This window comes from Balaenoptera physalus, assembly GCF_965194825.1.
Source record: "Balaenoptera physalus genome assembly, chromosome: 15".
Classification (NCBI taxonomy): Eukaryota; Metazoa; Chordata; class Mammalia; order Artiodactyla; family Balaenopteridae; genus Balaenoptera; species Balaenoptera physalus.
The window spans coordinates 91,133,940-91,401,801 of record NC_138894.1 but is presented as its reverse complement, the minus strand read 5'-3'; the positions used below and the strand labels follow the sequence as shown (position 1 = coordinate 91,401,801).

The 267,862-nt window shown below is 46.9% G+C and overlaps 4 protein-coding genes and 2 long non-coding RNA genes across 19 annotated transcripts; 5 read left to right on the top strand and 1 right to left on the bottom strand.

Annotated features, from left to right (window-relative positions):
* Window positions 1-26,179: 26,179 nt before the first annotated feature.
* On the bottom strand, window positions 26,180-102,607 carry LOC309643261. 4 transcript variants are annotated; one of them, XR_014253656.1, is made up of 5 exons: window positions 102,492-102,607; window positions 90,600-90,786; window positions 67,887-68,654; window positions 29,103-29,305; window positions 26,180-28,443 (listed from the first exon to the last, which is right to left on the bottom strand). It is a non-coding gene; the product is annotated as an uncharacterized lncRNA (long non-coding RNA). The 4 variants fall into 4 exon arrangements; XR_014253657.1 differs by lacking the exon at window positions 67,887-68,654 and adding an exon at window positions 36,627-36,839 and having other exon boundaries at window positions 26,182-28,443; XR_014253659.1 differs by lacking the exon at window positions 67,887-68,654 and adding an exon at window positions 36,627-36,839 and having other exon boundaries at window positions 26,182-28,443; window positions 90,600-90,778; window positions 102,492-102,605.
* LOC309643264 lies at window positions 73,608-79,261 on the top strand. The gene is made up of 3 exons (XR_014253661.1): window positions 73,608-75,151; window positions 77,227-77,298; window positions 78,639-79,261. It is a non-coding gene; the product is annotated as an uncharacterized lncRNA (long non-coding RNA).
* A 46-nt stretch (window positions 102,608-102,653) lies between the features above and the next one.
* TAF1B (TATA-box binding protein associated factor, RNA polymerase I subunit B) lies at window positions 102,654-165,616 on the top strand. Of its 4 annotated transcripts, none has more exons than XM_082425844.1 (15): window positions 102,654-102,775; window positions 104,173-104,271; window positions 107,625-107,712; window positions 109,878-109,975; window positions 111,621-111,716; window positions 114,513-114,666; window positions 120,505-120,661; window positions 130,772-130,871; window positions 143,370-143,517; window positions 147,866-148,043; window positions 148,613-148,659; window positions 151,186-151,276; window positions 154,838-154,908; window positions 155,460-155,682; window positions 165,010-165,616. In XM_082425844.1, the coding sequence occupies exons 1-15, from the start codon at window positions 102,758-102,760 to the stop codon at window positions 165,026-165,028; spliced, it is 1,587 nt and encodes a 528-aa protein (XP_082281970.1). In that variant the 5' UTR covers window positions 102,654-102,757; the 3' UTR covers window positions 165,029-165,616. The 4 variants fall into 4 exon arrangements, with proteins under 4 accessions (XP_082281970.1, XP_082281967.1, XP_082281969.1 ...); XM_082425841.1 differs by lacking the exon at window positions 165,010-165,616 and adding an exon at window positions 159,265-159,721; XM_082425843.1 differs by lacking the exon at window positions 165,010-165,616 and adding an exon at window positions 159,239-159,422.
* An 8,513-nt stretch (window positions 165,617-174,129) lies between these two features.
* GRHL1 (grainyhead like transcription factor 1) lies at window positions 174,130-220,318 on the top strand. Of its 5 annotated transcripts, none has more exons than XM_082425849.1 (16): window positions 174,130-174,563; window positions 177,815-178,001; window positions 180,531-180,601; window positions 182,551-182,941; window positions 183,990-184,066; window positions 185,519-185,675; window positions 185,861-185,972; window positions 186,944-187,038; window positions 205,423-205,581; window positions 209,650-209,737; window positions 210,987-211,126; window positions 212,202-212,239; window positions 214,385-214,476; window positions 214,814-214,899; window positions 217,425-217,489; window positions 218,670-220,318. In XM_082425849.1, exons 1-16 carry the CDS (start codon window positions 174,544-174,546, stop codon window positions 218,782-218,784), a joined length of 1,893 nt encoding a protein of 630 aa, XP_082281975.1. In that variant the 5' UTR covers window positions 174,130-174,543; the 3' UTR covers window positions 218,785-220,318. The 5 variants fall into 5 exon arrangements, with proteins under 5 accessions (XP_082281975.1, XP_082281971.1, XP_082281973.1 ...); XM_082425845.1 differs by lacking the exon at window positions 174,130-174,563 and adding an exon at window positions 174,991-175,123; XM_082425847.1 differs by lacking the exon at window positions 174,130-174,563 and adding an exon at window positions 175,142-175,283.
* A 5,834-nt stretch (window positions 220,319-226,152) lies between these two features.
* On the top strand, window positions 226,153-234,970 carry LOC309643927 (uncharacterized protein; the record flags this gene model as incomplete). The annotated part of the gene is made up of 4 exons (XM_082427087.1): window positions 226,153-226,202; window positions 228,326-228,404; window positions 228,549-230,056; window positions 230,677-234,970. The coding sequence occupies 3 exons, from the start codon at window positions 226,153-226,155 to the stop codon at window positions 229,455-229,457; spliced, it is 1,038 nt and encodes a 345-aa protein (XP_082283213.1). The 3' UTR covers window positions 229,458-230,056; window positions 230,677-234,970.
* A 21,629-nt stretch (window positions 234,971-256,599) lies between these two features.
* On the top strand, window positions 256,600-266,940 carry KLF11 (KLF transcription factor 11). Of its 4 annotated transcripts, XM_082425858.1 has the most exons (5): window positions 256,600-256,825; window positions 258,044-258,112; window positions 258,418-258,687; window positions 260,000-260,963; window positions 264,000-266,940. In XM_082425858.1, the coding sequence occupies exons 3-5, from the start codon at window positions 258,427-258,429 to the stop codon at window positions 264,278-264,280; spliced, it is 1,506 nt and encodes a 501-aa protein (XP_082281984.1). In that variant the 5' UTR covers window positions 256,600-256,825; window positions 258,044-258,112; window positions 258,418-258,426; the 3' UTR covers window positions 264,281-266,940. The 4 variants fall into 4 exon arrangements, 3 of the variants coding, with proteins under 3 accessions (XP_082281984.1, XP_082281983.1, XP_082281985.1); XR_014253647.1 differs by lacking the exon at window positions 258,044-258,112 and having other exon boundaries at window positions 260,000-261,069; window positions 264,000-264,133; XM_082425857.1 differs by lacking the exon at window positions 258,044-258,112.
* Window positions 266,941-267,862: the final 922 nt, after the last annotated feature.

Below are 267,862 nucleotides of genomic sequence, written 5' to 3'. Positions count from 1 at the left end.
TGCACGCAGCCTTTCTCTAGTTGCCGCGAGCGGGGGCTACTCTTTGTTGCGGTGCACAGGCTCTAGGCACGTGGGCTTCAGGAGTTGTGGCACACGGGCTTAGTTGCTCCGTGGCATGTGGAATCTTCCCGGACCAGGGATCGAACCTGTGTCCCCTGCATTGGCAGGCAGATTCTCAATCACTGCACCACCAGGGAAGCCCAAGAGCAGGCAATTGTGCACCCTGCTGACAGCATCTGCTGTGACACAGGGTCCTCCACCCCTCACGCCCCTGTGGGGCTTTAGCTAACGCCTCAGTGATAACACAGACGGCGAAACTGAGGCCCCAGAGCTGAAGAACCAAATCACCCGGGTTCTAAAGGCAGAGTTTCTGACTGCCTGCTCTGCACATGGGCCACGAGCCACTGTGGGCTGGTGGAGACTATTCCAGACTTGGAGTCAGAGTATGTGGGTTTGAGTGTGGTTTCCATCCCTTATAGCCTCACGCTGATACTCCTCTTCTGGAGCCTCAATTACTCACTTATGGAATGGGCATAAATAGCTTCCTTCCTGAGATGCCGCGTCAAGGAAGAATACACGTGAAAAGTTTCGTAAGTTTTAAGGACTTCCTTCAAACACAGATTTATTTTATGTTTTTATCTAAGGGTTGCAAATTAGATGAAAGTCCAGGAAACCTAAAGTGTGTGATCAGTAAAGTTATGACTTAAAAAGAACAAGCTGGGGCTTCCCTGGTGGCGCAGTGGTTGAGAATCTGCCTGCTAATGCAGGGAACACGGGTTCGAGCCCTGGTCTGGGAAGATTCCCACATGCCGCGGAGCAACTGGGCCCGTGAGCCACGATTACTGAGCCTGCGCATCTGGAGCCTGTGCTCCGCAACAAGAGAGGCCACGATGGTGAGAGGCCCGCGCACCGCGATGAAGAGTGGCCCCCGCTTGCCACAACTAGAGAAAGCCCTCGCACAGAAACGAAGACCCAACACAGCCATAAATAAATAAAAATAAATAAATTAAAAAAAAAAAAAAAGAACAAGCTTACAGGAAAGACAAACACCACTATGTGATTAAATCTGCTAACCAGTGTGCAGTGACTTTTGCTTTATCTTGTGTTTGCTTTTTAAAATCTATTTAATCTGACCTGGTGACCTGAGGTGGGGACACACACACACACGCACCACACTCAGCTTGGTCAGAACTTCCACAAACACAGTAGATAAAATCTTAGTTTCAGGCATAGCTTCTTGGTCAGGTGGTATTACTACTATTACCTACTACTAAAAACAGAAGTGGGAAGATATTTGATAACTATTGTGTTTGTACGCTTAATATAAAAGAACACTTAAAAAAGAAATAAATCAGGAAAAATATTCCAATAGAAAAATGGACAAAATGTCCAGGGTAAGAAATGTAAATGCCCAGTAAGCACTCAAAAAAAACCTTAACCACATTAGAGATAAAAGAAATGCAAATTAAAAATAACAAGAAAATACAGTTTTGCATATAAAACCAAAAGTAAGAAATATGGAAACATACATTAAAGTCATAAAAGGACATTTCGCCACAGAAACTTTACTTCTAAGAGAATATGCTAAATAATTAAGAATATGCTCAAAGGTTTAGTTACAAGAATGCTCACCCCTAATAGCACTGGCTATTGTAGTAAATGACTGGATGTAACCCACAGAACCGATGGTAGGGGGTTCGTGTTCTTTTGATGGGTTACTTAAGTGCCAGCCAAAGTGATATGCCAGAGTGTACACACTCACACACACAAATTCGAGCGGGTATACACAAACATGTTACATGGTTAATCTCTAGGTGTGAGATTGTGTGTGACTTTTCCGTGGTTTTTTTGGGTTATCCTCATTTTTGTAGTTTATCTGCAGCGAACATGTAAAATCTCTGTAATAAGGAAGCGTTCGTGAGTCCTCTGGTCGGCGGAGCGGTTTCCCTCCACGTTGTCTTAGATCCTAACTAGAAGCATGGAGCAGTCAGGTGGCCGCAAAGGTGGAACAGCTGGACACAGCAACCGAGGAGCTGGGGAAGGACTCGGGTTCACCTGCTTCCAAAGCTGGTGTCCCCTGAGCTCAACGTGCGCCCTCAGTGTGCACTTGGTAAGGGGGCCGTCTCTCTGATTCGCCAGCAATGGGAGCTTCCAGATGCTTCCCTGCCAGGTGTGGGAGGTGACTGTGGCACCCCTCTGGCGCTCTATTTCAACCACCCTTGGGGCTTCCCTGGCTCTCCAGTGGTTAGGACTCCACGCGTCCACTGTGAGGGGCACAGGTTCGATTCCTGGCTGGGGAGCTAGGACCCCACAAGCCTCGTGGCCAAAATAAACTTAAAAAATAATAAACAAGCCTCATTAGAACCCATCAGACATGGTCCTGCTGCCAGGAGCTCTGTGGCTCCCGGAAGCCCGAAGCAGCCCACCCTGGTCCCCCGGGAACCAGTTTGGTACATGTGAATTTTCCGGGCCTTAGATCCTCTGGGAGGCTGAGCTCTCGGTGGGGACCTTGGCCTGCCTGCCTGTGCCCATCACAAGCGGGAGACGTTGGGCAAGTCCGTTTGCCTCGCGGAACATCAGTTTCTTCAGCTTCAAAATGGGGATAACATTTTCTATCCCATGGAGGCCTTGAAGGCCACACTAAGGGACTCAGGTTTATTCCAATGGAAGAAAACTCCACAGGTGATTCTGCCAGGCAGAATCCCAAGGGACTCGTTCCCGCTAGCTACTGCTACCGGGGTTCCCTGCGCTCAGCTGCAGCGGGCAAGGCCAAGATTGAGAGATGTCCACCCTAGAGAGCACATTCCCCCCTCAGAGGGAGGGGCGCAGGGGGAGGCTTGGCATCTGACTCCTCTCTGGCCCTGGGTCAGTGCTGTGACGACCTTGAGGTCGGGGTCACTTCAACCTCCCCCGCACAAGGGGTACCTCGACTTAGGAATCCGACAGCGATCAGGGAAGAATGAGGTCCACACCTGCACGGTTAGCAGATGCCTTGCTGAGCCCTGCAGATTTGGAAGACAGAGAATGCTCTGGGGAACGTTTCTGGGGAAAAATTTTCCATATGTTTTTGGAGAATCGGAGCTATTTCTGAAAGACAAGAGACTTCCCCTCTGTGGGCCCCCAGATGTTTTCTCTCTTACACTGTCATCCTTCAGAGGACTAGTGAAGTTTACTATTATTCTTAACCAGGGAGATACGGAAGATGGGTTTATTATCCCATTTTATGAGTATGACACACTGAGGCTTGGAGAGTTAAATGGCTCTCCCCTAGTTAGAGCTTGTTTTGGTGGGCCCAGGAGTTCTGGTTCTGCCTTCTAAGCCAGTGACTTTTTCACAGTCTGCCCATACCCATGATGATATTTTTTAAAGCTTTAAGCCCTGGGTGAAATAATGGCTTTTCCACTTACTGGTTGTGTAATCTTGAGCGTGTTATCAATAGCCAGCTAAAATACGGACGTCCAGTTAAATTTGAATTTCAGGTAAACAATGAATAGGTGTTTTTAGAGTAAGTATGTTCCATGCAATATTTGCTAACTCTGGTGCTGTAGATTATATGTTTGTGTCTCTCCCAATATTGATATGTTGAAATCCTAACCCTCAGGATGACGATATTAGGTGAGGCCTTTGGTGTGATTAGATCATGAGGGTGAAGCCCTGTGAAGGGCATTAGTGCCCTTATGAAAGAGACTCCCTTGCCCTTTCTGCCAAGTGAGGACATGGCAAAAGGGAACCATCTGTGCACCAAGAAGTGAGTCCTCATCGGACATCAAATCTGCTGACACCTTGATCTTGGACTTCCAGCTTCCAGAACTATGAGAAATAAATTTTTGTTGTTTATAAGCCACTCAGTCTTTGGTATTTTATTACAGTAGCCAGAACAAACTAAGACACCTGACAACTCTAATTATTCCTCTAATTTTAAAAGGTAAAAGGGAACTGTTGTGAAGATTAACTTTGATAATGTATTAAAGAATCCCCAGCGAAATAGCATTCAGTGAACGTTAAAAAAGAAAACACAAGCACCTGTAGAAGGCCATATAAACTATCTCTGGTCCTCTCCTCCCCCGACCTTCAAAAACTTCATACCCAGAAGTTGGTAAACTTTTCCTGTAAATGGCCAGTTAGTAAATATTTTAGGCTTTGTGGGCCACTAAGTCTCTGTTGCAAATACTCAGCTCTTCCATGTTGCATAAAAACAGCAAAGAGACCATATGTAATAAATGGTTATGGCTGAGTTCCAATAACACTTTATTTACAAAAACAGGCAGGGGTATGAAAAGATAATGCACCCCAAAGTTCACAGCAGCATTCTTTATAATTGCTAAGGTATGGAAGCAACCTAAGTGTCCATCAGAGATGAATGGATAAAGAAGATGTGGTACATATATAGGATGGAATACTACTCAGCCATAAAAAAAATGAAATTTTGCCATTTGCAGCAATATGGATGGATGTGGAGGACATTGTGCTGAGTGAAATAAGAGAAAGACAAATACTGTATGATATCACATATATGTGGAACCTAAAAAATACAACAAACTAGTGAATAAAAGAAGAAAGAAGTAGAGGACTTCCCTAATGGCGCAGTGGTTAAGAATCTACCTGCCAATGCAGGGGACACGGGTTTGAGCCCTGGTCTGGGAAGATCCCACATGCCATGCAGCAGCTAAGCCCGTGCGCCACAACTACTGAGCCTGTGCTCTGGAGCCCGCGAGCCACAATTACTGAGCCCGCATGCCACAACTACTGAAGCCCACGTGCCCAGAGCCCGTGCTCCGAAACAAAGAGAAGCCACCGCAATGAGATGCCCGCGCACCGCAACGAAGTGTAGCCCCCGCTCGCCGCAACTAGAGAAAGCCTGCATGCAGCAACAAAGACCCAACACAGCCAAAAATAAATTTTTTAAAAAAAGGAAGCAGAGTCACAGATATAGAGAACAAACTAATGGTTACCGAGGCAGGAGGGGCAATATAGAGGTAGTGGGGAAAAGGGTTATTATGGGATTATGTGAAATCATGTGTGTGAAGCTTTTGAAAATTGTAAAGCACTACAGAATTGAAAGAATCTTTAATTGAATTTAAAAAAACAGGTAGGGATAGATTTGGCTGAGGGAGCTGGCTGACTCCTGCCCTCCCGGTAACTATTTGCCTGTCAAGTGATTTGATTCTAGGTCTCTAGCTTCCTTCTGTATTTTCTCATCAGTCACTAATTGCTAAAGCACAGGTATTCTGTTCCCATTTCTCAAAAAACCACACACCCAGCTGTGGAGACCACAGGCTTGGGGCCAGGCTCCCCTGAGGAGATTGCAGCACCCTTGCCCCCTTACCCCAAAGTCCATGGACAAGGCCCTTGTCACCCAAAGCTGCCCCTTCCACCAGCACAGACATGAGGCTGAAGCTACCAGACTCTCTGTCAAGCCATTGCCATGGTAACCTCTGGCAGCTGCGTCTCCAGCTCAGCCCTGAGAGGTGTGCATGCGAGAAAATGAAGTCCCTGGAAAAAACCGACCAATTTCACCAATCTTTAGAGCAGTCACCAGGCCCAGGGAACCGTGGAAGGAGTGGAAAGAAATAATACAAGGCCAATAATAATTATGCTAAAAGCAATATCAAAATTATATTGTGTTCGTACAGCACTCCACATCCACAATCTCAATTTATGTCTACCATCCTTAGCGTTTCCTCTAGTCATTTATTCATTTAGCACCTACCCTATGTCAGGAACTGTTCTAGGCCCTGGAGTTTCAATGATGAAGCAGACTCTGCCCTCAAGCACCTTATGGTTTAGTGTAGGGTTGTGGGGAGCCATGGAAATAAAGAAACAAAATAATTACAAATAGTGACAAGCACAGTGAAGGGAGAACACAGGATGCAGAGTAGAGATTAATGTGTCTGTGGGGTAAATCTACCTAGATAGTAGGATAAGGGCGGGTCGTTCAAAGGAGGTGACGTTTCAGCTAAAGGGCTGAATGGTTAGAATGAGTCACTTGGGAAAGAATAGGGGAAAGGGCACCTTAGGCAGTACGACTAGCATGTGCAAAGTAGATGAAGTCGGGGGAAATCACAAAGCACGTTTTGTTCTCAGTCAAGTGTATCAGTCAATGCTATGGACTGAACGTTTTTGCCTCCATCCCCAAATTCGTATGTTGAACCCTTAATCCCCAAGTGATAATATTTGGAGGTGGGGTAATTAGGTATAGACGGGGTCATGGGGGTGGAGCTCTCGTATGGCATTAGTGCTCCGATAGGAAGAGAAAGCCTGGAGCTCGCTGGCTCGCCACCGTTTGAGGACACAGTGAGAAGGTGATTGTCTGCAAGCCGGGAAGAGGGCTCTCACCAGAACCTGCCTGCGCTGGCACCCTGAACTCAGACTTCCCAGGCTCCAGAACTATGAGAAATAATTTTCTGTTGTTTAAGCCACTTGGTCTCTGAGATGTTTTGTTACAGCAGCTCTACCTGACAAAGAGAGTCGGCGTCCGGTCCAGTGCCAGGGAAGCAGAAACCATTCTAGGCACTTCAGAGGGAGTTTAATATAGGGAATTGGCTTCCAGCTGTTGGGAAGGTTAGAAGAACAAAAAAAACCAAAGGGGGTGGGGGTTAGAGGAGCAAAAGAAAGAAAAGGATTGTTTCCCAGAGGCTGGTGAGGTGCTTGTGCCCCTGGACTGGGGCCCGTGAGCCCACGTGGGTAACGAGTCACGCTCCCATCCTCATCATGCAAATGAGCAAATCAAGGCAGAACCTTTCAGTAAAATTGACAGTTTTTATTATTTATAGCAAAAAAAAAGCCACCCAAAACGACAAATAAGTAAGCAAGTGTGCACCTGAAACCACCACAATATTGTAAATCAACTATACTTCAGTTAAAAAAATAGCTAAACAAGTGGCATAATGAATAAATGCTAAAATAAATCAACAAAGAACGTCTACAGATCATTCAGAAAATGACTAACAAACAATAGGAAATTAGGTAAGGGCTATTAACAACCAGTTGCACAAAAGGGAAACACAAATGGACCTTAAAAATATGAAAAGATGTCCCTTCATTGTGATAAGAGAAATGGAAAATAAACTACAAGGGATACCATTTCTCATCTCTCAGGTTGGTAAAGATCAAAGTGTTTGAGAATGCCAGGACACAGAGGGAGCGGCCAAGTTTTCGAGCTCCTGTATTTCTGAGAGTGTGACTTGTTCCCACGTCTAAGGAGGTCAACTGGCCACCCGTCACACTTGGGGTGTGACCTGCTGCTGTCACTGCATGTTTATCCTCCAGCTGAACTCACACCTGGGGAGGTGATGTGTGTGCAAGAATGCTCACCACAGCACTGTTTGCTAGCAAATGACTGGAAACGACTTCAGTGTCCATTGGTAGGGGGCTGGTTAAATAAGTTAGAGAATAAGATGGGGCAGAGAAAACAATGAGAAATCTCTATATATACTAAAAAGGAAATTTCTCTAAAAATATTTTTAAGGGAGAAATATGATAGTTCAGCAATGCGATAGTTCTGGTCCCACTAGAAGCCAATTCCAAGATGGGATTAGAGTACAAAACACTTACTGGGGGAGGGATCAGGGGAAGGTAGGGGTGGCGGCAGCCATCAGACTGGGTGCAGGTCTCACACCTGTGAGAGAAGAGCAGGAAGGAAGGCGGGTGAGACGTTAGGAAGCATCTTGATGGCAGCTCAGGGCAAGAAAGTCTCCACCAGGCTGATGGGGCGTTCCCACATCGAAGTGGCCTGTCCACAGGAGTTTCCTGTCTCATGGAAGGAGCAGGCCTGCCTAGGTGCCCCTGCTGGCAGTCACCAGCTGGAAATACCCTGAAGGAAGCCAGGCCTCAGGGAAGAAAGGCAGTGGATCCAGAGGGCAGCAGCTGGGCTGTCAGCCAACTATACTCCCTGCAGCAGGAGACTGGTGGGCACGTTTTCCTGGCCACCACACGCAGGACCTTTGTGTAACATGGACTATTTATGGGGAGAAATATATACACTTGTCTGTAATGTATAGGACACCTCTGGAAGGATGCACAGGAAATTAGGAGCAGTGGCTGCCTCTGGGAAGTGGCCAACAGGAAAGGGAGACACACATTCTTTCCATTGTAAGCCTTGTGTACTTTGAAGATGTTGTACTGTGTGTATCACCTAGTCCAAAAAATAAATTAAAACTAAAAATGGAAATTGAGACATGAGAATTGATGCGATTACCTAGGGTGAGAGTTGAAAAGGAATAAAAGAAGTGAGCTTGGGACCAGACCTGAAGAACCCCAATATCCAGAGGAAGAGGAGAGGGGAGGATCCGGCCGTTAAACGGGGCCTGGACCAGAGGGGCAGGAGGGGAACTCCACGAGGGCGGCACCCCGGAAGTCAGTCAGCTGTGCCGAGTGGGGCTGAGCGTTCAGGTGGGAGAGGACAGAGGCTTGTCCACTGCGTGGGGCAATGTGAAGGTCATTGGCGACCTCAACAAGAGCAGGCTTGGTGTGGAAGCAAGGTCTCCAAAGAGTGAATTAGAGGATAAGGAAGTGGAAACACATGCCTAGACAACACTTACTGGACGTTTGCCTTGAAGGGGACTAAAGAGTGAGAAGGAAGCTACAGAGAGATTTTTTTTTTTAAATTAAAGTGTAGTTGATTTCCAATCTTGTGTTAGTTTCAGGTATGCAGCAAAGTGATTCGGTTTATATATATACCTTTTCAGATTCTTTTCCATTATATGTTATTACAAGATATTGAATATATTTCCCTGTGCTATACAGTCAGTCTTTGTTGGTTATAGGATTTAAAATTATAATCTGGGAGGTGACAGCACATGCTGTGTGCTGATGGGGATGATCTAACCGGAAGCGTAGGAAGAGTTATGCAGAGGAGAAGGGCAAAGAGGGCAGGGCCAAGTCCAGGAAAAGGTGAGAGAGAATCGATTCAGAGATGGTAGGGAGGTTGTCCAAAGTCACACAGCTCACTAGTGTCCCCTATTTTTTCCTCTTCAGTAGAGAGGAAGAATAGAAAGTTGGATTTCTTTTTCAGGTTCAAATATAGGACATTTCCCAAAGTTTATGAGTTGAAACAGAAATAAGACATTGCAGTGAAAAACTCCTAGAGGGAAAATAATTTGCAAGCGGGGAGACCAGCTTGGTTCAGCATCATGAAGGGCTTGCAGCTTCCAGGATGAGAACTCGTTGCAGCGAAAGGTCCTTCCACTCCAGGGCCACCTGTAGGAAGTGGGTGGTTTCTCCACCAACTTTTTAATCCAACCCCACTTCTATTTCAAAAAACAGGCAAACCAGAAACAGCTTTAAGTAGTCCAGGTTAAATGCCCAAGTCGTAACATTTTGGAAGCGAAAACTCTTTGGGGTAAAAATTAAGTTAGATAAAGTATGGACATTTTCTTAGCTTAGATCCTGGCATGAGGTAATCATTCAGTAAATGGTAGTTGTTAGTACAATGCCAGCCTGTGATTAATGGAAACTCAGGTAACAGAAAAGTCTGGACTTGGAAATAGATGTGTCTATTTTAGTCATCACTCAGTATCGAGGGGCTACACAGGTGCTTAATCTGCACAGGTCTACACAGGGTCTACACCTGTAGAAGGTGCTTAATCCATGTTTGCTGAATGAATGAACCCTACCTTAGTCCCCTGTTTCCATGGTCAAAATCTAGCCTTGTCACCACCAGTGATGATGACCTCTCGGTCATCACAGCTGTAATCTACAACCGCCAAACTTGAATCACACACGACCCTCATTCACAACCACTGGAGCCTTGAGTTACCTGGCAACCCAATGTTTCCCCCACCCAGTCACTCCTCCACTCTCCTGGTGATGAATTCAGCCCTCTCCTCCCTCCAGATCCCCATCAGTTCCTCCGCCAACCTTATTCCACGACCTGTCCACGCTCCTTCTCAGGCACAGACGTGCACCAGATCCCAGCCTCTCCTCTGTCACCTGCATCAACGTTTCCTCTCTAGTGCTTTATTCCCATTAGCACGTACGTGTGCTGTCATTGTTCGATCCAGCCCCTTCCACAAACTCCAGACTCATTTCCGCAGTGTACGCAGACGCCGCACTGGACTGTCTAATGGGCATCTCAGCATATCCTGCCCAGAGCAGCACTGCTGAGCTCACGCTCACCGTCTCCTCCCCAGGCTAACCTCAGCCGGCAGCCTGGAGTCACCCGGGCCCCTCCTCCATCTCCGCTCTCTGCCTTCACTTCCCTCCAGGCACTGGCGATCTTGCGGTTCCTGGGCACGTGGCCAGGCTCCCGGGACCCAGGTCTTTCCCTGGCTGCTCCTCCCTGAACCATACTCCGCGTACAGCACAGGGCAGCTCCCTCCCCTCCTTGACTCAAACGCTGCCTTCTCAGGAGGCTTTTCCCTCTGAAGCTGCATCCTCGCATATCCTGCGTCCTAAGTGTTCCACTCCTGGATAGAAATGCGTTCCTATGTTCATGAAAAGACACGCACAAGAACGTTTACAGCAGCACTATTCACAATTTCCCTTCGAGTCTCTCCCAGGCTCAGGGAAAGATCAACGGGAGTTCATAGAGCACAGGTCTTCGGAACCTCTGGGCCTGGGTTTCCAGGGAAACTGAGCTGGGGCCCGACGGTCTCTATTGTGGTGGAGGGTCTGGGTCTCAGGATCACAGAGCTGCCAGACGCATAGCCTCACATCATTTGAAACTGGCCCTGAATTTTTCCCTCTCCCCACTTGGCAGGTGGGACAAGCTGATGCCCAGTGAGCGAGGGTGATTTTCCCAAGGCCACATAGCAAGACAATGGAATTGAAGTCTACTGACTCCCAGGTGGGCCTGTTCCACTGTGCTCTGCATCTTATCTTTCCTGGGCATCAGAGAAGGTGAGGTCTCGAAGGCATGGAGGTCTTGGGGTTCTCCATCCCGGCTGCCCATTAGAATCACCTGGGAATGCCCATGCCTGCGCCCCATCCTGGACCAGATAAATCAGAGCCTCTGGGGATGAGGCCTGGGCACTGATATTCTTTTAAAGCCCCCCAAGTGGTTCTAACGTGCAGCCAGGATAGAGAACCACTGTTCTAGCCCCAGAGGTAGGCGTGAACCCCAGAGATGGGAAACGTCTAGGCCATAGTTGTTAAGACCAGAGTGGATGTCACACCTGGTCTTTGGACCCACGGTTCAGTGCTCTTCCTAATTCAGGACACTGCTGCCCTCCTGCCTCCACAGACCCTCTACAAAGAGTCTAACATCTGGTCCTCATCACGGTGCTGCTAACCCCAGTGAGGAACACATCACACTCACATACGTTCGGAACAGGATTCAGGTCAAATAACGAGCAGGTTGGGAATTCTGGTGTCCCCACAGCAGAATTCACTAATTTCCAGTCTTTGAGAGTTTTCGCCACCCCACTTTCCCCCCAATCATGCTGTCCACTCCCCGCAACGGCCAAGTCTCTGTGATCTCTGTTATTACAACATGCCCACGGCATATATTGTTAGTGCCACTGAAGAGACGTGCTAAATGAGGCCTCAGGGAAGACGAGTGACTTGTCCAGGGTCACAGATCAGTAAGGTGGCCTTAGCCAATAACTTGAACTTAGGTTCGCAAAAATCCAAGAACGCGCTCTTTCTCCTGTCTTTTGCCACCTCTGTTCATCCCTGGACAGGCTCAAACCATGAGCTACTTTGTCAGCGGCCGCCGTGCCCCCCACTTCACCCCAGGCAGCCCCCCAGGTGAGTCCTCGGGCTCTTCCTGCCCAGAAACCACTGGCTGGGCTGTGCTCCAGGGGCCCACAAGGCCCGTCGGGGTCGAAGACTGAATCTGAGACATGCGTCTGGTCAAGAACTAGCTTTGGCTCCAAAAATCTGCCTCCTTATCTCTGCCAGGGTCTGGTATAGCCGGAAGGCTCTTCCAAACCCGTCTTCTGGACAGAGACACATTTAAATTAGAGCTGAGGTTCAGTGAACCTTGCGTTACAGCAGAGGCTGTCATCTGAAGCCTGGGCTTTCCTTTGCAATTTTCATTTTAAAAGACAGTGTTTATGCAAATTTGTCATGAAGGTTTAAAAATCTCGACTTGCCCTGGAGCCAAACTCTGCTTTTCTAATTGGGTAGGGGAGTCATTGCTAAAGCTCCAAACAATGTTCTTCACGAAATTGCATGTTTTGCAAGAGTTGCTCTTGAAAACATATAATTCTGATGTTGTGAAACCATTGCATCAATGCAGAGTTTTGAAAAAATGGAAATGTTCACTCCGGGAACCGAGGGGGTTGTTATTCGAGGTTGTAACAGTCTGGAATACTGTCTGCATAGGATGGGGAAGGAGACAGGCGTTTGTGGGTTGATTTCTCAATAATACAGGAAGGTGGGGAATTGGGGAGGGGGAATGTAAAGAAGAAAGGGCCTCAGACTCAGAGACCTGGTCACCCTCTGCCCCAGGCTGCTGAGCTGCTTGAGGCCAATCTTTGAAGCTTGCAGGGCTTCAGTTACCTCAGCTAGAAAATGAGCCGGTTGGGCTAGATGCCCCTGGGGTGACTTGGGCTCCTGGGGCGCTTACTTCTCTGGGGCTCCTCTTCCCACACGGCAGCCAAAGGTGCTGAACTGGATGACTCAGGAACAGTCTGGTCCTAAATTCCACACTCTCTGAAATTTCCTGATCGTCACTGGATGAGTCCCGGTCCACAGGAGGCCTTGCTGGGCCGCCACCTTCTTTATGTCCTTCCCAGAGAGGTTAGTAGAGTGTTTCCTTAACTAACCACACTTGGGTTGAGTCTTTCCAATGCCAGAAATAAAGAAGGATTTAAGGAAATTTCACTTTTCTCTTTCAGAGACGGTCACTGTTTACCGTATTTGTGCATTATAAAGCGATTGATCTGTGGGGGAAGGTAGGGTGCAGAGCAGGGACGGGGTCACATTTTTCCTCCTTCTCCTTGAAAAGATATGAACCTCTGGGACTCCTTGAACAGCCAAGAGTCTGCCAGAAACCTTTCTGCGACTTTGGACGCGGGTGAGTCTTGAGTCCAGGGCTGGCCTGAATCACACGATGGGCTGGGGACTGGCCTGGGCTGCCGCTGCACAGGTCTTTTGCGTCGCACTGTCTTCTCCTGTGGTCCTACGAAGGCTCCTCCAAGTCCACGACAAGATAACGGCCCCCCTGCTGGCTTTCTGGCCACTGGGGACTCAACCGCAGTGGCTCCTGTCACCGGGAGAGTTTTTCAGTGTTCAGTTCCTTCTGATTCAGGTGGGGTGTCCCCCGTAATCAGAGCTTTCCTCTTGGCTCCCAGCTTCCCTTCTAGTGCACCTTACATCCCTTCTCGTACGTACTTCAGTGCCAGAGTATTTCTCTCACTGGAAACCAAGGCTTTTTTGTTTGGGCCCTCACTCCCTATTCTGGCTCCAGCTCAGCAGTGGCTATCCCTCCCCCGCCAGCCCAGTTCCAGAGGCCTGGATCTGTTTATGCGATGGTCTCTGCTCCTGTCTGATCATGTCTGGCCTTCACGCACAGGGAACAAGTCCTGGCCAGCAGCACCTGCTCCAGGTGCGCGCACAGGGCTGTCCTCTGCTACTCCTCACATGTCACTCCTGAGCTGCCCCTTACTCGACCCCCTGCCTCTCCAGTGCCAGCCTTTGTGCCTTGAGAAGCTCATTTGATCATTTTTGCCATTTTTACACACACACACAAGCACACATTCCTTCTGTCTAGTAAGTAGTGGACACAGCTTCTACTGATTGGATACCCACTCAGTGCTCGGCGCTTACTATATCAGGATGCTTTCAGCTATAAAAAGCAGAAAAGACTCCAAATGGCTTGTAATGATAATGGCCAACATATTAACCCTTTTAATCCTGCAACAATCTCATAAAGTAGATATAGTTTATTATCTCCATGCCCATTTTACAGATGAGAAGACTGAGAGAGATAAGCATGCTAAAAGTCATAAGTGGTAGAGCCTGGATTTGGCAGTCTAGCTCCGAGCCTACACTCTGGACCATCACTATACTGTGCATTGAACCGTAGGATAGGATTCTTTCACTTAACAAGATGTCCCAAGGTGGGAACATTCCAAGGGCAATGAATTCAACAGCTCAACTTTGCCACCAAGGACCGGGGTTCTTTTCATCTTTGTGCTCTGCCATCTTTAACCTCTTGGCTTTTTTGTTCAGTATTATCCCTTTACGTTACAACATGGCTGCAGCAGCTCCAAGTATCACATCCTTACCTAACAACACCCAAAGGCCATCAGAAGAGCAAGTCCCTTCCTTATGGTTCTTTTTAAGATGAAGGAAACATCTGCAAATTCCCCCAGATGCTTCCCCTCCTGGCCCCTTAGCCAGAATAAAATTACATGCCTATTCATAAACTACCCATTGAGATGAAATGGGCTTGCCATAACTGGCTTAGACCAATCAGCACCCACACTTGTTGAGCTGGGAAGGAGAACTGCCTCTCCTGAAGCACAGGGATAACTGAATGAAGCTGGCTTCTGGTTTGTTGGCCGGGAAGGGGAGCCAGAGGCGTGTGGGCCTGACACACCCACCTTATTTCTTGTTCTCATCATAACCTTACGAGAGAGGGGTTATTATCATTTTACAAGTAAGGAAACTAAGACTCGGAGGGAACCAGTTGGTCAGCCGAGGTGACCAATAAGTCTGCATCCTCAGCGCATCCTCAGGCAGCCTGGCAGGTCTGGGAGTGAAAGCCTCCTTTCCTATCGTAGACGGACTGCACTGAAAGATTCGTGGTCCTGTCAGACGGCTCTCGCTGTCCCTTTGCAGTGACTGCATCAGTTTAACAACCAGAGGAATCCTCACATGATGTCTGCTCTGCTTGTAGGCACGTGGAGGCCCCAGGAGAGCAGCAGGGGCAAGAGAGGCTCTCCCAGCTCTCTCCTGTGGGTGTGCAGCCAGGGAGGGCGGCATCTCTTGGCGTGAGGTTTCCCTTATCTGCAAGCCTGGTTCTGCAGATTAGAGATAAGCCTTCGATGGCTCTCGGGTCCCATTCCAGAAAGCCCCTGTGGAGAGGTGGCCCCAGGCCCTGCTTTTACAGACCGGCTCCTCTGCTTTCTGATTCTCTTAGGAATGCTGGCACCTTTGATTTTCTGAGCCCCAGGAAGGGATCAGCCCTCTCACTGACCCAAATGCCCCTTCCTCCCAAGGAGGGGGGGCCTGATCTCACCCCAGGGCTCCCTCTCCCTGTCCCGCATGGCTCTGCTATTTGTGGACGCCCTCTGGGACCACTCCCCAGGCGAGGTGCGTGCATGGGAAGCGGAGGCAGCCTGACCTCTATTCAGGCCTGTGGGCCCAGGTAGCTGTTTCTCTGCACAGATGGCTGACGCCATTGAGAAGGTCCTGGGACCCACTGTCCAGGAAACAAGCAAGGACACAGACTTCTTTGATTTTCCTCTCCCCTCTATTTGTGTATTTTTCACTCCTTGTTCATCCATCCATCCATCCATCATCCATCCATCCATCCATCCATCCATCCAACAGGTCCGGAGCCCTTGCTGTGGGGCAGGCATGGAAATACAATGACAACTCACACATGGTTCCTGCCCCACCAGGAACCTTGCATTCCAGGGGGATACGCTCCACAACCCGTGAGTATTTAAGGTTTTAATTCCCCTGTGGGCATTTGTGTTTGAACTTGGATCTCCGCAAAATGAATACACAAATATGGACAATTTAATGGTGGTCTCTCCAGGATCGAGCCAAAGTGAAGCCAGGGCATTCTTTTTAAGAAGGGGCTCTGGGATTTCACTGGTGGCGTAGTGGTTAAGAAGCCGCCTGCCCATGCAGGGGACACGGGTTCGAGCCCTGGTCCGGGAAGATCCCACATGCCGTGGAGCAACTAAGCCCGTGTGCCACAACTACTGAGCCTGAGCTCTAGAGCCCACGAGCCACAACTACTGAAGCCCGCGTGCCACAACTACTGAAGCCTGCGTGCCTAGAGCCTGTGCTCCGCAACAAGAGAAGCCACTGCAATGAGAAGCCCGCACACCGCAACGAAGAGTAGCCCCCACTCGCCGCACCTAGAGAAAGCCCACACGCAGCAACGAAGACCCAGTGCAGCCAAAAATAAATAAATAAAACAAATAATAAATAAATAAAAAAAAAGAAGGGGCTCTGCCTTTCCAGTATTTTTTAAATCTCTCCAGTCAGTCAGATCACCCCTCTTCCTGGGGGCCTTGAACACGTGCTTCTGAGCTACGGACCTCAGGAGAGGTTAGTGATGCCAGCCTTGAAAGGGGCCTCAGGGAAGTCACTAGTGAGCATTGAAAGAGGGGGTCAGGGCGATGGCAGCAGGTGGCCAGTCCAGCTGGCTCTGGGCTTCCTCTCCCGCTGGGCAGGCTGAGCAGGGTATCCACAGGGGCCTGAGTTAGTCGAGGGCTGCCTGGGAACCTTAAATGTACTGCAGGAATAGCTGCTCTCCTGGGGCAACCTCCCTCGTGGAGGGAGCCTCCGGCACTGCAGAGTAACTGAGGTGGGTTTGGACCACCCAGGGAAGGGGCAGCACTTCAGCACCGAGATGCTTGGCTTCTGGTCTGGTGGTACCCAGCGGTGGGTGATGTGTTTGCCACCAGGTTCTCTTCCCAAGGAAAGAGGATGACATATTTGAGGGACTGGCATATTTCCAAGCCTGGCTCTGTACTTATTATTTTAAACACATCTGTAGAAGCTGTCGTGTTTAATAAAAGATAGCTTTTTAAAGGCATTACTACATTTATAATGGCTTTTCATCCTTGCACATTTTCTCAGATGATGGATACTAAAAGCACAATCATCATCACAAGGGGCTTTGATGTAAAACAGTGTTATAAAATGTCTCAAAAGGGTCTCCATACTCAAAATGTGGGGAGCCTGTCCCACTGGAGGGTGATGTCCTCTGCGACCCTCACCTCCCTTTCCCCACCCCGGCAGAAGGCCCTGCGGGCTGGGAGCCCCTCCTCCAAGGCAGCTCCCTCCTCCAAGGCAGCCCCTGTGCTGTCAGCTCTGGCTCTTGGAAAGCCTGAAGTCACATTGGATCTGACTGTATCCCCGTCACTACACCAGCGTCCCACGCTCCCTCCTGGATCCCACCCTTCCCCCTGCTGTGATTTCTTTTTTTCACAAAGCAATAGTTACTTTTATTATATGCTATGCATCCTATTTCCTTAAAAATAAATGATGGTCATGAAGCAGGGCAATTAATAGGTTGCACATTTTCAGTAGGTTAAAATTAGGTATATACCACATTTGAACATGCAACACTGCTTTTTAAGTTTTAAATTAAAATGCATGACACCTCGATTTTAGCCAATAAGACCTGTGTCAGACTTCCAACCTACAGAAATAAAAGGTAATAAATTTGTGTTATTTTGAGCCACTAAATGTGTGGCAATTTGTTACAGCAGCAAGAGGACACTAATACAAGTACCCAAGAAACCTTGGGCTTCTTAGTTGCCTCTGGGAAAGGGGAATAGTTAGTAGAAGGACAGGAGTGGAAAAGGTGTAACAGTATGAATTTTTGAACTATGTGAATGTATTATTTTAACATAAATAAAAATGTTTTGAACGTTGGGGGATCCCCTGCTGTGATCTCCAGGGCCACTCCCTCAGCCCACTGTGGACGGGCCTCCACGCTCCTGGGAGTTTCCTGTCTTCTTTCCTGCAGCAGAAGAGAGGTTTCGAGAGGGAGCCAGTAGAGATCCTGATGAATCCAGAGCTGCGTCCTCCCCCCCCGCACCTTGGGGAGGGCTGTGCTACATCCCCACCCTCTCTCTGACCCCTCCTGCCCTGCGGGAAGCAGCGTGGTACGGTGGAAAGGCCACTTAGCATCCAAAGACTTTGGGTTTCAATTCCTTTTCTGTCACTCACTAGCTTTGAAACTGGGCAAATTCCTTTACCTCTGACCCTCAGTTTCTTCATCCAAAAGTGAGATGAATAGCCACCCCTCACAGGGCTTTTGTAAGGATTAGGTGCGTGGTACTTAGTAAGTGCTCCATAAATATGAGGTAAACCTGGATTCTATTAAAAGTTCATAATATTTACCTCTGGGAGAATTTACACTGAGAAGTGCACTTAGCAGATGTGAGATTCGTATTCTCCCTGGCCAGAGAGCACCTGCCGAAAATGATCACAAGCACCGTTCTGTAGCAAATCGTATTCTCTGGTCTGCCTTCACCTGGAGGCCCCGAGCATCCCTCCAAGACGCCCGTCCTCGGTTACTTCCAGAGGTCCTTAGCGATGTCTGCCTGTGCCTGGATGTGCTGGGTGCGCGCGGGGATGGTGGCCCGGCACTCCTGAGTGCTCGGGGCTGCTGCGGGCGGGGTAGTGAGAAATCAGAGGCTGATGTGTTATCTACTGATCCACAGTTTATTCTCTCCCACCATTTCTGAGGGTCAGGAATCCGGCAGTGGCTGAGCTGGGTAGTTCTGGCTCAGGGTCTCTCACGAGGCTGCAGTCAAGCTGTTGGCCAGACCGGCATCATCGAAAGCCTTGAAAGGGTTCAAGGACCCACCTGCAAGAGGGTCACTCAAGTGGTTATTGGCTGGAGTTCTCAGTTCCTTCCTGAGCACCTCCAGACTCCACGTAGAGTCTCTCAGGGCAGCTGGCTCGCCCAGAGTGAGATACCTGTGCGCGCACACGTGCATGAGATGGGGAGAGAGAGCAGAGCAGAGGCCACAGTATTTTCTATAACCTAACTCAGAAAAAATGCAGCTGTATTTTCCCTAATCTCAAACTGAAATTTGGCGTTTCTTTCAATCATACATGTGGGCAACAAACCAAAGCACTTAATAGTGCATTATTAGTGTCTTTATCAACAGTGCAGTCACAGGTATGTTCAGGTAGCATGACAGGTGTCATGGACGGCTCCAAATCTAGGGTACGCGCATCATCACACAGTCAAACCAAGGCTGACGTCTGCTGCTATCTTGTTATCTAATGTTTCCCTAACGACGCTCCTATGCTACCATACTGCGCATTCTCTGTCAACTGTCTTTCAATATAATTGGTTTCCTTTTAAATCCTATGTATTTTATTTCATTCATTCAAAAATAATATTGGCAGCCACCAGACTACTAAAGGGGCCCGTGGCACAAAAAGGGCAGGACTGCTGAGGCCAGGTGATCTGCACTGGCTCCTCCACGATTCGTGTCTTCCTGGGCAAATCAGACCTTCCACCTCTACCGCCAACGTGGGAAAGGAACAAACCTGTGCTCCCTGCCCCCATTAATTCTGTAAATGGCCTCCTCGTGGATTTGATGCTGTTTGCTTTTCCTGATGGTGCCGGTTGTGTCTGGGCCGGGCCGGTGACTCCGCGCCTGGGGCCTTGATGGACTGGAGGTGGGTCCCCCCCATACTCTCTGTTCTTGGAGAAACACCTGCTGGGAGTTCCCTGAATACGTGTCAGGATCTAATTTCACTGCAGAAAAAATCTGTGAAATTCTTTATGTAAATATGAAAGCGCAGAGGGGAACTCATCTCCCCTGGCCAAATCCACCTGCCTTGTCCTCAACCTGCTTCAGAGGCAGCTCAGCCAGTGGACACCTCTCTACAGAGGGAAGGAGGGGACATGTGTTGAGCACTTACATGCATCTCCCCATTTACTCCTCCTAGCAAGTCTGGGAGGTTGTTTCCTATCCCCTCTTAACAGATGAGGAAAGTGAGGCTCCAGGACTTTATGGGACTTACTCCAGGTAACGCTGTTTGCAAGTGCGAGAGCTAGGACTTGACCCCTAAGCCTGCGGCGCACTGTTCTCGCTTCCTCTGTGCCGGTGAAGGCTGGTGGCCTGGGATGGACGCGTGCCAGCTTGACTGCCAAGTTGAGCAGTTAATGCTCATTTCAGTAGGTTACTGGGGAGCCACCAAAGGCTCCTGAGGTGGGGAAGCAGTACAGTGAGTTTCACTTTAAGAAGTGAATTGGGAGCTGGAAGATGATTTATGGCGTCGCGGGCCTGGAGACAGGAACACTGGTTAGGCAGTTATTGCAACTGTTCAGGTGAGACATGCTGAGGGCCTCAGGCGATGGACTGGGAGCAGGAAGGTTAGCTTGCAGGGGGCGCGGCAGAAGCCGGACGACTGATTGCGTGTGTGGGGTTAGGGCTGGGAGGACCCCGTGGGGTATTTGGGCCAGGGGGAGGTCACGGGAGGCTGAGATGACCAGCTACACTCATGTTAGGGTGGCCGTGGGGAGTGTCGGTTCATTCATCCCTTGGGTCCTGCAGGTCCCTCAGGGGAAGTCAAGCTGGCCTGTGATAGAGGCCTTTCTGGAGCCCAAGCTCCCCAGGCGGCTCCCAGTGCCTCGGGAGAGACCAGCCCTTCCTTGCCCCACGCCTGCTGTATGGTTTTTCCCTCTTCTGACAATTTAGCCCCATAAGTGGTGGGAGCAGATGCTTTGACCACAAGCTGGAGCCATGAAGCTAATTGTGGTTGCACAGAATGAGCTGCCTCAGACATGGGGAAGTATTGCGTCAGTTTATGGGAGACCATCCGGATAGTGGCGGCACATTTTCTCCTCCTTTCCAAATGGCCAGTCACCCTGAGTTTTTCTATTAAAGAAAGGGCAATAGAGGGTGATGGTCCAGCTTTTAGACTCAGGAGCCCAACTACTTGGGCCCAAACCCCAGCTCTGCCAGTTACTCACCAGGAGCCTTGGGCAATTAATTTCTCTGTCCCTGAGCTTCCTCATCTGTAAAATGGGAATAATACTGGTAGCCACTTCAAAGGATTGTCGAGGTTAAGTGGGTTAAACCATGAAATGTTACTAGTGCCTGGTATGTAGTTGGTGCTTAATAAATAGGTGTTGAACAGATGAGTGTTTTAGAAGAAAGCTTCCCAAGGAGAAAAATTAGAGGTGATTTTTTTTTTTTTTTTTTCATGTGAAATGGCAAAATCTAGATAAGGAAAGGCCCGGCTTTGTTCAAGCTCCTTCCCAATACAGTCCATTAAAGGGGGATGAGGGGAGAGTTACTGGAAGAAGTAAATTAAAAACCTATGAAAGGATTTCCCTGGTGGCGCATTAGTTAAGAATCCGCCTGCCAATGCAGGGGACACGGGTTCGATCCCTGGTCCAGAGATCCCACATGCCGCGGAGCAACTAAGCCCGTGCGCCACAACTACTGAGCCTGTGTGCCACAACTACTGAGCCTGTGCTCTAGAGCCCACAAGCCACAACTACTGAGCCCACATGCTGCAACTACTGAAGTCCACGCACCTAGAGCTCGTGCTCCACAACAAGAGAAGCCACAGCAATAAGAAGCCCACACACCGCAACGAAGAGTAGCCCCCGCTCACCGCAACTAGAGAAAGCCCGTGCACAGCAACAAAGACCCAATGCAGCCAAAAATCAATCAATAAATAAAAAATTTTTTTAAAAACCAATGAAAAATTATTACCTTTCTCTGCTTATTGACGTTCTCCCTTCCAGGCCCAGTGTAAACGCCACCTCCTCAGGGCAGCCTTCCCTGGTTTCTACTCTTCCCCACCACTCTCAGACATGGCTTCCTCTTCTGTTCTCGGGCAGCTTCCAGCTTGTGGGTTTCATGGTAGCACTTATTTAATCCTGCTTTATTTTAGTTGCATTCATGGCCTTCTCTTCTTACTGCACAGGAAGCTTCCCTCTGAGGCAGACACACGTGGGAGCTTTGAGTTGGACAGGTCTGGGTCACATCCTTCCACCACTTACCAGCCAGGCTAGTCGCACAGGTAAGAGACCAGGGCACACCTGTCAGGAGCTCTTCGATTGGCCTCGTTCCTTCAGACCAAAGCTGCCCAACACGCCGAATGAGCTGGGCTCGTGGGACGAAACACCAGGCAGCGTCTCCTCCCTCTGTCCCCTTCTCCCTGGTCCCCTCTGAACAGTCCAGTCCTGTGGCCTTTCTGGGGGCTCTTAGTTGATAAAATGGTCTCGGTCCAGGCCTGAATCTGATTGAAGACGGGCACCTCTCGCCCTCCGTCTTGAGCCCTTGCCGCAGGTAGGAGGCCTTTGGCTGAGGAGAGGCGCCTGGGCCTTCTCCTCCCACCTCCCCGACCCCCTGTCTGCATCTCCCTCAGACCTTCGGGGGCCTTCGGCCCAGCCGACCGCTGTTCCTCCTCCGACACCAGCCGGCTCTGCGGTGGCCCAGCGGCTGAGGAGGCCTGTCTGCACCCCGAGGACGCCGGGGCCGCGCGGGCCTGCGGACCCACAGCCTCCGGAGATGGCCCAGCGGCCTGAGCTCCAGGAGGCCCGGCTCGAGAGCCCGGAGGCTGAGTGTGAGGAAACGCAGCGGCGGGGGAGCCCTTCTCCGCGGAGGGGCGGCACAGCCCGGTGGAGGCGGCTCTCTCGGGGAGCGTGGGACCCGGACTGATCCGAGGAGGGAGGCAGCCGGCCGCGCTCCGTGCTAAGCGCCGACGTGTGTGCTGCTCCTGAAGACGGAGCCGCGGGGAGCCTGGCTGACTCGGCCCCGCAGACGGATCCCTTCCAGAAGCTCGCGCGCCCCGGCCCTCACTGGAGGCCCGGCGGCGGCTCAGAGTTCATGGGGTCACGGAGGACGAGCCGGCTCCGGAGACAGGAGCCGAGCGAGAGGGACGAAGGCGGCTCGGCCGCGCAGCCGCTGGCGAGCACGGGCTCTGACCCGGATCTGCTTCCGTGCCTGACGGGGTCAGCCCGCCCAGCCACGGGGCAGCCGTGGGGTCAAACCGGACAGTGACAGCGGGCATCTTCTCCGACCCCCGGGTCACCGGGGAAACGCGGACGGCGCACCGTGAGGGACCCGCTCATGCCCATTGCCGGGGCGCCGAGGTGGACGGGCCTGAGCACCTCGCGGGCTGACGGGGACGTGGCGCACCTGGAAGCCTCACACACCGCGGGCGGGAAAGGAAAATGGTGCCGCCACTTTGGAAAACGGCTTGGCGGTTCCTTAAAAAGTTAGACCTCACCTGGCCAGCGCCAGAGAAGAGCACGTGCTGCACGATTCCATTTGTTTGAAATTCTGGAAAATGCAAACTAATGTATAATGACAGAAAGAAGACCAGTGGCCGCCTGGAAATGGAGGGGTGGGGAGGGACGAGAGGGACCGGTGATGGAGAGGCACAGGGACATTTTGGTGCTGATGGATTCATGGGTGTTTATATGTCAAACTCGTCAGATTGTGCACCCTGAATGTGTGCAGTTCAGTGAATGTCAGTTATACCTCCACAAGGACGTATCGGAAAAAAACGTCTTAGAGACAACCAAGCGCATATTTCACAGTGAAAAAAGCAGACAGACAAAAAAGGGAAGCATCTGGGATACACGGTTGTTTAGTTGGCACGAGCCTGGATTCTCACTAAGTCTGTTCATTCACGAGTCGTGGTTCTCACGGGTCCAACCCCAGACAGAGCGATGGCAGCATGGAATGTGCACACCATGGTGGGCTCCCCTTCAGGACGGAGGGGACTGGCTTCTAAGGCTGGCCCAGCTTACACTCCAGACCCTGAGAGATGACCTCTCTCCTCTCTGACTGTCTGCCTGCTCATTGGCCTTGCCTAGGACGGTTTATTCGAGAATTTCTTCTTCCTGTTTTGTAAATAAGTTCATTTGTACCATTTTTTTAGGTTCCACGTATAAGCGATATTGTATGATATTTGTCTTTCTCTGTCTGACTTACTTCACTCAGTATGACAATCTCTAGGTCCATCCTTATTGCTGCAGATGGCATTATTTTGTTCCTTTTTTATGGCTGAGTAGTATTCCACCGTATATATGTATCACATCTTCTTCATCCATTCCTCTGTCGATGGACATTTAGGTGGCTTCCATGTCCTGGCTATTGTAAATAGTGCCGCAGTGAACATTGGGATGCATGTATCTTTCTGAATTATGGTTTTCTCCCGATATATGCCCAGCAGTGGGATTACTGGAGTCACTGATGTAGAAAACAAATTTATGGTTATGAGGGGGGAAAACGGGGGGAAGGGATAAACTGGGAGATTGGGACTGACATATACATACTACTCTATAGAAAATAGATAACTAATAAGGACCTACTGTATAGCACAGGGAACTCAATACTCTATAATGACCTACATGGGAAAAGAATCTAAAAAAAGAGTGGATATATGTATGTGTATAACTGAAGGACTTTGCCTTGCAGCAGAAACTAATACAACAATGTAAATCAACTATACACCAATAAAAAAAAAAAAAAAGAATTTCCTCTTTCTCTTTAAGCCGCCAAATGGTTCAAATCCCAGCTTGCCCACCTGTCAGACCAGTGACCTTGTACAGGTGACCGAGCCTCTCCCAGCCTTAGTGGAAGGGAAGATGCCCATGTCCTGGGTCCGCTGTGGAAATGAGCCAGCTGGCAGTTGGGCCAGGCCCCGCGTGCTAAACCACAGCTGCCTGACACTTGTAAGAGCCCCTGCACCCTACACCTTTCAAGACCCTTTGAGGAGATCTGTCAGCGCCCACTCGGGCTGCCCGCAGTGATGTTTGGTGACCAGTCTTCCTCTGTCTCCCAGCCCCTGTCTCTGAGGCTCACATTCGGACCCTTTCCTCCCCTCCCCTTCCCCCAGAGGCTCCTCCCCCTCTGGAAACCATCTGGGGCTGCTGGTGGGAGGTCCCAGTGCTGAGGCAGACGGTGCCTCATCCTCTGGGGTGGTCGGCACACTGTGGCCAGTGTCCCTGCCCTCTGTGGCATTCTACTGGGGACCAAAGCAATATTGGCTCTGGCCCTGAAGAACTGTTAGTGACCATGGCACATTTGGGTCTTCCTCAAGGTCACTACCTCCACGGGGTTCACACGTGAGCCCCCAAAGCCTGGGCTGGAGGCCACGCTGAGCAGCTGTACTGTACCCCGGCTTGGAGTCAGTCCTTCCCAAAGACCGGGTTCTGTTCCAGGCCAAGCCTGCCCGCCTAGTTGGGGTTCCCTCAGGATCCAGGGGTTCCTTAATCCCTCCTGTCAAACAGGTGCGTCTTGAAGATGCCTCTCTAGTCTCTGAAGTGTGCTCTGAGTAGCAAGGGCACTCTTTTGGCTCAGGCTAGAACCTGCCCCCATGTACACACATGCATGGAGGAAAGGGCTTAGCACGGCACCTGGTACACAGTAGGTGCTCAGTGAACATCAATTCTCTTTACCCCTCACATGTGCACACACACACACAGCACGGCGCTCTTTGAGCCCATGAATCTAACAGGACTGTGGTGAGTCTCACCTGAGATGTATGAACTCTAGAGCACATGCCTACGTGAGGTGTAATTACCACAAATACTAACCCCTTTCCTTTGCTAGATCCAGTTATACGCTGGAGGATAGGGGAGGATGGGCTGGGGAGTGACGAAGATACGTGGGCGCAGGATGGAAGAACGGATTGCAGGAAAGACGGGAGCATGTCCAGCTAGAGGGACCGGGAGCCAGGGCGGGAGGTACTCTGTCATGCCGGGCATCCCTTGCTCAGAGAAAGACGGTGTGGGCATGGAGACCAGAGCAGACTCCTGCAGGGAGAGAAGCAGGCTTCTGAGCCAGAAGAGACGCTTTAGCCAGGAGAACCTGTCGGAGATGCCATCCAGGCTGATGGGGTCACAGCAGACGCAGCTCTGGGCCATGCTGCTCTGCCAGGAGGACTGCGGGAGCTCAGGGCAGGCGGGAGGGGCTCCTGCAGGAGTGCTGGGCGGAGAAGGAAAGCTGAGGATGGATGGTGGCACAGGAGCCTGAAAAGGCCCCAGAGAAAGGCCTTTGACCCACAATTTAGAAACAACAGCGAGGAAGCAGCTGTGGGTCAGAGTAGTAGCTGAGGCCAGCCCGAGGCCATGAGCACACAGAGTGGCACTGTCTCGGGAGAGAGGCACTCCCGCTCCCCTCCTGATCCCCTGCCCTTACCCCTGCGCGGGGACCAAGCCTTCACAGGCTTTTTTTGTGAAGCACTGGTCTTACATGAATCCGGGTGGCGAATAAGGCCGTGTAGGTAGCACAGCGTAGAGGGCCGCCTGTAGGGTCCCATCCGTGTGGTTTCATATTTCGGCTCTGCCCCCTCCTAGCACGGTGACTTTGGGCACAGGACTTAATCTTCCTGGCCTCTGGGAGACTGGCTGCTGTTTTCATTTGTTCTGAATTATCTATAATGTCTAGCATGGTCTGTGAGCCTAATGGATTCATCTCTTTATTCATCTGTTCATTCACTCATTCAAACAAACACTCTGATCACCTGTCAAATCAGACCAGCTCACTCCCAGGCCTACGGTCACCCATTAAACCCCAACAGCTGGACCTGCTTGGACTCCTCTCCCCGCGCTCCCCCCCTGTGCTCTATCATGTCACCACCTGCAGTTTCCAGAATGCACCAGGCTCCCTGGTGCTTCAGAGCGTCTGCAGGCGCAGCCCTGACTCCCAGCCAGCCCTTCCCTGACCCAGGTAGAGCTAGCTTGGCCCTCTGGGCTCTCATAGCCCCTTACACTTGGGCCTCTAGTTTGGGGTTATCACCTGTGCCACAATCATGACCGGTCTGCCTCCCCCTGCAAACTGGGGGCTCCTGAAGGACAGCACTTTGGTTCTTGGCTTCTCTCTGTGTATCCCCAGCATCTAGCACAGGACCTGGCACAGAATGGGAGCTGAGAAAATGTTTGAGGCTCGAAGGAAAAAAGAGACCGTGCTCCATGATATATGTCATGGGTTGAACTGTGTCCCTCCCAAAAGATACGTTAAAGCCTGATATGAGCTGAATTGTGCCCCAAAATTCACGTTGAAGCTCTAACCCTGGCACCCCAGAATGTGACTGTATTTGGAGACAGGGCCTTTAAAGACGTGATTCAGTTAAAATGAGGCTCTTTCTGTGGGTCCTTATCCAATCCGGTGTCCTTGTAAGAAGAGGAGATTAGGACACACAGAGGCACCAGGAATGCAAAGACAGAAGAAAGTCCACTTGAGGACACAGAGAGAAGACGGCTGTCTGCAAGCCAAGGAGAGAGGCCTCTGGAGAAACCGGACCTGCCGACACCCTGATCTTAGATTTCCAGCCTCAGGTACTGTGAGAAAATAAATGTCTGTTGTTTTAGTTGTGGTATTTTGTTATGGCAGCTCTGGAGAACTAATACAAAGCCCTAACCCCTAGCGCCTCAGAATGTGACCTTATTTGGAGACAGGGTCATGACAGTTGTAATTAGTTAAGATGAGGTCAGTAGGATGGGCCCTATTCCAACATGACTGGTGTCCTTATGAGAAGGGGAAATTTGGACATAGGCAGACATGCACACAGGGAGAAGCCGTGTGAAGATGAAAGGGGACGCTTCTTGGACTTTTGGCCTCCAGCCTGTGAGATGATAAATTTGTGTTGTTTTAAGCCATCCAGTTTGTGGTACTTTGTTATGGCAGCGTTAGAAAACTAATACAGGATGGGAGACAAAAAAAATATTACTTTATGACAAGTTCATCAAAGCGAGAGGTTTTCTGCCCACGGCAGCACAAGGCTATGGTGTCGACGCCAGATGACTGGAGATGAGCTTCCAGGGTCCTCTCTTCCGTTCCTGGTTCTTGTACGCTACCGCCCCTCAAGCACAGACAGCTGAGTTACATTTCTCAGGGCTGCCCCTGAGCCCCATCTACCCCCAGAACTGCCTGCCACGTTATCAGTCCAGGATCACACCTGCTCCCCGAAATTCCACCTTCAGGAAATCTGGACCCAGGCCGCGCCCAGCCCTCCGCAGGTCCCCGTGCAGACCCCGGACACCACGTTTTCTAACCTTCCTTGTTTTTCCCAACTTGCCCACGCACAGCTGGCTTTTATTTTTTACCTTTGCTGTTACCTGTGCCACTACACACCTGTCCACACCCCAGCTCCCAGCAAGGAGAGCATGAGGGAAGGAAGGCAGAGGAGGGGAACTGAACCCCACGCAGGCGCTCAGACCCCTCTGAACCCAGCCTGCCTGGCCCTGAATGCTCCGAGGAACCGGCCCTTGTTTAGGGCGAGTCTGGGCACAGAACCCTCCCCACAAACAGTGGCAGCGCTGAAGGGCAGGTGGAGGCCAGGGCAGCCCTCCTGTGGAAATTTGGGAGCTGCCACCGTTCACAGACATGAGAGATCTCAGGCAGCAGTGGGAGCGAAGCCCAGATGCAGAACTGACAGCGGATCTGCCGTGTCTGCATCGCTCAAGCCCTTCCCACTCTGGCCCACCGCTTCCCTGCTCAGTTCCCCTGCGACTCCCAGTACTGGGCTTATTCACTGCCCCGCACAGGCCTTTCTCGTGCATTTGTCCGCTTCTCCCTGTACCTCATTTATCTCTGACCACTGAAATCCTACACAGCCTTCAAGGCCTGTCCCACAAGCCTCTTCCTCTAGCCAGCTTTCCCTGATAACCTCAACCAGAAGAGGTTTCCACTCCTGTCTGCCAGGTGCGGCATCTGGGCATGGGGAGTCAGGAGGTGTGTTTTCCCAGGCTCTGGGGGCAGTGCTGTGCTAAGGGTGTAAGAGGACAAATCCCAGCTCTGCTCCTTACTGGGTAGGCGACCTTGAGCAGGTTCCTCTTCTGCCTGGGCTTCAGTCCCCCATCACACTCCCCTGTGAAATGGAGATTTTATTTTTTATTTTATTGATTTTACTTTTTAAAATTAATTTTTATTGGAGTATAGTTGATTTACAATGTTGTATTCATTTCTGCTGTACAGCAAAGTGCTCCAGTTATACGTACACAGATATCCACTCTTTCTTTAGATTCTTTTCCCATATAGGTCATTACAGAGTATTGAGTAGAGTGCCCTGCACTATACAGTAGGTCCTTACTAGTTATCTCTTTTCTATAGAGTAGTGTGTATTTGTCAGTCCCAATCTCCCAATTTATCCCTTCCCCCGCTTCCCCCTTGGTATGGAGATATCAGCAGGGTCTCAGGTTTACTGAGATAATACATGTTAAGTCCTCAGCAGTCAGGGAGGAAAGGGCAGCCCTTCCACGAGGCCATTCCCAGGGACTTGGCCTCATCAAAGACAGTAGTTCCTGCCTCTGTCCCCACTCCCTCGGGCCTTCACTCAGCTGTCGCTTCCTCACTCAGCCATCCCTCACAGCTCTACTGAAGATTTCACCCCCGTCCATACTCCCTGGCCAGCCCGCCCTATTTATCTTCTTGGTCCAATAGCATTAAGTCAGTATCTGGTCCTGAATGAATGCATGAAGAGGGAGACTGGGAGGCCTGGGGAGGGGTGTTCAGGAAGTGGGTCCTCACCGGGCTGGCTGGAGGGGCTGCAGCTGTGTCCCCGGGTTTGGCAGTGGATTCGGAGAGTTCTTGCAGCCGTCCTCCTGTAGACACGAGGCTGCCTCTGGGGTCGGCCAGCTCCTCCTAGTTGCAAGCATTGGCTCCTCCTCATACGTTTTCTCTCGCTGGGACATAATTGAAAGAACTATTCCTAAGCCGGCTTAATTTGTTCTCTGTCAAGAGAAAATAAAGAAACCATAGCGACCGATTAGCAGCATCTCCGAAATCAGTCGAATGAGAAACAGATTTGGAGCATCCGCCCGGGAGGGCAGCTGAAATCTCCGAGGCCGTAACCACAGATTCTGTTTCAACGGGCTGTGAGAAGCAGAGCTGTGATTAAAGTGCCCACCTCAGCCTTGGCTGCCCTTCCAGTGCCCTCCCCCGCCCGCATCTCTTAGGGACCAGACAGAAAGCCTGGACCTTTGACGTGGTCCCGCACGGAGGCCGGCCTCCACACCATTCTCTTGTTTCCTGTCGAGGTAGCCCCAGGAAGCAGGCGGTATTAGTCTCTCCTATCACAGGTGAGGAAAGGGAGGCCCAGTCCCAGCGGCTTGCTCATGGCCATGGAGCTGGTTCGTGACGGAGGGATGCAGCTGGGGCTCACGCTCAGGTTGGCCTGGTCCGCACAGCTGTGCCTTGTCCATTGTGACTACATTTGAGGTCCTCCAGCCAGACACAGACGGAGACCTGAAGCACTTCCCTCGGTGGCCCGCCTTTGACGTCCTGTGTCCCTTCAGCAGCCTCTGTGACACCAGCTGGGCCACTGGGCTCCTATCCCTCTTGACCTCTAGATACTAGTTTGGTTAAATAATCCTCAATTTACCTCTCACGGACATTGTGTCACTGCGACCTGATCAGAATTCTTTGAGGTCAGGCCCACCGGCTGCAGAGATGGGGTGTAGCTGCAAGTGGCAGAACCTGGGGTTGGGTGACTTAGCCAGCGGGTTAGGGCAACAGGTGTTCCTGGCCATGAGCAACTCCTAAGGTTAAACATGGGTAATTACGCAAAAGAGGTGTGCTTACTTATTTGCTTTAGGATTGCATTTCATGAATGACATTTGTTTAGTGCCCATGGTTTACAAACTGCTCCCATATACGTGGTAACCTCGTGTCAGGGATTGTGAGTATAAAGGGACCGTCTGGCTCCTATTCTAGGGGTTTCTTTACATCAACAGGGCTTTGAAACCAGGGAGCAAGGCTTCTGAAGTATTTAGATTGGATTTGATTTTTAATAAGTCTATTTACTTATCATAAATATGACTTGTAGTAATATGAGATCCAAGACACAAATATTACTAGAGTATTATTGGGTCGGCCAAAAAGTTCATTCAGGGTTTTCCAGCCCAATACTTCTACTCCCTTCTGTTATGTTAAGTTCACATCCTGGTTAAGAGCTTGTCAGGGTTCAACTGTAGCATTCTTGTTAGAGGCAGGGGGGCCAGGAGACTCACTCTCCCAATCTCCAGAACTTCAGTAAAGTCTCAAAGATAGATAGATAAATACATAAATAAATAAATAAACAAAATTTCCCCCTTTCCTTAAAATTTTCTCAGTGTTCCCTCTAATCAGATACTGTTAGCTTTATTTTGCATTCATTCATTCACTGAATGTGTTTCAGGCCCTGTGCTAGGAGCACGGTTAAAAGACTGTCCTGTTCTGGGGCACTCCCAGTCCAATGGTGGTTCAGGGGCCCTGGCAGATACATAACACATAACAGACCTCTACAATGTGATAGGGAAAGTGTAAGGACAATGGAAGGCAGAAGGAGGTCTGGAAGCACAGAGTAAGGACAACTAATCCATGCTGGGCATATCAGGGAAGTCTTCCTGGAGGAGGTGACATCTGAGTTGGACGAGAGAAGTGGAGGAAAGAAATCCAGGCAGCAGAGAGAGGCTCAGGCACGAGAGCGCTGTGTACTCAGAGAAGGGGCTGTTTGGTGAGACGGCCCTTAAGTAGCACAGTGAGAATGGGAACAGCTGAGCTTTAACCCTCAGCCAGGAGTCTAGTATGTGAGCTGCTGGGAGATTTTAAGCAGGGAAAACATTCTCATATTACCCCTTACTTCTTCCAGGTATGAACCACAGTTTTTTTTTTGTTTTTTTTTAACATCTTTATTGGAGTATAATTGCTTTACAATGGTGTGTTAGTTTCTGCTTTATAACAACATAGTTGTCATTAATCAACTACTGGGAATTCCCTGGCCGTCCAGTTGTTAGGACACGGTGCTTTCACTGCCATGACCCAGGTTCGATCCCTGGTCCAGGAACTAAGATCCTGCAAGCTGCACAGTGCAGCGCAGCAAAAATAAACAAAAACAAAAACAAAAAACCTACTGATATAGTTTATATTTAGCATTTCCTCCGAGCAAATATTAATATAATCTCTAAGAAAGCAGAGACTAAGATGTCTTTTTGTTCCACCCTATAATTCTCTAGACCTAGAAGAGGTCCTGGTCATAGTGGATGGTTAGAAAATGGGGGGAAGGTAGGGAGGGAGAGAAAGGCAGTGACAAGATCTGTTGTGCACTGGAGAAAAATCATTCTGGCAGCAAATAGAGGAGAGATGGCAGAGAGGTGTGACTTGGGGTTGGGAGGGACTGATTAGAATGCTATTGTCATAATCCAGGTGAAAAGTGCAAACTGTCTACAGGAACGGCAGAGGCGGGAGGGAGGGGACGTAGAGAGGAGAAAAGCCCAGGAGGTAAGGTCTACGTGACCTGGTGCCTGGGTGGGCAAGTAAAGAGAAGTAGAGAGTCACCTGGCGGGGTTTTGACGCCTGGGCCCAGCAATCAGTCTCAGTGAATTGGTCTGGGTGGTGTAGGAGACACGGGTAATTCCTAAAAGGACCCAGGTGACCCTCCTGTGCAGGCAGGATGGATAAGCACTGACCGAGTGAGGGGTTTATGAGGGCTCCGCGGGTTCCAGCTTTGGAAGAGAGAACACAGGAGGGAGAGCGAGTTTGGGAGAGTGGGGAGAGAGAAGCAGTTCAGAAGGTACTGAGTTGACCGAGTTTGAGGCATATGAATTAAGAAAGAAAGATGTCAGGTGGTTCTTGTTTGTTGCTTAAAGAGTGAAGGTGAGAATAAACAATTGGACATTTTGGTTGGGAGTTGCTTCTTAATTAGGATGGTTTAGTGCAATGGGGGTCAGAGGGGGCTCTTTGGAAACTGTCTGAGGAAGTCTGTTCTGGCTGAGCGTCAGGTGGTGGGAAAAGGTGAGAGACGTGAACGTGAGCTTGCAGAAAAGCACAGAGCGAGCCGTGTAACTGGGTTTCCACCCTTGTTTTTACCTTCTCTGCTTCCAAGTTTCTTCTCTGCACAGCTGAACAATGCACCAATTTTGTTTCATAGCAAATTTCTTATGGTCTCTGGCAGCGCCGTTGCAGCCTTCATATTCCATTTGTTCCTTGGATAATGAGCTTAGCCTCAGAGCCAAAGGAAAAAGCCCCAGTGCTTGTTAAATCTACTGGCTTGGGCTGTCTGCTCCCCAGAACCTCCATCAGACGTTGCGCTAAAATCATCCAGCTCGGTAAGGCCATTTGCATCTAGGCAAATGGCCCTTGGTGACTAATAGAAATCCAACTTTATATTGATGGGGAAGGGCTTTGATAAGCAGCATTAATTTTGTCTGCACAGTGGAATGGAGCTCATCTCTACTTCCTTTTGGGGAGCCTGGTTTATGCTTCCTCCAGATAGCACTTCCCCGGGGCTCCCAGACATTGGATTCACCAGGTGTAATTAATCTCAGAGGCTCCCTGGTCCAGCTTTTGCACACGGCACACAATCTGCCTTTTTTTTTTTTCCCCCAGCCTCCCAGCTCAGAGAGAATTGTGATGATGGGGCAACCTGAATTCTAATAACGCTTCAAGTAGTCATTTGGGCTTGATGCATTTGGCCTGGTGCAGACAGAACCTTAACAGCTGGGAGGATTCTGTCTGGCTTTTCCTCCCCCCAGGAGTCTGGAAATTAAGACTGTTATTTTCCATTTGGAGTCCTGGGAATTGGGTTGTTATTGCCAAAGACAAAGGAATGGGTTTCTAGAATTATCACTTAGAAGAAGAGTGCACCAGAGAGAAACTCTAGATGCTTCCAGAAAGGTGGGCAGTGGGTATCTCGGCAGGGTAATCTAAATGTGAAACGTCTCTGCCAACTACTTGGGAACATCTTGCGGGGAGTGGAAGACTCCTGGATACATCTCTACCTCCCATTCAGTCCATCTGGAAAGGCAGAAGGACCACTTCGCCTTCAGGATTTTACTGCACCCTTTGGGAAAAAATCCCATAACCTTCCGGGGCTTCCAAGACACCCATTCAGTGAGGGTGTGTGGTCTCAAGCTTCCAGAATAAATTCAGTCCAATTCAAACAAAATTATTGAGGACCTACTGGTGCCAGGAGGGAAGTGGGGGGTGAAGACGAGAAAGGATGCCCTTGGTCATGCAGCCACCGACTTGCCGACAGTCCTTGATCAAGCATTGGCTTCGTACCAGGCTTTTTGTTGCCATGAGGGATGCAAAAATGAAGGAGGGGGTCCCTGCCCGCCAGGAGAGCTTCTATTTGGGCAGATTGACACGGGTTACCATTAGAGCCACAGAGTGACGGACACTGTCCTGGGAGCTTCAATAGAGACACTAGAAAATATGTAAAACAAACCCAGAAGACACTGGAATTGATTCTGAGTGCGGAAACCAGAGAAGGCTGGAGAGAGGCAGAATCAGGATTTCAACAAGGCATTTGACCATTTTCTCCTCTTGGTCTGGTCACCAGAGCAAGAGCTAACACGCCCACAGCATTGACCATGTTCCTGGAGTGGTTTCAAGAGCTTTACGTATATTCACTTTGTCCCCACAACAAGCCTTTGAAGTAGGTACTGTTATTATCCCCATTTTATGGATGAGGAAACTGAGGCACCAAGAGGTTAAATGACTTCTCCAAGATGACCTCTAATAAGTGGCAGAGTAGGATTTGGTCCCAGGCAGTCTGGCTCTAGACAACTCTGGTGCAGTTAGGTAGACCTCTTCTGGTTAAACAACCCTACCCCAAAAGGGTATTTCTTTATGTTTTGTTTGGTTTAGTCAAAACAATTCATGTTGTAAAAGCTATATGGTATTATAGAAAGTTTGGAGAGGAGAATAAAGGTTTCCCTTTGTGGCTGGCATGATGTTGGCATGAGGTACAGAGTAACCCTTCTGAATGGTGGGGATGTTTACTGGTGTTACAATAGGCAGTCACAGCCTTGCACAACAGAATAATGCCATTTTGGTGTAGACCCCCCATAAGAATCATTGGTCCAGCCCGAAGCAATTTTAAACACCCGTCTTGGGGAGATAATACCGTCAACAAAGAAAATGTGGACACGGGGCCCTCGCCCCAAAGAGCAGCCCAGGGAGCTGCAGTAATAGGCAGCCTTTCCCTAAGTTAAAGCCTAAAGCCAGCAGATGCAGGGTGCAGAGAATAACAAGGGGAGACCTAGGCCCAGAAGAAATCACCTGAAGAAAGAACCTGGGCTAAAGGGCTGAGCTTGATGCCCAGATAAAGCATTTTCTACAGTTAAAGAATTTTCTACAGTGTCCGTTTCCTCAACAGCTTGTGTGGTCCATGTGCAGGGACGGCACATACAGCTGTGCAGGTTGTCCACTGCACAAGGGCGCCCACCTGAGGGACAAGTGGGGACTAGAATCCAGTCTGCCTTCCACTCACCACACTATGTGCCCATGGGGCTGTATCTGTCCAGAGGGGACACCCTCCCCTAATTCACACAAAAGGCCCCTGTGGGCTAGCTGGGGCCCAAGACTTACGGAGAATGAAACACCCCCAGGACGGGACCAACAAAATGTGGGACATCAGAACAGGGCTGCATGTAGAAGAGAAAACACCTGTTTCACCACACTGGCTACAGTTGCCTTCAATTCTTTTGAAGGGAAAAAGCAGGAATTGCTAACAAAATTCACTCTGTTGTACTCTTTTTAAAAAAAATTAATTAATTAATTAATTTAGGCTGCATTGGGTCTTCGTTGCTGCATCCGGGCTTTCTCTAGTTGCGGCGAGCGGGGGCTACTCTTGGTTGCGGTGCTCGGGCTTCTCACTGCGATGGCTTCTTTTGTTGTGGAGCACGGGCTCTAGGCGTGCAGGCTTCAGTAGTTATGGCATGCGAGCTCAGTAGTTGTGGCTCACAGGCTCTAGAGCGCAGGCTCAGTAGTTGTGGCACACGGGCTCAGTTGCTCCGTGGCATGTGGGATCTTCCCGGACCAGGGCTCGAACCCATGTCCCCTGCATTGGCAGGTGGATTCTTAACCACTGCGCCACCAGGGAAGGCCCACTCTGTTATACTCTTGATGTGTGTACATATTCATACCCACATGCACAAACTCTTATGTTTCCTTCTGGAGTTTGGTTCAGTCATTCCCTACGAATCCCCCGAACGTGTTGTTACAGATAGCTCTCTGCGCAGGGGGGTTCTTCCCGATAGCTGGAGTCAAGGTTACGGTGTCCAGACTGGCTGAAACCAACAGGCAGGCCTCTTTCAGAATTCTGCCGGCTGTGCTCCCAAATATAGTCAAATAGAGTCAGCTGGGCCGGGCTGAGGAGTGGAAGTGGTGAGCGGCCACAGCAGAACCCAAGGACCGCAACGCCAGCTACCAGGCCCTCCCAGGCCACCTCCGGTTAGATCTGCCTCGGAAATGTCCGTCCTTCCTGCCCCTTCTCTCCTTCCGTCCCTCCCATCCACCATTTCCAGACTCCGTTTCCTCTCTCACCCACACCCCTCCTGCGACAGGCCCACGCGGCTCCCCAAGGCCCGGCCGCCACCTCCAGCTCAACTCCCAGCAGCGCCCAGAGAAAGTCTTTCCAGTGAGACTCCTTCGGTCACATCACCCCCCACTTAACACTTAGCAGCGACCCACTCTCCACAGCAGAAAAGCACATCTTCTCCAGCCCGGCATTGTAGAATAATAACACACTTACCAAGCACCATCGACGGGCTTTGACACAGATTAACATAGATTAACTTCTGAACCCTCACCACCGCCTCCCTGAAGCAGGTACTATTATGATCCCCACTTTATAGGTGAGGAAACGGACGCCTGCTGAGTTGGGAACTCACATGCCCACTCATACAACTAATTAGGGCCAGATCCAAGTTCAAACCTGGCTCGTGTGACCTCTCAGCCCACACTCAGGCACTCAAAAGGCGGTCCCAGACCATGGGTAGCAGCAGCATTACCTGGGACCTCATTAGAGATGCAGAAACCCAGACCCCACCCCAGACCTGCTGGACCAGGACGCACAGTTAAACAAGTGTCCGGTGACCGGTCTGCGTGGGGAAGTCTGAGGAGCTTTGCCCCACTGCCCTGCACGGAGCCCGGCGCCTTCCTCCACCACCTGACCCAGCGCCCGCCAGCCCGTCCCACCTGCCGGCTCCAGCTCCGAGGCTCATCCGCACACAGCCCTGGAGCCGAGCCCTGCCTGTCGATCTCGGAACTCGATGCGTCATTACTCACCAGCGCAGGGCAGCCTGACGGCTTTGTCTTTTTCCTTTGCCTTCCCACACCCTCCTCCTTGATATCTGACCCTGTCCACAGCGAAGGTGAGGAGGGGTCTCCCAGCAGGGCCGGCGGGTGCCCTTTGTCAGTGGCAGCTCCCTGCCCTGGTGCCCGTGAGGGGCTAGCTGCGCTGTGGCAGGTGGCACGGAGGGCCCATCCTGGCCCTGGAACCTGTGGGCAGAGCACGGGGGGCAGTGGGTGAGAGAAAGAGCAAGGGCTCTGGTCAGGGTGATGCGGCTGGGCCCCCATCCCACCAGCATCCTCTGCGCTTAATTTCCTCCTTATCGTCCAGGGATAATAACAGGCGACCCACAAGGGCTGTCATGAAGACGAGAGGAAGATGTATTGGGACAGTTGCCATTTGATGGAATTCTGGATAGTCCGGATAGAAAGTCTACAAGAAATCATTAACAGACAGGGAAACTGAGGCCCAGAGGCACGGTGTCCTGCGCAAGGTCACAGGGCCAGCTGTCAACAGAACCAAGACTACGTGCCTCTTCTCCCAATGTCCTGCCCGGGCCCCTCTCTACAGCTTCTGTGTTTTGCATAGGAAAATGGAATCAGGTGGTGCCTCAAGAGAAGATTATGCGGATTCCAAGGGCCAAAGTCCAGTGTAACTGTTGGCCCCAGGGGAGAGCCCAGCAAAGATGGTAAGTGGGTCGCCCCCATCAGCCACTGCTGGGTCCTGAATGTCCTAGGAGAACGGGCCAGAGGAGAGGGTGTCTTTCTCCAGCGGTTGGAGAAATGCAGTGAAAGGAGCTGTCGTCCAGAATCTCTGACACATTCCCCTCCCCTCCCTGGCCTTTGCCGCGACACAAACACAGACAAACAGACGGACACGCACACCTGATGAGGTGCAGGCACACAGAGACTACCCACCCAGAGGACCCACAACACACAATTAGGCGTTGCCCCTGGCGGCCCCCGAGCCCCACAGACCGGAATCGAAGGAGCCGTCGGTGCTTCCCACACCTGCGCCTACACGTGTGCACACGTGCGCCTGTGCACACCCCCGCCGGGTCGGACGTGCACATGCACGCACACCGTCACTCTGGCCTGTGGGCGAGGCAGGAACATGAGCGAGCGCCGAGTCTTGGCCCGAGCGGGTGTGTGGGTGTCTCCCGACCCAAATGGGTGGCCAGTGGCAGGGGACAGGCCGCGGGTTAGCTGAGCACAGTGGTCCCGCGCGGGGGTGGTGAGTGTTGCCATGGCGATGAGAGCTGGACATGCCAGGCTGGGAGGCCGGCTCCGTGTGGGTGGCGGAACACCGTGGGCCCAAGCACAGATCCATGGACTACAGGAGGGCGGGCGGGCGTCTGAGGGTCCGGGCTGGGAGGCAGACCCCTGGGGTCCGGAGTGGGGACTGAGGTGATCCGGGATGGCAGGACCAGCTGTCCGCGTGGCAGGCCCGGGCACGAAACACTGAGCTTGTTAGCTGGTCTCCGGCTGGCTGCACAAAGCCAGACCATGGGGCCTCTGTCCCTGCCTCAGGGCCACGCACCCCTGGCCCTCTTCCCTCACTAGCAGTTGTGCCAAGTCCACAGCTGAGGCAAAGCCCACCGGGAAAGCAGAGCAGGGACTTGGCAGTGAAAGGTAATAACTGGCTTTGGGAAAACAGCTGTGCGGGGGGGGACATGGACAGACGGAATTGGTCAGAGTCTGACAGGTCCCATATCCGTCCCCTGGGCCACCACTTGTGAGCTTGGGCGAAGTCACTTCACCTCTCTGATGGTCTGATGGTCTCAAGGGCCAAGCGAGCTCTCAGTCCTCAGGCTGGACCCTCCACTGACCAGCCGGTGCCCCACATGCACACCAGGCGCTCTGCCCGTGCTTCCAGAAGGGGCCGTCTACCCCCTGTTTCTAGGTGGGGAAAGGGGGCTCCCGCCTGGCCGGAGAGTGGGTAGAGGCTGGCCTTGTCACCAGAGAGACTAGAGCTCAGATCCTGCCTCTGCCACTCTGCCACGTGTCCTCAGGAAAGCCACGGACCTCTCTGAGCTTCTACCACCAAGTGCCTTTGCCCCATTCTTCCTCCCCACCCCCAGAGGCTCAACCGGGATCGCAGGGCAGTGGGTCTGGTGCTCGGCAGGGTCTGAGGCCGGACACCTTGTAATTCTCAGGCCTCTCAGCTTCTGCCAGGTGAGCCCTGTGAGGCCCCCTGACCCCAGGGCCCTGCGGGAGGGGGAGGTGCAGGCGCCCATGTCTGAGGGGAGGAGGGGCTTGCAGATGGCAGCGCAAAGCCAGGGCAGCGGTTGGGAGCCCTCTGCTTCCCCGCCCTGGGCCGAGGTTTCCCGTTTGAGGATGGTGGGCCTGGACTCCCTAATGCCGACAGCCTGGGGCCAGGGCACCCCCTTCCTCACCCAGAGAGGGTGTGGGGCGAAGCTGGCACGGCGGCAAGCAGCTTCAAATAGGGCGGTTGAGAGAAACCCAGTGGAAACCCACAGAAGGAGAAGGGCTGGCTCTGGGCTCAAAGCCCTGCGGAGGCAGGAGGGGTGCAAGATGTGGGAGGAGGGGCAGTGCCCACTGCACCCACTGGCATCTATTGGGATTTCTGTGGAAATGTTTGCTCAGGCAGAAAAAACTCCGTTGCCATGGAAACCCAATGTCTTCTCTGCCAAGCTGAGTCTCTTGGTGGGAGAACAATCTCAGGGATGCCAGGGATGGCAAACTTAGGGGTCTTCCCAGCGCCAGGCCGTAAGGCAACCCGCAACCCTCCCCCACGGGCAAGGGAGTCACATCCCTTCAAACACTCACTCGCTCATTCATTCAACAAACACTGGTTTGACCAACAAAACTGGTCTACATCAGGCCCCATGCTGGGGTTGTGGAAATTCATCCAACACAGTCCCTGAACTCAAGAAGGCCACAGTCTGGTGGGGAGACAGGTGTGTAAATGAGGACGATTCGGCAGGTAAGGGCTTTCACAGGGAAGTGGGAGAATGCTGTGGAAGCACAGAGGGAGGATGGGAGGGCTTCCTGGAGGAGGTGACATTTTTGCTGGCCTGGGGCAGGGAGGGCACCCCAGGCAGAGGGAACAGCAAGTGCAAAGGCAGAGAGAACAGGCACGGCACCTGCAAGAAGAGTCATCTCGGGAGGTTCCCAAGGGCCTCACTCACACCCAAGGCGAGGCCGTGTGCTGCAGCAGTCAGTGCGGGAACCAGGCTGCCTGCCCTTGAACTCCAGCTGTGTCACTTCGAAGCTGGGTGTTATCGGGCAAGGCACTTCACTACTCGGTGCCCAATTTCCTCATCTGTAACCTGGAGATGGTAATATTATCCACCTTAGAGGGTTGTTGTAGGATAAATAAGTTGGATGTGTAAACCACTGTGCAGGGCTGGCACGTAGTACCATTATTATTAATAATAGCTCTTCCCCTTCCCACCCACCTGAGCTGCTCAGGGAAGGTCTGATCGTGAAGGCCAAGGGTACAGGATGAAGAGAGATGAAGGGAACAGACAGGCCTGCTCTGGCCGGTCTTTGGGCTCCTCCCGGGAGGCTCCTCCAGCACCTGGGAAACCCAGCCCCCTGCCGGCCCCCGACCCATCCTACAGAAGAGAACACCGAGGTCCTCGGAGGGTAAATGACTTGCCAGGACACTCAGCAAATTCGTGACAGTGTGCTGGTGGGGTTAATGTGCGTGAAATGAAAGGCTGACCTGAATAAATAATTTATTTCTGGATTTTAATAATTTAAAAGCCTTCATTTCGTTGGTGTCTCATCAAAAATAGAAACTTTCTTCTTTTTCATTCTAGATTTTTTTTAAAAGTAGCACACGTGAGCAGGGGCCAGAGCAAGGGCCTTTGAAGGGTTTTGTGGGAGCCGCCCCCTGGACAGGCCACAAACCCTGAGCATCCCCAGCTGTCCTCGGAGCTGCTGCATGAGGGGACAGGGCCTGCTGGGAGAGCTGGGCCAGAGCCCCAGGGCCCTGGGCGACATGGAGAGCGGGCGACGGCCAGATCCCCATCCCCCAAGTCCTCCCCTTCCTCATGGGCACACGGGGGTCATGACACCTCCTCTCAGAGCTGTTGAGAGAATTCAGTGAGCCTGCATCCTCGGTGTTCCCGTGTCCGTGTCCAGACCTGACACGCAGTGGGCCCACAACCTACAGAAATGTTTGTCCCTCTGGGACAGGCCTGAGAGAAAAGGCAGGGAACCAGGTGGCCGAGAGGCACAGAGGGAGGCAGCGCCGGGTGAGGGCAGGCCTACTCTCCTCCTGGGGGATCTCGGGGCTTCTCGAGTCTCCACCTGCGCCCTAAAGCTCGAGCATTCGGGGGCTCTCCCCCGCCACGACAGCCCCCACCTTGTTCCTCTGCTACCTCACAAAGCACAGCTCCCCCAGGACCAGCGTCTTGCAGGGTAGCCAGCCAAGGCGATGTCTCAGAATACAGCCCTCCACACAGGCCCAGGCAGCCTTGCAGAGGCTCTCAGCTACCGTCACTGTGCATTTTCCCTGCTCATCCAATGACCGTTCACATCTGGTCCCCTCCCTGGAGCTTACCCCGAAGGGTACCCACAGCTCAAGGTCTCCTCCCAAACCAGAACCCACCCCCATCTGGCCCTGGCTCCTTCTGCCACCCTACAACCCAGACCCCGTCCTTAGCGTCTGCATCTCCGAAGGGCTTCGTGCCCTGAGCCTTTGTCTGGCCCTGAACCATCACGCTGTTCAGAGCCTTAATCCCTCTGCTTGTTCGGCTGCTGGGACCTTGTCACAATAACCCCTAACACAGCAGCTCCCTGGGGAGCTCAGCAGTCTTCAAAGTGCTTTCTATCAAATTAACCCCCCCTGACCCCAAACAATCCTAGCAGGTGAATAGAATTTATTATTAAGTAACCTGCACGAGGCCACTATGCTAGTAAGTGGCAAAACCAGGGCGGAAATCTAGGTCTGCGTCGCCACCTAGAACCCCACACCCTTCCCCTCTCTCCCTGCCTCGTCTGTCCTGTTGGATCCGGACGGCCTGGGGAAGGGTTATTACCCCGCTTTGTAGGCAGGGAGGCCTAGAAAAGGGAAGTAACGAGACCAGAGTTCTGGAACAAAGGCTTCGGCCTCCACAAGGACTTGGTGTTTGTCCATCAGGGGCCAAAGTTGTGGTCCCCCTGCATCTACCCCGAGAATCCGCTGCTGATGCAGTCAGCCTGGCCGCAAGAAGCTGCTTTCCCCACCTGAGAACGCCCCCATGCCCAGCACCAGCTAGGCTTAGCTTCTCTGCGTTAAAGAAATCTCTCCCGGAAATGAGGTCAGGTTGTAAGTTTGCCCGAGCTTTCCACCCTGGGATGGGCAGTGTGAGAACCGCAGGATGGCCCCAGTGATGGGGCAGTTTAGAAGCCTCCAGTGTGGTGGCCCAAACGCGGATGTGGGGTTTAGATCAGAGGAGGGGAGTCACTTCCGGCATATTTAGGGGGGCCCTTTGCCTCTTCCCTGGGGGTGGGCAGAGGGTGGCGTGACAGGAGAACTCAGAAAGGGACACCCTGGCCAGGGACCCCGAGTGGAATCAGAACATGACACCATTCTGACTGCAGTCTCCGGCCTCGTGGCCGCAGAGGGATGAGCTGGGATTCCAGACCAGGACACGCCACTCACTGACTCAGCGACTTTGGGCTGACGACTTTCTCTCTCTCAAACCTCAGTTCCTTCGTCTGAGAAAATGGAGATAATTGATCCCACCCTGCCTCTTTCACGGGGTTATTGATGATCAAAGGGGGGGTCCAATGCGAAAAGATACCTCGCCTGCAGCGAGATGCACAGGAGAGTCAGCTTTGGGTGAGGTCACCGGCATCACAGGTGACAAAGGGCTGCGGTAACCATTTCGATTACAGATGGAGATGCTGAGGTCCGGGGTGGGGAAGGTGTTGTCCAGCAGGTAGGGAGAGTGTAAGCAGGGCTCCCAGGCCGGCCGGCTGTCTGCCCAGGCCTGGCTAAGGTGACCCTTTTCCTGGGCCCAGGGGGAGCCCACTTTGCACGGCAGAGGTGCCCCTGAGCCCACAACCTGGGAGAAAGGCCCTTTCAGCGAGAGGTGTTTGGGGACATGTCTTGCTGTCAGTTGATTGACAAGGACAGACCAGACTCAGCACCGATGTCCTAACGAGAGCCACCAGCAGGGATGCAGGATTGCTTCTAGCTCCCGAGAAGTCTGGCAGGCTTTTGGCTGCATCTTGCAAGGCCTCCCTCCTCACCCCAGAGGCCAGTTCCACCCTCCTATCCCCCAGGCCTTGGCCAAAGAAGTCTCCTCAGCTGGCTGTCCTTACCTACTCCCCTGCCTGGGGACGTCCCACCCACCCTCCATTGCCCATGGCCCCCTGCTCCAGGAAGCCTCCCTCGATTGCCCAGTGAGAACTAATTGTGCCCTTCTCTCCCTCCTCACGAAGCGTGGAGCAGTATGAAGGGTTAGACCCAGCTCTGGAAACCTGGCTTCATCTCCCAGATCACGACTTACTAATAATGAAACCGTGGGCAAGTCACTTGGCCTCTCTGGGCCTGTTTCCTTATCTATAAATGAAGGATAATAACATCTATTCCCAGGGTTGCTGCAGGAGGGGAGTTAAATTCATACATTGAAGAAATGCTTTCAAGCACCTATTAAGTGCCAGGCTTGATTTTAGATGTGTGGATGCAGTGGTGAATAAGACAAAGTCTCCATGGAATTAAAATTCTAGTGGGGGAGAAAGACAGTGAACAGATGAACAAAGGCATAAATAATAACAGAGCAGGATAGGGGCATAGAAAGTCATCCATGGGGGTGGGGTGCACTCTTTCAGACACGGTAGGCACTTAATAAACTGTGGATGGATGGATGGATGGATGGATAGATGGATCAATGGATGGATCAATGGATCAATGAATGGATAGATGGACGGATGGATGCATGGAAGGATAGATGGATGAATGGACAGTTGAATGGAAGGATGGATGAATGGGTGGATAGATGAATGGATGAATGGATGGATAGATGGACGGATGGATGCATGGAAGGATAGATGGATGAATGGACAGTTGAATGGAAGGATGGATGAATGGGTGGATAGATGAACGGATGGATGCATGATGGATCATGTCTCCCCCACTTTCCATAACCAACAGTGACCATGGTTGTGGCCCATTTCATCTCCAACTCAGAGCATCCCCCAAAACCCCAAGGCTGGCCGAGGAGGGGCCAGGAGGGGCGTGTGGATTAGAGGTGGGCCTGGCTTCCCTCCCACACCGCCGCCTTCTCTTGATACCATCTCAGGGCAGACTCCACTTGCAGGGAGACTCGTGCACACGGAGGGCCAGGGGGGCCTGGCCGGCAGAGAAGGCCACGCACAGCCCTAAAAGAGCCACTAGAAACTGATAGCAGGAGTCCCAGACGCAGTGCCAACAGCTTTCTCTGTTTCCCTGACTGGGCCTCACAACAACCTGGCACGGGGGCCTCATCTCCAGGATCTGATGCCGAAAGCCTGGCTGAGGGGGAGAAGAATAAAGACCAACTCATGGGACCGTGGGCCCTGAGGGCCAGCAGGCCTATCAAAGTCCCCTGATCCAGGCTTCTCGTTTCTGTGGCCCTGCCACTAGCACCGCTCACCTGTCCCCCATAATCCCTGTCACCCAAATCCACAGGCCACTCTGCTTGTCTCCCATGTCCTCAGGCCTGCTGTCAACTCCAGTGATTAGGGATGCCAATGGGTGACTCCAGTTTGTGGCTTAAGAAAAGGTGCGACCCCAGCCCAGGTGCTTGTCTCTGGAGGGCTCTGCAGGGGAGACCACAGTCCTGGGGTTGCTGCTCCAGCAGGTGGGCACGAGCAGGGTGGGTTATGGGCCCTGGGTCAGGAGCACCTCTCAGTGCCCCCCGAAGGTGGGGCTCTGCTCCCGCCTCAGCACTCGGGCACCTGGGGCACCCGGGGGTCACACACTCCGCATTATTCCAACTGACTCCGGGATCTTCCCCACCTGCACGATCCCCATCTCAGCCACCTCAGAGGAAGGTAGAGGCCCCCCAGCGACACCTGTCTGAATAGAAAAGACAGAAACAAACAGCCTTTCCTCAATTCCCAGGAGAAGCCATGGGCCAGGGGTTGGCAGGAACTGCAAGGGCTGATTCAGCAGAGCATACGAATCAGAGAATTTTAGAGTTGCCGGGTGAGAGGTTCTGTGAATCACCAGATCACACAACTGGAGAAACACGGGCATTTTGTGTCGTGGGATCGAGGAATCATGAATTCCCAGAATCACTGAATTGGGGACTTCAGGAATCACTAGGATGAAGGGTTTCAGGCTAAGAGAATGGCTGAGCCCGTCACAGCTCGGGGAAGAGGTGCCTCCTTCCCGGTCTCTTCTGCAGAGGTGTCCCCAAATCTCCAGCAGCCCCAACTGGCTTCCTGGCCACCAGCCTCACCTGCCTTCTGGCCCCTGCTGCCCCGTCCCCGTGACCTTCCCACTCAGAGCCACGGGGATCACTCCCAACCCGCCGCTCAGAAACTGCTCAGGTTCATTCTTGTCAATAGGTTAAGTCCCCAAGCCTGAGCCTGGCTGCTGAGGCCCTTTGTGACACCTGACACACCCCATCCTATCTCCCCCTGCTCCCCCCGCGGGGCCAACACACTTAGTGCGACATAAAAACAGAGGACGCAGCCCTGAGCCATATCTACTGTTTATTTTGACCACATCCACGCTGACCCAAGACGACTGGTCTTCTCATGGGGCGGTCAGGGCTCCCGGAGAGAGGGCACCACCACGAGGGCCATATGGAAGCCACTGGTTTCTCCAGGCTTGGCCCAGACACCTAGGCAGCTTTCCTCCTGCTGCGATCCATGGCCAAGCAGTCCCAGCGCATGGCCAGATTCAAGGAAGGGGATGCAGACTTCACCCCTCGATGGAAGAAATGTCAAAGGATGCCTGGCCATTGCTTCGGCACCACAGATGCAGGCTGCCCTGGGGACAGGACCTGACCTCCCGGCCGCTGGGGACTGAGCACTCCCGCCCTGGGACTCAGACGGGGGGATCTAGGCACGCAGGCAGCACGTCACTACACGCTGTCGTGTTGGGAAATCCTCCAGTAGTTCTGGTCCGTTTCCACTTGCTCCATCAGAGCCCACGGCCATCACTCTAGATCTTAGGCCCCCGAGAACTGATGCGAGAACTCTTGTCAAGGCCCCAGTTCCCAGAAAGGGCCTGAGGAATCAGCCATTATCACTGTTGAAGCGTCGCACGTATGAACCACCTCAGGGAAGCACACGGGACCCCAGAGGTCCAGGCAGGAGTCTCCATCCATCAGGGCTCTTGGCTGCAGAAACAGAAATCAGTTCTGACTGCCTTCAGCAAACGAGGGCTTTTGTTTTGTTTTTGCTTTTGCTTTTGCTTTTTGTTTTGTCGTTGTTGCTTTTTGAAGGATGTAGCAGGCTCACAGAATAGATAGGAAGCTAAAAGTCAGAGGCAGAAATCAAATGAGTCCCAGTGAGATCAGCCAAAGGCAGTGGTGACCACCTAGCCAGACCCTGCTGCTGTCACAGCCTGCGTCTCCGGCTCTGGGCCCCAGCATGGTTACCTCCACCACTGATGACAGAGTCACGGTCTGGACCACAACGCGAGCCCTGCAGCCAGGGGCAGAAGAGGGGGAACTCTGTTTCCCTGCTCCCATAGCGGGAGGCAGGCAGGAACTGGGGACCGCCCTACATGAAAGGGGGACTCATGATGGAAAGCCAAAATAGGACCTCTGTCTAGGACTGGAACCTAACTCAACTTCATGGAAAGCTTTTAGTGAGAAATGGCTCCTCAGCTACTGGTTCTGGAAGAAAGAACAGAATTTTTCCAGGACAAGCAGGGGGAAGGTGTTCTGAGCAGGACAGCCCTTGGAAAGTGGTGAGAGTGAGCCCCTCCAAACAGTCCAAATGAAGGGTTTGGTGGGATCTGAAGTGTGACTTTGGAGTAACCTCAGCCCGACTCTCTGCACCCACCCCTCCCCTGTAGCACATCTCGTCTTAGCTCAGAGCAAGGCTGCCTGCAGGGGGGATGCTGCCTGAGTTGCATCCTGAAAGTCATGGAAAAGTCAACCACGCACATAAGGTCACCCTGCTGGGGGGGCGGGGAGGCAGTACAGCGAACAGGTGAGCGTTTTAGTAAAACGAGGAACCCAGCTGGTAGCCTGGGTGACCAGGAGCAAGCGCCCATCCTTGGTCCACAGCGGGGTCCACAGCTCTCCCCTGGGGGTGCAGACCATGATGGCTGTCGGGAAATCTACTTTCCTGCCTATTTTAATATGTGTCCCCCAGGAAGGGGTCTTTGTGGGTCGTCACATGTCCCCAACCGCAGAAGGCATCCCTGCTGCCGGCAGATCAAAACGGGGTGGTGCCGGGGTGGGGTGTTCCCATCACACCTCCCTGTTTCAGGAGGAAGAAACACTCATCATCAGAGACAGGGAGTCAAGCCAGGGAGGATGCCGTACAGACGGACCTTGTTGAACTAACTCTCCTCCTGTAGCCTCCCCAGCTGTTTTCGTTCCTTTTCCACAGTTTCCTTTCTTCGTCCAACCTAGTATATAAGCACTTAGGTTCTGCCATGTCTTTGGGCCTTCGTTTTCCTGTAGGGCCCCCATGTACAGGTAAAAATCTGCATGCTTTTCTCCTGTTAATCTGTCTTAGGTCAGTTGAATCCTCAGGCCCAGCTGGAGACCTAAGAGGGGAGAGGTCGAGCCTTCCCCCTCCCACCTGGGGATGCAGCCAGACGCCAGGGGCACATATGGAGCCTGTGGAAGTCCAGGAGGGGCCTTGGGAGCAGAATGGACCTCGGATCCTGAGGGGAGAAGGAACAGACACAAAGCTCCAGCCCCAGATGCCATGCAGGCCGAGTGGGGACAGATGACCAGTTCACCAGCCCCACCCTGCCCACCTCACTCAGTCCGTCCCCTGCCCAAACCCTAGAGATTCCAGGTCTCCAGCCCGTGGTGGACAGTTGGGAGACAAGCGAAGGGAGTGTTGGGAGCAAGAGAATGGGGTTCCCAGAAGATGACTCAGGATCTACCCCCCAGAATGTACCTCCATCTCTAATAAAGGCCACGAACAAGCCTGTGCCCATCCCCTGGGATGACGGCACCTACACAGCGTTGCTGTCAGCAAGCCAGACCTGCAGTAATGCCAAACCCCTAAAAGGCAACCAGGACTCCAGCCAAGTTCAAGTCCTGCATTGCCAATAAATTACACAGACTTTGGGCAATCAGCTCTCCTGGAGGGGGCTTTCCTTTTCTCCTCTGGACAATGAGGTCCAGTGTGTTTTGCTACTGATCTGTAACATCCCATTTTTAGGATGTCAGGCTAATACTGCTGTTAAAAATAACCTCTTCAAATGGCAAGGTTCTCCCCATTAAGTCCTTATGGAGTATAAAAAGAAAATTAGCCAGGCGAGCACGGAAATCCTGTTTTTAGGACAAATTTCCTTTGGGTTATAAATAAGCAGATCTTAGCAGAAAGGAGCCCCAAAGCCGGGTCTATGAGGCCCAACTGCTTTGCCCTTCACGTGGGCACACACATGTCTGGTATAAAGAACGTGACAGGCCCGGGGGAGGCAATATTTCTGTTGATAGCTGTTGCCAAGGTAACATCAGGCCAGGCTGCAAACAGGTAGAAAGAGCTGGCTCTTTTTGGAAAGCACCAGGAAGCTGATTAAATTTTCTTAGAATTACAGGTCGGGGCCAAGAAGCCTATTCTTCTTGAGCAACTCGCGGCTCAAAGCTAGACTGGAAACAAAGAGACATGGCGCTCGTACCTGTGCTGCCGTGAATTTCGCTGGGTTACCCAGGGAAATCGCTTCTCTGTTTCCCCACCTGCAACGTGAAGGGTTAAATCCGTGGAAAAGCTCCTGGGTTTCAGGGCGCCCCTCAGGAGACACCCTGGGCAGGAGCCCACTCTCATCACTTTTTTCCCCAGAACATAGAAATGGATTTATTTTTCACGTGTCTCCATCTCAGCGTGTCCAAGTTCAATTACAGGTTAAGTAATAGTGGACCTTTTGTTTCAATCAAAATGCAATACTTATCCCATCTAACTCTAGAGGGTCCAATGAAGTGGAAATAATGCACTCGTAATGATTATATCAAAATCATCCATCTTTGAAGAACACTGTCTTAGGAAACACAATTTTATTAAACTTCAATGAGAGCAGGTGCGGTATCAATTAAATAACAGCAACTAAACTAAAAAACTATTGATCAAAATTGCTTTTAGGAGAGAAAACGGGTAAAGGTCTCTGGGCCTGCGGGGCTGCTGCTGCGAACGTGGCATCACCCCCGCAAGTGAGCCGGGTCCCTCAGTCCTGGAGGCTCAGCGGCCTCCTGCCCTGGGGACCTGCTGACCCACGGCCCCGGGCCTCTGCCTCCACGGCTGGTGTCCGCGTCCCCCCCGCTTCTCACTAGCTGTGCTTCCCCTCAGTGGGAAGAGCTGGCGCCCACTTTTCTCCAGCTTCCTTCTCAGAAGAGATAAGACGTTTCTGTTGGAGGGAAGGCGGTGGTCCTTTCCTGTCCCCGCTCCCGTCTCCTCCTGCAGGAGGTCGCTCCAGTGACTGTGAGGCTGATGTTTCCACGCACGTTGCGGAGCTTCTTCTCTACCTCCGAGCGGTAAATTGCCCCCTCCGCGACCTTTCTGCCAAGTTCCAGCACTTGCTCTTGGTGAGGTGCAGGCAGGATGTGAGGCCTCAGTGGCAGCTCCTGCACCTCGCCGTCCAGCTGTGGGATTTCAGGCTGCAGATGTGTTCACTCACATTGGAGGCTTCTCATCTGAACTGTAAGTGCTTTGTTCACCTGCTTTTCTTCACAGGACGTCTCCTGTGTTCCTTGTTTTCCTCCTTCAAGCCTTTGGAAGGAGGGGAGCGTGGTGGGCCCTCTTTGTAGAGGACAAAATCATCACATCTCCTGACTTAAAGCCTCCTTCTGCAGCTGGATGCCCTCCTGCCCACCAGGGACACAGGGTCCTCCTCTCTCCTCCCTCCCTCCCTCTGTCCCCGAAGGGCCCTCCTTGTTCACGCTGCGCCGCCAGCCACTGGGCAGGGGCAGAGGACCAAAGGGCCTCATCCAAGGGGTTCACTCGTGACCCGCTTTTCACTCAGAAGAAATGCATCCGAACGGGCAGTGTCCCAGCATCTCACGGACGTTCAGTGGGGCCAGCTTGTCCCATCCAGTCCAAGCGTGCCTGACGGGGCTCCTGGGGGGTGACCCGTGGCCAGGCTCCTTCCCCCATGGGCCTGTGTCTTGAGCTCACGGCCCCACGGTTGCCCAGTCATCTCAGGACTGTGCCTCTGTGGGCGGCTCTGCCAGGCAGCAGGTCCTTCCTGGCACTGAATGGGCCACCCTTAGTGCTTTAGATAGCATCTCGCTGTCCTGGCCCCTATCTGGCAGGCTCAGGCCCGGCATCCCCTCGTCCATCACCCGGACCTGCCATAAGCCACTGTCCACAGTGCCTTGACCTGGGGCTGGAGGTCCCGGTGGGCACTGGGGAGCAGGCCACCAGTCCCCGAGTGGACGGGGTGTTCACGGGTCAGACCAGGCCTGGAGGGCGAGGACGAGGGGGCCACATGCCTGACGGAGAGCAGGGGCGGTGGCGGGGACGACGGCCAGGGCTGCCTCTGTCCTCCGTGCCCTGCACTTTGCTCCCTCCCTGCTCCTGCAGGGTCTGTGGAGGCCCAGGCCTTCACGGGCTGCAATACGTGGACAGTTCTATATCAGGCTTCTGCTGAGAATTTCGTTTGAATGAATGTTTCCTCAGCTATAAAAATCAGTCACCACTGAACGGTAAACATACACATGGTTAAAATGGTAAATCACGTTTATATTTGACTACAATAAAAATAATTTTCTGATCAAGGGCTGGATCAGATCATCTCTGAGGCCCTTTTTGGCACCAGATTCTGTCCACTGTCGTCTGAGATATGACCGATGCACTACAGTGAGAGGAAGGACTCCATGCAGGGGTCGTCTGTGCTGCCCAGGGAGACGTGCTCCCAGGGAGACATGCTCCCAGGGAGAAGCACAGAGAAGGTCTGAGGTTTTCGCATGAGGAACAGGAGCCCCGAGGCTCTTGGGAACCGGGCACACCTGGGCAGGACCATGCGCCTCCAGAGGCCTCAGAACTGGGAGAGCCCAGAGGAGGTGACCCGTGCATCCAGGGACCAGGAAGCCCACCTGGCATCTGGCTCACCCCTAGAAAAAGGTGGGGTCACATGCCCTTGGCTTCAGGAGGAGGGCAAAACTTATGCTGCCTCCCCAGCCCCGCACGACACTTGAACCTTGGCTCTGATACGCAAGCCGAGGAAGTGAGGGTCTGTCCCAAGAGGGGAAATCCTGCCCCACCCTGACACCCCCTGGATGGCTCTGTTGTTTCCAGAGGGGAGAAGAGGGGACCAGTGGGAAATAGGGGGTTTTCCCAGGCGCTTCCGTGCTGGGTCCTGCTTCTTCCTCAAAAATAAGCCGCCAGATCAGCACAGCTGCGGCCAGGCCCCTAATGACCTCCAGGCCGGGGCTGGCAGAGCCTCCCTGCTAACAGTAGCTGTTAGCCGCTGCGTCAAGACACGGTACTCTCAGTTCACCCCTGCAACAGCCCTGAGGTGCAACCATCTATCATCATTTTACAAAAGAAGTGGCATAGGCACAGAGAGGGTTATCAAGCAGCCCAAGGTTACACAGCTGGAGAGTGGCACAGCCAGGACTCAAACTCCGAAAGTCTGGTCAAATCTGCTGCCCCAGATGTTGCCTTTTGCTCCCTCAGAGCCAGGAAAGCAGTGAGTGCTTGATAGTTTTACTTGGGCAAGTCACCTCTCAGCCTCATTCTCCTCACCTGAAAAGTCAGGTAAGAGGCCCAAGAGACGGAGGGGGGAGCTGCCAATCCTTGTGAGTCTAGACCCCGAGCTGGTGCAGCGTCCCTTCTGCTGTACCCTGCTGGTCAGAGCAGTCACAGGCCAGTCCAGGCTCAAGATGAGGAGAAACAGATCCCGTCTCTCAAGGTAGGTATAACTGTCTCCATTTTACAGATTAATCGATTGAGGGTCAGAGAGGTCAAGCACCCAGGGTCACGGAACCTGTGACATGGAACCAAGATCCACACCCGGGACTGTAGCCTGGTCCGTCTGATCTAAAGTCTGGACTCTTCTGCTGGCCTCAGTGTGTGCTGGGGCAGAGCTGATGGGTCAGGACTGATGGCCAACTTCACCACCTGACCCGGCGGTTCCCTGCCCGAGCTGCAGCCTCACCTGGGTGACTTTAAGATCACGGATTCCCTGGCCCTGCTCCCAGGGTTCGGCTTTAATTGGTCTGAGGTGGAGCCTGGACGCTGGGAATTTTTTAAGCGCCCAGGTGGTTTTCATGGAAGCCAAGGGCTGGGGACACTGTTTCAGCCAAACAGGTTCCCTCCCTGCCTGTAGCCTGTGTGTGGGACCTTCCCCTGGACCCTCCTTCCCTGACCCTGAGCATCTCATGCCAGTCCTGCCCCTGTCCCTCCCTCCATCCCTCCCTCCAAGTCAGAGGGACTGTCACCAGGTCAGCAGGTTTCCCGGATAGAGGAGAGATGTCCGGTCCCCATGCAGTTAGGGGCTAGAACGAGCGGCCCCCAGCAGAGCAAGTCTAGGCCCAGCTCTGCTGGCGGGCTGGGGATTCAAATCCCAGCCCTGTCACTTACTAGCTGAGGCATCTTTGATCTACAGAATGTGATCTCTACTTCACAGAGGGTTTTCAAGGCTCTGAAGAGGGAATAACTATAAAAAGGCTTTGTAAAGAAGTGCAAGGCTTTTACACAGAAAACTACAAAACACCATTTGAAGAAATTAAAGGCCTAAATAAATGGAAAGATTAGAAGATTTAACATCATTAAGGTTTAAAGTTGTCAGTATTGCTAATACTATGTAAATTGACCTATAGATTCAGTGCAACATTAGGCTTAAAAACACTCTCACAGCCAGGGAATCAGAAGGCTGCTGGACATCCAATATAAGATGCACATTTTTTTTGTTGGTGGTGGTGGGAATGTAAGTTGGTGCAGCCATTATGGAAAACAGTATGGAGGTTCCTCAAGAAAACTAAAATTAGAGTTGCCATATGGTCCAGCAATCCCACTCCTGGGCACGTATCTGGAGAAAACTATAATTCAAAAAGATACGTGAGGGGCTTCCCTGGTGGCACAGTGGTTGAGAATCCGCCTCCCAATGCAGGGGACACTGGTTCGAGCCCTGGTCCGGGAAGATCCCACATGCCATGGAGCAACTAAGCCTGTGCACCACAACTGCTGAGCCTGTGCTCTAGAGCCCAAGAGCCACAACTACTGAAGCCCGTGTGCCACAAGTACTGAAGCCCACACACCTACAGCCTGTGCTCCGCAACAAGAGAAGCCACCGCAATGAGAAGCCCTCGCACCGCAACAAAGAGTAGCCCCCGCTCGCCGCAACTAGAGAAAACCCACGCACAGCAACGAAGACCCAACGCAGCCAATAAATAAATAAATAAGTAAAATCTATTTTTAAAAAAAGATACATGCACCCAATGTTCATAGCAGCATTATTCACAATAGCCAAGACATGGAAGCAACATAAATGTCCATCAACAGATGGATGGGTAAAGAAGATGTGGCACATATATACAATGGAATATTACTCAGCCATAAAAAAGAATGAAATAATGCCATTTGCAGCAATATGGATGGATTTAGAGATTATCATACTAAGTGAAGTATGTCAGAAAAAGACAGATACCATACGATATCACTTATATGTGAAATTTAAAATATGACACAAATGAATGTATTTACGAAACAGAAACAGACTTACATAGAAAACAAACTTACGGTTACCAAAGAGGAAAGGGAGTGGGGGAGGGATAAATTAGGAGTTTGGGATTAGCAAATACACACTACTATATATAAAATAGATAAACAACATGGTCCTACTGTATAGCACAGGGAACTATATTCAGTATCCTGTAATAAACCATAATGGAAAAGAATATGAAAAAAATATATATCAGTTATATACATATAACTGAATCACTTTGCTGTACACCAGAAGCTAACACAACATTGTAAACCAATTATTCTTCAATAAAAAATTAAATTAAAAAAATGCACATTTTGTTGACATTTTAACATCCCTGAAATTAGAGTGTATCTTATAGAGGGTATCATAGTTATGTTGTCATAGAGCCTCTCCAGCTGGGGCCCCCCTGATGGGGTCAAGGAGACGCCCTCCCAGAGTCACCCTCCTCCAATTCCAGGAACTCCGAGGGCTTGTTCCTGGGGTCTGTCCTCCTGGAGGCCACCCGAGGCAGCCGTTTGTGGGGCAAGGGGTGTGAGGATGGGCAGGCTGGGCCGATCGCACGCGTGCGCCTGCATGCGTGTGTCCTCGGGGTGCAGTGCGGGTGGGAGGAGAAGGGGGCGGGCAAAGCTGGCTCCCCCGCACCATCACGTTTTGGTGTCTAACTCCAAGGAGGCCCAAAATTCTAAATTTGAACCTGGCCTTGCAGGCCCTCGTGAAGGCATGTTTGTCAAGGTAAGAGGCTGGAACGTACTTTATTTAATAGTTTATGAGCTTGATTTATAGCTTTAAAATATTTAGCCATAGAGGATGTGGGCCTCCGATTGCCCCGGGGCCTGGCGGTGTTAGGATGAGGTCTGCGAAGTCCTCTCCTCTGAAAACGCCAGTCCTGGAATCAGTACAGGTTGTCCCCTTTCCTGGAACACCCTCTGCCACTCGTCTGCGGGGCCAACTCCAATTTTCCCCTCAAGTCTCAGCTCGGATTCCTGACTCTCCCTGGGCAGACTTGGGCTCACAGGGGGCCTGTGCGCCTCTGTCCCTCTCAGCACTCGCTGGTCAGCGCTGCCTGGGCTGTGTGGAGGCCAGGAGGCTCTGACCTTGGCCAACATCCCTGGCATTTCTAGGCCCTGGCAGGGGCGCTGCCCAGGGAAGGCTCAGTGGGCACGTGCATCACCCTGCAATTCATTTGCCCCCTTAGCCCCGTTGCTTAAGACACTCTTGCTCCTCAAAGTGTAATGTGCACGTGCATCACCTGGGCTCTGGTTAAAATGCAGGTTCTGATTCTGTAGGTCAGGGGCGGGGCCTGAGAGTCTGCACTTCCAACCAGCTCCCACGTGACACCGGTGCTGCTGTTTAGCATCAAACCACACTTTGAGTGGTGAGGCTTGAGAGCTCGCCCCCAGGAAGACAAGTTCAATAGGTGTGTGGCTTGTAGCCAATGCTTTCGTGCAAACTGGACGATGCAGCTCAGAAATAAGCCTGCAGCTGCCCACAGGGCCCGTGGGAGAATCCAGATCAGCCCTCCCAGAGGAGAGCAGTTCCGGGCCTCAGGGAATCACACGAGGGCGCTTGGAATCAGGGCACAGTCTCTGCAGCACCCAGGCCTGTGCCCGGCTCTTGGTTCCAGGCTCAGCAGAGCCAGTGTCCTTGGGCGGGACACCTCTTTTGGGGTCTCTGCCCCATGGGCACTGTCTGGCATCAGAGTGAGAGAGGGGACACTTTTTTTAGTAATTTATTTATTTTTAAAACTTCTGGCCGCACTGCACAGCATGTGGGATCTTAGTTCCCTGACCAGGGATAGAACCCACGTCCCCTGCATTGGAAGGTGGGGTCTTAACCACTGGACTGCCAGGGAAGTCCCGAGAGGGGACACTTTTAAAAGAAAGGACCGGTGTAAAGAGCACTTACCACGTGCCACATACCATTCCATGTGCTTTTCCTGTGCCAGCGTCTTTAACCCCCATGGCCACCCTCAGAGGTGGGCACTTGCCTTCTTATTACCATCTTACGGATGGGGAAACTGAAGCCCCGAGAGAGGGATTGCCCAAGGTCACATGGTGCCGTGAGGCCCCAGACAGTCTGGCTCCGAAGCCCAGGTACTGAACTAACTGGCCCCGAGGCCTCTCTAGTGTGAGGCTGGGCTCAGACAGGGAGGACTGGGATCCTCTCCACCCCTCACGCCACAGCCCCAAGGCTCCTCTGCAGACACGGTCGCAAACCTCTTCCAGGCGTCCCTTCTGGCTCTGGGGCTCTGGCCGCAGACAGACCAGTACTGGAGAGTACCCCGGGGCCCCTCCCACCCCTCCTGGGCAGCCTCGGGCCTCCGGAGTGGAGGCTGGCAAAATCTGCCCGGACCTGGTGGTGCCTTCTGCTGGGAAAGGCTCCTACTCCCAGATTGGAGGCTGTCCTGTTTTAAACCAGCCCTATTTTGTAACACCCCAAACTTCCCCAGTGGAAGTCCCTTCCTCGTTGTATTATCATGGCCTGTTTTCTCCTCTGTCTTCCGCCCTAATCCATGCGCTCTCAGAACTGGGGCCATTTTCCTTTTTCTCTGACTTCCAGCTCTGCGCCTGGTGCACAGTAGGTGCTGAACGGACTTGCATCCTACAGTGGTGATGCACTTCCAGATCTTGCCACCAGAGGGCAGGCGCACACAGCAGCGGGAACGCAGGCCAAGCCACTGGGAGAAGGTGGGGCTGTGTGGGTCCCTGAGCGCCCAGCGACTGGACCTCTGGACAGGAGAAGGCCAGGCAAGCCGGCTTGCGGCTTAGGACATCTCTGCACTTCCCCTGCTAATTCCAGCCTCAGCTCCAGAGGCCCCCTTTTCTCTTCCTTCCCTTCCTCTTTCCCCTCCTTCTTTCCTCTCCTCTCTCCCCTTCCAGGTTCCTGGGTCAACCTTGACTTTGAGTGACTTTGGGCCAGACACCTTTTCCCTCTAAGTCTTAGTTTCCTCATCTCAGCTTTTGCGCATTTCTCCTACCTAGGGACTTGGGGTCCTCGGTGTAAGGCTATACTTCCCTTAGCCTGGCCCTTCCCTGCTCTCAGGGCGGAGGTCCAGGCTGTGCTGAGGCAGAATCGTGTCCCCCTTGCTGTAAGTTGTGTCCTCATCAGGCCTCCTGCTCCATCCCTGGTGGACGATATCTCAAGGTCTGAGTCTGTGGTGCTGCCTGGGGCTGGCTGAAGTGGCTATACCGGCAGGACCACTCCTTTTCCAGCCTAGGAGCTGCCGCAGCCGTCTGTGCTAGGATGCTCGCCGGACATCAGCTGGGCCAGACAAGCAGGCGGAGATGGATGGATGGATGGATGGAGAGAAATTCACGACTTGCTTCAGAGCATTTGTAGCAAAGGGATTTTCATACCCACTGCCAGCGGAACCCTAAAGCCTTCTTAAGCCTCTTGGAGCCTGGCTCCAAATGAAGTCAGTTGAGAGCCTGTACCCCTTTTGAAGCTCCCTGTCCTTTTGGGATTTCCCACTGGTGGTGGCCCTAGGGGACCAATGGCCCTGGTCTAGGCTGTCCTGGGGACGGAGCGGCGGGGTGGGGGGGCGGTAAGGATTCTATTAACTGTGAGGGTTTACTCCTTCATCCTGGGCTGGCTGCAGCACCAGTCAGCCAGCTTCAAAGGAAGTCACTGGCCAGAGGGTCAGACAGGCGGGACCCCGAGATGCTCCAGTCCAAATCCCAGGGAACTGAGGGCTCTGTGACAACCCACAGCCAGACTTCCAAGCTCCGGCCCTTCCCTTACACCACGCTGCCTCCAGAGAAAGGGTTTCTGGGCGGGCCCGGAAACGAGATGTGTCATGACAGTGGGTTCTCGGTCCCCAGCTGAGCTCACGCTTTCTTACATCTCTCCTGGCACTGGGGCCACTTGTCGGGACTTGCCCATTGCTGACCCAGATTTCCAGGCCACTCTGTCAACACCTCCAGGGCAGGGCAAAGCGCGGCTTCTCAGAGGCCCAAAAAGAATCCATGACCAACATCGCAGAAACTTGACCGGCCGTGGGAGGACACCTGCCTATCCACCCGTGGGCTTCCTGGTGTCAGCCTGGCTCTGCCCCCCCACCCCCGCAAGGCTGTCCTCAGGGCAGTGAGTGAAGAACCTTGTTAGGTGGGGGGTAAGGGGTAGGAGGCGGGCAGCACCCAACAGAGGCACGCTATTTACGTGCCTGGAAGGAGGGGCTCTGCGTGTGTCTGGGGCCGGTTTCTTCTTTATGACCCTTGCACAGCCCCTGCTGCCCCGGGGATCACTCAGAGCCTCCCAACTTCTGCTGCAAGCCCCGCCCCCAACCTTGGCACACCCAGTTCTCTCAGGATGGCTGATCTTGTTGCCACACAGCCTAGAAAATTCTGCCCCTGGCTTGGCTCCAGTTACTGAGCCAAGATGAGGCATGAATCACGGGGCTGTGTCAGAGGAGCTGCATGCCTAGGAGCTGCCGGAGGCTGGCGGGAACCGCAGACCTCAGACCTGCAGAGCCGCAGGCCTGGCTCCTCTTCGGGGCTGCCCGCCTTTCCCTCCCTGCTGCCCGCCCTCCCCAGCCGGGGGCCATGACATCATCCGGCTTCTCTGGGTCCTTCTCTCACCAGCCTGCAGTAGTTCAAAGAGCCCCACGTGATTTGGGCCCCAGACAGAGCATGGCTGTCCCCAGTTATTAGAGGTTTGTCAGGATGAGCCAGAATATGCCAATCGTATTCCTCTTAGATTTTTCTTAGGTTACAAACACCCAGTTAAAAGTCTTCTTTGTAAAGAATTCCTAGACTCCCAAGCAGACCCAGGGGACCCCAGTTTGAGGAACTCTCAGAGAGCAGAAGTTTGAAGGTCAGGAACTAGCTCAGTGTCTGGTTTGTCCAGTTGTCCAAGTACCGCCTTTCTCGGAGCCTAATTTCCTAGCTGAAGGCTCCTGTAGCTTGGACATCCTTCTCTCCGTGATTCCTCAAAGACATCCCAGTCCCTGTGGCCGTTCAGATACCGGGCTTCAGGCTTGTGGCTGCACCCAGAGGTGGCAAGCTGGCCGCCAGCCGAGGCCCCTCCGGGCAGAGGCGGGAACGCACCCAGGGCTGGGGGGCGGGGGTCTCTGCCCCACCTCCGCTGCAAGGTCATCTCTCACTCCCCAACGCCATCTGTATGTTGGTAGCTCGCCGTTCAGAAGAGTTTGGCCCAGGCCTCCCATCAGTGACCGCATGGGGTTCCGGGCCACACGGGATGCTGACCTTGCCGGGAGGCCTGGCCTGGGCCAGCGGGTGGAAGGTCCGTGTACTCAGGAGGGATGCCCATTGGTTCCTCTCGGGCCCTGCGGGGAAGTCCCAACAGATAATGATACCGAGCAGGGCCCTGTGGGGCTCCTGGGCACGAAGTCTGTGTCCCCCATTTCTTTGATTACAGGAAACAGGCTTCATTGAGCCTCCATGACCTTCCCTGAGTTCCAACGGGCAGATTCAAGCAGTTGTTAATTAGGGAAGGGAGAAACAAAGGAGACAAGGGAGAAACAAAGTCAAGAGAAACAACCTCAGCCTTGGGGCAAAGTGCTGGTGCCCCATCAATGGATACACACAACAATATCTCTGAGCTGTTCTGCAGGTGCTGAAACCCCCTCCAGGTGGGAGAAGTTAATGATTAATGACGGTATGCTGCCCACAAGCACGCAGACCCCAGACCAGTTGGAACCAGAAGGTTGATGATGCCGACTCCCACTTACCTCCCCACCAACCAATCAGAAGAATGTCCATGAGCTGATCACGCCCTCTTTGAACTATTGTTATAAAACTTCTCACTACCCTCTGGAAGGGTGGGGGGCACGGTTTTTGGAGGTGCTAGGCTGCAGTGTTCCCTCTTTGCCTGGCAAAGAGTAAAGTTACACTTTCTCTTTCCTCCTAAATTCTGTCTTCGTATTTCTATTCGGCACCAGTGTGCAGAAGCCGAGATTTCAGCAAAAATAGCCTGGCACGTTCCCCTGGCCAGCCCTCCTGGAAATGTGGCCCCAGCTCCCTCCCCGATGCTGGGAGGCTGCTGCCTCAGTTTCTTAGGAGGAGATGAGGACGAGGGGACACAGGGGCTGTAGAAACTGCTCCACGCGCACTACACGTGCAGACGTTTGGGCTGTCAGGTGTGTAGAGCTCACCTGGCCCAAATGCTCCCTGTGAAAGAGGGCTGGCCCGGGGCTCCCCGGTGGAGTCAGGGGCACCTGGGCCTCCAGGCTCCTGGCCAGACCTCTGAGCTTCAGAGTCCACACCTGTGAACCTTCTCTGAGAATCAGGCCGTGACATCAGTGCATACAGATCACAGCAGAGGTGTGAAAGCCGCTTAAAAGAGGCAGGGCTGGGCAGGCCTGCTCTCTGCCCCCTTCCCTCTTCCCTACCGCTCCCCTGGTGTACACTGGAGTGACTCCTCCATGTGGGATACGGTCTGGAGGCCCCACCTCGGAGCGCCCTGTCCTCGGCTCCCCTCTGTCTCCTGCCGCCCCCTTGCAGGCTCAGGGCTCAGGCTCTTGGCTCAACTAGACCAGCCAGCTGCTCCCTGCTGGGATTCGAATTCTGAAGAGAGAGACGCAGCACCTGGGCACGGTGAGCCAGTCCTCTCGAGAGGCTAAGGGGCAGCTGCTTGGCCCAGCTGTGTGGGCTCTAAATCAGATCTTTTAATTCCTGCTCTGAAGCCTCTAGAACTGCCATGGCTGTTGGCCATGCCCAGACCTGGTTTTCCACCCTCCTTTGAATTCAGTCTCTCTTATGGTTTGAATTGTGTTTTCTTAAAATTCATATGTTGACGTCCTAATCCCCAGGACCTCGGAAAACAACCTTAGTTAGAAATGGGGTCCTGGCAGATGTAATTAGTTAAGATAAGGTCATATTGGAGCAGGGTGAGCTCCTAATCCAATACGGTTGGTGTTCTTATAAAAAGGGTAAATTTGGATACAGGCCTGCATATAGTGAGAACACCATGTGAGCACGAAGGTGGCATCTACCAGCCAAGGAGAAAGGCCTGGAACATGTCCTTCCTCACACCTCTCACAGGGAACCAACCCTGCTGACACCTTGATCTCGGACTTCTGGCCTCCGGAACTTAAAATGCAAGAAGAAGGAATTCTCCTCAAGACTTCAACACAGGGACTTCCCTGGTGGTGCAGTGGTTAAGAATCTGCCTGCCAATGCAGGGGACACAGGTTCAAGCCCTGGTCTGGGAAGATCCCACATGCCGCGGAGCAACTAAGCCCGTGCGCCACAACTACTGAGCCTGCGCTCTAGAGCCCAAGAGCCACAACTACTGAGCCCATGCGCCACAACTACTGAAGCCCGTGCGCCTAGAGCCCATGCTCCACAACAAGAGAAGCCACTGCAATGAGAAGCCCGCGCACCGCAACGAAGACTAGCCCCCGTTCGCCGCAACTAGAGAAAAGCCCGCGTGCAGCAACGAAGACCCAACACAGCCAAAAAAAAAAAAAAAAAGTTGGTCCATATGACATTCATTAGTGATATATCGACATTTTATCCATCAGTCACGTGAGCTTGGTCAATGTGAGCCCTTCCCCCAGAGATGGCAAATCCGGTTCCGAACCTGCAAGGCTGACATCCAGAGCCCTGGTGGGTGAATAAGTCCTTTAGGATTCGGAGGCTCGGGCCCTGCAGCAACCTTTCTGGGAGGGAGGGGCCTGCTGTTCCCAGCTGGGCACTGCCCCGCCCTGACCCATGTGCGATGCGTTGGCTGAACGCTCCTTCACCACAGGCTGCCTCCCCCCACGTGGCGCCCTCAGAGATGAGGATTAATGGCACTCTGACTCAGTCAGCCCTCCTCTGAGAGCCTCCCCCGAGTCCCCTTGTCTCTGGGCTCCTCCAGGAATGTGTTTTTTATCCACTTGCCACTGGGCGGCTTCCTCCAGTGACACTCTCGCCAGCCCTGGGAGAGTCTGTCTTGTTTTCTCTCCATTCTGTGACTCTGGGCCCACCGGCCTCTCCACCCTAACCCAGGGTCCTTGCCTAGCCTCCCCCCCAGGCCACGGTGCTGCGCCCCATCCTGACTGGGGGCCACGGACAGACAGCTTCTGGCCCAAAGCGGGGCCCACCCTCAGCCCGGACCACAGGGGGAGGCGCCACTTCCCCTGCCCTCGTGCCTGGACACTGCCTGCCGTGCCCACCAGCCTCACCCCCCATCTCTCCGGTCTTCTCTGATGCCCTGCCTTCCGCTCCGGGGCCCTTGGAGCTTTGCTGCTTACCATCTACCTCCGGGCCTCCTCACCGACGGTGACTCCTGACCCTACAGCCTGAGGCCTGGCCTCTGAGGCCAGCCCTGCCTGGTCACCCTGCTGTAGTCAAAGCCCCAGCTTATGTGTGCCCTGCCCTGGCCAGCCTGCACACCCACTTCGCAAGCGGGCCTGGCAGCCCCCTGAAGCCTCCGCCCTCCACCCTGACTTCTTACTCAAGCCCTGTCTCTGCTTGAGTCAGAACCTTGGCTCCAAGCCCCAACGCCAGTCCTGCCTCTGACCCGGGGCTGGCATCTGTCCCAGGCAAGCTGATGGGTGAATGGTTAAAGCCTGGTTCCCAGTGCAATGGCAGACTGGCCCGTGTGTTTATCACCTGTGGTTCCCCAAGCCCCATAGAGTGATGGGGGCTCAAAGACAAAGGGGCAACAGCAGTGAGAGTTCACGGGCTGTCTGGAAGCACACAGAGCCAAGGTAACGGAGGTAGCAGCACTGAAGTTACACATAAGGGCCTGCAGAGCAGTTCAGCGGCGCTAAGTGTCAAGTTTGCCTTGCAGAATCGCAGACTCTTGAAGCTCTTGAAGCCGATGGAACCACAGGAGGCCTGGCGTTGGTAAGAGGGGAGTGATGGAAAGTCTTTATTCAGAGACCTGGACCCCCGGTGGGCATCGCTCTCCATGCAGCCAGGAGACCATCCTCTCCCATCCCCGGGGGCCGCAGACAGAGTGTCCGGAGGATCTGAGCCTGAGAGGCCCAGCACTGGAGACAGGCTGGGAGGGGAAGGGGATGAAGGCAGAGTGGAGGCAAGTCGACGGACGTCCGCAGAGCAGTCCGGGCGGCCCTTGGGCCTCCCTCGCCTCCGCTCCCTGTGCTGGATGCTGTCCGGCTCCACCCAGACGCCGGGCCCCTGGGACTCCTTCCGGGCACCCCTCTCGGGCCTCAGCTGCCGGTGCTCCCTGTGGCCTCGCCCGCAGCTCTCCTGGGAGCACCGACTCGGGCTCCTGAAGCCACTTGGCCAGCACTTGCTCAGTCCCCTGGGGTGGCCCTCGGCCAGTGACTGACTGGTGGCTGGTCCAACAGAGTTTTCTGTCTAGAAGCTTCCTTTCGAGCCCTCCGAGCTGGACTTAGCATGGCCCGGTCACTGTGGCTTGGATCTCGAGGGGCTGGAGCGGCCGCCTGTTCTTTACTGGCTCAGGAGCTGGGGCCGCCGAGGCCATCGGTCCTGACCCTGCGTCCTTATCTCTTTACACACATCACCGTCTCTTCTCAGAGGTTCACTCTCTCTTTAAAACTTGGGTTGCTTCTGACGGCAGCTAGGAGCCCAGCAACACGATGATGTGCACCAGCCCTGCTCCAGCCCTGCAGCCCTTCCCCATCCCTTTCGGAGCTGGAGCTCTTCTTTCTATGGCTTCTCTTCTCCACGAGACCGTCTCTTTGCTCTCCCTCCGTGCATCCAGCTTGGTGCCACCTCCTGTAAAGCCCCAGGGGACGCCCTGCTCCATCTCCTTCACCCCAGCCCGGCTCCCCTGCAAGAGGCTCACAGAGCCCGGGTGCCACCGTGCTTGCGCACGTAGCCATTCTAGGAGGAGTTGCTGAGTGGATGGGTCCACAGATATCTGAAGACACATTTGGGGTCTCAGTTTCCCTGCTCCTCTGGGAGCCTTTGACCCCAGTGCCCCCCAGGCTCCGGGGCATTGCCCAGACTGGCCCGAGGTACACCGTCACTCACCTTACCCAGAGGGCACGCCTCCTCACCCCCATCCTCCATCCCAGAGGTCCACTGCCTGGGCCCCCTCGTTGTCCAGCTGCCCCCGAGACTCTGTCGACCTCTCTCCCTCCTCATTCACAAAGGCTGGCGCAGCCCCCTTCGGGGTTTTTGGTGTAAGGACTGGCCTGCTGAGCGGCAAGCCTGAGGGAGAGGTAGGACCGTATCAGGAGGCGGGAGGACCCACATCCCTTCCTGGCCGGGCACCCGCCCGCTGCTCCCTGCAGCACCCCACGCTCACCTGGTGTGGACAAAACCTCTTCCCTTGGTTCAGCCTAGTGTCTGGTATAAGAGCAGATACAAGTAATCATGTTTGCAGAGGACGTGCCTAATCACGTAGCGAAACTTCTAGAAAACGAGTGGGTGCAACTGAAAAGCTTTGGGGTCAGGACCAGATCCTCCCCACCACTGGATGGTCTCAGTCAGATCAATAACTTCTCTGCCGCCATCACATCCTCAACTGGGAAATGAGAATGCCTGTCTGCAGGGCTGTTTGAAGATCAAACATAATCTCTATGTGCTAAGCGCTTGGGATCACCACTGTGCCGAGAGGGCCCTCGAAGGCGGCAGTGAGTATTATTACTGCTGTATTCCTCTTGCCGTGAAGAGTTGCTACCAGCCTGCAGGTGGCATCTTACTAGAACTTGTTCCCAGAAGATCAGCCTCGGCGCTGGTGTGCCAGGAGCAGCTCAACTGCAGACACTTACAAATGTCCTTGTCATCACCGCACGTTAAAGAGTTAAATATCAATTCTTTACCTGTGGGGTGACCTTGGGCAACTCTGGGAGCCCCTCTGGGCCTCAGTTTCCTACCCTGGAACCTCAGACTCACAATAGAGACGAGGACTCAGAGAGATCCCGGACCAGGGATGCTGTTCCCACCCAGGACCAGCCTGGACGTCTGCGCCAGGTTTTGTTTGTACCGGTGCTGCTGGTGGAGTGGGTTGCTTCTCCAAGGACGCTGACACGGAACTCCACACAGAGGAAAGGTGCTCAAGTGGAGAAGTTTCAGGCACCCAGACAAGGCAGCGGGGAGATATGGGCACTGTGGCCCGTCCAGTTTCTCTCACTGACACACCGCACTGGCTGGTTCCATGAGAAACGTCTGCTCTGCGTCCCGAGAGCCTCTCCCAGGCCAGGACCAAGGGGCCCAAATCGCCAAGACGCCACAGGCTATGGCAGGCGGTCCTGCTCCACCACTTCCTGGCTGGAAGACACCGGGCAAGTCACTTAACCTCTCTGGGGAGGGAAACAAGCAATTCCTGCAGAGAGGATTACAGCAGTGTCTGTGGTGAGACAGCACGGCGCTTTGCGCCATGACACTCAGAAGTAGTAGCTGGTGTTCCCTCAGCCAACGGGGTGGCAGAACTAAGAACCGAAAGCCTCCCAAACAGACCTCAGACTCACCCTGATCCACCCAGCATGGGTGTCGCCTTAATTATCTCCTTCCTCTAGCAAATCCTCCTGAGAACCCTTGGGATCTGTGGGTGAAAACAAGGAGATGCTCACGCAGCCCCAGACCAGGGCCACGGCCTCTGGGAGCAAACAGGGGAGGGGGGGCCAGGACCAGGCTGCCCAATGCCCGGGCAGGGCAGGGGTGTCAGGGGTCCCAGCCTGGCGTCCGGGGCTGGCTTGGGCAGGTGCTCACGTCTGCAACGGGTGTCCTGGCTTCACCCACCCCTGGAGGTGAGGAGGCGGATTCAGGGCGGGGCCATGGGTGCCAGGTGAGACCGAGCCGATGGGCAGCTCTGGGGCTGCCACCTGCCCACTCGCACGCACGTGCACACGCACATGCACACTCGGCCCGCCTGGCACACGGATGGGGCTGTTCTCCCAGCCCCCGAGGCTCCCCCTTGCTCCTTCCCGGGTACGAGGATGTCTCGTGTCAGGGGCCCTTGTGCTCCAGCGCACGAGCTCCTTGCGGGCAGAGGCGTGTGTCACCCAGTGATGCCCAGCAGAGGTTTGCTGTGTGGAGGGAGGGTGGGCGACCAGGTGAACGGGCGGGGCTGGGTGAAGCCAGGTGGGCACCCACCTAACACGAGTACTTTCACTTGGAGCCGCTCACAGCAGCTGCTGGAAACAATTCTCTCCGTGCAAAGAGTCCACTAACTACCTTCTAAATAACCACCAAATAACCAGCAGAGCTGATGAAGAACACTGCCCCTTCTCACAAGCAAACACTGAAGGGCGTTTCTAGCATGAGTATTTGCGAATATAACATTTGAATGCGGTGTGGGTAGATTTTCTTTTCTATCTTAATGAAAAATTTATGGTTTTATGTAGCAAACTATGTTTATGTTTCAGAATTCATGTAACTGAACTTCACAACAGGTACAAAAATCCCTCCCTGCACATGTGGGCGTGTGGGGAAGGGCACACGCCTCTTTCTCCTTCCCTCCCCACCCCCACCCCCCCCATCACACGCTTACAGCAGAAGAGCCGATCGAGGAGCCAGAAGAACCGAGTTCCATTGTGGTATGATTTTAGCAGATCATGAACCTCTAGGAGCCTCAGTTTCCTCTTTGGTTAAATATACCTGCCTCTCTGGGTTTTTAAGGGAATTAAATGAATTTCTGCTGGTTGATACTTTTCCAACTGGGATATAAATTCCCTTGAGGAAATTTAGAAATGTCCTGAAGGCTCATGAAGCCATAGGATATACATGTTCCTCCTCCCCACAGTGTCAGAGCTTTGGAGAAATAATATTTCCTATGAAAACAAACATGAATTTATAATAGAGAATAATGTATGAAATGCAAGAATTTTTAAGATGAAACTTGATACTCCAAAGAAACTTCAAACCTGGAACTCATGGCTTCAGGCTCTACCCCTCATCTCAGTTTCTTTTCGATTGTGGGTTGAGTTGTCCCCCCTTTTCCCCAAAGATATGTTCTTGTCCAAAACCCCTCGTACCTGCGAATGTGACCTTATTTGGAAGAGGGTCTTTGCAGGTAAGGCCATGGGGGTGGGGCCCTAATCCAGTATGACTGATGTCCTTGTAGGAAGAGGAGATGCCACGTGAAGATGGAGACACAGAGGGAGAGGTGACAGAGGCAGAGACTGAGGTGACACAGGGCAAGCCAAGGAACACCAAGCGTCGGCCACACCAGAAGCTGGAAAAGTCTCAGAGGAAGCACAGCCCTGGTGCTCTTGATCTCGGACTTGCAGCCCCCAGAGCTGGGAGGGAATAAATTTCTGTTGGGAAGCCCTAAGGCTGGCCAGAGGGAGCAGGCAGACCTGTGACCACACCAGGCCCTGCCGCATCAGCTGTGCAGCCAAGGGCAAGTCACTTCACCACTCGGAGCCTCAGTTTCCGTCTCATGTGGGTCTAGCCCGTTCCTGGCAGGTGTCGCCTGTGTCATGATTAATGCCCGCTGCTACTGTCCCGCTATTACGTGTGGGTAACTGTACCAGCACCATCCACATCCTGGTCACCGTCTGAGGGGAGCTGGGCCTCCGGGTGCCAGGCCCGATTAGGCCCAGGAGGAGGGACGCAGCTCAGGCTATGCCCCGGGGCGCCAGCCAGGGAGGCCACAGGGATCACGCAGCCTGAGAGCTCAGAGAAGGTGCTGACCAGATTCACAGCTTCCTCCGCCCGCCTCGGACCCAAGGACTGAAACCAGTGAGGGGCATGAGACCAGACCCCAGAGAAGTCTCTTGTGCCCCCTGCCCTGGGAGGCGGCAGTGAGATTCTACCCCAGCCGGAGGTGCCTTCCTGCTCTCAAACCAACCAACCTCGCACGGGTGCACGGGCAGGTTTCCTGGAGGAAGTGGGCTCAGACCAAGCTAGGAGGGGGCTGCACTGCAGGACCTGCCCGCCCGTCTGCACTCTGTCGTCACGGGAGCCCTCGGGGCAGCACAGGGCCCAGCGCAGAGCGGGTGATGGTAAGTATTTGTTGAGGTGAATCAAAGCAGGAGGAAGGGAAGGCAATTTCCTTCCTGGTTAACCGAGGCCTCCCCTTTGCTCTGTGGGAAGTTCTGGGAACGGTCCAGCACATTTGGGGCTCAGGACGGGGGGATCTGAGCTGCCTGCGGCAGCTCTGCCCTCATCTCCTCCCGGGACCAGGCGGCTGGCCGGAGAGGGCTGTACGGCCCGGCAGCATCCACAGGGCGGCCAGCCGAGTGCGGTTCTCCAGCTGCCCCGAGAGTGCGTCCGGAGCCCCAGCCCCGCAGCCTGCCCGGCCCCGGGAACGTCTGGGCACCGTGGCAAGGGCACCACGCAGAGGGTGGGGCTGCGGCCTCACCCAGCTGGGTGCCCCTCCTCGGAGGCCCGGCCGGCTCAGCCCGCCCAGCTCCCCCTGCGGTCAACCCGCTCGGGGACTCGAGGCCCGAGAGCCCTGCAGCCCGGCCGGTGTCTGCCCTGCACCCCACGGTCTCTCCTCTTCCCTGTGGACTCAGAAGGCTCTGCACAGGAAGGGAGTGCAGTCCCCTCTTCTCCAGAAAGCTCTGGAAGCAGCCCCGGCTCGAGGTTCCTCTCTCCTGGAGCCAGCACAGACCCCGCGCCCGTCCCGCCAGGCCTCACCTCACGCAGCCCGTGGGCGCCGCGGGGGCAGCTCCCCTTCTGTAGCTCCCTTCCTGCGATGGAGTGGGCGCCCCGCTGCTCCGACGGGATGGGGCAGAGCTCTGGTCTCTTGGTTGGCATCTTGACACTCAAGTCCTCCTGAGAGAAGCTCAGGGAGTGCTTTCCCCCCAACTTCTTCATTCACTGACCGTCTCTTAGAAGACTTGAGGGCGACCTTCTCGTCCATTTTACGCTGGTCTCACAGCCCCCATGTCAGGAGTCACATCTGACCCACGTGTCCATCTGAGCATGTACCAGGTGCCTGGCACTGTGGCAGATGATCTTGCACCTGCCTGCCATGCACCATCTGCCCGCTGGTGGGCGTGCCAGCAAGTAAGTGGTGCCCAACAGGGGCTTGAGGGTAGCGATGAGGGCGCCCAGGGACCGCTGAGGGGAGACGTCCCCCCGACAGGGCAGGGAGTGCGCTCCTGGAGAAGGTGTCTGGTCGCCACTCACGTTCACAAGCTGCCATTTTTAGCACCTATTAAGTGCCAAGAGTCTATGTCCATATCTCCGACTCTCAGGAACGTCTGTGGTGTGAATCATTACCCTCTTTACAAAGAGGAAGTCTGAGGCCCCAGGAGATCAAGTGCTGTGCCTGTGACGGCAGACTGATCAACCCGGGCCTCTCTGCACGCCACGCTCATCCTCAGCTCCTACACCGCACGGCACCCCAACAAGGCAGCATCCTGCCGCAGCCCCACTTGGCAGCCTCAGAGTTGGTGAGACCTGGGGGGCGGGGATGGAGGAACATAAGGGCCTGTAGGAATGAGACCAATGGGACCTTCCCCTTCCAAGCGCTAAAACCATCTTCCCCGTCAGGAGGCCCAGGGCACCCCGGTGACCCGTCTTAGCGGGGTTGGGGTGTGAGGACAGGCAGGCTGGGAGCATGCGCTCTTCCCACCCACGGTCTTGGGCCCTCAAGCTTTGGGATCCACAGCAATTCTCCCGTCCAGGGTCAGCTTTCAGTGCCATAAACGCTTGGGGCCACAAGGTGGCGCCTGCACCCCTCCCTCCGGGCCAAGTGCTCGGACAGCTTGAATTCAGCAAGGCAGCTGGGGCAATGCTGTGGGCTAGGGCGGGGGGACCAGAGACAGCTTCTGCCAGAGGGGCATCCTGGAGCCTTTCAGAATGCGGGGCCTCGATGATGCCAGGGATGGGGAAAGGACCCCCAAGACGGAGGGAGGACCTGGAGTTTTGAAAGTGCGTTTGAGACAGTTCCCACCTTGGCTGCGCCTGAACCCAGATTTATGAGAAAGGTCCTAGTTGTACATCACAGTTCCCCAGTTGTCATGAATACTCTGTCCTTGTCACTTTGCACATTCCAATGTTTTTGTTCAGAGAAGACTCATAGGGTCTGTGGGCAAAGTTGGAGGGACAGGAACCTGGAGAGATGGGCCTTGAATGCCAGGGTAAGGGGTTTGTTTAGGACTCAGAAGGTGACAGGGAGCCTCTGGAAGGCTCTAGATCACTCTGGCTGCATGTGAGGGGAGTAGGCAGGGTCACTAGGGAATAAGCCACATCCTGCATTGGGGACCTGGACAAGGAAGTGGAGCAGAGATGGACGGTTCCCAGAGGTGGTACCCCTTGTCCTGACACTTCTGCCCCGTGTCTGCACCCTCAGCTCCACATCCTTCTCTAGATGGTCACACGAGGGCACGTCCTCCCACCTCAATGCCCTCTACCACCCTTGGTCCCAGGCTCAGTCTTCCTATCAAAGCATGACCTTCCTATGTCCCATTCCTTCCAAGCTCTGCTAAGAGGGAGCTGACAAGCTCACGACCACTGTGTACCTCTGGACCAGCAGGTATGTACACGCACATAACCATTCTGTTTCAACGTCGTAGCCCAAAGCGGGGGCCCGCAGTGAAATTTCAGGCAGAACGGCAGGCCCATATTTGGAGATGACCAAATATGGAAGGCAGGAGCCTTCTGAAGTGCCTCAAATCATATGAGAGAAATAGGTCCCCGTCATAACCAGTAAAATCAGCTCCCTTGGACCCTAGGGCTCTTCTCTGGTTCCCAAGGCCGTCTCCTGCTTAATTCACAGTGACAATACGTCGACCAGCTGGTCCACCGTTAGCGTCTGGCTCTGCCCCAGGCCCCCCTTACTGTAGCTAGAAGGTGGCTACAGTTTGAACTCGGAGCAAGGGACAATTTGTGGCCCAGCAAGATGAAGTAAGAGGAAGTCTTGGGACTTCCCTAGTGGTCCAGTGGTTAAGACTCCACTCTCCCAATGCAGGGGGCCCGGGTTCAATCCCTGGTCAGGGAACCAGTCCCACATGCATGCCGCAACTAAAAGATTCCACACGCCACAACGAAGACCCCGCGTGCTGCAACTAAGACCCGGTGCAGCCAAATAAATAAGTTAAAAAAAATAAGAGGAAGTCTTATTTTAATTATTTGCCATAATAGTTTCAGAAAGAGGGGTAGATTAGCTCAGTCCAGTATGATTGGTATTTGGCAAAATCTAGTGAAGCAAGTGTTCTGATTGCTTAGGATTTAACAGGGATGCTATTACTGTTGAGCCATTAACACTTCAAATATGATCCAGATGCAGTTTTAAAAGTGGATAAATCCACCAGAAACTAACACAACATTGTAAATCAACTATACTTCAATTAAAAAATGGATAAATCCAAGTTTAATAAATGGTTAAATCCAAGGAAAGTTTAAAAAAAAAAAGAGGGCTTCCCTGGTGGCACAGTGGTTGAGAATCTGCCTGCCAATGCAGGGGACACGGGTTCGAGCCCTGGTCTGGGAAGATCCCACATGCCGCGGAGCGACTGGGCCCGTGAGCCACAACTACTGAGCCTGCGCGTCTGGAGCCTGTGCTCCGCAAGGAGAGGCCGCGACAGTGAGAGGCCCGCGCACCGCGATGAAGAGTGGCCCCCGCTCGCCGCAACTAGAGAAAAGCCCTCGCACAGAAACGAAGACCCAACACAGCCAAAAATAAATAAATAAATAAATTTTAAAAAAAAGAAAGAAAAGAAACTTTTACATGTCAAAAAGCACTATAAGCAAAGTGAAAATGACATACTGAAGGGAAGTACTTGTAATACACATATCAAAGATAAAACACTAATATGATTCATATTTAAAGAACTCTTTAAAATGTGAGGGGAAAGACCAAAGTTCCAACAGAAAACTGGGCAAAAAACATGAATATACAATTCACAAAAAATGGAATAAACGGCCCTCAAACATGGTAAAAAAATGTTCAACTTCACTCATAATAAGAGAAATACAAATTGTAACTATACTGAAATACCATTTTCACCCATCAGGTTGGCAAAAATTCAAAAGCTTGACAACACACCACATGGAGAGGCTGTGGAGAAACTGGCGTTCTCAGGCATTGCTGGTGGAAATCAAAGGGCTAAAGCCCTATGGGGATGATTTGACAATACCGAACAAAACTAGACAGGTATTTAACCCTTGCCCCAGCAATCCCATTTCCAGGAATTTATCCTGAAGATTTATTTCCAACTTTATGAAAATACACATGTGCATGGTTATTCATTGCAACGTTATATGTAATAGCAAAATAGTGGAAACTACCTCAATACCCATAATCAGAGATGGCATGAATTAAACGTGGCACACCCACGAAATGGAGCACTAGGCAGCTGTAAAAAAAAGAATGAGAAAGAGCTCTAAACGTCCTTACGGAATGATTCCCAGAATATACTGTTAAGTGGAAGAACGGAGTGATACATTGTACGTTATCTTCTGTGTAAAAAGAGAAATAAGAAAATACATACAAATCTGCATCTTTTTGCAAAATCACAAGAAGGGTAAACTAGAAACGAATGAAACCACATTTAATTACCCACAGGGGTGGGTAGGAATGGAGTGACAGGGAAAGGAAAGAGAATGATATTTCTCTGAATATACTTTTTCTGCATAGTTTTGACAAACTTTTGGAACTTTGTTAATGCGTCACATGTTGAGTAAATAAAATTCCATCAGTATGAATGGGGAGGTCACCACCCCTAAAACTGAATAAAACCAAAACAAATAAACTGAACTATATATCAAATCGATAACATAACCGCATAAGAAAAAGGAGGGAAAAAAAGAACTAATCCAAGTAGCTTTGAATGCAGTACTTTGACTTTATACCCTTCGTATAAACACAAAAAGAACTGCAAAGAATCTTTAACTTTACCTAATAATTTTGTGGTTGGTAGAGATATGAGTGTAACAATTCTGAGACAATTTTTGTGTATCATAAGACTGAGAAAATGAGATATTGTTAGGAGCCAGAGTTTTCATTGTGGGAGAAAGGAGGCATAAGTAAGGAACAGAGAAACGTGAGTGTATTCGTTTCCTAAGGCTGCTATAAAAAGTACCGCAAACTGGGTGGCTTAAAACAACAGAAATGTTTTGTTTCACAGTTCTGGAGGCTGGAATTCCCAGATCAAGGTGTCAGCAGGGTTGGTTCCCTCTGAGGCTGTGAGGGAGATGGCTTCTCCCCTAGCTTTTGATGGTTTGCTAGCAATTTTGGCATTCCTTGGCTTATAGAAGCATTGCCCTCATTTCTGTCTTCGTCTTCATGTGCTGTTCTCCCTGTGTGTGTCTCAGTTCCCCCTTTTTATAAGTATGCCAGTCATACTGGATGAGGGCCCACCCTAATTACTTCATCTTAACTTGATCATCTGCCAAGACCCTTTTTCCAAATAATGTCACATTCACAGGTACTGGGGGTGGTTAGGACTTCAACATCTTTTGTGGGCACACAATTCAACCCATAACAGTGATGGAAAACCTTGTAGTGTTGGATTGGGATGAGAGATTTCAGAATGAACTCATGCTTTAAAAATTCAATTTCCAAGTTCAGCCCCTATGTCACCTCAGCAGCAACGAGCACAACTGATGTCCAGATCTTGGTTTCTAAATGCTATTCTCCACCAAAAGGGACAGGACTCCTTGGATAAATGGGTGACTCTAGGGCTGGGTAGGGTAAAGCACAAGATGAGCCTGGAACTTTTTGTTATGCCTGAAAGTAAGGAAGGGCGTGATATAGGAATGGTGGGGACATGTCAAAAAGACGCTGAGCAAGTCCACTTGAAGAGGATGCCCCTGGCCAAATCTGGGACCATTTGAGCAGCAGAAAGAATGATGACAATAATGGATTATAACATATTGAATCAAAAAGAATGCATGAGTCCACAGTGATCCTAAAAATGAAACCAACATACAAATAAACTGGGGGAGGTGGGAAAGCTCTTCTTTATAGTAGAAAGATGACAAATGTGGAAGGGATGAGAGTTAGAAAACAAACTTTCTGCAACCATCGTTGAGTAATTGATTCAAACAAGAATATTCAAACCATTGAGTAAATGATCGCTAGGTAAACAGATATTTACAGCCTCAAAGTATCTCCCCAGAGATTATTTAGTAATTACAAAGAGAAAAGATGGATATCTTTATGGTAGAGAAATACAGTGGAGAAGGTAGAGCGCACTGCCTCTGGCTTTACCAGTGGTTAAGTAAACATCAACAGTGATGACACACTCTGACATCAGGTACCTCCTGCTGTAACCCGCTGAGAAGAACACAGTGGCACTTATGCACCGGTCCTGCCAAAATTGAGACATCCAAATCAAATCTTGAGGAAACAATCCAACAAATGCAAATTGAGGGAGGTTCTCAAAACAGTGGGTTTGTATTCTTCAAATACATCGGTCATGAAAGACAAAGAAAGGCGGAGAAATTTCCAGATTAAAAGAATGGGATTTTTTTTTTACAGGAGCTTAGACATTTACCCTAAAATTTACATAGAAGTAAAAAAAAGATCCTTGACTAGGTAAGTCATCTTTAAAAAAGGAAAGCAAAGAGGGAGGATTTACCCTACCAGAAGTTAAGACCTACTACAAAGTCATTGTAATAAAAATAGTCCTAAAAGAGACCAATGGACTAATGTAATACAGCAGAGCACTTAGACAGACTCATGCATATTTGCAAATTTAACATAACTTGGCATCACTAATCAATAGGGGAAAGATAGATTTTTTTTTTAAAGGTAAATGGTATTGGGAAAACTGGCTCACTATAAGGAGAAAAATAAAACTGTTCCTTACCTAACACAACATAACCTATTCCAAAGATCCACTGACATTTTACAAAAGAGATATCTGAAAGGCAAGGAAGCATATGCTGTTAAACTCATCAGTAATCACAGAAAAGGAAACCAGAATAACAAAAGGTTGGTTTCCCACAGCAAAGGGCTGAATGAGCCAAGAGCCAGGGAGGGGAGAGGCAGGAAGCAGGTAGAGGCCCCTCGAAGTGTGCAGTGGGAGTGGGAACTCGTCCAGCCATCCTCTGGATTGAGTTGGAAATTCTTACTCTGGTTCCTTAACCCGATTCTTAGGTTAATCCCGTACATGACTCAGCAATTCCACCCCTGGACACCCACAGGGACTTTCTTTGTGGCCTTGTTTGTGGAGGCATCTCTGGGGAACATCATGATTGATTGATTCCAGGTCTAAATAGGTCAGACCAGATTCTCAAGGAACCAGATGAGGACACTAAAGTCATGTTAAAAGAACTCAGTGTCCAACCTGAAGACGCTCCCACTGGCCAAAGATGGGATGCTTCGAGCACCAATAATGATAATAACCACAGTGGAAACCAATTGAACGTGTTTATATTCATGAGTTCATAATGATGCCAAAAACAAGCAAACAAAAAAGGATTGACTGCTTTTAGACAATACTAGGAAACTGCTTCATTATTTTGAAAGCAGATAAATAAAGGGAAAGAATCAAGTAATTATCATGCTTTTCTGAAATGAACTGTACTTCAGAGTTAAATCAAATAGGTGATGAAGGAACATTGCTCTTTATATATATATATATATTCCAACAAATACACAAAGAAAGAATGATAAAAATTAAAATATCACTGTTATGGACTGAATTTTGTCCTCCTGAAATTCATACATTGAAGCCCTAACTTCCAGTGTGACAGTATTTGGAGACGGGGCCTTTAAGGAGGTAATGAAGGTTAAATGAGGTCATAAGGGTGGGGCCCTAATTCAATAGACTGGTGCCCTTATATGAAGAGGAAGGGATGCCAGAGATCTCTTTTTCGTCAGGCTCACAGGGGAAAGGCCATGGGAGGACACGGCAAAAAGACAGCCATCTGCAACCACGCAGACAGGTCTCACCAGACACCAGCCCTGCTGGCACCTTGATCTTGGACTTCCAGACTCCAGGACTGTGAGGAAATAACTTTCTGTTGTATAAGGCCCCCAGTCTGTGTTAATCGTTTATGGCAGCCCAGGCAGACTAATACAAGCACCAGTTTGCAACTCCTAATGAATTACGGATCTGGGCAATGATCTCCAATGGCTGACACCACCAAAGAGAGAACCAGACAAACACACCTCCTGATGGTACCACCCAGGAAGTTGGCCAGACAAAACAAACAAAAAAACCCACAAAACAACTGGAGTCTGTTAGATCTAACTAGTAATTTACAGGAAATACCAGGGACAGAGGAACATGTTAACCAACACCAGAAGGATGTAATCAGCAAAACCCACAGTGTAGGAAATTTGACAAGATTTTTTCCTTGCAAAAAATTGCAAGGAAAATAAAATAGAGGAAACCCCTCTAGATTAGAAGAGATTGAAGAATCATAGCAAACAATCACAATGTATGGACCTCACTGATCTCAATTCAAACAAACAAATTTTAACCCCCCCAAAATTTTAAGACAAAAACTATGAATACTGATTAGGTTTTTAATAATATTAAGGAGTTATTTTTAATTCTGTTCATGTGTGATAAGAGTTTTATTTTTTCTAAAGAGCATTTATCTTTTAAATATATAGACTAAAATATTTGCAGATGAAATAATATGTGTGGGATTTGATTTGAAATAATCCAAAGAGTTAAGAAATGGGAGGAGGTACAGATAAATAAGACCGGCCACACACTGGCAATAGCCAAAGCTGGGTGATGGAGATACAAGGTGCTATATTATTCTCTCGACTGTTAAAAGCTGGAAATTTTCTGGAATAAAATATTGTTTTCTTGAGTACTGAGTATTTTTAAAAGCGATAAACAAAATGGGATTTTCTCTTAGGTAAATTAAATATATAATACACAAAACAAAACACATTTTACAAGAGTACTAACAAAGCAATACACATCTAACACGTAGAGGAGTTGTTGTCTGGAGGGGAGAGGGGAGTGGGAGTAGGGTCTGGGGATAAAGGGAATTGGTTCATCATTTAAATAAACCTGGAGGGCTCCCCTGGTGGCGCAGTGGTTAGGAGTCTGCCTGCCAGTGCAGGGGACACGGGTTCGAGCCCTGGCCTGGGAAGATCCCACATGCCGCGGAGCAACTAAGTCCATGCACCACAACTACTGAGCCTGTGCTCTAGAGCCCGTGTGCCACAACTACTGAGCCCACGTGCCACAGCTACTGAGCCCGACTGCTGCAACCACTGAAGTCCACGCACCTAGAGCCCGTGCTCCGCAACAAGAGAAGCTACCACAATGAGAAGCCCGAGCACCGCAACGAAGAGTAGCCCCCCTTCGCCGCAACTAGAGAAAGCCCGCGTGCAGCAACAAAGACCCAACGCAGCCAAAAATAAATAAAAATTTTAAAAAATTATAAATAAATAAATAAAGCTAGAGAGGGACTGAGGAGTAGGTTTAGTGCCATCCTCTGCACCTCAGGTCCAAGGACAGAGAAAAAGTGGAAGATGGAAAAGCACAAGGATACACAAAGAATGATTGTAGCCCCACTACCAGAAAGAAGCATTGCTCACATTTCCGTGTTTCCTTCTAGTGTTTCTTCTATACCTATAGAAAATTACCCTCTCCTTTCCACTCATTCTCAGGCTTTGGAGACACATAGAAATGGGTTAAAATTCTGGATTAACCATTTTATGAATGGTGTTATATTGGACAAGTCGTTTTCTCTTGTCCAACTTTTCGTTTTCTCATTCTGAAAAGGCGGAACCATCACAAGCAGCCTCTTAAGGCTGGGTGACGATGGGACGAAAAAGCATCTAGAGGTTCCCTGGGGTGGTTCCCACTGGTATTTTGCACAGCTCTGTGCAGAGGCAGTGATAAATATTTGTCAAACTGAACGGGATGAAATTACGAGACAGCCGGATCTCACGTGTGTTTTTTCATCTCAAAGCCTCATGTTGAGGCACATCATGTTTTTTTCCTGTGATTCACTCTCAGTTCCACGTGCAGGGAAAAGAAACTCTCTCTTTGGGGTCACCCAGTTCACATGGTGAGAGACCCCAGAAATGTCTTCTCATCATTTGCAGTGTCTCCCAGGGAAGAGCGCAAAGATGTTGAAGTTGACAGAAGTATCGCAAGAGGCTTCCTGGCCGCTAGCGGTGAGGACGCTCCCTCTCTGGGGCCCAACGGTTCCCAGGTGGCTTCTGGCCTTCAGAGTCTGGTTTACGTGAGCCACCGTGGAAGCCACCACACGTGGTAATGTGTCCTTTTTCTGAAACGTCACTGGGTGGCTGGGCACAGAGCTGGGGGTCTCCCAGGGGGCGCCCGTGCAGCAGCACTGCGCTCACTAGACGGCCAAGGGGTCCCGGGAATGTTCTCAATTCTAGTGTTCAGCGTGTGTTGTTAGGAGAAATCGTGTGCTCTACTGGCATCTGTGAATCTGGGACTTTTAGAAGTTTCTAGAATGCAGGCCTCGTGGGTCTCAAGGGCCTACTTGACTCCTAGCCAGTCTGGATCCTTGTTCTTCCTTAATCCTTCCAATGATACTTCAGAAGCAGAGCAGGCATTTGGGGTTGTGTTTTTCACACAGGTTTTGGTCTCAGGGGGACACACCAGCACACACAGGAGCACAGGGCCCCTAGCAGGCATCTAGTGCCTCTCCTCTGCCTTCACAGACCAGGAGGCCCTGTCCAGAGAGGTCAAGGGACCTGTCCAGGGTCACGTAGAGGAGAGTCAGTTCATGCCATGTGGTTCCGGCTTCGGGGTTAGGAGAGAAAAGGGGAGATCATGAGAGCAAACCTAAGAGGGCTCCTCCTCCAGAAGCCCAGACTAAAATCTCAGATGAAGTCACAGAATCAGAAACCTGGCTCCTGGACAGACCTTCCTGCTCTTCCAGGCACTGGGGGACGGGGGCGGGGTAGAGGGGTTAAGAGCTCAGACTCGACTTAGAGGGACCCAGGTTCCAGCCCTCAGATGCATTTACTGGCTGCATGAATTTAGGGAAGTTACTCCACTGCTCCGTTTTGGTTTTCTCCTTAGCGAAACCTATCCCCCTGCAGAGCTGTTGTAAAGAGTGAATGACTCAAGGCAGAAAGTGCCTGCCCAATGGTAGGCCCAGTGTGAATGCACAATCACTACGGCCCACAGTACCGCGGGGAGAGGCGGGGGTGCAGGCCCTGACTCCCCACAGGTGACTCTGTCGTGGGGGAAATCCCGCAGCCTGTCTCCCAACCTGTAGCCTCAGCGTAAGGAGACCCATTGCACAACGAGGCAATGTGTGTGGAAGCACTTTGTGGAGTGCCAAGCACAGGCCAGGGCCCAATACAACAACTGCTATGACAAAAACTCTGGTCCAACGCCATCAATTCAAGGAGGAGGTCAGAACACGCCACCCCAAGATATGCCACTCTGGCATATCGCCCATTTTGAGTTAAAGGCATTTAAAAAAAACAGCAGATACAAGAAGAACACCCTGACTTTCCTTTTTTTTTCTTAAAAGCAAGAGATGAAATTCCCATGTGAAAGATGTCCTCCCTACACCAGAGAGACAGTGACATGCTTATCATCAAGAATGGTCAGGTGGGGCTTCCGTGGTGGCGCAGTGGTTGAGAATCCGCCTCCCAATGCAGGGGACACGGGTTTGAGCCCTGGTCTGGCAGGATCCCACATGCCGCGGAGCAACTAAGCCTGTGCGCCACAACTACTGAGCCTGCGCGTCTGGAGCCTGTGCTCCGCAACAAGAGAGGCCGCAACGGTGAGAGGCCCGCGTACCGCGATGAAGAGTGGCCCCCGCTCGCCGCAGCTGGAGAAAGCCCTCGCACAGAAACGAAGACCCAACACAGCCAAAAAAAAAAAAAAAAAAAATTCTATGAGAACAAAGTTTTTAAAAAAATAGAATGGTCAGGTGAGACCACAGAATTCTGTGCCTTGTTAAAATACCTCTTATCTTCCTTTAGCCTACCCACTTATTTTAGTTTCTTTTCCACCATTGCTTCTCTCTGTTTTACCTCGTATAAAAGCACAGAGATTTTGCCACTTCTTTGGGTCTTCATGTCCTTTTGAGGGCTCCTAAGTTTTCACACAAAACTTCTGTTAAATAAATCTGTATGCTTTTCTCCTGTTGATCTGTCTTATGCCAATTTAATTCTCAGGCCAGCTGAAAAACCCTAGGAAAGTAGAAGGAAGACCTTGCTCCCCTGCAAAAGCAAAGCCTCAGAAGGTCCTGGGTCTACTTTCCATGGAGCCTCCATCTGGCTGGCATTTATCTGCCTCCCCCGTCTGTCTGATTTTACTCTGAGAAGTCAATTCAAGCCCTAAGTCAGCCCATCCTTCTCACTGAGCTTCCAGCAGAGTTTCAGCCCGCCTGGGTCACGTGTGCCTGGGGACAAGGCAGAGGCCCTGGCTAGGATGTGACAGCACCAGGTCACACAGGCAGGGTCCCCATGGCAGGGCACAAGCTGGAGCACTGGGAAGCTAAGCTGAGAGGGATGCTAACATCTGAGAACTCCGGAGCTGGAAGCGGGCTGGTCCAGATGCTCACGCTGTTGATAGAGAAACCGAGGCCCAGAGCGAAGAAAGAACTTACTCAGGGACACATGGCCCTGGTGGCAACACTGGGATTGGAATTCTGGTTTGCAGTTCTATGCTCTTTCTCCCACACCTTGCCCTTGGAACGAATATTCTAGTAAGTGCAGGCTTCGATCTGGACATGTTCATTCTGAGCTCACAAATACAAATGCTTAATCCTCTGTAACATTCTTGGTTACGGTCTTGGTTTTTTTCTTTTTTTCTTTTGCCACATTGCAGCATGCAGGGTCTTAGTTCCCTGACCAGGGATGGAACCCATGCCCTGTGCAGTGTGTGGAAGCACGGAGTCTTAACCACTGGACCGCCAGGGAAGTCCCTTGGTTAGGGTCTTGAATGCAGTTGAAGGAGTTAACTCCTGGGGGTAGGTGTCATAAACCCAGAGCCATCTTCAGTGTAAGTATTGCTCTGGCCTGTAATTTCTTGTTTTTAGTAACACTGAATAGCATCCCCAGGCTGTGCTGGAGCCCACTGATTACTGGATGGCTTATTAAGGCCACAGGTCCTGGGAACAGCAAAGGGAAATCAAAACGAAAATCACCGGCTCTCCAGAGCACAGGCCTTTTTTAAATCCCAGTCTACTGGTAACATTTCAGGATACAAAGAGATTTTTGCTCTCTTTTGGAACCGTGGGAAGATTTAAATCAACAGCCTTTTGTTGAGTTCGCCTATGGTGGATAGTTTGGGATGACTGAACTTCAGCCTCGTGGGAGAATCAGACAGCATACATTTGAAAAGCACTTTACAGTTTACAGAGCCTATTCATGTTGTCTCAGTTAATCCTTACTACAGCCCTGGGAGGTATCAGACACTCAGAGAGGTAAGGCAATTTGCCAAGTACAGGCCAGCAAGAGGAGAGGCCAGGATTAATCCTAGGTCTTCTGCCTACAGATTCAGGGCTCTTCATACTATATCATGCAACACACAGATACAGTGAAATTGTTAGGAGACACAGGCCGGAGAATCTAAAAAATTTATTATTATTATTACTATTTTGTGAAAAGCTCTTGGAGGGATTAGCATTTGATATAGGTCTTAAAATGGCTATGATTTTTTTCCTTTTTTCCTATTTTAATAGGTCACTGTAGATGATTTGGAAAGTGTAATAAAATGCAACAAACAAAAGACTGATAATCCTGATACAGAGGTGCTGCCTCTATAAATCACTTACATTGCTCCTTCCAGTTTTTTCTTTGTGTTTTTTAAACTAGTTGAAATCATACTGTCTATATAGCTTTGAATTGTCTTTTTTTCCACTTCAATGTACATTTTATCACATTCACTTTGAATGGGTTAAACGCCAGTGGGTCTGTGATTAGGGAATTCTGGACTAAGAACATAGCTGGAGGGACTTCCCTGGTGGCACAGTGGTTAAGACTCCACACTCCCAATGCTGGGGGCTTGGGTTTGATCCCTGGTCAGGGAACTGGATCCCACATGCATGCCACAACTAAGGAGCTGGCGAGCCACAACTAAGGAGCCTGCCGGCCACAACTAAGACCAAGCATAGCCAACTAAAAAGAGAAAAAAAAAAGAAAGAACATAGCTGGAGAAAAGGTGTGGGGACAGGGAAATGAAGGGCGTATTCAGGAAACGATGAGTAATTCTTCGAGACTAAACTTGTAACTCTATGATGAGCTGAGGTTTACCAAGGAATCTAGAAAGACCTTTAATATCAGATGGTGGAGAGCCTTGAATGACATGCTAAGGAATTTGTAGTTTATTCTATTCTCATTAAACAACAATACACTTTACACTTTACATATTTAGAAAAATACAAATGAGAACATTCAGAAATAAGTCACAATCTGTGCAGATGTAATTGCTATTAATATTTTGAGGGCTTCCCTGGTGGCGCAGTGGTTGAGAGTCTCCCTGCCAGTGCAGGGGACACGGGTTCGAGTCCTGGTCTGGGAGGATCCCACATGCCGCGGAGCGACTGGGCCCGTGAGCCACAATTGCTGAGCCTGCACGTCTGGAGCCTGTGCTCCGCAACAAGAGAGGCCGCGATAGTGAGAGGCCCGCGCACCGCGATGAAGAGTGGCCCCCACTTGCCACAACTAGAGAAAGCCCTCGCACAGAAACGAAGACCCAACACAGCCATAAATAAAATAAATAAATAAAATTTGAAAAAAGAAAATGCTCCCTATTAAAAAAAAAAATTTTGAAACATGTATAACCTTCCAATTTTTTTCTGGACACATATTTGTTTTTTCCCCAAACAGGGACATAAAACACAGATTCTTTTCTAATCTGATTATAATTCCATTAACATCTTTCTTGGTCAATAAAAATTCTTTTGCAATAATGGTTTTTAAACATTGTATGCACCGGAACTCTTGTTTTTAAACAAAATCCTACCAGGAACCTCAAAGGCCAAAAGGGATATAAGTAGAACTACTGTGATCAGAACATGAGTGGGAGCCCTGATGCCTGCCTGACCCTGTAAGACACCCTGACCCCGTTCTGCAAACCACTGTTGCATAATGTCATTTTTATGGCTGCAAGGTAAGAGCATAGCAGCACTTAATCAGCTTGCTCAGTTGTTTCCAATTTTTCCCTTTGTAAATTGATACTACATTCTTTGAGCACATCCCATAATTATTTCCCAGTGAAGGTTTCTGAACATGGGGTGTGACATAATCAGAGCTATTAGTGTGAATGCCAAATACAGTAAAATCTTACTTAACTGGAATTCAGCTAACCACAATCCTTAATTAACCAATTTTCTTTTGCTCAACTTTGGGAACATAAAGGAAATTCTCTACCTCTCTCCCTTTTTTTCTCTCTCTCTCAAACACATACACAAGCACACATGCACAGAACTATGAAATAGGGATACAGTTAACAAATATATGCAATCACCGTACTCTGAAAACTATGAAACATTACTGAGAGAAATTAAAGATGAGTGCAAATGGTGAGATATACCATACTCATGGACTGGAAGATTCAGTATTGTTAAAATGCCAATTCTCCCCCAGATTAATCTATAGAGTCAACACAATGACATTCAAAATATTAGCAGGGCTATTTTGAAAAATTTAGTAAGCAAATTTTAAAATTTATGTGGAAATGCAAAGCATGTAGAATAGCCAAAACAACATGGAAAAAGAGCAAAGTTGGAGGCCTTACACAATCCGGTTTCAAGACCTACTATAAAGCTGACAGAAATCAAGATAGAATGGTATTCAAGTAAAGGTTGACATATAGACCAATGGAACAAAATAGAAAGTCCAGAAATAGATCCACACATATATGTGGTCAATTGGTTTCCTAGCAAAGGTGCCAAGACAATTAAATGGAAGAAAGGATAATCTTTTCAACAAAAGGTGCTAAAATAATTGGTGGCTATGTGTACAAAAATGAGCTAAAACTATAAACCTTTAAAAAAATAGGAGAAAACCTTAGTGATCTTGGGTTAGGCAAAGATTTTAAAAATAGGACACATAAAATTTTAAAAATCAATAACTTGGACTTCATCAAAATCGAAAATGTCTGCTCTTTGAAAGCACAATTAGGAAAAAGAAAAGGCGGGACTTCCCTGGTGGTGCAGTGGTTATGAATCCACCTGCCAATGCAGGGGACACGGGTTCGAGCCCTGGTCCAGGAAGATCCCACATGCCGCGGAGAAACTAAGCCCGTGCGCCACAACTACTAAGCCCGTGCGCCACAACTCCTGAGCCCGTGTGTCACAACTACTGAAGCTCACGCGCCCTAGAGCCTAGAGCAACAAGAGAAGCCACCACAATGAGAAGCCCACGCACCACAACGAAGAGTAGCCCCCGCTCGCTGCAACTAGAGAAAGCCCGCATGCAGCAACGAAGACCCAACACAGCCAAAATAAATAAATAAAATAAATTTTTAAAAAAAAAGAAAGAAAAGAAAAGGCAAGGCACAGACTGGAAGACTATGTCTGCAAACATACACAAAATAAAGGACTTATGTCCACAATATGTAATGAATTCTCAATATTAAGACAAGACAATTAAAATTAGGCAAAAGATCTGAACATTTTATCAGAAACACTGATGCCAAATAAGCACATGAAAAGATGTTCAACTCATTAGTTGTTAGGGAAATGCAAATTTAAACCAAATGGAGATACCACTACATATCCACTGTAGTGGATAGAATTTAAAAGACTGACAATGCCAAGTTTGGCTAGACCGTGGAGCAATGGGTTAGCATTTATTTACAAAGTTAAACATTCACTTACCATATGACTCAGGAATTCCACTCTTGTGTATTTTTCAAGTGAAGTGAAAATATTTAATATATGTCTACACAAAGATCCGTACGTGAATATAAGAGCCTTGTTCAGAGTAGCCAAAAACTGGAAACATTCCAGATGTCCATTGATTGGTAAATGGATAAAGAAAAATCTATACCTAAATGGAATACTACTCAGCAATTAATAGGTATAAACTACTTACACATGTAACAACATGATGAATCACAAAAGCATTACTAAGTGAAAAAAGTCAGATACAGAAGACTACATACTATATGCATTTATATGAAGTTCTAGAAAAGGAGAATCTGAAGTGGTGATAGCAGATCAGCCGTTGCTACGGGTTCGGGGATTGGGGATGGGGATTGACTGCAATGTTCTAAATCATATTTTTGACAGCAGTTGCACTACTAAAGACATATGTCAAAATTCATCATGTAGACTTAAAATTGGTGAATTTTATTATAAATAAATTATACTTCTACTGGCATTTGGATTCATCTTCGTTCATTTTTTTGTCATTCTTCTAGCCACTTAGTGGTTCACATTTAATGGTTCAGATTTGCAATGTCTGCCAAGTGTCAAGAATAGAGTTTGTGTTTCTTGTTATTTTCCTTGGTTTTTTTTGAGTGAAAAAAGAAGTGGGAACACCTTTCCTTCACCATTTTAAACTTGGAAGTCTTACAGATGATATTAAAAACCATGGACTGGAGCTATCCCTATTTCTTAATTATTAATTTACATTTTGAGACACTACTACTGAGTCCCTACAATGATAAATAAGGACTCAGATCTCCCTCACCTTCCCATTCCCACTTCCCTATCCCCCCAACATAGTTTAATTATGATTGTGCAAATGTCATTTACTAGAGCATCACTCGAACTCTCTGCCCACCCCATATCACCTGACTTATTCAGTTCTTCACTTTTACTGGAGTTACGCATTTTCCCATGTGCTTGATTTTCTACACATTTAATTTTTCCTAATATCCCAATAAAGCCTGCTTCAATTCTATTATAATGTTTTCCATAATCTCAAATATATCATATTCATCTTATTCCTAGAGACCTTCTTCTCAGAGCCTTCCATCCAAGTTCTCCAATTTAAACTGTATGCCGTACCAATGTCAACCAGAAATTTCCATTCACCATCATTGTGGGGATTCATGTTGCCTCTTGTGCTTTGGATCCCTTGCTTCCTGGATTCCATGTATTCCTTTCTTGGTTTACTCCCTCGTTTTATTGGATCACTACCTCCAGTAGTTCACTAAAGTTACAAGGGAAGTAAATGATTTTCATTCTTGCATGTCTGAAAATATCTTACTCTATCTTCATTTGATGAACAGTTTGGCTGAATATAGAAATGTAGGATATAAATTAGAATACTGAAGGCATTGGCCCATTGTCCACTAGATCCCAAAGTGTTGTTGAGAGGTCCACTAATTCTGATCTTCTTTTTCTCTCTAGAAGTTTATAATATCTTCTCTGTATCCCTGATAGTCAAAAACTTCACAGTGGTGTACCTGACCATGGGTCTTTTTCATTCTCTGTGCTAGGCACATCCCTTGAGCTAGCTCTTTTGAGTTGGAAACTCATGCTTTAGTTCTGAGAAGTTTTGTTAATTTGTTAATAATTTTGTTCCCTTGGTTCTCTTTCTGGCATTTCTAGTAGTTGGCTTTTAACCTCTTAGACTTATCCTCTTGCTTTATTTATTTTTTTAGATTTTAAAATTTTTATTTATTTTTGGCTGCGTTGGGTCTTCCTTTGCTGCACACGGGCTTTCTCTAGGTGCGGCAAGCGGGGGCTACTCTTTGTTGCGGTTCACGAGCTTCTCATTGCGGTGGCTTCTCTTGTTGCGGAGCAGGGGCTCTAGGCGTGCAGGCTTCAGTAGTTGTGGCACACAGGCTCAGTAGTTGTGGCTCACGGGCTTAGTTGCTCTGCGGCATGTGGGATCTTCCGGGACCAGGGATTGAACCCGTGTCCCCTGCATTGGCAGGCAGATTCTTAACCACTGCGCCACCAGGGAAGCCCTACTTTTTATATTGAATTTTTATTTTGACTCATATATGTAACTTTCCAGAGGTTTTCCTTATTTAGTGGATTTTTTTTTTTTTTTTCCAAAGCTTTCTGGTTCTTCTTTCATAGATCATCCCTACTCTTTTCAGGGAGATTGTCAGTTTGAGGTTGTCTCTGATCCTCCCAATTCTTTTTCCCATTTTTTTTGTTTGTTTTGTTTTCTGTCTTCAAGTTAGAAGCTTTCCCCTGTGTCTGGAGGTACTTAGCCACCGGCTCTCACTTGGGAGCCTAGAATCTCTTTGCACATAAGCCAGACTTGGGTCCTAGGGCTTCAGACTGATAGGACAGAACTTCAAACCAGCTCATTGTAAAGAATCCCAAATGGTAGTCTCTGGGATTTACTCCAGAGAAGATTCTTATCTCCTGCCTTGTGGGGGATATAAAACTTGCTACTGGCATTCTGGGAAGGGGGAGGGGCAGTATCCAGATTTTCACTCAATTCCCCCGTTTCTGGTCTGTGCGTCCTCCTACCCCACATGCCCACTTTCAAATCCTCTTCAATTACCATTGCCTCTCCTCCCATTTCCTTGGTCCTTGTGGAGTTAATACTTTAAAAAAATTTTTTTATTGAAATATAGTTGATTTACAATGTTGTGTTAGTTTCAGGTGTACAGCAAAGTGATTCGGTTATACACACATATATATAAATATATATTCTTTTTTTACATTCTCTTCCATTATAGGTTATTACAAAATATTGAGTATAGTTCCCTGTGCTATACAGTAGTGGACTTAACCCTTTTATTTTACTGTTATTTTAGTGGGGATAAGGGAGAAAAAAAAAAAGAAATAATGCATTATTCAATCTGGCCTGCGCTGTTTCACTGATAAGGAGACTAAATGAGATTCAGAGAGGATTTGCTTTCTCTGTGGTACCCCACGACTCCCTAAGTCACTGCTTCTGTCTGCGTCTCAATTTCCTGACCTATAAAATGGAAGACGAGTACTAGATGAATTTTATTTATTTTTATTAGTTTTTATTGGAGTATAGTTGATTTACAATGTTGTGTTAGTTTCAGGTGTACAGTAAAGTGAATCAGTTATACATATACATATATCCACTCTTCTTTAGACTCTTTTCCCGTATACATCCTTACAGAGTATTGAGTAGAGTTCCCTGTGCTATACAGCAGGTCCTCACTAGTTATCTATTTCATATATAGTAGTGTGTGTAGATGTCAATCCCAGTCTCCCAGTTTATGCTCCTCCTTTCCCCCTTGGTAACCGTAAGTTCGTTTTCTACATCTGTGACTCTATTTCTGTTTTGTAAATAAGTTCATTTGCACTATTTTTTTAGATTCCACAAAGAAGTGATATCACATGATATTTGTCTTTACTAGATGAATTTTAACACTCTTTCTAGTCTGAAATTGTGTCTTTCAAGAAACTAGAACCTGATCTCCATGGTGACTATTGATTTGTCCTATTTTTGGTGCTCCCAAGATGTCCCACCAATCTCCTTTTAAGATCTTTTCTTCCCTTCTCCGGAATCAACGGCCACAGGCGGGGCTGGCTTCGTGGGTGTGCAGCCTGTACATTCACACGGGACCCCATACTCAGAAGGGCCCCAGCCTCGGTTTACTGCTCTGAGGTCACCGCCTTGAAGGTCTTATTAATTTTCAATCCACGGGCATAACATTTCCATTTTGTGCTGGGCCCCACGAGTTATGTAGCTAGTACTAGCCACGGGAGGGTCACAAGCCAGGACTCATCTTTCAAGGACTTTAAGGCCCGTGGCCAGAGCTACAAACACCTGTGTTCTGTTAACTCTGCTTCCTGGAAGGGAGGGAGGAGCAAGACATGTTTGCCCCAAGATTAGAAATGGAGAAACCAGCCCCCAGCAGGTTCTGCAACTTGCCTGTGATCTTATCACTCGAGAGTTTGGGAAACTCCTGAGATATTTAGGCCACACTCTGAGTACCTCACATGAATCTTACAAGGTTGTTTTGCTTCTGTTTAATTGGGGCTGTGCCTTCTGGCTGTTGGTGTCCTTTGACAAGGCAATTTTGCATCCAGAGGACTTCATTCATCCACTCACTCATTCACTATGAAAACCTTTATGAAGCACCTACTCTGTTAGCAGAAAAGAGTGGGCTTTGAAGCAGGGAGAAATGAGTTACAATGTCCCCCTCTGGCTCTTGTTGGCCACATGACCCAATGTGACCTCCCGAGCCTCAATTTCCCTCCCAATTTGATGAGGAGAGAACGATTACCTCCCAACTCAATGATGAGATAACCTGAGTAATGGGCCTTTTATAGCACCAAACACTCTGTACCCAGCCAGTATTCATGTCTTTACCTTTCTCCCTAGCACTACACAAAACACAGGCGGTTTCAGCTTCAGTTACGGATAGGCCAGGCCGCTAGCAGGCCTTGGAGGGTCCATTCTTCGGGGACACACTTGATTCTCTCTTCCTCCAGCAGAAATGTTGATGGGCGCCCAGGGAGAAAGGAGGCTCATGCATGTGACAGGTGTCAAGAACGGTGTTTGCACTCTGGCTTATCCCAGTGCTTTGTTATTAGCATTTAACAGGTTCCCAGAAAGCTTTGCAGATAATAATACATCTCCCCTCCCTTTCAACTGGTGATCTTGACGTGATATATTTATGTCTGTAATGAAATTTGGAGGCTCTTACAAGGAGCCAAGACTTGCTCTTATCTTTAAAAAAACTTAAAAGTCTAGTTATGAAAATTAAACCCACAGAGAGGAGTGGCCCAGGAATGTGTCCCAAGAAATGCTTCCTCTACAAGCTGTGCCTGTTTTGTGAGATGAATGGGGGAATGATATAGTGAATGAAGCCTCATGACAATTTATGGCATTTGTATCTCACGTCCCAGCTTACAGAGCTTTGACGGCCTTTGCACATCCACTATCCCGTTTCTACCTCACAATCTCAGAAGGCGTCTTGGTAAAGTTATCATCTCTACATTGCAGATGAGAAACCTGAGACTCAGAGAAGTGATTTGCCCAGGTCGCACAGCTGGCAGGTAAGTTTCAGGGCCAAGATTCAAATCTACTCTCCTGATTGCAGAGTCTCTGCTCTGTCGCTTCCTAGAAATAGTATTTAGCTATTTCCACACTCAGCAGAACCTCTTAACTAAAACCTAGCTGAGTTGTCCTGGGCTCCAAGCCCTGGGATGTTGGCAACACCAGGGGAGGGGGGTAGGTCCGGAGGAGGCGGTGGAACCAGCTCCAATGCTCAGACGTGGCCACACCCGGCAGACAGGGGCCCCAGCCTGACTGAGAGGTGGCCACATTCCAGGAATTTCCATGGCCTGGTCAGGTGAGAATAATGCAGCCCCTCAGGGTGGCCTCATCTGGGGTCAGATCTGTCCCTCTCATCCACTCAAGGACTTTCATCCTGTAATTCTACCCCCGACCCCAGTCAATGTTTCATTTCCATTCACATACAAACCCGCTGCAATAGTTCACATTTTTACCCTCTCTGTACCTTCCCGCTCTTCCTTACAGGCCTTTACTGACGGTCTACCCTTTTCCTCCGGCTCTGCCTTGAGCCCACTCCAATTCAACTGTCATCCTTAACACGTTACTAAAACCGTCTTGTCAGTGCCGTGCATCTTGCTAAGTCCTGTGCTAAGCTCAACTCTATGCTTAACTATTTTTGTTTTTTTTTTTTATGCTTAACTCTTAATAGCATTTGATGTTTCTTCTTTCTTGACACTTTCTTCACGTGGTTCTGGTCACCATACTCAGCCCATTTTCCTCATTCCCCTTAGCTGCTCCTTCTCTACTCCCTTTACTAGATTGTTCTGCCCTTCTGACTTCTAAACGTCACAGAGTCCGCGTCTCAGCCTGGGGCTCTCGCCTCTCATTCACTTGCTGCTCTCACTCCCCAGGTGTTCTCATTTAGTCCTAGGGCTTTAAATTGCATTTTGACACTAGGATGCCCAAATCCACGTCTCCAGCCAGAACATCTCTGAATTCCAGATTCATTTATCTGTAATATCTCCTCTTGTATTTCTAAGAGACATATCAAACTTAACGTGTCCCAAATCTTGATTTTCACCCCAAACCTGCTCATAACCATCTCAGCTCCACCATTCACCTCACTACGTTATCCTAGATTCCTAGGATTTTTCTCACAACTACACCCAATCCACTGTTGGCTCCACTTTCAAAGTATATCTATATCCCATTGCCCACGACGGTGCTCTTATCCAAGTACACCCATGTCTGGGCTGGATTCCTGTAACAGCCTCCTGTGGACAGAGAATGTCGCCTGCCATATCAGTAAACAAAGGATGTTGTGGTCATCAAGCCATCAGCAACCACAGGCGCCCCACCCCCCACGGTGCACCCGGCTGGTGTTCAGGATGGAGAGAGCAGGATACGGCCCCAGATGGCTAAGGTGCATATCAAAGAAATGATTTCAATGAGCATCCTGCATCTGCCCATACACAGAAAAGTGCTAAATTCATTAACTTGAGATTCTGCTTTTTCTTTAATTAACAGTAATCTTTTGATGTTCCAACTACCTGGGTTTTTTTGTTTGTTTTTTGTTTGTTTGTTGCAAAAATTCCTATATATCCTGGCTCCTCCCTTACCTCTTTGGAGAAATCCCTCAGAGCTATGTGAGAGGCTGTCTCCGGGCTTAAGTCCTCAGTACGTCCGCTGAATAAAACATAATTCTCAACTTTCAGGTTGTGCAGTTTCTCAGTCGACACTCCCAATTAGCCATCTTCATTCCACTCTTGTGATCTGTGGCTGTTCCCCATACACAGACCTGAATAACTAAAAGAATAAATTAGACCATGTCATTCCTCTGTTCAAAATCCTTCAATGACTTCTCAAAATATTTAGAGTTAAATTGAAATACCTTTCGTGGCCTCAGAAGAAATATTTGAAATGCTCATATTTAACAACTGGTAGGGAAATATATATTATGTATAAGTTTCTACGTAAATCACAATTTAAAAATACATTCCCTTCTATTTTCTAAATAAACCAAACTATATCTGTTTATATAATAAAACTGCTTACAGATGATGTAAGTTGAAACACAGAGCATTCATCAAATCAGTGTAATAATTTCTAAGTCATTTCTGGTTTTCGTGTGATCTTTGGTTTGATATATTCTCACTAATTAAATAATGTCCCTATTGGGGCTAGGATTTGACAGAGTGAAACACATCAAACTCCTCCAATAACATCCCCATTAAATCAGTAGCCACTAGGTCACTTGTGGTCTCGAAATACAGAATTTCTCTTAATAAAACGATATTGTTTGCGGTACTGAATTGTCCCTCAGCTTCTGTTGAACTTAGAGTAATTATATTCAAACATTTTCTGAGCCTTACAATATCATCTGAGGTTCTTAATGTAGTCAATATCTCATTACTGGCTAAGCCACAGGGACCTACTGTGGAGTGCCGTATTTTGCCGTATTTCAAGAGGTTGACCTTCCAGAGAGGGCCATGTGGCCAAAATTGTGTTCTCCACTAGGCTACTTGGTTTTGACTCCTGGCTCTGCCACTTACAGAAATTTAAAATCTCTTTGTTTTAGTTTTCTTGTCTGTAAAATGGGGCTGCTGATGATGATAATATTCAAAGGAGTTAACAGGTTTAGACTGGTGTTTGGCCCAGAAAACGTTACATATGCATTGGCTCTCACTCACTAAGGAAACCAGCGCTGTTAGTGCCCTTGACCGGAAGACTCGTGGAGGGTTTTAACAAATGCACGCCCTTAGATGGAAGTGAGTTTCAGTAAGAACGGTGAGAAGAGGGGGCTGCACCCTGGTGTCCCCAGGCCCTTCCTTCCTCCGCTCCTGGGGTGGGAGTATCTGGCCTCCCAGTGGAGCCCCAACGCCTGGCTTATGCCTATGTAGGGCCCCATTTTTCTGCTCCCCCAGGCTCTCCCTGCTCTCTCTGAGTCAGAATCTTGTGAGGCCTGTTATCCCCACACACAGGCCCGGGTTAAGCGGGCAGGACAAGGCGGCCGTGGCTGATCCACTGGGAGTCCCATCCCACCTCCCTGGTGGGAGCCAGTGATGGTGGCCAGGAGGCAGGACCCAGCAGGGACGCCTGGTGTAACACGTAGAAGGGGCTGTAAGGGTGTACTGGCCTCGTATTAGCCCCGTGGGTCCAGGAGACCTTCAGCAATCAGCAATCGGGCCTTGCCCAGCATCTGACCCCGAGGCCAATGACTCTCCTGTTCACCTGTTACCCTCCAGACACACAGGCTTCCTTTTGTTCCTCAAACACACCAAGCCCGGTTCCGTCTCGGGACGTGTCGCTCTCCCTGGGACATAGTCCCCCATAGTCCTGCATGGTTCTCACTGCATTCCCACCTTGGCTCACCTGGCCCTTCTTCAGAGAGGTTTCCCTGATGACCCCATAAAAATTCTGTGCACTCACCCTACCCAGTCATGGTATATACCTACCCAGCTGCGTTTTCTAAAGCATCTATCTACTCCCTAAAGTTATATTTTATAGTTATCAGTTTTCTATTCTGTTGTAATAAATATGGCTGAAATAACAGACAACAAATAATGTTGGAAGATGTAGAAAATGCTGACAATTTAGAAGAAACAAGTATGAGAACAAATTACACAGGTTTGCAGTTTGAAGGTTTGCTATATAGTTGGATAAAATACAGATGTTTCTAACAAGTCCCTGTTCATGGTAGTCACTAGATTGTTTCAAAAATGAAATATGGAAAGAATTACTTTCGAGGAGCTGCTAATGGGAAGATGCACCAGGGAGCATATATTCTCAACAGTAAATAATTTCTTCTATAAAAGCAATATTTCGGGTAACATTGTGTCCATATAACCAGTGAAAGGGTGGCTGCGTTGACTAGAATAATAAAAGGACTCTGAGATAAGTTTGCCTACGACGCCGTGGGTGAAATCCATCCATGGCCTCATGCACTAGCAGGAAGTGGCAGCAAAGGCTGAAGGCAGAAGTGTGCACATCGCTGCAGGATGCCACGGATCTGGCTGGTTTTATAAACACAAGACCTTGCGGATGCCACAGGATTGTTACCGTAACCTGTAACGGGCTGAATATCCATGAAAGTCCTTTTTCCACCTCGAAGGTTGTTGGTCGTCTCATGGCAAAATACTAAAAAGACCTGTCAGACTTGCAGACGAGTTGTCTTTTTTTTCTTTTTACACAAAATGCAAGTATCAGATGTGGACATGTGATAACAAGTGGCTGTCGGTGGCATACTGCCTGGCAGACAATTTTGGAATTGTGAATACACCTGATTTGTCCCTTTGGAGTAAATGGGATGTTTTAACCAAGTGAGCAGCTGAATGGCTGCATGTGTTGAGTGGCCTTATCTCTATATTTACGATCACAGACGTCCAGGGGGCCCCTCATGCTGCCTGACAATTTATTAGATTTCTGGTTTAACTCCCCCATTTCCAAGAGCTATTACACCTCCGATCCCTCCTTAGACCTCGTACAAGCCCCCACGCCGCTCAGCTGATGACTTCCTTCCCATCTCACCGGAACAGTCAGAAAAGCCTTTCCAGCCATTCCCACCAGTGCCTGAGCCTGCGCACACGCTCTCAGTTCACAGATGAATTGCCTACAAGGCCAACCCTTCTGCTTGGGCCGCATATCCCGCACCCCTCTCGCAGCTCAGGGAGAGCCCCCCGAAATCGTGCCCTGTCTCTTCCGCATCAGCATTTTTCTCTGACAGTTCATTTCCATTAGCTTATAAACGTCTTAAGCAAGCAAAGAAACAAAAGCAGACCAAAGTCTCTCTGGACTTTACATCGCCTACCAGCTACGGCTCCCCTGCCTCTGTCTGCAACAGAATTCCTCGCAAGTGAGGTCTACGCTCTTGAACACACTCTATTTGGCGTTCTTGTCGAGGTCGTTGATGGCACCATTGTCCAAATCTGCCGGTCAGCCCCCAGTTCCTGTCCTACCGTAGTTCTCTGGAGCACTGGACATAGTTGAGGGCTTCTTCCTGTTGGACACGCTCTCTTCACTTGGCGTCCAGGACACCGCACGCTCCTGGCTACCCTTCTACCCCCCAGGCATTTGGCTCAGGCTCCTTTTCCAGGTCCTCCTTCTGGCCCCTCCTCGTGCATGTGCTGGTGCGCCCAGTCTCACTCCTCACACCTTTTTCTCTGTCTACTCTCACACCCTTGATGACCTTAGCCAGGCTCTTGACTCCCCACTTTATACCTCCGGTTCCTGCGTTTCCCCTGAGCATCAAACATCTATTCGACAGCACGTTCAGCATCTCCACTTGGATACCAAATAGGCATCACTAACTTAAACACCTTCTAAACTGAACTCTTGATTTTTTTCCCCAAACTCTACCATAAGCCCACACGTAAGTCTTCCCTGTCTCAGTAAAATGGCAACTGCATTCTTATGTAGGTTCAGACCCCAAACTTTGCTGTCATCCTTAACTCTTCTCTTTTCCTCACACCCCTTCCCGTAAGGAAAGACTTTTCGCTTATGCCTTCGGAATCTATGGAGAAGGTGACCACTTCTCATCAGCATCACCACCCTCACCCTACCAGCAGCCCACGCCTGGCTCATTCCCGTAGCCTCCAAAGTGATCTCCCTGCCCCTCCACGAGCCCCTTCCAATCTACTCTCCAGACCCCCAGTGCAACCCTTCTAAACTATGAGTCAGCTGCCGTCACTCTTCTGCTTTCCATCTCACCGAGAATAAACTCTAACGTCCTTACTATTATCCACAAGACCTTACTCATGACCTGGCCCGGCCACCTCTCTGACCTCCTGCCCTCTGCCACCTCCTCCTGACTTATTAAAGACCACCTTACTGTCTCAAGGTCTTTGCACCGGGAGTGCTAACCCCCAACAAATCTAAATGGCTAGGTCCCCCAGTTCCTTTTTAAAAAAAAAAAATTTATTTATTTTATTTATTTGGCTGGGCCAAGTCTTAGGTGCGGCGCGCAGGATCTTCGTTGAGGCGTGCGGGATCTAGTTTCCTAACCAGGGATCGAACTGGGGCCCCCTGCATTGGGAGCAGAGTCTTAACTACCGGACCACTGGGAAGTCCCAGTCCCCCAGTTCTTTTATGTCTCCTCTCAAATTTCACCTTTGAGAGGCCTTCCTAGTCCATTTTCTCTAAAATAGCAACTCCCACCCACCCGCAATCTTCATAGTCTGCTTTCTTTTTCCTCATGGCAGTGTTTTGCTATCTGACATATTTTATAATTATTTATTTATTTATTATGAGTCTCCCTCAGCTAGAATGTAAGCTTCATGAGGTAGAGATGTTTTTGTTTATTGCTTTATCTCCTCCTTGTATCTAAAAAGTGTCTGGTGACTTCTCTGGTGGTGCAGTGGTTAAGAATCTGCCTGCCAATGCAGGGGACACGGGTTCAAGCCCTGGTTTGGGAAGATCCCACATGCCGCGGAGCAACTAGGCCCATGAGCCACAATCACTGAGCCTGCGCATCTGGAGCCTGTGCTCCACAACAAGAGACGCCGCGATAGTGAGAGGTTCGCGCACCGCGATGAAGAGTGGCCCCCGCTTGCCGCAACTAGAGAAAGCCCTCGCACAGAAATGAAGACCCAACACAACCAAAAGTAAATAAATAAATAAATAAAAAAGAATCTGCCTGCCAATGCAGGGGACACGGGTTCAATCTCTGGTCCGGGAAGATCCCACATGCCGCAGAGCAACTAAGCCCGTGCTCCCCAACTAGTGAGCTTGCACTCTAGAGCCAGCGAGCCACAACTACTGAGCCTGGGCGCCACAACTACTGAAGCCCACGCGCCTAGAGCCTGTGCTCCGCACCAAAGACAAGCCACCGCAATGGGAAGCCCATGCACCGCAACGAAGAATAGCCCTTGCTCGCCACAACTAGAGAAAGCCCGCGCACAGCAACGAAGACCCAATGCAGCCATAAATAAATAAATAAATAAATAAATAAGAAGTGTCTGGCACAAGCTAGGCACTCAGTTGTTTAATGCATAAAAAAGTAACTGCTTTTTTTGAAGTAACTTATGCTATGGAGAGAGCATTTTGAGACTAGATGTTTGCAAATGTGTCCATTGTTATGAAAACACTTGGGTCTATGCATCTTTGTGAGGTATCTTTTTCTGTTATGACTGCCATTAAAAAGAACTATTAAATTGAACTTAGGACAAAAACTACAAATCACTGTATTACAGTATTAAGCCAAGATTTAAAGACTAGTGAACTCTTTAATTACATAACTCTTACTAGTATTTTCACTGAAAGGAAAGTTATTTATTATGTTAATAAGTAAATTAAATTTTTATCTTATCAATAAACATATAAACATTTATTTCATATATTTATGAGTGTTCTATTATATACATCACTAGAACAGTCCTGCATGTATATAATATATACAAAAATACATATCTGTATAATGGGTATGCATGCTCATAATTTTTCTCTGGTATTTTGCTGTCTAAGGGGTATGTGTTAGGATAGGATTAGATCTGGGCACATGTTTTAGGTTTTTTTGGTTTTTTAAAAAATTTATTTATTTATTTATTTATTTTTGGCTGCGTTGGGTCTTCGTGGCTGCATGGGGGCTTTTCTCTAGTTGTGGCGAGTGAGGGCTATTCTTCATTGCAGTATATGGGCTTCTCATTGTGGTAGCTTCTCTTGTTGCGGAGCATGGGCTCTAGGCACACGGGCCTCAGTAGTTGTGGCATGCAGGCTCTGTAGTTGTGGCTCATGGGCTCTAGAGCGCAGGCTCAGTAGTTGTGGTGCATGGGCTTAGTTGCTCCGCGGCATGTGGGATCAGGGCTCGAACCCATGTTCCCTGCATTGGCAGGTGGATTTTTAACCACTGCACTACCAGGGAAGTCCCAGGTTTTTGTTACATCATATTCTACTTCAAGAACCAATGGGAGGGGCTTCCCTGGTGGCACAGTGTTTGAGAGTCTGCCTGCCAATGCAGGGTTCACGGGTTCGGGCCCTGGTCTGGGAAGATCCCACATGCCGCGGAGCGGCTGGGCCCGTGTGCCACAGCTACTGAGCCTGCGCGTCTGGAGCCTGTGCTCCGCAACAAGAGAGGCCGCGATGGTGAGAGGCCTGCGCACCGCAATGAGGAGTGGCCCCTGCTTGCCGCAACTAGAGAAAGCCCTCGCACAGAAACGAAGACCCAACACAGCCAAAAATAAATAAATAAATAAATAAATAAAAGTGAAATTCTTAAAAAAAAAAAAAAAGAGAACCAATGGGAGAAATGGCAAAAAATTTAAGGCCATTTTAAATTCACCATAGGCTTCTTCTGCATGTCATTGTGTTTCATTCATGTTGTTTTATGTAGCAGTTGTTCATTCCTCTTCATTACTGTACTGTATTCCATTGGATGACTAAATCACATTTGCTTGTCCATTCTCCTGTTGATGGACATTTGGTTGTTTGTAATTTTTGGCTATTATAAAGAAAGGTTTATGAAAATAATTGTACATATCTTTTGGTGAACATATGCACTAATTTACCTTGGGTATATATCTAGGAGTGGAATTGCTGGGTCATAATTAGCATAGATTTAGTATAACTTCCAAGACTTTTCCAAAATATTCAACTTATACTCCCATCAGGAATGTAGAAGAGACCCAATTCATCCATATTCTTGGCAAACCTTGATACTTTCAATTTTTAAAAAATATTTAGTCATTCTGGTAGATGTGTGGTGGCATCTCAATGTTGTTTTAATTTTTGTTTTTCTGATGACTCATGATGTTAAGCACCTTTCCATATATTTATTGTTCTTTTAGCTGTCCTCTTTTGTGAAATAGTTGTTCAAGTCTAGCCTATTTTTAATTGTTTTTTAATTGATTTGTAAGAATTCTTTGTTACGGAGATAAGTCTTTTGTTGAATATATGAATTATGAATACCTTCTCTCAGTCTTTTGTTTGCCTTAACAATGTCTTTTTTTTTTTTAATTAATTTATTTATTTTTGGCTGCATTGGGTCTTCGTTTCTGTGCGAGGGCTTTCTCTAGTTGCGGCAAGTGGGGGCCACTCTTCATCGCGGTGCGCGGGCCTCTCACTGTTGCGGCCTCTCCCGTTGCGGAGCACAGGCTCCAGACGCGCAGGCTCAGCAGTTGTGGCTCACGGGCCCAGTTGCTCCGCGGCACATGGGATCCTCCCAAACCAGGGCTCGAACCCATGTCCCCTGCATTGGCAGGCAGACTCTCAACCACTGCGCCACCAGGGAAGCCCAACAATGTCTTTTGATGAACTAAAATTTTAAACTTTAATGAAGTCCAATATAACAATCTTTCCTTTCATGTATAGTGCTGTTTTGTGATCTTTTAAGGAAATCTATCCTATACTAAGCCATAAAGATATTTACCTACTTTTTTTTTTCCTTAGAAGCTTTATGGTTTTACCTATCACACATAGGTCTGTGATTCATTTCAAAGTAATTTTTGTGTGAGATAGGGGGTCAATAATTTTCATATGAATTCAATTCAAATGATCCAGAATCATTTATTGTAGAACAATCCTTTCCCCACTGAATTTTAGCAGCACCGTTGTTGAAAATCAGGTTATCTTATATGTATTTATGGGTCAGTTTCTGGACTTTGTATTCAGTTCCATTGATCTTCTGTCTATCCTTGCACCACACTATCTGGATTACTATTTAAATTGTTGTTGTTATTGTTTTTCAACGTTAAACCAACCTTGCATTCCTAGAATAAACCCAACGTCATTTTGATTTACTGTTCTATTTATATATTGCTGAATACAGCAAAGGACTTGCACTCAATCTTCTGATATTTCATTTGTTCTGAGGAGAGAATGGACTTTAATTTTTACTTTTCTTGAAATATCCTTGTCAGATTTGGGTGTCAAGTTTAAGGTAGCCTCACAAAATTTATTGGTAACTGCTCTCTCTTTCTCCATTATTTGGAACAGTCTGTGTAAGATGGGTGTTATTTCTTTCTCAAAATTTTGGTAGAATTTACCAGCTGTGCCATTTGAGATTGAGGTTTTCTTTGTGAGAAGTTTTTTTTTTTTTACTTATAGAGTCAATTTCTTAAATAGATATAAGATTGTTCAAATCTTGTATTTCTTCTTGCATAGCTCTTGGTTATGTGTTTTTCTAGGAATCTGTCCATTCATCAACATTTTCAAATTTATTGTCTTAGAGCTGTATCCTCTTATGATCTTTTTAATGTTTATGGTATCTGTAGTGATGTCACTTTTATTGTTCTAATATTGATTAATTTTGCTTTTCTTCTTGATTGGTCTTTCCAGGGTTTACTGAATTTATGATTCTTTTTAAAGAGTTAATATTAGTTTGTGCCCCCCCCCACTGAATGTTTGCTTTTTCTTTTATTAATCTCTCTTCTTTTTAATTTCCTTCCTTCTATTATTATTATTATTATTATTATTATTATTATTATTATCTGGTTTAACCTTCTTTTTATAACTTCTTGAGATGTATGTCTGTATCACTGATTTTCGGCCTTTCTTTTTTCTCTCTAATACATGAATTTCAGGCTATAAATTTCCCTCCAGATTTAAGTGCATTTCATAATTTTGCTGTGATACATTTCCATTTTTATTCAGTTCAAAATGTTCTGTCAGTCCATTGTGACTGCCCAGTTGATTGGGTTATTTAGAAGTTTATTGCTTAATTTCCAAACAATTGGGAATTTTCTAGTTACTTAGTATATAGTTGATAACACTGGTAGCTGACTTCTCAACAGAAACAATGAAAGTTAGAAGAAATTGAACCATGTCTTCAGAGAGCTGAAAGAACAACTGCTAATCCAGTAATCTATACCCAGAGAAAATATCCTTTATATTCAGTGTCCTCTCTCCCTACAGGCAGAATTGAGTAATAGTTTGTGTTGGATTCTGTGTCTGTCACTTAAGAGGTATGGTACCCTGGGGACGTTGACTGCGTGGGCATAATAGTGGTGTGGGGGTCCTTGCTATGGTTAGGTCCTCCTTTTGTTAGGATTGAAGGGCTAAATACATCTCTTGCTGATTACACATTCTTTCTTTAGATATATTAATACCTTCAATCAGGCTTTGGTGTTATATCAAATCTTGGCCCAGGGACTCTTCAATCCCTGTAAGGGTTTATTATCTCCATTCTAATTTTATTTCCCTGTTTCCTCTTCTCGGCATTGCCTCAACGTTGCTCCACCATATCACCTGTTATGCAGCTGAACTATTTTCCAGAAATATGCCCCACATTCACCCTCACCTGCAGTACAAGACACAGTCCATCTCACTGAGCCCTTCTGCCACTGATTATTTCCATTAAGCAAAAATTATCTGTGCCAATCTGACAGGTCAGCAATGGCATGTGAACCAGTTTTAAGAAATGCATATTAAAGCTTCTCTGCTGAAACAGTCATCTAAGTCTTACAGTCTAAGAAGACATTTTCTTCCAAGGAGTCTGACTTTGCTCAAAACACTCAATTTTTTGTTAAGGAATGGCTGGGAAAATCTGTGACTCATTTCTGTGCAACCACATGTCCAAAGTCTCAAATCAAGATACGTCATCTATTTAAAATATTTTGCATATATATAAAAATCTTACAAAGTCATCCATCCATTTAACAAATATTTATTGATCACATCCTATAAGCTAAGTACTGTTCTAGGCCCTGGGTATATAGCAATAAACAAAAAGACAAAACTTCCTGATGCCATGGTGCTCATACTTCAGTTCAATATACTAACTCCAATTTAGTTGGGCAGTCAGCAGTGCCCCCTTCCCATTGTAAAATTTCAACATTTGAAATCAGGGTTTGTCTATAAAATTAGAGGCTTATAATCAAGCTGTTCATATGACAATACTTAATGCTTTGAAGATGGGTAAGGTTTTTTGGAAAGAGTTTGAAGTTTCAGAGCCAAGCCTGGTAAATGACCTGGGTGACACAGCTGGAGAAGAGCATTTATCTAATGCCATGATTAAAATAATAAGACTGAATGCTCCACTGGACTGGGTGCCTCTTGAAGGCAAGGACCCTGTCCTGTTTCTCTCTCATTTCCCAACTGCTGGCGCAGTGCCTGCCATATAGTGGTTGTTTAATGACTTTGCAAAAGAAATGAATTGACAGGTGAATAAGGAGTGAGTGAATACAGAGCTACTCCTTTGGTGATCTCCTCTACTCTCATGACTTTAAATACCATCTAGACAGAGATAAATCCCAAATATATATCTCCAGTCCAGAACTTGCCTCTGAATACTAGACTGCTATGTCCAATTGCCTTCTCATCCTACCTAGAGGTCTTATAAGCATCTCTAATTTCACAGGTCCAAAGTCAAATTCCTGATTCCTCCTCTACCCCCCTCCCAAACTGGTCCACCCATAGTCTGCCCCTACTCTGTCAAATACAGCTTCACCCTTCCAGGTGCTCAGGACAAAAATCTTGAAGTCATCCTTGACTCCCTTCATCCTCGATAGCTGCTTTGATGGGCTTCTTATCCATCAAGATATCCTTATGGTTCTACCTTCAAAATATACATGTCCAGAATCTGTCTACTTCTCACTGTCTCCACTGCTTTTACCTGTTCAAGCTACCAGGATTATTGTAACAGACTCCTGACTTGCCTCCCAACGTCTATCTTTGCCCCCTACCAGTCTATTCCCCCCACAATAGCCAGAGTAATCTGTTAAAGATGTAAGATTGTGTAACTCCCCCAACGGCGTCTCCAATTTCTCCAAGTCTAAGTCCTTGGAGCTGTATTTTGCCCCTGCCTCATTTTCTACTCTCCCTTTAGCTCACTGTTCCAGCCACTCGCTGACCTCCTTGCTGATCCTTAAATGGTCTGGCATGAGGTTCAGGACTAGCGCCTTGGTACTCACTGTTCCCTCTGCCGGGAATGAGGTTCCCAACATGGTTCCTGCTCCCTCGCCTCAAAGGTCACCACCTCAGGGAGACCTTTCTTGACCACTCCATTTAAAACTGAAACCACAATATGGCTCCCATTCTCCTTTCCTGTTTTATTTTTCTCCTTGGCGCTCATGCCCGTTTAACATACCATATATTCTCCTTATGTATTTTTGTCTCTCCCCACCAGATTATAATCTCCATAAAGGCAGGAATTTTTGTTTACTTTGTTCACTGCTGAATCCCCAAGACCTAAAACAGCGCCTGTTTAATGAAATGAAAGTGCCCAATGAAGGGACAACAATAAAGCTAAATTTAACGAGCATTTACCATGTGAGGCTCCATCGCAAGGGACCCACAGGTAACAGCTAATTTTTACAGCGGAGGAAATTGAGGCACGAAGAAGCAGAAAAGCCGTGATTACAAACCCAGGTCTAACTCAACCACGTGTTCTTTTCTCCAGAACCCGGTGCCTCTCCTGTGCCAGAACCAGGTGGAGAGCCCCGCGCGCTCTGAGTCCACGCCACCGCTCCCCCGTCGCAGCCCGAAAGCAGGAGAGCGGCCGGGAAGGAACGGCTGTCGGAACAGAGACTGAATCCTCTCAGCAGTAGGCACCGCCCACTTTTTTACTGATTGGTTTTAGTTACCTCGACTAGGAAAGGGATGCTGTCTGCGGATGCAGGATTAGTGGAGCTTCATCCCGGAGCTAGCGGAAGCTTTCCCGCCGCCGCAAGAGACGGAAATCCAAAGTCAAGGGTCTCGGTTTCCGTCCGGAGGGCTCTTCCCGCCGCTCCCGGAAGCTGCGCTCGCTGCCGGGGTAACGGGCTCCGGCGGCGGCGGCGGCGGCAGCGGCGGCGGCGGCGGCGGCGGCGGCGGCGGCGGCGGCGGCGGCGGCGGCGGCGGTGGTGCCGTTATGGACCTGGAGGAGGCGGTGAGTGGGTTGAGTGTCGCGCAGCCGGGCGACGGGGCGGGAGGGGAGGGAGGCTGAGGAGAAGGGGTGGAAGACGCCGGTTGGCTGTGGGGGCGGCCACTGGCCGAACGGGGACGGGGCGGAAGGCTGCGGGGTGGGGACAGGGATGGGGCTGGCGACAGGGATGGGGCTGGCGGGGCTGGCGGGCCGCGTGTGCCCGCGCTTTGGGGGAAGAGGCTGGAGTTTCTGGCTGGGTGAGATTGTGGGTGAAGGGACGGTGGGGTGTTGGTCGATGTGAGTGTGTTTCGGGAGGAGGCTGAAGTTGTGGGTTTTGTGGGGTGGCCACCCACGTGGCTCATCTCCTCTAAACGGGACCACCTAGAAGTTCCCTTTGATGCTGGAGGTTGGGCGAGGGAGGCCGGGCTTGGAAGCAGAATGCCCCCAAGTAACCCCTGCCGGTGTCTCTGCGAATCTTAGCCATGGCCTGTGCAGGAATTCCAAATTCGCGTTTGGGGACACTCCAAGATTACGATAGTTATCCACATGGGGTCACTGAAAACTTGACCAACTTGTCGAAATAGATTTGGCATGCATTTTGACCCACTTCATAAAACGCCACTCTTTGATGGCGTTAGAGGAATAGTCGGTAATTAGATCAACGATAATAAGATTTCTCGCAGCAGAGAGTTGCGAATGGGTAATTTGGTGCCAGTCTATGTATGTACAGAAGAATTATGGTGCTAGAAGGCCTTACTCATTGTAGATGCTCAATAAATGTCTACTGAATGAGGGTTAACGTCTGTAGATGCTAGGTTAATGAAATTAGCAATTGGAACTCACCACTAGCATGTATAGTTATGAGTAGGGATCTTGTCTGTTTCGCTCACCCTCAAATCCCCAGCACCTAGTTAAGTGCGTAGTACATACATAGTTGGTACTCCTTATATTGCTGAGTGAACAAATCGAAACTTGAAACAACCCTAATAAAACTCTGGTTCCTTTGTGGAGGGTATGTGTTCTTAAGTGTCCTGGAGGAAGTTCCAAATGGTATGCTATTTCTATTTTTTAAGTCTTCTCTATACTTGAATCTTACCATCTTTTTCCTCACAGCATGTTCAAGGAGTTTTATTTACTCACCTTTTTTTTTCCCACTTTACCCCTACCACCTTGTCTTCTTTGTCTTTTTTTCTTTTTTCACCCTCACACACTGCATATTTTAGAAACATTTCTTTAATAGTTTAATTCCGTTTCAAATGGCTCAGACTGAACTGTTCTTCTTGTTTATAGATAATCCCTCTGGTATATTTTCTATTCTCAGTGATTCTTTATGTATAGAGTAAAATTGTAGGGAACCCTCTAAGTAGAACTGCAGGGTTTAGGTACAATGTATTGGATGTGGTTTTCCTTTTGTCCTACAGAAAGAGTTCAAAGACCGCTGTTCTCAGTGTGCTGCTGTCTCTTGGGGTCTCACTGATGAAGGCAAATATTATTGCACTTCTTGCCACAATGTTACAGAAGTAAGTAACAGACCTCATTTATGAATTTGCTTGTGCTTTAAAAGTTGCAGTTTCAGCCTAATGTGTGGCATAGGTCCCCCCAAAACTGATCTGTTTTTATTACTCAGGCAATGTCCAAATATGAAGAATGTAAGCGGTCCTCAAATGCTTACACAAGGGTTGAAGACTTTGTAAGGTAGATTTAGGATGAGCTTTTGAAATTATGTTGGGCCACATATATAAATGTTTTCCTGATTCAGACTGTGTAGTATGTATATAAGGGGAAATAATTAAAATTGCACTTACAAGATGATGCATTTATTTTTATTAGTTACCACTTATTTAAGAGTTTTTAATGTATTGTGGTAGCTTAGAGGTTTGGAAGACGGAATGTTAGACTGTTGGGAGTGTGAGAAATGTGCTTCGTCGTCATTATATCTTTGTACAGTGCCTTACACATTACAGAGTGTTTTCTCATCCATTAATTCATCCCCTCCTCATAACAACCTGTGAGGTATGTATACTATTACACCTGTCTGTAGATGGGGCAAGCAAGAGTCATCAGTTGAGTGAGTTTGCCATAGTCACATGGATAGAGTGCTGAGCCAGGACTTGAACCTCAGGCTTCCGATGCCAGTGGTCATTTCATTCCACCACACCTGTCTCTTAAGGTAGAGGTTGGCCTACTGTCCTGTGGAACCTTGGTAAATGAGGCTACCTTCACACTGGGAGTGCTGGGTCCTCTCCTGGTTACCACACCTTCAGGGCAGTATAACCAAAATAATCAAGGGTGTGGATGGCCTGCTATGGGACAGGCTAAACATGCCAGGACTCTGCTCTCTGGAAAGGGATTTGCTCAAAGTCTACAGAGCCGGGAAGGAACAGATGTACTACCTTTGCCGTATAGGCCTATATAAGAAAGGTAAATTTGGGACAAATATAAGTGACTGTGTGAACTTCTTCTGGCCAGGATGGAGTAACAGGAGCCCACCTTAAACAACTAAAAGCCTGGACAAAATGTATGAAGTAAAAAATTGTTTTCTTGAGAAAAGCGGTTAATTTAGCTTGCAACTCAGTCACCCAAGAGCTTTTCCTTGAGACAGTCTTTGTTCTTCAGTCTGCTTCCCATTTGGTCACGCAGAGTATTAAGAAGATACGTACTCACTCGATGAAATTGTTGAGGTGATGGATATGTTCATTACCTTGTTTGTGGTGATGGTCTCGTGGGTGTACACACATACTCACACATCAGCTTGTACACTTTCAATGTGTGCAGTTTGCTTTGATGTATATTGAGGCATTAATAGTTTTTGCTTTTGTACCAGCAGTGCAAATGTAAACATGGTGAAGGAAGATGTGTCTAAATGGACTGTTTACCGTTAGCCGATGAAGGCAGCATATACCATTTTCGGAGAAATTAAACTACGTTAACTAATTGCTTCCTTTTATTTCTGTCTTTGATAATGTTTCTGTTTGTTTCTGTCTGATAAAATCTGCTGCAGTCGTTTTTTAACTTGAAAGCCCCTAATACCACTGTTTCCACATCTGAAAGATATCAGCCTGTATGGAATAACTTGTCAAGAATGTAGCATTCTTGAGGGTGGGCACCATCTTTCAACAGATGCAGAACCTGTCTCAGTGCCTCCCATGTGATAGGCAGAACTCTGTGTTGCACAACTTCAGTGGTTTCTCTTGGCTTTATTGTCTTCATATAGAGTGTGACACGATCAGTCCTTCCTGGAGAGCAGGGGTGTGGCGTGGCGGTGTGGAAATCCAGCGGGTGGGGGACGGCCGTTGAGACGGTGGTTTGCACCTGCAAAGAGTGGAAGCTGTGGCACAACTTTCCCTGTTTTTCTGCTCCTTTCATTGCCCTTCAACTTACTCTGTATATAATTCTCATGTTTTAGATACTCCACCGTCTGGAAGAAGGCCTTCTGAACTGATAAAGGACTTAGAATGTTATCTTGATTGATTTTATACAGGAAAAAAATTTTCAGGTCTTAAATCTGGCCAATTTATATTATAGACATTCTCGGAAGTATTTTGTGGCTATTTAATAAAGGTGTATGCTAGAATTGTGTGAGTTTAATAGATTTTTATGATCATAAGAGCAGATTTATTGTAGACAATTTAGAAATTATGAAGATGAAAGCTAAAATTATCAGTGATCTCAACATACAACATTTCTTTCGATAGCTTCCATTTAGTCTTTTTTTTTTTTTTCTGTATATGAGAAGGGAAAGGGGATGTGGGTGAGTACCACTGAATCTTCTTTCTTAATAAATATTGTCCTGTGTTATTCTAAACATTTGTGGACGTGTTAACTGACTGTATAAATATTCCACAATATAACTATTCAGTAATTTAATTAGTTACAGCTTCAGTTTGTATATGTAGCTTTTTCTAGCTTTTAGTTATTTCACATTTTGTCTAATCCAGATTTTAAGCCTTTTTTTTTTTTTCCTTGCCTACTCTTTATACGTTTTACCTGTTTTTGCTGGGTAACTGCTTCGGTGTGTATTCTCACGTGTCTTATTTTCTCAGTGTGGCCAACCCAGTCCACCAGAACTGCTTTGAATGTGGTTTCTTTAACAGGCGAGGATGTATTCCAAAGATCCTGTTAGAGACATTTCTTTTGTTCTTAATGAAAGTTGAAGATAAATTTCATTCCAAATCTCTAAATTTGGACAAATATATAAATGTTCCCTGTTGGTTAAAAATCTTCACCTTTTCCCCATCATTTAGACCTAATTCTTTTATATTTTGGTTGTGAGAGAACCAGAATCTTAGGTACCAGCCCTTGAGAGGACTTGGAATTGAAGACTTTGGGATGAACTGTACTCAGCATTTAGTCATTCTAAAATCCTATAGGTTTGATTAAGAATAAAAGTAGCACTTTTATAATTTCATAAATAAAGCTGTTTTAGAGTATTATTCAAACACATAGAAAAGTAGGACGAAACTAATCTGTATGTAGCTTAGGCATTGCTGACTACAGTGAATACAGAAGTTATTTTAATTTCAAAGTATGTTTTGGATAGAGAAAAAAGTGAATAAATTTGACTTTACAATTGGTTTCAAACAATTAAAAATTGATTTAAAATAAAAGTTTATTCATTTGACATACATTTATTTAGTGTTTACTGTATTCCTGGCACAGTTTTAGGTACTGAGAAATTTTGAATCAGAAAGCAATATAAAGGCTAACCAGAATGTTACACTTTATCTAATTTTCCCAAAATATTACCATCATTGGTCCTGGCACTCACAGTCTGGTTCATTATACATCCCAGAGCATGCTTGGCAGTATATTTAAGGAGATGTAAAACTATCTTTTTATGGTCTTTTTAATGGTCTGCTTCTATTTCCTGCAGAGATCTAGGGAAGTTATAAACACTGGGGCTATTCCTAATACTAAAATACAAGCCATCAACCGGGGACTTAAAAGAAAACGAAAACTTGGTAAGCTCTTTCGTCATATGTACTTAGCATTTTTCAATCATGCTTTCACTTTCATTATTTGGGGATGTGGAATGGAATTTTAAATAGATCCTAAAGAAGTTGCCAGAATTTTAAGCAGGTAATCCAAAGTAGAATTAGAGTGGATAATTATTGATGGTAAAATTGGAAGCACATGTCTTAAAACATGTCCATTTTTTATTCTGCTTATTGTTAATGACTTGATTTTCCAGTGGAGCAACTATTATGCAAAAAATAATAATAGCAAAGGTAGCATATTTCTTTTTGTCTGTTGGTATATGTTTTTCTGTTTTATATCTGTTATCTATTATATGATTTTCTGTGCTTTTAAAGAAAAATGCTTATTTTCTGAAATGAATCAGCTGTGGAGTTGTCAGGTTAGGCAAGTTAAACATGATATTCAGCTTTCAGAAATCCATTTCTCACACTGAATTTTGAACACACCCTTTTAAAATAGGGAAAATTATTTTCCCTTAAAATAACCTCAGCATGGTTGTGCTTTGAAAGGTAATCTATTTCATTAATCCAGTGAGTACATAATAATTAACCATTATTGAGAAGAATCTGAGGTTAAGTTTAGCTGATGCTTTTTATTTCTGTGACTAATTGCCTAGGGCCAGATTCTCAGGTTTGAAACTAGGCTAATGGTAATGGTGGACTCTTCTATCTGAGGTAGCTTTAAGGATACACACATGAAATGTATTATATATATAAATGTTAATGAAATACATTGCTGTTCTTAGATGAATAACAGAGAGACTGCCTAAATGCCAACTCATGTTCCTGTTTAACCTTTAGTAGTGACTATTTTTATTAGGCTAAACCTGATTAATTTTAATTAAATTTTATTAGAGTAAAACCTGATTAATTTGGACTTGACCTATCTAATAGTTAAAATTGTATATTTTAAACTTAAATTGCTGAGGGAACGTCAGGTGCTTCAAATTAAATGTTGAGTCTTATATTCAACCTCTTTGTCCTTAGTTGTTTCTTCATCTGTAAAGTGAGAATGTAATACCGTTTATTATATAGAATAGGAACCCAGACTGAGAATTTAAAATACGACTTCATCAGTTTGTCAGAGCGGTGTGCAGGAAGGAGAGAGCACACATGGATAGAGCTTGGAGAGTTTAAACTCCCTCACCTTTGGAAAGCGTCAAAATTACAGGCTTCCTATTTTACTCCTATACAAGCTAAGACCCTTTCCAGAAAGTGCGTTAGTCAGCAGGGGTGGGGAGGCCTTGTGACATTTGAGGTGAGGGAGGGGCATAGGAGTCCTGTGACATTCTGAGGGGAGAGAGCCTCTTGGAGTCACGGTAACAGACTTCAGAAGCTGTGCACTCATAACATATTTTTCAAAGAGTTACAGTATTTGTACAGTAGGGAGGGGTAAAACATAAGGGTCTTAACAGATTTTAACATTCTCTTCAACTGGTAGTTTTATTTAAACGTGTAGCTTTGTCCATTGTAGTGGCAGTTCTCGTCACAATCTCTCAAGGTTGTTTTGAGGTTGGAAGAAAATAACCTACTTAAAATACCTGGTAACTAGGCTGAGCTCAATAAATCTTAGTTTCCTTGCTTTCAGTTTCACCCCAGAACCTGGAACCATCTTGAGAAAGGGAGAATGCCGTTGAGCAGTTTATTTTCTTTGTATATTTTTATTATCCTTTCCTGCGATCCTGGAGCTTCTCATCCTCACTTTCGTTCATTCATTCTCCAAATACTCCTTGTTCCCTTTCCGTATGAGTTGGAGCAGAGGAGCCGTAGAAGCAGTGGCTGAGTGTTGAGGACCCTTTCGCTTAGGGTTCTGCTGGGCATTGCTCAGTGCCGTATACATTTATAAACCTTATTTCATTTTTTTAAGGTGGTGGCTATTCATTTTTCTGTCTCTGACGTTAACATTTCAGAAAAATTACAGATAATTTAAAATATTTAACATCTGATAAATTATTAAAATGATGTTTAGCTTTAGCATTTATGTACAGATTTGCCAGATGGGAAGCAAGAGAGTATAAGAATGGAAACTCTACTCAGGGGTACGAAGAAATTCCAGTTGAAGTGTATAAAACACAATTGTAACTATGTAGCAGCATTACATTTAGTAAGTTAGGAGTGCAAATGTCTGAAGCCTGTCATTTGTCATTTAGAGAAAGGCTGGGATTGGTATGTGTGCGAAGGTTTTCAGCACATACTTTATCAACAAGCAAAAGCCTTACAGACCCTTGGAGTAGGCCCAGAGTTAAAGGTAAGTCCGTTTGTGCCTAGATGTTAGCTTTACATTTTGTTGTTTGAAGAACAGTGGATTTAGAGTGATACTAAGGAGGGCTCTCAGTAATAACATTAGGCCTAATGAAAGGATCATTTATTTGGATGCAAGCAATACATCCAAAAGAAAATAAGGTTTTAGTCTTCAGGTATTTAGGAAACACTGGGTTAAAGCAAAACAAATAACTTTGCCCGCTTACTGGTGCCTTTTATGTGTTAACGTGCTTTTAAATTTCCTAGGGGACGTAGTGTGCAGTATTCACAGTTTGAGAGCAAAGTCCTTTGGCATGTGTGTGTGTGGGTAGCAGCCATCGGGATTCGAGTTCCAGAGAATGCACTTTGTGGAGCGATACATTAAACCAGTGGTTTTTAAACTTGAGTGTGTGTGTATCAGAATCACCTAAAAGGCTTGTTAGAACACAGATTGCTTGACCTCATTCCAGGGTTTCTGATTAAGTAGGTCTGGAGTAGGGCCCAAGGATTTTCAGTTCTAACAAGTTTCCAGATGACACTGGTGCTGCTGGATTCAGCTTAGCTGGAGAGAGGGTTTCATGCATATGTGGAGTGAGTAAACACGACAGTATATAGCAATATGCTCATAAATGAAAATAAGAGCAAAAAGAAAAGGGAGAAAGATCAATGTCTCCTGAAGTCACCAAGAAGAGATCCGTAAAGTAGCCTTTGCCGTTCAAACCAGTGTCTGTGGCAGGCTGGCAGGCTGACCCGGGGGCCAGTGCGTGGCCTACGTGGACCCTGAGCCTTACCCGTGGCAGTCATCGCGTTAGGTAAGGTTACTGGTGGTCTGGGCTCTGTGAATCTGGTTTCTCCTTGCATAGTCAGCCTACGTATAAGTGTTCTTCAATAAGTGGTTTCTGTTAGTTACACCAAATAGCTTCAGTAGGGTTTACACCTGTGTAGCCTTCTACCTGCTTCATCGGGATTGATCCTGAAAACAGTTTCTCTGAAATTAACCAATGAGTATAACTGTTTAGACCTGACCAGTTAAATGGCACAGCCAGAACACAGGCTCTGGAATCAGGACCGACTCCAAATCCCATTCATGGCTTTTCTACTTATTGGCTGGGTCATTTTGGCAAAGTTACTCAGTTTCTTCAGTGGTAAAATAAGAGATAATAGCTATCTTGCAGGATTGTGTTAAAGCTTATGGATGCCTTGTACCTAGCAGGTGACGAATAAATGGAAAAATTGTTTTGTTTGTTTGTTTTGTTTTACTTTCACTTGGACGAGGGTGGGGGCAGTGAGAGGGAGGGGTGTCAGTAGATCACTGGACCCAGTAGCAGCTTTGCCCCTAACTGGAAGTGTAGTCACATGTAAGTTGCTTTCTTTCTCTGAATCTTAATTTGCTTAACTTGTCAAAGGAAGGGATTCAACTAGGTGACTTTAAGGAACTAAAATCTAAGATTAAGAAGAATTTATTCCATGCTTCCCGTATACCTGACATTGAAATGATCATTCTTCTAAAGGAAATTTAGGTAAGAAAGGTAAGAATACATTTAGATGGAAGCAGTATGTAAAGTACAGGAGAGTAGAGATTCTGTGGTGTAGATGTGCCAGTATATTTTTCATCATAACCTGAAGCACCACTCATTTCCCTTCTACCTTAGAATGAAGTTTTACATAACTTTTGGAAGCGCTACCTTCAGAAGAGCAAGCAGGCATACTGCAAAAACCCAGTTTATACCAGTAGAAGGAAAACTACGGTAAGTCACAATTCTGAAAAGTGGGACCAGAAAACATGTCTAGCGAAAGGTAGAGATGAAGACGAGGTTCAACCTTACCTGGGTTTATGATGCCTGTCAGAGGATTTTCAGTGAAGAGGTTTCCTTTATAGTCCAGAAGGACAGGGTCACTGATCTAGACATTGACCCCAAGTAAGACATTGACATCTGAAATTTGTGGTTAAGTTTCTAAATAGAAGCTTAAGGAGTTTCTACCATTGTACTATTAAAAACTTTTTTGCATATATTATTCTTTCTGCTTGGAACACCTACTTCCTTTACTTGGTGTTTCAAGATTCAGCTCAGTTATCATCTGGGTGTTTCACCACCCCACCCCCATCCATCAAAGCAGTTAGATTTTTAGCAGTTTGCTATTAGTGCTTTGTAAGTGTGCCATGGATCATTTTATCTGGGGCAGGGGCGGATTCCACTGCTGAGAAACGTGGGTTTGGTAAGCGTTGATGTGTTTTATGTGTGATACTTACTCTCCAGGGCTGGGAAGAGATTCTGAATCTATTTGACAGACTTTTGTTAAGAGCTTAGAAACTTGGCCCAGTGTTTCCTTGTTTGGTTGGGGTCTCGTAGGTTCCACATGCAGAATTTAGTGACCCAGCAGTGAAAGAAATAGGTCCTAAGAACGAGAAGTTTAGAAATAGCAGGTGGGGGCTTCCCTGGTGGCGCAGCGGTTGAGAATCCGCCTGCCAATGCAGGGGACACGGGTTCGAGCCCTGGTCCGGGGAGATCCCACATGCCGTGGAGCAACTAAGCCCGTGTGCCACAGCTGCCGAGCCTGTGCTCTAGAGCCCGCGAGCCACAACTACTGAGCCTGCATGCCGCAACTGCTGAAGCCTGCCCGCCTAGGGCCCGTGCTCCGCAACGAGAGAGGTCACCGCAACGAGAGGCCCGCGCACTGCAACGAGGAGTGGCCCCCGCTCGCCGCAACTAGAGAAAGCCCGTGCGTAGCAACGAAGACCCAACACAGCCAAAAATAAAATAAATTAAAGAAAGAAAGAAAGAAAAAAGAAGTAGCAGGTGGAGCAGGAATAATGATAGTTCAGTTTTGGGCGTAAGTTTGAGACAGCTTTTGGACATCCAAGAGGAAATGTCAAGTCCTCAGATATAGAAATCTTCAGCTCAGAGGAGAGGTCTGGGCTGGAGATGTAAATTTAGAAGCTGGCAGCTTACACTATAATCAAATCTAAAATGCCATTGTTTGTAAGATGCACCATTATTTTAAGTACTTCCAAGAAAAGATAATGCTGCAGATTAAATCATGACATGCCACTGATTGTAAGATACATCCTGATTTCAGGGATGTTAAAATGTGGAGACATGGGAGTGCATTTTAGAATTGAAAGCAATATATGTAGTAAATGGTATTTAAAACCACAAGACCAGATGACATCCCTGAGGAGTGAAGACAGAGAAGAGGACCAAGAACTGAGCTCTGGGCCACTCCAGGGTTAAGGTGTCTGGGATAAAAGAGGGAGGAATCAGCAAAGAAGTCTGAGGAGCCACGGGTGAGGTGGGAGGAAAGCCTAGGGAGTGAAGGGGGCATTCTGGAAACCAAGGGACAGAGTGTTTCACGAGGAGGGGCGTGATCCACTGGGAGAAGTGCCGCCTCCAGGTCGGGAAGGGAGAGGGCTGACAGTCGAAGAGCGGAGCAGTGGGATCGAAACCTCGGCTGGAACGGGGCACTGAGAGGAGAGGAGCTGCAGACAGCAGGTCTGGACAGCTCTCTCTGGGCATTTCGCTGCGAAGAAGTACAGAGAGATCGCGTTGTAGCTGGAGTCAAGGGGAATTTTTTTCTTCAAGCCGAATTCATGATGGTGCACTGATAGGAATGATACAGGAGAAAGAAGAAATTCTTGATGGAGAAGGAATAGAAGGGAGTGCTAATCTTTGAGTAGAAAGGGGGTGGGATCGAGTGCACAAAGGGAGACACTGGCTTTAGAGGGGAGCGTGGACAGCACACCAGAAGATTCCGACAGAGGGCAGAGCGCGTGGTGGAGCTGCCAGCAGACGGTTGCCTGCGGGAGCCCGTGGAAGTTTCCTCAGGATTGCTTCGGTTTTCTCAGAGTCTCCACTTATCAGCCAGCTTTATGGTTGCCTGGCCCCTCGTGGGCTCGCCTGTCGGAGGGGATGTGCTTGACAGAAGACACAAGCATTATCCTGTCCCTGATTTTTTTGTCTCATTCTCTTGTGAGTTTCTTTAATACGAGCTTTATCTCCTCATAATAAGATCAAGTTTCTTGGCCTGCATGGTTGAGAGCATGGCTTGTTGACTGTGATCTGTTCCCCAAGGTAATGTCGGTCAGTGAGGCCTTTAGGTAGCCAGCCAGCTGACCTTTCTTAGGGACACTCTGACCACCATTTCAACAATACATGTGTGAACAATTAAACAAGGGTAAGAGATAGTATATCCTTGTCAAGCCTTAGTGTGCCTGGACTCATTATTGACACTTGATGTTTTTATTGGTGTTGATACTAGAGCTGCAAGAGAGGTGTTAGTTACAGAGAGAAGGAGGCCTGACACGTCTGCCTGCTTCCTTGCTCACGCTCGTTTGAAGCCCTTCTCCAAGAAGCATTGCCGGGAGGTGCTGGGGAGCTACGTGCGGAAGTCGGGGTCTTTCGGCCTCGGACTGGGCAGGCGGCTGCAGCTCTCTAGAGGGGCTCCTCCTCTGGTGTTTGTGATGCTCAGGAATTGTGTAAGTTTGTGGAAGTTAATTATGTTGTAAATTCCTGTAAAGTCACAATTTATATTATTTTACAAAATAGGTATTAGAAGATAATCCAAGTCATTCAGACTGGGACAGTGAGCCTGAGCTGCTGAGTGACTTGAGCTGTCCTTCGTTTGTTGAAAGCGGAGCGGAATCTCAGCCGGATGTCCACGCTCAGAAGCCTCTCCCCATCATCAAAGTGTCACAATCAGGTAAGATGAGAATCAAACTACCTAGAGTTTTAAAGCTGGCAATGCATCTTAAAAATAGTCTAATCTCTTCATATTCCAAGGAGGGAAACTTGGCCTAGCAAGGCAGAATGACTTGTTGAATCATATGGCAAGGAGAAAGGTAAACTAAATGAAATCTTAGTGCAATTTTTAAAAAGGTACATCGTCTCTACACGAGTTTTTTGGTGTGATTTTTAAAGGGAGCTAAACAGTAAGTAGGTCCAGAAAGGATGCTAGTTCCATAAAGATAGGTGTGGGCTCAGAGTTTTCGGAGAAAAGTTGCAGCAGAGAAATGACAGAACTTAGCCATAAGGTAAGATAGACAGAGTCAAAGATAAGTCGCCCAGTTTCTCAGCATAGCAGGCTGAATAAAACGTACCATATTATGTGTGTGTATACAGGTGTCTTACCTTCTGATTTAATTCCATAATTTAAAGTAGATAAGGAATATATTTAAGGTTACAGATATAGACGTCCTGAAAGCATTCATTCATGATTTTAGTTGTTTCCACACTCCTTTAAAAAAAAAAAAAAAGTGGTAGAAAACAGAGCTCAAAGAACAGACCAAGAATTTATTATAGATTGCTAGAATCTTGGTGTGTGCTGATAGTTCTTTGAGAGATAGCTTCCAAAACCTCTGGTGTTAGGGATTGTTGAAATCTGCATTAAGCATGGTTATATAAAATTTTCAACAAAACACATCAGAAGTATGGAGTGCTTCTTTGCAAGCCCCTTGCCCTCCAAAGATTAAAAATTCCTATTATCAGCATATCCCCATTTGTTTTGTTTTGTTTTCTTCAGCATATCTACATTTCTTGTTGGACTGCACAATGACACAGATATCAGTTAAGTTACATTTTGTGTCCAAAGAAGTTAGAATCATAGGCTAATTGGGCAGCATGGAATCTCTGGCGTTTCCTTCTCCATGCTTTCAGGCAAGCCTGGCTCAGATAGTCCCAGAGGACTAGGACTCTAAACCATCCAAGCCTTTAATTTATTTTAAAAAAATATTTATTTATTTGGTTTGTTTGTTTGTTTATTTTGGCTGTGCTGGGTCTTAGTTGCAGCACGCAGAATCTTCGTTGCGGCATGCAGACTCTCAGTTGTGGCATGCGTGCAGGATTTAGTTCCCTGACCGGGGATCAAACCCAGGCCCCCTGCATTGGGCGTGCAGAGTCTTACCCACTGGACCACCAGGGAAGTACCCCCATCCAAGCCTTTTAAATAAAGCATCGTGATTATTTACCTATGTTAGGGGTTTTTGTTTGCATGTTTGTTTTTTAGTAAATGATGATCCTTAGAGCCTTATTTTCATTTTTACATTAAGTGTAACTATTAAAACAACTCTTATTACAAAACTATATAATGGAGATATTCATGGGAATTCCCTGGCGGTCTAGTGGTTAGGACTTTCACTGCCGGGGCCCGGGTTCAATTCCTGGTCAGGAGACTAGGATCCCACAAGCTGCGAGGTGCGGCCAAAAAAATGCAGATATTCATAAAGAAAATAACATCACCAGTTATTGTATCACCCCAGAATAACCACTGCCACTGTATTCTACTATACTCCAAAAGGTTTTTGTTTTTTTTTTAATTGGAGTATAATTGCTTTACAATGTTGTGTTAGTTTCTGTTGTACAACAAAGTGAATCAGCTATAAGTATACATATATCCCCATATCTCCTCCCTCTGGGCCTCACTTCCACCCTCCCTATCCCACCCCTCTAGGTGGTCACAAAGCACCGAGCTGATCTCCCTGTGCTATGCGGCTGCTTCCCACTAGCCATCCATTTTACATTTGGTAGTGTATATATGTCAGTGCTACTCTCTCACTTCGTCCCAGCTCAGGTATTTTATTCATGTATATATAAAGAGAAAGGGAAAGAGTTTTATTATTTTGTTTTGCAAAAATGTGAGCTATTTCTTCATTCTTTAAATTTTTTTAATCAGAATTCTACGTGCATGTTAATTCAAATAAATTTATGACTTGTTATAATAAATTACAAAAATAACAAATAAAAATAAATTGCAGTTCATTGTCTCCCCGAAATGTCCTGTTTCCAAGAGGCATTCATTTTCAACTCTTTTGCAACCTGCGTATCTCTATCGCATGCTTCTAGTACTACATCTTGATTTCCGGTTTTGGACATTAGCGATTAAATTCCCACTCTGGAAGATGAAGCCTTAGCTCTTTGGCTCATCCTTCACTGCCCCCCTCCCCATGTAGTTACCAACACACAATTATGAATTTCTCATTCTCTATCTTTCCAATATAATTTTTTACTGGGTCAAGTTTTGGTGCTTAAATTGTAAGTGTATAAATGCTATTCAGAACTGAACCACATAGCTTACTATGATTACTTTTTCTGTATATCTTTCAGTTTTTCCAGAGTTGATAATTGTCTTGTTATTTGTTTAGTTTTCTATTTATTTATTACTAATCTATAATTTATTACTAATGTATCTCCACGCTTCCCCTCAGTTCTGAAAATCTCTCAATTCCTTAGATATTCTGTCAATTTCATCTTCTGTAATAGACTTTCTGGAGCTTCTGAGCTGCTCTGATCTAGAATGATGTATTTCTAGACCTGTGTCCCAGCTGTCTTTGGGATCTCTTTACCACCATTCCAAGGATTCTTTCACCTCTCTTTTGCTAAATTTCTTATTTCCTTGATCTCACTTCATCTTCCCTCTTGGTTCACTCCCTCATTTTTGTGGAGCATCTTTTCTTATTTTGCTGAGGATATTAATATTATTTCCCACTGATTTGAAAATTTGTTTTGGCCTTGCCTTTTTATATTAGAGGATTTCTTCAAGTGTTTAGCGAGCTTAAGAAGGCTAGTCCTGTTTAAGAATGGAGATTGAAAAGTGGATTGAAACTTTGTACCCATGGTTAATCTTGTCAGCTCTGCTCTGGTTTATTTTCTTAGTGAACCTTCAGCATTGTCATCTTTAATTTTTTTCCCCCTTAGCTGATCAGATTTTCCATTTGGAGGTTGTAACCCCGACTGTTCTGGGAACTGGGTGGGAAAAAGGCCTCAGGGGAGGAGGGGGTTGTCTCAATACTCAATATGTAAATGTTCACTTAATCCTCCTGTTTTCAGTAAGATACCCCTACTTCAACTGTGTATGTGACTGACGCCCTATCCCAGAGAGCCCTTTGTTTTACTGTCTCTAGAGGAGAAACTTCCAATTTTCTGGCAAGATTGGGGAGCAGTCATTTGGCCGCATGGAGTTTGGGGAGAAGTCTGGGTGCCTAACTTCTTCTTAATCGGACTTTCAAGCTATCCTTCCAGTATTAGTCCTACTTCACTCAGTTTCCAGGGGTACCTGGTTTAACCGATTCCTGAGCTTTCTTTAGCGGTCCCCAGGGGAAAATTAGATTGATTTCTGGCTTTCCCTACTGCTGGCTGTGGATCCAGCGTTCTCAGCACTGCTAAGGCAATAATCATCCGTCCATTTGCTTTCCAGCTTTTACAATTTTATTGCTGTTGTCTCCTTTTCCATGTTATTTGTTCTTGTATTTATATCTTTTGAACATTTCTTTATAATTGAAGTGGGACAGAACAGAGCCTAACGTATGTTTTCAATCTGCCATCTTAACTGGAAGTCCCTACATGTTGTTATATATATATATAATATATATAGAAAGTTTTAACATAATATTTTATGGAAATCTCTGTCCTTGTATATTTCTATAAAACAGTAGTCTTCAAACTTTAGCATCCACCAGAATCACCTGGAGGGCTTGTTAAACCACAGGCTGGTAGGTTCGATAATTTGCAGCTCTAGTAAGTTCTCAGGTGATGCTAATATACCTGCTCCAGGGTCTGTGCCTTGAGAACCACTGATCTAAAGCATTGTGTAAATTGTTATGCACTGCTCCCTTGCATGGAGTTATTTAACTACATTTCTATTCCAGTCACTTGGTTGTTTGAAATTTTTGTCTTATTATAAACAGTGTTTCCACAACATGCCTTGACCCAGAATCTTTGCATGTTTTTTAAATCATTTCACTAGGATGAAATCTGAGAGGTAGAACTGCTAGACCGTTTGTCACCAAATATTTATTGGGTTCCTCTTCCGTGCTGGAGACTGTTCTGAGCTCTGGGGACGCAGTGGTGAGCAAGACTGTCCTCAGGCTGCTTAGAGTGTGCTGGGAGGAGCTGACAATAAATGCAACCATGAAAAAGGAAAGTTCAGTTCCTGATAAATGCAATGAAGAAAGGATTTACAGGATTTGGAAAAGGGGATTTTGAGGGATAATTTGGAGAGTTTTTGCCCAAGAAAGCTTGGAGTTTCTCAGGGTCATTCCTCATCCTGCTTTTTTAATCTACCCTCACTCCTTACTTTAAACACCAGTTATATCCTGACAACCCTAAAATTCCTATCTCTTGCCCATCCTCTCAACTATAGGATTTTTTATATTCATCTACCTACTCGACATTTCTGTTTGTATGCTTAATAAAATCTTATACTTGTGCAATTCTGATATCTTGATTTCTCTTGTCAAACTTGATCTTCTGCCATCTTCCTTGTCTCAGTAACTGGCATCTCCATTCTCCTTGTTGCTCAGTCCAAAACCCTTAGAATCCTACTTGTCTTCTCTTTTTTTCTCATACTTCACATCCAGTCCATCAGTAAATCCTTTTGACTCTGCTTTCAAAATATGTCCAGAATCCAGCCACTTCTCACCATCTGTAGGGTCGCCACTCCAGTACAAGTGCCCGTCGTTGTCGACCTGGAATCGTGGTCTCCCGTGTGCCCTCCCCAGCTCCACTCTTCATAGCAGCCAGAGGAACCTTTTAAAACCATAAATGAGATCATGTAGCTCTTCTGTTTAAAACTCTCCAGAAACTTCTTACGTACTTAGAAGAAAATCTAAAGTACAAATCATGACTGACAAAGCCCTTTAGCAATATGGTTTCTTACTCTCTCCTGTCATGTCTTAACACTTTCCTCTCACCCGTGGTGCTCTCGCCACACTGGCTTCCTTGATGTTCCTTCAGGTTGACTCTGCTAATGTACTTGGTGTTCCTCTCCAGATCCTTAAGACTTATTCTCTGATTTCATTCAGGTCTCTGCTCAGATGTCACTTTCCCAGCGAGGCTTCTCTGATCACCCGTGTAAAATAGCACATGTCTCTTCCCTTCCCATCATTTTGTATGCCCCTCCAGTGCTGTTCTTCTGTGTTAGGCTTAACCGCTGTCTGCAAGTTGTTGTTGGGGGGCGGGGGAGGCGTTTATTTACTGTCTCTCACTACTAGTATGTAGGTTTTAGGAGAGATGAGAGACTGTACACTGTCATTTCCCCAGACCTAGAAGAGTGGCACAAAGAATGAGGTGGATAAGTATTTGTGGAATGAATGAGTTGAGGATGGAATAATGCCCCGTGGGGGAGGATGCCTGCAGGATGGGAGTGGGAAGGGGTGCTGCCTTAGCTAGTGTTTGGAGAGCCTCTCAGAGAAGGGGACAGGTGAGTTGAGGCGTGACTCAAAGGAATTACACATTCTTTGCTTTGTAATTGTTTGTCCTTTTATTTATTCGAAAAATTGTTCCTGTTAACTGTACAGAAATTCAAACAAGACAAATCCCTCCTTGGAATCTCAGCTCATCCAACTCCCACAAAGAACCAGCAGTTACCTTTTTGGCCAATTTTCTTCTGAATCGTTATTGCTCTTTATTGCCAAATTGTTCTTTGTAAAGATTATATCAGTAATCTAAAGATAATTTAAAGTACCTCTTTGGATTTTGCTGTTTTTCTTCTTTGTTGTCCAAAATAGTTGCTTGTACTTTTAAAAATCTCCCTTTGTCCTTTTAGAAACTGCATCTGTCTGTTCCGGATCTCTTGACGGAGTAGAGTATTCACTGCGAAAGGAGAAGGGAATTGTGAAGATGACCGTGCCACGGACGCTAGCTTTCTGCTACTTGTCATTGCTTTGGCAGAGGGAGACAATCACTCTTGCGGATCTTCTGAGGTAAGCTGGGCCTCTCGTCGTATAATGATGCTTCTGCTGACTATCTGTGTGCACTAGGAGACAGCCTTGGATATTTTGGATTTTACAAGGAGGTTTAAATTAAGGAAGGGAAAGATTGGGCAGTCTGAATTCTAACTCTGAAATTTAATTCTCCTTGGGCTAATAATTCATCTCCTTGGTTTCCTTATTTAGGTAGTGGAAATAATACTATTTATCTTACAATGGGGTATTAGAAAATTAATTTTCTAATGTGAGTAAAGTGCTTTGAAGATGAAAAGTGACATTTAATTACCTGAGTAGTATTATTAAGTATTTTTCATTTTTTTTTTTTAATAAGAGTATTAGTCATTTTATATTTATTTATTTATTTATTTATTTATTTATTTATTTATGGCTGTGTTGGGTCTTCGTTTCTGTGCGAGGGCTTTCTCTAGTTGTGGCAAGCGGGGGCCACTCTTCATCGCGGTGCACGGGCCTCTCACTGTCGCGGCCTCTATCGTTGCGGAGCGCAGACTACAGACGCGCAGGCTCAGTAATTGTGGCTCACGGGCCCAGTTGCTCTGCGGCATGTGGGATCTTCCCAGACCAGGGCTCGTACCCGTGTCCCCTGCATTGGCAGGCAGATTCTCAACCACTGCGCCACCAGGGAAGCCCAGTATTTTTCATTTTTAAGAGAGAGGATGAACAGATGACCTTTACTTTGGCAAATGTTATTAGTAGTTACACAAAAGCATACATTGGTATTGTTAAGAGCTAAAATACAGGTTGTCTGTGTTTATAAGCCAAAATTAAAAACAAAGCTCTTAAAAGAACCTGTTATGTAGATAGTCAGCATTTACATTTTTCAAGGTAATCTGCCGGGTTTTATAGTTAATGAATAAATTATGGCGTTCTGTGTAAGAATTTCTCATTAAATAGAAGATGTGCCAAAATCATTAATGTGTTAATTTTCCCGTGCTTAATATGTGTTCTGAATAATAACATTTGAGTTTTTTTCAGTGTGTGGAGTGATTTTAAGAGCACAGATTTAGAACCAGACTCCTGGGTTCAAATCCTGGCTCTGCCACTTATGTGTTATAGGACCTTGAGTAAGTTATTTGATTTCTCTCTGCCTCTGTTTCCTCATTGGTAAAATGAGGCTAATAATAATATCTACCTCAGAGGGTTTGAAACTACTTTCAATAACTAGTACTACATGAAAAGCACATAGCGCCGGGCACGTAATAAGAACTCAATGCTGGTTATTGTTGTTTACGTTTTCTTCATCATCATCATCATTATAGGCACTAGGCCCTTTGATTAAATAAAATGCCTCTGGTAAATGAGGATAGTGCCTTTGAATTTGGCCACATCAACCAAATAACAAGGCTTTTCTCAGATGTGACTAACAGTACATGCAAGTTGAAAACTTCCCTAATATGGAAAAGGAAATAGTCAATCAAGTCCAGGAAGCACAGAGAGTCCCATACAGGATAAATCCAAGGAGAAACACGCCAAGACACATTAATCCAACTGTCAAAAATTAAATACAGGGCTTCCCTGGTGGCGCAGTGGTTGGGAATACGCCTGCCAATGCAGGGGACACGGGTTCGAGCCCTGGTCCAGGAAGATCCCACATGCCACAGAGCAACTGAGCCCGTGCGCCACAACTACTGAGCCTGCGCTCTAGAGCCCAAGAGCCACAACTACTGAGCCCATGCGCCACAACTACTGAAGCCCGTGCGCCTAGAGCCCGTGCTGCTGAAGCCTGAGCACCTGGAGCCTGTGCTCTGCAACAGGAGAAGCCACCGCAATGAGAAGCCTGCACACCATAACGAAGAGTAGCCCCCGCTCACCGCAACTAGAGAAAGCCTGCGCACAGCAACGAAGACCCAATGCAGCCAAAAATAAATAAATAAAAAATAAAAATAAATAAAATAAAATAAAAAAATTAAGTACAGGAAAAAATACTAAAAGCAGTGAGGGAAAACAAGAAATAACATACAAGGGAATCCCCATAAGGTTAACAGCTGATCTTTCAGCAGAAACCCTGCAAACCAGAAGGGAGTGGCAGGACATATTTAAAGTGATGAAAGGGAAAAACCTGTAACCAAGATTACTCTACCCAGCAAGGATCTCATTCAGATTCAACAGAGAAATTAAAACCTTTACAGACAAGCAAAAGCTAAGAGAATTCAGCACCACCAAACAAGATTTACAACAAATGCTAAAGGAACTTCTCTAGGCAGGAAACACAAGGGAAAGACTTACAATAACAAACCCAAAACAATTAAGAAAATGGTAATAGGAACATACATACTGATAATTACCTTAAATGTAAATGGATTAAATGCTCCAACCAAAAGACATAGACTGGCTGAATGGATACAAAAACAAGACCCGTATATATGCTGTCTACAAGAGACCCACTTCAGAGCTAGGGACACATACAGACTGAAAGTGAGGGGATGGAAAAAGATATTCCATGCAAATGGAAATCAAAAGAAAGCTGGAGTAGCAATTCTCATATCAGACAAAATAGACTTTAAAATAAAGACTATTACAAGAGACAAAGAAGGACACTACATAATGATCAAGGGATCAATCCAAGAAGAAGATATAACAATTGTAAATACTTGTGCACCCAACATAGGAGCACCTCAATACTTAAGGCAAATGCTAACAGCCATAAAAGGGGAAATCGACAGTAACACAGTCATAGTAGGGGACTTTAACCAATGGACAGATCATCCACAATGAAAATAAATAAGGAAACACAAGCTTTAAATGATACATTAAACAAGATGGACTTAATTGATATTTATAGGACATTCCATCCAAAAACAACAGAATACACTTTCTTCTCAAATGCTTATGGAACATTCTCCAGGATAGATCATGTCTTGGGTTGCAAATCAAGCCTTGGTAAATTTAAGAAAATTGAAGTCATATCAAGTATCTTTTCTGACCACAGTGCTCTGAGACTAGATATCAATTACAGGAAAAAAACTGTAAAAAATACAAACACATGGAGGCCAAACAATACGCTACTGAATAACCAAGAGATCAGTGAAGAAATCAAAGAGGAAATCAAAAAATACCTAGAAATAAATGACAATGAAAACACAATGACCCAAAACCTATGAGATGCAGCAAAAGCAGTTCTAAGAGGGAAGTTTATAGCAGTACAATCCTACCTCAAGAAACAAGAAAAATCTCAAACAACCTAACCTTACACCTAAAGCAATTAGAGAAAGAAGAACAAACAAAACCCAAAGTTAGCAGAAGGAAAGAAATCATAAAGATCAGATCAGAAATAACTGAAAAAGAAATGAAGGAAACGATAGCAAAGATCAATAAAACTAAAAGCTGGTTCTTTGAGAAGATAAACAAAATTGATAAACCATTAGTCAGACTCAAGAAAAAAGGAGAAGACTCAAATCAACAGAATTAGAAATGAAAAAGGACAAGTAACAACTGACACTGCAGAAATACAAAGGATCGTGAGAGATTACTACAGGCAACTATATGCTAATAAAATGGACAACCTGGAGGAAATGGACACATTCTTAGAAAAGCACAACCTTCTGAGACTGAACCAGGAAGAAATAGAAAATATAAACAGACGAATCACAAGCACTGAAATTGAAACTGTGATTAAAAGTCTTCCAACAAACAAAAGCCCAGGACCAGATGGCTTCACAGGTGAATTCTATCAAACATTTAGAGAAGAGCTAACACCTATCTTTCTCAAACTCTTCCAAAATATAGCAGAGGGAGGAACACTCCCAAACTCATTCTACGAGGCCACCATCACCCTGATACCAAACCCAGACAAAGATGCCACAAAAAAAGAAAACTATAGGCCAGTATCACTGATGAACATAGATGCAAAAATCCTCAACAAAATACTAGCAAACAGAATCCAACAGCACACTGAAAGGATCATACACCATGATCAAATGGGGTTTATCCCAGGAATGCAAGGATTCTTCATTATATGCAAATCAGTCAATGTGATACACCATATTAACAAATTGAAGGATAAAAACCATATGATAATCTCAGTAGATGCAGAAGAAGCTTTTGACAGAATTCAACACCCATTTGTGATAAAAACGCTCCAGAAAGTAGGCATAGAGAGAACTTACCTCAACATAATAAAGACCATATATGACAAACCCACAGCCAACATCATTCTCAATGGTGAAAAACTGAAACCATTTCCACTAAGATCAGGAACAAGACAAGGTTGACCACTCTCACCACTATTATTCAACATAGTTTTGGAAGTTTTAGCCACAGCAGTCAGAGAAGAACAAGAAATAAAAGGAATCCAAATCGGAAAAGAAGAAGTAAAACTGTCACTGTTTGCAGATGACATGATACTATACATAGAGAATCCTAAAGATGCTACCAGAAAACTACTGGAGCTCATCAATGAATTTGGTAAAGTAGCAGGATACAAAATTAATGGACAGAAATCTCTTGCATTCCTATACACTAATGATGAAAAGTCTGAAAGAGAAATTAAGGAAACACTCCCGTTTACCATTTCAACAAAAAGAATAAAATACCTAGGAATAAACCTACCTAAGGAGACAAAACACCTGTATGCAGAAAACTATAAGACACTGATGAAAGAAATTAAAGATGATACAAATAGATGGAGAGATATACCATGTTCTTGGATTGGAAGAATCAACATTGTGAAAATGACTCTACTACCCAAAGCAATCTGCAGATTCAATGCAATCCCTATCAAACTACCACTGGCATTTTTCACAGAACTAGAACAAAAAATTTCACAATTTGTATGGAAACACAAAAGACCCCAAATAGCCAAAGCAATCTTGAGAAAGAAAAACGGAGCTGAACAAATCAGGCTCCCAGACTTCAGACTATACTACAAAGCTACAGTAATCAAGACAGTATGGTACTGGCACAAAAACAGAAATATAGATCAATGGAACAGGATAGAAAGCCCAGAGATAAACCCAGGCACATATGGTCACCTTATCCTTGATAAAGGAGGGAAGAATATACAATGGAGAAAAGACAGCCTCTTCAATAAGTGGTGCTGGGAAAACTGGACAGCTACATGTAAAAGAAAGAAAAGAGAACACTCCCTAACACCATACACAAAAATAAACTCAAAATGGATTAAAGACCTAAATGTAAGGCCAGATACTATCAAACTCTTAGAGGAAAACATAGGCAGAACACTCTATGACATACATCACAGCAAGATCCCTTTTGACCCACCCCCTAGAGAAATGGAAATAAAAACAAAAATAAACAAATGGGACCTAATGAAACTTAAAAGCTTTTGCACAGCAAAGGAAACCATAAACAAGACAAAAAGAACCCTCAGAATGGGAGAAAATATTTGCAAATGAAGCAACTGACAAAGGATTAATCTCCAAAATATACAAGCAGCTCATGCAGCTCAATATCAAAAAACAAACAACCCAATCCAAAAATGGGCAGAAGACCTAAATAGACATTTCTCCAAAGAAGATATACAGATAGCCAACAAACACATGAAAGGATGCTCAACATCACTAATCATTAGAGAAATGCAAATCAAAACTACAATGAGATATCACCTCACACCAGTGAGAATGGCCATCATCAAAAAATATACAAACAATAAATGCTGGATAGGGTATGGAGAAAAGGGAACCCTCCTGCACTGTTGGTGGGAAAGTAAATTGATACAGCCACTATGGAGGACAATATGGAGGTTCCTTAAAAAACTAAAAACAGAACTACCATATGACTCAGCAGTCCCACTACTGGTCTTACACCCTGAGAAAACCATAATTCAAAAAGAGTCATGTACCACAATGTTCATTGCTGCACTATTTACAATACCCAGGACATGGAAGCCACCTAAGTGTCCATCGACAGATGAATGGATAAGGAAGATGTGGCACATATATACAATGGAATATTACTCAGTGATAAAAAGAAACGAAATTGAGTTATTTGTAGTGAGGTGGATGGACCTAGAGTCTGTCATACAGAGTGAAGTAAGTCAGAAGGAGAAAAACAAATACTGTATGCTAACACATATATATGGAATTAAAAAAAAATGGTTCTGAAGAACCTAGGGGCAGGAGAGGAATAAAGACGCAGATGTAGACAATGGACTTGAGGACATGGGGAGGGGGAAGGGTAAGCTGGGACGAAGTGAGAGAGTGGCATGGACATATATACACTACCAAATGTAAAATAGATAGCTAGTGGGAAGCAGCCGCATAGCACAGGGAGATCAGCTCGTGCTTTGTGACCACCTAGAGGGGTGAGATAGGGAGGGTGGGAGGGAGACGCAAGAGGGAGGGGGTATGGGGATATATGTGTAAGTATAGCTGATTCACTTTGTTATACAGCAGCAACTAACACAACAATGTAAAGCAATTATACTCCAATAAAGATGTTTAAAAGAAAACACAAAAAACAGTACCTGCAGATAGTCCATGATTCAGTGAATTTTACTGTTAAGCTAAAAACCTCGAGGCTTCCCTGGTGGCGCAGTTGTTAAGAATCTGCCTGCCGGTGCAAGCGACATGGGTTCGAGCCCTGGCCCAGGAAGATCCTACATGCTGCAGAGCAACTAAGCCCATGTGCCACAACTACTGAGGCTGAGCTCTAGAGCCCGCAAGCCACAACTACTGAGCCCACGTGCCACAACTCCTGAAGCTTGCGTGCCTAGAGCTCGTGCTCTGCAACAAGAGAAGCCACGACAATGAGAAGCCCGCACACTGCAACGAAGAGTAGCCGCCACTCACCACAACTAGAGAAAGCCCGCACGCAGCAGTGAAGACCCAACGCAGCCATAAATAAATACATACATACATACATACATACATACATACATACATACATACATACCTCATCTTGTTCTGTATGCCCTCATTGGGTGATCTCATCCTTTCCCAAGGCTTTAATTACCATCTTTGTGATGATGACTCCCAAATCTGAATTTCCAGCCCAGACTTGTCTACTGAGGACCAGACCCATGTATTCATATATTCACCTGCCTTCTGGACACTCCTTCATCATCTTTCTCCTCAATCCAGCTCCTCCTCCAGTGTTTCCTTTCTTCGTAAATACCTGGGCCATGTTGCATCCCATACAGGCACCTGAGACTCATCCTTGACTCTTTCCTCTCTCTACGTATAGTTAATCATTATGTCCTGTCAATTATACTTCCAAAATAACTCTCAAACGATTTTTCCCCGATTCCCTCTATCTTCACCTGGGTTACTTAGCAACCTTCCAAGTGAGTCTTGTGCCACTCCTGTCCATTTCCTCCTGATAACCAGAGGGATCTTAATAGAAACAGCAGTCTAATCGTGTCACTGGAGCTGGATAACAGGGTTAGCCATCCCACCCAGGGCAATCTGTAAGGGGGTAACGCAACTCTCCTAGAAATCTAACAAGATGGAGAAAGTAATATTTGCCCGAAAATTCTTCTCAGGGAGAATATTCTATGTGGTTGGAAGGATGGGTTAAGATCCTGCACCTTTGTCTATCTGTCTCTCTCTCTCTCCCCCCTCTCCTTCTGCCTCTCTCCCCACCCCTCTGTCTCCCTCTTTCCTTTCCTCCCTCTTTCCTCCCTTCCCCCTCCAAGGGGAATTCCCTTCGAGGCGATTAGCTCTAGTTAGCTGGAGGGCTTTTATTTTGCTCTGTGGGGCATACAAATTTGGGACCCAGTTTAACTGCTTGGAGCAATAGGAGAAGAGACTTCACCACTCATCCTCTTTCTCTGCTTCTCTTGGAAAAGAGCTCTAAGTCACAGGTTCTTCTCAAAGTGTGGTCCCCCGAACACAGTGTCAGCGTCACCCGGTGATTTGCTAGAAATGTAAATTCTTGGACCCATTCTAACCTTCTGAATCAGAAACTCCGGGGACAGGGCCTGGTAGTCTCTGTTTTAATAAGCCCTCCAGGGGATTCTAATGGATGCTAAAGTTTGAGACCTACTATTGAAAAACTACTTAAAGAACATTGATTTGAAGGGAATACATTATTAGCCTGGCCCCAATACCCATACATTTTATACTGATCCTGCATGTCACTTCCCTGTTTAAATCCTTTAGCAGCATCCGTAGTCCTTAGGATAAATTCATAACCCTTAGGTAGCCTTTAAAGAACCCTACCTACCTAACAATAACAATAATAATAAATAAAAATAGCCAACATGTATTTGTTCCACAAATATTTATTGAATACCTACTATACACAGGTGTTGTTCTAGAGTCTAGACGCCTGAAATACAGTTGTGAACCATATATAGATCAAGTCCCTGCTCTCGTGAAGTTTAAGACTAGAGGAGGAAACAGATGAGCAAATACACAAATAAATTTTAAAACGATCAGACAGTGAAGTGCTGTTCAGAAGCTTGGAATAGGATGATGTGATAGAGAATGACCAGCTCGCTCCTTCAGGTGGGTTATTAGGGAAGGCCTCACTGACTAGGTGGAGTTTACGCTGCACTCTCACTGAACATCTGAAGTACTCGCGTTCCAGGTAGAGGGAGGCTGCTAGTGCCGGGCTCTAAAGCAGCTTCAAGCTCTGTGTGATCAAGGAGCAGAGGAGGCTGAAGTGATGGGAGTCAGAGCTTGAAGGAGGAGTAGGAAGATGAGGACAGGGAGATAATAAACAGGGGCCAGATGTAGGTCTTTGTAAGCCAAGTTAGGAGTTCGGATTTTTTTTTTTTGGAGGTATAGTTCATATACAATACAACTCACCCTTTTGAAGTGTACAAGTCAGTGGTTTTCAGTATATTCACAAGGTTGTGCAACCATCACCTCTATTTCCAGGATATATTCATCACTCCAAAAGGAAACCCCATTCCCACTGGGAGTTTGGCTTTAAGTGTGATAGTAAGCCACTGGAAGATTTTAGCAGGAGACATATAATCTGATTAATGTTTTCAAGATCACTCAGGCAACTGTGAGGAAAGTGGATTCTAGGTAGGCTCAGGTAGAAGCAGGGGGACCAGGTGGTCTTTTCTATACTTAAAGCAAGAGGTAGTGTCTTGGATTAGGGTGGTGGTAATAGAAATGGAATGAGGTAAAGGGGTTCAGGATATGTTTTACAGGTAGACACAACTTTCCTCTAATGCAGTGCTTCTAAAATTACCTCTAATGAAGAACCAATTTGTTAAATTTCCAGTCTGTCACAGATTGAAACTTTTGAAAAGTATAATAATATTATAAGTAGAGACAGTGTTTCCAGGGGACGTGCCTGGAGTAGCGGTTTGTGGTTAGGAGGGGTATACGGGATGCTGCTGGTCTGTGCCCATCCCTCTTTATTCTTCTCTATTTTTCTTCTTACCGGTTTTTCCTATCTGACATTCTATAAATTTCATTTATTTGTTTTGTCATCTTTTTCTTTTCACTAGAATGTAAACTCCTTGGGAACAAGAATATTTTACTGTTTTGTTCACTGCTATATCCCCCAGCCTAGAATAGTGTTGGGTATATAGTACTCAATAAATGTCTGTTGAATGAATGAATGAATTATAAATAAGTATGTATGAATGATTATTTATATATGTGTGCTAATTTCTTCAAACTCAAAATATTTGATCAGCTACTATGTACCAGACGTTGAGATGGAGTGGTGAACAAATGTTCCTTTGTTTAATTGTTCTTCCAGTGACAGGCACCTACCGTGCACTGTCATAGGTACTGGAGACCGAATGGTGGGCAAGGAGGTATTCTAACAAGGAAAACAGGGATCAAGGAAGGTGTCCCTGAAGAAGTGATTTAAGAGATAAGTAGGAGCTAATCATGTGAGAGGAACTAGGGATAGGAGGAAGGAATGCCATGTCTGCAAGCCTGGTGGTAAATTGACAAATAAGATAAATACACCTTTAAGAAATATTTTGTCTATTTGGGCAGAAACTTAAGAGATTATTAATCAACTAAATGTTTTCTCCACACAAGGGTACAGAGACTAATAGATATTTTCAGATTAATTATCCTTACATATATGTAGGATATACAGTATACTCAACTGATTCTTACCTTGTCTTTGAAATACATTTTTACCTCTTTTGTTTTGTTACTTTGCCAAATCAGTACATACATTTTATTGAAACTCTTTTTAAAAATATAGATTCGTTGAAGAGGAACATATTCCTTATATAAATGCTTTTCAGCATTTTCCAGAAGAGATGAAATTATATGGGCGTGACAAAGGAATCTTTGCTATAGAGGTCAGTTATTTTCTTTTTTACTTTGTAGTCACTTATAAGACACAAGAGTAATTTGGTGATTTATATTCCTCTCCTGACTTATTTGGTGTTGGAGTTTTAAAAAATGTCATCTAGTTTTTGTTCTATTCAAATATGGACATTAGTCATAATTTAATGAAGAGTAGAATTATTATTTTTTATTTTCCTTATGTGGCTACATCTAATCCTTTAGGTTACGCTATCCTCAAAATACAGCTATAATGTGAGGTGTGTGCATTGCAAATAGGTGTATTGTTGAGACTAAAAGTTTTATATAGAGACCTTTAGGTAATTTCAAATTTAAAAAACGGTATTTTTTGTTGTTGTTTGCACACTATGTTGCTTTGGAGAAAAGAGATGAAAGTTATTATGTTGTTTCAAGAGACACTTTTTTAAATATATTTAATTAATTAATTAATTAATTTTAAAATTTTTGGCTGCGTCAGGTCTTAGTTGTGGCATGTAGGATCCTCATTGAGGCATGCGGGATCTTTCGTTGCGGCGCACAGGCTTCTCCCTAATTGTGGCGCAGGCTCCAGGGTGCGTGGGCTCTGTAGTTTGCGGCACGCGGGCTCTCTAGTTGAGGCGCGTGAGCTCAGTAGTTGCAGCACATGGGCTTCGTTGCCCCGCAGCATGTGGGATCTTAGTTCGCTGAACAGGGATCGGACCTGCATCCCCTGCATTGGAAGGTGGATTCTTTACCACTGGTCCAGCAGGGAAGTCCCTCAGGAGGCACTATTTTAAGTCCTTTGCTTGTGTTAGGCTTCTTCTAGATCTCTTTTCAGATGTCTCCAATGGCAGCGCTTCTGTCCTTTTAATTATGAGTCTTTATCGCTATTTATAATACTCAAAGGTTATTTTCCCTGTGCTCTTCATCAGAAGGTTTTCAGTGTACTAAATATTAATATTAAATATTATCCTCCATTTACCCACTTAAGGAATTATTTTCAAAGGCTTTCCTAACCTTCACAACCTTCACATTGTTTTCAGTTTAATTCAAGAGACATTTATGATCCTTACTAAACCCCTGCATGAGTATGGTTCACCATCTTTCCAATTTTACCTGTGAGTAAACACCTCAGACAGGTAGAATGATTTGCCGAGGTCATGCAGATGGTAGTCTCAGACTTGGAACTACAGTGCTTTAGGCCTTTTACTCATTGTATGGTCTTTTGTTCTGTTTTTGTACCATCTTACTATTATTTGTCCCATCTAGTCTTTATTTCTTTTTTCTTCTTTTTCTGCCTTTTTTGAATTAAGATTTTTTTTATGATTCCATTTTATCTCCACTATTGATTTATTAACCATACCTCTATTTTTTTAGGACGTTGTTCTAGAGTTTATAAAATTCATCTTTAACGTACCACAATCTGCCTCAAATAATAATATACCAGTACATGTATAGTGTAAGACCCTTACAAGAATATATATACTTCCACTTCCCTCCTCCCATCCCTTAGTGTTAAACATTTTATCGTTACTTGTTAGATATTCCACAATGCGTTGGAATTATTTTTGCTTTAAAAAGTTGTTTATCATTTTAAGAAATTAAAATGAGAAGAACTACTTCATATTTACCCACATTTTGCCATTTCTGGCACTATTCCTGTCTAAAAAAGTCCTTTAACATTTCTTATAGTACAGATCTGTTGGCAGTGAATTCTTTTGGCACTTTTTGGTCTAAAAATGTCTTTGTTTTGCCTTCATTTTTGAAAAAACATTTTCACTAGTATAGAATTCTAGGTTTGTACTTTTCCTTCAGCACTTTAAAAATGTTTCTTTCTACAGGACTGTCTGATTTCTCTTCTCTTCTCTTCCCTTCCCTTCCCTTCCCTTCACTTCCTTTCTCTTCCCTTCCCTTCCTTTCTCTTCCCTTCTCTTCCTTCCTTCTCTCCTTCCTTCCTTCCAACTACATGTTAGACCACAGCTCACTAAGCCTTCTGTTCTTTTTCTTTTCCTCAGTGTGTTTTGTTTTGGATACTTTCTAAGACGATATCTTCAAATTCACTGATCTTTACTTCTTGAATGTCTAATCTGCTGTTAAACCCATCTAGTATTTTTTTCATTTCAGATTCTGTATTTTTCATTTCTAGAAGCTCCATTTTAGTCTTATCTTTTTCGTTTCCTTCATTATGTTTATGTTTTCTTTTACATCTTCCAGTTTATTGACAATATTTACAGTAGTTGCTTTAAGGTTATCATCTACTAATTCTGTTATCTCTGTTATTTCTGGGTCTGTTTCTATTGATTGATTTATCTCCTGATTATGTGCCATATTTTCCTGCTTTGCATTCCTGGTAATTTTGATTGAATGAAGACAGTGTGAATTTTGTGTTGCCGAATACTGGATTTTTTTTTGTTCTGGTGTATGATTAGGTAACTTAGATATCAGTTTGATCATTTAGAAGCTTGTTTTTTTAATGGCTGTTCCACAGCCTATATTGTGAGACTAAGTAAGCCCCACTACTAAGGCATGTCCCTTTGGAAGACTCTACCCAGAGCCCCCACTATTATGAAGTCTCTCCACTCCAGCTGGTGCCTTATGCAAACTCTGAGAATTGTTTGGATTCATTGGAAAAATCCAATGATTTTTTTTTCTCCCCTGGCCTCAGGTTTTTTCTCACACATGCACAGATTGGTACTCAGTCAAAGACTTGAGAGGACCCCTTTGCAGACCTCCAGAGTTCTTTCTCTGCAGTTTTATCCTCATTGGTACTCTGCCTGCAAATTATAGCTACCTCAGCTTCCAGGAACTCTAATCTCTCTCTCTGTAACTTAGCAAGACCACTGGGCTCTGTTTCACTCACTGCTCCCTGCACTACAGCTTGGAGACTGCCTCCAGGCAGTAATCTGGGGCCATTTGTTTCTCTTCTCTCAGCGATTATATAGTCCTGTGCTTCCTGTTATCCAGTGCCTAAAACTGTTGTTTCATATATTTTTTCCAGTTCTCTGTTTATCATGGGAAGCCAATTCCCGTAGTAGTTTCCCATAGTAGTTAATCCTTTAAGGGCAGAAACAGAATTGTTCTAAATACTCATTTTTAGACATTTAGAAATAGAGTCAATATTCAGATGCTTTTTAGCTGAGTGTTACGTAAACAGCTCTTTCTTGAATGCCTAAAAATATCTCATTGCTCGTATATTCTTGGATTTTTTTGAAAATTATAATCTCTATTCACGAATATTGTCTCATCTTTGCTTCAGAATTTTCCATCGGCTGGACCATGTTATTGGAAGATCATGGTTGTAGGCTTTTGTTTATACAAAATACTTGCCTAGTAATAATCTCTTTTGTTGACTATTTTTAAATTAATCTTGAGTTGAAGGGACAGGGGTATGTAAAATAGGGGAGTGACTTCTTGTAGAGATTTTGATAGGAAGTATAAGCATAAAAATAGATTATGTCTTGGTAACAGTAACTATTGCACTTTGCCTTTTTCACTTGTATCTTAGAGAACTTTTTTTTTAAATAAACTTTTTATTTTGGAATAATTTTAGATTTATAGAAAAGCTGCAAAAATAAAAATATATCCTTTACCCAGATTCAACTATTGTTAATATTTCATTTTATCCTTTGTGCTGTTCTTCCCTATCTATGTATCTATCTATGCAGTTCTATTTCTGAATCATTGAGGGTAAGTTACATTTATCATGGCCCATCATCCCTAAATATTTTAGTGTATATTTTCTAAGAGTAGGGATATTCTCTTATATAACTGCAATTTTCTTACTAACTTTTTATTTTTCTAGGAGCTGCACAGTATAGATATGCCACAATTTACCTGACTAGTTCTCTATTGATGGAGTTTTGTGTTTGGGGATTAAAGGCTAAAGAAGGCAGCTAGGTAATGAAAAAACAAAACAAAACAAAACTGAAAACAATCTGAATGTCTATCAACAGGAAAATGGATAAAATGTGACATAATCAGACATGGTATATTAAACTACTATGAAAATGAATCAACTACAGCCACAAGCAACAGGAATGACTCTAAGAAACATTCTATTGAGTGTAAATGGCAAGACTTAGGAAGCTACATACAGTATGATATCATTTTTGTTAAGCTCACAAAAGAAGTTAAGCTAAATATATTTATATAGATATATTTATGTGCATGATAAAACTATTTAAAAAAAATAAGTTTATGGTAAGCAAAATTCAGGATACTAGTTACCTCTGGATGGGGAGGCACAGAGGGAGGTCTAGAGAAAGGAGTCCACTGGCAGATGTAGCAGTCGGGTTGGTTTGTGTATTTCTTGCATCCTTAACTACTCTTTGAGAGTAGGAATCATGTGTAATGCTTCTATTTTATCATACATAAGGCCTAATATATAATAATTATGTATACATGGTAAGAACTCTGTCTGTGTTTATTGGTTAAATGATTTGAAATAGCTGAAAAACAGAATGAGTTTAAATACTTTATTTAGAGAAGAGTTCAAATAGATTTGTTGGGGATTTTTTTCCACCTAAGTAGTAAACATCCAGACTGCTTCTTCTGTATTTATTATATATTATACCCAGAGGCTATTAAATAGTGGCATTTGATTGAAAAAATAAGAAAGCATTCCACTGATATTTTAGTGGTAAATGTGTAAGGGATATAACTTCTGCTTATAAGCAAGGACATTTAAAAAACTGAGTTATGGGTGTGTCAGTATCACTCATGAAAACCAGTGTGTGAGATAAATAATCTTATCTGTTATTTGTACTGTTCACCAATATACTGAAACCAATAGTAAATTACTCCAGTCGGAAAATGTATGTTTGAGGCTACATTGATGATACTTGTTTTAGGAGAATCATACCTCATGTTTGCTAAGTGAAACCAGTGATTTCATGTGAATTATCTGTGATTTGGTTTGATCCCGTGCCAGTACCCACCCCTAGTACCCAGCATGCTCAGCCCAGTTCTCCACCTACCTCTGCTTCCCAAGACAAGGAATGAGAACCAAGTTTTATACTCATCTAAGGAAAACTGAATAATGACAAAGGTTAGCCTGCTACAAAAATAATCACATAACCCTGCCAAAATCAAATCAAAATTATTTGTGGATTGTCTACTCTTTTGGATACGAGCTTTTAATCTGCTTTAGTACAGTTATGTGAAATTTGAACATAGGTATTCCACAGTCAGCAGAATATTTGGAGGACAGGCACATCTTAAGAAGGAGGACTCAGGTTTTTCCCAGCTCTGATCCTGGGGCCAAAACAAATAACTGTCTCCTGTTCAGTTGGTCATCAGTTCATAAATTCAAATTTATTCATAAGGTTTATCTTGGTCTGTGCAAGTCGACAGCATGTTTCTGAAATGATCTCATCCCCAGGACCAAGACTGTATTCACATAAAATAATGTATTCACCACAAACTTCCAGAAGATTAGACTTTGAACATAAAAAAGTATTTTTTGCTACTACTGATAGATTTACAACCATTAAGATAATTCTAGCAGAGTAAAAATGCGAATTGAACTGTTTTGTGAATCATAATGCATGTGGAATTCATTTTATCCTTCCTCCATGAATAATACATTACAGTGCTTTGTCATTTCTTCTGACATTTTTATTCCTTGTTAATTTTCCTTTGCAATAGGAAGTCTTGTTTTAAGTTTGGGTTAACAGGTGCATGTAGCATTAGCTTTTTCTCAGCTGAATCTTTGCTTCAAAACAGCACTAAGAATAAGTAAGGGTGAGGCACTGTACTTTTTTTTTTTTAATAGCAAAGCAGGAAGTTCACCTCTGACAGGGTATTGTAATCAGGTTTATCACAAGAGCCTGCTGTTGTGTAACAGAAACTCTAGCTTGTCCTTACCTGTCTTAAGGCATTGCTTCATGAAGGAAAATAAACTCACTGGAATATTTGTGAAATTCAATAAAATGCTTTCCCAAGCACGCCATTTTTAATGCATGCTAGAACAATTTATTATAGCCTTGTGGTCTTTTAAAAAACATATTAGCCTTGTAATTTCTTAGTATTATAATTAAATGAATCTATAGCACTCTAGAAGCCCTATGTGCCATATTTACTATGCCTTTTAGACACATCCTCAGCCATGTCTCGTAATAGTCCATATTCCCTTCCTCCCCTCCCCCACTTTTTCAAGAAAAACGGGAAGGTTTGGGATGTCTTCAAATGACTGTTTACTTAACTGACAGGCAGCTTTTCTTCATTGTATGCTTTGCCTTTGCTTACAAAAGTGCATTCACTATTCCATAGTATGTTGAAACTTTTAAGTGGAAACAGCTTTTCATTAACAAAGGCAGCATTTTCTTTCCTCCTTCCATGTCTTAGCTTTCTCTACTAAGTCTTGGCTTCTTCAGCAGCTGTACCTCCACCAGAAACGACAAAAGGTGCAATTGTTCTAGGAGATGGTGATGAAGATAATGCCAGTGGAGTTTTGTGTGTGTGGGCTGCTGGGGACTGTTTTTCTTCTGTGTTTGGTTTTGTTTTGTTTTTGTCATTCCAGAAAGTTGAGCACACCTTAAAAACAAATCAAAGGGAAAGGGGAAAAAAGCTTTAAAGACCCTTAAACCTTTATCCTGTGTGAACTGTTTCTTTCCATTAAATTGTTCTGTTAATATTTAAGCGGGCCCCTCTGTCCCACTAACAACAAATCTGACAAAACTCACTTTAAAACATAGGGTAATGCAATACAGAGTATGGAGTATCGATGTGGTTTGTTTCTTCTAACAAGTGGGCCATAAGAGTTTGAGTCTTCCTGCCATTACCCTGACATAAGAGCAAAGTTCAGGAGAGGAGACAGGTGTGCAAATTAAGTTTTAGTATTTCCAACCATCTCCTTTTTCTGAGTTGTGATTCCCAACCTCCTGGTAGGTAGCTGTTTCATTTTCCTTATTTATTTAATTTATTTTTTATTTTTTAAAATAAATTTATTTATTTATTTAATTCATTTATTTGGCTGTGTTGGGTCTTGGTTGCTGCACGCGGGCTTTCTCTAGTTGCAGAGAGCAGGGGCTACTCTTCGTTGCAGTGTGCGGGCTCAGTAGTTGTGGCTCCTGGGCTCTAGAGCACAGGCTCAGTAGTTGTGGCACATGGGTTTAGTTGCTCCGTGGCATGTGGGACCTTCCCGGACCAGGGCTCGAACCCATGTCCCCTGCATTGGCAGGAGGTTTCTTAACCACTGCACCACGAAGGAAGTCCCTGTTTAATTTAAAGATAACCTCCTCCTCGTTTTTCTGCCTCTGCCTCTTCGGCTGCTTTATTTTTGAGTCAAGTTTCTGAAGTGTGGTGCTGATTTGAAGCATGTTACTTCTAGCAAAAATCTTTCAGTTCATCTGGTAGAATAAACTAAAAATCTATTCTTTTTCAGGGATACCATCTCCATATGGAGTACCAAATAGTCAAATTGCCGCTTGAACCAAGGTTGGGCCTAGACACACTTATCTCTGTTACAGATAGAATTTATTCTGCCAATGACTTAACACACAGTAGGGATACTTCCATCTTTTCAGCCTTGATTTTCTTTATTTTTATGTATTTTAAAACCCACAGACCAATTTCTTAACACTTAATATGTAACGTACATGTTATTCTACCATGGTCCTTGACAGTAATTCTAAATCCTCTCAAGAATTAGTCATTTCATCATCCCTCACTAGACTCAGTAAGAAGTAATAAAGAGGAAACTGGAAATTCATTCCAAAGTACATCTCCAGTATTTTGAATGTTGATCAACAGCATCCTCTCTGAGTAAAAAGAAAAGATGTAATGCTGGTTCAGCCAGACCCACTGAGTGGCACTTTGCCATGATGATTCATTTTGCCTTGGAGCAGCCTTACACCCTTTGTGAAACTAGGTCCCGTTGGTTGAAGGAAGAAAAAGACTCCTCCAGAGCTGTCAGTCACTCTTTCAGCCTCTCCAAATGACTGTCTTGTTGGATCAACGTTTGATACACTCTGAGTCTTTAAACTCTAGGTTTTTTCACCATCTTACTCTGTAGGCCGTGTGTAGCTCTTGGGATTGTTTGTGCAATCTTTGTTAGAGTAATAATCTAACAGGTTTGAAATCTACCTGAGGGAAATTAAGGCGAGTGTTATGATAACAGGTGTTCTCAGTTTCCCTCACTCCCACTCCCTTCCAGAATTACCACTGCCAGGCAGCATGAATAGAAACCAGCTGATGTGTTCTTTTGTTCCTGGCTTCCCACAACATCTTAACCATCACTGGAATTTGTGGGTGTGCTTCTCTTGTCAAGCTTGTGAATTAAAACCATCTGAGGGTCTCTTCCAGGCTACAAGAAAAATGAGGTTGAGAGCCGCTTCATTTTATTTTATTATTATTTTTTTTGCACAAGAATATCGTGGAGAGCTTGTTTAAACTACAGATTCTTAATCCTAGTGTTAGGGATGGATTTATTAAGTCTGGTGTGGGATCTAGGAATATTTTATGCAAGCATCTTGCAAGTGGTACTGATAGAAATGGTGCTTTGAGCAGTACAGACTAGGTTTCTTATTTCTGCCTCTGTCGTTCTTTTGTTATTACATCTTATTCCACAAAACATTTGAGGTAAAAAGTAGACTAATTAGCAGATAACCAAAGACCAGTATAAAACAAAGTACTATTATACCTTAACTAAATATGCAAAGTTTTAAACAGGATTCTGGTAGTCCTCTTATCCTACTTAATACATCAGAGATTCCCCATGCCAAATGAAAATACAAAGACCCAGCAGCTTCTATGAGACCCTTTCCTTGGGTGTGCTCTCTACATGCATGCATTTTCTAAAAGTCAAAGTAAGACTATTCTAACGCAGTCATTAAATGTTCACTGTAATTATTATATATCCATGTTTTGGAATCTTGTCAAAATTAGAGCCTGATTCCCCTCTCCAGGCTAAGGACAATGGGACAGAAAGAAAAATGTGACACTGTGATCATATTCTCTAAAACAATGCTGTGTAACAGTACTCCCAGCCTTCTGCCCAAGGTTGGATACTTTGCTGAGCTAGTGGTTCAAGAGTGGCCTGCCTTGGTTGGAATAGGAGCAGATGTCTAGGGGGGTTAGTCCATAGCCAGCCCTGTAGGGACAATTGGGCCACCACTTCAAGTGATGTCGGAGGCGGAAGGGAGCGGATGTTAGTGTGGATGTTTTACACATATGTTAAGTCTTTTTAGCTTACCAGATTCCTTTTCATTAATGACCTTGCAATTACTTGTCATGAATTTATCATCCATTAAATTGGTTTTTTGAGATGGTTATTTTTCAAAGGGGAACATTCACTGCTCTAGTGTTTGTTTTGTTTGCAGATAAAAGTACTTAATTTCATCTCCTACCTTCATTATTTGAAAGGATTAGGGTTGCCATAAATCTTGTCAGTAATGTTAATTGTTTTAACTTGAAAAGATGCTTCAGATTTTGTGCGAAATGCAGCAGATGTCTAAATAAGTTAATTTTATAAAGAAAAAAGAGAGCTTTTGCCAAAAGTCACTGAGAATATATGTTTTCCTTTTTTCTCTTTTAAATTCACAGATTAGAATACAATTAATAGTATTTTAGTGTCCAAGTAGAATTACTGTATCTCAGCATTTAAAAAAAGACTTGAAAGGCCACATTGCTATTTTGGATTGACAGAAATTTACTTTGTATTCTTCAGCTACAGATTAATCATATGTTAATAATATAGCTAATTGAAAGCCTTCTTTTTCCTAATAAAACTCAAGAGTTTAGACATTGAAATAGTGGTATCAAAATAAATACAATACAAAGAAGGTTGTAACCTCAGGCAAAGTAAAATCAGGCATAGTTAACACTTTGATTGTTTTCTATAAGCATACTCTTTTTTTTTAATATTTGTTTATTTATTTATTGGCTGCATCGGGTCTTAGTTGCGGCACGCGGGATCTTTTGTTGCAGTGCACAGGCTCATTAGTTGCGGCGTGCGGACTCTCTAGTTGTGGCACGTGGACTTAGTTGCCCCACGGCGTGCTGGATCTTAGTTCCAGCTAAGATCGAACCAGCTTCCCCTGCATTGCAAGACGGATTCTTAACCACTGGACCACCAGGGAAGTCCCTATAAGCATACTCTTGTACCATTATAAAGCATTTCCTTGTGCTTTATAATTGCATATGAGCTGAATGTACCAAAGTAACATTTAACAGAGAAATATTCATTCCTTCAGTTGGCTTCCAAACACCTTCACACATTTAGAAAATGGGCAAGACATGACATAATGGTATTATTGGCACAAATTGTTGGGAAACAGATTTTTGCTTAGAATAAGGAAGAACTTTTTAATGATTAAACCCATTAAAAATGGAATAAACTACCTTCAGGGAAGGTATTGAGTTCCCATCACTGGAGATTTATAAGAAGGGCTAGACATATACCTGCTGGGGATTTTGTAAAGTTAGACCATATACTTTTAAAGGTCTTTCCAACTCTGAATTTGCCAATTAGATTATTTCTCCTACAAGGTGATGTATGAAGTGATTCTGTTACACAAAATAGTTTACTGAACTGATATTATCTTTCTCTCTTACCACTTTTTTTTTTTTTAACTAGGCATACATACAGAAAAGTGAACATATCACAAATGTACCCAACCTGATGAATTTTCATAACCTGAACCAGCCCCGAGATCAGGAAACAACCTTCTTAACACCCTAGGAGCTCCACCCTTATGCTCACTTGCAGTCATTACCTCCATGACTCCAAGAGTAATCAGTCACTCTCCTGACTTCTAACCGTATAGACTAGAAGCTCGGTGCTGAGTTGCTAAGTTTTGTACTTTACATATGTGGAGTCATTCTCTTTTGCATCTGGCTTCTTTTAACATTATGTTTTGAAGATTCATTCATACTGTTGCATGTAGAGCATTCATTTCTTTGCTGTATAATGTTCCATTGTGAGACTGTATCAAAATTTACTAGACATTTATTCTTGTACTTACTCTGTTGTTGATGGCATTTGGGTAGTTTCTAGCTTGGGACTTTCACAAATAGTGTTATGAACATTCTAGTGCATGTCTTTTCATGGACATGCATGCACATTTCTGTTGGGTATATGTAGCTAGAGCTGCTTTGCTGTAGAATATGTCCACACTCAACTTTAATAGATACTGCCAAACAGGTTTCCAAAATGTTTGTATTCAGGCCTAGTTTTAATGGGGTCCTACCGTATCGGAAATGTTAGTTTTTCTGAAATCCCATAAGCCTTAAAAAAATCTCTTGCTTGTAGTACTCGATAACTTTCTATCTCATCCTATAGTTATTTTTGTACACTGATCCCTTTTCTAGAGTATAAACTCCTTGAAGAGATCACTTTATTCACCTTTATATTTCCCAAAGTATGTTGCATAGAATAGACTCTAAATTTAATATTTTTATGTGAGTGGATGAGTAAATGAGGAAAAATTATATGTAGTATTAATAAGAAGAATGTTTGGAAATTGCAGAAATATAAGTAGCATACCCAATAAACTACAAGGGTGATCTTAAAGTGAACAGAATTAATTTATTAATATTAGCTCATAGATTTTCCTGAATTCTATAAGACACTCTTATAGGCTATTAATGTGGGAAAATAGAAGTTTGAATTGCACATTTTTACCTATTAGACTTACACCCTGGTGTCATCTCTCACATAGAAGCATGTGAATATTATATAACATTGAGCTAAATCTGTTAGCTGTGAATTTGAAGATTGGCGAGAGGGTGCCGGTGAAGGAGGGTGAGAGGGAAGTCGTGCTTTGGAGTGATTATGACGACATTGTAACTCCAGTTGGGTTGCAGCTGTATACCAGATTCTTCCATGATTGGCAAGAAGTAATGATTTCACTATACCATGGGTAAGGCCAGTAAGAGTTCTATGAGCCAGATAGAATTTTAATTTACCAGTATTACTGTTTAAAACTGCTTAGTGAGGATATTTGGGATTTATGGGCGTTTCCCCTTAATGCTTTTCTCTACATTCCAAATTTTATTCAATGAATACATATTACTTTTATTTTTTTTGTTTTTTATTTAAAAAACTTTTTAAAAATTTATTTTAGTTTTTGGCTGCGTTGGGTCTTTGTTGCTGCGCATGGGCTTTCTCTAGCTGCGGTGAGCGGGGGCTACTCTTCGTTGCGGTGCACGGGCTTCTCATTGTGGTGGCTTCTCTTGTTGCGGAGCATGGGCTCCAGGCACACGGGCTCAGTAGCTGTGGCACTCGGGCTCAGTAGTTGTGGCTCGCGGGCTCTAGAGCTCAGGCTCAGTCGTTGTGGCTCGCAGGCTCAGTAGTTGTGGCTCCAGGGCTCTAGAGCGCAGGCTCAGTCATTGTGGCGCACGGGCTTAGTTGCTCCACGGCATGTGGGATCCTCCCAGACCAGGGCTCAAACCCATGTCCCCTGCATTGGCAGGCAGATTCTTAACTACTGCGCCACCAGGGAAGTCCCCATATTACTTTTAAAATCAGAAAGTAGTTTTTAAAATAATTTGTGTTGCAAAAATTGCTACCTTGACTATCTCTTTCATTCCAGTCTTGGCCTAACTATGAAGATATCTATAAAAAAATAATTGAAGTTGCCACATTTTTAGATTTGCCACGTTTTCCAGACATAACTGAAGACTGCTATCTTCATCCAAATATCTTGTGTATGAAATACTTGATGGAAGTCAATCTCCCTGGTAAGTGTGTGGTGTATATAATGAGCAAGCTTTGACTTACTAAATTATTATGAACAATATATTGCATCTTCTCAAATCAGAGACTATTAGAGTCATCTGACAGGGTCCATAGTAACATGAAGCTTAATTTTAAAATCCTTTCTTAAAATATTTTGGACCATTTAAAATGGGTAAAAGGACACTTTTCAGAAATAATGAGTTCTATTTTGGTGTGAGGGATAAGCTTGAGAGAATATGTTCGGTTTTTACAGTAAGTTTGCTGAGTACAAGTAAAGTAACATATGTTTCAGTATGTGTTATTAATTACCTAGGTACCCACTCTTCCCAGAAAAGCAGCACTTCTTCATTTGCATGAAGCATGATTATTACATAAAGAATTCTAATTTTAAAAATCCCAGAAGTTAATCTATGGCAACATTTTTGTTGTTTGCTAATATATTGCTATTTCCAGTCCCTAAAAGAAATGGAGATCCAAGTCTGGTAGGATGAAACACAGAATGTGAAGACAGCCTTACTAGCTGTTGTTCACAATATACCAAGACACAGGTAACCCGAATGGAATCTGCCGATGGAATCCATTCCTGAATTTCTTGCTAAACTAGAAATGTGAGAAATGCAGGATTTCTATTCTTAACAGAAAATACAAACATGGTGTGACTATATTATTGCTTAAGCAATATAAAAAATGTGATTGAATGTATTTTTAATAGGGGAGGAAAATACATATATTATATGAAAAAAGCAATATGTAAAACTGTATGTATGACATAATTTTAACTATAAAAATAAACATAAATTGGAGTAACATATATACACAAATGTAAATATTAAGTCTATACTTTTAAAGTATTTTTTTAAAAAGGGAAAAAATAAACTTTTCAAATACATGATTTATTAAGCTAAGGAATGTACGTCTCTGGTTAAGATTTCAGAAGTCACTAGCTATTTGATTAAGATTCCAGAATTTGGGGACTTCCCTGGTGGCGCAGTGGTTAAGAATCCGCCTGCCAATGCAGGGGACATGGGTTTGAGCCCTGGTCTGGGAAGATCCCACATGCCGCGGAGCAACTGGGCCCTTGCTCCACAACTACTGAACCTGTGCTCTAGAGCCCGTGCGCCACAACTACTGAGCCCGTGTGCCTGGAGCCCGTGCTCCACAACAGAGAAGCCACCGCCATGAGGAGCCCGCGCACCACAACAAAGAGCAGCCCCTCTCGCCACAACTAGAGAAATGCCGTGCGCAGCAACGAAAACCCAACGCAGCAGCCAAAAATAAATAAATTAATTTAAAAAAAAAATATTCCAGAATTTGTAAAGTCTGATTTCTGCGCTTTGGCATGTTACATAGATCAGATTATTGTTTTGGATTTTGGTTTTTTCATTTACTTTTTTGATGGTTCTTTCAAAATATGGAAAGTTCCTGTGTTCTCTCATATACTCCCAAATCCTGAGCTTATAATGGGAATGCTAAGATATGGAAGGAGTACAAGGAATTACCAACACGTAACTGACACGGGCTGGGTTATGGAAAGTGTCTAGCTCACGTAGTTGCTGTTGGACAGAGATGAGGCTGGCAGTATTTTCTGACCAGTGTGTGTGATTTAATACTATTTCTTACCTAACTCTTCCTGAGAGTAACAAGTAGAATTAAAACCATTATAATAGGCAGAGAGACACTACTAGCATCTGATATGTTTAAGTGCCTTTTTTGGAGACTGTATTAAAAAGAACCAGGATAGAGAAATTTTACTTCTCACAAACTGTTCAACAGAAATAATTTGAAATGTAGAAAAAAAAAGTATACGCAAATGTTATTGACCTTCTTATTTATACTGAAAAATTAGAAATAAATATCCTACAGAAAGGTAATGTTTAAGTAAACAGTGTTTTGTATATTCAGTGGAACATTATGCAGCTTTTAAAATCATGTTTGTGAAGAGTATATAAAACATGGCAAATGTTTATGTTATAATAAAAACTGAAATAGGCCAAATTATAAAATTATATATAATATAACCATAAGCTACATAAAATTAAAATATTCATTAAAATATTAGAAATAAATATACCAAAATATTGAAGTGCTATTTCTAAGCTATGGCAATGCCTTTTTTCCTTTCTTCTACCTTTATGTATCTTGTACATGTACTGTACTGAGTTTGTATTACTTAATTGTGGGGAGGAAACAACACACAAAATAGATCGACAGACTAACATGTAATAGTCCCTGCACCTTAGGATTTTGTTTTTTTCATTAATTAATTAATTTATTTTGGCTGTGTTGGGTCTTTGTTGCTGCTCGCGGGCTTTCTCTAGTTGCGGCGAGCGGGGGCTGTTCTTCATTGCCGTGCGTGGGCTTCTCATTGCAGTGGCTTCTCTTGTTGCGGAGCACGGGCTCTCGGCACACGGGCTTCCGTAGTTGTGGCTTGTGGGCTCAGTAGTTGTGGCTCACGGGCTCTAGAGCGCAGGCTCAGTAGTTGTTGTGTACGGGCTTAGTTGCTCTGTGGCATGTGGGATCTTCCCAGACCAGGGCTCAAACCCATGTCCCCTGCATTGGCAGGTGGATTCTTAACCACTGCACCACCAGGGAAGTCCCTGCACCTTAGGATTTATATTGTAAAATGTGTCATTGGTTGACAAAGCACCCATAAGATTATAAGAAGACCTCTAGAATATTGCCATTTTCAGAATTTAAAGTTTGCTCTCTACAGTACTATCAGTTCTATGGTGCTGTTGATCAAAAGAAGAAACCTGTGTATTTGGCCCTTTCCCAGGAAGCTAAAAGTGGTTTTAAGCATACTGGGGCAACAAATGCCCCTCCTCAGTGCCTTTATGTATGACAGTGTCATCTCTGGAACTAGGTAGAAAGGTTTTAGCAAACATGTCACACACACCCTTACTGAGTAAGCACTGCCTCTTTGATGGCTTTGAGTGAACTCCAAACACATTTCTTAGTATTGTCCCTCATACTGGGACTGAGGAGCCTGCCAGAGAGAATTTCTGGCAGCTTTCATAATCATGTATATAATTTGTGGGGAACTTTATTACAGAGTTTCCAAAGTGCCTCCATCTATATTACCTCATTTGTGAAGGTGGGAAGGGTGGGCAGGTGCGTGTTCTCATTTATAGATGAAACATAGGCAAGCTGAGTGACGCCTGGCTGGTAGATGGCTGAGTACATACTTAAATCCAGCTGTCCCATTCCAAAGCTAGTGCTCTTTCCACATAATGCTCCAGTTCAGAATCCTGTACTGCTTAGTTTTTCTCTGCTGTCCTGGCTTCCTTCCTCATCATTTCTTCCACTTGCTTTTTTATTACTCTGTACTTTTGGCATAAGAGAAGCAGTTTCAAGGTAATTAATTTTAAATAAATAGGGGAGACATTTTTCAAGAAATGCCATTCTTTATAGTAATAATTCTATATATAATAATATATACTATATATGCTGTGTGTAATATTATATATACTATTATAAAGTTAAAGTATTGTATACTACATTAAGAGAATAGAATCAATAGGACCTAATGACTGAATGCGTGTAGGAGATTCAACATAATACAATTTATTATGCTCATAAATAATAGCCATTCTACTTGAATTTAGTTAAAATAGAATACGGTACATCCTAGGTACTTAAATTAGTGAGTAAAGAAATTTGCTTAGTACTTTAGAGTTTTCAAAGTATATTCACTTGTGCTATCTTATTTAATGTTTATCCTCACCATAACCCATTTTATATATTAAGAAACTGAGGTTAGGTGACTCTAATTTGGAGTCACAAAGCTAATGATTAGAAAGCCTAAGTACATAGGCCGTAGATTTCCTGGCTCCAAGTCCCACCTTATTCCGCCTTGAATAATAGATGCAGTCTGTGCTGAGCATGTAGTTTCTTTGGGAAAGCGGTGCAGCTAGTGAGATGCACATCAGGCTTCCAGCGTGCTAGCCGGGCTTCCTGCTGGTGAGTGAGTGTGCATTTTTAGAGAAGCTCTTGGTCTTACAGGCGAGTTAGTTTCAGGTAAATGCAAATTGCTGTAGAAACACAGACAAGAAACGTGGATGAAACAATAGAAAAACAGTGTGTGGCTGTGCATTCGGTGCCAAGATGCGTCCTATAAATAGCAGGTGTTTTGGGAAGTCAGAATAGGAGAAGGTACTCCTTGCTGGCATTCAACCATTAATTTTTCTATACAAATATCATTTCTTGGTTTACTTTATTTACAAATGTATGTCTCAGAGTTCTAGCATAGTATCATATTTTAAGATAAACTTATCTCATAGATATACACATTAGTATAGTCTAGTTAGCCAAAGAATTTAATTCACATTTTACTGTTTCATTCTTCAACAGATGAAATGCATGATTTAACCTGCCACGTGGTGAAAGTGACTGGAATAGGAGAAGTGGATTTTCTAACATTTGATCCTATAGCTAAAAAGGCAAAAACTGTTAAATATGATGTACAAGCTGTAGCTGTCATTGTAGTGGTATTGAAACTGCTCTTTTTATTGGATGACAATTTAGAATGGTAAGTGTATGTCAGTTTTATGAGGAAAAAATTGTATTGTTTTTACCTAATTATTCAGAGTAAAGGAATCCATATGCTATATCTCAGTAGAAAATAGAGACTCTCAGGTGTTAATAGAACATTGACTAGTAGCAACAGTTACTTCTTACATAATATTTTGACTCAGCTAGTTGTGAGAGATTTCATTTTCCCTTAGTAGGTTGTTTGGATCATGTTTTCTTCCTATTTTTAGGTAGATACACGTGTTTCTCATTGCTCTACTGATTTCTGAATTTTAAATCATCATACACAAATCCTAAAGAGTCATTTAGCACTTCATCTGTATACCTTTAGGCTTCTGGCACTGTGTCTTCAAAGATTATTTTGGAAAGTAAAAGAATCTTAAAATGCCAACAAAGAGTGGCAGTATTTATAGTGTCTTCTTCCCTGTTTCAGTGATTGGTTCTCCATTAAAAGTTGGCATCAGTTTCAAGTACTGTTCTATACGTTTCCTTCAGAAGAATTCAAAATTTAACTGTCTTCCAATAAATGATTTCTAAATAAATTGATTTGTTTATTTGTATCTCCAGGTCTTTGTCTAATATTGCTGAGAAATATAATGAAAAGAATGAAGAAGGTACTTACTTTTTTTATCAATCAAATTCAAAGTGATTGTAAATGGTGGATTAAAAGATACAATAAATATAGGGAAGAAACTTTGAGAAATATACAGATACACATATACGTATACATATATACAAATTGTACCTTGTACCAGAATGTTTTATATGTATAATTAGTTAATTATATCTCAAGGCTACTAAAAAACCTCAGTGACTTCCTACTGTGTGTAAAGGCCAGCCTGCTTTTTTGTTCCCAGCTCCTACTCACTAGCCATACTAGACCATGAACTTACTGGCAGCTTTGCGACTGTACCGTCTATTCTAATGCCTTCAGCCTTTGCTCACATTGGTCCTTCTACCTGAAGTGTTCCTTCCTTCTCACCCCCTAACTCCTTCTATCCCTGGCAAGTCCATCTTCATGCTTCAAGGCGCTACATAAATGCCCTCTTTGGCCTCTCCACACCCACTCCCCAGCTCACCTCTTCCCAAACCAGAACCGATGACCCTGCCACAGCCACTCCTGCCCAGACTTCTCTTAGTTGTTTAACACACTGAATTGTAACTAGCGGACTAAGCATGTCTATCCCTGTTAGGCTGCCAGTATTTGTAAAGGCCTGGAGTATCTGCCGCATAGTGACTGCTGTGTAAATGACAGACAGACAGGCAGACAAGTAGGTAGATTGCAAGCTTCTAGAGGGAGGGGCCATATCTTTTTTACTTTTTTTTTTTTTTTAATGTATCTTTAGTGTCTAGCAGAGTGACTGGCCTAATATCCACTTAATAAAGTGTGGTAAATACATGAATTCTTACATTCAATTCCAGTTTCTTCATGTTCTCACTAGGATTTATGTTCATTGTTTTGTTTTTAATTTCAGCTTTTTTGAGGTATAATTGACATATAAAATTGTAAGATATTTAAAGTGTACATTGTAGCAATTTGATGTGTTTGCATTGTGAAAGAATTCCCATGAAGTCAATTAAGACGTCCATCACCTCGCATATTTACCTTTTTGTATGTGTGAGAATATTTATGTTCTCTCTTAGCACATTTCAGGTATACAATACAGTATTACCAACTATAGTCACCATGTTTTACATTAGAGCTTATTCATCTTATAGCTGAAAGTTTGTCTCCTTGTACCAATCTCGCCCTCTTTCCCGCACCCCTCAGCCCCTGGCAGCCACTTTTTTACTCTCTATTTCTATGAGTTTGACTTTTTTTTAAAGATTCCACATATATGTTCATTGGTTTTAGGAACTTAGATTTAATGGTGGCAATTAGTTTGTGTGTACTTTCCAGAATATGCGCAGCGTGCTTCTTTCTGCACATTGCTTCATGTTGGCTCCTACATAGAGTAAAAGGTTGGACAAGATGTTTTCTGACGTTAAAGGGCCTTCATAGACTGTGTAGACGTTTAGAGTAAAGGGTGCTTTGACGTATTATCTTCCCGTGACCCTCAAAATAAACCTACAGCGTCAGCAGGGCAGGGATTGTGGTCCCCATTCTCTCTGCTCTCGAGCTGTCCGCTGCCCCCTGCCTTCCCCCATTACTGATGAGGAGTTTAAGAAGTTATGACTCACTTAAGGTCAAAGAACCTTGTGTTCTATTAATTGTTATAGTTTTCCTTCTTCCTTATAGCTCTTTTGGTAGTTGCCTGTCCTCTGTGGCTCTGTGGCCTACAAGGCCATAAGTATTGATTATATTGGCCAGTTGAAAGATCTTTAACTAGACATTGAAGGGAGACTATCTTCATTAGAGAATATATAAAAAATTCAGCCTTTCGCTCAGCCATCTTCCTCCTGTCAGCCTTCCTTTCTTCAAACTTCCTCACTCTCTAAGCCTCTTTCCTGCTTTACCTTTAATTTCATTTTTTTCCTCCCTACTCTTCCCATCTCCCCACATGGATTGAATAAAAGAGTGAGGAGTGTAGTTTTATGCTTGACTGTATATTCAATTCTGTTGTCTATCTCACCTTGACGTCTTGAACACACACTCACTCCACCTGTCCAATGCAGTCTACTTTCTTACTTATCTCTAGAGTCTTTGGTTTTGGATTAGGATTAGGAAGAACAGAAATAGGAGCTGATGAAACTAGAAGTCTGGTGCCATTGCACACATATAGCCATCGTTTGTTCCTTAATTCACGTACTCCTAGACATACTGGAGCACCACCCTGTGCCAGGCACTGTGCTGGGATTTGGGTCAGGAGGAAGAGGCCTGATTGTGTAGTCTTCTACACAAACAAAATATGTCTTCTACTCCCAGGGGGGTAATAGTCAAACCTAGGAGAAACAGACGTTTTTGGTTTCAGTATAATTTAGTTAGGGCCACAGTACAGGTAGGAACTCAGAGAAGGGAGTGACGGCAGATTGCTCAGCAGTTGTGTTAGAGCATGGAGACAGCAGCACCTCCCTCCGTAATCTCCAAGGGCTGGTATATAAATGCTGAGTCACATCAGTGAGTGAAGACTCAGAGGAACAGTGTGTGTTATAATAATGTGATGTATTTGGTTCATAATCATGGATTTCATTTCTTTCAGATAAGCCATGGTTTGATTTCAGAAAATGGTACCAAGTTATGAAGAAAGCTATTGATGAAAAAAAACAAAAATGGGAGGAAGCCAGGGCAAAGTATGTTATCTCTTCTAGTTTTAGATTTACCTACTTTATTTTCAAGTCTGTTACTTTACATTTGAAAGCTGAAGTTTCATCAGTTCAGACTCACCAGCATTGTGACATTTTTTCGAGAACTATTAACCCATCTATCCAAATTAACTTTTTTCTTCTTTCTATTACTATTAACTAAACTAATAATGTCCTTTTTTATTAATGTCCTCCTTCTGATCCAGGATCCAGTCCAGGGTACCATACAGTCAGTCTCACTGTTTGACTTTGAGCTCTCATTCTGACGTAGGTCCATCATGGTAGAGTGGAAAGAGCGTAGCGTTAGAGACAGACAGTGCAGGGCTTGAATCCTGATTGTATTACAGCCAGCTGTTTGACTGTGGGCAAATGACTTAAGTTCTTAGCCTCAGTGCACTAAAACATAGTTAGCTCATAAATTTTCAGAGACACTATCTTATGTAATATAGGGTACATTGCTATAGATCTCTGATTTGAACGGTTTTATATCTATTCTTAGAATTTGGAGTCTCTGTGAGACTTTGAAGAAAAAGTTAACATCTCTCTAGTTTATGTAAATTTACAGTAGTACTCATTTGATCAAGTAATTTTTATATCCCTTGAGAAAAGTCAGGGTTCCTCAAATTAGTTAAAATGATAATTCATTCAGCTCCAGTTTCCTCATCAATAAAATAGGGCTAGTAATGCCTGCTTTATACTCTTAACTAAGAACTAAATTTCAGTTTTTGCGGGTAGAATTAGATTATTTTTCCTCTAAATTTAAGAGAGCTTTTAAACAGAGAAACAGACTTACAGAGATGAATAAAGTGCTGTGGGAGAGAGGATCCTTGCCGAAAAGGGGAGAAGATGAGCAGTTTCTTCCTGTTTGGGTTGGATAATGACGAGGGAGAAGAGGTGGGAGGTGAACTTCTTCTGAAAGCCGCGGGCACCCGGGGAACTGGGCGGGCCCTTCCTCTTCCTTGTTGGACAAGTCATTGGATCTTAGCAGGTATAAGAGTAGCAGCAAGAACCGAAGGTTAGCCTGTGTTTTTAGGTAGTCTTGGAGAATCAGCCATTGGACCTTCATTTTTTGGGGCCAGCTGGGGTTGTCCTGACCGATACTGCGAGGCTAGGTATTCAGGGGCCATGCCACTTGGGCGTCTCAGTAGTGAATAGGCATTCATGAACTCAAACTGGGCAACAGCTTACACTTCAGACATAGCTATTAGAGCCCAAACTCATGTTGCAGTGCTACAATCAATTGCACATCTAAGACTTCCTGACTTTTTAGCTACTTTAAGGGAGAATTTAGTGACCAAAGAAAGTACGTCTAGTTTCAAAATGGCATTTTCCAGACAGACACCAGGCCCCAGGGAGGAGCTTGTCCAGGGCATCCATTACCAAGATCCTTCATAGAGTATGTGCTTTGGGCTGAGTGAGGTAACTTATGTAAGTCACTACTGACTGATGTGTGGGCACAGAGCCCCAGTGCGTGCTGATTACCTGTTTTACCCTCCCCCACCTCCATTGCTGACGTAAATTTCTAATTTTCCTCTCTATTCTTCTGGACGTCATCTTCCATATTGTCAGATAAAAGTTATTAAAGTGTTTTCTATAGCTAAGCATGGGTCCCTATGCATGCAATTATGAAAAACACTAATAAACAGTAGTTGAAAGCCTAAAAACCCCTTTAGAGACTGCTTTGATGACTTCCAGTTTCCATGGAGATGTTGAGAAGAACATGGAGGAAAATTTCAAAGCACTTGCCGAAAATCTTTGCAGCCTTTTAGGTTAGGCAAAAATTTTCTTAGATATGATACCAAAAGCATGATTCATAAAAGAAAAAAAAGATAAATTAGACTTCATCAGAAGAAAGAATTTCTGTTCTTCAAAAGACCCTGTTAAGAGAAGCTACAGGCTGGGAGAAAATATGTGCAAATACCTGATAAAAGATTTGCATCTAGAATATATGAAGAATTCTCATATAGTAAGAAGACAAACAATTCAGGTTTTTAAATGGGCAAAATATTAAGTTCACACAAAAATCTATATATGAATATATGTAGATATATATACTTCATTCACAGTGGCCAAAAACTGGCAACAACCCAGATGCCCTTCAGCTGGTAAACAGATAAACAAACAGTAGCGTATCTGTAAAATGGAATACTAGTCAGCAATGAAAAGGAACAAACTTCTGATACATCCAGAAATGTGAATGAATCATAAATACGGTATGCTAATGAAAGACTCAAAAGGTTACGTATGGCCTAATTTCATTTATATGACATTCTGGAAAAGGCTAAACTATAGGGATAGAAAAACAGATCAGTGGTTGTCTGTGATCAAGTTCAGCTGTGGGTACGGAGAGGGGTTGATTGTCAAGAGGCAAGAGAGATTTTTGGGGTGTGGAACTGTTCTGTAGATTAATCGTGGTGGTTACACAACTGTATGTGTTTATCAAAACTAGTGGAACTGTACACTGAACAGGGTCAGTTTTACTACATGTAAATTATACCTTAATTTCTAACAGTGGGGAAACAAATCACGTGGGGAGACTGGACAAACAAAGCATACGGGGCTTTGTGGCATCCTGGAGAAAATGCTAGGACTTTGTAGTGGGCCTCTGTTTTTTTGTAGCTTTTGTAGTTTTGGGAAGAGGTAAACAAAGTAAAGTAAATTTTTAAAGAAGGACTATCTAAACAGTATTATCATTTTAGATCGCCCACCTTTCCCATCTTCTGGGCATATGACCCCAAGGAAGTAGGAGTGCCTCCTTGACTATAGCATAATTGCCACCTGTATGGGCGTTTATTATAAATACATAAGAAAATCTATCTAGATTAGGTATTCACAAGGAATTTTTAACAGTGGGTTTATTTAGGGAGTGGGATTAGACTGTTTAGGGAACTTCTTTATTATTAAGAGATTTTTTTACCTTGAGTATGTTGTCACTTATTATTTGATAAAATAAATAACAAAAAGATATTTGAAAGAATCACAAATGACAAGCTCTCTAAATATTTTAAATGTGGTATGGTTCATTAAAATTTAGTTCACCCATAATTTTCAGGAAGACCATCACCTATTAACCATGATTACACCTCTGCATCAGAAGGTGGGCACTTATGGTTAACTTTGTACAAGTTATCAGAATCAGAAGTACCACTAACTTCATCCTCAGCAGAAGGGCATTTGGCCAAAGACAGGGAGGAACAGTTATTTCTTAGGTGGCTCCACTTTATGAGAACAGACAGCAAGGGAATTTTATGGTAAGGGAAGCTGTTTCTACATTTTGATGTAATTAACCATTTCTTTGGGATCTTATGGCATCTGGGAGACTTTGGGGAGGAGCATATCATTCTGTGGCCTTGCTGCCTCCTTCAGTGCTACTTGCCTACTCCTAGGTCATAAGCTCTATACAGACGCTTGTCAGTAGGTCATTCTAAGTCAGAGCTATTACACGGGGTTATCACGAATTTCAGACACTGCTTTAGAGAAACTTCTCTGAAATATGTTGAGGTCCATTTATTCTCCATCCTGCTCCAAATGTTTTTCTACCTTGTACAGGTATCTGTGGAAAAGTGAAAAGCCACTCTACCACTCAGCCATTAACAGATCAGTGGTATATAAAAGAAGGGGTGAGTTGCATTTCCTCTTGCTAACGCCAAGTAACAACATGGTTGTAGAAAAGCTAAGTATCTTAACTTGCAAAGTAAATGCATGTGTACTTTCTTCACTTCTTTAGGAAGTGTTCCAATACACATCCAAAGAGACATCATCCTCTGCAAGAAATGTCCGTAGGAATCTTATCTATTTATTTCAGGAACATTGCATTATTCAAAACAGAACTTACGTTTCCACCAAAATCTAAAATGCCATATATCTATGACTTTCAGAACTCTTTATCTGGAGAACTGCCTTTAGGTTGTTTTGTTCATTCTTTTTTTTTTTAATTGTGGTAAAATATACGTAACATAAAGTTCACCTTTTTAAAGCCTTTTTAAGTAGTTCCTTGACATCCCTCATCCACTGTCAGTTTCCCCTAGTGTTATGCTCTTATATCGCCATGGTGCATTTGTCAAAACTAAAAACTAACATTGGTACATTACTATCAAGTAAACTACAAACTTTATTTGTGACTTAACATTAGTTTTTATTTTATTCCTTTTCTTTTTTCCTTCATTTCCAGAAATGGTCGTGAGTCTACAAAAACAATTTAGCACACTGGTTGATTCAACACCAGCTGTTGAAAAAAAAAGCCCTTCAAGTTTTCAGTTCAGCTGGACCGAAGAGGGCAGTGATAGAACTTGTTTCCATGGGCATAGCCTCCAGGGAGTCCTGAAGCAGAAAGGCCAGTCACTGATGACCAAGAATTCCCTCTATTGGCTGAGTACTCAGAAATTCTGTAAAAGGTATGTGATGCTCTTAGAAATGACAGGATAAAAAACATGATGAAACTTCTAGTTTGGCCTGAAGTAGTAGTCTTTTCTAAATAAAAAAAGGCCATGTATAATTTAAAGGAGTTGGTTGTAGTAAGAGCCAGATAGGTTCTTTGTTGGAATTAGAAGGTGGTGAACTTAGAGTCAGGACACTCAGAATTACACAGTGAGTGTTGTTTAAGGGATGGGGGTGTTGACTAACCTTACGGTGATAATCACTTCACAATATACACATGTGTCAGACCAGCATGTCGGACTCCTTAAACTCACGTACGTTGTATGTCAGTAATACCTCAATAAAGCTGGAAGAAGTTTTAGATTATAAAGACTTTTCTGATGGTAACCTTATATTTTTATACTAATCTCATTCCCATATTGACATAGGAATTGTCTGTAAGGCACATTCCCACAGTTGAGAGGACGTGCTCGTGAATCCAGCTGTTCATAGCCCAGCCCTGCCGCTCGCTCGTGTGTGCAGGTTATTTACCATCTCTGTAGCTCTGTTGCCCTGATTGTAAAAGCAGGCTGTGGTACTGACCTTCCTCCCCTTCTCAAAGCCTCTAGCAGCTCCCGTCTCATTCAGAATAAAGTCAAAAGCCCCTGTGGGGCCTACCAGCCCCCGCTCTTCTCTGACCTCCCGCTCCTCCGCTTGCCGTGCTCGCCGCCCAGGTTCGCACCGGCCTCCTGGCCGTTCCTGGAGCTTGGCAGCCACACGCCCCGCGCAGGCCTTGGCACGTGTTGTACCTTCAGCCTGGAATGCTCTTCCGCCGTGTGTCTACAGGGGCTCACTTCTTTCAGGTTTTTGTTCAGATTTCACTTCCTCGGAGAGGCCTTTCTTAGCCATCCTGGCTAAAATATCACAGCTCCGCCCTCACACCCACACACACCTCATCTCTCTCTAACCCCCCTGCCTATCTTTTTTTCTTATAGCTTTTGTCACTATTGAATGTATTATATTATGATATATATAACGTATTATTATATATTTATCACATATTTTTATATATTTATTTATATTATTATACGTACACTAGAATGCCAGGTCCTTGAGTGCGGGGACTATGCCTTATTTAGTGAAAAATCTCAGAGCCTAGAACAGTGCGTAGCACATAGTAGGTGCTCACCAAGTATTTGTTGAATGAATGAATGGAAAATAGAAGCTGCCTCATAGGGTTTTCATGAGAATTAAATGAGATGTATGGTGTCTGTCACATAGTAAATAATAAATGATAACTATGATCATTTTTTTAAACGAAACTAATTTTCTGTTGAAGAGTTTAACTTCCTGAGTTGAGTATCAATCAAGGATAAATAAAATGTAGAAAATACAGTAGAAGATAATAAAAGGAAGTTATCTGTATTGAAATTTACTGCTCAAAAAAACTTTAGCCGAGTCTAGAATGGTTAAAGAGTATAACTGTCTTAACAGCAACCGCGAAAGGCCAGAATCCCAACCCCCGGTCAGCTCCGCATCTGCGGTGATACAGGCCTTTGAGCGGTCAGTGCAATGGCTTTTTAAGATTTAAGGTTTCGTCGAGAGGAGGAGAAAAGGCTGTAGCCCTGTCCCGCGAGGGGCCCACACACAGGACCGGGAAGTTAGGACGTGGCGTGCTGGTGCTGTTCTGTCTGCAGCGTCAGCCTGGGGAAGTTAGAGGGGAGCCTGTACCCTACGCTTTTCACATGGCACGATCAGTGGACTTTTGGATGTTCCTCATGGCTTTAATACTGTAATAAAAGGTAGTTAGTTACAAATAGACCTCGGTATAGTCGGAGATGAAACAACCAAGTTATTTTTCTCTGTAGGAATTACAAGGCTAAACACCAAACCATGTAGACGAATAATTTTATGATCCCGTGATTTTATGCACCAAAATCATCCGTCGAATCACCTTGCCTATTTAGACCATAGCCTAGAACCACAGAGTAAGCAAAAAAGCGTTCAGCTAACCTATGAAAAGGTCACTAAGTCCATGACTAAAGCTCATACACTTTCCTCAGAAAGCTCACTCGGAGCTTGCTTACTCTGCCTGGAGGTGTGTTTCCGTCAGGCTGAGTTGTCTGACTTCCACATTCCTCATCATCAAAAGAAACAGAGTAGGCAGGAGACTGAGAGGTGTCTGCTGATAAGCGTCTTGACAGCAAATATAAATGATATTCATTTGACAAACAATAGAGGAACCAGCATCAGAAGCAGAAGCAGACAAAAGAACTCCAATTACAGTGGTCTGAAGTTCATTCGTGACACACAGTAGCTCCACGGAACTAAATAAACCTGACCATGTCTCAGCTTTAACACAGAGCGTGTCCCCAAATTGTGTGCATCCTCTCTAGATTTGTTTTTCTTACCTGTATTTTCTAATATTTCCACAATAGAAGTGGACAGGTTGTCACAATATAATTGTAAAGGCTTTAAAAAATATGCTGAATATGCTCTGCTTAATAATAACCAAGTAACGTATAACTCAGTTTTAAAAGATTTCCATCCGAAATGGTCAAAATGAAATGTTTTGGTGCTTAAGAGAGCAGATCTTCAGCTACATGGAGAATTTTGTTACACAGAAGGACTCATTTTTGCGGGTTCAGAAGAGACAAACATTGTACTATAAAATAATTTTGAGAACACTCAGGCCTTGAGAACTAAGCAGAGAGAGGCCGCAAGAGCACTTCAGATACTCGAAGGTGTTTATCCTTCTTCTCTGAGGCGGAGCCAACAATCTTGATGAATTTAAATGATTATATAGTATATTTGGTTTTATCACTTAAAACTTTAGGAAAATTTAAACTTTCTGAGTTTATGATAAGGAATGCAATCCTTAAAAGATATTGTTATTGATTCAACTTAGAAATAAAAAGTCTTACTGTAGCAGATACTTCGTATACCTTTTCTTAGCTTTCTGTTGTAAAAACAGAGTTTTCCTTATGGTCCCTAGGCAAGAGAACAATATTTTTACCCTTTTTGTTGGTAATATTTTGTCTGAAAGAATCTCTCTTAATATAGAGAAAAATTAGAAAAGAAGAAATTAGAGTTAGAAATTAGTAAAAGTTTTAGAGATTTGATGGTAGTGAGAGATTTGATCAGATTCAGGTTCTACTACTTTAAAATAAGCAAAATTGCTTTGTAAACTCTTCTTTCTATAATACATACAGAATTGCAACATACATTATTAAGCCTGGTGTCTTATTTTGGATGGAAGTTGGGGATTATTTTTTTTCTTTTGTTTGTTTTAAAGTATGTCCAGAATCTCTCCCTGTCTGCTTTTGTTTGCCTTGACCGTGGTAAGAAGAGGGGGGCCCACCTGGAGTGGAAGAAGTCATGAGACCTGGCTCTGTACCACCTGTGTCCCATTGCATGGTGGCCAGGAACAGTGCTGAAATCTTTTTCCTTTATGAAATTTAGGATTCCTTCCAAATTGTTCTGTTTTCTTCCAGCTCAGAGTACTATTTTAAGCCTAACCATATATGTTTTTTAAGTTATTTGGGGGATGTTCAAGGGATGGATGCATACGTTTCTAAAGACCTTTAAATGCAGTGTCTTCCTTTTTCTTCCCCTTCTAGCTATTGTAAGCATGTGACAACCTACGAAGAATCAAATTTTTCTCTGAGTTATCAGTTTATACTAAATCTCTTCTCCTTCTTGCTAAGAATAAAGACCTCCCTTCTCCATGAGGAAGTGAGCTTAATAGAAAAGAGACTTTTTAAAGCAAAATACAGTACAACAAAAAAGAAATCTTCAAGATCCAGGAAAGTAAGAAAATGTTGAGAAAAATGAAATGGAAACTTTCTGGGGAAGATATTTTAATAGTGACAGTAATGTCAAATTGTAATATAACATTACAGAGAATGGTGAAAAATAGAATTTTGTTGCAAGCATGTACATACGTACAAATATATGTATCAAACCGCTTATAAAAATGTATATTAGAAAACAGGTGAAATTTGTTTGAATTTATTTTTTAAATTATGAATGTTCTCATTGTTAAAATAACAATGTTGTATAAATGGTATCCAGGAATTTGTATTCATTGTATTTTAAAGCTAAATTTTCTTTTTAAACTAGATCACTTCCTTAACTCTTTATATCCCAGAATAAATCCCAGATGGATCAAAGATCTAAACATTATAATCTTTTATATATACATATATAAAGTATTAGAAGAAAACAAGTGTGAATGCTATGATGATCTTGGATTGGGGAAGGACTTTCTAAGATGTCTCAAAACCAGAAACCAAAAGGAAAAGATTGATAATGTGACTACAAAGTCAAAGGCAAATGACAGACTGGAAAAATATATTTGTAGTATATGATGGACGAAGGAATAATTCCTTTAATGTATCAATGCCACTTGCAAAGCAATAGGAAAAAGATAAGCCGAACAAGGGATATGAAAAGATAGCTTTCTGAAAAAAACAAAAAACAAAAAACAAAGGCCAACCTAAAAAACATGATAGGATACTCAACCTCACTCATATTAAATACAAATTATGGAGATATTATTTCCCACATGTTAGATTGGCAAAGATTATAAAGGTTTATAATACCTGGTGAGGATATTGGAAAATGAGGCATTCTGATTCATAGTTCATTTATTCATGCAATAAACCCTTACTGAGCAACTTCTATATGTTCCAGGCACATGCTAGACCCTGGAGGTACAGGACTGAACAAGGCCTTTAAAGATCATCTATTCTAATTGGGCAGGGACAAATAGTATACAAATAAATAATACTTGGGGTAATGAAGTGCAATGAAGAAAAAGTAAAGGGTAAGTGATGAGGTGGGCCATTTTGTAAAAAGTAATTGAAGGAGGACCCTCTGGGGAGGTGACATTTGAGCCGAGACCAACTTGTATGAAGTACAATCGAGGGAGCAAGCCATGTAGCCATCCAGAGGAAGATCATTCCAGGCAGAGGAAACACGCAAAGGCTCTGAGGCAGGAGTACGCTTAATGGATTCAGGGAATAGCAAATCGTTTGGGTCAGCTGGAATTTGGGGGTTGAAAGGGAGAGAGGTAACAGATGGCTTGGAAGAGATTGCCTTCAAGGCCATGATAAGGGCTTTGGCTTTTGTCCCAAATGTGTCACAGGAAGCCATTGGACATTTTTGAGCAAAAGAAAGATGTGATCCAACCTATGTCAAAAGGATCAGCTGCAGTTCTTAAATGTAGGAATCATCAGCATATAAGTAATATTTTAAAATGGTGAGACTACATGGGATCTCCTAGGGAGTTAGTATAGAGAGAAAAGGTTTTCACAGATGCTCTTTATGAAGTTGAGCAGGTTCCCATCTACCTTAGTTTGCTGAGAGGTTTTGGTCAGGAATTGATGTTGATTTTTTTTTCAGATGCTTTTCCTGCATCTATGAGATGCAGGTTTTTCTTTTTTAGCCAGTTAATATGGTAGTTTACACTGAGTTACAAATGTTAAACCAACCTTAGATTCCTAGGATAAACCCCACTTAGTCATGATCTATTCTCCTTTTAAAGTACTGTTGAATTTAATTTGCTGAAATTTTGTTAAGAAATTTTGCATCCATATTCATAAGGAATGTTGTTCTGTAGCTGTCTTTTCTTGTGATTTCTTTATCCAGTTTTGGTATCAGAGTAATGCTATAATCACAGAATGAGTTATGAAGCATCCCCTTTTCTTCTTGTTTGTTTTCCAGAAGCATTTGTGTTGGGTTCTTCCTTTTATATAGGAGGTGCTCAATGCATGCTATTACCGTTGCAGTAATCCCCCTCTTCCCTTTCAGGCAGTAGGTGGATAAGCTTTTCCTGTGGCTGAATAGTTTTTAGATGTGAGTGCACTCAGAGAAGTAACACTTCTTTATTAGGCTTAAATGTAACTCATAAGGTTGAAATGCGTGCAAAACCTTATTTTTTTTCAGTTTGTGGGTGCTGAAAACTTTTTATAGCTTTGAGCAATCTGTCTCAGTATTTTTAAGTGTATGGAACTTGTTAGCAGATAGTGAAGTGAAGCTCATCTGGGTCTGGATTGGGAAAGTTTTCTTTGTAGGAAGATTTTCAACTATAAATTCAGTTTGTTTAATATCTATAGGGTTATTCAGGTTATCTATCTCTTTTTGAGAAAGCTTTGCTCTTCAAAGGACACTGTTATGAAAATGAAAATTTAAACCACTGGCTGGGGGAAAATATTTGCGAAAAAATGTTTGCAAAAACAAGCCCTGACAAAGGGCTTGTATCTGTATAAATAATTCTTACAATTCAATAATAAGAAAGCAAACAACCCAATTAAAAATGGGCAGAAGATTTGAGCCGACACTTCACCAAAGAAAATACACAGAGAACAAATAAGCCCTTGAAAGATGCTCAACATCATTAGTTATTAGGAAAAAGTAAGTTAAAACCAGAAGGAGATACCACTACACACACAGTGGAATGGCTTAAATTTTAGAAGACTGCCCATACTAAGTGTTGGCAAGGATTTGGAGCAACTGGTGGTCCCAACTGCTGATGGGAATGTAAAATGGTACAACCGTTTTAGAAAACAAGCTGGTAGTTTCTGAAAAGTGAAAAATATATCTACTATATGATCCAGCCTTTCCAGTACTAGGTGTCTACCCAGGAAAAATAAAAGCATTTTCCACACAAAGACTTGTACACAGATATACTTAGCAACTTTATTTGAGATCACCAAAAAAGGTAAACAACCCAAATGGCCATCAACAGGTGAACGGATGTGGTGTGTACCCACACAAGGGAATACTACTTAGCTATAAAAAGAGACGAACTATTGAAACAAGCGACAACACTGCCCAGGGGTGGGACTGGGGGCAGTATATAAGAAGCATGTCTTTCTATAACTTAAAACATTGCTTTCCGAAGATCTGAACTGGAAAATTATTTGAATATGAATTTTATGGAATCAACACCATGATTTGAAGTGCTATGGTACTTCAGTTGAGTAAAGAGTTGAATTTGCTAACAAGCCCTCCAGGTGATTCTGATACACATTAGAGTGTGAGAACCACTGGCCTCAGGGCCGTCCACACAGCAGGGGCACTCAGCTCCAACAGCCGCCTTCCTTATCCTCGCTGGGAGCTACTTCTGGGTCCCTTCCACCCTCAGGGCACCTTAGTAAGCTGGGCAGCCATTCCTTCTGTGCTGCCATCACCCCACTCGTGTTGGCACAGGGCACCCTGTAGGTGGTCTCCTCAAGCCTTCTCTGCCTAAATACTTGCCTCAGCTATTTCTAAACTGCAAAGGAACATGATTATGAAATAAGGCAGAAGCAGGCAAAGTGCCATAATGGATGTACAAATAGAGCCCAAAAGGAGCATTGACGGGGAAGAGACCTACACCCCTGGAAGGCTCGGGCGTGGAGGAGCTGGATTCCTGGGCAGACTGCCCCTGCCAGAAGCAGGAATCAAATCTTTTCAAATTGATTCCCCTTTCAGGGGAACTAATAAATTATTTTGCCACTAGAGTGACTTGTGATACTTGTTGATTTGGATGGAATCTCTTTTATGAATAAATCTCATTTAGTTTTGTTTTTTTAAAATTAAATTGCTTACCACTGCAGTGAAACATAATTTTACAATTTAGGGGACCACCCTAAAGGGAAGTAGAACCAAGTAGGATTTCACATGGTCTCAGATCCAGTAACCATTGTAATAGTGTGAAATCAGATACTTCTAGGGGGTGAAAATAGAATACAGCAGATACTTCTGGGAAAAAAAAGTCTGCAAATTGTTTTATGTCTCTCAAGGATCAGTCTAAGCTCATGGCCATGCAAAGATAGCATGCATGTGCTGAAATTGAGTTAAATTTCGTATTTTTAGTCGTCTTAGATCATCAAAACATCTCGGAAAGCACAGCTGTGAAACGCACTCATTAAGCACCTATCTACCTATCTACTTATTGAACATTTTACACGTTTTCTCATTTGACGTATTTAGATAAATCTATCCATCTACAACTACAGCAATTAAAGGTTTCATCACAGTAGATTAAAGCAAAAACTTTAAACGTGTTAAAATTTTTCTTTAAAAATTTAAATTCGGTGAAAGTACAATGAGCGTCTTTTCCCACGAGAATACAGAACATTGTCCCAAACAGTTCATTAGTCTACAGGAATAGCTCATACATGTTGAACGTAGTTCTGTTGGTTTGGGGTTTTTTGTTTTTTAATCCTTCAAAAAATGCAGGTTTCATTAGGCAGTGTGAGATTCTGTGTTAGACTTAAATGGAATGGGAGTGTCTCCTACCTGCCAGCTTTGGCTCCTCTTGCATGGGATCAATCAACATTGTTATGGGAACGTAATGATGGTTCGCAGGGCGAGGAGCCTTATCTCACCTGAAAGGTAGCATTTCCCTCTGGCCGGGAAGCAGCACACCTGTCACTGCCACTCAGAAGTGGCACTTCTATAGCCCAAAGGAAGGAGGCCGAACACTGACCTGCAGAGTGTCTATAGTCCTTTGTTATCTCTTTGGGATTTCCCCCCCCTCCATTGGCACAAAGCCACCTAGGGGGAAAAAAAAGAAGCACTAATTCCACCCTATGTTGACACAGAAAGCTACACTGCTTAGAAGGAAAGAAGAAGCATTACTTCCGAGTCTCAAGGAAAACCTTGAAGAATAGAATTTCCAAAGTATGGTGGCTATAGAACTCTGTTGAGTTATTAAATATCGCAGATAGCTAAAAGTGTTTAAAAGTGTGTATTTTTATCTTGAGTATTTAGCCGGTGACTTTTTAAAATTTTAAATGCCTTTGCATTCCTGAAAGCCGAGTAAATTCACACAGTATTGTCTCACAAAATGTTTTCAAGAAGCCCTTAGTGTATGTTCCCTTGTGAAGTATTTAAGCATAAAGTGATTTTAGTGCCAGACTTACCTGATAATACACTATGACTTGAGAAGAACTTACAAAAGAGTCCTTTATTGACTATAAATTAAGAACCTGCTATTTCAGCTGACTTGGCCTTTTGCCCTCTGCAACAATGATTTCCTTCTGGAACAATTATCGAATATCAAATATCAAATATCCATAGAACATGTAAGGTACATGTTTTATGGATATTTGAGTTGAACAGGGTGACTCACAGATATTCCCAAAGGAATTTTTAAGTTAGAATACCACTTAAATGTAATTATCTTTTGTCACCATTGTCGTCCACATTAATTCAGATTAAGTGATTAAGTTAAACATTACCTAAAATGAAAAAATGGTCTCTGAATTTTAAAACTCCCAAAGCTAAAGTAGGAAAAATGTGTTCTTTACCATGTTAGAGGATAAGAAAATGTTATAAAACATGTTTACTGACTTTCGCCTTTCTCTTCTTAGAAATTCACACCAGAAATAAAAGTCACCCTGGGAAGGTCTCTGCTTGGGGTCCCTGGCACCCTAAGCAGTCAGCCTGCTGGGGCCCTCAGGCCGGGGCCTCCTCTCCCACTCCCGCCCAGCCATCCTGCCGAAACACAGTCTGCACACGCCAGCCCCTCGCCACGCCCGTCTAGCCACAATGTCTTTCTCAAAGTGCAGCCCAGGGATCTGCGTCTGATCAAGACAGGGCCCCCCGGCCTGCCCCCTCCTCACCACTGCCTGAGGATCAGAGTGGGTGGGTTGGCCTCAGAGTCTGCATTTTATCCCCTGGCACCCCACCACCCATCCCCAGGCGCAGAGGGTAGGGACTACCCCCCACCACCTGCCTCCACCCACACCCCAGCCTACTTCAGTCGCCCCTCTGTCTGAAAAGGCATCAAGGGGAGCTCCGTTCTTTCAGTTCCTCTGCACCCACAGCGCCTCCTGTTTTTGGCATTCAGTATAGCCTGATTCAGCGTGTGTCCTGTTGTCCTAACTAGGCAGGAAGTTGGAGACTGGGGGCCATTTCTCATGCCTCCATATAGAACCCTACATCCAGTATTTGTTTAATAAATGTCTTTGATGAAAGTAATGATGATAAAAAAAGGAAAATTACAAAAAGCTTCCTACTTTCTTTTCAGTTACCACAGTGCAATGATCATTACGTGAATGATCTTAGTTGTCTGCCTTCCAAATGTTGGTTTGGAATCAAACTGAAGTACTTTTAAGACAGAAGGGGGAAAGAAATGGGCATAACTTTTGCCCACAGTCTACCTGTGGCCTCATCCACTATCTATATAGTACTCAGAATGTGCCAGGCACTGTCCTAAGCACTTGACCCAAATCGCCTCTTTTAATCCTTTCATCATCTCGGATGATGTGGTACTGTATTATTTAACAAATAAGGACATCGAGACATTCTGATCCCAGGTAGCCTAGCTCCAGAATCCGTGGGCTTTGCCAACTTACAGAGCTGTCTCTGGAAGACCTCAACCCCTGGTGATGTCAGTTTGGAATCTAAGGAACCCCAATGCTACTCCAAAGAAGAGAACATTAGCATATGTGAGGAGAGTGTATCCTCACCAAACCCCTCCTCCAAGCCTCCTCCCCACGCCTGTTTGTCCTTTGTGCTCCGGTCTCAACCACAGCTCCATTGGCTAACCACCCAAGCTATATGTCGCCAGCCCTCGCTACCTGTCACCGCCAACGTCTCATCCATCACTCAGCCCTGGCAGTTCCACCACCGAGTTTCTCTCTGGCTAGTTTCGACAGTTACCGCCCACCTCAGGCCCTCATCTCCTCCCTCCTGGTAGGTTGCAAAACCTCTCACCTTTCCAAACATTTCTCATTCCTCTGCCAGTTATTTTCCAAAAATAGATCTAATAGCACTTTGAGACTCAAAACCCTTTGATGGCTCCCTGCTTCCTGCAACCCGATGGGGTGGCCTGGGGTCCATTACAATGTGGCTCCCACACAACTTTCCCTGTCTCACGCCCTGCCCCTGCTTCCCCCATCTCGGGCAAGGGGCTCCTGAACACTCACGCTCGGCACCTTTCTCGTGCTGCGTTCTCTGTCAGGAGTGTCCTCCCTTGTCTCAGGAGAACATTTATTCCTCCTTGATGACCCTGCTCAGATGCCATCTCCTGCACTTTCCCCACCCCAGCTCCCAGGCAGAATCCATCCTTCCCAATGCACAGAGCACACGTCTCATTAGGGCATTTACAGCATTCGTGCTGACATGCCCTGGTCTCCAGATGGAGCAGTTCGACTGCCAGACAGTGAGTTGAGTATGCACCTATACACCTGGGGCTGGGTGGGAGACTTTGAGGTTAAGACACTTGAGACCTTATATGAAAAATAGAGTTCACAAAGATAAAGTGATATATGTAACATGCCATAGAAGAAGCGTATTTAGGAGATTTTACACATCTAATTGGTGATAATGAGGTTTATACAATTAATTTCCGCTTACCGCCATAGCTCATCAGAAACTTTGCAGGATTTCTCTTCTACACATTTTCAGTGAGATGCCTGTACGTCGGTTTTGCTTTACTAAGCATCATATGTATAAAAAGCATTTTCTGTGCTTTGCCTGGTCCTGCATCCACTTGTTAGAAGCCCCCTGATTTCTCTTCTCAGAGCTCATCTGCTGATCCCCACAATGACCCCAGAGTAGAGTCCCATGGAGCTTTGTGATGCTTTGAGGAACTTTTCTTAAAAGGATTGAAGGATACCTAAGTAAGTAATGCTCAACTGTCTCCCAATTCCCAAGTGATACAGCCACAGTGATGCCCACGATAATTTCAGACCAAACACAACCAGTCCCTTTCCCCTCATGGAAAGCAATCCTGATTTCTACTTCTTCTTCTTTCTTGATGCTTGTCGCAAAGTTCTCCTGATTTTTCCCTTCTCCTTTTTTCAATCTCTAAATCTTCCTTTCTCTAATTATCACCAACAGGTGTAATTCAAAATTCCAGATACTGGAATTGATAGTCTCATGGTTTAGAAAAGATACACGCAAGTGAGTGTATCTACACATAAAAACCGAGTTCATGAAATGTCAACTTTGGGCAAGTGACAATCCCTTTCCCGGTTTCCTACCTATGAGATTAGTATCTCTTGTATTAAAATTTGATGAGATGCTACAGCTTTAAATGGATATTATTTTATAGTTGAAGATGTTTTACCACTAGACACCTTTTCTTCGAAGAGTAAAATATGCAAATGTGAGCCAGTAAGCAGAGCCAGGGCCTCCCAGCCCCCCTGCCTGGGGCGTTTTCTTGAACTGGCAGGAAGCATCATGGCTCCACCTCACTCAGCGTTAGTCACAGGCAAGAGAGGTTTCCTGTTGCAACTGTTGAGCCTTCACTGGAATGACTGATCTACAGTGAAGCCATAAGAAAAGAATGTGAGATATCTGGGTTCTAGTTGCCAGAAGGAGGGTGACACCTAACTCGACATGGCTCCTTCTGCCTCCATTCAGAAACAGGGAGAGAGTCTGGATGGAGGGCCAGGTATTGGACGAGACTCACCTGAGACCACAGTCATCCTGGCCCAACAGGTGGCCAAGGTGGGGTAGGGGCAAAGTCTCCAAGAGCAAGCACGTTTGCAGCAATGCCACTGAAGACATTTGAAAAGAGAGTGTGTGGAGACCACAACATGGAGAGTCAGTGCTTGGGAATCAACTTAGAGAACAATCAAACACCATCTCCCAAGCCAGATGTTGTCACAAGGAGCCCCAGTCATGGCTCTGCCACATTTAAAGTGTCCAGGCTGCTTTATGACGGGGCCACAGGCGAAACCCCAGAATATCAGGCAGAAATACTCACATATCAGCAGCACCACCACCTAGAGGGAAAGTGTGGGATTTGGAAATGAGATGCTTGGGTTCATGTCCCAAATTTACTGGTTATGAGACTTTGAAAATGTTGTTTGATCTCTCTGGACCTCGTTTCTCCATCTACAAGATGGGCGTAACCCTCTCTACCTCATAGGGTTGCTTTAAGAACCAGATGACTCAGGTATGTGATTGCTCTGAACACCGGCTACCTCCAGAAGGTCACTGTCATTACCATCCTGAATAACAACACTCGTTGATCCTCTGTAATGCGCTCATCCCCATGCTAGATGATGAGGGATTTTTAAAAATATGATATATAGTTTCTGTTCCTTAAGCAGCTTATAATACAGTGAGGAAAATGGGGAGATGGAACATTTAATGTTTATTGAGTTCTAATAGGTCTGGCATTGTTTGAAACACTTCTCATGAAACAAAACAAACCTATCCGCCCTTGGTGATAGGGATCTCTCATATTCCCCAGTTGAGGAAACTGAGGCTCAGAGGTTCCAGAATCTCCTAAATCACAGAGCTGGGAGGCAAGGGTGGAGATTCCACACTCTCCCTTCCACACCCCGTTTGTCCGGAGTGGATGACTTTCATCTCACAAGAGGCACTGGCAAACGGGGGGAGACACAATGGCTTTGGTGAACTCGCTGGTACAGATTCTTGGGTGTCAGGCATGGAGGCTGTGCCCTTGTCTTGCTACTACTTCAGCTGTCCCTTCAATATGGGCTGTTTCAGGGTGAGGTCCCTGCCTGTGACAAGCCCTGCAAATGGCTGGTCAGGCTACAGTTAGGTCGCAGGGCCAACAAACAAGTGCTTGGATGGGTGGGACAGGGTTCCTGCCCTGCTGGTCTCTAAAGAAGATGGAAGCCAACCATTCAGGGCCTTTGAGCCAGGCATTGCGTGAAATTCTTTATAACTGCATTATCCTTTGTAACTCTGCAAAACTTGATACTGTTTTCCTCATTTTACAGTTGAGAAAACTGGGGACTGGCAGTGAAGTAGACTGCTTAAAGTAAAACCAGGAGGCAGATCTGAGATTTGAATCCAGATCTTATGCACTTCAAGTCATCCCCTCAAACTCATGCAAAACTGAATTAACTAAAAAGCACAGATGCTCATGATGAGTGGTTATTCAGGGGTAGCTGAGGAGCTGGGGGAGGAATTTGTACGGGATGGGAAGCGTTCCTGGAGGAGATGGCATTGGAGGTTGGCCTTGAAAGAAGATGCAGGACGGGGGTGGTGAGGTGGAGAGAAGGAACAGCACAGGAAACAAGGGGCCTGAAATTGCAGGATGTATTCAGGGAACTCTGTGATGGGGTCCAGGGCACTGGGGGCTTTTAACTGGGACATAAATTTGGAACTGTAGGTTGGGGCCAAATTGGGAAGGAGCTTGAATGCCAGGCTTAGGAGCTTGGACTGCAGTCTGTAAACTGTGGGTAGCTAAGATCAGAACTATTCTTAGCAACCATTCTTAGAGTTGGGGGACACTGGAGCTGGAAGGGACCAGATGACCTGTCCAACCTCATCCTTTTCCAGAGGCCCAAAGAGAAGTGACTCTACTGAGGTCACCCAGCCGGTCAGTAGAACTTGGACTAGAACACAGGTCTGTGACTCTCCCAATCCACCTCCTGGTCTGCCTCTTTACTTCCACAAGTCTGTTAAAACCAGGTGGTCTCCTACGGGAGAGGGGCCCAAAATTCGTTTCCTATTCTGAAGCTCATGACTTGGGAAGTTACCTCAAAGATCCTCCTTCTCTTAGAAAAAAAAGGACTCAGGGGCTTCCCTGGTGGCGCAGTGGTTAAGAATTCACCTGCCAATGCAGGGACACGGGTTCAGTCCCTGGTCTGGGAAGATCCCACAGGCCGCGGAGCAACTAAGCCCATGTGCCACAACTACTGAACCTGTGCACTAAAGCCCACGAGCCACAACTACTGAGCCCGTGTGCCACAACTACTGAAGCCCGCGCACCTAGAGCCCATGCTCTGCAACAAGAGAAGCCACCACAATGAGAAGCCCACGCACCACAACGAAGAGTAGCCCCTGCTCGCCGCAACTAGAGAAAGCCTGCATGCAGCAACGAAGACCCAACGCAGCCAAAAATAAATAAAATTTTAAAAATAATTGTTAATTAAAAAAAACACTGATTGCTTACTCATAGGGTCTAGTTATCATACATCAATATGAAGAAATAATATGCAGCCATTTTTAAGGTGCAGTCGATGTATAGGTGCTGACATGGAAAGTGTGCAAGACCCTATAGTAAGTGAAAACAAGCAAGCTGAGGAGGGCTGTGCACAGTATGTATCCCACTGTATAAGAAAATAAAACATATGTATGTTTGTGGATGCATATGAAATATCTGGAAAATTATACGAAAACTGGTAACAGTGGTTATCTCTGGGGAGAGGGACAGGAGGGAAGAGGGAGCAACTCTGTGCTCTAAACCCTCTGTATTGCTTACATTTCCTTCTTCTTTTTTTACTATAAGCATGTATTATTTTTATAATTTTAAGAATAGTAAAAAAATTAAAATAAAGAAGGTATTGCCAACAGCTCATAGATATGGATTTTAACTTCTATTTTAGAGAGCTCTTGGAGACAAACTAAATAAGCCAATACTCAGATTTACAAAATAGACCCAATGTTTTTTATTAGTACATCTAAGTTCTAATAACCTTGGGCCTTTACTGTTCTTGTTTTTGGATTTATGGTTTGATATTTATTCATTCATCATCCCATATTTATTTTGTGCCTATCGCATATCGGGCAGTGGACTGAAGCACGAGGTCGTGCGTCTTCTGCAATAGGAAAGTCATTTAAGCCAATCCCAGATGTGGTCCAGATGGGAGGAGGCTGAGGGCCAGAAGAGATGCCTGCAGAGGAACATACCCATCCAGTGAACACTTCCTGGACAGCTTCTATGTGAATACCAGGAGGCTGGGGACAGTAAAATGAAAGTGGTACAATCCCTGCCCTCTCTTGAAAAGCTCCCACTTATGGTGGAGACAGAAACAAACAGAAAATCGAGTATTACAAACAGAATGTGGTAAGTGTGGTGATGGGGTGACGCACAAGTACCGTGGGTGCACGTAGGCCACTTAACCCAGCCTAGAAGGCCGGGGAGGACAGCTGGAGGAAGGGGAGGGGGTCGTAGCCCAGCCTGGACGCTTGAGTGGTTTGCCAAGCAGGAAGAGGAGGAGCAGGGGCTGGGGGGAAGGGAGTGTTCTTAGCAGAGCAGAGCAGGGGCAGGAGCAGAATTGCAAAAGGGCAGGCGGAGCTGTTCAGTCACACTCGTGCTAAGGGGTCTGGACTTTATCCTGAGTGTAAAAGGTGACACGATCTAAAATTTGTGCTTGATAGAGGTCACTCTGGCCACATCTGGAGACAGATTAGAGGAAGAAGAGGGAAGGATGAGGTAAAGAGACATTGTTTCCCAACTTGAGTCACGTCTGCGGCACAACTCTGCTGGATTTGCACCATATCTGGGGACCACCTGTACTATTATTTACTTAATTTTTTTTAAGTTAGCCCACTTTAAAAATATAATTTATTTAAACAAGATAGTGAAGAATAAAAAAGAACAGACTCCCTGGCTTCAGCGTGGTACCCAGGGCTAGAGGACAGAAACTGGAAATGACAGAAGGGCATGACGGTGAGAAGCGTCTGTGGTTGCCAGTTTAGGTCCCAAGAGGCCTAGAGAACAGGGAGCAGGAAGTTGGTGGGAGTGGATGAGGAATCAGCTGGTACTGAATGGAGGCCCTAATGGCCTCCATGTTGCTAAGTGCTCATCTTCCTTAACCTCCTGGCAGCATGTGACCTGGCTGACCACCCTTCCCCCTTGCTTCCTTTTCCTCCAGTGTTGGTCCCATTCTTTCCTCTCTCTCTGCCACAGAGATTCATCCCATCTCCAGGCTCTCAATACCATCTCTGTGCTGATGATTCCCGGATGTCATTTCAAACCTGACTTCTCCCAGGACTCCAGGCTCATATCAAACCATCTGCTGATACATCTACTTGGATCTCTAATAAAAACCTTGAAATTAACATGACCAAAATGAAACCCCGACCTCCTCCAGACCTTCTCCGCCTGCAGTCTTCCCCATCTCAATGATGGCCAAGCATTCTTTTCAGTTTTCAGCTGAAAACCTCGTAGTCCTTGACTCTGTTTTTTCTCTCACACCCTATATCCGATTTTCAGGAAATCCTGTTGGTTTTACCTCCAGAAAAGATCCAGAATTTGACCACTTCTCACCACTCCACCCTACCACCGTAAGCCAAGCAACAAGTATCTTTGGCCTGGTCTCCCTGCTCCCACATTTGTCCCCTACCACCCAACAGCCAGGTTATTTACTTTCAAACAGGAGTGAGGTCATGTCACTGCCCTACTCCAAACCTTCCAATGCTTCCCCATCTCACTCAGTAGATGCCAAAGGCTGTACAAGGGCACCCAAGCCCCACAAAGAGTGTTCCCTGCCCCCATTACCTCCCTGAATGCATCTCCCTTATCCTTCTGTCCTCCAGCCCTTCTGGGCTCCTGCTGTTCACCGGACGCACCGGGCGTCCCCACCTTCCCCAGTGCTGAGCCTCTGCTTGGACCACCCCTCCCCCACCTCCTGAAGGCCTCACCTCCTTCAAGTCTTCAAAACCGAGGCCACCGCCTGCTCCCCAGCTGCCTGCTCTGCTTTATTTCTCTCCTGCAGAACTTGCCACTTTCTAACATACCATACAATTTATTTTGTCTACGGTCTGTTACCGCAAGAAGGATGCTGGAAGAAGGCAGGGAATTTCGTCCCCTCTTTTCACTGCAGTATCCCCAGCATCTAGAACAGTGCCTGGCATAGAATATTTGTTGAATGAAGGGCAGACCCTGGAGAAGGGAGCTTCGGCTCAGGAAGGACAACTGCGGCCAGGAGTAAGTAGGGGTGGAAATGAATGGAAGTCGGCTGGTGAGAGGAGTGAGATGGCTCTAGGGGTGCCGGGAGGGGCGGCAGTGGGGAGGAGAGTGCAGGGTGGCGGGTGAAGTCGGGATGTGGTTCCCAGAGGGCTAAGATGTAGGCAGAAATGGAAGTTCGAGACTGGTGGGGTCGCCCAGAGAGGTGGGGCCCAGGAGAGGGGAGGGGCAGGCACTTGGGACGGAAGCGGCTCCCGCGAGGGTGGGGCGACCACGCCACGGGCACCCACGCTGGCCGCACCGGGGGCGGGGGAGACAACGGGTTAGGAGACTGTGACAGTCTTCCAGTGACTGTCACATAGTGGACCATCTGAAGTGGATGAACAGGGGGTTCTAAAGCCAGACGGTGTCGGTGGGCAGGACGAGCAGGGAGACATCTGAGCTTCCTCGGGTAAAAGCCAGAGCCTCGTAAGTAAGAGCACGCGGACTGAGAGGTGAGCGGGGACACGAGGAGGGCGGGACGCTCCACAGACCCCAGGCGGGAAGGTGCCCGAGGCAGCCGAGCGGCGGACCGCGGGCACCGGTGAGGGGCGCAGCCGCCGCGTGGGGAAGCTCCATCACTGGATGAGCGGGTGGCCTGGGTGGGCAGGCGGGCGGGGAAGGAAGAGCGCCCAGCGCCCGGGAAGCCGGCGCCAGGGCACGGCCCATCCCGCGGGTGGGCGGCCGAGGGCTGTGACCGTGGGGCAGAGCGGGGACGCAGCGCCTGGCCGCCCTGCCGTGGGCGCGCGGAGGACCGCCGAGGGTCTGCAGGTGCGCGCTGGGAGCCTCGCGGCCTTGCCAGTCCGGACAGTAGGGAGGCCGCGAGCGCCGGGCGCGCCACACGGACACGGCCACGCGGAGCGGCGGACCCCCGCCCACGCCGCTAGGCCCAGTCGGCTCCCTTCGGCCCTGCCCCGGCGCCCCGGCGCGCCGGCCAATCAGGCAGCGCCGCCAGCCTCCCGGCTCCGAGGCCCCGCCCCGTGCCGGCGCGCCGCCAGCCAATGGGAGGCCGAGCCCGGGCGCCCTGTGCTCGCTGCCCGCGCTGAGCCGGCTCAGAGCGAGAAAAGCGAACCCAACCCGTCGGGGCCGCCGCTCTGGACCCGCCGCCGCTGCTGCCGCCGCCGCCGCCGCCGCCGCCGCCGCCGCCGCCGCCGCCGCCGCCGCCTCCTCCCCCCGGATCGGGTGTACTGTCCCAACCCGAAAGTCCAGTTCTGCGGCCCGGCAGCAGCGAGCGAGCGCGATGACACAGGAGTACGACAAGTGAGTGAGGGCGCCGGCGGGCGAGTCCGGCCGTGCGGCCGGGCCCCTGTTGCCCGGCCGGCCGGCCGCACCTGCCGCGAGGCCGGGCGGGCGGGCGAGGCGAGGGCCGGGGCGGTGCAAGGTCTGGCGGGCGGGCGGGTGGGGGGCGCCGGTGCGAGGCCGGGCTAGGAGGCGAGGGTGCCAGGCTGGGAGGGCGGGCGGCGCGCGTCTCGCCGTCCGCCTTGTTCTCCGCCGCGGCCTCTGCTTGTCCGCCCCCCCGGCCGCCTTTGTTCCCCCGAAGACCCCTGAGAAGACTCCTGCCTTGGGGGCCTTGACTCCGGAGAGGAGCCGCCACTCCCGGCCTCCGCGTCCTGGTCTGGGGGACCACCCCACGGGCGCGCCCCGCTGCTGCTCTCCGGTGGCCCGGGTGCGCGGCGGGGAGCTTCGGGGCGCCCCGCTCGCGGGCTGGGGCTCTGCCCGCCGGCGGTCCCGTGTCCCCGCCGGGGCGTTTTCGCTCGGGGGGGGGGGACAGTGGAGCTCTTTGGGACGCGCTCCGCGGCTGGAAAGGGAGAGCTTCTCAGGTAATCTCTGTCGCTCAGCCGTGTCATTCGGCCAGGCTGCTAGAACTTCCGAAAGGAGAAATTGAGGGGAAAGTGGAAGTGCTCCGGTGTCCTGGCATTTTCTTTTCCCTGGCTGCGAAAATTGTTGCAGGAGTTTTTTTTCCCACTTGCCTCGCTGATGGTGATTACAGATTATTGCAACTAGCAATGCTCAGAAATATCAACAGCATGGAACTTTGAAATCAGAATGGTAAACTAGAAAGCACTGTACTTACTAACGTGCTTTTTGGCGATCGTGATTAAAGAAATATTTTCACAAATGTAAGGCGATAATGTAAGATGCTAACATTAAGAGACACTGGGTGAGGGACAGTTCTGTATTTTCTTTGCACCCTTTCTGTAAATATAAAATTGCTCCAAAAAAGAGAAGAAACAAACCCCCGAAAAACCCAAGTAAATCGCACCAGACCAGTCAGTGTATTTGAGATCAGTAAATTCGGGGCAGGGGGTAACTCTCCCAGCTTTGTAATGATTTGCTGAGGATCACTTTGTTTAAAGGTGCTCTTCTTGTGGATGAGAGGTTTAGATATTATTATGTATGAATAACTTAAATGGAATCACTTAAACTTCAATTAATCTTGTGGTGTAGAATATGCAGATGAATTATTGCTTGAACTGTATTTCAGAAGTCTTCCAGAGATCATTGATGAAGGGTTTAAGACTCAGGGAGAGGGCAGTGATGAGGCTTTAGGGACTAACAACAGCCTGACTGTCATGAGGAAGTAGACTAAAAAAGGCAGCTGGTTTCGTGTTTATTTCTTGACTTATAGTTTAGATAAGGCATATTTCCAGAGCTCCAGTTTTGGCCTTAGGCACAGTTTGGAAATGTAAGACACCTTCAGGGTGATCACAAACAAAACAATTGGCAAAAAAATATTTATTTTCTGTTGCTTGTGCAGATTTGGGATGGGGGTGGGAGAAGAAGGGAAGCTGAAAAACTAGCATTATGGGAATTGAATGAGCCAAGTGCTGTCATAATCTTCTGGAAGTAGCTATTACACTATTAATAATAGCTTAGGACACCAAATCACCCCCAAGGTACCACTGGTTCAGTAGCTGTTGTTCTGTCCTCCTGATGGCACAGGGAATGCCCCTTTATATATTACATAATTTTTTTTTTTTAATTTGAGATTTGTGGAAAGTCTTCATTTTTAAACCAACCATGTGGTTTGAACAACCCATCGTGTTTATTCTGTGTTAAAATAGTATACCACCTCAAAACTTTTCCCACCAAATGTGAGCTCTTAGGACTTTAGGAGTAAAAACATTGGCTTTGAAATAAGACAGTTTTGACTGAGGATAAATTAAGTTGTAGGATTTTTTCCCCCCTTTTTTTCAAAGATGTTCTCCTTTTGCTGAATCTGTATCTGTTTTTAAAGGGCCTGGGTGACTGCCAAACCCTAACCTTGTTGATTACTTGAGAAGATAATCAATCTTTCTACATTCACTTTTAGAGTAGGTAGGTCACCTTTAGGCAATTTACATATTTCATTTGTGTGTTGCAATGAGAACTGATCCTTTAATTTGCTTTGTTAGGATGGTGATAATTCAGAGTAGTTCTGAATATTTAAAAAGCTTTTCTTAAAAAAAAAAACTGCTTGATTTTGCTGGAGGTAGTGTTCCACTTTTTCTCTTTATTGACTTACTAAACAGAACCAACTGAACAGTTACTGAGGCTGTTTACATGTCAAGTTTTTGGAATCAGTAATGTTTGCTTTAATCTTTTAAGTCAAATCTTCTATAAGACTCTACTAAGTTCTCCGCTGATTTTTCTGGATTTTTCCCACCGAACTACAGTGTTAAAGTAGAACAGTTCTTGCCCAGTATGAAAAACCAGTAAAGATTTTTAAAAACTGATTTCCCCACCTATTTCCTTAAAAACCTCTTTTTGCTCAGTGGCTGCATTTATTGTTGTAGATTCTTAAGTGTTTATCTCTGCGATAAACAGTTAACTCCCATGCCAGAGAATTGTGCTTTCTTACTGATTTACAGTCCCCTTTGGCCACATTCCATGCTCAATCTGCTGGTAATCAGTAGAATATTCTAACTTTCTCATATACCCCCGAGGATTAAACCAAGTAGCCCTTTTTCTTTCCGTCTTCTCCTCCTCTCCCCTTTGTTTGTAGTTTTTAAGGCATGGCATCACTGGGAGAAAGAGGGAGATATCATGTACCAGCATGGTGATTGAACCATATATACTCTGTTTAAGAGGGTACAGTCCTGAATGTATATGTCTGAAGAGAGTGAATGTTCTGTTTTGCCTTACTTTGTCCTTGTGTTTGTTTTTGTGAAGTGTTTGCATAGCCTGACATTTTCTTGGAGTGGATTTTTGACTTTTGGTTTTGGGTTTTTTTGGTGCCGGGTAGTGTGTCCTGGGTTCCATGTGCAGGTTACCTGCAGGTTCCCTGGCTGCCTAAATACCTTATATCCTACTGGGTGACCCATTGGGCTGCATTTAAGTGGGTTGTCTTCTGATCTTGTCTTAATTTAACTTTACTAGGGTCATTGACGAAACAATGGACTATTTTATTGGAACATCAAGGAATTGGTTGTTTGCCTTTTTAAAAATTAGCTTATGATGACTTGCAGTAGAAAAAGATGTGAGACAGAGATAAATATATATTTTTTCTTTTTAAAACAATTTCTCCTAAGCAAACGGCCAGTGTTGGTTCTTCAGAATGAAGCACTTTATCCACAGCGTCGTTCCTACACTAGTGAGGATGAAGCCTGGAAATCTTTCCTGGAAAACCCTCTTACTGCAGCAACCAAAGCGATGATGAGCATCAATGGAGACGAAGACAGTGCAGCTGCGCTGGGCTTGCTCTATGACTACTACAAGGTGGGTTTGCCTGCTCTTTGAAAACCCTAGCAACAGTCCAAGGCACACTTGATTCAACAGCATATAAAGCAGTAATTTGCTGGTAGAATGTAATGCAGGTTGCTTCTGTAGTGACTGTAAATAGTTTAATGAGTACTTTGACTTACTGTGGTTCAAAGCTGAAAATCTACAATCATGGAATCAACGGGTCATTTTTAAAACGTGTGAAGTAGCCAGCTGTTCTGGCTCTATCTGAAAGGTGAAGCTCCCATAAAAGAAGATGTTACCTGTGCCTTAATGAGATTGATCATTTTTCCAAAGGTAGTTCTTAGTGCCATCAAGAGTGGACATTGGTTCATTTACCTGTGCTCTAACCTTTATTCCTATGTAGTCAGAGTGGTTTCCTTTTCCCTAAATGATATTACAGAGCATTTGATTTGATTTGATTGTGGGATTCATGAAAAAAGCAAAACCTGTATTTTCTAGCCTTGGACTTTCTAGTTCTAAGGTCAGGATATATTTTGTTGCCTGTTCCTAGAGATTTGGATTAGTCTTAATTAAACACAGCCTGTTCTCTGCCTGGAGTTTTACATGGTGTTCATATCTGGAGATGACACCCCTGGTCTGTACCATCATCATTATCCTAATAATACTAGCTACCACTTACTGATTACCTGTATCGTGCTAGCCATGTTACCAGAATGCATGTGATTTCTGATCCCTCCAACAACCGTGGAAAATATGTGCTATTATCCCTGTTTTGCAGATGATAAAAATAAGATTCTCAGGTCACACAACTAGTATGTGTTGCAGCCAGGGTTTCAGGTTGTGCCCAAGCTCCCCCCTCAGTGTGCCTTGCTGCCCCATGGGGGACAGGCTCTGCTTGCTGGGTTCACTTTGGCATTCTTCTCTCTGACCCATAGCCCGTATATATATAAACTGTAAGATACAGCCCAGGAATGGCTATATATTACAGCTTATTTTTACCATCTCTTTGTTTTTGAAACGTTCAAACCTATAGAAAACTTAGAATAACAAGATAATTAACTCCCAGATACTCTCACCCAGATTCACCAGTTGCCTGCCCTCTGTTACATTCTGACACTGTATTCTTCTCTGAATACAAGAAATGCAGAGGGTAAAAAGCAAAGAAGATAGTTTGATTATCAAAATGGGGGGAGGGGCGACCTAAACAAAAGATTTAATTGTTTTCTGGTATGAGGCCATGTGTCCAGCTTGTGTTTGAGGTCCGAGGTAAGTTTTTTCCCCTTAAATATGAATGGAAACTTGCACAGTAACCAAGGATGCTAGAAGAAACCCTTGCCTGGGACGTGTGCCACAAAGGGTTCCTTTGAAGTAGAACTTATATTATCTGTTCTTCTTATGGCTTGTTTTATTGACTCAGTGTAAAACCATAAGTTTCTAAGTATTAATTATGAAGTTTGAAGTTGCATATTTTTAATTGAAACTTTTGAGAATGGGAGAAAACCAACAAGTTTAGTGCCAGAAAGACCTATGTAATAACACTAATTGCAGTGGTTGTATGTGTGTGTATTTTAAATAAAGGGTCATCCTAAAAGTATTTTACATCTTAGGAGGAGATAAATCCTCATGTCTGTCCATTAAGGGTGGCAATCTTAGTAGTACTGTATGTCAGCCTTCTTGGAATAGCTGTGGGGTTATTTATTTTCCTTTTTAAATAAACTGACTTATTTGTTTCAATTCTTTGGGTGTAACCATCAGTCATTTTTATATAATAACTTTGGTAAAGCTTTAAAAGCATGTTGTTAATATGTGAAACAATAATTTATTTTGTCTTTAAGGGCAGAATAAGAATATAGGAATAGAATTTCTACATTCATGTTGAAAACCAGTTTCAAACGTCTTAGCGGTTTTGGAGTACATGTTGGGAATAAGTCTCAACTGGGTTGATGTCTGCAGTACACCCAATAATGTTTGCCTGCTGTCACCTCCTATGCAAAGAGGAGCAGAATCAAAAAAGGAATAGACCCAACAGAGTTTGATTTGTCCTTTGGGTAACAGAGAGTGTGAATCCCAACGTATCTAAAGAAATTTATCATTTGGAGCCAACATTTGGATCTTGGAGTGAACTGTTAACGTGGCTGATCCTTTTGATTTTGCGTTTGATCTGAAAGGAAGGGTAGCAGAGAAGAGCAGGGAGAATGTTGAAAGAGCCCAGTTGTGTTTTCAGTAGCTTCTTCTCTATTACATTATGTAGATAAATGGGTAGAACCAAACCAGAGGTATTTCTTTTAACAGATAAAACCCAAACTCAATGACAAAGTAAATTTTGGATGTTCTGAATTTATTTGGCAACTAAATAAAAGTTGGTTTTTACATATCAACCCGGTGACCGGATTATAAACTCCTTGAGGGCAGACACTGTCTTATTCATCGTGTGTCCTCAGAGCCTGGGGTTTGGTAGGCAGTCAGTAGACATGCGAATGGGTGAGCTTACTGCAAAGTAAGGACTGTATCTCTACTTCATGAGTAAGAACTAAATTGTTGTCATGCGTGTTAATATCTAAGGTTCCGCGAGAGAGAAGGTCATCAACAGCAAAGCCAGATGTTGAGCACCTAGAGCCAGATCATAGCAAAAGGTAATGTTTAATATAGAGCCTAAGACAGTACACTTGAAAATGCCAGGTTTCTGTGAAAATAAAGCAAAAGTTTGTTTAAATGAACAGGCGCTAGTGGAAGAGGTGGGTAAGTTGGACTCTTAATATCTGAATTCAGATTTCATTACTGATTTGTCTCTTACTAATTACGATTCTATTGCTGAGAAGTCACCCATTTCTTTAGGTGTGGTTGCCTTTTCTAGAAAACAAAAACAATGACTTTCTCCTCACCCAAAGGGATGTTTTTAGTAATCACGTGAGAGCACTGTTCGCTTATTTGTCTTTTAGGTTCTCTTAAGAAGGATGTGGCTTAAGGCAATGGTGGGGGTCCATTAAAAAAAATAAGTGTCAATGATCTTGAATAACTGCCTAACTTAGTAAAATTTAATAAAGTATGTTCAGCTGTATTCCAAACTCCTGTTGAGGTTATTTTTGAAATCTTTTAGGTTAAAACTTTCAGAAATTCAAATTAAGGCTTGACTTTATAGCCATGAAAAAAAAAAAGTTAAATGTGCCTTTTAAATTGCCCTGTGTTCTATTAGTAATAAAAGAATAAAACATTTTTGAAGAAAGAATGATCACTCAGAATCCCACTGTGCTCACAGTTTAGTTGTCTGCCGTTAGGGCGTGCAGACGCATTTTATGGGGCTGTGATTATATTCACAGATAGGATTTTCTTCTACTCAGTATGTTTCATAAATATTTTCCATATTGCTGTTTTAATCTTCATAATTTGGAAAAGGGCCTATGGCTTTTATTTTTTAATTTTTGTTATAGACACTTTCAAACATAACAAAAGTAGAGAAATAGTATAAGCCAGTAGGTACTCAGCTTCAACTGTTATCAACTTACTTCCTCCTTTTTGATCTACTCTTCCCTCTTCTCCAACTTTCTAATGAATTAATTTTTAAATTTTATTTATTTTTGCTAGAGTATTTTAAGGTAGACCCTAGCTATCCTTAACATTAAGGCTGTATCTGATTTTTGCTCTTACAAAGCCTTAATGAACAGCTTTCTAAATAGCTTTTTCCTTTTTCTCTAAAGAAATTTCTTTAAGACAGTCTTGGGAGTGAACTTAATGGTTTAAGGTTTGAATATTTTATTGATCTTGAAATGTGCAAAATTGCCGAATAGCTTTTTTCCCTTAAAGGTATCAGCCTATATGGTTTGAGGGGGCTTTGAAAATGTATCAGTTTTACTCTAAACTAAAAATCATCTTATATTGCCCAGGATATTTATTAAGCCAAAAGTAATTTGTGCAAATATATCTGCTGGTACAATGTAATCATAGGGTGCTTTTTTTTTTTTTTTTTTTTTTGGTGAACAGGAAAGCAAGTGAGTCTAAGTACTGGGAGAAGTGGTGGTAGAGGACCAGTACCTCACACTTCCTGAGCCCTTGTGTGCCAGGCATCATTATACGCATTTCAGTGTATTCTCGTTTCGTCCTCATCACCACCTTGTGAGGATAGGTACCATTATTATCCCCATTTTATAGATGAGCATGTAGTTACTGAGAGATTTTGAATCTACATTGTCTGACTGTAGAGTCTGTACTTCAACCACCAGCCTATACTGCTCCAGTTAATCACGTTTGTAGCTTCAGGCTTCTAGTAAAATATGATAATTTTATTAGGATTATTGGAAATAACATATAGTAGAGGAAAGCTCTGAGTTCTCAGCATTTCAGATGAAATTTTATTCAATACTTTTGGATTTTACTTGACCTATAACTATAAAGCATTTTTTTTCCTTTCTCTGGTAATGGGTTGTTGTGCCATTTCCTATTTATTTGGTTTCTACCAAGTATATTATTATTATTGCACAGGACCCAATAGCCCAGTGCCATTAGGAAAATAAAAATTGTCACGGAACTGTATCAGCATTGAGTTTGAAAACACAATTTTCTTTTCTTTTCTTTTCTTTTCTTAAAGAAATAGCATATCAAACGTGACTGAGCAGCCCCTCATTTCTGCTGGAGAAAACAGAGTGCAAGTGCTGAAAAATGTGCCATTTAACATTGTCCTTCCCCATGGCAACCAGCTGGGCATCGACAAGAGGGGCCATCTGACAGCTCCTGACACCACGGTCACTGTCTCCATAGCAGCCATGCCTACCCACTCCATCAAGACGGAGACCCAGCACCACGGCTTTGCTGTGGGGATCCCCCCAGCAGTGTATCATCCTGAGCCCACAGAGCGTGTGGTGGTTTTCGACCGGAACCTGAATGCTGACCAGTTCAGCTCTGGTGCTCAACCCCCAAATGCTCAAAGGCGTACTCCAGACTCTACCTTCTCAGAGACCTTCAAGGAAGGCGTTCAGGAGGTACAGGAAATGAAAGCATCTTCCTAAGACGCTGTGTGTTTGTATAAGTATTGGGTTCCACCTCTTCCTTGTTATGTAAGCTTGAAACTCAGCCTGAAGTCAGTGGATTGGGAACAGAAGAGTTGTTTTTCTTTTTTTCTTAAGGAGAAAAGGTCCATGGGTATAATTTGTAAACTAAACCTATAAAACCAGAAATTATTATCAAGGGCACATGTCTAATCTTACAAGCAGCTGAGTTAACAATTATGATTTCAGCAAAGTGATTTGCTGGAGAATGAGAAGGAGAGCCGCGTACGTAATCTTCCGTGGACAGCAGACATAGACACACAGTCTGTTTTCGGCTTTTGTCCTAGACCAAAACAAGCTCCCCGCAACTGCTCTTAATATAAAATGATTTATCATATATTTGCTTAGTGTTTCTTGCTTGGTACATTGTCGGGGAGGCGGGTAGAGCTTGATGACAAGTGCATTGTGTGACATTTGCCAATTAATTCCAAGTACTTCTGAGGGCTCCGTGGTGATGAACACGTCACTCGGGTAAAAGTTAGGGGCTGAGGACGTTTGGAACTGTATTTAATGACTTATGGGGGAACGGAGCATCCGTCTCCACTTACGGAGTGAGTAGAATAGTAACCTTTCCTGGGAAAGTGCACCCATCCATCCAGCCACGGTGCCGACTTGATACTGTATCTTAACTTGGTGCAGCGATAGGGCTGACTCCTAGAAGTCATGAGATTTTGGTTGCAGATTCCAGAGTTTGGACAGAATTGGGATGTGTGGGAAAGATGGGAAAAGAGAAGAAGGAAGGGCTTTGTGGGAGCACTTATGTAAATTGTCTTAATTTAATCAAGGGGTGTATAAATGGATATTTTTTTCTTTTTAATTTTCTTTTAAAATTTTTTGTAGAGTTAAAATTTTTCTTTCAGACAAATTTTGAAAGAGTAGTGGGTTGCTGTAAGCCACATACTCTGATGCTGTACCAGACGTCGGTCTTTAGTGAGCCTGATAACCAGTTACATCGTTGTGGCTAATCACGTTGATATTTCAGGTTTTCTTCCCCTCGGATCTCAGTCTGCGGATGCCTGGCATGAATTCAGAGGACTATGTTTTTGACAGTGTTTCTGGGTAATAGTTGTCTTTTAATTTGATTTTTAACTTTCAGCTTGTACGACTTACTTCCTTTTTGTTAATTTGATCTTGGAAAATCAGAGGTGGCTTTCGCAGCTTTCAACTTTACTTTCTTGCAGTTAGTGTGGTGACATCTTTGCTGGAGGACATTTGCTTTAGTGCATTCAATTTTGCACTCTGAACTGTGTTTCATGTTTCCCTAATTCTTGGTGTTGGTGCTTTTTCTTTCCTTCGGTTTCTTTATATGGTGGTAGTAGAATGGAATCTCAGAGAAGAGATGAAGGGATTAAATTAGATCTGAGGTCCCTTCTGTTTCCAAAAATGTATAATTCTGTGAGAATTTAGGAATAACATCAGGTGGATAAAGACTTTTACATTTTTATTAGTCTCACTAGTGATAAAATAAATGAAAGTCAACTGTTTACTGGGCTGACAACCTCTTTTATACGTCACAAAATTGCATCTCACTCTGGAAATACCAATGTTTTCCAAGTTATATATAAACATCTTTAGTTTTTTTAGGAGTCTAGGATTTCATTTTGTAATTTCGTTTTATGCATTTTTATGTGTGCTGTATTTTAAAATAAAAGTTTTATTTAAAAGTCTAGGATTTTATGGGAATTGAGACTGCCTTATAGACCTGCCTCAAGGTACAGGAGTCACAAACTCAAATGCCTTCAGGATCTAGGATAGGGGTCAGCAAACTTTTTCTGTAAAGGATCAGATAGTAAATATTTTAGGCTGTGTGGGCCATACAGCCTCTGTTGCAACTGACCAGCTTTGCCCAGCTCTGTCGCTGAAGCACAAAAGCAGCCGTAATGTGTAAACAAAGGGCGTGGCTACATTCCAATAAAACTTTATTTATAAAAATAGGAGTAATTTGCCAACCCCTGGCCCAACAAGGTTATTAAACAACTTCAGGGGAATATATACGTGGTGCTATAAGATAAAAGAAAATGTAGACAACCGTGGAGTGCCATCTGAGTACATTTAAATTATAAGCAAAAACAACAAAAAAGTGCTGTGCAGGCCAAATCACATTTAGTCAGAGGCCTCCCGGCCTCCTGTTCGCAACCTTTGCCGGGTAAATACCAGGTTGGTAGCATGTCTTGTGAGAGTTCCTTCCGGAGCGCTTTTCACTCATTCATATCATTAATATCCTTTGCCTCCAAACTTCTAATTTGTTAACATCACTTCACAGATTTTCTAGTAGGCATTTAGTAGTCCCACATCTGAGAGATTTGAGAATTTCTGGGTTGCTTAAGATTATATTTACTTTGGAAAAAGCAGCAAATGCTATCTACTTATAGCATGACATGGTCAGTTGGATGTTTCTAGTCATCTGCTCTCTGCATACCTCCACACTAAAGCATGTCAAGTTTGAGCTCAAGCATTTAAGAAGCTTCCAAGAGACTGAATTAGAGATCTGTGAGTTTTTTTGTTTTCTAGGAACAACTTTGAATATACCCTAGAAGCCTCAAAATCGCTCCGACAGAAGCCGGGAGACAGCACCATGACGTACCTGAACAAAGGCCAGTTCTATCCCGTCACCTTGAAGGAAGTGGGCAGCAGCGAGGGCATCCACCACCCCATCAGCAAAGTCCGAGTAAGCCCTGCTCTCAGTCCTCGTCTCTGGGAGAGCTGGTCAGAGCTTACTGTTTCCGGGTCTGAGGCAGATCTAAATTAAGATCTAAAATTGCAGTTTTAATTCACCGCAAAATCGAGAGCTACGTTTTCCAAAAGATACTCACGCCTTCGTGTCTTTACGGTGTGATGCATTCTCTTTCACAGAGCGTGATCATGGTGGTTTTTGCCGAGGACAAAAGCAGGGAAGATCAGTTAAGGCACTGGAAATACTGGCATTCACGGCAGCACACGGCTAAACAAAGATGCATTGACATAGGTAAGTAGCTCCGGAGCCTGCTTTCATTCCCAGAGGTGCAAGCATCCAGTTTTCTAAATCCAGTTATTTTTGGCAGTCATCAGCTTCCTGCCGAACGCATTTGAATTTTTATGCCAGCTACTGATCTCTTCCAAACATTGTCCTTGGCCTCCTGGAATCGGTGCTCTTAACATTACTTCCTTCATGAGGACATGTGCCCCATGGGGTGGCTTTCCATGTGACACTGGGGCCAGGAGCTGTAGAGCCAGCTCATGTAAGAGTATCCTGCTTTTCAGTCTACAGATTTTTTGAGGGGTAATGTCTTCTTTAAGAGATTCTGATTATTTGGAGATGATAGTAAGGTGGAGGAAAAAAAATCACCAAGTTAAAGAAAATACTGCTGATGTGCAGCAACACACAGTCTTCCCTAGTTACGTGCTGAACTGCATCGAAAGTCTCTTCTGTCTGTAAATAGACCCAGAGATTCATCACTTGGAGTATAGCAGCAGACCTGTGCAAATGCATATTTAGTCAGGTAGCTTTGTGAAAACCCCTGTTCTTGCCATGTATATAATTTTCGTGTAAAACCATTGTCTGTATCGCAAGGTGGCTCTTCATCTTTGTGCTACTTCTTTTCTTTGCCTGTGGTAATATTCATGTTCTCTTTCAGAAGAATGAAAAGAACTGAGTTCCAGTCTTGATTCTCTGGACTGGTTTTGTGGCCTTGGGACAGTTATTTAAACTTTTTAGACCTAAGTGTCCTGATTTTGACAAAATGGGATAAATTTAAATATGTCTAAGCTTGCCTCCATTACAAAAATTCTGTGATTCTTTTTCTTCCTTTTTTGAACTTCGTTCAACCCAGTAAAATGTTAATTTAAAGTATCCAGCAATGATAATATTAAAAGCTGAATCTTAGGTTGAACTGCTGTAATCTCATGTTGGAAACTAGAAACCACGACTTTCTTTTTCTTTCTCATCCCTCATAACAGCTGACTACAAAGAAAGCTTCAACACCATCAGTAACATTGAGGAGATTGCTTATAATGCCATTTCTTTCACTTGGGACATTAATGATGAAGCAAAGGTAGGTAACGAAGTCCAGGGACTCCTGTGTTAACCAGCTCTTTGAGGAGGAGTGGGAGGAACTTAGTGATCTGACAACCGATTTTTTTTTTTTTTTTTTTTTTTTACAGCTTTACTTGTTTTCACTCCTTTGCTAAGGAGGAGGGAGAACAAGCGAGGCTAGGAAGGCAGGTCACAGCCATGGTCATGAGGGGCTTGGAGCAGGACAGGACTCCGGGAGAAGAAACAGGCCCCCTCCTCAGCCTGTCCCTGTGTCCTGTTCCTCAGCCAGCTGGTTCTCACTTTCTGTCTTTTCATTGGTTCACGTTTTCTGGACATACGGCACTTTCCCAGATGTTACAGAACCGTCCCCCTCCCCTGTCTGTTCTTTTCTCCCGGAGCAGGGCCGGCAGCCACTGTCTGGCCTCGAGTCTGACTCCTCACTCTGGGCTCCGTTTCCTCCTTTGCAGAGTGGAATCACTTCCTGTCTCTTCCCTCCTCCAGGTGTGTAGTAAGGGTGATTGGAACAGGGCCTGTGAAGCTGGTGGCGTTTCTTCAGAAAGGCCCTCGAGTACAGGTTGTCATTAGTGCTCCGTCTTGTGTCGCTACCCTGGGAATACAGCTTGCTTACGGTTCTTCTTTCTTGGGCTCTGACAAGTGAAGAGTTGCCTCCAATTCAGATGGTCATTTGGGTAATTGTATTTGGAAGTTTTAGTACCTTTTGAGAAAAATTAAGCAGATTTTTCAGTCACTGCTGCCCTTCCTACAGCCTTCTTCTCTTTTAGTAGAACCCGTCTCTTCACTAAATTATTAGCATCCTGGTATTTTGTTTTCCTTTGCCTTAGTTTAAAATTTGGAGCTCAGGCAACACAATAGAAACACATTAATTTCGGGCAGTTGCTCAAGTCAGACTGATCTTTACTGTTGGTTGCAGTCATAGGAATACTTTTGTCTATCAAGGACCAGGTACAAAGTTACCATCACGTTCCTGTCCTTTCTCAACCTTTCTTCTATTTTCTCTTTTATTTATTCAACAAGAATTTTAGCAATTATGGAATAAGACACTGCGTTAGGTGCTAAGTATTGTAGAATTTAATTTTTTCCCACCTAGGCTTGCTTTTAAAAATCATATGACTGGATTCTTGAGACCCATGTAAACTTTGTATTATAATTACTTTCCTTTCTTACTATGGTTGTGGTGTCTAAGGCAAAAGCGTGTCTTAAGAGTGCAGGATATAGTAAATGGGGTCTGCCAGTCTGTTAGGAAGCTGAAGTTGCTGTAATTGCCTTAAAGTTTTCCTACTGACCACCTCCATCCTATGCAAACGTCTTCAGGCTGCTTAGTCCAGAGTTTGGTGCTTGATTAAAGAGTGAATTCACTACAGAGAAGCTAGTAGAAGGAAAAGTAAACATTCCGTTTTATACTATTGTTGTTACAGTTATTCTGAAATTAAATATCATAATAGGACTCAGTGTGCAAGCAGCCTATAAGAAGAGTTGGCCGTGTGCCCTCCGGGTGCTTCTGTTCTTAAATCAAGCTAGGGAAATTTGTCCTATTTGCCATTAGGGGCTGATGGAGAAATTGTGGAGGAGCTGATCAAGCGCATCTAAGTCCTGAGTTCATTTTTCTGACTTACCTGTGACCTTGGATTGGTCCCTTGATTCACTGGCTCAGTTTTCCCCCTCTTTCCGCCTAGGAGAATAAAAAGGCCACAGTGGTCAACTCTCTTCTTTGCTGGGGTGTCGTCAGGACTAATGAGCACTTGTCAGGGTACACGGAGATCTTGGCGGAAAGGCCCTGCGTGTGGGCAGGGTGCTTTGTTTGTTTGATGTGTCACTCTTCAGGGTGGGAGTAATGAAAGTCCAGATGACGGGTAGGGATAATGGCTGGTTTTACTCTGAAGGCCTTCAGCTTGTTTGTATTAAAGAGAAATATTGTCGGAGGCACGTCCTAAGTAGCCTTAATAGCACTGTTAATTGATGTAGGTAAATTCAGTTTCATTCTCCTTTCCAGACCCCCAGCACTGACTTGATTTTTTAAGCCTTTGCCAGCCCCCAGATGGGGCTCGTGTCATTTCTTAATGAGGCTGCTGCCTTTTGAAGCTGATATCAGGCATCAGCTTCAAGCGTGTGTTGAAATTAAGTCGGTAGATATTTTGCTTTCCCTGGCCAAGTTGATGTTTTCTGTTTTCACACTGAAAGTAACTGATGGCCCAGGGCAACTAGAGTGAATAGATATACATGCAGAATCCTGTATAGATTTTTTTTACTTCTTGTTTTGAAAGCAACCCACTTTCTTGTTCTAATTTAGGACACATTTGTTGATTCTTAATTCCAGTTCATTCTCCTCCACGAACATAGGGTTTCTTGGAGACATGTGGCATTCCCTTCTCCCCCCCACTTTTTAAAGATATCTAATATACCCTTTTGGCCAAGCCAGGAGGAGTGAAACCGGATTCCAGCCCAGGGTCAACATGAGAATCTTCTCTGTAGCTTCTGCTGCTCTTTGGAGGTGATTGTTTTTAGGACGTGTCAGGTTGAATCTTGAACACCTTGGCTTAGGTTCTAGTTTGGGAAAAGCACTGTCCAAGCTAGACTCATCTTATCCTGTCCTTGTACACACTCTATTACCAACATAATCATATACTTGCTGTTACCATGGAAACTTGAAGAAGTTATGAAACTTGTTTAAAAAAAAGTTATTAGACTTCAAAGCAGCAGGGGAGAAGGAAGTTGCTTTGAAAAGCAGAAATATCTTAGAAGCAATCCCCCCTGGCGGCCCTGATCTCTCTACTGTATAGACCTATTTCATTCATTTTTCTGTACTCCACACAAAATTAGATTTGTTTGGGTGGTCGGGCATCTTTTTAAGGGTCAGGAATATCTACACAAATTAAAGTTTATCTGACATTCACATTTCATTGAGAAATAACTTAATCAGATTTCTTCCCTCCTGATTTATGGCTGAGATCAGCTGCTTGAGGTAATTTTGGCAGGGAGAAGAAGCGGTTCCCTTTGAAACATTAAAATATGGCACTCTGGTGAGATGCTGAAGTTTACAGTTTGTAAGATAGGAGGGCACTGGTCACTTGGGGAAGAGAGCATTAGGAAATTGTTGGGCATGGGGAGACATCAAGGAAGGTGGGAGGAAGATAAACACAGACTTAGACGATATAAAGATTTCATCCAAAGCCAGCTGTGCACCTTGCCCCCAGTTGCAGGAATTCATAACTTTACCCAGCAAATATCCAAGTGCCTGCTATGTCCATGATGCTGTGCTCCATCCCGGCAGAAACACTGGTGTTGTAGTTCAGATGTATTGTGTGTTAAATAGGCGTTTGTGGCCTGAGATCCTAAATATAACATCATGTTTCTAAGGAAAAGAAACCTTACAAATGAACTTTGGAGACACAAATAATTTATAAGTTGGCGTTATCTGTTCTGCACCAGTTTCAGTATTTCCACAACCAAGTGAGTAACTCTAGATAGGCTGCACATCGTGGACCAGGATATAATTTTTTGCTTGGATTGTAAATCTAAGAGTTTACAAGAGCTTTGAGATTTGGATAGTGATATGAAGCCTGAAGATCTAAAATAAACAGAGGAAAAAGAAGTTAGGGAGAGAGAATTAACTTCTTTGAATGCCGGTTTTATGCCAGGCACTGTGCTGAGGTGCCGTCTCTGTGTTCACACTTAACGGGTCAGTGCTGCCTGCTCAGTACCCATGAGAAAGTACTTAGTCCTCCAGGTGGGAAGATGTTTGCTGCTTGGTCATCCAAATGAGATCACCTGAGGAGGTAAGAATCTACACCTTGTAATGGACAGAAGGTGTTCCTGACAGGGGGAAATATTTAAAAGTGTCAGCATTCTTATTAATAGAGCAGCATTACGGATTCACTAATATAAATACCCGTGGTAAGTAGAGCACTTTTGCTACAAGGAAACAGTTTATGTTGATTGTTGGATGAGTGATGTTTACCTGCAAAGGAGAGGAAATTTTAAACCAAAAAACCTCTGTATGGAATCAAGTGAACATTGAGCCAGCCAGCTCTGAGGGAGCCCTGGCATCCAGGGCAGCACTCACAGGAAGGGGTATCTCTTGATGGTGTAGGGCATGGTTATACTTAACTAGACAATATGGGAAAAGGGAAAACAGGTGCAGTTGAAAGCAGAGCTCAAGATTGCTTTGACCATCTGTCTGTGGCTATGATCTCCATGAGTACGAAGCAGACCTTTTAAAGGTGTAATGAAACCCCAGGGATACAAAATATCTAACACGTTTTTCCCAGAGGTGACTTCTAATCCTTACTAGAAGGTGGATTGGGGTGCAGCTACCATTCATACATTGCGTTTTTTAAATAGTAGCAGAAAAGAGCTTGCCGTCAGACACGCACTAAAGCTCCACCTGGAGTGAGCAGTGTCAGACAAGGAATAGGTGTGGAGTCTGAGTTTCTTTATACTGGCTTTTGCACCCGTGGCTTAAAACAAGCTGAAGACTCGGGAGTTGTCCCACCGTGCCGTGCTGGAAGCCGGTGCTTCCCGATGTCTTCATCAGACCCACAGAAGGAGGCACTCCGGGTCAGGTGTGATGAGCGTTCTCGCGGGCAGAGGGAACTGCACCTTGTCCTTGTGGCAGGATCGTATCTCTGGCGGGACAGAGCCCATTTCAACAAGCTGTTCATCTCTTCATGGTTCACTTCCCTCACATGTTTCACCTTCAGGGTGGTGCCTTGGCCTGCAGAGAAGGGATAGGACAAAATCAGAGCATCCCCTTCCCCAGAGGGAGAAAACCCTCAGTGAGAGAGCACTTTGTGCTTTTACTTTTAATAATGAATCTGTCAGCTCTAAGGAGGAACTCCAAGGCATTCTGCAGGATTGTCCTTTGGAACCAAATGTTTTCTGTCATGGAGAGGCTCGTGTTACAAAAGAAAGAGGATTAAAGTAGAATGCAGAGCCTGCCTGGAGCACCGAGAGGCTTGAGCACGGGGGCCTGGGTCCGGCTGGAGCCCTGGTATCTTTCCCTTTTGTCTCCTGTCTTAGCAAAAGTGTATGGGGTTCCTGCCGAGGGATTATTGAGGCTCCCGGAGTTCATTCTGTCAGAGGGGTGGAACCATGCTGGTAACTTGAACTTAAGACTTTTTGTGTGTGCTGTGGGATGCAGGTTTATGAGTTTAATAACAGTTTGTTGTTTTGTCTAAGCATAATATTTGGAATTCATCGTGAGAGTAATTTTTAATTTGTTTGGACTGAGCGTATTGCTCGCATTTATAGGGATTCCATTCTGGTGGAAGCATCCATCAAGTGCTCCAGTAAAATAAGGTGTTGCCAGTTTGGTTGCATTAAGCAGGGACAGGTTTGGTTTGTTTCTCAACTTTACATTTCCAGTGTGAATGGGAGGGAGGAGGCAGAGGTGAGTCAAACGTCTTACTTGCAATTGCAATTAAATATAGGCAGGAGATTTAAAACAAAAGTGTATCCTCCCTGGCCTAACTAGAAAAGGAAGCCAGGAAGCATTGTTACTTTTAAAACAAAGGTAAGGGACTTCCCTGGTGGCCCAGTAGGTAAGACTCTGAGCTCCCAATGCAGGGGGCCCGGGTTTGATCCCTCGGCAGGGAACTAGATCCCGCATGCGTGCCACAACTAAGAGTCCGCATGTCACAACTAAAAAGTCTGCATGCCACAACTAAGAAGTCCGCATGCTGCAACTAAGAAGTTCGCATGCCGCAACTAAAAAGTCTGCATGCCGCAACTAAAAGGTCCGCATGCTGCAAGACCCAGAGCAGCCAAAATAAATAAATAAACAAACAAACAAAGGTAAGACACTTTCAGAGTCCAGACAGATGCAGGCTAGACTCTCCGTGTGTCCTGTCCTTAGACCCTAGAGAAACTCAAGGCAGCCGAGGAGGCTTCTTAGCTGACGTTCTTTCTATTCCAGGGGTGTCCTTCCATGCAGTTGGAAAATACATATTTATTAAAGTAAAAAATAAAATTTTTGGTGCCAGAAAGATAGTCACATTCCTTTATGGGGAATGAATAGTCTTTAGAGTTGTGGTTTGATCAGTATTGGAAGTGACAAGAAATTTTTCTTGATTGGAAATGTGTGGAGAATGCTTTCCATTAGCTGATACAGAATAAACTCTTTACTTGGCAATTGGAAAGCTGACTTTGAAGAACCTGTTCTGGGTCTGATTATGAGGGAGGTTTCTCTTTTAAAGGGAGGGTTGTTGGGCTTTGGCTGCGAAGCGTTTCACGTGTTACCCTAGTGTCTGGGCAAGAGGTCCGTCCTGAATCCGGTGGACCTTCAGAACCTGCAGGTAACAAAAGCACGCATTTATCGCTGCACACACCTGCGGGTGAGGGCCAAGTCACGATGTTTCTGGTTGGACAAGGGGGACACGTGGCAGCTGAAGAAAGCCTCAGTTTAGTAGTGGAACTTGCGTCTTGTGAAACGGATTTGAGGCACCGTGTCTGGTCAGCCACTTGAAAAGTGCTGTCACTTGAACTTGTTTTTCAGTCTTTTTTTTGGGGGGGGGAGGGGTCAGGTTTTCCCCATCCTCCACCCTGCCATGTCACGAAACAATGAGCTCCTCTCTAGAGCTTTTTCTTTTTGACACTTTGTCACATTAACCCTCCTGCTCCTGGGTCCTTCCTGGAAATTCCATCTCGAGTGGTTTTCTAAATCTGTCATTTCAACCAGTTTTGCTACTTGTAAGCTAAACCAGAGAGCTTTGACTCTGCCCAGACATTTTTAGTCATAACTGAATTTACCTGGAATAGAGATTTCAGGGCAGTGCAGGGTCTGGGAGTTCAGGGTTTTTTTATATGGCAGATCTTCTTCATCCGAGACTCCAAATCTGGTAGTAAGTATAAGTGAACTCTACATTCATTACTCAGGGACTTTTTCTTTAGCTTTTTAAAGTTCACAGTATCTAATTAGAGATTTTGATTGGAAGTCAGCTTGCCTACCAAGTCTTCCCTTATGACCTATCTGCTCCCCTGCCCTGCTCTGTGCCTAGAGATGCTGGAATGTGGCCTGTGTTTGCCTTGTGTCACACCTGCATCCAGATCTTCGTATTTCAAACAAACGTTCTACTTATTTGGGACAACAGGTGCCCGATCACTGTATCTGGCAAGTCTCCTTAAGTTCACCAGGCCCTGCTTGTGGGATATGACAGAGGGAAGATGGGCCGCAGGTGCCTCCAGAATGTTTCTCCCTCTCTCTTTTTCTCTCTTTGGGACTTTTCCCCGGCTCTCTGCAATCTGTGCAGGAACTAAAGCTGCCCGTGTGGGCGGCGTGGGAAGGCAACACTGTGGCAACAGTTAGGGTGATGACTGGATCCTTGTTTTGTCTTTGGGGAGACGCCCCATGCCGTGTCCGTGTGAGAAGATTGCAGGTTAGTGCTTTGCTCTTCCCACACCCCTTTCCTCGCTGCCCCAGCCTTCCAGTTCTTGTCTCTTGATGGTTGTGTGATGGTCCGAGAAAGAACACACATACTAGTTGCACGTTTGAAGGCTTTTCGTTCGTGCTGATGTTATTCTGCAGTGGGATTTTTTACTCGCCTCATGTCATGAGAATAGTGGGGAAGTGTGACTTTCCTAGGATTAGCCGGTGAATCAGTAGTGGAACTGGATCCTGCTTCTGAGTTTATGACTCAGTCTCTGATACCTTCTGGGGCTTAATTAATTAATTAGACCTGCACATCGGGAGAAAGTAGGGGAGCGACAAGGCTCATACAGAACTAAGATACTCAGGCTTTGTTTGGTTTGGGGTTTTTTTGGTTGGCGGGGAGGGAATGTTGATTAAGATTGTGTCTGCTGTATAATGCTCAATAAGTGTTCCTGTCTGATTAGACTTTAGAATTGGACCTTGATTTCTTCCTTTAAACTGTTTCCCACTCCATTGGTTTCAGCCGGCATAACTTCATATACGCATATTGGGAAAATGGTGATTGTATTCTAATTAGTACTGTTGGATTTGGTGAGACTAAACTATGTTATTGACCTCATATTGTAATTTCATTTGTCAGGAGGTTTCTAAGAAAAGCTACTGAGAAATATTTTAGAGTGATCTTTTTGACTGATACGGAAGAGAGTTAAATTAAAACTTGTTCTAGGGCTTCTGCTTTCAACTTAGTAGATCAGTTACATTCCAGGAAGGAGCTTAGGAATGTGATCTCTTTATTTGACTAAGTTGAATTTTAATACTAGAATGGATTAGAGTGATAAAGACTCCAAGAGGCAGCAGGGACGGTGCCCGTGACAGCTGTCACTGTCTGACGGGGCCGAGCCATCTCTAAGTCCCTTGCGCGTTAGGAAGTCACAGAGGGACTTGGCGTACACTCCCCACGTGATCTGGGGTATAGGACCTTGACCTCATGCCTCCTGAGCAAAAAGGGACCTTCTGCTCACAGCCATCTGGGGGTCATTTTTTCCCCTACTTGACTGAACAGTTTTTCCGTTAGGTTCTTCTTCGAGCTTCCTATGCTTCATTGTGTCATTGTGGTTTCAAGAGCACGGATTTGGAGCAGGAGGCGTGGGTCCTGGCTTTGTCTTTGTCATCTGTGCACCGTGTGTCTTTTACTGTCTGTATCTTCAGAGCCTGAACCTCAGCCATAGTTGGACACTGTCTCTCTTGAATTAAAAGGTGTTGAGTAGCCAGATTCTGAACCATGTGATGCTCGTGTTAAAGGTAAATGTTTCCAGGGAACACAACAAGGATAAGTGCATTCTTGGGACATAAAACATTTTTCAGTTATCAGCTTTGTGAAGTGTCTTCCATAGTTAAATCAGCCCATTTTTCTTTTTTCTTTTCTTTCTTCTATTAGATCTTTTCTCTTTTCTTGCGTATATTTACCAGGCAGTTAGAACTCACTTGAACTCTCTGAATATGCACCATAATACATGGTGCCCACATGTAATTTTGACACAGGGTAATCAGGCATGCTCTCAGCTCTGTAGGCTGACACTTTTCCAAAAGTCTGTTGTATATAATCTGACTTAAAAGAGCAAAACACTGTTCTCCCTTGAAAATTTTTTTCAGTCATTATTGATCAATTTAACTCACTTCTAACATCCTTCCAGGAAATTCTATGCAGGGTAGTTAATCAGTTGCTACTGTGTGGAAGTCATGCTGCAGAGAGCTGACTTTCTCAGCTGTACATTCATTCATTCAGCAAATTATTCATTGTGCTTCCCTCTGCAGGCACTGTGAGGGAGTAAAAGGCGATGTAAGCAGAAAGCCTGTCCTCAAAAGAGGTGACACTCTCTGTGTGATGATACAGGTCATAAGTGAGGTTTTAAAATGCTCTTTAGATTTCCAGGGCAAAGGGGTACTTGGCAGCTAAGGGAGTCAAAGGCTTTATGGAAGAGATGGCACTGGGCACCATGCTTTGAGAGATTGTAGCCGCAGAATATTTTTGCAAAGGCTGTTTGATGGGACCTTTTTTCTTCCTTATTTTTCCCCCACAGAGTAGCTGTTGTGAATTTAAGTGGAAACGAGGCGCCTGGAACAGCTTACTTAGTCTCCAGAGGTGCTGTGACATATTGAGGCCCAGACATTGAAGTGCAGGAAACAACATTGGGATTTGTCTGCTGCAACACTCAAATCTTGCAAGAAAGTTGTAGACGTTACCACACCTGTCAATATGACACAAAGCTACAGTGAAGGGATAACATGCTTAGTTATCAAATACAGACTGTTAGGTACCTGTAGTTTCTGTAATGGAAAGATGGTCAGTGTAGATAATGTCTTAAAGTATAAAAGTGAATAGATGCAGTAGAAAATTACCTCATGGCTCCCCATGTGAATTTATCTCTGCCCTAGAACTTACCTATCTGTCTCTATGTATATATCAGTGAGCCTCTAAATTCCATAATCTTTTCCAAATTGAGGGGGTATATAGAGTCAGTTTAATTATTCATTCAACAAATATTTATTTAATGTCCAGTATGTATAAAGAGCTGCTTGGTATCCTAGGTTCTACCAAGATGACCTAGGTGTTCAAATCTGCTTGGAGGAAGGATGTGATCATAAATAACCTGTGAACTTGGGCAGCAAGTTACCGAACCTCTAAACTTCATCTGTGAAATGGGGTCAGAGTAGAACCAATTTCGTAGGTTGTTTTGAGGGCCAAAGAGTCAGTACACTGCAAGAGTACAGTAAATGTAACTTAAAGATCAAAGCAGCATGTAGTTTTATTTGGCTGGAGTTTAGGAATTTGGGGTCATTCATTCAGTGAACATGTATTTCTTATTGGCCAGGCACTGCAAGGATGCCTTGGGAATGTAAAGGTGAGTGGGATGTGGCCCAGTTCTCAGGAAATTCAAAACTTAGTGAAGAAAATTGCCACTGTAGTACGTACAGTGATAAAAGTAAACACAAAGGAATAGAACTTACCTTGGAATAGGAAGAGCAGAGAAGGTTCCTCAAGGGTGACACTTGAGTGAATCCTAAAGGATAGTAAGAACTAGCTGAGCATTCAGAGCCCAGAATGAGCCTATAAACTTGATGTGTGTGAGTGCAGAGCTCAAATCGGGGCTGGACATCCAAGGCAAGTGGGCAGAGGGGAGGTAGGGACCAGATCCTGAAGGCCCTGTGGTGCCCTAGTGAGGACCTTGGACGTCTCCCTGTAAATAAGTTGTCTCAAACCCTTGGGGTCTGTGGACCAAGTATATAGGGGTTGGAATTTCTTTGTGTTTTCAATTCAGTGATTAGACTTTTAAAATCACAAGTATATTCTGGTGCCAATTGCTGCCAGGAGGCTTCAGTGCTAGTGTTTGTGCCTAGGTGTTAGGTTTGAGCTAGATAAAGGCCAGGTGAATTCTTAGGGTGCTGTGTGATCAAACATTATGTAGCTGTTTGAGTAGAGTCGTATTTCTCAGACCAGGATTGGATATGTTTTTAGGGGTTGAGGAACTTTTTTTTTCTCTTTTAAAAAGGATACGTGTATTATTCACATTTGAGAAGTACTGCTATACGTGGTGGAAAATATGGCTGGAAAGGCAGATTGCATCACATACGGCATTTGACTGCTAAGGAATTTAGTCTATTACATAGGCAGTGGTGAGCGATTGAAAATTGTTGAGTAAGAATAAATGATTAATATTCTGTGGTGATACTGGTGTTTGGTGATTGCCTAATGTCAGGGAAGCAGTCTCTCTTTTTTCATTTCATTTCCTGATTTGTAGCCATTTTATTGTTTAAAGGGCCCTCTCCTAGAGGCCGGAAGAAAGAAGGGTTAATTTATGTAAATTTATATTAGCTCTTTTTTTTTTTTCGAGTCTTTTCATTTGTTTTTTTTTGGGGGGGAGCACTGTTGTGTGTATTTAAAGTTTTGTGAGGATTTGAAGCTTGTTAAATTAAGATTTGGAGATAATAGCTGGATTTTTATATACCTATGGTCTTTCTGTCTCTCATTACCAGCTTTTAATTCAGTACCATTTAGTAGTAATAGGCATTAGGAGAATACAAAAAATATACTAAACGCTGGAAGAAATTTTTAAAATGGGTCACACATAATTCCTGCCATCAAGGGGCTTAGAGCACTTATAATCACAGTGTGACAGAGTGACCAAGTGTTCAGTAGAGGTGATGGGGGTGTGGTTACCAGGCCCTTGGCCTGAAATAGAAGCTCACAGTAGGGCCACAGGGTGCTGGGGGCAGGGCTACTTATTACAATGTGATAGATAGTAAAACGGGGTTGTAATTCTTTTGGGATAGTTAGGGAACGCATCTCAGAGAAGTTCTATCAGTTGTTACTAGGTCTTTATTTATAAGAGAGATGTCAGTAGAGAATGGAATAAAAGTTATTTTAAATTGAGGGGCAGAGAAAATAAAGATCCCCAAAGTGTGTGTAAAAATTCCTGTAAAGGAGGTGTGAAACTAGGATGGGAGTTTGGAGCTGGGTTTTGGAGGGCCTTAAGAATTTGGGTCCCTTCCTTCAGACTCTGGAGAAGCACTGCAGGTTGTTGATGACTTAGTTGTCCCGGTCACTGAGGTGACATTATGTGGCTGAACTCCTGTGACCTCTCACTCTTATGAGCATTACGCTTTGTTACTCTATTGTAGTGGAAAAATCAGAGCCCTTAAAATGAAAACTTTATCCCCTAAAAAAACTTAATTAAAAAGAAAACTTTATCCAAACTGTCATAAGAGTGGTTCATATAATGTTCTTAGTGAATCTAAAGGTTCACATTTTGAAATTTTTTATTCCACTCATTGAGAAAACCATATTACGGAAGTCAAAGGAAATGATTTTCACCATTTTAGAAGCAATGTTATAATAACGTGTAAAATTCCACCTAAGTCTCTCAGTGGGAAAAAAAATTAAAACTATATTATTTGGCTGTCAGGTTCTTGTACAGGAATAATAATATAGAATGAGTATTACTGTTGTGGTAACTTTTTGAAAAGGAACAGCCTTTTTGTTTATGAAAATTACCCTAATGTATTTAAGTTAGTCGGTTTCATCACGTAGCTTCTGACTCACCTGCTTATAATTTTTGTAACTTCTTCCTGATGAATTCCAAGTGCTTTGTTAATGCTTTCTTTCTGTGAATTAGGTGGGTGAAAAATTATTTCTAGAATGCCTCCCCACAAATGAAACTCACTTGTCAAAGCTCATACATCTGACTACTCCCTTTAGACTAGAGAGTCCATAAGTTTTCTGGAATTGTGCCTTGGTTTGTGGTATTGATGATAAAACCCCCATAGAACAGGCGAGTTGGGGGTTTGTAAAATTTGTTCTCAGTTGCTTTCATTCTACTGACTGGGAAATGAACTGCTGATTGTGACCTGTGTTTTGAGCAGATTCGTTCCCTGTGTCTTTCTTCCCCTTTTCTTTCCATTTGCGGAGTAACAGTGGACACAGCAGCTGGCTGGTGAACAGTGTTGTGCGGCTGCCATAATGCTTCCTGGAAAAATCATCATAAATTAGTTCAAGATCTGATTTCTTTTTTTTTTTTTAAACATCTTTATTGAAGTATAATTGCTTCACAATGGTGTGTTAGTTTCTGCTTTATAACAAAGTGAATCAGCTACACATATACACACGTTCCCATATCTCCTCCCTCCTGCATCTCCCTCCCTCCCCCCCTCCCCATCCCACCCCCCCCAAGATCTGATCTCTTGTTGGTTCTGTGCTTATAAACATTTGGAATGAAAAAATCTATACAAGTTACTCCTTTGATAATGTAAATCTTTATTCTGTTGGTTTTTTCTCATTTTCAAACTGAGGTTTGAAAACAAGATTAAATCTTTTGAAAAATTCTAAGTGCATGAAAACAAAATTAAATTTTTTGAGCAGTTCTAAGTGCATGAATTCTTGGCCAAGAATGAGGAACTGTCTTAGAAAAATGGGCTGGACATTTAAAGAGGAATCTTGCTGAGCATCTTTCCACCTGTTTAGCAGGGTTTTTTGTGGTCAGTTTTTTTTTTCTCTCTAGTGAGTTTAGATGGGAACATTAGTTGCTCATCTTTTGAGATTTATGTTCCAATTATTTGAATAACATCAAACCTTTCCTCCAAATCAGTGGCAAGGAGGTATGAAAACAGAGAAAAGGTCATTACTTGAGTTCTTAAAGATCTTTATTTACGTCATTCTAGAGAAGGAAGGTTGTGTATCATTCAGCCTACTCTCAGACTTCAGAAATAAGGTGTTTTAAGTGTGTGTGCATGCACACACACGTGTATTTTATAGAGGAGAAGTTGGATGTGTAATAATCCATCTTCCTTTTCACCTCTTTCCCACCTTCTGTAGGTGATATTGGAGTTTTTCTGTAATCTCATTATAGAAAATATTTCTCTGCACAATGGTCTGAACATTTGTTTTATCCAGACTTGGGTGACTTGGCCTATTGTCCAAGGCCAAGTCAAGACCAAGTCACCCAAGGTAGAACCCACCCCAGGTGTTAATGTGGTGAGGAACAGAACATATCCACCATGTTGCTGCCCCAGGACCCAGAGCACAGCTCTGCCTCGTGTTCCTACACTTGCTGTCTCCCTGTTTTGGGTGCTGCCGATTAAAGATTGTCACCTTCCTAAATAAAGATTCACAGACACTGACCGAGCTTCTCCCGCAGAACTTAGTGTAGTCCCGTCCACGAGCGTGGGCTGCATTGATCAAGAGTGTGGGTGTGTGGGTGAAGGTCACACTAATGGGAAGTCCATAGCGGGTATCTTCTCAGGAGGTCACCTGCGGGGAAAGTGGAAATACTGAATTACAGAAAGGGGGGTAGTGCTTCCTCGCTGTTTTTACCACATTGTGATGTCGTAAGGATCAATTACCGTCCCAGCAGCTTAGAGAATGGTGTAGCTCGGGGGTCAGCAAACGGCAGCTCTCAGGCCCTGGCCAGCCAGGGGCCTGTTTATGTGAACAAAGATTTTTCAAGATACCGCCACCAGCATCTGTTCACATATCGTCTGTGGCGGCTTTCGCACCATTACTGCAGAGTTGGGTGGTCGCATGTGGCCCACAAAGGCGAAAACTCTATCAGGCCCTTTTGCAGAAAAAGGTAACCCACTGCTGGTTTAGATAAATACGTGAAAGCTGCTTTAGGTGTCTGCATTGTACTTCTTCTTGGTCGTGTTTGTTCACTACTCCCTCGGCATCTTCCTCCTCTTGCTAAAAACCTGTGTGCTGAGCGTGTGCTGTGTACCAGGCCCCAGGAACAGGAAGGGCTGCTCAAACGTCGTATCTGTCCTCCGTGGGCGCGACGCCACCGGCCAGCCTCACACCCGAACGCACAGTTCATCCGTACACGTCAACCCCCATGAAAATCAAACGTCACGTGAGGGATAAACATAAGAAGTAAAGTCTGACAGGTTTTTAATAGGTTTTTTTCTGGTCTCTGTCTTCTAAAGTAGGAGTTCTTGAGGATTTACACGACCTTATTGAATAGCAAAGTTGAGCATATGCTTTCATCTTTATCTTTCCTTTGATTAAATGAATATTATTCTTATTTGATAGGGCTGTACCTCTGTAAAAAAATTTTTTTTAATTAAAAACAACCTGATGGGATACATATAAATACATGTAAGCACATCGGAACTCTTTCAAGAAAGGAAACCATATATTGGGACTCGTTTTAATAACCTCAGAGTTTTGGAGCCAAAGGAGATCTTTTATCGCTCAAAGTGTGTAAGTATATAGAAGATTAATTACTTGACAGCAGTGGTTTTTATCCTGGCTGATCACGAGAATTACCCAGGTAGGACCTAAGACAGTTCTCGAGCCTGAAACCCACCCCAGGCGTGGGAGCAGGAACTGTAGACGTGGCCTCACCGTCACCGTCTCCGGTACAGGCTGACAGCCCGGGAATTCCACGTGAGTCAGGGTGTGAAGCACTCGACCTCCCAGGCAGGCTTATGCTCCGGCCGCATTTCGAGAACCACTGCTTTGTAAGATTCTTAATTTCATACAAGTAGCTAGTATGATAACTTTAAGTGGCAACTTCACATGGTACTCCTAAAAGAACATGATTTGTAAAAAGTTGATTGATCAACGTATTACACAAAATTATTGTCACTAGAAATACAGAGTAGGGATATAGGATTCATCATCTTTCAGTGTAAATATGCTGGGACTGCAGTTAAAAGTCATCTAGAGATCGTCGTCTAATCCAACCCTGTGTTTGACAGTGGGGACCCTTGCCCACGTCACAGCACAGTCAGTGACAGAGCTGGGACCAAAACTTAGGCATTTTGATTTTCAGACCAAAGCCTTTCCTGTTGACCACATTACCTCTTGCTAGAACATATATAAGGCATCTTGCACCCTTGCCAGCCTTTGGTTGAGGCTTAAACACGGCATGCATGTCCCCTTCAGGGCCAGCTGTCCCTGTGACTGTCCGGCTTGTTCTTGTGCCGCCCCCATTTTTCTCCTGCAGGGCTTCAGCCCACTGTTCCTGTACCTCGTGTCCCTGGCCTAGATACCGCACAACCCGTTCACTGTTTACTGGTATGTTTGTGTGTTTATCTAGAGAAGGTGGCACTTTTTTAATGCTGAGTTAGGGACGCCGTACACTTTCTCTGACACATTTAGAACACCGCCAGGTTTAGAAAGAGTTGATATAAAAATAGGAGAAGCATGTCTATAAGAAAGCAATTGTAAGTGATCATGAATAACAGTGAGAGTAATGTCTCTCTGAAGTCTCCATGTTTATACTGATCCTGGGATCTGGCTCCTGCTTATTTCTGCTTTGAATAGAAACTTGACACTGGGAAGCAAGGGCAGGTTAGGTTTTAGGTTGGATTACCGTGAAATCCTCTTGTAAAGGGAACATCACTTTGGGTCAAAGACTTCCTGGAATTGTTGAGGGTAAAGTGTAACTTTCCCAGGCAGCTGTTTTTGAGTTAGGAATCGAGCCGGGTGACCTGGAATGATGGAGAAAATTTCAGATTTTCTATTTAGTTGTAAAATGAAAAATGTGGTGGTTTGGTTACTTTATGTGCTCAGTTGTTTGCATGAACTATTGTCTTTCTGTCTGCCTTTCTGTTTGTCCTTCTTTCATCTATTCCATAGACTATCTTTTTAACTTTGATTTCTGGATTATATATGGAACAGTTTTTAAAAAAACGTATAGGAAAAGATATAAAGTCAAAGCACTAAGTTTCTGTAGTGGATTTGAAATTCATGTGTGCCACTTTTGCGTACATATCTAGATTTATGTATTTAAAAAATTAGAGCAATTTGCTTATTTGCTGCAAATTACTTAAATGAAAAGAAAAAATCATAGGTAAGATAAGGCAGTCCTAGATCAGGAACCGTGTCAAGTGGAGAAATGGACCCAGCCTGCTGAGTATTTACGATCTAGTCAGGGACATAAAACATACACATATAAAAATGGCAAACCATTCCAGGTAGTAAAGAAAAGCCAAGTGATTTGTCTATAGGATAAAAAGTTGGTTTGGGAAACAGAGGCAGCCAGAAGTGAAGGGGGAAAGTCTTGGATATGAATCCCAGCCCTTTGCTTTCTACCCTGGGGACAGTTAAAAAAGTCTCTCCAGGCCTCACCTGTAAACAGAGGGTAACAGGCCCTCCAGGCTGTGCTGACGACACGAGGTCGCGTGTGTAAGGTGCATGCCCAGCACGACAGCTCGCTGCTGTCGGCTCCGTGTCGCGGTGTGGGCTGAACGTAGACAGTCCGGGAGCAGGGCCTTGAGTCGGACCTTTAGATGGAGAGCAGCAGAGAGGAGCCGTGGAGGGGACCGGACTGCGGCAGGAGGGGACAGGAGCAGGAAGAGGGGCAGGACAGAGGGGAGGCGGGGCCACGCTGCCAGCGTGTCCTCGGCACGAGAGAGCGGACGAGGCTGAGTGGGGGGACGAGTGAGAGATGACTTCTCTGTCTGTTTATTTGGACAAGTTCTCAATCTTTTTAGGATGTTTTGGTCTCTTCCTACTTAAAAACAGTATATAGACTAGAGCAAGAATAGAAACCCTGGTTCAGCATTTTGCGTACCTTCTGGAGAACGTTCTTTGTCCTGTGGCTATAATTTTTTTCTCCTTACCCTCTGTTCCCACTCCGTTCTCTCTTATCTTACCTTCTTACAGGTTTTCCCCCCTCTGCTGACTGAAACGTCTCCCTCCCTCTCTGGGTCTTGCTTCAGCCAGCGGCACCCCGCACGACCACGACCGTGGCGGATCTGTTTTTGGTTGTTAGGGCTGCAGGGTTGTCACCTCACTCACAGTCTGGCAGGAATCCAGAGTAAGGGTCTAGGGTCTTTGAAATGCGCCAACCGGTTTTAAAAACTGTAATTCCAATAATACCCACTATGTGGTGCTCATGCATCAGAAATAAATTCTAAAACTAAAGCATTGACAGGGAGCTCAAAAACCTGTGACCAAGTGTGGAGAGGTTAAAATCCAGAATCACAAATACGGGGCGGGGCGGGGCAGGGGAAATGGAGCGTGTTGGTGTTCTGTACAAGGTTCACCTGGGTCTCTCTAACGAACAGTTTCCTAAATTCCAGAATATTGGGACATAGATGTTACAGGTCATCCTAGGAGGTGGTGTAGACATAAAGACAGACGGATCCCCAAAGAGTTAGTTGCAAGCTCTAAAACAGCTGCAGAGAGAATGTATACCATTTGGAACATTCAAAAATGACATCAAGAAAGACAACCAGCCTCAGCCCCACCGTAGGATACTAAATAAGTGTTCTGGGGGGAGAATTGACAGGGGGTCAAAGCTGCTGTCTGTTTTTTCCCTTTAAGGTCTGCATTCTTATGACCAAAGGTGGTTTTAAAATAAACCCTTTGTTACCTCTTTAAAAAATCTTTTAAACAAGAAGCTGAGCTCTCATTTAGAGCATATTTGGATAGGTTCAGTGACATTACTATTTTTACAAGCTGTGCGAAGGTTGACCGTCAGTGCCTGGTGCTTACAGAACCTTTTCTTCGCTTTGCAGGTTTTCATCTCCGTGAACTGCTTAAGCACAGATTTCTCTTCTCAGAAAGGTGTGAAGGGGTTGCCTCTGAACATTCAGATCGACACCTATAGCTATAACAACCGAAGCAACAAGCCTGTGCATCGGGCGTACTGCCAGATAAAAGTCTTCTGTGACAAGGTAAGGCTGCCGACTCGGCAGGGACACTTAGAATACAGCGTGCAAGGGGCACCTTCCTCACAGGAAAAGACCAGGAGCTGTTTAAGTTCAATAAGAATGTATTGCTGATAATATAAAATACCTTATTTTAAATAAGCAATTCATGTTTTAGCCATGCAAAATCACATTATATAGGGGAGAAAAATAATCTCCTTTTGACTGAAAAACTGGAAGCGTCGATGAGCACATTTTGTCGGGCGTGTCTGATAGGATGGCACACAGGGACTCATGCCAGCTGCACACAATCCTTGGTGGCCCCTCAGCTTACGGGGACCTGCAGGCCGCGGCTCCGGTGTTGGAGCTCTTCCTGAGCTCTGGGTCTGAGGACTCTGCGCGTGTGTTTTCACTGGCTCACCTCCCTCCAGGCTGTTTGGCAAGTTGTCAGCCGGCTCACTAAGGCAGGAGAAAATGAGATTCAGATTCTTCTTGACAGCAGCAGGTAGGCAGGAAGAGAGAGCACAGGCCCAAATGATGTCAGTGTCATTTCTCTTCTCTGGTATGACTGCTTTTTTTCTGGAGAAGAGATGTGCACTTTTGCCAGGTGCAGAGCGAGGGGCTTAGCTGGATTAAATCCAGAGAGAAGCTATAGGCCCACGCTGGTTTGGGGTCTGGAGACAGTGGTATCCTCAAGAACGGGGCGGAGCCGTCCGCTGAACTAAGATTGAAGAAGACTCGGACTTTTCCCACTCAGAAGTATCGGACTGTATTTTTTTTTTGCCAGTCTCCTCTTTTCAACCTGTTAAAGCCTCTCCGTTATTAAGATTTTTAGAAGGTACTAGGCAACTGGCAGTGTATTTGCCATCAGGGGTCTGGTGTCCTGGCCTGTGTTCTGGGTACACAGAGCAAGCACGCGGCCCTGCGTGGATGAGCCTGAGGCCCTCCGGGCCCAGGGAACTCCCTCAAACACCCGGGCTCAGCGATGCTTACCGAGTACCGGCCACGTGCCTGATAACGCGCTAGGTGTATTAGCTCTCTGCTGCTGTGAACCAATTACCACGAACTTAGTGACTCAAAACTACACGCATCCATCATCTTACAGTTCTGTAGGTCAGAAGTCTGACCCAAGCCTTACTGGGCTAAAATCAGGGTGTTGGAAGACTGATTCCTTTCTGGAGTCCCTAGGGGAGAACCTGTTTCCTTGCTTTTCTGCTTTCCAGAGGCCGCCCGCATTCCTTGGCTCATGGCCCCTTCCACCTTCAGAGCCGTCCTCACACGTGCTCCTCTGGCTCTCCTGCTGCCGTGGACCCTTGTGATTAGCTTGGGCTCACGCAGGTGCCCCAGGGTACTCTTCCTGTCTTGAAGTCAGCTGGGGAGCAGCCTCCTTCTCCTCTGCTGTGTAAGCTGACAGAGTCACAGGTTCTAGGGTTCAGACGTGGACAGCTTTGAGGGGCGTTAGTCTACCCACCGCAGTGCTTTAACATGTGCTGCATTTTACAAATGACAGGTCGCGTCTGCTGTAGAGCAGGGATTTCTGACCCTAAGTCACATCTCTTTCCTTCATACCACATTCTTCTTTTTAGCCAAAAGACAAACTATTGCGACGTCCATGTTCTTTTTTTAAAAATCTAGGGAGAAATTAAAGTTTTGTCCGTTTAAAAAATTTTCTGACATCTGCTGTTTCTTTTATTTGTTTATTTATTTGTTTGTTTATTTATTTATTTATTTTTGGCTGCGTTGGGTCTTCGTTGCTGCGCACGGGCTTTCTCTAGTTGTGGCGAGCGGGGGCTACTCTTCGTTGGCGCTGTGCAGGCTTCTCATTGCGGTGGCTTCTCTTGTTGTGGAGCACGGGCTCTAGGCACGTGGGCTTCAGTAGTTGCAGCAGGCGGGCTCAGTAGTTGTGGCTCACGGGCTCTGGAGCACAGGCTCAGTAGTTGTGGCGCACGGGCTTAGTTGCTCCGCGGCATGTGGGATCTTCCCGGGCCAGGGCTCGTACCTGTGTCCCCTGCACCGGCAGGCGGATTCTTAACCACTGCGCCACCAGGAAGCCATCCACTGGCTTTTGAACACGTGGACTGAGGCTCCGGTAACCGTGTTCATGTCTAATTTCCGTGTCAGTTCTGGGCTGTTTCAGTGGTTTGATCATCCTCCTCACTCTTGGTCTCCTGCCTCCCTGCATGCCCGGCATCTCACTGGACACCAGACGTGTGAGTTTTACCTTGTTGGGGGCTGGATGTTTCTGTCATCCTGTGAATCTTCTCGCGCCTTGTCCTGAGATCTAGTGAAGTTCCTTGGAAACAGGCTGGTCTCCCCAGGTCTCCCGTTTCCTGTCTGCTGGGCGGGTCTGCAGCAGTGCTCAGTGTCAGGCCGTTCTTCCCCACGGCTGAGGTGAGCTCTTCCTGACTCTTCTACCCCGTGCCCGTGAATTATCCGTTTTTCCAGTCTGATCACTGGGAGCAGGTGCTGCGTCTGGCCCTGGCCTCTAGTCTTTTCTCTAGATGTTTTCTGCTCCCCGACTGCGGGTGGCTTCCTCACACCGTGCACTCTCGGCGCTCTGCTGCGTGTGTGGGCCCCTCTGAAGACATCCAGGCTTCTTTCTCTCCCAACTTTCCTCTTTGCCACTTTGCCTGCCGCCTTGGTCTCTCTGCTTCGCCTCTGCCTTCTCATTCCGAGGACTCTGGCTCGTGGAGACGCCCGGACATCCCTCCCTGGGCCGCAGCCTGGAAACTCTGGAGAGTGCTCGGCACCTGGGGGTCTCGCCTCGCTGGCTTCCCGTTTCTGGGGAATTGCTCTTCCTCATTGCCTGGTGGCTGGGGCCTTCAGAATCCTTGTTTCATGCACTTGGTCGCTCTGTCAGTTGTTTCTGAGCAGAGGGTAAATCTTGAGTGGAAGCAAAAGCCGCTTCTCATTCTTTGTAGATGTAGCTGATAAATAAGGAGGAAAGTGTCCTATTTTGTAAAACTTCCTTTTAGGGAATATAACTTAACCATCTACATGAAGTTATTGTTAGACTGTTAGAAGGACCTGAGAGATACCAACCAACTCCAGTCGGTAACTCGAGGAGACTGGCGATCTCTGCCTGTTCTCCTCCGTCAGAGAGGGGATGTTTGCGTCAGTATCACGTAGCAGTGTTGATAAGCAGGTTGTATGTTTACTGGTGCATTAGTGGAGCGACACCCTCTAAAAGGCGGAAGGGGGTTTTGTATTCCGTATTTTAAAATGTGGTTTTGTTGTACAATCGTGCCAAAATCAGTGGGATGATTTTTACTGCCTCTCTTTGCTATTAAGGAATTTATTTACAGAAAGGTAAGTCACCTTAAGTCAAGTAAGTTCATACCTGAATGACTTTGTAAAGAAATCTACGTCATCCAGAAAAAATGCCAGTAGGTCAAGCAAAATGACTAACGAATAGTTTTGTTTTTATTGCACTTGCTTGCTTACTTTCAGGTCGTGCTTGTTACTAACAGGCTTGTGGGTTCAGCTGTGTGGCAGTGCCATTCTCTGTGTGGTTGGAGCACACTGTGTACATATGTCCTCTTTGTAGGCCTGGGAGCATACTTTTTCTCTTTTAGGTGACTGCAGATTTCTAGTTAAACGTTTGCTTTTGTGAGTCACAGTTGGTCCTATCTGTCACTTAGAAGATGCCAAGTCCTTGGACAGAATCACAGTTTTCAGTGACCACTTTGCCCATACAGGAAAGTACACTCAAAGCAGGGTTAACTTGTGTTTTTTCTTTCATTTTCTTATTAATAGACAACAAGAAAAGTCACTTGTGTCTTTGAAGCCAGTGTGTGGTACATTAATGGATTTTCTTAGCTTTCCATTTAACCTGGCCACGTCAATTGTTGAGGGGAATTTTGCTCTATTTATTTGTTTTTTAAATAAGTGTTTTCCTGTGATTTCATATAGTTAAAAATAGTTTTAAGAATGGGCTTTTTAGAGGAAACTACTGTGATAAGCTTCATGAGTATAATAAGCGATGCAGCTCATTTCCAAAGAGGAGATATTTTCCCCCCATAGGTCAGGATAAGAGTTAAATATTTTCAAGAGGATCAGATAAACAGAACCATGTCTTGTCTTCTCTTGACCTAGGGAGCTGAACGGAAAATCAGGGATGAAGAACGAAAACAAAGCAAAAGAAAAGGCAAGTGTACTGACCCCAGCTCCCAGTTGAATGCCTGTAAGTAGAAGTGTTTTCACCAAGCATTTTAGACCTTTTCCATTCAGAACAGTGACTTGAAGGTTTCAAGCAGAAGATAGAGTGGTGGATATTTTTTACTGCTGTGAGGTGGTAGCTTTGCTTCCTTTAACCAGGTACAAGGACAGATGAGGGCTGAACTAAGTCATTTTCTGGGGAACTGCAGGAAGGATTCCTGAGTTTCTCCAGAGTTCAGACGATTTTGGCTGTCAGTTCTGGTTCAGGTTGCTGGCTCCAGTCCTGAAAAATAGCACACAGTCCGCCCGAATAGCTCATGATGAAATTGGAGCTTGTCTAGCTTTTTAAGAATAACACCCTTTGGAATTCAGGTTGTCTCCATTCCAAATGAGTGTGGTGTTCTTATGTTGAGTATTCTGACATTTGCAGAATCTGTAGGGCTTCTGTTTGGAAGTGGCACTGGGAAAGCTTTTTCGCTTTTTCTTTTTTAATGTGACCAGCATTCACGTTCACAAAATCCTGTAGCTCTCAACTAAAAGGAAAAAAAAAAAGCAAGCTGCTCTGTGCAGGCAGCGCTTCATCCACAGTATGCGGGCGGCCGCACCTGTTCTCTTCATGGCTGGCGCCCAGCAGACGTGGCCTGAGTGCAGCAGTCAGGGCCGTCTCGCTGGCATCACCCTGCAGCCTCACGACGTCACTTCAGAGAGCAGCTAACTGGCTAGGAAAGCTCGTCACCAAGCACCGCAGGGTTGGGGATGATGGAGTCTGTAATTCAGTTAATAAGAGTTAGATAGTCATGCTGACTCTCAGCCTCCCTGAGGTTCGGTTCTGAAGATGAAGGTCTGAAGTTCAGGTTCGTGTTCTGAATTCAGGAGTACGTTGCTGTCAGAACAAATTATCTAATGAGGAGAGCTAGCGTGAAATTACTTCCAAATTATGTTTATACAGTCACAAGTTTTAGCCTTTCAGGCAGAAACTAAACATGCTTTGCCTCTGTTCTGGATCTTCTGGTTGTGTGTGTGTCTGTGTCTGCTTAAAGATGGCTTTTTCTCTCCTGATTTTGATAAGATGTGCAATTGATTTTAGTGCAAATACGAACGACCCGTTCCTTCACACAAGCTGTGATTTTTCTCAGTTCAGGCAGCATGACCTGTATTTGATATTCCTCTACAATTTAAGTTTCTTAAACAGTGAGGAAAATGCTCTGTGGCCTGCATCCAGTCTGCGTGTGTAAGCTGTTGACTGTGGTGTCCTCATTTTTTTTTTTTTTAAGTTTCTGATGTCAAAGTACCGCTGCTTCCCTCTCACAAACGAATGGATATCACGGTCTTCAAGCCCTTCATTGATCTCGACACCCAGCCTGTCCTCTTCATTCCTGACGTGCACTTCGCCAACCTTCAGCGGGGCGCTCACGTAGGTAACCAGGATCCCAGGGTGGCTGCAAGGAAGTGAAACTCTGCAGAAAGAAAGTCTTTGGCATTACTCATGGCAAACAGAAGCCAAAACTTCATGAGGTCTGGCCAGTGTTAGGTGTCAGCTCTCTGGAGTGTTCGGTTTGGGCAACGTGATGTCCATGCAGTCAAGTGTGTGTAAGCATTGTTGGTGGAACCACAGTACAAGACCCGGCAAGTTAATTCTGTGTGAACTTATCTATTTGTATCTTAGCTCATTTAAAGGATACTGGAGTAGTAACAGAATTTGGAGTTTGAGTCTGTGGTCCTGTGAATTTAACTTACATGGGTCTGGACAGGAGGGAAAAGCCAGAGGAATGCCTGCGGTGGGATCCGTAATGGGATAAAGCACATCTGAGGGCTCTCTCTATGGTTTAAGTTAGGGGATCATCATTGGCACATGTTTGGCTGTGTTTTGGCGACTAACGTGAAATTTAACAAATACGCAGTCAGCTTTGCTTGGAGCAGAAACTCAGTGGAGGTAGGACCTGGGTGGAGTGGAGTGTGCCCGCCAAGCTGAGCTCAGAGAAATACCCCAAAGACGTCCGCCATGGGCTTTGTACACAGATTCCTACAGACATGAGTTTTCAGAATTCTTCAGGAAAGTCACTGCCAATGTCTTCAGTTTCTAATGAGAAGCTTTGGGGTGAGCAAGGGTCAGCAGTCTTACGCTGTAAAGGGTCAAATAATAAACATTGTAGGCTTTTGGGGGTCAGACGGTCTCTGTTGTGACCACTCACCTGTGCCATTGTGGGGTCAGAAGCACCATAAACCCTGCGCCATGAATGGGTGTGGCCGTGTGCCAATAATAAGCAGGCACAGGGCCAGGCTTGTCTCGTGGGCTGTAGTTTGCCAACCCCTGAGTTAGAGGAGTTTAAGACATCCTCAAGAATCTGGGTATTGAAAAATAAGGCTAGAGGATTTTGTATGAGATTGGTCACATTCAGAATTATTTTCATTTTGGGAATAATTCATTTAAGGTCTAAAGTATTTTAGCATATTCTTGAAAAGCAGTCTTTTTTTTTTTTTGGTCTTAGGTCCTTCCCATTGCCTCAGAAGAATTGGAGGGTGAAGGGTAAGATTTATGTTTTGTTTTAGCAAATTCTTTTTATTCTGAAACAGTCTCAAACGTATAGAATAATTATAATACAAAGAACTCATTATTTTCCTGAGCCATTTGAGAGTAAGTTGCGGACCCAGTGGCCCATCCATCATTCCTCAATACTTTGGTGGATGTTTCCACAAATGAGGATGTTCTCCTGCGTGAAGAAGGCAGGATACTGACATTGAGACCTTAGTACCTGCCAGTTTGTGTTCCCACCCAGGCTTCGCCAGTTGTTCCAGTGATATCCTTTATGGCAAGAAAAGGTCCAGTTCAGACTCCCACAGTGTATTTAGTTGTCCTGTCTCCTTAATCTCCTTCAATCTGGAACAGCCTCAATCTCCCCTTGACTTTCCTGAGCTAATACTTCTGAAGGTTACAGACCCGTGTTTTGTAGGACATCCCTCTGCCTGGGTCTGTCCTTTGTTTCCTCTTGGTTGGGGTAGATGATGCGTCTTGGCGGGAACGTCACAGACAAGGCCCTGCTCTCAGTGTGTCCTGTCGGGGGCACACACTTTCAGTGCACCCCGCGGCGGGTGACGTTCGCTCTGATCGCTCAAATCAGGCGGTGTCTACCAGGCTTCTCACTGTGGGGTTGCTCTTCTCCTTTTGTAGTAAGTGTTTTGAGGGGAGGTGCTTTGTAGCTTTGTAAATATCTCATTCCTTGCCCCACTTTGCATTTCTTCATTTACATGTTTATATCAGCATGGACTCGCGATTTCTCATTTCATTCAGTAAGTTTGGATCCATCAGCGTCATTTACTCTGCTCACGTTGTCCCGGGTCTACGGGGCCCCTCAAGCTTTTGCTCCTGGATCCCTTTGACGTGACCCTCCTGTCTTCACTGCTCGAGCACTTCCTCACTTTCAGGCAGAGTGTGTTCCAGGCACTTGCGTTTTCCCTTCTCCGGCCCTCAAATCAGCCTCTTCTCCAAGAAACCCTGATTCCTTGTGGAGACTGGGCTTTAGAAACCCAGAGGAGGCCCCTGGGTGTGCTTGTTGCTCTTGAGGTGTCGCTGCTCCCAGCACCTGGGGGCACCCTCCTCGGCCCACGCCAGCAGCCCTCCCGCTCAGCACTCTACCATGTTGAGGGTCCAGCCCCCCTCTTTGGGCCATCCTGGTTGCCTGTGCCCACCTGAATTGGCCACAGGCCTTCTCTCTGCCTCTTTAACTCATTGTGTTCTCAGACATAAATCCTGCAGGTGCTTTCGTTGGAGGCCTGTTACGTGCTGGAAGCTGAGACAGAGTACTTTAAGGCCCAGCCTCTATTCTTGAAGTGATGATTCTGCTCAGAATTCTGCAAGCACTTATTTCATTTTCAGGTTTTTTTTACTATTTTCTTGCTCACCTACTCTGAACCTCACAACATTGAACACCGCATAACTTTTGACTTTGACAGCCAATCACTCTGATCTTTTTGCTTCTTTCCCCAAACGTACTGTAAACATTTCCCCTTTTTATTTCCGCTGACACTGCTGTATTTTCACCCTTTGGAATTTTATGCTACGATTGTCTCCAAAGCCCTCCAACTGGTTCTTCTGCTTGTAGGTCCTGGAGTCCCCTCCGATCTCTACCACACACGGATTACAGCATTCTTGTCTCACAGAACTTTCAGATTCCCTGATAACTGCAACATAAAGTCTAGAATTCCTCAGAGCTGAATGATCAAGATTTTCCAGATCAGATTTATCTTCTTCTGGAACATTCTGTTTCAGCCAGCCTGGCTTTGCATTTTCCCGCTCACACTTCCTCCCTTTTTTGACATGCCCTCTCCTCTGTTACCACCTTCATGTACGTCTCAGATCCCACCTCCTTCATAAGTGTTTTCCTGGAAAGAAACTGCGTTCCCGCACCTGCAGCTTGAGCTGTGTAAGAGCAGCCAGGGTGTCTGGCAGGTGCCTGAGTGTAGTCCCAGCTCTGCCATTCAGTAGCGCGAGCCTGGTTCACTTGGCATCTTTCCTTGGGCCTCAGATTTTCATCCACAAAATAAGGAAGCTGGACCAGATAGAGAACGTAGGTCATTTTAAATTTAAGATTCAGCGATACACCCCCAAACTCCCTTTGTTTCTGCTAGTGATTTAAGGTGAAGTCACTAATTGCATACTTCGGATCACCTGCAGGTCTAACTTGAAAAGGGGGCCTTATGGCTCAGAAGACGATTTTGTGATCCCTCCTCCTGCTAAGCTGAGCCGGGTAGAAGAACCAAAGAGAGGTGCGTTGGTTTACGTTTCCTAGTGGGAGTTTTCAGTGGGAAGTAAGCTCTGAATTTGTCAAAAGCATACATTGCTCAAACAGATCTCATCGGTGTTGACTTCTTTGAGTGTTCCTCCATCAGACCAGCTCCTGGCTTGAGCTGGGACTTCCAGCAGAGTTAAAAGAAGCTGAAAGCTGTGTTCCTTAAGACAGATTTTATATCGGTTCATGCTTGCTGTCCTTAATGTGGACGTCTCCTTTTATTTTAACCAATACCCACGGTCTTTTTTCTTATTTTGCTCCTGTCAGTGAAGTTCACTTTTCTTTTTCCCTCCTTATTCCCGATTGGGGGTCAGTGCTGCTCTATGTGCGAAAGGAGTCGGAAGAAGTCTTCGATGCCCTGATGCTCAAGACTCCGTCTTTGAAAGGCCTGATGGAAGCTGTAAGTAAGAGGAACTCTGTGGTTCTCTTTAAAAAGTAAAAACAAACTTACATAGAATTGGATTGGAACAAGTCTTACCAGACCATCCGGATTTGTGTGTGGTACTGAAGCCTTTCCTGAGTCCCAGCGCCGTGTCTGTGGCCGCAGCACGTGCCACGTTTTACCCCACGTCCCAAGGTCCTCAGCAGCTGCAGGGCTGTCCCACCTCAGACCGCTGCACCCAGCGCACTGGTTGGTAGCTAGTAATCACTCAGCAAAGTCTAATCCTCTGAACTGAGTGAATTTGCGATGACCTATGGAATAGTTTAATTTTCATAGACTTGCTTAAAGGGAGATTGCCACTTAAACTACTGAGAAGCCAACAAAAGTTAATTCTAGCGAATAAAATCTTAAAAACTTCACGCATAAAACAGTGGCGCCTCGGTCTGCCTTTGAAACTCCTGATCTGGGGCGTGACCGAACTTGTGTCAAGATCTTACTCAGAGCCTATTCATGAAAATGTAGACGTGTGACCAGAGACGACCACAGCCCCTCCTGCAGGATCTCAGCAAAGGGCCCACAAGCAAACTGACCCCATCCTGCCCCTAAGACATCAGAGAGAGATGTGAGAAGGGTGCCATGCTGATTCCCCGTTTTGGCTTTGCCCCAGGGTGAAACTCAAGGAATCAGCACTGTGTCTTGATATTTATCAATCTCGGCCCCCTGTAAATCATCGGGATCTTTGAGCTCAAAGCACACCCATAACTGGGCTGGAGATAGGTTCCTCCTGGCCCCCCCCCACCCAACCCCTGACTACTGCAGTGTGTTGGATTCATTTAAGAAACAATTGTTAAGGGCCTGCTTTGTGCCAGGCACCGTTCTGGGCCCTGGAGTTAGAAGGGTACGTGACACAGTGCCAAATGGAGCTTAGGTTCTAGTTAGGAAGATAGAGACAATAATGTAAACAAAGACATTACTGTGTAATTTGCCAGGTACTGATAAATGCGATGGAGAAAACTAAAGCAGGGCAGCGGGACAGAGGCTGGGGGCGCTATCGCTCAGCCCCTCAGGGAGCTCGGCGTTCACAGCGGCTCTTAGGCCATTCCTGCCCCGGCACCACAGCCAGCGCCACCCGTAGCCCTCTGCTTCCTGTGATTTCTCCTGGGTCCCTCTGGCTTCCCTTGTCTTCTGAGAGCCCTTCTTAAGAATCACGCAAACTCTTGATTATGGGGAGAGGAGAATGTGAAAAAAAAGACTCACTGTGCCGAACATAACTTGTTCGCAACTCATGAGGAATTCATTACAGCCTTCCATCTCCTGGGCGGGGATTACATAAATATACAAAGAATTACTATCCAGTGATACAGAAAAGAAATGAACTTGTTTGTATGATGGGAGCTTGGATTTGGTTTGAAATGTATATTTGTGTTAGATTGAAAGTGATCTGAAGGTTGGTCTCCTGAGGCCCCGTTTTCAGGGCCCCCTGGAGCTGTGCTCTTCAGATTGAGGCTGGGTGGGCAGTGACCCCAGCGTGGGAGTGGTCTGGACAGCAGTGCAGATAAAGCGTTTGATCTAGACTGAATCAACTGTTTGTCCTGTAGTAATCCATCCCCTCCCTGTACAGATAGCGCCTGTGCCCTGAGAGGAAAACCTCCAGAGTTTGTACCGTACTGATTTCATCACACTGTATGGACCACCCATTGGTCATGAAGGGAGGAGGGGCCACACCTTGGCCGGAGCCTCGCTGCCCTCTGGAGAGGCTCTGGGCAGCCCCGGCAGAGGTGCAGGCCTTGCTGTGATCAGGGCCTTGGTGTTCCTTCTGGGCTGTGGGATGTGAAATAGTTTCTTTCCTTCTCATAATTCTGTACCTGAAATTAACTCCTGCTTTGTGCTGGACACGTTTTAATCCCACAGCAGTGCTGGGGTGGGTGAGGTGACGTAAGAGGAGGCTGAGGGTTAGAAAGGTCACCTGCCAATGGAAAGTGAGTCACAACTGATCCCGTTTAGGTGTGTCTGACTCCAAAGCGAGGCCTTTATGTGCTGATTACAGTACCTGTGACAAGATGGGTGTGTGTCATTGTACGCTTGTCAAAACCCGTGGACGTACAGCTCAGAGAGGGAACCCGAGTGGATGGTGGACTTCAGTTCCTAATGGTGATTGAGTTGCCACAGTGTTGGCTCAATCACACATAACAAGTGCAGCACACTGGTGTAGGGGGCAGTGAGCAGCTCTGTAGTTTCCGCTCAGTTTCTCTAGAAACGTAAAACTGCTCTGTGAGGTATTAATTTAAATAAACTATGGCCACATAATAGACTTATGACATCTGTAATCTCGCGAGAAATAACAAACACCCGATTCCAGCTTTCTCCAAAGGCAGGTAACACCCCTCCCCAGGATACAGACGGGCTCTCATCTGTGTCTTTGCATGTGCATCTGTGAGAGATGGAAAGTCGAGTGTCTGTACCACTATATTAATATATATATTGTTTGTTTCTTCAAGCCATGAAAATAGCATTTTGTGATTATTTTTCTTTTACTCTTTCAGATCTCAGACAAATATGATGTTCCTCAAGACAAGATTGGGAAAATATTCAAGAAGTGTAAAAAAGGGTGAGCAGTGACTGGCATTCTTAATACCTCTCAACAGTGTTGATATTATGTAACATGCATGTCATTCACGTGCATTTGTGCCCAGTCAAGAACCAGTTAGAGAAGCATCAATGCAAGCATGTATTTTTTCTTAACTAAATCATCCCATAAAGTTGATTTACTTTTCCAGGACATTTTTGTGGGTTTTTTTCAAGTAGAGTCTTTGTTCTTCCCATGCTTAGCTGCAGTGCAGTGGCTCCAAATTCCAGAACACGTGATGAAATTTACTAAGGATGACAACAGTCGCTACCCCGTTTATTGAGCCCTGTCGTGAGTCAGGCACTGGACTGGGCACTTCGTGTGTTATTTAATTCTCATGTTACCCTAAGACAGATGCTGCTACTCATAGTTTTTAGACGAGGCAGCCGAGGCCCAGAGAGCCTGAGAGGCTTGTCCAAGAGCAGGTGGTGAGTTAGTGCCGAGGCCATGACTCAAGCTCTGTTTTGACCGACTGCAAAACCTTTGCCCTTCCCACTCCATCCTCCTGCCCTGGATCATGTTTTCAATCGCAGAATATTGCTTCTTTGTCCAGAAGTTAATATTTTTAGTACTGTCTTACTTAAGCGTCTGTGCTGTTTGGCATGGGTAAGCAGGGTATAGAATAAGAATTTTTTGGCTTAATTCTAAAGCAAATGGAATTTTCTAGATGGGCCTAGTGGGAACGGTTGGACTTGATAGTAGTTCAGCTAAACTTTAAGGGTAATTAAATTAAAGGGAAGATAATTTGTCAGGGAGCTCTGGCTTCAGATCATGTAGGTTAATCTTACTGATGTACTTTCGAAAGCTGGACCAATGAAGTGCTCCTCTGTAGACTTATTTTGTTCATTATAATAAATGCTGTTTATTGAATGATTACTACATGCTGAAATAATAACAGTAACTAAGCTAGTGTGTTTTCTTTATCACATGCCCTGCATGTTAAGTGTTTTACTTGAGTCCCTCGTTTAATCCCTACAATAATCTTATAAGGTGGGCACTACTGTTATACCTGTTTCGTAGATGAGGAAATTGAGGCGTAGGGAGGTTTAAGCAGTTTGCCTCCCGCATCCTAGCTAGTAAGTGGCAGAGCTGACGGTGAAGGCTGGGTCTGACTGCAGAGCGGGCAGGATTGAGTGGGTCTGTCTTGGCTCCCCTCTTGCAGGATCCTGGTGAACATGGACGACAACATCGTGAAGCATTACTCCAACGAGGACACCTTCCAGCTGCAGATCGAAGAGGCCGGGGGGTTGTACAAACTCACCCTCACCGAGATCTGAGGGCGCCCCGGCCCACGACTCCCAGTGAGCTCAGGGAAGCTGTCACGTGGGCCTTTGGGTTGGCAAGCCGCAGGTTCCCCGGTCGGCCACCTTCCAAACATGGGTGGATGTCAGTGGAAGGGGTTCCTTTCCAGTTGGAGATGGCGCCGCATTTGGCTTGGAGATAGCATTGACTATATTGCATTGGCGTTTTTCAGATGACAGAGAAAGCATATACCACGATGTTTGAATTTTCTGATATAAATACTTAGCATTAAAAGTGAAAACTTTGTTCCAAGATTTACTAGATTACCTGGGAACCTTAAGGTATCTGCTACGTTATTTATAAAAATATTGTCTCTTCAGTGCTAGTGGGCCTGCTCACTAGTGCACGTCAGACTCGGTGTAACTATGGCTGCCTCAGGTTATGGGCACGGCACCCCAAGAGGACCAGGTGCGCCCTTTCTCCCTCGGCCTCTCATTCCCCAGTAAATGTTTACTCCAATAGGGCAAGTTTCCGAAGTCTTCCTTTGAAACTCTCTTGAACATATCAACTGCCTCTCTCGTGAAGAACTTAAACAGTTACAGTGTGCGTCCGTCAAAGCTAAAGCTGCGTGTACGTAAGTGCAATACGTCTTGAAGGCCCGTGTCTGTAAATGTGTACATACCTGTCTTATATAAATAGATAATATATACATGTGGTGTCCGTGTACATATAGTGGAGAGATGTGGTAAGGGCTACCTTAAAGACTTCCTTGAGACGAGAGGATAAGTTATTTTCGATCACCTACACCCAGCAGATAGCATACTGCGCTTAGTGGAACCCACTCAGACGCTTTCTTTGCGTTTTCCCAGACACAGCAGTCATTCAGTAGCATAGCAAAACCTTCTCAAACGACAGAGATTCTGTTTGCTCTTGCAAATGTTATTATGTGGATGTCAGCACTGATTAACAAATGGAGTAAAGGAAAAAACACTGCTGCAGCTCATGACTGCTGTGTCTGCTAGTATCAGTCAGGTGGACCTGACAGAGGGAATAAACACAGTAATCATAACACGTGCTGTGGTTACTGTGAAGTGGGTGACACAACTCAAGATGGAGTTCTTCCTGATCTTCCTGTTACGAGAAATGACTTCTGTTTTATCATGTTCCAGAACCTTCAAGCTTTGGTTGTCTAGTATGCTAACAATTCTAGAAGGCATTCATGAATTTATGAGACTGTGTTACTATGGTAGGGGAACATTTTGTACACAAGTTGAAATACATAAAAGTCCTAAAAAGTGTAATTTTGTAACGGAACTAAAATCGCAGGTACCTTTAGGCTCAGGGAGGTAGGTTATTTGTATAAGTAGGGTTGATAGTTACATTCTTACATTAAAATATTCCAATGAAGTATGTGAACTAAATTGCTGGTTTTCTAAGATAAGATATTATGGGACACGGGTCATATAAACAATATTTTATATTTTGTTTTATGGGATCGATTTTGTCTTGTTTTTAATTGTACAATTGAAGATGTATGTTAAACCAAAGGGATTAAATTTTATATGTCTATTTCGTAATATGTCATTTCCTGTTATTCAGTTTGACTTTTTCCTTTCATTAGTCAGTAAAGCAAAATCTGAGATCTTAAAATAGTAGAGCTGAAAAGAATCACCTTAGCATTTTCTCCTTGTTTCCCAGCATGTATATTTGGGTCTCTTCCTTCCTCTTAATTTTTCCTTAGAGGGGTCTGAAATGATCCGAGTAATTGTTAACTGAGGGGGCCCTGAATTAGTTTTCAACTACTGCCAAAATTTAACCACCAAAGCTTAAGATAAACGCTTTCAGACCTAAAACCTTAGTGTTCTTGGTTTTTAAAAGCTTAACAGAAAACGTCTATTCCCTGGTGGTCCAGTGGTTAGGACTTGGTGCTTTCACTGCCGAGGGCCGGGGTTCCATCCCTGGTCGGGGAACTAAGATCTCATAAGCTGTGCAGTGCAGCCGCAAAAAAATAAAATAAAATAAAATAAAATTCTACCAATAATGTCTCAGTTCATCAGAATTTCTAAGTCAAACGGCTATTGTAAGCATATGCAGGTAATCCAGGGCCTAAATGTGATAGACACTAAACTATATTTCTAGTGAACACATGATCACGTGAAGGAAGTAAACTCCCTGATAGATGTCCTGCAATATCTGTGCACCTTGCACTCTAATCCTTGGGCCACGCGTCAGAACTTCTGAGGCGCAGACTCCGCTCCTGGTCACCCAGCGGCTCCAGAGCCTGTGGCTGAGGCCCACACGTCCTCTCCCTGCGGGGCCTTCCTAGACTCCTCTGCCCGTTCCCCTCACATTCCCTGCCTTCCCGCCTCTGGGTTTCTTTCTCCCTTGGTCACTTAGCTCTTTCTTTTGCCTCAAAGCTTGGCTTTGCCCTGGAGGCGAGGGGCTTCCCCAGTCTCCACAGTGGACGCGCCCGGGTCGCCTGTCCCTGCGCTCCTGCTGCACGTTGTGACCCAAAACCACCTCTCATCTCCCTGGATCGCTGGCACCCAGCCTGGTGCTAGTCACGTGGCAGGCGCTCAGTAACTGATTTTGCGATGATTAAGTGCCACGCTGGTGCCCTTGACGAGCCCCATCCCTTGCAAGACATCATCAGGGAGATGGTTTAGAAGTTAGGAGCTCAGAGCTGAGCGAGGCTGGACCTGGACCCGTAGGGACGGAGTGGGGGTCGTTCGCCTAACCTGGCGGCAGTCAGGAAAGCAGAGCCGCTGAGGCCATCGCAGGCACGGAGTCGCAGGAGAAGGCGAACACGGCCGCAGGTGTGGAGGGCTGGACCACGCCCGCTCGGGGCCGCCGAGCGCGCCCTCATTCGAGATCGCTGCCCTCTGCTCACGCTGTGGGGGCGGCACATTAGTGTCGTCCGGTGTCAGCCGTATGGCATCTCAGCCGCAGGTGTTGGCCACCAGGATACAGCAAATATAGGCTGGTAAGGGGCATTATCAGGCCTTGAACCCACACCTCCTCTCCGCCTCCCCCTCGCCAAGGGCGTCACGGCAGGTGTGGAGTAACAGGCCCGCAGACTGTTGCTTCTCTGTTGGGGTCGCTTCTGTCTGACACACACCCTTGGCCCTGAACTCCTTTAGCCGTCACCTCCTTCAAATCTTTTAGCCAAATTTTTAAAAATTTTATAAATGTAACACATGGCTAAGAAAGAAACATAAGCCATTAGAATGAATGGAGCTCCATGAGAGGATTTCTCTGAGGGATGAATTTCCTGCCACCCCAATCCCACGCCTCAGAGAGAACCACCGATCATTTTTCTAAGGCCACACAAGAGTCCTCGAAGCAAACTCAGGTGTACTGTGCATACTGTTTTGCAGGTAGGGTCGTACTATTTTTTTTGCAAACGCTTTCACAAAAACACTATCACTGTTCTTTAGACGTGAGTTCTTTTTAATGACTGCGTTGTGTTCCATTATATAAATAACCATCATCTAATCAGAACCCGCTGATGGACATTTAGGCTGAGATTTTGCCATTACAAACATTGCTGCAGAAGAACCTGTGGGCAGGTCTGTCCTTACATACTTGTGAGGTAGAATTGTAGGATGAGTTCTTAGCAGAAGAATACTGAGTCAGAGGCTATGGTCTGTGAACATTCTGTAGAGACTGTAAAACTGCCACCCAGAGTAAACCGATTACATTCCTGCCCACTGAATGAGTCTGTTTCTCAGCATCTCACTGCTTCCATTTGTGCACCTCTGAGTGCAGGTGAGCGTAACTTCGTGTTCAGTGGCTGTTTGTTCTGTGAACTGTGTGTTTACCTCCTCGAAGGAATAATCTGTTTATTGTCCCGCTTCCTCACTTCTTACGCACTCAGCCCGGGGCAGCCTGACTTCTGTTCCTGCCACGCCATCTGTGGAGCTCTGTGCAGGGTGCTTGATGATCTCCTTTAATCCTCACGGGACCAGTGAGGGGGGATATCGCCCCATTTCACGGAGGAGGTTCAGGAGATCACACTGCTAGGGAGAGACAGCAGTACGTCCAACTCCAACCCTCCGTTTCTTTCCACTGTCACATGCTGTGTCCACTGCAAATGCTCTTTTCAAGGTTACCGATGACCTAATTGCCCTTTTCTCTCTCTGTCTCGGACATGCAACGTTAAAGAAAACCTTCTAAATTACTTTGGCTTTCGTGAGCGGTATATCAGCTAGAAAGTTTGGGTTGCAAATATAAGAAACTCTCCAAGCTGGTTAAACAATAAAGGAAACGTGTTGCTTTCCAAGCTGAAAGGTGGCCCAGCTTGGTCCTGGACCTTGATGTCACCAGCAGCTTAATTTCTTTCCTCCTTTGGAGGCTCCATCCTAAATTTTACTCTCCTTGAGGAGTTCTACCATACTCTCTTTCGAGGATAAAATGCTGAGGAAGGCTAGGCAGGCTTTTAGGAGGGTAATGCATCTGGTGGGTGGGTGGGTTTTCTTGCAGTGATTAGGGAAGAAAATTGGACTTTCCCGAAAATGTTCCCAACCAGCACACACGTGTGTTCAGGTTTCATTGTGTACTTGAAGGAAGATTATTTCAGCCATCTGGGTGGGTTTTTCCTTCTGGCCTCTACTCCTTTCCGTGCATGGTCTCCTCTTTCTCTTTATAGAAAATTAAGTCCAAAGCCTCCTCACACGAGTTCATACCAGCCCCTGGGATCAGGAGACTCTGAGGCCGGACAGCAAGTTACACAGTCACATCTGGTCACCTCTCCATTCGTTGCATGGCCTCGCTGAAAAAAAAGCACACTTAATTAATTTTCAGGAAAATCGTAGATGATAAAAACTAAAATAGTGCAAGATAATTGTATTTTTACTCCCTATTTCCTTTGAGGCTTTCCTCCCTCCCTTCCATCCACCCTTCCTCCCTCCCTCCTCCCTCCCTCCCCCCTCCCTTCCTTCCTCCCTTCCTTCCCATATGTTAAGAACTCAACTGCTGACCAGGGGAATTATGGGAAGAGAAGATGCTTGAGGGTTCCAGGTGGCCGGCTATCTAGGTGGGAGGAGAGGCCTCTCCCTGTAAACAGCCCGCTGCAGGCGTGAGGCATGATCCCTTCTGGTCCCAAAAGCTTAAAACTCACCAGGCTGTTTATCACGCAGACTGCTGTGCCTGGGCCACCTTAAAGGAGGGCAGGAAAGTGCCAAGAGTAGTTCACATTTTACCCCCTAGAATGGGTACAGAAGCTCTCCCCCAAAATGATCTAGACACAGACTTAAAGCCTTCACAAAAAGTAGTTAAAAATGGATCACAGGCCTAAATGTAAAATATTATACAAAACTATAACATTCCTAGAAGATAACATAGGAGAAAACCTAGATGACCTTGAGTATGATGATGAATCTTTAGGTATGATCCATTAGAGAAATAATTGATAAGCTAGACTTCACTGAAGTTAAAAACTTTGGCTCTGCAAAAGACAATGTCACGAGAATGAGAAGACAAGCCACAGGCTGCGAGAAAATATTTGCAAAAAACACATCTGAGGGCTTCCCTGGTGGCGCAGTGGTTGAGAGTCTGCCTGCCAATGCAGGGGACACGGGTTCGAGCCCTGGTCTGGGAGGATCCCACATGCCGCGGAGCAACTGGGCCCGTGAGCCACAATTACTGAGCCTGCGCGTCTGGAGCCTGTGCTCCGCAACAAGAGAGGCCACGATAGTGAGAGGCCCGCGCACCGCGATGAGGGGTGGCCCCTGCTTGCCGCAACTAGAGAAAGCCCTCTCACAGAAACGAAGACCCAACACAGCCATAAAATAAATAAATAAATAAATAAATAAATAAATAAATAAATAAATAAAAAAATTAAGCTGCCCCATGCAAATTTCCTATAAAAAAAAAACACATCTGATAAAGGACTGTTATCCAAAATACAGTTTCCAAAGAACTTTAGAAACTCAATAATAAGAAAACAAACTACCCAATTAAAAAAAGAAGCCAAAGACCTTAACAGACATTTCACCAAAGAAGATATACAGATGGCAAATAACGCATATAAAAAGATGCTGCACGTCATCGGTCATCAAGGAAATGCAAATTAAAACAACCAAGAAACACCACCACACACCTATTAGAATGACCAAAATCCAGAACACTGATGGCACCAAATGCTGGCGAGGATGTGGAGCAACAGGAACCCCCAGACGTTGCTGGTGGGCATGCAGAATGGTACAGCCGCTTTGGAAGACAGTTGGGCAGTTTCTTACAAAACCATATTCTTACCATGTATATGATCCAGGAATCATGCTCCTTGGTATTTACCCGAAGGAGTTGAAAATTTGTATCCACACAAAAACCTGCACATGGATGTTTATGGCGGCTTAATTCATAATTGCCAAAACTTGGAGCAACCCAGGTGTCCTTCAGTAGGTGAGTGGCTAAATCACCTGTGATGCATCCAGACAACAGAGTGTTATTCAGAGCTAAAAAGAAACGAGCTCCCAAGCCACGAAAAGACATGGAGGGAACTTAAATGCATATTACTAAGTGAAAGACGTCAATCTGAAAAGGCTACATACTGTATGATTTCACCTATATGACATTCTGGAAAGAACAAAACAATAAGGACAGTAAAAATATCAGTGTTTGCCAGGGTTTATGGGGGCGGGGCGGGTAAGTGGAACACAGAGGATGTTTAGGATGGTGAAAATATTCTGTATGATACAATAATGATGGATACATGTCGACATGTTATTGTATGGTGTCCAAGCCCACAGAACGTGCAACACCAAGAGTGAACCCTAATATAGACTGTGGGCTTTGGGTGATAATGATGTAGCATAGAGGCTCATCAACTGTGAGGAATGTCCCACTCTGGCGAGGGATGTTGATAATGGGGGAGGGAGGCTGTGCATGTGTGAAGGCAGGGGGGTAATACATGGAATATCTCTGTACTTTCGATTTTGCTGTAAACCTAAAACTGTTCTAAAAAAATAAAGTCCTAATAAAAAAATGTTTTTCCCGCACAAATGCACAGACCTGCTCTCCTTCAGGCCTGAGGTGCCCGAGAATGCGCAGCCGACCAGAACCCAGCCCGCCCTCCACTCCTGGCTGTGTACCCAAAGCCAAGGCCAAAGAGTGATCCTTTGGGGGTGCGCAGACCACCTGTCCTGGCTCCCCATCCCTGGGCAGTGTTGGGGTGACCCTATCCCAAGGTGGCCTGTGTGCCCAGATCTTGGGCTCAGCCGTGCAGGGAGGGTGGTCCAGCTGGACACAGCCCTCTCGGCCTCCTGGGGCCCGAGGCCGGTCAGCTCTCTCTGCTGCGGTTCCCGGACTTGCAGCAAGCCAGATTGTCCCCCGGCCTCACCCTCCCATGTCCACGTCCTGCTGGACCACGTGGGGGCCGTGGCCTCCTGGCCCCATGGCCGCAGATGGAGCCCGAGGTGAGCCTGGCAGCCGGCACAGATGGCCCAGTTACCAGGTGCCCACACGGAGCTCCCCACCTCTGTTTGCCCGCGGGTTGCGATAAGAGCAGGCAAACATCCTGCAGGCCACGCAGGCTGAGGGGTGCGGCTCCAGAGAGAGAAGGTGCCCCAGCGACAGTCGCTCCTCTCCAGGAGGGTCCTGGGGGAGAAGCCGAGAGAGAGGAGGAATCCGCCCTTACAGTCGGTCTGCCTTTGATTCTCAAGGCGACGCTGTGAGGTGGGAGGAGAGGGGTTCATGATCCACTTCACAGAGAAACAAACGGGCTCAGAGAGGCTCGGCGGCCTGTCCCGCATCACACAGCAGCAGACAGAGCTGGCCATCCCTCAGCCCTCCCGAGAGCCGCATGGTGCCGTGTCTGAAGACAGCTGTGTCCCTTTCAGTTTCCACCCTGCTCCCAGTAGCTGACTCCCGTTTCCCATTTTTATTCACTTGGGGTCTGTCCTCCAAGCCTGGTGTGCCCAGCTCAGTAGAAGCAGGTGGGATGCCCCCTCAGGCTGGACCAGCTGCTTCCCCGGAGGCCGGCCGGCCTGCTACTTCCCTTCCCACTCCCTCTGGGTTGGGCGGGGGCCTTGAGGGGTGTCTAGTGCCCCCCAGCCCAGATTTCCAAGGGCAGCCATCTCCGGGCAGCCCTCAGAGGGCGCAGGCTGGGGGGCAGTGCGGGCGACCCTGAGCGAGCCCACAGCACGAGGGCTGCTGTCCAGTGAGGCGTCATCCTCTCGCTTTTCGTTCTTTAGACATGGTTTCCTGTAGGTCTGTGAACACATTTAAAATAACTGATTGAACACGTCTGTCTAGTAAGTCCAATATCTGGGATTCCTCAGGGACGGTTTCTACTGATTGGGTTTTTTGCCTCTTTATGAGTCATACTTTCTTATTTCTTCTCATGTCTTGTAATTTGTTTTGTTGAAACAACATTTTAGATAAGGCAACACGGCTACTCTGGAAAATAGATTCTCCTCCTTTCCCAGGGTTTGTTGTTGTTTGTTAGTTCGGTGACGTTTCTGAACTAATTCTGTAGAGTCTGCATTGCACGTTGAGCGTGGACACTGAAATCTCCGCTCACTTAGTTTAGCGGTTGACCGACGGTCAGAGATTTCCTGAAACGCCTGGAACCAATGCGTCGCCTAGTCTTCGCGGAGGGGCTCAGGGTAGATGCTCGGGTGCAGCGTCCCCGCTCAGCCCCACTGCTCACAGCTCCGCCTTAGCCCTCCAGCTCAGCCAGAGGCGAGGGCTCAGGGCCCCCTCAGGCCTCTTCTGGGTGTGCACACAGCCCTAGACTGTGCCTGGCCTTCCAGGCTCCCGGGAGCCTTTCAAAGCACCTATGCCTTGTCATGGCCCAGTTTTTCCCCGTAAGCCTTTTGGTTGGCCTTTGTCTGCCCCACTGTTATCCGGCCTCTCAGGCAGCTGTGAAATTGGACAATTCCATCCAGATATTCTCGACAAGTACCCACGGGGAAAAAGTTTTTGCACTGGCTGGGCTCTGAGTTGGGTCAGATACAGACAGCTTTGCAAGCAGGGTCTTCCAGGGAACCTCCAGGTAGGCCACATAATAACCGTTCTCTGGGAAAGGGGCTCTGAAGGAGCTCCAGCTCCTCTCTGCCCCCTGCGGTGGCCGCTGGCTGTCATCGCGGCTGTGGGTTTTGGATTTTCAAGACTCCCTTACAGCTGAAGAATACAACAGGATACTACTCTGCAGTAAAAAGAAAAAGCTATAGACACACCCAGAAGCATGGGTAAATCTCAAAATAATTATGCCAAGTTAAAGAAGATGACCCCCAAAAAAACCAAACCATACTATATGACTCCATTCACAGAAAACTAGAAAATGCCAACTAATCCACAGAGCCAGAAAAGTCAGTGATGCTTGAGATTGGATGGGGGCAGGGAGGGGTGGGTGAGGTACAAAGGGCACAGGGGGGCTTTGGGAGTGATGGAGACGTTTGTCCTCTTCATTGTGGCCATGGTTTCATGGGTGTATACATAGTCAAAACTTATCAAACTGGGTGCAGTTTGTTATATATGAATTATACCTCATTAAGTTTTTTTTTAATGTAATGACTATGTGGGTTTATCTACTACCTGAAAGCAATTTTCTCCCTTCTCCCCATGTCCCCACAGCTCCAACCCACCTGCGTCCAGAGCTGACGCCAAGGTGCGTCTCCCTAAGTCACAGGCCACCGGCCAGGTCCCCGTGGACGTGGGCCCCCCTCTCCCCTCCCGCTCCAGCCCCTGGGCCTCTGCCCCTGCTGCTCCCCTGGCCCGCATGCCTTCCCGCGACTGGCCCCTTCCCCTTTACCTGGTGGATGTCTACACGCCCTTCAGCTGAGCCGGAGCACCCCAGGCCAGGGCCGGGTCCGCCCGGGGCTCCCCCAGCAGCCCCACTGCTGCTCTCCGCCCAGGCGCTGCACCCCAGCAGCCCCACCCCTCGATCCTGGAGTCCTGCTCGTACAACTGCCTCTGCCGGGAGCAGGTGGGCTCTTGGACGGGCCCTGGGAAGCACTCAGCAGGAGCCGGGCTTCAACATCCGCTGCCTGAAACAAGCTCAGCAAGAATCTGGAAACAACCTGAATGTTCAGCCCCGGAGGCCCGAGAAGGTGGCTGGCGGCGCCCCTCGGTGGGCTGCTCGGTGCTCGCACGGTCAGGAGGTTCGGGGGCATCTCGGGTGAGGTCGGTGGATCGGAAAGGGCGGGATGCCTGGACGGGTGCCCCACGCCGCCCGTTGCCCAGCTATGGCCTGGCGTGGGCAGGCCTCGCCGAGGGAGGAAACGCCGAGGCTGAGCCCCGTCCACCTCTCTCCGCTCTGTCCTTGTGTCTCCTCCGAGAGCCTCTGCCGCCGGTGCGGAGGGACAGACAGTTAGCTCTGAGGGGCCTCACACGCACCAGACCCCCTAGGCCGCCCCCCGCACCTGGCCCTCCGTTCCCAGGAAGCCCTCCCTTTGGGAAGCCAGGCCCGAGGCTGCAGAAGCCCCGGTCAGGGGCAGGGCGGGGAGGCGGCCGCAGCGGGGCCTCCACCCACGGAGCGCGCCCGACCAGGAGGGCAGAGGCAGGCCCGGCCTCCACGAGCTCTGCGCAGCCTTCCCGGGCGGCCGGCAGACAGGCAGGCGCCGGCCCGTGGGTGTCTCTGGCCCAGCTGGCCACCTGCCACCCTCCTCCCGCGGGCCCTGGCGCACGGCCGCCGCTGCAGCGACGCTCCGACCTTTCCCCCACTTCCCGCTCTGGCCTCCGGATAATTCCAGGCCCCTGCAGTTGACAGGAGTCACGTGCGGCTGGCACAGGGCCTCCCAGGCCATCCCCTCCTCCCCTCGCATCGCTCGGGCCTGAAGGCCGCCCGAGGGAGCAGGGGAGGACCTCTGGCCCCACAGAGGCCGGGGCTCAGGCTGCAAGGCTGGGGCCACCCCCAGCGCCCCGGCTCGGCCCAGGGCCGGCCCCGCCACCATCAGGCTCCTTCCCGGCCCCGGCTGTCCTGCTCCTGTGGGCATCAGCCCCGGGGGCGGCGCTCAGTGACCCACTTTCTCACGCTGCCCACACTGTGGGTGGTCCTCCGCCTGGGAGCCTCGCTGTGGCTCGAGCCTCTGTCATCCGCTGTTAGTTCCCTGAACGCTCCCCCAGGCCGGCTCTCGGCTCCCCCGCCCGGGGTCACAGCCCCACCGGGCTCCCTCAGCCCTCACACGCCAGACACAGTCCTCAGGACACAGGGAGACGGCTCTTCTCTTCCCGTCAGGCCCGTGACAACACGGGGACAAGGGGCTTTGTCACAGAGCCACCACGGGGCAGCAGGGCCCGGGTGTGAGTGCAGGTCTGCCCGAACCACAGCTGGAGGCGCAGGTGGGGAAACAGAGGCACCGAGAGGTAAGCAGGGCCAGACAAACTGGGGCTGGTGACCCCAGCTCCACACCCTGCCTGGACCCTGGAGCACAGAACGGGGCTGGGGGAGGCAGGAGGGATTCGGTCCCAACCCCGTCACGCCTGCACGAGGGGCAGAAGCCGCTTCCCGGAGGGCGCCGGTCCAGCCTCGACCCTGCGCCCCGCACCGTGCAGCTCCCTGGTTGGGCGGGAACGTGGGGAGGTCACCTTGGCTACTCCCCGGCGTCTGGAGAGGGCAGCAGGGTCATGGGAGGGAACCCCGTCCATGTGGAAGCCTGAGGACGTCGGACGCTTCCCCTCCTCACCCTCGTCCTCTGCTCTGGGAAAGTGCGTCTCCCCCGCTGCTTGGTGATTGCCAGGCAGGGGCACCCCAAGTCGGGGACCTGCTCCTGGGAGAGTCGTGGGGACTTAGCTAGCGAACTGGGAAGTGGCATCCCCTGGGCCTGCGCCCTTCCTGTGGCTCCAGGCAAGCTCTGGTCTGCCTGCAGCTGCCCAGCTCCTGGGCGCGCTGCCCCCTGCCTTCCTGTCCCTGCAGGGACAGCCCCTGGGGGCTCACAGGCTGCAGGGAGGTGACTGCAGTCCCTGAGCGAGCCCTTCTTATCTAGAGCTTGAAGGGACGTGGTGCCAGGGGAGGAGGACCCAGAGCTGGGGGCCGGGGACAGGTGAGAAACGGAATCCAGTGGTGCTTACAGAGGTGTCCCAGACACACACAGTCACCCACGGAGCCAACGCCTGGGTGCTGCAGCTCTCTGCTGGGTGACGGGATGGTCACTGAGCCTTTCCTGAGCTTCACTTTCTGCAGTTTGAAAACAGGAGCCGTGATAAAACCAACTTCGCGGACTTGTGTGAAATGGAGAGGGTGCTGAGCTCGCTCGGGTCCGTGAGCCAGGGATGCTTAGGACGCCCTGTCCCGGCACCAAGCACCTGCCACTCCCCCCCCCCACCCCGCCTTCTATCAGGAAACAACTGCTCTTCCCCTCCCCTCCTCTCCTCTTCGCTCCCTTTCCTAACAATTTGGTCCGAAGCTTCGGTGAGGCAGAGCAAGGTAGGCATTGGCACCTGGCTGGGGGACACAGCGGCCTAGCGTGGGTGCGGAGTGAAGAGGGCGTCCGCCCCGCCTGAGAGGGGTGGGGAGGCGGTCCGTGGAGCAGGGCTGGGGAGTGGCGCCCAAACGGAGGCCCAGAGCGGGTGTCTTCCGTCTCAGAGGCACCGCAGAGAATTCTCTGGCCTGGTGTCTTCCTCAAGCTGTCTGATGTCATCTGCTCAGGGGCTTCTCCATCCTGGGGGTACTCGTTTCACCTTGCCGGTGTAGACACAGCCAGCGCGCTGGAGAGGGCGTCTGTAGGGAGCATCTCGCTAAGGATGCTCTCAGGTTCTGGCCAGGGAGCTGTGGGGGAGCCTGGGAGAGGCGCCTGTAGCGGGGAGGACAGAACTGTGACCAAATCAACGAAGGCCTCATGGGGGGGACAGGAGAGGTGTGTGACCCCAAGGGACAGAAGGGGTTGGAGGGATGAGAAGACTGGGAGAGACATGTGGGTCCAGCGTAGTCAGAGAACCCCACTGAAGGCAGCCCTGAAACCGGGGGTGCCCGAGCATCCCTGCAGTGAGAGTGCTGGGAGGGCAGGGTCTCAAGTGGCACCTAATGCCTTACGCGGATGAGGCGCGGCCGTGACAGATGTGCGTGCGTGCGTGTGCCTGTGCCTGTGGAGGGTGGTGGCCTGGTGGGTTTGCCAGTGGCCTGGCCTCTGATTCTGGGAAGAGGTGCCATGGGCCGGGCCGCCTGGGGCCGCTCAGGAATCCCTGAGGGAATTATGCAAAGTCAGCCTGTTTCCGGGGACACTTTCAGCCGTTCTGTTCCTGCCCCAGGGAAATCTGCCAGCAGGTGGGGTGCCAGTCTGGAGGCTGAGGGAGGAGGAGGCTAACTTTCCTGGGCTCTAACCTCACCCTGGGCACAGTGCTGGGTGTGGGGATTCTGGCTTTTCTGGCTTCTCCGTTCATCTCGGCAGGTGTCCTGGTTGCAAGCAACAGAAAATACTCTAACTTAGTCAGAAAGCTGGGAAACCAGCATGGGAAACAGGAAGGAACCACAGCTAAGGCCACACCCACAGCGTCCCAGGACACGTCCTCCACCCACCCCGTCACTGGTGGCTGCAGGGCCCTGCACGGGCCCCCAGTTCCCCTCTGGGCCTCGCTCAGGGTGAAGGCTAAACCAAGGTCACTGCCAGGCCCCGGCCACTGTGCAAGAGCAGGGAGGTGGGCCTCCGCAGAGGAAGACAAGCCGTCCCCCTCCGTGACTTCCTACCCAGGGTTTCCCGGAGGCAGGGTTTCTGGAAGGATGGGATGCGGGGTGGCCTTACATGCCCACATCCCCCATGACCCCGTCCCAGGACTCTCAGAAAGGTGGGGAGTTAACCAGAGTCTAGAGAGGTAGGAGCTGTGTGGGGAGGCCTGGAGGCTGTGATCTGGGAAGCCTTCACAGAGGAGGTGATGGTGATGCTGGACCGTGCAGGCTGGGCAGGAGCTCCCTGGGAGGAGAGCATGGAGAACGTGGGCGGAGAGCCAGGCCTGCTTCAGAGTGGCCGAGCTTTGCTGTGAGGGCCTCAAGCGGGGGCTCAGGCTGCAGATCTGGAGGGACAGTGTGATGGAGCCGCCTGCCTCCCCCTTAAACGGTGTCCTTCCACGGGAAGGGGTGGGCGCATGTCCACCCCTCGGCCCTGGCCCCCTCCCGCTGATGTGGGCACTTGCCCAGTGGCTTCCCGGGACACCCCGAGGGCACAGACCCAGGCCTGGGACTTGAATTTCTCACTCAGCTGCCGTGTGTGTTTGGAACTGGCCCAGAGGGAGGCGGAGCCACTGAGGGGCTTTGAGCAGGGGAGCTGCAAACCCGCTCTGGGCTACAGAGACAGGATTCTGGGTCCAGCTGGACCAGAGACAGGACACAGTAAGGCCAGAGGCAGGGTTGTGAAGGCTGTGACGAAATCCAGACACAGACAAGATGGTGGGGGACACCCGTGAGAGGGGCTCCACGACTGGTGGCTGGTGGAACACAGCTGTAGCTGAACAAACCTTCCCGTCGGAGGGGAGGCGGTGGGACAGTCCCTCCGGCCTGTCCAGGCAGCAGCCCTCCCACACGACATCCCCTCCCCCAGAGCAGGGCCCTGGGCAGCAGGCTCAGGGCCAGGTGGCCTTCTGGGAAGGTGGCTCTGACTTCCTGGAAGAAGCAAAACAGCAAATGCACAGCCTTTCTCTGCACTTCCCACCGTGCCCCGGGCTCTGCTCAGGGAGAAAGGGCTGTGTACGCAGCGGCCACACTGAGAGGGCTCGCTAGCTTCCCCAGCGGTTGCTGGGACCCCGGGGAGGGATGGCAAAGGGATCTGAGGGCACAGGGACCCAGGAGCCTGGGCCGTTCCCCACGGAGCTGCACCTCACACAGGGCGGGAAGCACGGCCAAGGGCCTGGGCATCCACAAGCAGCAGGGCAGGGCCTGAAGACTGCACGAATCACGTGCGTGTGCGCCTGCGTGTGTGTTTGCACTCATGTTGGGAGGTGTGTGCACGTGTTGGGCTGCCTCACGCCTTTGCTCAACAGATGCTGAACAGGCCCAGCACATAAGAATGTAGCAGGGACCAAGGTGGTAGAACCTGCCTTCAGGCCTCTCAGGCTATGGGGGAGGCAAACAAGTTGTTACCGGGGACGCACAGGGAGACACAGGAGCACACTGATGGGCCCCGGCCCGGGGAAGCGCGACAGAATCTGAAGGATGAGTAAGAGCACGTGTGTGGTGGGGGGAGGGCCAGCGTTCTGGGCAGAGGGGACGAGCATGGGACATTCTGGATCGTTCATGGAGCACAGAGCGGGGAGCGTACGCACGTGCACTGGTGAGGAATAAAACAGAAACCCAAATTCTAAATGTAAAGAGTACTACTCGGACTTCCCTGGTGGCGCAGTGGTTAAGAATCCGCCTGCCAAGGCAGGGGACACGGGTTCGAGCCCTGGTCTGGGAAGATCCCACGTGCCGCGGAGCAACTGAGCCCGTGCGCCACAACTGCTGAGCCTGCGCTCTAGAGCCCACGAGCCACAACTACTGAGCCCGCGTGCCACAACTACTGAGCCCGTGTGCCACGACTACTGAAGCCCACGCACCTAGAGCCCGTGCTCCGCAACAAGAGAAGCCCGCGCACCACAACGAAGAGCAGCCCCCGCTCGCCGCAACTAGAGAAAGCCCGCGTGCAGCAGCGAAGACCCAACGCAGCCAATAAATAAATAAATAAATAAATAAATAAATGAGTAACTTAAAAAAAAAAAAAGAGTACTACTCTTTTCCGGCTCCAGCCATAAGAGGGTAACAGGTATCAGACTTACCTTCCCATCATAAACAACTAGAAAACCGGGCAGACTATATGAAGCAACTGTTTTCAGGCACTGGATGACACTGCAGGGCAGTGGTCCCCAGAGGAGGACACACATGAGGGCAGCTCCACATTCACTCTGGCACTCTGCCTGGAGCCAGCCCAGGCACTTTCTATACCACACACAGGAAGTGAGGCCCAGAGAGTGGTGGTCTCACCAGGCAGAGAAAACAGAGGCTGGAGTTCAGGGCAGCTGAGGTGGCTAGAATTTGTGGGGTCTCAGAAGAACAGAGAAGAGAATTGAGCCAAGAATTATGCATAGGAGGAGCCCCAGAAAGTTGCATGGGAGTCCCCTTGAGTTTTTTGAGCAAATACTAAGCTGCACAGGTGCCGGGCAACTGTCAAAAGAGCCTCCTGGGAGCGGTAAGTTGAGGGAGACTCCAGAAGACACCCTGTAATGGGGACATCAGAGCGATAAGACCTTGCCAAACACACTAGGTATCCAGTTGTGACCTCAGAAAAGCTACCGTCTTTTAAAAGTTAGGTTAGTGAGGTATCATTTACATATAGTAAAATTCACCACTTTTAGGTGTACAGTTCTGAGTTTTGACAAATGCATACAGGCATGTAATCACACTACAATCAAGATATAAAACATTTCTGTCACCCAAAAACATTCCCTGTGCCCTTTGACTGTCATTTTCTCACCCTCCTCTGGCTCCTGGTGAAAAGACAGCACTTTCAGTGTAGAAAGACACTAGCCCTGGAGTAAGGGCTGCTCTAGACCTGTCCAAACAAAGCCTAAAAACAAGTCTTGACAGGATAAAACTGACCTGCAAAAAAGTGTAACTAGCTGCTAAAACAAAGCTCGGTAATCTTTAAAGGAAGACAACACAATTCAAACTCTCAGCAATGTAGTTCACAAAGTCCAGCATCCAACCAAAAATGATTAGACATGTGATAAGGCAGGGAAACGTGAATCATAACCAGGAGAAAAGTCAGCCAATAAGGAGCACCGGTGAATTCATGGGGCAAACAGGCAATACTTTTTGTCCTTATGTATTTTCCCACTGATAGATGATACAGTTGCCATAAAAATGTTAATATTGAAAAGGAGTCCTCAGAAGCAAAAGAAAGAGGACCTCAGGCATAGAGCCAGCCAGAACCCAAGTAGATCAAGATGGCCAGTAAGTACACAGTGTGGACAGGCCTGGAGCCAGGCACTGGGACCCAGAGATGTGGGCCACACAACCACATTCCTGAGAAGTTCAGCCTCGGTGAAGACAGACATGAGAACTGCACAGATGGTAGATGCCAGCAGAGAGGCACAACAAATTCTCTGGGGGGTTAGAAAGTGAGAGATCACCTCTGCCTGGGGGAATTATGGAAGGCTTCATGGAGGAGATTCCTTTTGAATTGAGCTTTAAAAGATGGTTGGATGTCAATTGTATCTCAATAAAACTGGGGAAAAAATAATTAAACTTAAAGATAGTTGGAAAATAAAGAAAATAGTTTTTTAAATCACCCATTAAATCATCCCATTACCCAAATGTGATCACTGTTAGTGTTCTAGTAAGTTTCTTCTTTTTGAATTCTCTTTTTCTCTTCTCCTAAACGTAGCTCAAACCCTGGCTCCTCAATTCTGTTTTGCATTTTTCAGTTGATGTCATTTCAAAATAGCATTTTCTGAAAATTCTTTGTAACATCCATTTTTGATGGCTGTGAAATATTTCGTTAAATGTCTATGACATGGTCCAATTAACCTGTTCTCTGTTGTTGAATATTTAGGTTATTTTCAATTTCTACTTAATGCTGCAATAAGCATTTTGTTCTCCCCTGTTTATGATCAGGCCCTCGGGCTTCCCTGGTGGCGCAGTGGTTGAGAATCTGCCTGCCAATGCAGGGGACACGGGTTCAAGCCCTGGTCTGGGAAGATCCCACATGCCACGGAGCGGCTGGGCCCGTGAGCCACAACTACTGAGCCTGCGCAGCTGGAGCCTGTGCTCCTCAACAAGAGAGGCCACGATAGTGAGAGGCCCGCGCACCGCGATGAAGAGCGGTCCCCGCACCGCGATGAAGAATGGCCCCCACTTGCCGCAACTAGAGAAAGCCCTCGCACGAACTGAAGACCCAGCACAGCCAAAAATAAATAAATAAATAAAAATAAAAGTAGCTATATGATCAGGCCCTCAAGTTAGATTCCCAGGAGTGGAATGATTGGCTCAAAAGATATAAACATTTTGAGGTTCTTGATACATAGTGCCAAATGACTTTTCTACATTTGACTTTGTACAGACTTACACTCCTTCCATACTTACTCTCTTAAGTTGTAATATGTGCTTTCATGCCTTCTCCCCCACGAATCATGTCCTATCCACCTTCCTGTCCTCAGTGCCCAGGACAGGGCAGGATTCCAGTGACATCTGTTGCACCAATTGTGACCACACTTTTGTAAAAAAAGGAAGGATTATCCAGAGTCAGGGATAAAAGCTCTGAGAGATTCTCCAGGAGCCAAGGCTCGGCCAAGTGTAGGTGGACACGTGGGTCTCTGGAGCCTGGCTCGAACACCTGGTGTGGAGATGGGGCAGCTCTGAGAGATCTGCAAGTTCAATATCTCATTTGAAAGCTGGGGAAACTGAGATCCAGGTGGGGTGGGTGGCTTTCAAGGGCACAATGCCTGTTCCTCTGGGTTATGGCCCCAGTGGTGTGGACGGGCAAGCCAGGATGTTGGGGCATCAGGCACCCATCGGGACCCACACAGCCAGGGACCTCACGTCACACCACTCACTCTGCTGTGCTGTGCATGTGAGGAGGTGGGACAAGAGCCAGAGGCCAACCCCCTCTGAGCAAACAGTCCAAGGACAGGAGTCGGGGGAACGATATTTGACTTGGGGGCAGCAGGGTTTGCTCTCTCTTCCGTGAGAGGCTCCCCTTCTTATCATCCAGGGAAGACCTTCAAGATGGCTGTCACCCCTTCAGAGACCCCGTGTGCCAGCATCACACCATCTAAGGGGCGTCTGGAGCAGGAATCTCTTCCTCAACCTCCCAGACCAGCTTCAGCCTCTGAGAAGCAGAGACCGGGAGCAAGTGCCTGAACCTTTCTGAACCTCAGCCTCTTGTCTGTAAACAGGGGCTGGTCCCGCCTGTCTCCAGGGCTACTGAGAGCACCCAGTGGGGCGGTGGAGGCAAAGCCCTCGTGCCTTGTGCTTGTGGTGCAACGTCATTCAGGACACAGGCGGGCGCTGCGAGGTGTACTGTTTAGAAACCCTGATTCCCCGTCATGGCTGAGATCCACTTTTCTCATCCCCTGTGCTTGACACCCCAGGGATCCGCACCTCCCCATGTTCATGATCTTCTGGGTCCCTCCCACAGTGAATCTGGACAGGTCTGGTGGCTCATCTGCCCAACAGAAGGTGCCAGAAGTGAAGCTGGGCCAGTCCCAGGCCTAGACCTCGAGAGACCTGGCAGCCTCTGCTCTCCTGTGCTCCTGGAACCCAGTCGCCATGCTGTAGGGAAGTCAGGCCATCCTGCTGGAGAGGACGGCCTGAATGCAGCTGCCGGAGTGAGGTTAGCCAACTCGGGAAGCAGGATCGCCGCCGCCGCAACCCGCAGAATCGTGAGAAAGAATAAATCGCTGTCATTTTAAGCCACTACAGTTTTCGGCGAGGGGTGGAGGCGCTTTACTCGATAACAGATAACTAACACCCCTGCCCTGCATCCCAGCCTTCCCTCTGGGTCTCTCTAGTGCTGTGCCGGTAAGCGTTTAACAAGCAGCTCTCTGGGCGAGGGTGGGGGGCTAATCGGTAGTGTTTTTCCGATCTCTGCGGTGTCAGTGTTCTCATCACGGGTGATTTCAAGCTACAACGTGACACCACTAAACATGGGCTGGAGGGGACGTGCAGAGTCAGGGTGCGAGCCGGCTCGGGCCACCACAGCTCTCCTCCCTCTAGCACGTGACAACCCGCAGAGGTCGGAGGTGAGTGAGCTCAAGGCAGGTGACATGTGTGGCTAGAAGCACTTTTTTCACAGGCACTCAGAGTTCCGGGCTCAGCCTTACCTTCAGGGCAGCAGGTGGCGGAAGGAATTTGGAGTCACGCACACACCTGCCTCCTCTTCTCTGCCTCTGCCATGTGGAAGCAGGGCCCTCGGCATGAGAACCGGGGCCCCTCTTCTCCGATGTGGGCGGGTGAAGGCCTGCGGAGGCGGCAGCCAGGCTCTGTGCACCGGGCTAAGGTGTTGCCCTGAGGCCAGGGCAAGGGCCGGCCAGAGGAGACGGGTTCTGAGCACCAGCCCTTAGCTCAGCCCCTGGGGAGGCCTTCAGTCGGGTCCTGAGCCCTGCAGGAGCGGAGGGCATGCATCTGAGTGAAGCCCTGGGAACTGGGGAGCCCGCTCTGCAGCTCCAGACGCTCCCGCCACCCCACCGGCCCACACGCACACACACACGCACACACAGCAGTCAAAAGGCGGAGGGGCAAGAACAGCAAGGGCTGAACCAGGGCGACGGTCTGGGGGAGGCTGGTTGTGCCTGAAAGCCACGGTCACCAAGGCTGAGACTGCTCCTTGCCGCCAGGACCTCAGCAGCTCTCGGCCCCTGGGTGTGATGGTTAGTTTCACGTGTCAACTTGGCCCGGCTCTCATCACCAGTTATTCAATCAGCACTAACCTAGGGGGTAGCTGTGAAGGGATTTTGTCCACGTGGTTAATGTCTACAGTCAGGTGACTCTAAGTAAAGGAGGTCACCCTCGACCATGTGGGTGAGTCTCATCCAACCGGCGAAAGGCCTTAATAGCAAAGCTGAGGTCTCCTTGAAGAAGAAGAAATTCCACCTGTGGCTGCAGCCTCAGTCCTGCCCAGGAGGCTCCAGCCCGCTGCCTGCGCTGTGGATTTCTGACCTGCCTAACCAGCCCTCACAAATGTGCAAGTCAGTTCCTTGTAATAAATCTCTCTCGCGCGCTCTCTCTCCAGATATACATGTAATCTTATACAATATATATCATATAAGACATATTATATAATATATATTATATTATATACGGAAATCATATATATACATACATAAAGAGATTTATTGCAAGGAATTGGCTTCTGCAATATATATATACACATCCATATATATACACACACACATATACAAATGCATACACAAATACATACCTATGTACAGCTACACACACGCACACACACACACACACACACACATCCTACTGGTTCTGCTCCTCTGGTGGAACCCTGCATGATACACTAGGGGTGCTGAGAACCCTGCACCATGGGTGTGACCCTCAATAGCAGAAGACCCTAGTCTCAGCCCCTCAGGCGAGGCAGGGGTGCCCCTTCTTGCTCCGGGGTGAAACAGGCGAGCATAAGGCAGGGGCTGTCCCCAGGGTACCCGAGGGGATCTGCAGTCCCAGTGTTGTGGCTGCAGACAGCGCTGTAGAAAAGCCTTATCTCCATGAACACTTTGTGCCCTGAATCTTTTCTCCTCCCTCGAGGGAGGGCTCGGGATTTCGGAATCCAGAGCTTGGGAAAGGCTCCCGGGCTACATCTGGGTGCGGCCTCCCCCCATGGCTATGGGCCCAGAGCCGCCAGCTTGAACAGGGAGCTGGGAGGTGGGAGGACTGGAGGGAAGAAAGGGGACGCTGAGAGGGACGTACAGGTGCAAGGCTGACCCTGCACTACTCGTTGGGTGTGGACGGAGGCCAGCGGAGAAGGAGCCGGGCCCAGCCCTCCAAGCTGCAGGTGGGCAGAGGGCGACACTCAGAGGGCGTCTGGGAGGACTTGAACCTGGAGGGGGGAGGGGGAGGGGAGGGCTTGCAGCAAGCACTGACGGGAAAGGCCTCTGCTGGGTGCTGAGATCAGAGGATAGAAAAGCAGCAAAGACACCACCTGGGTAGTTTGGGGGCAGATGGAGACATTGGGGTGAAGAGGAGGGATGCGGGTCCCTCCTTCCACCCTGATGTTTGGTTAACATTGAGAGTAGTTGCAGGGCGTGGATTTGAATTTCAAGAACCTGGACGGTGGCAAGGCTTCTCTGAAGGAGGCCACAAAAGGTGTCTCAGAGGGTCATTGCCCTAAAGCTCAGAAACTCAGGTTTGTGCCACTGACGTCATGGCCTTGGTCTGTCTGCCTTCAGGTTCTCCAACCAGAAAATGGAGGACATGTTACCTGCCCTTTGCGTGTCCTTTCACGGAACAGCTGAAATGAGGCTGAAATGGAAGTCAGTCTCCTCTCACACTGTTGAAAAGAATTGATGTGTGTGTGTGTGTGTGTGTCCACACTTGAGGACACACATAGACACAATCGGTGTGTCAAGTCTCCTCAGCACGGAAACACACAGAAGGTGGCTTTGACATTGAAAATATGGTCCTGACAACCCAACAAACACAAAAGATTCAACCAGACACCTCACGAAAGAAGACGTACAAAGGGCCGATAAACACATGAAGAGATGCTCAGCATCGCTAGTCCCCAGGAAACACAAATTAAGACCACAATAGTGTGTGACTTCAATCCCTCTGGACAGCTAAAATGGAAAAGCCTGACAATATCACAAGTTGGTGAAGTTGTGGAGTAATTGAGGCTCTCACACGATGCTGTTGGGAGTGTAAAAAGGTGGAACCATTTTGGAAACACAGTTTGGCAGAATCCTATAAAGTTAAACAGACATTTACCATATGGCCCAGCGATTCCATTCCTAGGTTTTACCCAAGAGAAATGAAAGCACACATCCACATGATGACTTGAACATGATCTTCACAGCAACTTTATTCCTAAACACCCAAAACTGGAAACAACCCAAATGTGAATGGATAAATAAAATGTGGTACGTCCATACAATGGTATACTATTCAGCAAAAAACAAAAAAGCCCAAATTACTAATATTAATGTATTCACCAACATGGATGAATATCAAAAGCATTGTGCTAAGCAAAAGGAACCAGATGTAAAAGAATACATGTTGCGTGGTTCCATTTACATGAATTTCGATCGTGACAAAAGGCAGACCACTGGTTGCCAGTGGCCCAGACAAAGGGAGAAGTTCACTGCAAAGGTGGACAGGAAAGTTTGGGGGTGGTGAAATGTTGTGTCTTGAATACGTACTCACTGAACTGTACACTTTAAATGGATGTAGCCCCTTGAGCAGAAATTACACCTTAAAGTTGGTTTTTTCAAAAAGATAGCTGAAGAGCATGGTCCCAGTCTCCACTCACTTTCCTAAAGGGACTGACAGCCTTTCCCACAATGTATTAGAGGTTTCCCACGGTGAAACCACCCTCATGTCACTTGCCTGCTGCTGTCTTTTGGGAAGTCCTTCAGAGAAGGCTCCAAGCCCGACTCCCCCTGCCCCCAGCTGGACCGCAGTGAGGGATACTCATTGGGAAATTTAAGAGCTTTAATTCTGGGACACTTTTTCAGTTACAAGGGTCAGAAATCCCAACTCAACTAAAGGAAAAAAAAAAAGAGGGGGAATTAACCTGCTTACACAGTTAGGAAGTCTGCTGACATCCAGGCCTCAAATGAGTCATCAGGGCGCTAATTAGGTCATCTCTGCTTCTCCGTCTGTTTTGGCCCATCTCTCCTGCTGCTGACAGACTCCCTGCACAGGGGTAGTTCTATGGCCCCAGCACATCCTCATAGCCGCCCTGGACAGGAAGGGACGGGGATTCCTACCAGCCCCAGCCCCAGTCCCAGAAGAAGCCCTATTGGTCTGGCTTATGCCGCATACTACCCTTTAACCAATCACTGTGTCCTGAGGAATGAAGAATTATGATTGACTGTTGTGGGCCACTTGGTGGGAGAGGGGCTGGTCAGATCTTGGTCACATTTTTCTGATGAGGCCTTTCAGCCCTCAGGTAAATTCCTGGAGAGGAGCAGATATGTGAGAGAAAGAGCTTTGTGCAGCTTCATTGCAGCCTCTAAACTCCCCAGGATATTTGTGGGGAGGGAGGAGAGCTCCAGGCCCCTGACCAGCCAAGGGGGCCAGCTAGGTGCGTGGGTTTGTATATAAAATCTTCTTTTCAGGTTTCCATAGGTACTGAAGGGTGTGAAGACAAGTAAACAGAAGGAGGCCCCTGTGGCAGCAGAGTTCTAAGATGGCCCGCATGATCTCTCACCCTGGCCTTATGCCCTGTTTAAGCCCCTCCCCTTGAGCATGGGCGGGACCCGTGGCTTGCTTCTAGCCAATGGGATACGGCAAAGATGAGGTCACTCTGATGACTACATTCCTGCCCCCACCCCCATTGAAGACTCTGTCTTGGCTGACCAGAGAGAGTGTCTCTCCTGCCGGCGTGGAGGAAAGGGCTGCCATGCTGTGCTGCCTATGGAGAAGGCCTGTGGCAGGGAAATGTAGGCGGCCTCCAGGACCTAAGCACAGCCTCCGGGACCTACGCACAGCCTCCGGGACCTAAGCACGGCCTCCGGAACCTAAGCACGGCCTCCAGGACCTAAGCACGGCCTCCAGGACCTAAGCTGACAGCCAGTAGGAAATCTGGCCCTCAGTCATGGAGCCGCAAGGGAAGGAATTCTGCCAACAACCTGAGAGACCATAGAAGCAGGTTCTGCCCCAGTTGAGCCTCCACATGAGAACACAGCCCAAATGCTTCCTTGACTGCAGATTAACGAGACCCCGAGCAGAAGACCCAGCTAAGCTGCGTCCAGACTCCTCTTTTATTATCTCATGGAAACTGAGATTTTAAAAAAATGTGTGTTGCTTTAAGCCTCTAAGTTTGTGGTAATTTGTCACACAGCATAGAAAACTAAAACACCTGCATTTTTTCCTCTGCAGCAAGGAATGATTGCAGCAGCCTGCAGACGGGACTCCCAGCCCCCAGCCTTGCACCTGTCAATCTGCTCTCCGCACCATAGTCAGAGGCATGGTCCTAAAATGCAAATGTGATTGCCTGTTCCTGTAAGTCCTATCAATGCCTGCTCTCGGTTCTCAGAATAAAATGCAAACCCTTTAGCATAGCCTGCAAGGCCCTTGATAATCTCGTCTTTTTTTTTTTTTTTAATTTTATTTATTTATTTATTTATGGCTGTGTTGGGTCTTCGTTTCTGTGTGAGGGCTTTCGATAGTTGTGGCAAGTGGGGGCCACTCTTCATCGCGGTGTGCGGGCCTCTCACTATCGCGGCCTCTCTTGTTGCGGAGCACAGGCTCCAGACGCGCAGGCTCAGTAATTGTGGCTCACGGGCCTAGTTGCTCCGCGGCATGTGGGATCTTCCCAGACCAGGGCTCGAACCCGTGTCCCCTGCATTGGCAGGCAGATTCTTAACCACTGTGCCACCAGGGAAGCCCCTGGTCTTTTAAATGAGTTCCCAACTGCCACCTGTCTGTGTGTGGGAACTGGAGACCAATTACCCCCAGCCCCCTCATGTTCCAGGTTTTCATGATCCACTCATTTTCTTCTGGATCTGTGTCCCCCGCCCAACACACACACACACACACACACACACACACACTCCTTTACTCTTCCTTTTTTCTTTCCTCCTTGAAGCTCAGCTCAAATATGGCCATGAGGCAGGGTTCTGACCCTAGGATGAAGTGCCTATCTACCCTGGGCTCCCCCTTCCCCATGCAGTTCCTTTGGCCCAGCCCCCAGTGCCTGCTCACCTATGTGTCCCCCCAATCCCCATCGTTCCCCAGACTGTGGACTCTAGGAGGGCAGGAAAGGCTCACTGTCTCTGGAACCTGGGACCAGCTCAGGGCTGGCCATCGGCAAGGGTCTGTTGAAATGAATTAGTGAATAACATGTCCACTTTCTGGATGGGGGGTGACGGTCATTTAACCTTTTCGTGCCCTCTGAATGAGGAGTGGGATCTACACATGAATGGGGCAATCTCGGAAACAAATGCTCCCCAACCCCACTCCCTGATCTGGACTGCCAGGGCATCTGCAGTCCAGCTGACATTTGCTGGAACCCAGAGAGCCTGGCTGGTTTATTTTATCTGTGCTTTTGCCAGTCCATTACCACCATACCAGCAAGGTCCTCTCATACCCCAGAAGGGGAAACTGAGGCTGAGGCCAAAAGGAGCCTGCCTCACCATGACCACTGCCCCCCCTCCCCAGTGGCGGCCAACAGCCTGGGTGTGTCCCTCTGCAGGGGAAGCGGGCCAGGCCCACCCACAGGCTGGGGAGGGATCTTCCCCAGGGTGGGGCGTTTCCTGCTCTCGGGGTACCAGACAAAGCCCTCAGTGGGCCCTGTGGGACCAGGAGCTTCCAGCACCCCTTCCCACGTGCCTCCACCCCGAAGCATGTGCTGGGCCTGTGACACCCTTGTCCTGCCCTTCTTTCGCCGCCCAGAGCTCTGTGAACCAGGAAGCCAGAAGGTGGGGAGACTGAAGGGTTTCCAAGCCCCACTCTGAAAAGGCTGAGCAGCAAAGTGTGTGTGTCCGAAAATGCTCGAGGGCCTGGCTGCAGGATGGGGTGCCCTCTGAGAGTGCCCTGGGACCACCCCAGCCGAGGCCGGCCCACCAGCCAGGCGGTGCAAACTCAGTGGCCTTGTTTCCTACACCAGCGTTCCGGAGGTGCTTCCCCCAGCCCTGTGGGACCCTAGCCCCTGTCCCTGCCAAGGTTCCTGGGGGTCCCACATCCGGGGTGGTGGGTGTCGTCCCAGTGTGAGGTTCCCAGCTGCCCCCTTCTCCCTCAGGCATAGAATAAGAAGCTCTCCCACCCCCAAAATCACACACAAGCTGGTTCTGACATGAGGGCAAGGTTGGGCCCAGCCAAGCCAAAAAAATTACCTGCTCTGGATGGGGATAATTTGACCGCCTATAAGGGCCATGTTTTGTGGAATATCACCTCCAATTCTTAACACAACCCCGCTAAGGAGGTATGATTGCTCCCATTTTAGAGTTGAAGAAACTGACCTCCTATGAAGGTAATGGTCGCTGCCTGGGTGACCACAGGAGAAAATGGAGGAAAAAGTGCTTTGTAAATGTGTGTGTAAGGGAGCATCATGACGGCTCATGTGTGCCGGCTCTTAACTCAGGTGGCCCGAGATCTGGGGTCAGGCCTTGAGAGCAGACAAATCAGAGGTCAGAGGTTCCCACCGGGAGAGAGTCAAGCCTCCCTGGGTCCGTGATCGCTGCCCAGGCCGGGGGACCTGCCCCTGGGAAGCCGTCTTCCCACAGGAGGTGAGGTACCTTGTCACCTGGTAGCTACCACGGCTCCTCGAGCCTCCTCCTGAGCCCAAGTGCCGGGGCGTCCACTTGCCTGCAGGGCCCGAGGCCCCGGGAAGCCCCGTCAAAGGAGCCCGGGAGGCAAGGGGCAGACCGGCGTGCTGCATGTAGTCCGGAAGCGGGAGTGCGGGGAAGGCCCCGGAGGGCGGCTGGTGTGATGAGTGAGGACTTCCTGCTGAGGCTCAATTCCCTGGGGGCCAGTCAAAGCGGCTTCCCAGCACCAGAGAGGACTGGGAACCGACGCTGCTGATGAATACGGGCAAGAGAAGACGGAGTGCATTTGCCAAAGAAGAGGAATTTGAGTCTTTCTCCCGGACCCTTGGCCAGCCTGTGGGGCTGCCATCTTGGTAGACGCCTGATGGGGGGCCATGAACTTCAGATTGATTCCCTGGCAAGCTCTGCATTTATTGGTTTGGTATATATGCTGGAATGGGGGTACCAAGCTAAAACTGCATCCCAAGGACTTGTGGTACCTAGCTAATGGCAGATAGCATGGCCAACTCAGGCAAGAGCTGAGGAGGGACTTCCTGGTGGGAAGGCTAATGCTCTATATGAGAATGGGCTGCCAAGTGCGGTTACACAGTCTTGAGGCCTGTCATACTGTGGGGTCCTGGGAGGAACTGCCCAAGGCTGTGGAGACGGTGTGGCCCTGAGCCCCCAGCATCTCAGGACTGGCCCTGGGGCCCCAGCAGCCAGCATACCCTCGGCAGGAATCACTCTGCACCCCTGATGGATTTCTGCCCTTTCTGGCTTGGGCGCATCTCAAGTTGGGGAGCTCGTCCCTTGCAGGGCGTCCCTGCATTTGTCACAATTCTAATACATATTCCCATTCACTACTGGTGTCGAGGGAGAAAACACGGCCAGTCCCAGAGCTGGCTGCAGAGCTATTCTTGGAGGAGAACCACCTACGCGTGGGTCACTGGTTGTGGAGAGAGTCCCCAAGGCCTGACCACTCTGGGTTGGGGGTGGGACAGAGTTAATGGAGTGGGGCTGAGGGAGCCAGGGACGAGAGAAGAGGGGGGCACGGCACGTGGAGAACAATCCCTGGAGGACAGAGGACTTGGGCTTTTGTAACAGGGATGTTCCGTTTCGTGTTGTCATTGTTTATCCCCCCCTCCTTCAGCGTGACCTTCACTCAAGGCGTCCACACACTTGGCCGTGATGGACAAGGGCTTGTCCAAGGGGAGTCCGTGCCCAAGAGATGAGAAGAGGAGGAGAAATTGGTACAAACAGGTCTCAGAGCCAGAGATGCCCGGCAGAGATGGAGCCCTCGGGGGATCCCTGGTGATACTGGAAAGGATGCAGATTTCCAGCTGGATGAGGGCTGCACATGAGTGCTTGAAGCTATTTTAGCTGAGTCATAAGGAACAGGAGGGCTCAAGAGCACTGAGGGTCTGGGAACAGCCATGGACAGTACTGTGGATGGAGATTGCTGATGGGGCAAATCAGGCGTCGGTCTCCCTAAGAATTGGGGTGTCAGCTCTGCATGGTGCATCCCATTTCCTGGAAACCCAGGTTCCTCAGTGTGGTTGACAGAGGCCCCCCGCAGCAGCCCCCGCCTTCCTCCAGCCTCCCAGGACTCCCTCCCTCTCGGATCCAGCCACACTCACAGTTCCCCAAAACTCCATGCTTTCCCCTCCGGCCCGCTTGGCAGGTATGTACTGCTCCCTTACCTACATGTGCACGGGTGCACACACGCGTGTGCTATCTGGAAAACCTGCTCTGATTCATCTCTTACAGTGAATTATTTAAAAATTGTTTTCTTACTTTGTAATAATTTTAGATTTACTGAAAACCTGCAGATAGTACAGAGAGTTCCGGCACGCCCTCCACCCAGCTTCCGCTAAGGTTAGCGTCTTACATAACCGTGGTTCATTTGTCAGAGCTAAGAAATCAACATCGGGACAACACTACAGACCAAACCGCAGACTTCATTCAGATTTCACCGGTTTTCCCACAAATGCCCTTTCATTACTTCCAGATCCCATCCTGGATCTCGCGGTGCATTTAGTCCTCGTGTCCCCCTAGTCTCCTCCGGTCTGTGATGGTTCCCCAGTCTCCCCTTGACCCTTTTTGAAGGGTCCTGGTGAAGCATTTTGTAGAGCATCTTTCAGTCTGGGTTTGTCTGAGGATGCTCATGGTTAGACTGGGGCTGTGGAATCAGGGAAAGAATGACACAGACGGGAAGTGGCCTCCCCGCCTCACCTCGGGGGCCTGTAACGTCAATACGACTTATCACAGTGAGGTTAGCCCCCATCACCTGACCATGTCTGCACGCTCTCTCCACTGTGAAGTTTCTATTGCCCTTTGCATGCTGTATGTGTTAGAAGTGAGTCACTACATCCAGTTCATACTCTGGGGGAGAAGATTTAAGCTCCAGTCCCTGGAGGGGGTTATCTCTGCAGGTCATTTGGGATTCTTCCTGGGGGAGAATTGTCTCTTCTCTCCCATTTGCTTACTCACAATGCATTTTAATGATCTCCGCTTTAAGATCTTCATCAGGTCTCCTCCTTCCAGTTGAGCTAAGTGGCTAAGACAGCTCCCCACCCCCGGTATTTCCACAGCCTGCTGTGCTTTCCTCTCTCGTTGCACTTACCAAACTATACCGTTATCACTACTTTCCTTGTGAGCCTCCCTATCACTGGACAGCTTTCTTAGTCATCATTTATCAGTAGTTATGCGGCAGGCACCTCTGCGTATTTGTGTGAACATCATCTCATTTAATCCCCACGACATTCCTGTAAGTAGATGTTTTTACCATCCCCATTTTACAGAAGAGGAAACTGGGGCTCGGAGAGGCTAAGCAACCTGCCTAAGGTCACACGGGTAGTGAGCAGAGTCCGTGAGGACAGGAACTGGGTCACACCTGTCTCTCCCTGGTGGCCGGCAGAGCACCGGGCTTCACCATCAACTTGCTTGCCTTGCAACAGAAAGAGCAAAAGCCGGAGCTGCTGTTGTCCACACCCGCCTGGGGGAGCTAAGCACAGGGGCCAGGTCCTGCTGGCTTCCTGCCCCAAGTCTCCGCAAGGCCCCCGGGATGGCGGCACCAGTAGAGGCGTTGCTCCTGGCAAGGAGGTTCCCACCTCTCAGCGTCCCTGCCCGGCAGGAGGGAGACAGAAGAGCAGTGAAGATGGCTCCCAAATCGTGAGCCCGAGCAAACTACCTCTCTCAGAGACCACGATGGGGTGGCAGCCTAGTGAGTGACCCGAGGGACCCAGCGGGGGTCCATGAGTGACACGGAGCCAGAAGGGTGTCCAGGCAGGGGCTCCGGACAAATCAGGGCACGAGGCATTTTCTAAACTCATCCTGGCTAAGCAGTTCACTCACTTCTTGGCCCAATCAACACGGGCCTGCTCTGAGGTCAGAGCTCCCAGTTCAGGGTAGAGACAGAAGGGTAAATAAACAAATGGTAAATATAACAAATGTCACTGTAGAGATGCCGCACGGGGACACCGAGGAGGGAGGGGCACTGACTGCACCTGGGGCGGGGGCTTCATGGGGAAGACGAGGGGCTTCAGGGCAGAGAGGGAGCCGGGGAGCAGGAGGCACCACCCAGGAGCCCCTGGTACCCGGGGCGCAGCGGGCAGCGGGACCAGCCCACCCGAGGGAAGCGGGGCGATGCCCCCTGGTTCTGCTGTGCTCAGCTCTGAGCTGGGAGCTGGTACCTCCTTCGAGGGTTTAAATCCACTCCTATGCTGAGTCAGGCCAGTTTGGGACCACCGGGCCAATGCCCCCCAACCGAGGCTCGGCCTGGCGCTCCCCAGAGGGCAGGCGTGAGGAGCTGGCATCCCGGCAGGTCCCAGCTCAGGCCCTGCAGGGCCCACGCAAGTCCCCCTGTGAGACGCTTCTCCACCGGCCACTCTGCCAACGCCTCGAGCTGCCGCCCCGCTGGCCCTGCTGCCCGCCTGGGCTGGTGCCAGCACCACACTGGGTCCCTGGGGAAGCCGGGCTGGCAGCACATCAGGCGCAGGCCGCTGGCCGGGCACACAGCCTGGGCGGCCACGGGGGCACTTGGAAGGCTGCCCGCCTAGGCCAGCAGGTACTTTGTGCTGTTGCCCAACACCGCACTGGCCTCTGAGGGCTCTCTTCCGGGGCTGTTCTCAGGACAGTGGGCCTGGGGTGTCCTCCAGCGGGCCTCATAATGTGGTGGAGGGCACCGAGCCCGGAGGCGCGGGCTCTGGTCGTTTGAGAGTGATTTGGATGAGTCGTTCCCCTTCTCTGGGTCTGTTTCTCTTCCCACAAAATGAGGAGGGCGGACTAGATGAGTACTTCTCGCAGCTTGGTCCCTGGACCAGTGGCAGCAACGCCATCTGGGAACGTGTTAGAAATGAAAACTCTCTGACCCCATTGGAGGCCTGCTGTATCAGACGCGCCGGGCTGGACCCAGCAGTCTGTTTTGACGCAGCCTCCAGGGGATTCCGATGCTGCTCAAGTGTGAGAACCGCTGGACCGGCTGCTCTCATCCCAGGTCTCTCCCCAGGCTTATTTCCACCTGTCGGGCACCCGCTGCCTAGGCACAGGTGGATGAGGTGTGTTGTCAACACTGAAACGTCACCTCCGCTCCCTGGACGGCTACCTCCCACTTGTCCCTTAACACCAGCTCCAATGACATCTCCTGCAGAAATGGTCCCAGACGGCCCTCCCGCCAGCTCCGCAGGCAGAGCGAGTCAGGTCCCCTCTTCTCCCCCCGCACCTGCGCCTCCAGTGTGGCCGCTGTGGACGGTAGGTTCCCTCGTTTGTAGGTCAGTCTCTCCTGCCGAATGGTGGGACCGAAGGGGAGGGGCTGGGCTGGTCCCTCCGTGGTCCCCTAGCACCCAGCACGTAGCAGGGCTCTCCTTCCCCACAGCACCACAGGCTGTCCTGCCCAGGCCCTCAAGGCCCCACCAAGCACCCATCCCTCCGAGAAGCCTCCAGGGGCCCACCTCGCCCACGGCCGCATCCCGGAGCTTTCCTTTGGCAAATGTTGCAAGTCGGAGGCCCCTCTACCCGGGGCCTGGGGGCCTGACATGCACACAGCCCGGTTCTCCCTCTTAGAAGGTCTGAAGATGCAATACACAGAGAGGTCGTGCCCTGGCCTGGGGACACACAGAGAGAAGGCAGAGCACAGCAGCCACGAGGCAGCCGCAGCCACCATGAAGTTGTGTGTGTGTGTGTGTGTGTGTGTGTCTCTGTGTGTGTCTGTGTGTGTGTGTGTGTAGAGGGAGGAGCTGACCTTCCCCTTTGTGTCTCGTGGGAGCTGCCAAGGCCCCCGCCACCACCCAGGTCCACTCACAGGACTCACACGTGCTCTTAGTGCCTGTTTTCCAGGAGGAGAAGGTTGGGAGAAAGACGCACTGGACGTGGGTCTGAGAGATGAAGCCTGGCTTCACCTGTGCCAGCCGGGGCTGCTTCACCTCTCTAGTCCTCAGTTACTACCCCATTTTACAGATGAAGAAACTGAGGGTGTTAGGAGTGACGGATGCCTGCTGTCAGGTTGGTGGATCAATCATCCAACAGGGGGGTTGGTGGGTCGGTGATTCATTAATCCATCCACTAATCAATCATTGATTAGGTCGTTTAGTCAACCAGCCTGCCGGTCAAGCAGCTAGTCAGTTTACACCATGTTCCGGTCCTTGTGTGGCTTCCAGACAGTGAGCTCAGCACAGCGAAAGAGAAAGGCAGGAAGGATGGGCCGGACCCAGGCCTCGCCAGCAGCCAGCTCTCCCCTCCCAAGTCAGCTCTCCCCGGCCCTCCCACCCACCCTGGCAGCAGTCGGGGCAGGGAAGGCAGCCTCTAGACTCGCTTTGTTCCTCTTGGCTCCACAGCTGGGCTCTGGCCAAAGGCTGAAATACTCAAGAGCTGGCAAAGCCCGGGCTGGCCAGTGTGCAACCCGGAGAGGGGATGCTGAGGGTCAGAAGAAAGAAAGAGTCTGCTGCCCTCTGTGGATCCTTGCCTCTTGGCAGCTGCCAGGCCCAGGGCAGGGTGAAGTGGAGTCACGCCAACCATCTGTTTCTGACTCTAGGCCTTGAAATCAGCTCCTCCAAGTTCAACATGGAAAGGGGACCACCCTTGCAGAACCACGGTTATCCAAGAGGGAATGGACCTCCGAAAACATCTAGTACAGAGATTCCCAGATTTGGGCATTTCACTGACCATAAAATTTCAAGACAAGTTTGAGGGGCTGCCATAGGGTTGCCAATGTTTTGTTTTCACAATTTAGAGTATGATGTACCATCTGCTATCACCATCGTTTCCTAAAAGACGTGACACTGTAACAAGAAAAAATTAGGAGGATACAATCTCTGAGTAAATGATAGTCCTTAAACTGTGCTTAACTATAGGAAGAAATGTATTCTTTGCCCTTAATTTTCTCATTCATAACAAAACCTTGATCACAATTCACGACTGATTATTTTGCAGGTCAGAAAACAGGCTCAAAGATGACAAAGAGACCTGCCCAGGTGATCCGGCACTTTAATACCAGGAGCTCGGACACCAACCCAATACTCTGTCCAGGGTCACTCCAGCATCCTAACTGGGTCCTCAGTGCAGTGGGCAACTGCTGTCGCTCTCCCTGGCCGAGTCCTTAACACGTTTCCCGCTGAGTCTGTTCCAAACCTTTCTCATCTCACCAGGACCCCCTCCCCAGTGGATGGCTCCTAAGTCACCAAGAAGGTAGATCACAGGGCATCACCCTGGCCGTCTCTCCTCTGCATCCCAGAATCTTCCTGACTCCCCAGCCACCTTCTCTTCCTTCCCCTGTCCTCTGATGAAGCAGAGGAGGCTCATGGGACCTCACAGTGAAAAAAGCTTTAGAGTTGATCTGACGATAATCATCTGAGATTGCGGGCTCCTCTGAAGTGATCGTCACACAAGTCCCAGCCCCTCTTTTGCTAAGCGTCCTGCAGCCTTCTGGAATGTATGTGAGCACCTCCTCTCTTTGCTTACAGCTTCAAGACTTTCTCGTTCTTGCTCCCCAGGTCCTTCCTCCTGCCCAGGGCCGGCCTCCCTGTTACGTGCTCTCCCAGCCCTCCCCTGACACCACTCCCCAACCTCCTTCCCTTCCCTCTCCCTCTTGCGTCACTCGTTTTCCTCCTCTGAGCCCTTCACTTCAGCGTGCAAACGTGCTCAAGTTCCTGTACTGTCATTTAAAATTCCTTCAAAGTTCACAGAAACCGAAATCACGATGGCTTTCAAATACATGAAAAACTCTCAAGGAAACTCCACCAAAGAAATGCAATCTACTGTTACGAGTTCTCATTTTTTCCACTGAGCTTGGTAGAGGTCAAAAATTCGAGATGGTTCAGTATTAGTGAAGGGAGAGGGGACTGGCTTTGCAGTTCACTGTTCATGGGGTAAATGGACACAAAAGCATGTTTGGAGGGCAATTTGACAATTTTCCTCAATTAAAAATGCACATACCCACGTATCAGAATTTTCATAGCAGCTCTACTCATAACAGCCCCAGACTGGAAAGTCCTGATGTCCGTCGACAGGAGAATAGATGGATACACTGTGCTGTATTTTATATCAACAAGAATAAATGATCTTGAACTACATGCAACTCCATGCCAGACCCAACAGAGAACAAACCATATGATTCTCTTTGTACAAGTTTCAATACATGCAAAAACATCCTATGGGGTTAGAAGTCATGATAGGGATTATCCTGGATGGGGTCAGGGAGGGGGCTTCTAGGATTCTGCTAATACTCTGTTTCTTGATCTCCACGCTGGTGACACAAGTGTGTTTGCCATGTGAAAATTCACCGAGTTGTACACCTAAGTTTTTGCACTTCCCTGTATCTATGCTATACTTCGATAAAATTTATCAAAAGGGAAAAAAAGGGAAAAGGAAAAGAAATGCTCTTGCAAGAGCATTTCCAGCAATTCCAATTCTAGGAAGTCATCTTGTAGTTATTTTTGCATGTGGGCAAACAATGAATGGACATGATGTCCTGGCAAACTGGAAATAGCCTAAATACCCCAGTGATTCAAGCAGGAGTGGTTAAATGAAGTACAACACGTCCATATAACAGAATAGTGTTTAACCGTGATATTCACGAGGGTGACCTTTTTGTACTGATTTGCAACAGGCTCCAAAACATGCTGTGAAATCAGCAAGCAAGATGCACAAGGTGCACAGAACACTACCTTCTGTGTAAAAGTATTTTTTCCATATACACAGACGCTCTGGGAGGACCCATGAGAAAGTGGTGGCAGTCTAGCTGGGGGCATCATGCTCTACTTTATCCAGGAGTTATCTGTGTCGAGACCCAGCCCGCCTGCTGGACCGCGCTCTGCCTGAGGGTCTGTGGGGCCTGGTGCCAATGAGGGCCTCCGTGATGGCTCTGTGTGAATGACTTGTAACTGTCTTCAGTTTATAAACATGTCAATATCCACTGACTACAGGCAGGACCAGCATCTGGGGTTTGGCAGCAACCACAGACGTGTGTGTGTGTGTGTGTGTGTGTGTTTGTGTGTGTGTGTGTGTGTGTGGTGCGGGGGGCGGGGCGGGAAGAAAGGCTTCATGGAGAAGCGGTATCTGGGTAGATGTGGGGAAGAAGGGAGGAGGGACAAGCATAAGCGAAGACCTGTCTCTCTGTCACATGGACAGATGTAGGAAGGGTAAGGCCTTATGCTTGAAGAGCCCCGAGCCAGGCTGCTGCCCAAGTTTCCAGGTATTCCTGCTGTCCAGGGAGCAGAAACTGAGCTGGAGGTGAGAGAAGCTTGTGCTCCAGGCTCCTGAAGAGTCCATGCCACCTCCTATTCTGCAGAGACATAGCCGGCCACATGGCCTGGCCACATTGGCAGAGCTGGGATTTGCATCCGGGTGTGACTCCAAAACCCTGCACTTAGCACTTGGCTGAGTCGTCCTGCTGTTCAGGGGTCAGGAAGGGCTTCGCTGAGGAGTCACACTGCAGTCTTACAGAGTAAAAGCGGAGAAGGGTTGTGGTGTTCCACACAGAAGGAACGCCACGCACAAAGCAGAAGACAGTGATCTGACCTGATGTGGGCAGCACAGGGTTCCGTACGGAGGCAATGGGGGCAGGAGGGAAAGGGATTTGGAGAACTGGTCGGAATGATGCAGGAAGCACTGGCTGGGGCCTGGTTACTCAGACTCACGGATTCCCACCTAAGGAGTAAGTGTCAGTCCCATAGCTGTTTGGATTCCAAACTGAGAGTTTGATTATGGGTTTGGTACCATCTCTACTTCTAGAAGATCACTGTGGCAGTGAGATGAGGCACAGATTACAGGTGATGAAGCTAGAGGTAGAGAGACCCGTTGGGAAGCAGTGGAATAATGCAGATGAGAGAAGATGGTGGCTTGGACCAGAGCAGGAGTAGGTGATGGAGAGAAGTTAAGAGTTTGAGAGAGATTTAGGAAGAAGCAGAACACGCAGTAATTGGCAGAAGGAAGCAAGTGCACGAAAAGGAAGGGTCAAAGGTGACTCTCAGATTTCTGGGTGAAGGAATGAGGCATCTGGTGGTGCCCTTCCGGAGGTGAGAAATCCGAATGGGGTAGAATGGAAGTTCAGTTTCAAGGACAGTGAAGTAGAGGGGTCTGCAGCATGTCCAAGTGGGTAGGCCAGATGGTGTTGGCCTTCATTCACTCATTGAACCAGTGGTTACTGTGTACTTGCAGCGAGCCAGGCACTGGGGGTTCACAGTGAATTAGACAAGGTCCCTAACCTTGGGAGGGTTCCTTCTGGTGGAGAGACAATTAACAAATAACTAAAGAAACAGAAGTTACAGGCCATGAAAGGTACTGCGAAGGATCTGAAGAAGATGAAATGGAGAGAAGCTGCAGGTCAGCCTATGCTCCCTCTGCCCAACAGAGCAGGCCTGCTGAGGAACAAGTTGGCCAGAGCCCTGGGTCCCACCTGCTTCCCTACCAGTTTAAGGGGGAGGGCCTGGTGCTCTGACGGCCTGTTCCTTGGGCCCAGGGCTTCTCTCGCTCAGAGCCAATCCCCAGAGGGCAGGGATCCTCTACTTTCACCTGCTCTTAGCTTTTAGGGTCAAGGCTTCCTCACTGTGGCCTCTGCACCGTGCGCTGTGTCAACCCATATCCAAACCCAGCAAATGTGGGCCACGTGGATGGATGAAGGGCTGTCTCGTGCCTCGCTGCAGGTTGTGAGGGTACACATAAAACAGCCTGCACTTCAGGAACTTGGAGCTGCAGAACTGGATAAACCGCACCCTGAGAAACAGGCAACCGAAGTACTGGGGGAAAAAAAGGTGTCCTAGGCATCTCTCTCATTCAGGCCTGAGGACTTCCCAGAGGGGGTAACGCTTACACCTGGTCTGGGAAGAATGGGTTTCACCAGGTGCCTCTCGGGTGGGCACCCGTCTTGCCCCCCACCCCCACTGAGCTAAGCGGAAACTGCAGCCCAGAGCTGCCTGGGGACCGGTGTCAGCGGCAGACACAGGCCTAGAAGCTCGGGCTCTGGGTGCCTGCGGTAAGGAGCAGATGCAGGCGATGTCACCTGGGGCTAGCCAGCTTTCAAAACTCTTCTAGGGATGCACTCCTAAGAGCGACGGTAGATTAATACCAATTAAAAAACAAGAAAGCAAAATCTGGGTTGAGGTCTCCAGGTGAGCCGCCTCTGCTGGACGGATTCACTTCATGGGGACCTAAGCTCCGGGAGGCTGCGGGCGGTGGCCCCTTTAAGCGTAATCCTCCTCCCAGCCATCCCAATACGCTCGGGGACTTTCCCGGCCGCAGCGGCGCGGTCCCCGCCGCCCGCGCCGCTGCCGCCGCCGCCGCCGCCCGCGCCGCCGGGACCTTTCCCCTACTTTCCAGGTCCTCAGGCTCCGCCCCCTCGCCGCCACCAAAATACATGCCGCATCCCGCCCTGCCCGATCACGCCGCTGCCAGGCTCTGATCACGCGGCTCCCCGCGGCGCCCATTGGCCGGCGGCGCACGGGCTAGGCGCGCATTGGCTGGCGCCCTCCAGGCCCCGCCCCGTCGGGGCGCGGTGTATTTTGGTTTGCCTCCGCGCTCCGCCCCTGCGGCCGCTCCCTCCCCGGCCGCCCCGCCCCTCCCGCACCGCGAGGGCCGCGCCGGTGCAGAGCCGCGCGGGCGGGCGGAGGCGCACGCTGGCCATTGGAGGTCCGAGTCGCCGCCGCCCGCCGTGCACGTGCGGCAGCTGCCGTGTACCGAACTCCCGCCGCGCGGCCGCTTTGTTGCCTCCCGGCCGCCGGCACCATGCACACGCCGGCCTCCGCGGGCTCGGGCGACGCACGCGCGGTGAGTGGCCGCCCATTGGAGCAAGGGGCGAGGCGGGGACGCGCTGCCAGTGCGGGCCCAGGGCGCGGAGGAGGCCAGGGGCGCGCGGGGCATCACCGCGCGCGCACCGTTAGGAGCCCGGGCGGCTTCGGGAGCCGAGAGGGGCGGTGGCCGCACGAGGCCGCGCCGGGAGGGGCGGGAAGTGGGCGTGGGTCTCGCGCTGCTCTCTGCGCAGCTTTGTCTACCGCTCCCGCAGCGGCCCCGCCCTGCCGGCTTCAGGTGCGGGGCTATTTCCAGCCATGACGTCACCAGGCCCTGTGAGGAGGTGGCCGTTGGGCGGGGCGCAGCTGGCGGGAACGCGGCACGCGGGCGGCGGGGGCGGGGCGCCGGCGGAGGGGCAAGGACTGTGGGAACGCGGCGCACGGGCGGTGGAAAGGGTGAGGGGGCGGGGCAAAAGCTGGCGGGAAGGTGGGGGCGGGGCAAGGGCTGTGGGAAGGTGGGGGCGGGGCAGGGGGCGGGGCAAAGGCCGGCGGGAAGGCTGCACGGGGTGGGGGGCGGGGCCCGGCGCCTCAACCCTGGCGGGCTCCAGTCGGGGCCTGGGGGCCGCGAGGAGTTCGCTGGTTGGACCTGGGACCTAGTCGAGCCACGCGGATCGCTGAGAGGCCGAGAGAGAGAGGGGTGGGAGCCCCGCGCCGCTCTGTCCCTGCCCACCTGTGGGCCAAGCAGGCGGCAGCCCGCACGTCTGTGACTTCACAGTTCCGAGGCCCGGGCTGCGGGCAGAAGTGGGGCTAGAGCGGCGTTTGTAAAGGCGGCGGCGTTGCCTGTGTGCTTTGGGGGGCACCTGGGCAGGACAGGTTGGATGTTTAGGCAAACTGAGTGGAAGTGTGTATCTAAGTAGATGTAAAATTTCTCTGCGAAGAGATCAGTTAGTTTCAGTCGCTTCCCTCCCCGCTCTTGCTTGACAAGAGGCGGTCTGCTGCGCTGGAAAGTCCTCGGGGCCCGGGCTTGTGGCACATCTTACACTTTGTTCCTCTCCCCGCGCTGGCCTTGTGGCGTGAATCGGTGCTCCTGGGTGTGGGGACCGGGGCTGAGCCAGCGCAGGCTCTCCCGCCCAGGGCTCTGCTGAGTGACGGCCTCACTGGTGTGGAGCCTCCGGGGTTGTCGCAGATGCGTCTGTGGGGACGCTCTGGTGGCTTCGCCGACTCAGAAGGGCTGCGCTCTCATCTCACCCAACCTCAGCCATCAGTGTCTTTTCCTCCTCCCCCGGGGACAGTTTGGTACTAGCCACTGCAGCTCACAGCTCTGGAAGTAAGTGTTATTAATCATTTTCCGAAGGAGAACACTAGCTTAATAACCCTTGTTAAGAGTCAGGATTTTCCGTGGAAGCCGCTGGCGGACCGACTCCATTCCTCCTCCTGCCCCCCGCCCCGCCGCAGAACGCTGGCTCGAGGCGAGTGGTCCTCGGCGCTCGGCCGGCATCCTTCCCTGGAAGCCACAGCGCGTGCGCGTGCTGCCGGGGGCGGGGCGGGCTTCTGGTGTGCGCGTCCCCGTGCTGTCCGGGTGCCCCTCCCTGTGTTTCCAGGGACTCAGCCGCCGTGTTGTGTCGACTTTAGGTTGACATCATGGACATATGCGAGTCAATCCTGGAGAGGAAGCGGCACGACAGCGAGAGGTCTACGTGCAGCATCTTGGAGCAGAACGACATGGAAGCTGTCGAGGCTCTTGTTTGCATGAGCTCCTGGGGTCAGAGATCCCAGAAAGGGGACTTGTTAAAGATAAGACCCCTCACACCTGTCTCTGACTCTGGGGATGTTTCCACCATTGTGCACGTGGACGCAGCCACACCCGCGTTACCAAAGGACTTCCATTCTTTATCAACTCTGGTAAGAGGCGGGGGAGAGGAGCGATTTGTGCAGTGGCTGGAGTACCTTCAGTAAACATGCTGAAGAGCTCCTGGGGGGATTCACCCCATGCTGGCAAGCAAGTTCATACCCTCCCCTTTATGGGTCCTAAGGGTGAAAACTTCTTTTATCTCTTGAAAATATGCTTTCCATTGATTGATCATAGCTTGCAGCCAATGATGAAAATGGGGTGAAAATGTCCATAGGCTGAAACGTACAGATTGATGGGAGAAAGCAAAATGTACTCATTTCCCTGGGGAACTGAGGGTGGAGGCTTAGGTTCCCCCAGATACCCCAGGCCAGGGTCAGGATCAGCTGCCACAGCTGGGGAAAGCCTGTGCTTTGGCACCAGACAGCCTTTGTTAGCTGGGTTGAGACCCTGGCCTCTGCCACCCTGTGGCAGCGAGCTTCTTTCTTGGGTGAGTTGGGTGCAGTCAAGCACTGGTTTTGGTTTTTGTTTTCTTAACTTGTTACAGCTATGAAGTTACTGGGAAAAACTGCTTCTCAACTTGGAGAAGTCGAGAGCTGTCAATTGCTAACAAAACTGAAAATTATAATCTAATTGTCCTGAGCTGGAAGCCTGCCCTGGAAGGAGAGTGTGGAAAACCGACGTGGAGAGGGATGAGAGGGGACCTGTGGGTAGTGGAGAGGATTGTGCAGGTAGTGGGCCTGGCTACCTGGAGCACGTCCCAGCTTTGGGATCGTCCACTGAGAGGCTGAAGATAAGTGGGGGTGGTGGGGGAGGTGTTACAGAGGCTGGCTGTAGGCAGAACCCCTGGTTAGAGCAGGGCCTTTTAGGGATCATTCTGACAGGTTTCACCTCGCATCCAGTAGGCACAGGATACGTGTGTGATTGATTGGATACGTGTGTGATTGATTGGATACGTGTGTGTTAAATGATTACCACGGAGATTTTTAAAAAATTTTTGAGAATCTAAAATTATCGTGTAAAGCCTTCACCTTGAATATAAGTTTGATTTCTCATTTGTAGTCCTAATATGCAAATTGTTCATTTCAGTAGCTGTGCGAGGCCAGTAATGGCACTGGCGTCCTTATAACCGAGCAAATGGATGGGTTTGAGAGAGGCTGGGAAAAGGGGAGAAAGCTAGAAAGTAAAGTGTCTCATGCAGCTTTTATATCCACTGGGTGTGATTATGAGCAGACTTTGACCAGTCTTTTCTAGATACTTCTTTGTAAAGACCTTGGGGACAACATGATCAAAGTAAGTTCCTTAAAATTTAACCAAAACAACCTTTTCACACAGTACTTTTTTTCTTTTTTTTTTTTTTTAAAGTGCATGACTCCTCCTCAGAGCCCTGACCTCCTGGAGCCATCAACAGGGACAGTTGTTCCTTCCCAAGTAACTGATTCCAAAGCACCCATGGTCGTGGCTGTCCCCCCAGCCTCTACTGGGGCAGCCGGACTGCTGAGCAGGAGGTCAGAGAGGGCCCTGCCTGGTTTGAAGCCAGAGCTGCCGGAGCCAGCTGTCAGCCCTCACTGCAGGGCCACGGTGACAAGTGTCATTTGCCACACTGGGGGGTGTCCTGCTTCTGCCCACGTTCCTACCACCCAGACTCAAGCACACCAACTTTCAGCCAACGCGGAAGGAGAAGCGCAGTTTCTGGGGCCTGTTGAAGCTGTGCAGGACGCACACCTCACACGCAGCGTGCTCAGCGTTAACTCAGCGTCCTGTCAGCCTTGTTTGCACAAGTCCAGTGGCCTGAGGCCCCCCGACAAAGGCCAGCAGGCAGGGTGGCCCGTTGCAATTCAGACCTGCTCACCAAAGAATTACGAAAATGACTTGCCAAGGAAAGCCACCCCTCTGATTTCTGTCCCCATTCCTAGTCCCCCTGTCCTTTGCCAAATGATCCCTGTGACTGGACAAAGTGGCATGTTATCAGCTTTTTTGAAGCCACCTCCCCAAGTGTCTGCAGGGACTGTCAAACCCATCTTACCCCACGCTGCTCCAGTGCCCCAGCCTGTGTTTGTGGGACCGTCTGTGCCTCAGGGAACTGTGATGTTGGTTCTGCCCCAGGGGGCCCTCCCGCAGCCTGCCACGTGTTCCTCGAGTGGAATGGCTGTTGGGAATACCAAGTTACTGCCCCTTGCCCCTGCTCCGGTGTTCATCGCATCCAATCAGAACTGCGCCCCTCAGGTAGACTTTTCCCGAAGGAGGAACTATGTTTGCAACTTCCCAGGCTGCCAGAAAACCTACTTCAAAAGTTCCCACCTCAAGGCTCATCTTCGCACTCACACAGGTGAGAACTGAAGCAAGTAGGGCAGAGGGAATGTCGAATCCCGTGATCGGGAAACACACGTCCAGCCGCCTTTGAGTGGGAGCGAAGCTGAGAACCACTGGAGAAGGTGGCCATCTTTCTTTGGTTCTGAAAAGCCTTCATAGTCTTGGGGTGAACGTTAGTACAGCTGTCAGTGGTTTTCCTAGAACATGGTATCTGGTCACCCCAGTAGCTAAAATGTAATATAGTTCTGTGATTGTGAACCTGTGATTGAGAGGCTTTTAGGGTGAGGCTCACGTTCCCCCTTTCTCTTCACATTGCAGTAGACATTCTTTCTGTGCATTTTAGAAAGTGTCCATTCACGTTCAATAAACATCTTATCAGTGTGACTTAGGCTTACTATGGGGAAAGAACTCTCCAAAGTATGGAAAAGTTTGAATTCTAGAATGTTTGAACTTTAAAGGAATATTGTTTTTTTATTTTTGGAAATATGTAGTTTTAATTCAGAAGGAGTCACAAAAGAAACTAACTATAATGACTTAATGATCTCTTTATTGTCCCATCAGCTCCATCCAGTAGAATTTTCGGCACTGATGGAAATGTTCTATGTCCATTAGGAGGGTAGCCACTAGCCACACGCACTCGAAATGTGAACAGTGTGTCTGAGGAACCGAATTTTACGTTTTCATTAAGGTTGCATTTATATAGCTACATGGGGCTGGTGGCTACCATGTTTAGCGGAGGTGTGAGGTTGCCTGGTGGATAGAACTTCTGCTGTAGTTGATTAGGGCAGAATGTCTCAGGTGTTCTGTGACACTCTTGTTCTTTGAGTTAGTGTCAGTTGTTTTGTTTTCAAGGGTCCTGTGGTTAAATAGTCTGCTTGTTAAACTCACCTTTCAAAGGTTCACACATATATGTACATATAATAAGCCCAGTTAACAGGTCGCAGGTTCTGCAGTAAAGATGTGCTTCGTAAACTGTCTTGATCGTGGAACCCCAGATGTCGGCTAGTGGCCTGGGGGACAGCAGTGAATTGTGAAATACAGTTTAGGAAAGGCTGAATTGGAGGGAGTTGTCATAGTACTTTACTTTGAAATGCTTTCCTGGTAGAGTGGTTTCTAATTAGCACGTTAGAAGTCCAATTGTGGCAGCTCCCGCTTGCAGAATGAAGCCGCATCTGGAAGGCGGGCCTGACAGAAGGAGCCCTGCTGTCCTCCACACTGCGGAAGGGGCTGTGTGCTTCCAGGCTAAGGCCCCAAACCTGGCCTGTGCAGAACTTGCCTCTCTGCCTTTACCATCTCTCTCCAGTTCCACATTTCTGCCCTTCACCTTCTGCCCTCTGCCTGTCTCTACTTACTGAAAACCCTTTAAGGGCCGTCCCAAAGTTAGTTCTTAGAACTCTCTCCTGATCTCTCCTTCTTTATTTGACCCTAATGGTTTGTTGTGTTTTTCACCACATTCTCCCTTTGTATTTTTAGTTACTTACATACGTGTCTGATCTCACTGGATATAGACTCTTGGTGTCTGTCCCAAGAGCCTGACGCTAGTCATTGGTGCTGCAGGGTCGCTGTCGTGGCTGTATCGGTGTGAACGGGCACCCCTAAGGGGCTCATTGACTTGGCAAGCCCTGCTTTTCACTGAGAGACTGCTGAGGTGAACTTCAAATCACATCCAAACACGGATTCCACATGTGGGGAAGCAGTGGAATGAGGTTTTACTGTTTATTCAGTCAGCTTCCCTTGGTAGAAAGATAAGGTGATCATACAAGCTCTTTTCAGGTTTCCCAAAGTACTTAAATTTAAGTAACCATTAAAGGTTCTGAAGAATCAAATTCTTGTGTTATTTCGCAAACACTAAATCGGAGTTTTCATAAAAAATAGAAACCTTGGATAGGTTTACTTTAGATAAGATAGTTTTTCACTGTACCAACATGAAAATTTGTTTAATTAGGATAAGGTCGAGTGAGCAACGGCTACATTTTTGATATGCTGAAAACATAGGGCACTTTATAATTCCCACGCCGAAGGGTGGTGGTTCTCTGTCCAACATCTGGCCATCTGGTATGCTGCCAGCACTGGTGGTAGTTTCTGGAAACAGGTAACCTTATGCTTTCAACATGGGGTCTTTGAAATCCACCACAGCCTCACTGTGATAATGAATTTTCCTTTTAAGTCAACTTTGAAAAACATCAGATATTTAGTTGATCTCTCTCCAACACTCATTCATTCAAAACCATTTATTCACCACCTGTCATACAAAGTGCTGTGCTGGGGGTTAAACTGTACGTAGATGGATGAACTAGACAAGTCGTAAACCTTCGGGAAGGTAGGTCACGTGACAGCACGCAACAGCATTTCACAAATCCCTTCACAAGGTTGCACAAGCGGTCTATGGTGGTCACAACCTGGTCAAGGTCAGGGCTTCAGGATGCAGGAGAGGGGGCACTCCTGCTGGCTGGAAAGGCCCAGGAGGACTCTGCGGACAAGGGCTTCCCGCTCGCCCCTGTACCTCCAGGAGGACGCAGTACGGGCAGGGCGCGGGCCGGGTGCTCTGCAACTTTGAGTGAATGACGGATGCTTGAAGCTTGTAACAACAAGAAGGTAGCTGTTAGAGTTCTAACCTGTTTTGCAGTTAAGCTCTTTGTCAGTGTAATAACAAATAGGAAGGTGGAATTAATGATTCTGAGAAGTCTTGCAGGTCCTAGAAGGGATCTTTTTTAGATATGCAGCTTTCAGAGAGGGAAGGAGTCCTTCTTTTCAAGAATCTACCTCCTACCCCAAGTCCACAGTCAAAGATTTATTTTTATTTAAAAATATCTTTAGAAGCATTAGATTAGTTTGACGTCTTTGGGCCCTGACACATTACATCTTAGGTGTGGCAGGAAGAAATGCATCTTGGACAATTTCTTGACTTCCAAATAACCTGATACCAGAATACTAGGATATTACTTGCTTCTTAGGTTTTGATGAATAGAGTTTTAAAACGACATGAATTAACCTGTCCAATAAGGTGCTGAGCATTTATGTTTTCTTTACTTTGTGTTTTCTTACCTCTCAGGAGAGAAACCTTTCACCTGTAGCTGGGACGGCTGTGATAAAAAATTTGCTCGTTCAGATGAACTCTCTCGCCACCGCAGAACTCACACTGGGGAGAAGAAGTTTGTATGCCCAGTGTGTGATCGGCGTTTCATGCGCAGCGACCACTTGACAAAGCATGCCCGGCGCCATATGACCACCAAGAAGGTCCCTGGCTGGCAGGCGGAGGTTGGCAAACTGAACAGAATTGCCTCAGCAGAGAACCCTGGGAGCCCGCTGGTGCGCCTGCCGGCCTCTGCATGAAAGGTCCTCCAGGGAATTGTGGGTGGGAATTTTTCAAAGCCTTTTTTCAGGAATGGAAGTGATGGTTTTCTCTCCAAAAGAAATTGTCTTGAGGGCTAGGGGAGCTGGTTCTGATGAAAGTATGTTAACTTGTCTTTTTTGGTGGGGAACCCTGTTCAATATCTTTTGTAGTTTCAGAAGTTCTTTTAAGGAAAATGGAAGAAAATGTGATAATTTAAATCACCAGCATTCAAACAAACATTTCGGCAGGGGCTTCCCTGGTGGCGCAGTGGTTGAGAATCTGCCTGCCAATGTAGGGGACACGGGTTCGAGCCCTGGTCTGGGAAGATCCCACATGCCGCGGAGCAACTAAGCCCGTGAGCCACAACTACTGAGCCTGCGCGTCTGGAGCCTGTGCTCTACAAGAAGAGAGGCCGTGACAGTGAGAGGCCCGCGCACCGCGATGAAGAGTGGCCCCCGCTTGCCACAACTAGAGAAAGCCCTCGCACAGAAACGAAGACCCAACACAGCCAAAAATAAATAATAAATAAATTAAAAAAAAAACATTTTGGCAATAAATTTTACAAAATCTGGATTTTTTGGATTTTTTTTACAACCTTCCTATTCCTGTTTTGTAGAAATGAGACAGGTTACTAATTTTTATACTGTTTTTTATAAAAAAATACATTGTTCTCAAATCACCAGTTTCTATATAGATGATTTTACAATCTTCTTTTCAATGTTTAACAACATTTTTATAATAACCCTACTTTTAGTAAAGTTGGCACGTTATTCAGACAAAAAAACTTTATAACTTTGTAATCAGGCCTTTTAGATATAAGAATTTTTTAGAATCAGAACTGGTTGAATAGGGGCCTCTTAAAGAAATGGGGGGAAAAACTTTGCAGTCAGCTTCTTCATAACATTTTCAAGGGAAATTCCAGACAACCATTTCTTTAAGGCTGTAGCCCAAGGAATTAAAATTTTCGTTAAGTAGAACTTAGTCACCTGTGTCCATGGTGTGACTTGTGAATAATGTACCCCAGAGATAAAATACTCGGTAGATACCCGGTGAGCAGAGAGCTGCTGTAGGGTCTGAGTGTCTGTACTCTGCTGAGAGCAGACCATTCAGAGTCTCCTGTTTGTACCTCAAACCCCCAAGAAAGAAAATATAAGCACTCAAACCCAGCTGCTTTGTCAGTTGTCAGTTTGACTTCTTTTGCTGTGGCCTTATCCAAGTGTTTTGTGGGTAGAGTAACTTCTTAGAGAAAAAGATGTCCTTAGTAGTTGGAGGAACTTTCCACCAAAGTAAAGCTTATGTGAGGTGAAGCAGACATGCAAATGGTCCAGCTCCAGTGTTCTGATTACTTTATTTATTAAGTATTAAGAACGATGGGGAATGCAAGTTACAGTAAGCGGCAGTAATACTACCAAGCTGTCCTTTCATTCATTTTGTTTGAAGGAAATTGTTTTGATCAAACAGAAAATTACTTGGAATGGGGTATTTTGCAATGTGCCTAGAAAATAGACCATGGGCATCACGTTGAAGCTGTGAGCACAGGTCCTAGCATTACAGAGACTGTGCCCCAGTGTCCAGGTGTCCAGGAAGCTGCTGAGACTGCTTTTGTTGGGCAGCATTGGGAATCCAGGCAAGAGAGTGCATGTAACGAACACGGTGATACTGCTCTGCCCTTCGAGCCTGGGAATGGTTTTTATTGTGCCGTATATATTTAGGTTTTTGTCTTTGCCTCTTATTTATTTGCATTTACCTTTATTAAAATGACGGTAAGGTGAAGAATAAATATAGTCAGGTTTTGTGTTCAGGTCTTTTTAGTCTAATAACCCTTGCCTGGTCATTCATTGTATGTTACTTGATACCCATGAAGTATCAACTGCTAATTGACACACAGGTCTGTAAGCGCCGGCTGTGTGTTTGGTAGGCTTCCATGTCTTTGAAGACTTCTGTAGTTGAGTATTCCTACTGGTCATGAGACGTGCTACAGTTGGAAGAGAACCAGAATTCAATGTCTATAGCTTGTGATTCCCCACCACCCAGTTCTTTCTTGCACTCATATCTTAAATCAGCATAAACATTTCTATGTGTATGCTGTAAGTGGCATTAAATTTGGATATTTTTCTTAATTATACGAAGTAATGTTAGTCCTACTAATGTTCTGGTGGATAATACAACGTCTTTGAGTATTTGGTTGCTTGTCACCTTGAACTTCATTCTCTGAGCAGTGTTGTTGCTAAAGGATAGATGTGTTAAAAAAAAAAAAAGGTTTTGATTTACACTTCCATTTCCTGATTAGACTTTGAAATACCTTCTGTAAACAACATTTTTGGCCCTCTGTTTGAAAGATTGTAAATTGGGAAGCAGCTTCATCTGAAAAATGCAACGTGGGAACCAGAACCCCGCGGTGCGTGTTCAGCATGGAGTCCCTCCGCTGCGGCCCGGGCATTGGAGGAGGGCGTGGGCGGCACGTCCCCCAGTGCACTTTACTGCCTGAGCAATTTTGCTTGATCTTTTTTGACTTTGAGCCTTTCAAGTAGTTAATAAAATTTTAAATGTTTCAGAATTATGTTTTATGTAACAGACTTTGACTTATTATTTAAATGAATATGTGTGATGTAACTTTTTTCTTTGGATCCTATAAAACTTTTTTGATTTGCAAACTGGACTTGTGTCCTGTGTCATTTAACTGCACTCCAGTGTACCCAGTGTCTGACCCTCCTCTTTGTTTTCTGGGGTTCTTTTCTGCTTTCAGGGCACCCTTTGGCTTCTTCGGAGGGTCCTTTCTGAAAGAGATGTGTGAAGGAGCGGCTTCTGTGTTGGCCAGTCTGACGTCAGGACCGGTCTTGGCAGTAGAGGACCGTGGCTGCTGGGTAACCCATGACCCTCATCCTCGTGCCATCCGTGTGTCAAGAGGGGAGTATGGGAGGCAGCCTCTTCCCTCCCTTCCCCCGCCCCCAGCCCAGGCTTTAAAGGTACGCCAGGGAGCCACAGTCTTCGCTCCTGCTCCTGGAGTACGTTCTCTGGAACCCGCTCTGCTGGGGCTGTGCATCCACGTCCCGCTAGGGGAGGCCCCGTGGGTGTGGCCAGGCACTTGCGTGGGCTCAGCTCCGGTCCCCGTGGTGCTTGTCTGTGAACGGCACTGGACAGGGTTGGTGGGTTCCCCTGCAGGCCGCACCGTGCTGCTTTCCTCTTACCTCACTGCTCCTTCGCCAGTCCCCCTCCTCTCCCTGACCCCTCTTCTATTCCCCTCACAACCTTGGTGATCTTTTCCAGCCTTGTGACTTAGATAAAAATAACTTCTGTACCGTAAAGACCCCCGCATGTATGTCTCTCCTTTACACTCCGCACCTGGCTTCAAACTCCTGTATCCAGCTCTCTGCTTGGCACCTGTCTAAGCAGCACCCCAAACTTTAGACGAGTGAACTCCTCATCTCCTCCACACTTGCTTTTCTCACAGTGACCCCGCTGCCTTTAAAAAGAACAGGGAGTCCATCCTTCTAGCTGTTCAGGTGCAAAACCTTGGAGGCACCCTGGGCTCCTTTCCTGCTCCACAGCCAGTCTGTCATAATCCTGTTGACTGACTGCCT

What these genes read in the sequence shown, in the direction of transcription:
- TAF1B (XM_082425841.1), top strand. An exon ending in CCAGTAGAAGGAAAACTACG is followed by an intron (nt 111,717 to 114,512) that starts GTAAGTCACAAT and finishes TTTACAAAATAG; the next exon opens with GTATTAGAAGATAATCCAAG. An exon ending in TGGGAGGAAGCCAGGGCAAA is followed by an intron (nt 151,277 to 154,837) that starts GTATGTTATCTC and finishes TACCTTGTACAG; the next exon opens with GTATCTGTGGAAAAGTGAAA.
- GRHL1 (XM_082425849.1), top strand. Translation starts at nt 174,544, where the DNA reads ATGACACAGGAGTACGACAA. An exon ending in ACCTTCAGCGGGGCGCTCAC is followed by an intron (nt 211,127 to 212,201) that starts GTAGGTAACCAG and finishes TTTTGGTCTTAG; the next exon opens with GTCCTTCCCATTGCCTCAGA. An exon ending in TTCAAGAAGTGTAAAAAAGG is followed by an intron (nt 217,490 to 218,669) that starts GTGAGCAGTGAC and finishes CCCCTCTTGCAG; the next exon opens with GATCCTGGTGAACATGGACG.
- KLF11 (XM_082425857.1), top strand. Translation starts at nt 256,784, where the DNA reads ATGCACACGCCGGCCTCCGCGGGCTCGGGCGACGCACGCGCG. An exon ending in TCCATTCTTTATCAACTCTG is followed by an intron (nt 258,688 to 259,999) that starts GTAAGAGGCGGG and finishes TTTTTTTTAAAG; the next exon opens with TGCATGACTCCTCCTCAGAG. An exon ending in TCATCTTCGCACTCACACAG is followed by an intron (nt 260,964 to 263,999) that starts GTGAGAACTGAA and finishes CTTACCTCTCAG; the next exon opens with GAGAGAAACCTTTCACCTGT.